Source organism: Biomphalaria glabrata, chromosome 8 (genome assembly GCF_947242115.1).
Source record: "Biomphalaria glabrata chromosome 8, xgBioGlab47.1, whole genome shotgun sequence".
NCBI lineage: Eukaryota > Metazoa > Mollusca > Gastropoda > Planorbidae > Biomphalaria > Biomphalaria glabrata.
This window is the reverse complement of record NC_074718.1, coordinates 31,325,604-31,613,961: the sequence shown is the minus strand read 5'-3', so window position 1 is coordinate 31,613,961 and position 288,358 is coordinate 31,325,604. Positions and strand designations below refer to the sequence as shown.

The following is a 288,358-nucleotide window of genomic DNA, read 5'->3' as shown; positions in this document are numbered from 1 at the left end:
GCAACATTTGAGTGAAGACAAAGATCTACAACTTCCGTTAATCCCTTTAGTTACCTCTCTTGCTTTTGGCGCATGTCTTGGAGGTAAAAAAAAATACATATATTTTTAAAAAGATTTATAATAAAGGTTGCATTCTAAATTGCATTGTTTTCAGAATAATTGAGATTTAACTTTCTAAATTACATCTTATCTTAAATTGACAATCACATTATATATTAAATGTTTTATTTGTGAAACACCAACCTCTTTCTAGGCAATGGTACCCTGATCGGTGCCTCGTGCAATGTCGTCTGCGCTGGAATTGCAGAACAACACGGCTACGGCTTTACTTTCTGGGAGTTTTTCAAGTAAGTTCATTGGCCAGTTTTCTTGGCGTCAACTAGTTTGCATTATGTTGTTATTTATTTTCAACCTGAAGACTAAAGAGAATCCAGATGTGTGGCTGAGACATGAACCGTTGGCTACCTAACAGGGAAAAGGGGGGGGGGGAACTCGAGTTGGACTCTCGATGTAAACCAGAAATTATTAATTAAGACTCCAGCTCAAAAGTTTTTGTTGATGGCCCTAAGGCAACACGGAAATCTTCTTACAGCCCTCCCCCAGTTGTTAAGGGTCGTTGACTACCAAACTGCTGGTAGACAACTATATCCGCTGTGGGGGTAATATATCTTCAAATAACTTGAATGACTTCCTTGTGAATAAAATGAAATATAACTTTTATTGTAATAGAAACAAAATCAAGTTGATATGAGAACAAAATCTAATGTACTAGACTTAAGTCATACTATTTGTGAACAAAATCTAATGTACTAGACTTAAGTCATACTATTTGTGAACAAAATCTAATGTACTAGACTTAAGTCATACTATTTGTGAACAAAATCTAATGTACTAGACTTCAGTCATACTATTTGTGAACAAAATCTAATGTACTAGACTTCAGTCATACTATTTGTGAACAAAATCTAATGTACTAGACTTAAGTCATACTATTTGTGAACAAAATCTAATGTACTAGACTTCAGTCATACTATTTGTGAACAAAATCTAATGTACTAGACTTCAGTTATACTATTTGTGAACAAAATCTGATGTACTAGACTTAAGTCATACTATTTGTGAACAAAATCTAATGTACTAGACTTCAGTCATACTATTTGTGAACAAAATCTAATGTACTAGACTTCAGTCATACTATTTGTGAACAAAATCTAATGTACTAGACTTCAGTTATACTATTTGTGAACAAAATCTGATGTACTAGACTTAAGTCATACTATTTGTGAACAAAATCTAATGTACTAGACTTCAGTCATACTATTTGTGAACAAAATCTAATGTACTAGACTTCAGTCATACTATTTGTGAACAAAATCTAATGTACTAGACTTAAGTCATACTATTTGTGAACAAAATCTAATGTACTAGACTTAAGTCATACTATTTGTGAACAAAATCTAACTCCCTACAATAACACAACCTTTCAATCTCACGTTCTGCAGTCGTCTCCCCTAACTAAAACCAATGGCGACATTGCCACCTATCTTGCATCATTCACAACCAATCGCTAACCTCTTCCCACCGTCACTATAGAAACACACACTCCATGACACCCCCTGAATAGCCTACTCAGTGTAGAAACAAGGCGACTGCTGAGTTTAACCCGGAAGTGCTCCCTTCACATTTTCTCGTTCACCACCCGACTTATAATTAAGTTTCACAATTATTTAGAATTTTAAGTTTAAAAAAAACTCAACAACATCTACACATACCATAGTGAATAACTTGCTGTTCTCATGGCTTCAAATTAAATCTACCGACTCAGTTTTTGTAGCCACTTGTGTTTGAACCTAAAATATTCATCCTTAGATCGATCAAAAGTATTTGTCCTGGTAACAGTTAGAAATAAGTTAGTTTCTCCAGATAAAAATTAGAAATTAGTTTAGTGGATTTAAGTGTGCTGACATTTCTTTGTTCTCATTACAGAATTGGTTTCCCCATGATGCTAGTGACCACACTAGCTGCCACCTGTTATATTTTATTGTGCCACAGTGTCATTCACTGGAACAACGTGTGACAGATGGCACTCAGTCCGTTCTGCAGATAGTATTGACTGTGATGACATGCATAGCAACCGTTGTGTTGTGGTTGTTTTTCTCAACACTTGAATCCAGGCTCCAGTTATGAAAACATTGTAGATTTCGTAGATACGAAATTAATAGTCCATTCATTCCAATGTCTCGATGTATAGACCAACTTATGTTTCAAGGGAACAGGACAAAGACTCTTGTATGGACCCAAGGAAAACAGGAATTACATTTTCCTTCTGTTATGCAAATGTATTTTTGAAAAAAAAAAACAAAAAACATGAACATGATATTCGTTCATTTCATACATTTCCATTTTTTGCCCAAATACTTTTTGCCGATACTTTAATGTAGATACGTGCTTAATTCAATGTATTTTGTAGGCTAAAAAGATGATATTAATTTAAAGCTCTCTCGCAATCTTTTGTGTTCATGTTTACATCGGTATCCACACTTTTGTAACTCACGTTTTTCATCAATGACTTGTTATAAAACTTTGTGAACATATTTATTCCTTGACTTTTTGGCATTAACGATTATTTCTGTACTCATAGTCACATTCTCCCATAGTCACATTCTCCCATAATCACATTCTCCCATAGTCACATTTTTCCCATAGTCACATTCTCCCATAATCACATTCTCCAATAGTCACATTCTCCCATAATCACATTCACTCGTATTTTTTTAAATATGTGTTGCTATTTTTTGTTTATTTTCAAAGTCACAATATTTGCTTAACAATTTCACTGAAGTTAACAAGAAATGCCTACATGACATAGGGTTTCATTTTATGTGCGGCGCTGCGTGCTATGTACTGGAGGCATCTAGAGAAAGTAACGATTATATGGCTAGAGCCCGTAACTCCATATCAACTCCATATCGCGGTTACCTCATAGCACAACGTGGCGACGAGCTATTGGTCTCCACTACCCACAGGTTGCGACGTAGCAGGTAAGAGGTGAGGCCTACTAGAACTAATGTTCTCGATTGATTGGTATCTGATTGTACTGTCTACACTCGGATGACCACAAAAAAACTGAGGCACTGTCTAAACCTACATTGATTTGTCTTTCTTTCAATTATTTCAGCAGTCAAACTATCTTACATGTCTCATTGAACCTTCACCTCCACAAAGTAAAATAAAAAAACACTTTCAACAATATCAAATGATTGACGAAACAATGAAATAAAAAATTGACACTGAATACTAATATTTGTATGGTTTTTGTCTTTTTTATATAAATTGCATTTTAGAGTAAATTTAACAATAATAAATTACACAAGGCTTTAAATAAATCTTTTTAAAATATTTTTTTAGACCATTCAGAAAGAGTTTTTCTAGTCTGTAAAAGCTTACCTACAAAGGTAACCCAAATGTCAAAATGAAATAGAGTCGTAAGATGATCAAAGTAGAGTCCCGCTGTACATGTATTGTAAATATTGCATCATTAAAGCTTTGCGAGCACATTAAGACAAAATAATTCATGCGTGTCCTGGCTATACATAAAGACACAATGTATTTGCGGGAGAGATTTCGTGAAAAGCAAACAAGACGTCCATCCCGTGTGCTGGAATTGATTTCATCCACAATTTCATTCAAAATGAATGACAGAAGAGTTACTTTTTTAAAAAAAGAACAGCGCGTATTTGAAAGACTTTTTATAAACTTCTACTACTTTTCTATACAGATGCAGAGATTATATATAGAGTTATTTCATTCAGTATAAAACGAAACTTCTCAGTAAAAATGTTTTAAAAATGATGGGGCCTTGCAAAATTTGTGTCATATTAAGATAGATAAATAAGATTCATTTTTCATCGGATTTATGACAAATAATGAAAGTTAAATGGTGTAGGTAGGCAGAATAGAGTACAGTCTCTCCACGCCTTTTTTCATGCCTGACTTGAGGTTCTGTTGGTCCAGAGATGTTCTCATGTGCAGGTCGTACTGGTGGTTCAGGTAGCCCGTGGTGTTCAGGTGCGTCACCAGCTTGCTGGGGCTCACGCCACGGACCATCTTCTCCATGTGCTGAAGGTGTAAAGCTTTCAAGATCTCGGCACTGGTGGTTGGCTCTTGGTGCGGTAGGGTTGCTCGCACAGCTGGTGGGATGTTAACAATATGTAGGTCAGAGTCATTAAACAAATATGAGGATTCTTATTATAAAGTAATCGAGGATTCTAGGAAGTAGCTCTTGCAGATATTACTTGAGAACGAGAGAAGAAGAATATACTCTAGAATTGATAAATAAAATTTACGGCTACGCTTGTATATAATCATTGTTTCAGTAGACTTACACATGGAAATTATATTGTATTAACAAGCATTACAGCTTCTGAAAACAGAAAGTAGGCCTACGTTTAAATATTTTTAAGTTACAAAATAGTTATGGGGAAGCAACAAGAACAAGTCAAGACAATGTGATACTTGGTATAGCTTTCATGAATAGAAGGGGTCAGTTAAGTCAAGACAAGGTGATACTAGGTATAGATTTCATGAATAGAAGGGGTCAGTTAAGTCAAGACAAGGTGATACTGGGATAGCTTTCATGAATAGAAGGCGTCAGTTAAGTCAAGATAAGGTGATACTTGGTATAGCTTTCCTGAATAGAAGGCGTCAGTTAAGTCAAGACAAGGTGATACTGGGTATAGCTTTACTGAATAGAAGTAGTCAGTTAAATGAAGACAAGGTGATACTGGGTATAGCTTTCCTGAATAGAAGGGGTCAGTTAAGTCAAGACAAGGTGATACTGGGTATAGCTTTCCTGAATAGAAGGGGTCAGTTAAATGAAGACAAGGTGATACTGGGTATAGCTTTCCTGAATAGAAGGCGTCAGTTAAGTCAAGACAAGGTGATACTTGGTATAGCTTTCCTGAATAGAAGGCGTCAGTTAAATGAAGACAAGATGATACTGGGTATAGCTTTCCTGAAAAGAAGGAGTCAGTTAAATGAAGACAAGATGATACTGGGTATAGCTTTCCTGATTAGAAGGCGTCAGTTAAATGAAGACAAGATGATACTGGGTATAGCTGTCCTGAATAGTAGGCGTCAGTTAAATGAAGACAAGATGATACTGGGTATAGCTTTCCTGATTAGAAGGCGTCAGTTAAATGAAGACAAGATGATACTGGGTATAGCTTTCCTGAATAGTAGGCGTCAGTTAAGGTAAGACAAAGTGATACTGGGTATAGCTGTCCTGAAAAGTAGGCGTCAGTTAAGTCAAGACAAGGTCATACTGGGCATAGCTGTCCTAAATAGAAGGCGTCAGTTAAGGTAAGACAAGGTGATACTGGCTATAGCTGTCCTGAAAAGAAGGCGTCAGTTAAGTCAAGTTGATACTGAGTATAGTTGAACTGAAAAAAAGGCGTCAGTTAAGTCAAGACAAGGTGATACTGGGTAAAGATGTGATGAAAAGAAGGCGTCAGTTATCACTAGATCAAGAAAACAAAAGATACCCCTATGAGGTGTCTTTAAAAAATGTGTGTTTCATCTGTTACTAGAGCTTCGAAGCTATTTGCTACCAACTGCTTTCCTCTGTCGTACTGACGCCTGGGTTGATCTTTATAGCACTTCCGGGCACCTTTTTTTTAAACTCACCAAAAAAAGATGCCGAACAATAAGTAGTGCTTCTATACTGAGACCCAAAAGAAAATCCCTTGCTGAAGACAAGAGCAGACGACGAAAATAGAATTTAAATTTACCCCACCCCCTTTCATCGTGGACAACGGGTTCGTTCCATTAGATGTGTGGTGTGTGGTTAAATATGCAGGTCGCATCTGGGTCTATCTTATCACATGAAATACTGCATTTATCAATAATCTTTAGTTTGGAAGACAAAACTTTGTATATGTTTTAATTAAAGTTAAGAAACCGCTTTCCCTCCCCCTTCAGCTTGCTGTTATAGTTCTCCTGAAAATATTAGGGGGGCTAGGTTAAATTAAAATAAAGCTTCAAGCACCCAACTTTCCATCAATCAGGCATCTAACTTTTCATCAATCAAACATCTAACTTTTCATCAATCAAACATCTAACTTTCTATCAATCAGGCATCTAACTTTTCATCAATCAAACATCTAACTTTTCATCAATCAAACATCTAACTTTCCATCAATCAGGCATCTAACTTTTCATCATTCAAACATCTAACTTTTCATCAATCAAACATCTAACTTTTCATCAATCAAACATCTAACTTTCCATCAATCAGGCATCTAACTTTTCATCAATCAAACATCTAACTTTTCATCAATCAAACATCTAACTTTTCATCAATCAAACATCTAACTTTCCATCAATCAGGCATCTAACTTTTCAGCAATCAAACATCTAACTTTTCATCAATCAGGCATCTAACTTTTCAACAATCAAACATTTAACTTTCCATCAATCAGGCATCTAACTTTTCATCAATCAAACATCTAACTTTCCATCAATCAGGCATCTAACTTTTCATCAATCAAACATCTAACTTTTCAGCAATCAAACATTTAACTTTCCATCAATCAGGCATCTAACTTTTCATCAATCAAACATCTAACTTTTCATCAATCAAACATCTAACTTTCCATCAATCAGGCATCTAACTTTTCATCAATCAAACATCTAGCTTTCCATCAATCAAACATCTAACTTTCCATCAATCAAACAACTAACTTTTCATCATTCAAACATCTAACTTTCCATCAATCAAACATCTAACTTTCCATCAATCAAACAACTAACTTTTCATCATTCAAACATCTAACTTTCCATCAATCAGGCAACCCCTTTTTTCTATTGATGATCGTCAGTTCCTTGAAAGGAGAAACAACATTGACTGTACCTTGGGGAATGCCGTCTTCCTCTTCATCCTCCTCCTCGTCGTACTGACATTCCCCCTTGGCAGACTCCAGGCCCTCCTTCCCAGTAAGTGTACTTTCAAAGCAAGTGTTCAAGGCTTCCAAGTCTTCAGGAAGGTCCAACTTGTAGCTGGGTAAGGACGACGCTTGTTCTAGATGCAAACAACGACAGCAATTTAAAAAATTCATATCTTATTGTATTTGCATTAAGTATCTGTTGGAATCTACGTGGGGACAAAGGCCTTCACATCACAATGAAGGTTTTCATTTAAAGTCTCGACCTCCCAACTCGCATTGGGGGATGGGAGCCGAATGAGGCTTTCGGCCCGTCAATTTCAGAAAAATAATGTGGCTGAGACAACATAATTTTTTTTCTTCGTTATTTGAGGTTTTAACATTTTGGAAATGGATCTTTTACTTTCCATAATATAGTCCTTTTGTTTTAACCACACAATTCCCTTATTAACCAAACCTTTTAGATTTGAAACAGGGGAGATTATCTTTCTCATCCCTATGGAGTTTTACTTTAATTTTTTTTTCTTTTTTTTTTGGTATTTTAATAAGAAAGTCTCTTATCATAAAACGGCAAATTTGAAGTTTCTAGATTTCTGCGAATCGAAAGAAAAATAGTATTTACTGAATCCAAGGACACGTTAGATAAACCCTAGCTGGCCTATTCAGACCTAGGCGAAGAAACGGCGCTGATAGCGAGTGGTTATTTGGTCGAAATTATGTACATGTTTTGCATGTCTATGTGTTCACATCGTGGGCAAACTCATAATACAAGGGTTTAAAAATATTAGACATTTCGGGCAATAACTCTCAGGCCTTATTTCTTTAGACACAAAGAGGTTATGGATATTTTTTAAAGTCCAAATAATATTTAAAAAAATATTTTAAAATATGTAGATCAGAACACCAGAAAAAAAAAAATTCGGAACATTAACATTGTTGACTTTTTCAAGACTTCACATCATCTATCTTAGGTCACTGATTTCTCAATGATTCGTAAAGCCGTTCCAATCTTTGATAAAAAACCACCCATGTTTTATTTTGCGTTCTTCGTTCTATTCCACTTACAAATGGACCATGTAAGATTGTTGGTAAGATGCAATTTCTAAGATTCGTCACCATGAAAAAGGCAATCACTCCACACTTGCAGGCTATGATCTTTGTTATTGTTTCAGGATCCAGAACTAGCTGAAACCATCCATGTTATTGGGCCAGAAAGATTTTCATCAATAGTCATTGTCCATAAAACTAACTCTACGCTTATTTTCTAGACCTAACGCCACATTTAAGATTTGTTTCTGAGGCTAAAAGTTTCTAGCGTTTATTTGCTAAACTTATGTGCTAGACTAATGTTCTAAAGTAATGTGCTAAACTCATGTGCTAAGTAAAACAATAAATAGTTAACTAAGTAACTTAGGTAAACTTTTCTTGCTTTTGAAACAAAAAGCGTTCAAATGACAAAAAGAGTTCTAGCTTAAGACATAGGTCAGTTCTACTGGAGTACTGATGTACTTACTTTGCAACGTTTTCCTCAACACAGTCATCACCTCGTTATGGAGCTCTCTGTAAGGATCTGGCTTTTTGTAGGGCAGCTCACACGGTTTGTCAGAAGTGGAACCTAAAGATTTTGGACAGATCTTACACACTACAGATAATAGGCGGAGGCGCGGGGGCTGGTCGATAAAGCGCTGGGCTTCCGAACCGGGGTCCCTGGTTCGAATACTGGTGAAGACTGGGATTTTTTAATTTAGGAAGTCCACCCAGCTCTAACGGGTTCCGGACATTAGTTGTGGAAAGTAAAGAAGGTTGGTCGTTGTGCTGGCTACACGCCACTCTTGTAAACCAATGGCCTCAGAAACGTATGACCTTTACATCTTCTGCCCTGTCTCAAAGGGGAACTTAATTATTTCTCTTACATATAATAGGCACAGACGACATGAACGCTCTAATGGCGGACACTATTGAAGCCCTTCGCTTCGTATTCTCATCCATGCCACAGACACATAAACAGACACATGCGCATGCGTACACACAAACAAGTAAAATACTTCTAAAATTCTTTTCGTAAAAAACAAAGCTTATCTAAAAGAAGAACTACCATATATCTCAATACAGGAAGAATAATCTACATTTTTCTATATAAAACAAAGTCAATTGATTATTTCTAATTGATAAACTAATTAGTTGATTTTATTTTATATTGATTCGTGTATTGTTATAGACTATGAATAATTATGAAAAATTTCAACTTGATCCGAGACTGGGAAGTGGGAGAAAACACTCGCACAATACATAATAAGGGCAATAGCCGTCATCAAAGACATGTGGCTGGGATGAGAGTCCTTACATACCCCGCGGTTATTGCGGCCTTCGACCGCTTCTAGCAAGCGGACCCAGGACAGGAGTCCGTGCTCTACCATCGTATTAATGGAACATTGTGCAACATTCAGACAGGCCTTGGGGTAAAGAGATTCCAATTCACGCCTGGCCTTTGGAGAAATACTTTCTAACAGTCAAATGAATAATGGAGCGCTGATTTCTAAGAACTTTTTCGAAAAGTACAAATGTGTCTCCGGTTCTAACAGAAAACGTTCTGAAATACATCTTTCCTTTTTCCATCTTTTTTTTTATGGAGATGGGGGGGGGGGTACTCAGAGTCACGAAAATTATTGAAGGGGTACGCATGTGTCATAAGTTTGAGAAACACTGCAGTAGATCTAAAATCTAGATATAGAAATATACTTCTAGATCTAGATATTTTATCTAATCTTTGCTTATATTTTTACATTTTTACGTAAATATAATTTCAATTACATCTAGATTCTAGAACTAGCTCTAGTACAGGTCTAAAATCTCTTTAAAGGTTATTAAGTTTGTTTTCAAGGTAAACGCCAAATGAGACTTTAAAATTCAATTACTTTAGATAATAACAAAGAATCATGGTTTGAATATTCATTGCCGATTGGCGGATCCGATGGGGGCTGCCTCTAAGTTTGTGTGATAACATAAACTTTCTGAGTAATCTTTTTTTTTTCTTTTTTTGGCATTTCTAATTTATATACTATGCATTATTATCTTATCTTATATAATACAGACGTTCATTCAAAAAAGAAAATGATTACGTCCTACGCTTCATGCATCTAGTCATGCATGTTAACCAATGACTTAAATTCAACCCATTCCATGCTCTAATAGCACTAGGGAAGAAGAAGCATTTGTACACATTTTTTCCTAGCATATAAGTATTTTCTGAGTATTTTATTAGATTTTTGTTTTTGTATTTGAAGATTATGGTTCAGTGTTTTATGTATAATAGCTACTTTACTTTTGAGTCTTCTTTCCTGAAGGCTTTCTAAGTTTAGTGATTTTACTAAAGGTGTTACTCTAGTCAAATGTGAATATTCGTTTATTATGAAATTATGTAGCCGTTTCACTTAGCGGTGCAAGGGCAAGTTTTGACTATTTAAAGGGGTCCCCGGGTAAAAAAAAAAAAGCTTGACAGACTGTGAGCTAAAGAGCAATAGGAACTTACCGTACGACAGATACGTAGAACTATGAGCTAAGGGGCTAAGATAAAACTGCTGCGCACACTTCGGAGGTCCCAGACTCTTACACCGGGGCTTCCTTCTAACCGCAGGAGACTCCCTGTCAGTGTCTGAGGACCGTCGCTTGCAGTGTAAGGTTTTCTTCAAAGGTTTATTGGTAATGTTGAGACTTCGGAAAGTCTGCGACAAACCAGGCTTGATGCCATCTTGCAAATCTAGGCATCCGTGTAGAGCTGCAGCCTTCTTTCGTTTTGAGGACATTAACTAATGATGGGATAGCTCGATAAGGGCACCAACACCCAAACATGTAGATCGAGGTTGTTTTCCCATTGATCTTGCCAAAATACTTTCAGTGATATGTCTTGTTTTTCATTTGTAATCTCATGTCAACAAAATATAGGATGTGACGCAATTTTACAAACTTGTCTATGAGAGTTGTGTTTCTTGTAGATTTTTATTAAAATATTATTTCGTTCATTGCATTTTTAGATTTTCTTTTTTGTTTCACATATTTTTAGTTATGGTGGGGAAAAAATAGCCCAAAGATTAATGAGGAATGCAGTATTTCCGGTGGATACGCAGCCCCAGTTGTGACCTATATGATTTGCCACATCCAGGGCAAGCATAACCATAGTCCGCCGGTGATCAATTAAGATTTTCTTTTCGCTAAGTCTGTCCTCGGCAGCAGGTTTTAGTTTATCCCGCGGTCTTAGTAAGTGACCTCCAGCTGTGTCGTTCTGAAGCCGCATGCACAAGAGCTGGTCTTTATAGCGTTTCCGTGGGGCACCTCTGTTACGTCGACCACCTTTACTCTCCCTCAAAAAGACTGCTTTTGGCCTACGTATATTGGAAATGCTGATAAGTTTTAAACATCAAAGAATCACATTTTCTAAACTTATCAGTTTTAAGCTAATTTCGATTTAGAGACCGTCTTTGATTTTTTTGGAGCCGCAGTGGCTGAGCATTAAAGCGCTTGGCATCCGAACCGGGGTCCAGGTTCAAATCCTGGTGAAGACTGGTATTTTTCATTTCGGAATAATTGGGCGCCTCTGAGTCCACCCAGCTCTAAATGGGTACCTGACATCAGTTGGGGAAAAGTAAAGGCGGTTGGTTGTTGTGCTGGCCACATGACACCCTCGTTAACCGTAGGCCACAGAAACAGATGACCTTTACATCATCTGCCCAATTGACCACAAGGTCTGAAAAGGGAACTTTACTTAATTTTAACAATTTGGTTTGTACTTTATGAAATGGAGAGAGTTATAAGTGATAAAAAAACAACATGTGGGCAACTAATTTGTGGTAATAATATAAATCAAAGTTGGTACGAAGTTCAACTGCTACCAAATAACAAGTGGTTGGTTATAAAGCAAAGTTGATACGAAATAAACCTCTTCCAATAAACTGGTGATAATAAAGCAAAGTTGATACGAAATAAACCTCTTCCAATAAACTGGTGATAATAAAGCAAAGTTGATACGAAATAAACCTCTTCCAAGAAACTAGTGATAATAAAGCAAAGTTGATACGAAATAAACCTCTTCCAACAAACTAGTGATAATAATGCAAAGTTGATACGAAATAAACTTCTTCCAATAAACTAGTGATAATAATGCAAAGTTGATACGAAATAAACCTCTTCCAATAAACTAGTGATAATAATGCAAAGTTGATACGAAATAAACCTCTTCCAATAAACTAGTGATAATAATGCAAAGTTGATACGAAATAAACCTCTTCCAATAAACTGGTGATAATAATGCAAAGTTGATACGAAATAAACCTCTTCCAATAAACTAGTGATAATAATGCAAAGTTGATACGAAATAAACCTCTTCCAATAAACTAGTGATAATAATGCAAAGTTGATACGAAATAAACCTCTTCCAATAAACTAGTGATAATAAAGCAAAGTTGATACGAAATAAACCTCTTCCAATAAACTAGTGATAATAAAGCAAAGTTGATACGAAATAAACCTCTTCCAATAAACTAGTGATAATAAAGCAAAGTTGATACGAAATAAACCTCTTCCAATAAACTAGTGATAATAAAGCAAAGTTGATACGAAATAAACCTCTTCCAATAAACTAGTGATAATAATGCAAAGTTGATACCAAGTAGATACGAAGATCAACTGCCACACTTAAGATGTCATCCAGAAATGAATCCTGTTCCAATGTGAAGGCAAAGAAAACTTTACTCTGAAAGGCAGAGTGTTGTCTAAGAATGCTCCTTAAAAAAGTTGCCATTTTAAGAGCATCCAGTGATAAATGTGCATTTCAGAATTATTGGCTAAGTGAATTGGTGAAATGAATGAAAGTTAAAATTATAGCTCTGTGGTTTTATTTAACTGGCAACGGTGATTATTGAATTCAATGTCCTTGACATTGTTTGTCATGAAAATCAATAATTTAGAATCTAAATCAATTAGAATGTTCTAAAAATATTTCGTTTAGTCGTCCCTTTCTATTTCTACGTTGATAGTGTTAATATGATCAAGAACAATCCCCAGCAATCTATTTTAAAAAAAAACACTATTCATATTTATTAACTATACTTGAAATTATTTTACCCTAATTTTTTACATTCTGTTAATTAGGAACGCTGCTCTACATGACAACCTGCATTGTTTAAATCATTCAGATAGAAAGATGCCTTTGTTGAGAACAACGACAAAGACTAGCAACAAAGTGGAGGGAAGGGGTTAAAGTTAAATGAAAGGGGAAGGACTGCTCTTCATTGTCAATTATATCCTCCAAAAGTCATAGATAAAGAAACATAACTCTTGTTATAGATAGATCTACACCTTATAGCGGCCCCCGTAAGGGGCTTTTCTGCTATAACTTGTGTGTAAAATGTCCGTCTGTCCGTCTGTCACACTCAGATCTCAAAAACTAGAAGAGAAATGAAAAATCATATTTCACCATGCTTTGTTTTTTTGTTTATGAAAAATTACTTGCAAAATGTATTTTAAAAACAAAACGGTGTGTTTAAAAAAATATTTAAAAAATAGCCATCTCAACTACACTATATCAGCCACAACGTATGGTGAAATAAGATTTTTCATTTCTGTTCTACTTTCTGAGATTCAGCAAAACAGACGGGCAGACGGACATTTTACACAAAACTAATAGCGGCTTTTTCTTATTACGGAGGGAAAAACTACGAGCAGACTACTGTTTTCAAAATTTAGCATGCGAAACCTCAATATAACAAATAATCTAATGAGCAGTCTATGCGTAATCTCTTTAGCATAAATAATAAAACCTATAGGCCTAATAGGGCATGTGTGGGGTACGTGTGTGTATGGGTGGGGCGGGGCTTGCGTCAATATGATATCATTCAGGGTTTAATAAACTACAACATATTTTATAATTAATTCAACCAGGCCGAGTCTTAAGCCCAGTGTGTCTCGCTTGGCTGGTCACGTGACGTAGCGCTCATGTTATTGAATTCATAAAGGTAATGTGTTGTTCACACTAGCCGTATCCACTTACGCACACACTCGCTCACCCACATCCTTATATATACACAGACTCACTCTCACGCTCAAAATATATTCAACTGAGTGTCGTCATTCAAGAAACATCTGTTGACAACCTTCTGTTGAGTCCGCGACATAGATATTTAGATCTGCGTGTCGGTCTGTCTGGTAAGTCTGCACTGGGACTAACAGACTGAAGTCAGCAATAAAATGAAGAAAGAACTATGGACAATAGGCAGGTAACGGTGATAGTAAATATATGATACTTTTTATACTTCTGAAATTCATTAGAATTTTTTGTTTGTTAATGCTAATATCATTTTTGAAAGTTTATTTCTGCTGGGTAAAAATATATAATTTGTTTTTGTTAGTTAAGATTAATAACATGTTTTGTAGATAACCTAAAGTCGATTTTAATGTAATTAAATGTGTTGGATTAGACAATATTTAGATGTCTACTGACGTCACAAAGGCAAAACATTTTATTAGAGTGTATGAATTTTTAAAATAAATTTGTTTAATAATAGTAATAATCGCCAAAATAATAGTAATAATAATAAAATAACAATAATAATAAAGGAGGAGTGCAGTATTTCCAGTGGCTACGAAGTCCTAGCTATGATCTACATATGTTGACAGATATATATATAGAGAGAGACAGACTCTTAAAACACTATGGAAGAAAACAAAATTAATTAAATTTGCCGATGTATGATTAGTTATTGTGTTCCAAGGGCTCTATAAATTGTTTACAATTTGGTAATAAGGCTAATAAAGCCTACATTAAGATGGTGCGCAAATGTTTAATTAGGTCTATTGATTCATTAAAACTTGTTCTTGTTTTAGTGTACTGCAGTAAGCCTAGTGACGTAAGCGGTGTCAAGTTTTTTTCCTTGAACGTCATGGAAAATAATAATTCAGAAAATATTCTACCCAAAATTAATTTTTCGATAATGAAACATTTTCAAAGCGACATAACGGTAGACCTCGAGTTTTCCCTTTGTGGCCAATGAGCTGAGAATGTTTTTCTCATTATATACCTTTACCTTGAAATATTGAAAAAAATCGTTAGAGCCGTTTTCGAAATACAATGTATTTATACTCACTTATGAGAATAGGATATTTGAATGTATATGAAAAGGTACATATAAAAAAATGCGTTGGTGGAATTTCTTTGTCAATTTCCCAACGAAAATAACAAATTGTAGTGCAGCCTATAGGCCTACGTCCCCAAAACAAAAATAATAAAAAAGACTCAATTAAATAATAAATCTATCAGATATTTAAAAGAAATTAAGTAAAATAAAAGTTAATTTTAAAATATAATTTAGGGTTTAAAAACATTGTCCCCCTTGTAAGTCGTCATCGAGTTAAAAAACTAAATATGTTCATTTTCCGTACGACTAAAAACATACAAATTATCGACCCCACTTCCGGTACATCTAAAAACTCCGAAGTTCTGGAGAATATATGAAAACTAAGTTTCCACAAAACAAAACATAATATGAATACATAAAGCCAAGGAGAAGGTTTTATTATCAACCAGCTGTTTCTGATAACTTTGTACTGACCGGGTTTGTACTGGCAGATAGTATTGATTACACTGGAGTGGAGAAGTGGGGCGCCAGTTGGGCGGCTTTAATGGGGCTTGAACACATGACGATGTGTTATAGAAGTTAACGCTATTCTTAAGTCTGTCTGTAGAGTGGACGAGTCACGGTATGATTATAGCATGAACGTGATTTACGATTCTAATTGACTGACTGTTAGGGATTTATTACAAGAATCAAGAAATAGATGGACGTGCATAAGACTAAAAATAAACAAAGTCTACTTGACATTGCAGACTTTACAGTGCACTGAGTGCAGTTCCCTGAATGCAGAATTTAAGTCATTGGTTAACATGCAAGACTAGATGCATGACGCGTAGGACGTAATCATCTTCTTTTTTGAAGTAACGTCTGTATTTTATAAGATAAGAAGATAAGATTGTTTTTATCTTTTTTAAAGTAAAGATTTTTTTTTAACAATGGCATTACGTGTGTTACATCCTGTCTGGTAATCTAGTCCAGGGCCGCCGGCCTTAGGCCTGGGCAAACTAGGAAACCGCCAAGGGCCTCCGATTACCTTAGGCAGGCCCTGTCTAGTCATCATGTTTCTTAATAGTCCTACTGATTGAGGCAAACAGTGTAGTGTTCGAATGCGCTTTTATAGTCATGGATGACCTCGATCATTGTAGAGGTATTGATATCCCCACAATTGTTTTTTGGCGTGGATGACCTATAGCTTGTTCAGCCTTGTTATTAGATTTTTTTTTCATTAGTAAAAAGTACCTCAGGATCTTGGACATTTAAGTGCCCAACTGGCACCATTTAGGAATCCCCTAAAAATTTGTCAAATACATATAAATGTCGCAATGTTGTTATAAAATTAATATGTCACAACAGGATAAATAAGAGTGATATTTTAAATGTTATACCAAAGTTAGTCTAACCCTCTAAATCACCCTGTTTTCCTATAATTAATCTAACTCTTTAAACTAAGGTTGATTCCAAAATGTTCTTGAAAACCAAGTTATTCCTCTATAAAACCAGGAAAACCAGTGACGTGGCAGAATTTAGGTCATTGGTTAATATGCATGACTAAATGGATGACGCGTAGGACATAATCATCTTCTTATTGAAGTAACGTCTGTATTATATAAGATCTTATCATCTTCTTTTTTGAAGTAACGTCTGTATTATATAAGATCTTATCATCTTTTTTTTAAATAACGTCTGTATTATATAAGATCTTATCATCTTCTTTTTTTTTTAAATTAACGTCTGTATTATTTAAGATCTTATCATCTTCTTTTTTGAAGTAACGTCTGTATTATATAAGATCTTACCATCTTCTTTTTTGAAGTAACGTCTGTATTGTATAAGATAAAAACGAAGCAAAGTAAAGCGTACACAAAACGAGCAATTACATTTTTAGACAGTCTTCAATTTAATTCAAACCTCATACTTTTAAAGTATTAAAACTAGACCCAGGTAGCCCTCAACACATGAACAACTCAGTCTAAAGTCTAGAGATTATTTCATGTCCAAAGAACTCTCGTGACAATAATTACATCTTGCTCTAACTCTCAAATGAGAGATATACTTTATTTTTTCAGATATTTTCAGCATCTATGACCAGCTCTCAATCTGGGTTGAGTTTAACTTCTAATACAACCTCAGAAGATGTGAAATGGGCAGGTATGGGCTAGGAAGTAAAACTTGGATATCAAGCTTATCTAACGTCAGTTGGATAGTATCAATTAACAAAAATATAGATCTAGATCTATTGTATGTTATGTCAAATATCCAGTTATTCATATTAAAAAACAAAATCTTCATTGTTGTTCGTGTATTCAACAGATCAGGAGACGAGTACAGATTTTATTGAAGCTTTGAAAGATTTAACCAAAGACTCTGAGTCAACATTTGAATTTGTGGTCGGCGCTAATGAAATTGTCTGTGGTACATGTAAGAAACGGAGTTTTTTTTAATGTTTTTGTTTTGTTTTCTTTTTTGTTTTCTCACAAACATAAAAAGACAGTAGTCTAGAGTCTAGACTGAATTTTGAAAAAGACGCTGCGCAAAAATGTTCCTGAATGTCTATTTATTATTGAACTCTTGAGTGAATACATGCGGGAATATCAGCTGACCAGATCGAGGTCTCCAGAACAAATTTAAGTTTTAAATTACTATATTTCGAAAAAATCATAACGGTTAAACCAGAGTTTTCCCTGTGTGGGCCAATTAAGTGTTGTTGTTTTTTTCCAAAAGTCATACATAAACTAGAACATTTCTGTGAAAATCGTTAAATAAAATAACAGTTATAAAGTACTATTTTATTTTTAAATTTTAGTCCAATTTATTAACAGAGTGTATATAAGATGAACCATTCTTTTGTTGACAGTGATAGTCAATGTGTTCCTGGCATGTCTCATGGTGTTTTGTGTTGTTGAGGCGGGGACAGGTGAGTCTCGCTGCTATTGACCTGTGCTTGTTTGTAGTCATCAAGTCGTGTTTTGGGAATTCGGTTCTTGTTTAGACTTTCTCCTGCAACTTTGCACGAATATTGTTTGGCCAATTTTTAATAATGTTGTAGATTTGTCCTAAATAAATGGGTACAAGGTATCAATCAACCAAGGTCACATACTCTGTTAAACCGTGACCTTCCTTTATAGTAGGCCTCGACACTGAACTGTGACGTTGCAAACTGTGGGCAGTGGAGACCAATAGCTCTGGTCTGTCACAGGTCTGTACGACGTGGCAACAAAGATAAAGATAGAATAACACTTCAGATACACCTTTAACAAAATCAACACACAACACTACCCATTCTTGGATCAGTTTTAAATTTTACACAATTATTTATAGTCCATGACAATTCATGAATCAATAAAAAAAGAAAAACAATTAGTGTTAAATAATTATTTGTTTTTTTATATGGAAAAAGGGAGTTAAACCTTGCTGTATTGAGATATATGACAGTGATTTCGAGGTTCTTCACATCAGATAAGCTTTAATTTTAAAAAGTAAATTTTTAAATATTTTTCTCTTATTTCTTTTTCTCTTTTTTTTATGTTACACTCAGCTTTCTAGATCAGTGTTTCCCACACTGTGTTCCGCGAGGCCTGAATAAGTGTTTAACGAAGTACTGGAATAATTAACTAGTAGACCTCCATGTGTACGAACCATTCCGGACAATAATCAAAGTGTTCCGCTAAGGAAAATTTTTGAGAAATACTGTTCTAGATTATTTGGAAAAGGGAAAGGGGGGGGGTAGTACTTGAGAGGCATCATCATATGATTGATTCTAGGCTCACGGGTATGTTACTACACGTCTGCTTTTGAGTCACTGATAACGTTTGTATGTCTCTACAGGTGTCAAATATTTATCAGAGTGCCCGGAGAATCCTAACATTCCAGTCTTCCTGTTTGTTGGCGGATGTTTTGGTACATTAAAGACCATCCACACCATGTACGGTAACTACAAGGTGAAGAAACACAATCAGAATAGCATGACATCACACAGGTAAACAGCCAGAAAAACATGACATCACACAGGTAAACAGCCAGAATAGCATGACATCACACAGGTAAACTGTCAGAATAGCATGCCATCACACAGGTAAACAGTCAGAATAGCATGACATCACACATGTAAACAGTCAGAATAGCATGCCATCACACAGGTAAACAGTCAGAATAGCATGACATCACACAGGAAAACAGTCAGAATAGCATGACATCACACAGGTAAACAGTAAGAATACCATGACATCACACAGGTAAACAGTCAGAATAGCATGACATCACACAGGAAAACAGTCAGAATAGCATGACGTCACACAGGTAAACAGTCAGAATAGCAGGACATCACACAGGTAAACAGTCAGAATAGCATGACATCACACAGGTAAACAGTCAGAATAGCATGACATAACACAGGTAAACAGTCAGAATAGCATGACATCACACAGGTAAACAGTCAGAATAGCATGACATCACACAGGAAAACAGTCAGAAAAGCATGACATCACAAAGGTAAGCAGTCAGAATAGCATGACATCACACAGGAAAACAGTCAGAATAGCATGCCATCACACAGGAAAACAGTCAGAATAGCCTCACATCACATAGGTAAACAGTCAGAATAGCATGCCATCACACAGGTAAACAGTCAGAATAGCATGACATCACACAGGAAAACAGTCAGAAAAGCATGACATCACAAAGGTAAGCAGTCAGAATAGCATGACATCACACAGGTAAACAGTCAGAATAGCATGACATCACACAGGAAAACAGTCAGAATAGCATGACGTCACACAGGTAAACAGTCAGAATAGCATGACATCACAAAGGTAAACAGTCAGAATAGCATGCCATCACACAGGAAAACAGTCAGAATAGCCTCACATCACATAGGTAAACAGTCAGAATAGCATGCCATCACACAGGTAAACAGTCAGAATAGCATGACATCACACAGGAAAACAGTCAGAATAGCATGACGTCACACAGGTAAACAGTCAGAATAGCATGACGTCACACAGGTAAACAGTCAGAATAGCATGCCATCACACAGGAAAACAGTCAGAATAGCCTCACATCACATAGGTAAACAGTCAGAATAGCATGCCATCACACAGGTAAACAGTCAGAATAGCATGACATCACACAGGAAAACAGTCAGAAAAGCATGACATCACACAGGTAAAAAGTCAGAATAGCATGACATCACACAGGTAAACAGTCAGAATAGCATGACATCACACAGGAAAACAGTCAGAATAGCATGACGTCACACAGGTAAACAGTCAGAATAGCATGACCTCACAGAGGTAAACAGCCAGAATAGCATGACATCACACAGGTAAACAGTGAGAATAGCTTGACATCACACAGGTGAACAGTCAGAATAGCATGACATCACACAGGTAAATAGTCAGAATAGCATGACATCACACAGGTAAACAGTCAGAATAGCATGCCATCACACAGGAAAACAGTCAGAATAGCATGACGTCACACAGGTAAACAGTCAGAATAGCATGACATCACAAAGGTAAACAGTCAGAATAGCATGCCATCACACAGGAAAACAGTCAGAATAGCCTCACATCACAAAGGTAAGCAGTCAGAATAGCATGACATCACAAAGGTAAACAGTCAGAATAGCATGCCATCACACAGGAAAACAGTCAGAATAGCCTCACATCACACAGGAAAACAGTCAGAATAGCCTCACATCACATAGGTAAACAGCGCCCTCTACACTTCCTCTGTTTTTGTTGCGTGAAGAGATTCTTCCCCTAGGAGCGAGGCTCCTGGACTAAAGCTTCGATGAGGTCTTAAAATTACATTCATGGTTTCAGTAAGTCCCTGGATCTAGCTTTCCGTGAAGAACAGATGACATTTGTCGAAGATGGTAGAACCACTGTCCACGGAATGACTTAAGCTTAAGGGGAGGTATCCCTAGAGAAAATCGAGTTTTAGGTCTAGGATATCGATTTTTAACTAATAACATAATTAAGTAGATCAATCATTTTCCATTACATTACAATCATTTTTATTGCTACTTGATAGATTGCTACACCTCCAACATCTGAACTGTAAAACTGATTTTGTGTTTTACTCAGGGTAATCATTTATTTACTATCCTTAAGTACACTTGATTTGTTGGGAACACGTCAATGCTGATATTGGTGATTATACCAACCATCCAAACCCCTCTCGTTAGGCACAAAATTTTACAAGGTGTTTCCCAAACGTTTCAATTAAAGGAACACTTCGCACATCACGAGTGTTTAGCGGAACACTTTGTTAATTTTTTTTAGAGAGATTGATTCACGTTGTGGCGTACTAGTTAATTATTCCAGTAGTTCGTGGAACACATATTCAGGCCTAGCGCAACACAAGGGTTCCGCGGAACAGTTTGGGAAACTTTGCTCTATGGATATTTAGATTTCAAATAAGATTACTGACGTTAAAATGCTTCGCTTAGTCTTATGTAAAACTAACATTGCATCACGAGTTTTTAATAGTATGTATATGTGTGTGTAGGTTTAAACTGATTTGCTCTTTCAGATCTGATGAGATCGTGGACATAACACTCAATGTCTTCCTACTTGTTTGGCAAGGTCTGGGCACCTACTGGACATTTTCTGTATGGTACCCACTCGGCGAGGAGCCTCTGGACGCTGACCCCAGGCAGTGGTGTAATCAAGAGCTTTACTTCTTCGCTGTTGTCCAGTGTGGTTTGGTCAGCATTCTCATCGTCATCCTGGTCCTGATGCATTGCGGCTTCGCTTTCTGTTTCAAATGCACGAACTGCTTCCGATGAGCTAGGAAGCGACACGAACTCTTCAACTGCGGAACACGCACACAACATATTGGTGTTTCTAAGGCAACGAAAGGAAGTGTAACATTGAAGGATTTAATCTTTCTTATTGCAATGATTTCATTATGGAGACTTAAAATTTGAACTTTGTAAATATTTTTTGTTCTGTTTTAATCTTATTATGTATAAATGGTGCTGGATGTACAGTAAATGTAGGCCTTTATTTTCTATAACATCTCTTGTCTTCGAAATATGTGGTGCAAAGAAAATGAAATATACATATAAATATATATGCTTCCATTTTGTTGTCTTAAAAAAAAAATCGTTCCCTTTCAGACCAAGCGATCTATAGGGCAGATGATGTAAAGGTGATCTGTTTCTGTGGTCCACGGTTAACTAGAGTGTCATTTGACCAGCAAAACGACCAACCGTCTTTACTTTCTCGAATTAATGTCAGAATTGCCAGGTACCCATTAGAGCTGGGTAGACTCAGAGGCGCCAAAGATCCCGACATTTAAAATCCCATTCTTCACCAGCTCTTTACCGCTCAGCCACCGCGCCTCCTGGTGTTCTTTATGAGTGTGAAAACAACGTTAAGTGATAGAATTGCATCTAAAATAAATTATACAGCTGCAAAAATCTGTTAAAAACGATGAGATATAGCCAATATTGTTTGAAAGCTTTATAAATCAATTAACCCTGTATCTAAAGCCTAGAAATGCGCATTGAAGAGAAAAAAATAACGTCTGGCTATCGCCATAGTCTCTCGAGGCAGAAGTAGAACTATTGAATGACTCTTTAATCGTAAATATGTCAAGTTCACAACAATAACAAATCGAACACACATGAAATGATTGTCAAAAAAACAACAACACGCCTCGTTTAAGTAATTAAATTACATTTACAATCATCTTTAGTTGTGTTGACACATGAACTCCTTCAACAATGTGAGCCATAGAAACCTAAGCCATAGAAACCTAAGCCATAGAAACCTGAGCCATAGAAACCTGAGCCATGGAAAACTGAGCCATAGAAACCTGAGCCATAGAAACCTGAACCTAAGCCATAGAAACCTGAGCCATAGAAACCTGAGCCATAGAAACCTGAGCCTGACACCTTCTGCCCTACGGAGATACAGCCTCGAAAAGGAACTTGACTTTGGACTTTCTTTGAGCCAGAAACAACATTTGCCCAAAGTTGATTTTAATTTGATGAATCATTCTTCTGGACCAAATATTTCTTGTAAATACTTTTTAATAGAGTTGCAAAAATGATCTCATAATTTGTACATGATTAATAGATTCTAATTAATTTCACAGTTGTAAACATTCTTGACCATTAAAAAAAATGATATATACAATCTTTAGAATAAAATTCATTTTATGCGATATGTGAGAAATAGATGAATATCATCTAGAAAACTCTGGAACGTCTGCAAGCTTCTGTCTCCAGGAGGCATATCTGGACAAAGTCACAGCTTTATAAGCTTCCCAGGTTTTCAATGTCTCTAGATTTCTTTGCAGAACCTTTTCACTTGGAAGCGGATTGATCTAAAAAAACAAAACAAATATACATATTTTGTAAAATCTCATTTTCAGGCTAAGTGGTTTGACTTTGTTGCACTAATTCAACCTGCCTGGTACTCATGAATACTAGTGCTTGCACTCCATCTAAATCCTCGATTTCAAAACAAGCATTATTTGTATATGATAACATTTTAAAAGTATTTAAATTAGGAGCCTTGAGGTTAAATTAATTAAATGTATTTTTGCTTATCAGTACGATTAAACATTCTTCACTTTAAGCAGGCTAAGTTTTCAAATAAAGAACATTGTGATAGATCTTGAGACAATTTTGTTTTCTTGTTCATTAAATATTCATTAAATATGTAAATAAATAACAAAAAGCACTATTAAGGTCAAGGACCTGACCTTCTTGCGCATGTCCTTCATGGTTTCTTCCGTTAGATTTTTCATGAAAAACTTTTTATTGATGAGCACCACTTCTGCGCCGTCTGAAACGAGGCTGAATGACGTGACCTTTCGTACACCAACCAACACCACCTGATCTAAGCCCTAGTGGAGCAGAAGTAAATAACTTTTGGAGATGAAATAGTTTAAGATTTTAGATCTAAGTGCTTAGGATAATAAGTATTAAAGTATCTATTCTCCTTTGATTTCCGAGAGCATGGAATGGGTTGCCTGAGGCTGAATGACGTGACCTTTCGTACACCAACCAACACCACCTGATCTAAGCCCTAGTGGAGCAGAAGTAAATAACTTTTGGAGATGAAATAGTTTAAGATTTTAGATCTAAGTGCTTAGGATAATAAGTATTAAAGTATCTATTCTCCTTTGATTTCCGAGAGCATGGAATGGGTTGCCTGAGTCAGACAGGAAAACCAATGAGTGAATGACTTGGCAGAATCTAATATGCATAATAAGATTGATCTAGGAATACGCGTAGGACGCAATCATCTTCTCTTTTTGAAGCAATGTCTGTATTTCATAAAATATTTCATCTTTGTTGACCTTTGATAGTAAATGTCAACGAAAATATGGAAATGGAATAGAATTGACAAGACGAATACTTCTAAGGTTGTTGAGTCCAAACTTGTCTAATACACACAGAAGGAGCTACTTAATAAACCTACTGTGCAGAGATGACAAGATAAAACATACAGAAGTCTTGTTACTGTTGTAGAGAGAGGACAGATGAATATAGACAAAATTCAAGGGACATAAATAACAATGACCAGTTTCACGAATGAAGATTTTTATTTTATTTTATCAGTTTCTCCTTCCAGCAAAATACTGACACCATAAATGTAACAGAACATTTTCAGATTTTCTTCCATTTTTTGTTCTTTTCTTTACAAACTGGTTGGATGTTTAATTTTAAGCAGTTTGTGTGGATGTAATGGTTTTTAATTCTGGTCAATTACACATAAAAACCCTAACCCTGATATTGAGTACCCTAGGTCAATAATAACACTTTACGGACAAGTTTATTTGGTACTGGATTTATCAAGGAGCAAAATCTATGTATAATTATATAATTCCATTCTTTAAATTATTCAGATATTAGAATTCATCTAAAAGTAATTAGAAGTTAGTAATCTGCTTTAAAAAATATTGACAATAATAGAAGTTAGTATATATATTATATACGTTAAAACAAAACAAAATTGGAAGAAAACTGTATTTTTCCGAGCATGTATCCAGAAAATTCTTAAATCCTCGTCCATTATTCAATTTTCTGTCTTCTCCGGAGCCAAGAGGACTATAAGTTCTAGATGTGAAAGTAGGTAAGGCTACGGTCTGAAAGTTGGCTCCGTGTCTCCAAATCTCTCTTCAGGATACTTTTAAGCATTTTATACAATGTTGGCCTAGACAACTAGAAGCTTATAAATGAAACCAACTACTAGATCTATCTAGGCTCCTTTCAACGAGTAGCTTATAAATGAAACCAACTACTAGATCTATCTAGGCTGCTTTCAACCAGAAGCTTATAAATGAAACCAACTACTAGATCTATCTAGGCTGCTTTCAACCAGAAGCTTATAAATGAAACCAACTACTAGATCTATCTAGGCTCCTTTCAACGAGAAGCTTATAAATGAAACCAACTACTAGATCTATCTAGGCTGCTTTCGACGAGAAGCTTATAAATGAAACCAACTACTAGATCTATCTAGGCTGCTTTCGACGAGAAGCTTATAAATGAAACCAACTACTAGATCTATCTAGGCTGCTTTCAACGAGAAGCTTATAAATGAAAACAACTACTAGATCTATCTAGGCTGCTTTCAACCAGAAGCTTATAAATGAAACCAACTACTAGATCAATCTAGGCTCTTTTCAACGAGAAGCTTATAAATGAAACCAACTACTAGATCTATCTAGGCTGCTTTCAACTAGAAGCTTATAAATGAAACCAACTACTAGATCTATCTAGGCTGCTTTCAACGAGAAGCTTATAAATGAAACCAACTACTGGATCTATCTAGGCTGCTTTCAACCAGAAGCTTATAAATGAAACCAACTACTAGATCTATCTAGGCTGCTTTGAGCTACACATGACTAACCAACCCTTGCTAGGGTTGGAGTGTGACGGTACGCAGGATTTCAACCCTAACCTCGTGTGTTGCTCTGTCGCTAGTTCAGAGACAAGTTACAACCAAGATAAAGGCGGAGGCCATCAATGTTGACGTTTTAAAATGCTGACTTACAAAAACATCTCCAGAATCCAATCGAGCTACTTCTATGAACACCTGGCGCGTGTTCGATGGTCCTTGGACTGATGACGTGACCAGCTGGGGCAGTGCTGGTGGCTGGAGCCCGTACGACTGCCTTTTGGGTTGAAACAATGAAGTCGTGGGAGGCAGCTGTAGAGTTTGCGTTGTTATCCGAGATGAGTTGTGCTCTGATGGCCTGTCGGCGTACGACTATTGGAAATAAGAAACATTGTATAAAATAATATCTTATCAACTTTGGTTTCTTTTTATATTGTTTTTGGGTATTCAACTAAATAGTGACTTTTAGTTGTAGTTGAGGCTATAATGGTTCATTATTAGTAAAAAAAAAAAAATTACAAAAAGTACCAAACTTATATTAGTGTGTATCAATTAGTTCGGATCAGTCATAAAAATAAAATTGTAATAGATCTAGAGTACTAGACTAATAACAACAAATCTATGCGATTAGAAATAATTATATTTATAATTGTTTTTGTTCATCGCAATTTCATGCTTTTAGCGTCCTCAATATGCTATGATCACATCCCTTGTCGGACCTGTTGGAAAGGGTGAGAAAAAACGGGGTATTTGGGTCATCGCTTTTGAAATGTATGTAAAAAAAGGAACGACATGAATTCGAACTTGTGGGCTAAAGCCTTCCCAAGCTTCTCAAGCCAACGCGGTAACCACTCTGCTAGTGAAGAGTTTATGAACATGGAAGATTGTATAGCTATCGATTGTTTCTATTTCATGTTTGTGTTCACTAAGACTCAAACTGCAGCATAATATAAGGGAACTAATTCAGCTTTTACCTTTACTTCAGTCAAGTACTATTTCTTTCCCCTTTTTAAGATACCAAACAAAGTAATTTATTACCAGTAGTTATTAACTAATTGAGTAAAAAAATGTATTGATTCTTGCGTTGTTAGTTAAAATAAATAATTGTGCTCAATTTCAGCTTGGTCCCTGCAGAAACTTTTGGCCAGACACAGACAGACACGCAGACAGACCGACAGAGTGATTTGATATAAGCTTTGTAAAAAAATATTCGCATAAATAAATCCAGGTCAAACCTTCACTTCCTGTAATGGCGGTACAGTGTGTTTCTGTACAAATATCTGTTCTATCTCAGCTTGATGGACACTTTGAGACCTAGAAACTGTCAGAATAAATAAAATCAAAGTCAAATGGAAATAAAAGTTACAGGTTAAATGGCTGCGGAATGTGAATTTTTTCATCAGAAAAAAAAATTCCTTTAAAAAAATTTGTAATAGATATTGACTAACAAAAATATATCTGTACGATTAGAAATATTTATCCCAATTTCATGCTTCTAGCGTTCTAATTACACTATGATCCTATCACTTGTCTGGACAATTTGGAAATGGGTGGGGTAGAAAGAACGGGGTATTTAGGTGATCAGTTTTAAATGTATTTATAAAAAAATTATTAATTAACTAATTCGATTTTTTAAATTTATTCTTGTGTTGTCATGTAAAAGAAATAATTGTGAAAATTTTCAGCTTGATCCGAGATTGGAATTGGGAGAAATAACGTGTATATTTTATTTCCCAGACAGACAGACAGGGTGATTTGATATGAGCTTTGTAAAGAAAAAATAAGCAAAGCGTTTCGCTAAATACTAAGAATGAGGCGAAGTGTTCCGTTAAGGAAAAGGTTTGGGAACCACCGGACTAAAAGTTAAATGTGAAAGAATCAAAATATTCACCACAAGCTTCCGATTTGTTGAGTAAATTCAAGGACTCAGTCACCAGATTAGGTCTTTGAACCAATCCTTGCCTCCTGGTTCGGTTGCTGACTACAATGGCGCTGTCGTCTGCTACAGCGTCGAACCTGTTACTGTTGTTCATTGTGTAGATGGTGGCGAAATTAGACATGGCCGGAGCTATACTAATACCTAGCGACCGAAAAAAAAAGACGCAGTTATATAGGGAGAGTTTTGGAGATTATCCTTAAACGAGCTGATACATTTTGTAATAGCATTCTCTTAAATGTATCATTCTAAATCAGAAATACGTCGAATTTTGTTACAAAAGGTCAGTAAACTCGATCTCGAAAGTGACAAGTCTATTTATAAATGTCCTGTGGTCTCTATACTGTAGATATTGAGAACCTTTCCCTCAAGCTATACTGACTTGGTAAGTGCGTGGATCTTTCGTTTAGGATGTCTGCCTTCTGCTGCTTGTTCAGAGGAGCGTCAGTGAGTGCTTTCAAAATTTTACAGGAGCCAGACACCAGTACAAATATCCAGTCACTCTTGGAACTGTCCTGGCATAAGACAACACCACGTCTGGGAGAGAGAAATGAGAAAAAAAAACTTTTTCAAAAGATTATCATATTTCGGGGATTTTTAAGTAAGGTATTCCAAATTGACTATTTTCTATCCAAATCTACCTCCCCCTTCCTTTTGTTTTTATTACAAAGCATTTATTAACTCACTTTATCAAAAAAGGGAAATAGCTTCTTCTATTGAAAGATATGCGATTTCTTTCCTTTATATATATGCCTTTTTTTTTTAAAGATTTTTAATATTATTCTTGTTTCATTTATTTTGCATCACAAAAAAAATTAATAAATGTATAATTTAATTTACATTTACTGTTAAAAAAAAACATAAGTTAGACTCAAGGCGCGATCAACTAGAATTTTTTTGTAAAGTTTAAATTGCGAATTATTCCTAATACGTTTTAAACAGGTAGATCTTTATGTTCTTCTTGAATGTAGTGAAGCATATGGTTTGTCTGAGATTCATAGGGAAAGGGTTCCAAACCTTTAGGTCCTGACCCGCAAACTGTAAGTTCCATTATTATAAAATGCGACACCAATGCGAGATCAAAGATCTATGCTTTTCGTATTTACAGAGTAACAGTACGAAAATTGCAATAAATTAACGACATACTTTTAAACCACATGTTACTTATAAAACTACTCAAATCTGATTAGTAAGCCCAACATATATCTATCAAAGTTTCTTAGATTCGATAATATCACTCAAATCAATATGAAGTCTCCACCATTTTTTTCCAACTTTCACTTTCTTTGTTTATCTCCCCTTCTCTTTACAAATTTTATTCTCCCCCCCCCCCTCCCTTTTGAACTATTTATATCATAACTTAATTATAACTTAACACTATCATGCTAGTGACTCGATCATAACTTCTGAACAGTAGACATTTAAGTTGCTACCCTATAAAAAAAAACAATATAAATAGTAACATATAAGTAAAATGTTTCACCTGACATAAGTGAAGGCACATAGTTTGGGGTTCTGGGCTGGCAATCTGTCCACGGGCCAACCTTGGAGCAACTCAACGGTCTTCAGAAAAGTAATGTGATCAGCCTCCTTGCCAGACACTCGTGCCATGAAGATGTCAATGAAATCCTGACGCTCAATCCAGATAAGTTCCACATCTTCCCTGCACGTGACTGTAGCAGACCTAAGAGACCTGTTCAGCAGAGCCAGCTCCTACAGGAAGATAGCATAGTCCACTTGCAAGTGCATTGAACAATGTTTGTTATTTCCTTTGTTTATTTTTCGTAGAAAATATTATTTTAAAAGATCAAGGAAAAAACATTCAAGGAAAGCAAAAAATACTTTAAAAAAAAAAAGCGTATACGAAGTGTAATTGTATCAATTAGTTTGGATCATCATGTAATTAAGATTGTAATAGATCTAGACCTTCAACAACAAACAATCAGACATTCCAAACATTCAAGATAAAAGATCTCTTTAGTATTCAAATTGTAGAAGCTTACAAAGTCGATTCGTAAAAAGAAAAGATGGCGCTGGACAGATTGAAAAATCTAGAGGACTCATCATCTGTCCCTTAATTTTAGTCATAATTGATAGTAACCAAAGTCCAAAGCCCTCCATTCTTTAATTTCAGCAGGTGTCCTTATCAAGAGATAGTCTAGTCCATTCTTTCACGTTGTTCAGCCAGCATTTCTTTGGACGACGCTCTCTTCGTGCTCCCTCCACTGTACATTGAAGTATGACTTTTGAAAGTGAGTCATGTCTTACAATAGGACCAAACCAGCAGCTCTGCTTTCGTCTCTTTATAGTATTGAGGAGTTCCATTAGACTAAATGTGTCAATAAGTTACTCACTCCAAAACTGTTTCCTTTTCCCAGCACATTGGTGGTGTGAACGTGATTAGCATAAAGGTCTAACTCAGTAACAACCGCTGAGGGAAGAAGAAATTAAACAAAAATCAAGGCATGCTGGAACATCTTTGCAGGCCATGTACTAAACTAAATCGGAAGCCTGTGTCCTATTAATGAATTATCGTGAAATAAAATTCTGCAATCATTTTAGATAATGAGTAGCGGAAAATTGGGCATTTGTCTTTCGTTTTAAACATATTTGATCATTATAAATAGTTGATTTTTTTAATGTAGTGCTTTGTATTTTTATGAATAGTTGTGTAGTTAGATTTATAAATAATGTTGCTTAAACACAATAGCTATGTATAGCTTCATTCTTGAAAGAGTTATAATAATACTTGCCACAGCCAGACAAGATGAAGTAGAAGTTCTCGGCCCTGTGACCTTGCCTAATTATAACTCTTCCCGCCTTAAATCTGTAAAACATGTTAACTAATAAGACGTTGTTAAATTAAACATTAATTGTGCATTTGACTTACATGAATTTTAGTAAAAAGTACACAAATCAAAACGAGATTAATTCCTTTTCTTATAGGCCTACTTTAGAAATAGATGTAGACATTGTTCTTCAGTGTGAACATATTGTCTTGACTCATTTTTAAAGACTATTTTGGTAGTTTATAATGTTAGATTATATATGTATATATATATATATATGTACCACACTCTACGGCACGGCAATTAAACGTAGTGCAAATTATTCATAACTATATATTGCCTACAATTGATGCCTTTCTTTGCATATTTCCATTTGTTATATAAACCATCAGGGTTGCCACACTTTGAATATTGGTCACTCAATAAATCAAACTAAATACAATCTCTCTCTCTCTCTCTCTCTCTCTCTCTCTCTCTCTTTCTCTCTGTATATATATACACACACAAGTACTTGCTAGCTAAGGGAGCCAAAAAACATATTCTTGTGTTTGTGTTTTTTTTAACAGTGTGTATTTTAAGGGAGGATAAAAATGTCTACATAGAGACCTTACAGTTTTTAGTCAACACACTAGCAGGACGTAACACAAGAAACACAAGGGGGAGGGGGAGGGTGAGAAGAAAATAATTGAAAAAACAAAGAGAGAGGTAGAAAGTCGCACCTCCCCCCTTCCGGCCCATTTACCCCCACACATAAAAAAATAATGTTTGTAGGTCTAACTGTTTGTATTGCTTGTGGTCCGATCATCATCTCAGTCCAATTACAGTCCCGCCGGATGTAGTCACTGAGATATTTTTAAACTCTAGTTTTACAATGTCAGTCCTTTGGGTTTGAATAATAAATTGCGTATCCAGTCCGACTGTCCGCAGCGTGCTGCTATGAGCCTCTCTAAGCTTCTGCTCAAGTAGACAATGAAGCCTTAAGGGCCCCTGTTCTATTTGGTCACATCAATTGTGTGCGGTGGCGTAGCTAGGGTGAGGGAGGAGGGAAATAATTTGAAAATCCCCCCCGGGTCCCACATTTGAAGGGGGCCCCAAATGAGTTTTTTAACATTCAAACTTAAATACTACACAAAATTGCAGGGGCCCCTAACGATGGAAAATTCCTAGCTACGCCCCTGATTGTGTGTGATGTGTTTGTGTGTGTGTGTGTAGCGATGTTGTTTGTGAAGACTCCACCGCATGTATTGTGTGGGACTACTGGTCATTGAAATTCTAGAAACAATTTTTAAAAATTGTTACTTGTCGTAGGTGCACACTTTGATCATAGATTCTTGAATTCTTATTGGAAACTCTGAGAATGAAGGCGCCACTTGCTTGAAACAGACTTTAACCATGTGCACATGAGCCTGTGTTCTTTGACCTGGAGGAAGTTGAAGAATAACTTTCACGTCGTCACTGACTGTAGTCTGAGGAGACAAGAATTTAGAATGTTTTATGAACAAATCAAATAGACACAATTTAAAGCATTCTGTTCAACTCTCACTCAGAACTAAAGATATTGAGAGGGCGTTTAAGATTGTTGCACTACATGTCAGAATATCAACACAAACAAAATAGTCAGATGCTTTTGTTTCTAAATGTGGCTTCGTGGATGATGACGCACTCGAGATACCGATATTCATCATGTATACAATAATACGGGGCGCGGTGCACGAGTGGTTAAGGCCTTCGCTTCCGAGCCTGGGGACCTGGGTTCGAATCTCTCTGAAGACTGGGGATTTGGAATTTCGGGATTTTCAAGGCTCCGTTGAGTCCACCCAACTAATTATTACCTGACATAAGTTGGGAAAGTAAAGGTGGTTGGTCGTTGTGCTGACCACACGACACCCTGTTCGTAAATCGTTGGATATAGAAAAAGATGACATTAACATCATCTGCCCTATAGATCGCAAGGTCTGAAATGGAACTTTATTGTATACAATAATACAATTAAAAAACAGTATTGAAATTTTCATTAAAAAAAAATCAAAAAAAATCATGAGTTCAGTGTAAATCTTTCTCTCTCTCTCTCTCTCTCCCTCACCTTCTCTCTTTATGTCAATAGAACCATCCTTACCTCTTTATTCGCTTTATACAAGAGGGGGTCAAAGGTCAAAGTGCCACTGTCATAATTAAGTCTCGAGATCCCGAGCACTTCATCATAGACCACAGTCCACGAGAGAAAATTGTGGCTGTCTTCTTCTGGCGTGTGTCTGAAACAGCCAATGGAACTATGTATTAAAATCAAAATCTGTAGAAAATAAAGATATCAAAATCTTGATCTATGTCCATTATATTTTTATAAACAATAATTATAAAAAGCAACCACAAACTTTCTAGTAATAAAAAAAAATATTTTAAAGTTTAGGTCTAGATGTAGATTTTTATGGACGAAATCGATCTTCTGTTTGCATACGATGCGTCACACAAACACTCAAATATTTTGTACTCTAATTTCTCTTCCCGCCCGAAAAAAAAAGTTTTAATAATTTTAATTAGTTCGTATTGCGAACTACCTGTTCGTGTTCGTGTGTTTATGCTTGGGACTGTCGTGTCGATGGACCCGGGTTCTAACCCTGCCCACCATCCTCCGACGTCCTGTGAAAGGTTTGGACTAGGATGAAATAATGTTCACTTTTGAAGGAACACAACGAAACCAGTAAAACATACAAACTATGAAAGGTCAGATTCTTACCTGAGACCATGATATTGACAAACTTACCCCCACCCTCCCCCCCCTCCCTAAATTATATGCCTTTTTTTTAGTTGGAGATACCAAAAATACAATAAACCATTTGTGTGAATCAGATACTGATTTTGTTTTCTGACAATATTAAAACACACTGACATATTACCATGTTAGCGACATAACCAAAATATAGCAAAGGCTTAAAACATTTACATCCATATATCTCAATACTATAAGAATTATTTCCAGTTTTTTGATATCAAACACAATCAATTAATTACCACTTTTTAATTAAATAACTGTTTAATTTTTTTTTATTGAGTCATGTTTTGTAAGGAACATTGAATAATTATGCAAAGGTTCAACTAGATCTAAGAATGGGAAGTGGTAGAAATAAGTTGTTCCGAATTCGTACCAGAGTGAATTGTTAGAAGCTTTGTACAAATAATCTCCCGACAGACGTTTCCAGATCTAACAGACAAAACTATTGTTCCGTTTCTAAAAAAGTCATTTGAACACAGACACACATATAAAACATAGATATGTATCAATTTGGATTACACATTAAAATTTGGCTAAAACATTTTCCACGACCCCCGGGCCAAGACAAAACGTCATGCTTTGCTCACACATATACGAGTAAACACATATACAAGTTAAATATAAAATTTAAAACAAACTATAATACTTATATGTAATTATTTTTGCATGACTTTTACGGGTCTGCAGTGGCGTAGCTAGGTTAAGGGAAAGTGGGGATCCAAATTTGAAAATACCCCAGGGCCTCCACTTGATAAAAGGAAGGTAAAAAAAAAAGCTTCTCGAGCCTCCATGCTCAAGCCTCTGAGCTATACAAGTACTTATAAATTTATTTAAAATAGAAGTTTTATTAATCTATTGTTACTTTAAAATTTTTAACGAACGACCAAATTATCTACATTATTATTGTCTCGGGCTCTCCCGTCGCCGATTTAGTACATTTGCTATATGAAACAAAATTAATTACAACTAAGTGATTAAATAATTAGTTAATTTTTTGATTGATTCTTATGGTCTCTTCCAAAAATCAATATTTCTGCCAAGTTTCAACTTGAACCGATAATGGGAAGGGGAGAAATCAATTGTACAAGATTTAGGCCATCTAGATCTTCAGTTTTGCGAAGCTAAGTACAGCACAGTTTCCAGTCCCAAATTCCAAATACGTAGATCAAAAAGAAGGCGCTTTAAATTCTCTGCAATCATTTCATTTACATTTCTGATTTTCTGGAAAATTATGAAACAATATTGCTGATGTCTCAACATCGATCTAATTGTTAAAAACAAGATTTTAGTCGAAATAAATTTTATGGGTAAATTATCAGATGCAATTTCACACACTTATTGTCACTTTGCTCAAATTATGTTTATTTAGCATATTTTTTTTTAGTGATCTTTACAAGTATTAGCATGAACGAGTTTGAAGATGATAATGATTAATCTATAAATATGTATTTTTCTGATCGGAAGGAAATTCAACCACAGTAAATGCCTGACCGATGTAATTCAAACATATTTGTCGTTTATTTTGGACGCCTCGGAATCCACCCAAGCTCTAATGGGTACCTGACATTAGTTGGGGAAAAATAAAGGCGGTTGGTCGTTGTGATGGCAACATGACACCCTTGTTAACCTTGGGCCACAGAAACAGATGACCTTTACATCATCTGCCCTATAGACCACAAGGTCTGAAAGGGGGAACTTGTTCGTTTGTTACTTGGAAATGAATAATGAAATGTGTTTCTCTAATATACAAAATCAACTCACGGTTTAAAACCTATTGCTCTCAGGAGTATGACTACCAGCCTTGCTGTGTGTTTGAATCTCCCTAGGCTAGACTGTGAAAGAAACAGAAGATAATTAGACATAGATGTAGATCTATGGTCTCTACCAGGACCGAATTTAAGGTAGGGCAGGTGAGACCAGAGCCCCTTGGCCTCCACAAGAACGAGGCCGCCACAAAGTGACAAAATATATAAATATATCCCAATTTCGACGGGTCAGAAACTTATACTCTTTTTTTAGCTTTTTGTTTAGCATTTTACAGCTAACACTTACAGTCTTAAGCAACACTGTCGTGATTCAGAAGTATCCGCTTGTAGCATGTTTGGCTTCACGACAGTGCGTCTACCAAGGGAATTATCCTCCACAAAATAAAAAATGTCCACTTTTAAAATCTAAAATATGCATATAAAATAGTTGTCCTTAAAAAGGAAAATGAGATTAAATTTACCAGAATTCTATATCTATTTTCTAGAAGTATTATTGTTCATAAGTGGATCTTCATTAATGATTTCGAGAAAGTGAAGAGGTCTTTACAAAAATCCTGCCCCGGGGCCTCCAAGTACTTAAATCAGGCCCTGGTCGCTACAGCTATCCTCTATGTGAGAAAGTGACTAACTTCTCATTGATGAAAGCGTTTTTACTTTTCGAAAGTAGATGTTATGTACCGGTACCCTTAAAAATTGAGGTATTTAAAAAGCATTGATATCTATTTCATATAGTCACCTAGATTCGAACATACGATGTTCTATTTCATTATTCTGGAATTTTTAACGAAGCATTACTAGGACAAGATCTTTAAGTCTTATCATCATGCAGTGGTTTTTAATGAGATAAATGTATTGATGTAAAACATAACTATTAATCAATCTGCTTCAAACATTAATATCCACAGATAGAACTGTATTTTTACCAGTAATTTTTTCACCCCCAAATGACAAAAAAAGGACCTTAAGGTCAAAAGCAATACACGCATTAAATATAGTTAATAATAATAATAATAATATATATAATATTTTTAATATTTATAATAATAATATATATAATATTTTTTCTAACCTGCTTCTCTTTTATAGATTCCAAGAAGTCATCAATGCCTCTCTGGAGCTCATCTCTGGTCATACTCCTTCGGAATACATCAGGCCTGGACATTGTCCTGCCACGAGCTAGCCTCCAATTGATCAGTCTCTCAGTTATGGCGTCACCGAAAAGAGGGTGCGAGTCTGACATAGAGTTGTTTAGCTTCAGACTAGAGTTCAGAGGAATGTGATTGGGTTTAGACGCGGACAGAGATGTTTCCAAGTCTCTGCTTAGGGTGGGCGCAAGCCTTGAAGTCTCGGCAGTGTGCACGTCAGATTTGGGATGAGGACGAATGAACTTCGATTCGATGTTCGGTAATTTTGTGAGAACTCGTTTCACATTTCTCTTCTCAAAGTCTTGAACAGTACTCTTTAATGTGTGATTCAGTTCTTGAGGGTCTTCCGGAATAGTCCGCTTGGGTTTACTGTTTCTTATCTCGGTCCAAGAGCTGCTTGACTTGATTCTCACCTTCGAGTCTGTGTTCAGGTAGAGAAGTTTTGTCTTGAACAGACGAGAGGAGGAAGGATCTTCGAAGTACACAATGTCTTCGTCAAATTCTGTCTTTTTAGATTTCATCTTTTTCCTTTTAGGTTTTACATTTTCAGGCTGATCTGTTCTTGATGTAGAGTCTTGAAGTACATTCGGGTCAGTAATAGTTGAAGCGCTTTGATTATCCGTCAAATGAGTTACCTCCTCTGTTTGTGTTCCTACGCTAACTTCACGTCTGGAAGACTTGGGGATTTTCTTCGAAATCCGGCGCCCTTTCTTCTTTGAATACTTCTGCTCGGCAGGGATGTCCAGCTCACTCACGTTCAGGTTAGGAAATGTCCAATCCCATGAGTCTGCAAGACTGTCCGAGTCTACATCCGGGGCGAGCGTACCATCACGGTAGTCGTAGTTGCTGGAGAAAGAGGAGCTCTGGGAAATATTTAAGTTTGTTTCTTTACTCCTGTCAGTCTGTGGATTTATTAGGTCTTCCTGGTTTGGGTTATCGTAGGTGACCACCAGGGTAAATGTATTGCTCGAGGTATGATTCTCTGCTGCTTTGAAGTCTCTCGGGATGCCATTTGGATCAGTATTTTCACTAACCATGTGTCCGACCTCATGGATTGCAAGTGAGGTTTTGTCGTTTTCACTTTTTACTTCATCAGTTTCCTGTATTACTTTGTCATGGAAATCATCAACATTGTCATCACTTTCACTGTGGTCTTCATCACTATCAGATTCTTCGTCATCGTCAGACGTCGTTGTTGTATCATCTATTTCTGTAATATCTGTGTCCTCTCTGTCATCACTTCTGTTGTCTAATTTCTCTACAGCCTCATTGTCTTTAGTCTCCATGTTTTCTAGTTCTATATTATCTGAGTTGTCTCTGTTGTCTAATTTCTCTACAGCCTCATTGTCTTTAGTCTCCAAGTTTTCTAGTTCTATATTATATGTGTCCTCTCTGTTGTTTAATTCCTGTACAGCCTCATTGTCTTTAGTCTCCAAGTTTTCTAGTTCTAAATTATCTGTGTCCTCTCTGTTGTTTAATTTCAGTACAGCCTCATTGTCTTTAGTCCCAGTGTCGTCGTGATCTCGTCTCTCTTTTCTTTCATTATATTTTATGTCTTCAGTCTTGGTTTTATTTTCACTGCAAGGTTCAAATTCTGCTCTTAACTTTTCTTTATTACATTCTTGATCTGTCTCACTGTAGATATTCATACTCTGGTTCTTCTTACACTTCTAGCCCCCAAAAAATCTTGTCATAGAGAGAGAGAAATTACTTTGAGACAATTTTCATCGTTGCTTGTTTAACATAACAGAGATGTTTGAAATTCTTTATTCTCAGTCTAAAATCAAAACAAAATGGTCAAGTTTATCAATGAGTATAAAAGAGTTCCGGAGATAACTGCTAATACATTTACACTTTAGCTTTCTAAAGCATGAAACAGCAGGAAGATCATGCAATAACTACAGATTTACCAATTCTGTAAAACCACATTGACAGTGACCAAATTAATGTGGCGAAAATAAGTGTACCAGCATAAGCCAAAAGGCAAATACCACAAATTTTAGGAAATCTAAGTGGATATGTGGAAATGGAAAGATGTGTTGAATCAGACCAAAGTGATACATGGGCTCCTGGGCCTCTGGTATGGAAGAATAGTAGGGCCTATAGCTTTATGTATTGTAATAAAGCGTTTTTTTTTTCCTTTTCTTTATTGTTTGTACCATGTCATATTAGCGTCTTTTTTTTTTCAGAACAAAATAATTTCTTTATTACTATTTTAATATTAATAAAAGTATGCTGTTCTTTTGAACTTTATAAATTACCAATTATATAACAGAAAAAAAATCATTTAAAAAACAAACTCAAAGAAAATGAATTGGTTTAAATACCTATATCTGGAAACTGTGGGTAAGGGGGATGGGCCAGTACAAGAAATGTGTGAGGAGAAAGAGAACGCTAAACTTAGTGGGCACGGTTAAGTTCCGTAGTATATAATCATAATAATAACTGTTTAACAACATTTATTTTTTTCTAAATAACATGAAAAAGTGTTCCTCTAGTTCTATAATAAATATGATTATAATAGAACTTACTTTTTAACCCGCACTAGCCATAAACATTTGGTTTAGAATTTCACTTGTAACAGTGTTAACTTTTGTTTCGTCTTGACATAAGTAGTGTCACTGTTTAAAAAAAAAGTGCAGGGTTTAGGTTAATCTAAAAGTAAACTATGAAATTCATAACTGTGTGTGTGTGTTTTGTGAGTGTGACAGGGAGATACTGTATATGTTGAGGGTGGGGGGGGGAGTAATGCGCCAAAGTGGGACAATGTCATTCCGAATCAATAGAAAGCAGTACTTTCATTGCAAATCTACGGATTAAGTGCTGCCGGCCAGCCTTAAGCCACTGTGCTCTATTCAAGTCCCTGGAACGTCAAGACACAAGATTCTATTCACGACACAGTTCTACGAGATACAGCAAGGGGAAGTGATACAAATCAAGGTAAACAACGTCATTGGGTCGAGCCATAAGTCAGATTTAATGGGGGGGGGGCGTCAGGGAATGGAATGGTGTGGACCTGAGGAGCGAAATACTTTAAAAAAAAAAAAGCGAGCAAATCAATACCACATAGGTAGTAGGTACACATGTATATTAGTGAATTCGCTTAATCTATTTAATTTAATTAGAACTAATAAAACATACATAAATTATGGATATTTTAAAATAATTAGGAAAAACAGCAAAAGCAGTGTCACTCTACCTAAAATCTTATCGTATCTTATAAATTGCAGACGATAGTTACGTCCTGCACGTATCCATGTGTCAATCTAACCTGGCATGTTAATTAGAGACCTAAACTCTTCTAAGTGGATTTGTTTTCCAGGTCGATTCTGGCAACAAGTTTCATGCACTATGGGAAAAGAAGCGCTTATAGGAATTAGTCCTAGCATATGGAACAGGAAATGTTTCTTTCATAAAGTTTGAGACATTAAATATATAGTGATTCAAAAAGCACATCTCCTAATTAAACTTAGCAATAACTTGTGTCTCTTATTGTACATGCTAAGATAAAACCTTCAAGAGCCAATACATGACAATCAATGTTGAACTATTCTAAAAACAAACAAACTATTGAATTAATTATAAGTAAATCTCTAACGAGGCAATAATATGCCTGGAGGTTGCAGGTCTATTTTATTTTCAAAGTTGATAGCTACTCACTTTGTCTGTCAGTCTGTCTGTCTGGATCAAGTTGAAATTTTGCACGGTTATTTCTAGTACCTGACAAAACAAGAATCTTTTTTTTTTAAATTACCAATTAGTTAATTAATTTTGCTAATAAAATAGTTTGTTTGATATCGAACAAGGTAAAGAAATTGTACTTGAGAAATGTGGTGGTATAGTTTGAATTAGACCCCTTTATATATTTGTAGAGATTTAGGTTGTCGCTTAAAAGTTTGAAACTAACAATAGATAGCTATGAAACCTTCTATTTTCATAAGCACTTCGCTGGTACGGTGGTTAGGGTATTGCCTAGAAAAGGCTAGAGCCCTCGCGTTTGAATACAAGTCATACAAAATGCTAAATACATTTAAAAAGTTTTCACGGTAACCTTCTCTCAGATACCTCTCTGCTTTCTCCTTTCCTCCCCCCACCCTTTTTCCCAAGTTTCCGAATGGTCCAGACAAGTGATAGGACCATAGTGCATTGAGAAAGCTAAAAGCTTAAAATTGCACTAAACAAAAAAAAATTAGTAAAGATAATTTCTAATCGCACTGATGTATTATTATAAGTCTAGATTCTAGATCTATTTACATGATTGATCCAACTAAGTAATACAAGTTAACTTGATAAAAGCTTTTAGGCGGTCACCATAAGGTAAGAAACCGCTATTAGGTTTGTGCAAAATGTCAGTCTGTCCGTCTGTCACACTCAGATCTCGAAAACTAGAAAAGAAATAAAAAAATATTATTTCACCATGTGATGCGGCTTGAAAAGTTTAGATTCAACGTCTACTTTTGGCTTTCTAAAAGTAAACCGTTTAGTTTATAAAATTAATTATGCAAGAAATTTTGTCATAAAAATACACCAATTCAAAAACAAAAACATAAATGTAAGGGAGGTAATGTTACAATATGTTAACAAAGAAAGTCATTTTTTTTTCTTTTATTTTTAGTTTCACTAAGTCGAATATATTTATAAAATGTACAAGAAATGTTCACAATAAATAGAATTATTAGTTAAAGGTGTGTTTTTTTTATGGCCAACTAGCTGTTAACATTAAATGAAAACATTTATTTTCGTTTATTAAGGCTAAGAATGCACTTTGTATGTAAATATCACGCACATTTTTTAAAATGGACTTTTTATGCAGCGCCTTTCGTGAGGTGGCGTAATAAGTAGTAGCTAAACACAATACTAATCAGTTTCCTCAAATTTTTTAAAATTAATCAGATTTTATTTATTTTTTGTTTAGCGCTTATTTTTGTCGGTCTGTCTGTCACGTTTAGATAACAAAAACAACAACTCTAAAAGCTATTGAAAATATGATTTAACATTTAATGTCCCTTTCGAAACATCTTAAAAGTTTTAAGTATATATAATATATTGTTCCGGATGTTTTGTGAAAAAAAAAAATCAATGCCAACCAATGTTTGTTTGCTCTTCTAACTTATATTTTATTTAATTTCCATGCTTAAACGTTGCAAAAACACATGATCAATAATATCTTGTTCCGGTTGTTTAATGTAAATAGCATATAAATGCTAAATGAAAATCTCTATATTTACTTTTTTTTCATTAACTATAAAGTTGTTCCAGATAAATTATGTCAAATGATTGTTTGAAATCGCATAATTGACTAATATTGAACTTATATTATTTGACAATACGTCACTATAGTTTATTTATCGATATCAAATTGTTCCGTATTTTCAACTTAAAACAAATTTATGTCAAATGACTTTATTTTTCAAAAATATCGACAATAGGTTGTTTAGAATTTTAAAATAAGAAAGTAATTTACTAGAAACAGATATTGAAAATCACTTTTTAGACTTATTTTACAGTTAATTTTCTTGCCGAAACAACAAAGGTTGTTTTATCGGTAAAGAATGTTCCAGATTTTGTTTTGAAAAAGACCTACATTGCTTTGATTTTCTAACAAATCGTCGCCAAAAACATATATATACATAGACCTACATAGGCTACATATTTAGTCTAACTAGCCGATTGTGACGTAGTGGATTTTTTTTCCTTTGACGTAATATGTAGTTAATTCTTTAAATGAAATGCTAAAATAACTCGGTGCACCAATGTCTATGAACCCTCGAGAGCCTGCTCGTATTGATAAAGACATTTTTAGTCTCACTAGGCAGTGTGACGTAGTGGATTTTATTCCTTTGACGTCATATGGAGTTCATTCTTTAAATGAAATGCTAAAAGAGCTCACTCGGTGCACCAATGTCTATGAACCCTCGACAACCTGCTCGTATTGATGACATTTTTTAGTCTAACTAGGCCATTGTGACGTAATGGATTTTTTCTTTGACGTCATAGTAATGTTTATTAAACCTCGTAATCTGACTAGTATTTAAAAAAGACATAATAGCTAGATTTAGATCTAATCTAATTTTTTTACACTAAAGCTAGATTTTTAAAACTAGATTTAGATTTATATTCTAATTAAAATCATTGTAGATTCTAGATCTAGAATTTCTAGGTCTAATTTAGAATGTTTGTTGTTTTACATGTTTCGGATGTTCCTTCAGAGTTGAAGATGTTTACTTCCTAGTCCAAACTTCCCGCAGGACGACGAGAGATGGGAGCGGGCAGGGTTTGAACCTGGGAGATTTTAATAAGGAAGTAAATTATCTCTAACTTTGAAGGAACATCCATTTTACAGACAAAAAACATTTTTTACAACGTCAAATGAATTTTTGAAACATTATTACTATTGACAATCAAAACAAAATCACGTCTTGAATATTCCTTGCGAATAGGCGGATCCGACAGGGATCCGACTCCGACGGGGGCCGCCTCTGAGTGTGTGACAACAAAAACTCTCTTTGTAATATTGTTTGTATATTTTTCTTGTTTATAGATTTTTTTCATAAACACGTTCAAATAGATAAAATAGACTGTAACGACTAAAATATAAGTAAGTAGTTTCATTATTATTTAGTTAGTTTTCCCTTTCCATTCAACAGAGTTTCGATTTCTGTTCGAGAAACTGATCAGAATTTCAACAGAATATAGACACACATAGAAACTATTTTTTGAGGCGTGTATGCTCTGTGTATGTCAAAGATCAACTGTTTTATTTTACAACGTAAGCAAATCGTTTTCCATATGTGACAATAAAATCGTGTAGGAGTTACACGAAAGCACTTATTGCTAGTCTTTTTGTGATCGTCTTTTTACATGTTCTCATAGGGGAAGACATTTGTGTATTCATGTGCTAGTTTGGCTGTCAAGTCACTTCAGCAAACGTTTTTCTTTTAATGCCTTAATTGGAATGCATAGGAATGTGAAGCTTGTATCTATACATTTATGAGAGTTTATTAAAAATAACTGTTTGCCAAATTACTCCGTAACGTGAGCAGGCTTTACGTTACTTAACAAGTAGTTTCATTTTAGACAAACTACACAAAACAATGTAGAGAATCTTACTAACTCTCATTGAAAGAATCGCAATGTTATGCTCTTGCTTCTTATCTGGAGCATAACAAATGTGGTGAACGCATGGGCGTAGCCAGGGGGAGTTTTGGGGGGTTCAAACGCTGCGGGGGGCGGAATTTAGTGACTGATTTTGTTTATTTTAGGTGAGATTTTAATACTAAACCATCACTTGCCCCAGCGCAGCCAAGAGGGTTTTGAGTTCTAAATGCGCTGCCTGGTGGTTTTGCAGTTAAATTCCCCTCTTCTATAAAACAAAATATAAAAAAAAATGCAAACCTAATGCAAATCATCCCCTAATTCCAAGAGCACCACTAAGGAAGATTTTGATTTAAAAAAACCCTACAAAATTTTACGATAAAACCCCCTCTTCAATATTAAGAAGCAAATGACACACTAAAATTCTATGAGTGTAGCCAAAGGGGTTTTGAGTTTAAACCCCTCCCAGTTGGGTTTGAAGCTAAAAAATACCTCTTTAATATAAATAAAGCAAATTAGACACTCAAAATGCTATAAGCGTGGCCAAAGGTGGTTTTGAGTTTAAACCCCCCTTCAGCTGGGTTTGAAGCAAAAAAATAACTCTTCAATATTGAAAAAAAAAGCAAATTACACACACTCAGAATTCTAGGAGTGTAGCCAAAGGGAGTTTTTAGTTTAACCTCCCTCCCCCCCCCTTTTCCAGTGGGGTTCGAAGCAAAAAAAAAAAAAAAACAACCTATTCAATATAAAAAAATAATTACACACTCTAAAATCTATGAGCGTAGCCTAAGGGGTTTTGAGTTTAAACCTCCCTTCAACGGTGTTTGACGCTAAAAAATACCTTGAACAGGTCCCAACTGATTTTGTGAGGTCACGAAATATATTCCTACTGCACTCATATTTAATCTTCGAAATCGAGGACATTGCTTAAAAAGAGATAATATGTTTTAATGAAACCTAGTTTGATACTAACGTAAATCAAATGAGTTTTTAAAAGGCAATATAGACCTAAATCTATATAGAGGCTTAGTCTATGTTCTTTCCGGGCGGCGAGATTGCAAGCTACGCCTCTGAATCGAGTTGATCAAATTTAATTCATCATTTATTAATGTTTGTTTGTAAAATGTTTCAGATCTTCCTTCATAGTTAAATTTACTTCCCGCAGGATGACGGGGGATGGCAGGAAGGCAAGGTATGAACTCCGGACCATCGAGAAGTCCGAACTACAGTCCAGCGCGAATACCGCACGACCGCAAGCAGCCACCCTATTATTATTAATTTCAATTACCGCACTAGCCTATACATTTTATTTTTAAAATGAAGCTCGCTTTCTCATTCAACATGATCGCAATATCTAAAGAGATCTAGAGCTAGATCTAAAAATTGATCCAGAGTCTGTAAATAGACTAAGTGGATTGTTTTTGTTTATTTATTGATTTTATTCTCTATCACTAAAAGGCAAACTGAAGTCATCAATGATCAAACCATCTTTAATGATGTAAGGTAATATGTTCTTCATTTCTTAGTAAAAAGGTGAATCCTTTTTCAAGCCAGTGACCTAAATTTGAAACCAATCATGTGACTATTAAAAACGAAAGTAAATAAATGATCTGTCTTGATCTAATCTTAGACGTCTCAGTATCTGTATTTTTTTTTTAAATGATTACTTGAATTGGGATGTTGATGTCAATGACGTTTGTTGGCACTTGCATAATCTAGAGTAGATATGGATCTATCTATCTATTAGACTCTATATTCTATTGAATTCTAGTATTCTATCTAGACACCAGCCAGTGACAGTGAGTTAAATTCTAGTCATTCTTCTAATTGTCCTTTGTCAAAGGCTTTGAGTCAATTCTAGATCTAGTGATCTAGTTCTAGAGCTAAGTAGATATAATATATTATAGTCTATAGACTTAGACTATTACTATATAGTATACCACTATACCCCTTACTAACTTAAACTTGGCTTAGTGACTTATTAGATTACTAGATAATAATTATAAATATGGCGGGCTTAGAGTTAGTAGTTACTAATTTAGATCTATATAAAATCTATATTTATTTAATTTATTATACATATAGATCTGGAAACTACATTTGAAGATATTTTGATATCTATCAGTATCATTCATAATTTATGATAATGATTTTATCATGTAGCCTAAAACAAAACCTAATAAAACACTCAGAAAAACACAAAGATAAAGACACATTCCTCGTTCCATATGCTAGGACAAATTTGTAGGCTATAAATAATACAGTAGTATACAAATCATCAATGCTCCTTCTTCGAGCCTAGTGCTATTAGAGCATGTAATGGGTTGCCTGAGCCAGCCAGGAAAACCAATGAGTTGGCTGAATTTGAGTCATTGATTTACATGCATGTCTATATATGGATGCATGACACATAGGACGAATCATATCTTCTTTTTTAAAGTAACGTCTGTATTTTTTAAGATAAGAAGATAAGATAATTTATAATACTATTATTATATGATGCAACATCATATTAACCTAGCTGGGTATTATCATATATATTAGATGAATTATATGATTATCATATCATCATCATATTTATAAATTAGACTGACAAGCAGATTTTTATAAATAAGATATAATAATAGGTCTACCCTCTAAGTTAAGATTTAGATCAATATAAATATAATTAGATCTATATGTAATATATAAATAGTTTAATCTAGATAGCTAGATCATTTCAGCAATACATATTTTTTTAAGCCTTTAAGTGCAATAATTTATGGCTTAAGTTTAACTTAGTCAAGAAATAATTGAGATCTATGTAACATATAGTGATATAATATATTATCTTGATCTAGAATTCTAGATCTAGAAGTACATGTAGACTAGATCTAAATTTAAGTTTATTTAGACTCAAGATGTTATAATTGTAAGATTTATGCTTGCCTTAAATTATAACTTATGAATGCTTAATTTCATAATCATATGACACAGCAGATCAGCTTATATATATGAATATGAATAATGAATATCAGGCCCAGCTCTGACCTACCTGGTCATACAGTAGATCTATGTGCTTTGGACTGTCGATTGGTCATCTCTATGGTCCCAGGTTCATACCATGTCTGCTGCTATCCCCCATCATACTACGGGAGGTTTGGACTACGAAGTAGATTATCTTTAACTCTGATTCTGAAGGAACATCCAAAACATGTAAACAAACAAATTTATGGTTTCATCTTATGTAGACAAAGTCATTGTCTACTGTGGGTCTAGTTAAGTTCTTTTTCTCTGTTGTCAGTACCTGTTTTCAGTGTTATCTTTTGGCTCTAAAATATGTCCATCAGGGTTTGTTCTCTAGCTGTACGACTTTTTTGGAAAATATTTGATACCAGGTGATCTCCTCTATACCAATCAGAGCAAGCTGACACCCAATCTTTTAAATAGTTTATGGGAAGCTACTTTAAACATGAGTGTAGCTAAGCAAGTCTCTGCATCTCCTGACATAAAATGAAAAAGTGCCAAAAAATGGTTCATTCACACAAACCATAAATTTGACTTAAGATCTTAATACTAGGTAAAAAAATATTTAGAAAGTATATTAGTGTTTCATTGAAAGATTCCTTCAATCTATTCTAGACATAAGATATTATTATACAGATACTTATGTTCTAATAAATTTGCTAGTGAAATGTATAGAGGCAATACTTAGCTGAAATAGCTGGGGCACCAAACCCATAGAACTACTAGAAGCATACAGATCTTGACAAAAATTTTTTTTATATCATTGTGTGTATTTTTTTACAATGCTCATCAACATAAACCTTTCCTGCTATTGTGAAGGTGTGACCTAGGTTGCCAGGACTTTTTTTTTTCAAGTGTCATGACAACAGGTTTAATAACAAGTAATACAAGTGAATGACTTAATTATTTTCTTTTTTGAAGGGATGTCTCGAATTTATAAGATAAGATACAGATGAAGTCTTCTGCTAAAATTTATCACTAATAACACACACTGCTACTCTAAACATAAACCTTTGGTCAATCAAAGTAATACAAGTGAATGACTTAATTATTTTCTTTTTTGAAGGGATGTCTGGAATTTAACAGATAAGATACAGATGAAGTCTTCAGCTAAAATTTATCCCTAATAACAGACACTGCTACTCTAAACATAAACCTTTGGTCAATCAAAGCACTATCATGTCGGTAAATAAAGTATTCTCTGAACTTTTCTATGTGGTGACATTCTTCCATTTGGCAACATTGGCTGGGGCCCAGAGGAAGCCTAACATAGTATTTGTAGTTGCTGATGACTATGGCTTCCATGACATAGGCTACCATGGATCAGAGATATTCACTCCACATTTAGACAAGCTAGCAGCTCAAGGAGTCAAATTAGAAAACTACTATGTCCAGCCTATTTGTTCCCCAACAAGAAGCCAATTATTGACTGGTCGCTATCAGGTAAAGTGTTTGAAATCATTTCCACTCTATTTCAACAACAATGAGAATTATTTAGATTTTTTTGTGTGTGTTTTATGGCATGAGGTAAGGCTGGATTGAAAGATGAAGCAATAGTTGTAGGAATAGCTTGTTATATTACTAAAGATTATATGAAATATAGAACTGAATCTATTTGAAAATAACTTCTGGCTAATTATTACCAAATGTGAAAAAAATAATATGATAAAATTATGGGACTACAATATTGTCACATTCAATGTACTCTTAATTTTCTTTTCTTCCTTTTCTAGCCAGCTTTTAGCTGCTGATGTATAAGCTCTTTTGCAGACTGTGCCAAAGAAAAAAAATGTGTGCTGTTCTCTCAGTTTTCAGCACTTCCATACAGGGTGTTGTTTTGTTCGGCTGTTGTGGTAGTAGGGTCTCCTAAGGTGGATTAGGAAGCTATATAGTGGGCACTACTCTTTTTAAAAAGCTGCTTTGTTCTGAATAGCAAAGATGACTAAGATTTGTGTAGTATTAAAATGAATACCACAAATTTGTGAAACAAAAAGTTACAAATACTGAGTGCACTTTTCAATTACTTTTTTTTTTGTAAAGCTATAACTCCTAATTTAGTTTTATTACTCTATAAGCTTTTTCAAATAATATGTGTCTTACTTTGTCTCTAAAAAAGATTCACACAGGTCTCCAACATAACATAATCTGGCCATCTCAGCCCTATGGCATGCCCCTTGAATTTCCAACTATAGCAAACTTTCTGAAAGAGAATGGCTACACAACTCATGCGGTTGGCAAATGGCACTTGGGACTGTACAAAAAGGAATACACACCATTGAATAGAGGATTTGATACTTTTTATGGTAAAAAAAATATTTCTTTAATACATTTAATAAAAAAATTAAAGAACTAAAGCCAAAATAAATCTTTAAAAAACAAAATAAGAAATAAGCCTTTGTATCATTTTAATAGTACTTTTAGATGATACTTGTAAATATTTTACATTTTTGAAATAATAATAAATACCAAGTTTACAATTATTTAAAATATGTATACATTTTTTGGGACACCCTGTACATTTACAACACTAACATTTATATTATTTTACAGTAATATTCTAGTAATGATAATAAACCATGCTGCTGAACCCTGTTACTTGTTATTTCCAGGTTACTGGGAAGGTGGTGAAGATTATTACACATATTATAATTGTGACACTTGGCACAACAAAAGTATTGATATTGAATCAGGCATCACTAAATCCTACTCAGAGAAGGACATTCAATCTCATCAAAACTCTGACAAGACTCAATGGTGTGGCTATGATCTCAGAGACATGGACAAGCCAGTCACTAATATGAATGGCTCATACTCTACCTATGTCTACACAAGCAAATCTATTGACATCATAAATAAAGCCAACCCAGAAAAGGTTAATATTTGAATTCATTCTCATCAGTTTGTTCTTTTTTTTTTCTGTTATTTTTAAGATCTTTTTTTCTGTTGTTGTTAAGATCTTTTTTTCTGTTGTTGTTAAGATCTTTTTTTCTGTTGTTGTTAAGATCTTTTTTTCTGTTGTTGTTTTTCCCTCACTTTTTGTTTTAACATTAGTTTATAATCTACCTCAGAATAAGTGTTTTTAAAGAAAATGTAGTTTTTTTTTCCAGCATTGACAAAAATTGGAAAAAAAAAATCTCTTGTTACCTTGCAGTACTAATTCTGTCAATAGTTGTATGAACATTAATAAACCCTGACCTTAAGTACTTCCTGTTTGAACAACTGCTTAGGAAGAGGTTTTAAAAATATTTTCATATAAATGTATTCTGTTAAATGTGGCATGTTATTGTTTACTTTGATAAGGAAAGTACTTTCCCAAACTGTAAATTTGTTCATTTCTTCTGTTCAAAAAAACATTTTAAAAAAAGTATTGAATACCTTTTGTCTATGAATATGTATTTATGTACAAATATTTATTTCAAACATATTATATTTTAATACTATAATATGGCTTTTTTTTTTCTTGTTCAATGGTTAAAGAAGAGTTGCAGTATTTTATATGGCTACACTGACAAAGCTAGAACCAACATATTTTTTAGATATATGTAGAACATGTGGAAATAACCCATTGTGTTTTTAGAAATCACAAAATCTAATGCTCTATTGATTTTTTTTTGTTTATTTAACTTAAGTCTAGTATGGCAAAGGCCAATGGAAAGGGTTACATGTTATTATGATGTTAGTATCAGCTGTCATGATTGGAAGACAATATGGATCTTAATTATATGAACTATTGTATTACATTGGACTCATTTTTTCTTAGATTAAATTGAAAAATAAAAAAAAATCAATGATTTTTTTTTTTCATTTTAACAGATCACTTTATATCTAAAATATCAATACTTCTTTTTATCTAGAACATCTGTTATGCTAAAGATCTGATTGCATTTTACATCTTTAATGACATAAATTAATATTAATAAATGGTTATGGAGCTATCTATCAATGAATTTCTTTTCTATTTTTTTTTAGCCATTTTTTCTCTATTTGGCTTACCAAGCAGTTCACTCACCAATGGAAGTTCCAGATATATACTTAGAGCCTTACAAACATATTCAAGACAAGAACAGAAGAATTTACGCAGGTATATTTGTTACAGATTAGACATAGTTTCTATATATTAAGAGGTAGTGGCATGGTTCATTGCTACCTAGCTAAAATATGGGATTCAATTTATGAAGATAGCTGCACATTTTTCCTAAAAATAAAAAAATTCCTGATTACATCCATCCCATAATAATAAGTAACATCTGTCAAAAAGATTAATCCCCTAGGTCATAAATACACATAAATAATTTAGTTACTGTATGACTAAGAAAGCTGAACAAAACTATTGTAGTATTGATTATTGGTCCTTAATAACATAACTTTGACCTATATTTCCTTCTAGTGTAGTAATTAATTATCTCCCAGTACTGGTACATATTTACTACATGAAGATACTAATAAACAAATGTTTGCATTATTTTATTTCTAGGCATGACCAGCTGTATGGATGAAGGTGTAGCCAATGTCACTAATGCTCTGAAGGCTAAAGGATTATGGGATAATACTATTTTTATTTTCACAACTGGCAAGGACATTTTTTTAGAACTAAACTTTGATACTGAAAACTTAATGCATTAAAGAATCAAATATAATTTTTTAGCGGCATGTAAATTTAACATCCAAAACTAAACATGCATTGCAGTCCCTTTGACTTATTTCTGTCTTCTTATAGAAATTCTCTGAATGTAAAGACTCAGAAAGAAACAAGTATAAGACTCTCTTTTTTTTTTCCATATGCAAGGAGTAACTCCTATAAAACTCTATTTAAGCATGAAATGAGTTACCAGAATTAATCCCCCCTTAAAAAACAACAACATAGACTTAGTATATTTTAATTATCTAATTAACATGAACAATTAACATGTGGCTATGTATTGGTCATAATTTTATTCTCCTTCTTTTTTTTTTTTAACAGATTATAAGATTAGCTGCAAGCAGCGATTAATAAATCAGTTAAAGTAGTAAATTTAATGTCCAATATTTGGTAGTAATTATTCAGGGTATTTATGAAATATGCAATTACAATAAGAAATAACTTTATAAGACTTCTACTCACTATAAATAATTTTTTTTATTGCTTCTGTTTGCTAAAAGTTCTTTAAATTTTTTTAAATTTTTTTTTGCATTGCTTTGTAAATAAAATTTTGCGATGGCAATATGTATGCAGACTTTCTCATTATTTAAAGTGATTGAAATTTTAGAAAAGGATTTTTTTTTTTAAATAACTTTTTAGGTTATGCTTATGGCATGCTCAGTGCTATGATCCAATCTCTTTTGGGGAACCAGTTGTGGGGAAGGATATCTGGGAGAAGTTTTCCATTCTGCCTAAAGGCAATCAGCTAACAAAACTTTGATTGAGTCTATAGTTGAACTTGATCCCCCTCTGAGAGATAACAGGCAGTTTTTGACACTCAACCACACATTTAATTTCAATATGAAGTAATAGTTTAAAGTTTTTTAAATGTACAGATAATGGAGGCGAGGTACTTGCTGGAGGCAATAACTGGCCATTGAGAGGATACAAACACACACTGTGGGAAGGAGGAGTCCGTGGCATTAGTTTTGTGACCAGCCCACTGATCCAACAGAAAGGTGTTATCAGTGAAGAGCTGATGCATGTCTCGGATTGGTTCCCTACCATTGCTGACATAATTGGAGTCCATATGAACAGCAGTCTGAAACTTGATGGCACAAATCAGTGGCCTATGATCAGGTAATGTTTAGCCTTCTTTTATTAAAACAGTATTAGAATGTGCATCTTCTTAGGAATATAAAGCATATCTGTGAGATATAGCACAAATAATCATTCTTATTTAACTAGAGTAACCTTTTTAGTGAAATCACTGAACTTAAAGACTGAAGACTGTAAAGTAACAGTAACACTAAGCCATAAGATACAGGTACAAAAACGTAGCTTAAAAAATACATATTTAATAAATAACTCATGCCTTCACACCTCTATCAAGTCTAGTTCTGTGATGTAAAAATGACAGTTTAGATTCATTGTCATGGTATTTTATTTTTCAGCGACTTTTGCCTTAATCAGAATTGCTAATATAAATATATCATAAAAGGAATACAATGTAACTTACTCTAAAGCCAGCAGGATGTGAGTATAGCATTGGTGCTTGAAGGGAACAGTCACAGTAGTATTCAAGTATTATAGTTCTGGGGTTTCCTTTGAAAAGGAGTTAACATAAATTTGTACCAAAGAAAACTATAAATATTTCATGACAATACAAAATAGAAAATTATATATAGATTGCAACAGATTTAAACTCTTTTTTTTAAATGGAAAATGAGTTCAGCAAGAAGTTAATTTTATAACTTCTTAATTGTTCTACGTCCACTGTTACTTCCTTAATCATTGCTTATAAAGCAGGAAGAAAGTAAGGAATGTTTAATATAGATAAATCCATTTTTTAAAGGGATAGAAATATGTATGTAGAATATATGTCAACAACTCTCTATGAAGCTTATATAAAGTATTTTCAAAGATATAAGCTTTAAGAAGCCAGTCAAACAAAATGTTTACTTATACATACAAAGGCTCATCCATGCCTACCTGAAGGGGGTTGGAGCTAGGACAAAGCAATCTTCATTTCTCATGGAATGTCCAAAACTTATTTTTAAAAAAAAATGTGATAATTGAAATATTGTTTTGTAGCAAAGGTGAGACAAGTAAAAGAAAAGAAATTCTTCATAACATTGATATACTGACACCTTTGAATGGAGACAGAATGTACAATGACACCTTTGATACAAGAATAAGGGCAGCCATACGAATGGGGAATTACAAGCTGATTACTGGTATGCCAGGTGAGAGTGTGATTTCTTTCAAAGTTGAGTTTCTTTCCTTAAGCTTGGACTTCTTTTCTCTATCAAGAGTTCATTTCATTTTTCAATACTGTGTTCTAATTGAGCAGTATTAAAACATTTTTATTTTTAGGTGATGGTAACTGGTATCCCCCACCACATGATTCCCACTTGAAGAACCATAAGTTCAACTCTACAGAAGCCAGTAACAAGAACATCTGGCTGTTCAATGTGAAAGTTGATCCATGTGAAGTGATTGACCTCTCAGGTGTTTTATTAGACCAGGTCAGGCTGATGCTGGACAGACTTCTGTATTACAATGCCACTGCAGTCTCACCTCTGTATCCAGAGTCAGACCCAAATTGTGATCCTACGCTACATGGGGGCTACTGGGGGCCTTGGCAATGAAATGTCATCAATGAAGAATGAGTTGAAATGTTGTTTATTAACATTCCAGATATAAGATGCTAATTTTATGTTAAATTAATTTTGCTTCTACTATTTCATAATGAAAGATTCTTGAAACAGAAATTTTGGAATATCTTTTTTGTCATCCAAGTTTTTCTAATTATACATTTGTTTTATATTGTTATTGTTTTTGGTAACCCCCTAGTTATTGTTCATCCTAGGAGTGACATAATGCTAAATGCAATTTTTCTCTTTCTGTGATTTCATAACATTAAAGAAATGGGAAACTATTTACAGTGTAATCTGCTTAATCGAAGTGATCTGAACAGGAGCCACCATAGTTCAATTAACTATATAAAAATAATATTCTACAAAACTACTTCACTTTGAGTCATCAAACATGAGCTTGGGGTAGATCCTTTTTATATATTTTACTTTTTTTTTTTTCCTGTATTTGTCTCAATAGCTTTCCAGGGCATTTTATTTTCAATGTAAATATATATGTATTTTTCCTTCAAAGACTTTGGTAGAAATTGATGATGCCATTCTATTAAGACAATAGTGATATAGCATGTGATTATTATTACAAACAGTACATATTGTCTAATCTGGGCATGGCTGTAAGAGGAAGGATGGGAGAGGGTTGGCCAGTCTTTTGTTTTGTTTCTGCTAGAAATAGAAAACAGCAGGTTAGAGGATAGGTGAACACCACAAACCTGTTAAGCTTGCATGCATGAGTGAAAAAGGCATCCAGCTCATAAAAAATATTTTCAGTTTGATTTGAAATTATCCAGGACCAACAAATAGATTTTTTCTCTAAGGACTAAGAATGAAATGAAACTTAACTTGGCTGATATTTCATTTATGCAAGTTCAAATTATCTGGATTCCACTGTATATATACATTATAAAATTAGAGTGTAGCAAATCACCTTCACCGGAAATGCTAAAGTATCAAATATTCTATTTCAGCAATGCTTAGCATTATTGCCTCAATCAGTATTTATACAATTATTGATAACATGTTCATTTTTTTTTTTAAATGTTGTCACACTGTGCCAATACACATAATTTGTACATAGACAAGAAGAATTTGTTTCTCATTCGTCTTCAATGTTATATTTGAATAAAGATTCTGCTCAAATAGCATGACTAAACTTGCATTCTTGTTTCATTTTATTTCATCCTTTAATACCTTGAACATATAGTTGTTTAGGGAAAATTAATAATAAAATATTTAATAAATATTTAAATGTGTAACTGGTATACAATCGCCAATAATAATAATAAAATAAATAGAAAAAAATGTAGTAGTTTCTGATAGGACCTCTGCTATTAATTTTAAATGTAACACATTAATCTATGTATTTTGTAGCAGTTATTAAAAAACAAAAACATCATTTGCATCTCTCTGAAAGAAAACATTTTATTTCCGTATCTGACATTAATTACCATTCTTTTTGTATGAAATGAACAAATAGAAATTCTGTGATTCTCGGAATGTGGTCTAAATGATACAGATTTTAAAATGAATTTTACTGCTTGTATATAAACCAATGATACATTCTCCCATGATAAAGCTAAAACACAAATGAAGATTCTATTTTGTAAGGGCTAACTAAACACAGATGACTTTATTTGTACCATAGAAAGAACACTCTGGATTGCCCATATGCATTTCCACATATTGAAAAACCCTATACCCCTTAGGTAAGATGAATTTATGGCTGGGATTAAAGTATAGTTCCTCCCCTCCTGATATATTCATACACTTCTTTGTATGGTGTACATTGAGACAATAATGTTTACAACACACATAAATAGTAGCAATTATTTTTAAAAAGAAAAAAAAATTAATTTGTTATTGGAATATTAATTCAACAAAAAAAAAAAAAAAAACAATAAAGAAACTAGTTTTGTGCTTGAAATAAAAATCCAATTAAATGCAATGGTTTTATAGGTTCATAAAGTAAAGTCATCGTGTTCTTTCCAAAAGCTAAAAAATTAAAACAAGAAATATTTTATTGAACAGACTACTTAAAATAATGCCCCTTAAAAAAAAATAAAAAAAAAAAAAAGTATCGTCATTTAACAAAATTGAGACACAATTGTTTTCTAAACAACATAATGCTAATGAAATATTCCATTGGCAATTCTGGAATAATGCTCAGTCAACACAACAACTATGAATTTTTTTTTTCTGTTTTTAAATAGGAGCTTCTCTTGGTTCAATGAGAATCTCATTAATAGAGACTTGCTTTGGCTGTGACACAGCATAGACTATAGCTCGGGCGACATCACTAGGCTCTAAAATCTGAACTTTAGAACTGCCATCATACAAAGCTCTGGCCTGAAATACAACAATATTTGTTTCATTTGAGCTAATACTTTTTAATTGAAATTAATATAGTCTGTTGACTAATCGCTTATTAAAAGCTGAAATCAGTCAGAATGGAATTATTATACCTATCCACAGTAGACCAGCTATATCACAAACAATTATAACAATGTGACAACATTAAATGTAAGTTGTAGACAAAAAAAATAATTTATTTCTTAACTAAAGGGAAACTTCAATAGTTTTTCAAATTTGAGTTATTGACATATTTAAATTCTGTGTAAAAGTTGTAATTATAAACATTTTGTATTTAAATGTTTAGAAACATTTATATTTAATAAAATAGACAGTAATCTCTTGACATCTAAATGAAAATGGGGTTCTATGAGATTTAGCTTTAGGTTAGGCATATGTCACTTCCCTCAACAATACTGAAAATGAATCTAGATCTAACCAATCATATTGCTTCATTCTTACAGTGCGTGTCTGTTAGGCTTAGTGATAGCCTGGTCCATAGCTATGATAGTCACTAGTACAGTTATATAAATCTAATAGCATTAGGATAACCTACTCGAGAAAAGTAACATTTTCATCAACACCTCTCCCTGTCTCATAAAGTAAATGGATCGCATCTCTGACTGATTCTAACAAACTGGTCAGTGTAAGGCTAGCCCAGAAAATCAAGCCATAGTATCTGTATTGTGATGAGTTGTCAGGCAAGAAAATACACACTGACATGGTTAGTCAAGCATGTAGATCTACTCTTAAAACATATTTTTTTCTTTGCTTACAAGATATAGATCTAACTGCATTTTACGAGATTGTAAACTTCACTGTATGGTTTACGTTATAAAGTATGTCGATAAATTCAATTAATAACTTAGTGTGACATCACATAGTAACCTGGTGAAAATCTGACATCAGAAAAACATAAATTAAAGTTATTGAAAATAAAATAAAAAGAATAATATATTCATTATCTGTAAATTCAAAACACATACTATATCAAAAAATGTCAAAACCATCATTGTTTCCCTTTAAAAGAAATAAATAAAATTCTGAAAGATGACAGCAAATGTTAGTCTATATTTTATATATTGAATTTTTTTAAAGCTAGTAACATTTGCATTTTATAGCACATGAAATTCAGAGCAGAAGCTGCACTCTGAAGAAGCCCTTTTTGCAGTACATTTTTTTTAAAAACTTAGTTCTTATAATGTCTGAATTTCATATATCACATTAATGTTTATTACTTAAGATTTTTATTTATAAGTTTGCAGTCTTCTGTCTGCCCCTGGATCTGCCTTTTCAGTTAAATTGTTCAATTGAAATTTTTTTACTCTTTTCAAGGTTGTTATAAGGTCTTTTCAAGTTTTACCCTTTACAATGATATATAAGATAAAACTGTAAAACTTGAATATACCTCAGTGTCTGTAGCTGTAGCAGCTAAAGTTGTTCTAACATCTCCAGGCTGTATACATGTGACCTTGATTCCACTTGGAGCTACTTCATGTCTCAGTGCTTGAGACAGACCTTCCACATAGAACTTTGTACCTGAATACACAGCTAGACCAGGGAAGCCCTACAGCAATGGGAAATATTTCATAATTAGCACTTTAGCTAAGCAGAAAATACAGAATATTGTATGATGGAACTGTACAGCCATTCACCAACCTTTCTTCCTGCATCAGAAGACAAGTTCACAATATGACCTTTTCCTCTTTTAATCATGCCATCAAGAACTGCTCCTATACCATTTGTAACACCCTAGGTGAAATTGATATGAAGATAGTATAACATTGTTTTTAAAAATTGTTCTCCTTAGACACATTATACACAGTCAATGATTTTCAGAAAAAAAAAAAAAGATAAATATGAATTCTGGTAGCACTGTTTGTTTCTGAGACTATTTTGGCAGAAAAGTTTAGGAAGATGAAAAGATACAAAGGAAATGGTTACCTTACAGTTAACATCAATTTGCCTCTCCCACTCATCTTCATGAAGGTTTTTCATCAATGTGTAGTACATGACTCCAGCATTGTTGATCAGAATGTCTACTGGTCCTAGGATAGACTCAGTTTGTTTCACAAGATCTTTCATCTAAAAAAAAAAGGAAATGTTACATCATAATAAACTTTGATAACTACCAAGCCAACTTTTTAAAAAATCAGGTTTCAAATAAAATAAGACTTGTAAAACTCAAAATACCATAATGCTTAGGCTTAGATTTGATAAGTAAGCACATCATAACAAAAGACTATTAAATAAGGAACACAATGCTAAGAGCTATAAACCCTTTAAAAAAAACAAAAAACTAAAAGCAAGTAAAGACAAGGTTCTATGTTACCTGAGTCCTATCAGTGACATCTGTTTTAACAGCAATAGCTTCTCCACCTTCATCTTTGATGGCTTTCACAATATCCAACAGAATCTGTTCTGACCTGGCAGCTAATGCCACCTTAGCACCTGCAGCAGCTAAGGCCAAAGCTGTAGCTTTACCTATTCCACTTGAGGCTCCAGTTACAATAGCCACCTGGCCAGCCAAAGGACTAGTCACTGATCCAAACAGGCAATAAGTTTACCATTTAATCAATCAGCAAATGTATTGCTACCTTACTATTTAGTTGACTACAATGAAGGATTTAAATGATTCTAGAGCTAAGAAGTACAAAGTAAAATGTAGGAGAAAATTTACAAGGTTACAAAGACAGTTTGTGTGGAAACAAAAACTCAAAAGCAGCCCCAGATGTGGTCCACCCAGGCAGGAAAAAAGGCAGGTTTCAATATTTTCAGAAAGAATATCATAATGAAATTCTATCAAAAGCAAAAGAATGGAGAAATAAGGCTGACAGATTCTGTGTGGTGCCCCAAAGGTCCAGCAGACCAAGGGATAGGTGAAAGTGAATGTGAAGTTAGATGTGAACCTGGCCTAACTGATGTCTTATAATGATTAACTGATCTAATTGTTTTGTAAAGGGTCAGTCTCTTATTCAATGCCTCTGACATACATGCACCCTCTGCAGTTCATATATGGAAAACTACTAATTAATTGTTGTTTGAAATTATGTCCAACCTATTTGCATAGTAATTAGATGTTTTCTCATTAAAAAAAATTAACATTTTTTTTTGTGAGTAAATGTAGTATTTAGTATGACAGAATTGACATAACTTAGCAATAAAATTGTAAAAAAAAATATTTTTGACCAAAACTCTAAAACCATTTGCATAAATGTGATACAAAAATTGTAAATAGTCATCTGCCTTACTAAAAAGCCTCCAGTGTTTGTTACTATTAAAAGTGAATAGTTGTAATAAGGGTGTATTTTTATGAAAAAAAAGCTTGCATAATTGATTTAAAACATTAAATTTTTCGCTTTCAGAAAAGAAAAAAGTAGCCACTGCATCAGAACTTTAAATGATCTAAAATATAATGGTGTCCGATTTTCATTTTCTCTTCTGGTTTCTGAGATCTAAACAGGACGGACAGACAGGCCACATAAAACGAATAGCGTCTTTTCCCCTTTCGAGGGCCGCTAATAATATTCTTAAGTTGTTTTTTAACTATAGGTAGCTGATGTAGAAAAAAGTGACATGAAGATTATAAAAGAAGTTGCTTCAAAAGACAACTCAGCATGGTGTAAAATTGAATAGAGCAACTAAGAAATGTTTCATACAAGATGAGAAATATAAATTACAATGAATAAATGTAGATTCATTTTCTAACTATACAGTGGGGTTTTTTTCAACTTATGTAAGCAGAAAAAGTTTAACTAAAAATCTTAAAGTTAAAGTAACATCTATTAATATTGAACATAAATCTTTAAAAGGATTGAACTTATTAAGTGCTTACAACTTAAATTTTTCTTTTGTCCAATTAAATTTCTTGCAGTCAGTTGCTTAAAGTAAGTGTTCAACAGCTTAACATCAGTGTAGGGATACAACAGGCCAATCTCACTGAGAACTTTTTGTAAAGTTGCGTTGTTGAAAGTACTCAGACTGGGCAGGAAGCTGGCATCACTAGAAATAGGATATAATTCATTATTCATAATCTTTTATGCTGTTCCAGTTCTATAAATAGATAAAATAAGTAGGTCCAGCTTAAAGTGTTACAAAACAGAAACCAAGTTATCAATACCTAATATAGGATTCTAATACTGGTGTCATGGCTTCAATACTTGGTGTACTGGACCCATTGCTTGATAATTCTTCAATGACCCTATTAATGAAGTACATAAATATATCAAAAGTTTCATGCCAATAATTCATAATGCCTGGATTTTCTAATTTAAAGCACTTTTTATAAATGCAATTAACCTTCTGTTTTTAAAAAGTGTTTTAAATATATATAAATATATATAAATATTGTGAATGAATGGTTGGAGTCAATGATTTTTATTTAGCTTGAAATAAGTTGCATTCAATAGCAAAGATAACCAACAAATGAGCATTTCCTATTGTCAGGGAGAGGTATGGCGAGAATGAATGTTAGTTTGATATGATTGTTATATCCCCTTGTTATGAATGCGAAGTGTTGCACGTGTTGTGAACTGAGTGATTAAGTCTATGTTGAATGTGCGAGAGAATGTGTTAGTCAGTAAGGTCTTGCTCCCGGTCCAGGAAGGTTGGACATTTACTTCCTGGACTGGTATTTATGCATTTATATATTTATAAGTTGATGATGGACTGGTGTTTTGTATATTTCATAACAGTGATATAATTGTGTGCTTTATTAAGTATTAAAGTATTATCGATATTCGTGAATATAAGGAGTTAGAGTTGATGTATATTAAGTGTTCGTATTTGAGTTAAGCAAGTATTGAATTATAATTGAGTAACCAAGAAAGTATCAAGCAAGTATTATTTAGTATTCAAGAAACCCCTAGAGAGCCAAGTTAAGAAACAACAAGAAAAGAGACAAGCAGAGCATAGCAGCAGTATATATATATAATCGAACTCTGACACCTATCTCTAACTCAGGATTCCATGGATTAGTGTCAGACTTGTTAATTATTTATGTACAGCACATCTTTCATTATTTAAAATTCTCAGTGACCTTTGTCCAATCTCTTTTGTGTACACAAGTAGGAGGAGGGGGTATTTGGGAGTAGGTTTATCTGCTGCTTTAAGGTATTTAACAAACACAAGTCAGGATTAGAACTTGAGACGCCTCGATGACAGCCAAGTAGCTCAGCCACAACTTCTGTTAATGCAAAAATGAAACCTAAAGTCAATCTGTAATAGAAGGAAAGAAAGCCAAATTTCCAGCCCTTACTGTTTTATGGATTGCAGACTATCACAATATATAAATCTTCCTTCATTGTTTATTTAACATCAGGTTCCATATAGGCTGAGCTTATTCATAAATATACATACAAAAAAACAAACCAGACCAATATTTCAGATTGTTATTTTAGATGAGTAGATGGCTACTTTTCAATATGACTTGTACACTAAATTGAAATTATACCCAAGTACACAAGTATACAGCATTCACTACCAAAGTACTAAAATCTATTGAATTGTCTCTTCTTTCTTTGCTTATTTACCTGGTTTTCCATTCATCAAAGTCAACAAGTTGTAGTGGATAGCCATGACTATTCATCCACTGAAACACTTGTCTGAAATTAAAAACAAAATCACTAAGGCATAAGAGAATGTATGGTTAGGAGAGACATTTTAACATTTCTTAAATATTACTGCAACAAATAAACACTATTTAGATATTTATACATTAATTATTTTAAATAAATTATTATTTTACGTGGGGGAAAAATGTGTCAAAATTTTGTACAATAACAAACAAACAAATATTTCTAAAAAAATAATAAAATAAAATAATAAAATAAGTTACTTGGATTTCATGGGTTTGTCATTGACCAAATGTAAAGTTTTCCCTAAAGCACAATCTGGGTTCTGGGTCAACTTGACTATGACAGTGGCTACAAAGTCTACAGGAGTCATCTCCATATTCCAATCTAAGTTTGGAGCCATGCCAGTTCTGGCACAGGCTTGAAGTATCAGCAGAGTAAAGTCATGGGGATTCCAATAAGCTTTCTTTGAGTCACCAGACAGGTTGCCTGAAATAATAATATCATATTTTTTAAAAAAGCAGTTTTATGTAAATATTTCAGACCACTACTGAAACTTATGTCAGTCATTTGAATACGATAATTAGCTCAGACACTTGGAACATGTCATTAATAACCATGGTGGAGCAAACCACAAACAGGATTTCATAGCACTCCTAAAAATTAAAAGTCACCTCCAATTCTCATACAATTTGTTGAGATTTCCCTCAAGTTTATCCAGGATCCTCACATTTCCAGCCGGTCAGTTTTTTCTTTCTTTCTCAATTTCATTTAATTTTCCTCATCAATACTTGAAGTATCACACTGTATCACAATGGCGTGATTGGCTGACTGCCATTAGTTCAGCTTTTCATTTAAGCATTAGAAAATATTTTAGCTCTTACCTGGCCTATAGATAGTGACAGGAAGACCACGGTCCCTAGCATGACAGACCAATTGCTCAGCAACCCATTTGGATTGCGAGTAGCCATCTGTAAGTTTATCAGCAAACTTGGTCACATCAGCATCCTCTCTACATTTTGTCGTGCCATGAGGGAAAACTCCATTGGTGCTGTAGACAAAAGAGAAAATAATTACAAGAAATGTAAAAAAAAAAGATATTAAATGAATAGTTTTTTTTTAAATAAACATAATTAAATAAAAATTTAAAGTAAGTAAACATTATTAATAATTTGGATTACAAAAACAATCATTAATGAACATGAATTGATATTGTTCCCTTTGCTACAGGTGTAATAAAACACTTTATGAAAAACTATTAAAATAGAAATTTAAAATAAACAAATATAAAACTTACACAAAGAAAAAATGCAAATACAAAGTTATCATAAAAATGTATATAAATATATATTTATATATATCTACAGTTAATGCTGATTAGTTCAATAAAGGTTTGTCAAGGAAGGTGTAAATTAGAATGTTAAAAGTGAAAAAAAAGCTATATGGTTGATTAGATTTTGACAGATCACTAAAGTTATAACTAAATTTAAAATACTTTTCTCAGAAAAACATGTAAAATAGTTTTAGTTTTCCTTTGTATTAAAAAAAATTCTAAGTGTAAGAAAAATGTTAAGTTTGCAGACAAATTTTGTAAAAAAAAAGAATGCAAGTTCTGTGTAATATTTTTTTAAATATGATAATGAAATATTTTTTAAAAATTCAGTTCACATTTAGAAAGGAATATAATAAATATATATGACTTAAAATGTTCTTCATTTTAGTATAATTTAAATATGAAATTCAACATGCTTAATTAGGCCTTAAAAGTATATAATAAAAAAAATTACATTCTATGCAGGTTTACAGGTTGTAAGATCTTGTTTAATGACAGAATAGAAAATGAACACAATGAAAATATAAAAGGGAAACTTTGAGTAATTTAAAAAATATACCTGTGCAAAAGATGTTTCAATCCTTTACAAACAAAAGAATAATATAATTTAGTTTTCCTGTTGTTTTAAATGGATTAAAACAATTATTTTAAAATCGCCTTTAGAACACTATTTAGTGATGGATTCGATTAACATTGTTGCTAAGGAGATGATGCTAGAAAATTTGAAAAGATACCATCATTATACCATTGTATGATCTGCAACAGTAATATCAACCTGATAATTCATTTTTGTCTTTATAAAGAATCAACCTGTATTTCTATGTCTACATTTAATGGCATAGTCACAACAAAAAAGTATAGCTATTTTTACATTCAAAATGTATAAAGATTTATCATATTAAAATGAAAATACTGGAATATAGAACATGATCATAAAATGCACTGAAATACTGTCACTTTAATTTTTTTCAAAAACAATATTGCATTTAGTGATCAAAACATACCATTCTTCAATAAAGAGAGACAGTCAATGAGATGACCATGTAAGTAGAATGAATATTTATTCATAATCATTCACAAAACATTTGTACACAGCACTTCCTCAGTCAACTAGAAATTTCAATAAAGTTCATAAACAAAACAAATTCCAAGCCATAGTTTTGGAATACACTTATTCCAGTGATGCAAACAATCATTAGAGAATTTTTGTCTCGAATATTCTGCCGAGTAGTTAACATAATGAATGAAAGAAGTTTACTTTCATAAGATGAAAACAAAAAAAAGAACACAGCAAGTAACACGTGTTTGTTCTGATGCTTTGCCAATGGCTTTTATCTTGCCTATTATGAAAAGAAGCAGTGAACTAGTGTATCCTTTGCAATTTGTACATACTTGGCTCTTTGAGAAACAGCCATCTTCAATGATGTAACAGCATAACATATACAAATCAATGATTGTTCTTTCTTACAATTATATAAAAGAATAAAAAAAAATAGACCTAACAAGACATTAGCAGTTTCTTTCAACAGAATATAATTTTTAAATTAATACCTATATTTCAGAATTAACTGCAACATTTATTGGCAATTATGCAAAGTAAGGATTGAAAAATTTTAGAATTTTTAAACATTTTTGTAAAAATCATTAGCCTTTAAAAATATATATGTAAACATATTTTGAAATATCAGTGCATATAACAATTAATTTTGAGCAGTAAAACAAAATTTTAATTATAAAAATAAGTATAAAAATTTATTTAACAATTTTAATTTTTAAAATATTAAACTTTTAGTTTTATAGGTATTAGTTATAATATCAAAAGGTTAATTCAATTCCAACCTTATATAGTGTAAAGCTTTTACTTTTCCTGTTGATGCAAATTGTATTATATTGGCAGTTCCCATTACATTAGGGCCATGCAATGCCTGAGGGGGATAAATTTAAAAGAAAAATATGTTTATATTTATATAATTGGAAAACATGTAATATTCAGAAATGAACATATAAACAAATCTTTAACACTAAAAAAACACAAATATGAACTAAAAAGAAAGTTATCTATTAGCTTCAAAAGATAAGAAAAAAATACATGTTCTTGTTTATATATCTATTAGCTATAACATCTAAAGAACACAGCATTTCATTAATTAGCTCTGAGATAAAGATGTATCTTTACAACTTACACTGTAAGGATAAGCCAAGTTAACTGATGCAGCAGAGTGGATAACAAAATCAATATCTGTGCAGAGATAAGTGTAGTCTTCTTCACTCAGACCAAGTCGCAACAAAGAAACATTGCCTGTAAGTAGAACACTTGTGCTGAATTTATGTCAAAATCTTTATCTGAGGGTTCCTGCACTGAATCTTGTAAAAAAAAACTTTACAGTTGCAAATAAAATCTTTAACAGTTGCACAGTAGTTTAAATGAAATGTATGATCACCTTTGCTACTTAACTGATATAAATGTATTATCTTATAAAGGAAATAAATTGGAAAGGCTGCATTTATCACATAGAAAGAATGTATCTATATAAATGTCACATTCAAATTTGTATATCATGACTAGGCATCTTAGACTGTAAGATTGAAATCAGAAAGGCAGCTCCCGAATAGGTTTTAAAGTTTCAAAGACATAATAAAATTAATTATGTCAATCTTTTGAAAAAGGCAGTCTAAATTATTCATTTATTGGATCCTCCATTTCTATACATGACTTACTAAGATCAATGCCATACAGAGGAACAAAGACTTTGACTAGAGAAACAAAGATTTGTCCAAAGCTGTGACCATCATGTCATGTTTCTATGTGGTGGTAGCATCCAGGATTACTCCATGCACTGACAGAACTAAAGATCAACTTTTTCTCAAAAGCTAGTAAAAAATACATCAAATGTGCAGTGGTTTATTTTTATTTTCTATTTAGGGCCACAAAATTTATTTCGCCTAGGGCCTCCAATTATCCTGTCAGTGCTATGACATAATGTCAAGAGACTGGATGAAAAGAGGTCTCAAATAAAAAAAAAAAGAACAACTAAATCTTGAAACATTTCATAGCCAAAGCACTAGTTTAAGTAGGCTGTACCTTTCAGAGGTGTTGCTCTTTGCATAAAGGCTTCTTCTAGTAAAGCCTGCTCCTCAGTTTCAGTAGTCTTGTCAGTTGCTAGTATTCCATAGCTTCTTAGTGTAGTTATAATTCTGTCAATGGCAGATCTCTGTGGTAGTTCTCTAACCAGACAATAGACTACTAACTGTAAAGCATTCAATGTAAACAAGTTATTAGTAGCTCGATGGTAATGAGAAGACTTATAGAAAATTACTTTATGTTTGAATGCTTTAATCCAATATATCTTACTAATAAAAGTTTCACATTAACAAGTTTAGGAAATAGACCTCAGCAGTGATGGGAATGAGAAAGTAAACTAACTATATTAGTTTTAAAAATGTTTATATGTTTATAATACATATATTTATTTTCTTACTTATTTGTCAAGAAAGGATAACAAATTTGAATTGATTTTTAAGGAAAAACATATTACTTTTGTATGTAATAGAAGTTCCTTTAGTATAAAGGCTCCTAAAAATCCAGTAGCTCCAGTCAGTAAAACACGACCTCTGTGGAAATGGTGGCCATGTTGAAATGTGCGCCAGAATGCACGCAGCTGCATGTCAAGGCTTAAAAAAAAATGAAAGCATTGAATTTATACAATTGATTATAAATTTATGAACACAAAAATGATCAATTATGCTGTTAAACTTATTTAATATTTGTACAACTTTTTTAAAGAAATTAATCTGCTTCATGAATAAAAGATGACCACCTGATTCAGTGATCACTTTCACATCTAAACACCCATAATTATTTTTCTATAGGTGTCAGGCACCCAAAAGAAGTGATTAAACTTGGGAATAGTCTAAATCCAGAAAAAGGTCTCCAAACTTGTTCAGTAGTAGTTACAGTTGAATAAGAAGTGTACCTCTCATTTACATCTCAACATTAAAAGAAATGTCTTATATAGTAATAAAGATTGATAATTAGAAAATGCATTAGTTTTGTAACATACTTGCTGACACCTTGATCATGTCTAGTCACTTCTGCATGAAGGTCTATCTTTGGTTCAGTTGCCTCACCATTAACATTGGAGATGGCTTCCGATCCATTGTTATTAGCCAGGCGAGCATCAATGAGCTTAGCTAGGCTGGAAATAGTTGGGTAGAGAAATAAATCTTTCACAGCAAGAGTGACTTGGAACTTTTTCCTAGCTCTCTGTAGAAGTTCTGTGGCCATAAGAGAGTGTCTGCCATAAAGATAAAAAGAAAATTATTCATTAACTATGAAACCTTTCTGTCCATACAATTATGTGAATCACACAATAACTAATCGTTCATTTAAATCAGCAGCTAGGAAAGTGAATAATGACTGCAGTTTTATGTACTAAACATGTGAGTCACATATGTAGATAGTCTAAATACATGATGATAACTAAGAAAAAAATGTATAAAAAAAAAGAAATTTATAGAGTGTGTAGAAAAAACAACAACATTTTTTTTGTTCTCAAAATGTGAAATTTCAAAGCAACTATAACTTTTTTGCTTTATTTTTATTATTGTTTATTTGAAATCCTTGATGAAAATGTATGGTCCAAAGATGTTTGCTCACCCGCCCAGGTCAAAGAAACTTTCCTGAATGTCAACCTCTTTCAGCTGCAGAACTTCTATCCAGATTTCAGCTAGAGCCACCTCTGTCACTGTGGATGGTCTTCCCTCAGCACCAACACCTTCTAACTGTTGGCATTTAAAATCAGGCAAAGCCGACTTGTCAAGTTTACCAGTGGCAGCAACTACTGGAATACTGAAATAGAAACATTTTAGAGTTTAAGATTATCCCATATGCAAGGGTATATGCCTTTCTTCTGTATTCCTTTTTTTTTATTTTGACTATTAGCACATGACATTTTATTAGCCATGTATTCAATTTTATAAGATGAAAATTTTCTTTATAAACCATTTTTGTCTTATTGCATGTTATACTTTAAAATTTCTTTGCAAATTAATTGGAGAATTCAAGCCATGAATATAAAGACGAATGATTAATTCAAAAATGTCAATAGTAGACAATGCATTCTTTTTCAAATGCCCTGATAGTGCATATGCTGGTTTTCTTAAATGTATTTCTAAAAATGATATTTACTCATTAGTTCTAAAATTTTAAATTGCTCTTCTTTCTCATTTTCAGAACATTCTAAAAAAAAACTGTAGGTAACTTTTTGTAAATATTAAAATAGCTATAAAAATTAGTTAACAATGGAAAGTTTGTGCTAGGATGTAATTATCTTCAAATCTGAATGAACATCCGAAACATGGAAAACAGACCAACAAAAATGTGATTAATATTATTATACATCACTTCAGTTGCAATAACATACAATATAAATTTGCAAGGAAAAGAAAAACAATAAGAACAACAAAGAAATTAAATGAAAAATGAAATAACATGAGCCTTACCTTTGAAGAAACAAAAAATAGGAAGGAATCATGTAAAAGGGCAAACGTTTTTTTAACTCAGCACGGACTTCTTTTTTGGTAGTTTCCCTTTCACTGACAATGTATGCCACCAAAAATTTATCATCTCCTTCATCACCTTTCACTAGGACAACACAAGCTTTGACCATGGGTAGTGAGAGGAGGCAAGATTCTACAGCCTAAAAAAGACAATTTACGATCAATGAAAAATTATGAAAATTATATATATATATATATAATTTTAAAAATAAATACAGTCAAATCCTACAAATGTTATTTCAAAGTCTCAGATCATATTTTGAACCCTCAATATCAATTAGTCATTTATCAGTCGGCAAATAAAAAGTCCATGACCCTGCCACCCGGGTCTATTGGTCTAAAACCCAAAAAATTTCTTTACATTATATATATATATATATTGTAGTGAGAGCTGGTCAACATATATGTATTGAAAGCTCGGACATGTCACCCCCATGCCAGGATTGAAGAATTCCTAAAGACATCCTGAGCATTAAAAATAAAAATAAACTTTATAGAATCCTAAATGCTGCTGGTAAAATCATTGGCAAAAAACAAACCCCATTTGGGAAGTTGTTTGAGACAAACATGTATAAAAAAGCTAACAAGATCCTCGAAATAAAGATTCACCCTTTGTGTCAGGAAGTTGTGATTTTACCATCACAAAAGACATACAAGACACCGATGGCAAAGACTAACAGACACAAACACTCTTTTGTCCCCCTGGTAATCAAATCATTAAATAAGAACAATCTGATATAAACTTTGTCACATGTAAATTATGAGTGCGTCTGGTGTGAATGAACACTTTGGTTTCTTATAGTTATAATGTTTTTTGTTTGGTGTAATGCACAAATTGTAAGACAAATTTCCATATGGACAATAAAGATTATTATTATTACTATTATTATTATGCTGAACTTGCAGAGGGAGTCAGACCCAATGGTTTCCCAAGAAAGACCTATAGAGATGTCCACAAGCGAGACATGAGAACCATAGACATCAATGAAAGAAAGTAAAGCTCCCCTTTCAGACCTAGCGATGATGTTGAGGTCATCTGTTTCTTTAACAAATGGTTAACAAGCAGGGTGTCATGTGGCCAGCACAACAACCATCTTTACTTTCTCCAACCAAATTCAGGTACTCATTAGAGCTGGGTGGACTCAGGGGTGCCCTTAAAAATCCTGAAATTCACCTAGATTTAAACCCAACCCCCCTTCTCCCATACTTTAAATAGCAGAGTCTATTTTTGTGCATACGTTTAGTGAGTTTTTATCTCAGACACTCTAAGAAATAGAGAATTAAGGGCAGGGAACTCAGGGTTCAAAGGGTTGAATCCTGCCTGAGCTTTATTGTAACTACATGAACTTGTTTTACATATGATAAAATTGAGCATCAGAAATATAAAATAAACTGCTACCTATGTAACTATTATTATGTTTACAATAGTTGCTTTTTTCACCACATTTAGCAAGCCTTCTGAAATGTTGGTTTGTAAATACCTGTACTTCAATAGAATAACCTCTGATCTTGACCATAGAGTCAACTCGCCCACATATTTCTAAGTTACCACCAGATAACATATAGCCCCAATCTCCTGTTCTGTACATTCGTCTGAATTAAAAAAATATTGGTATGCATTATTCATTTTATTTATGTTGTTTTTAGCATCATTTTAAGGTAGCATGAAAATAAATTTTGAAAGATCACTTTTTTTTTTTTTTTCAATTTCAAACACTGCTCTAAAATAACTATCATTCTCACTTTTGCTGGCCATCAACATCCATATAAACAAATCTTTGTTTCTGTACTTCTGGCCTGTTTAGATAGCCTCTTGCCAATGTTGGTCCACTAACATAAATCTGGAATAATTAATTAAAGAAATCATTTATCTTTCACTATGTTGAATTTGGATAGTTAGTATTTTATACAAATTTTATTTATGTTTATTATAATAAAATTTATCATTTATAATAAAAATATTTAAAAGCATTTAATTATAATATACTTTCAATAGTCAATAACTGTAAACTGGTTTGTTGTAAAAATGGAACAAATTTAAATTAGCTAAGTCTATAACAATAAGCCAATTCATATCAAAGTCAAACAGTGGATTTGTTAAAGCAGTTTTAAAATTAACAAACACAATAATGTCAGAAGTCAATTTTTCTAGAACAAACTATCAATGCAAACATACAATGACTAGCTAGTTACTACCATCAAATTTAATCCAAAATGTGTCTCTCACAGATATGGAGAGGGTAGGAGAGAACAAAGACTGGTAGGGAGCAAACAGATATAGAGAAGACTTTGGCCAAGGGAACATTTTTTTTCAAATACTTTTGTTAAAAACAGAACCTGTAATGACATTCAAATTCATCACAATACATTGAAATTAAAACATCAGGAATTTTTAACAAATGTAGTCTAGTTAACTACATTTGTTGTTTTATTTAACCTACTTATTTCCTGTTTATGTAAATTTACAGACATTCCTTCAAAAAGGAAGACTATTACATTATGTTAGATAGTTTGATGCAATCAATATGTAAAGTGCCCACCCCTGATTTTAATATTTAAAAAAAATAAAATAAAAAAGATTCAGGAACAGTGTCATAATTTGTATTATCAAAAATATATCCAAACAAAAAAGATTTTGTTTGAATAGAATACCTCTCCAGACATGCCCACTGGCTGAACTTTGTTGTCTTGATTGAGGATAATGATCTCAACACCTTCCATAATGTGTCCAACAGGACAAAACTTTCTGGCCAATAATGACTCCTATTAAAGACAGTTTATATACAATTATACAATTTTATAGAAATTGTATTTAATATATTTTTTCTCAAAAAAAAAACTCATTGGTAAAATGTTCAGAAAAATTCAGAACCAAAGAAATTAATTGCTTAAGCATTAATTAAAATGGGGACAAAAAATCTTGTACTATTAGAGATTCAGATGAAAACTTTGAAAAACAGGGAGGAGCTAAATTTTGTTTTTTGTTCACTAATAAACATTTGACTTTTGTTAAAAACAGAACCAGTAATGACATTCAAATTTATCACAATACATTGAAATTAAAACATCAGGAATTTTTAATAACTGCAGTCTAGTTAACTATATTTGTAATAATTCTATTCTTTTATTTTTGCTTTGTTTTTTTAGTAAATGTAATAACATTTTAAATATACATTTTGATATTTACAATAAATAAAATGGTTAGGCCAAAAATCTGTACTTGTACTATATTTCAAAACAGCCAATGACCTTAAAATTCCTGTAATACTGACTCAAGTCCTCACACGCTACATCATGACATTCTGATATACTGTATAAGTTGATAAATCTGACCCAAGGCATGTGTGTCATACACCGATCTAACAATGATGTGGTTACTACCTCTCCACAAAACCAAACCTGGCTGAAAAGTGTAATTAAAAATTATTTCACAGAAATACAGTTATGTTAAAAAGGAATAAAAGTAATTAGCTAAACCATCTCATAATAGGCTGATTGGAGGTAAACAATAACATCTATCTGAAGGCATATACTGATAGAATTACTTAACTGACTAATATGGTTAGTTTAAAAAATGCATACACAAGTTATTTTATTCCATGTTGTAGTAGAGTATAGAATATGTGAAGGAATGCAAATGATGCATACTAGTCTCAAAATTTCAATTACTTATAGACTGTAGACTGGTCAAAATGGTTAAGCATAAATATGAAAAACATTTTTTTAAAATACAACTTTAAATAGATTGACATTTGTAGACTTGTATTCAAGGTAATAAATGACATATAAAAAAAACCTTTACCGAACAGTTTTAAAGCTTTCCTTCAATGTTTCAGGTGGAATAGTATTGACAACTGTCTCTAGAAGACTAGGTGTAAAAAGCATTCTTGTAATTTTGTTCTGGGCTAAAAAGTCACAAAGCAAGGGCGGGTCATACACAACACTGTTACTCATGATGTACATGGGAACTCCTTTCATGAGGGGACGCAGCATCTCCCAAACAAAGAAAATATTGCAGGCCTCCCTCTCCTGGTTGTCCTGGTAAGGGAAGTGTGTATGCCGATGGTGGTATGAGTATACAGCACCACGTTGTGGGCATGTGATGCCTAGATTAAATTGATTTGGACAAAAAATATAATTAATCTCTTGTCATGTAGTCAAAAATACAAATATCAATAAATGAGAAATATTGCTCTAGCTTGTGCAGACCCATCCTAAAGTGTGACTTGAAATAGAGAGAACAAAAAGTGTTATTCCTCTAGGTTTAAATATACATACCCCTGAGAGAGGATGTTTAGGCGTACTGAGTGGGTATAGTTGTGTTATGGAAATGGTTTGGAGGCATTCATACTGGATACAATTTAGCTTTGATGCAATGAACCTTAATTATCTTAAATATTTACATACATATATGTGACCTTAAGTGAGCATTGCTTCATTAGGGCTTGTTTATAAATTAATAAAGATAATGGGAATACTCTAAATGAGAAAAAATTTATCTCAAGAAATATGATCAACACAAACAGTCATTAATTTCTGCAATGTGTTATGTTCCTATAAATGTATAATTCATTCAATTAATTGTGGGGTATTCAGTTCAATACTAACATCATAAGAAAAAATCTCATTGCCAAGTAGGATCTGTACCCAACAGAGACTTTGGAATGAAAACCAAACCCTTATCCACACACTACCAGTAAGTATAATTTTATTCCAGTTTGACCGGTAAACTTGTTTAATGCACTGGATGTAAACAATTTTATATATACCTTTAAATATAGTATAAGTGAACTTTTAAAAAAAAAATGTTTTTTTTTACCTTTTGGTTTTCCTGTAGTACCCGATGAGTAGACTACATAAGCCAGACTATCTAAATCAGTAAGAGGGTCTTGGAGTGTGGCATTATTCTTCTGATTCTCCTCACTGAACCTGGTTTGCCAACCCTCATCTAGTACCAGAACTTGCTTAGCTAAAAGAAACATTTTTTTACATATAAGATTACATATTTATCAAAGAGGAAAGCTTAAATTGTAAACTTAAAAGCATAAATGCTTAATAATGGTATATTACACAAATTTCATGGACTAGTCAAACAACACAATGCTGTAATTCATTATCAATCACTAAGAATGTATGTAGTGTTTTTTGGCTCTTTATAACAGTGTAATTAATCTACTCAAAATGCAAAGAAAGAAAAGCATCCATGAAAGAGTATACTTTGAAAACAAATTGAAAGATAGAGACTAGTTATCCAAAAGATTCAAGCTTTCATTTTTTGAACAAATTAAATGCTCCTCATTTATTGAAAATATGAAAAACATGCATATATGTAACACTGCCGGACCAAGTAAAACACTAAATTCACTAAATTTTTCACTAAATCTTTGTTTATTTGAGTCCTCATTTATTGATGGTAAATTTTGTTCAGAGGTTGATTATGATCTCTTATAAGATGAAAGAGATGTATGATTGATAATACCATTGAGGGGCCCAGGCTTTAAAAACCATTTGTACAGCTGGAATTTTTATTCAAGATTTCACTGTATTTGAATGAAGAGTTAAATATTGCATAGGTCATTAAGTAATTACCTCTGTAAACAATATTGTTGTCAATTGCTTGCCAGACCATAAACTCTTAAGAAAGTAAGTTTAGCTAGATTTTTATTTCTAGGTTTGCTAATTATTTACAATTATTAATATGTGTCAGAATTTTTTACATTTTATTTTAAAGTGTCTTTGAAAGTAAATAGTTATAATATTTACCAGGATAAGTATCAAGTCTAGGAGCAAGATCGGGACTTGCTAAAACAATTATAGGCTGGGCATCTTGAAGGACAGACTCTAGCATAGGAGTGGGATAAGATGTGTCCAAAGGTAGATAGCCAGCTCCTAAAAAGAAAATAATATACTCAATTAATGTTTGATAAAAAATGCATTTTACAGAAAGTGCAATACATGGCCTATGTTATAAAAATTTTGAATACTTAAACCCTCTAGCAAGCACAAGCTGTATATTAAAACAAAAAAAAGTAATCTATATTTATAATTAAAGATGTTAACAAAATATCACACGAGGACTGGGCAACTGACCTGCTTTCAGAATAGCGATGTAGGTTGCAACAAAGTTGATGGTTTTTTCCAGGTAAATTCCAACTGAGGTTTCTGCTTTGACTCCATGACTCTGCAGTATAATAGCCAATGTGTCTGTCCACGAGTTCAAATCAGCAAACGTAACACTTTGATTTTCTAGAAAATTTAAGCAGCAAATGAAAAGCAAATGCCATGGGAGAGAAGGGGGGAGAAGATTAAAACATTCTGCAATTTAGGTTGGAGGAAAAGCATGTAGATTCTAACTATAAATATAATAATATAAAACAAATATAGATGTTCTTTTCAAAATTATGTCTGTGTCAGGTAAAGACAATCAATTGATGATTTCTAAATTTTAGTTTCTGTCAATCTGACATAGCCAGAGAAAGCAAATGCAGGTATTCTATGTACTGGCCATATAAGACACATTAATAAAAACTTATTATGAATAAAATGTTAGAGAGCTCTAATATAATGTATTTATTGAAACTGAATATGTCGTTTCTGCATGAAGATTATTTCACCCTAAAACCCTAACCTTTACTCTGGTATAGCTAAAGGGATAAATGTATTTGAAGTGTAGCCTCAGACAAGTCTAAGCCCCATGGGCATGGATGTGTACCAAACACCAAACCAGTTCAAAGGGAAGAAACTAATTTTACATAGGTCTATCTAGATCTATATATATCTATAATTTAAAATTATATCAGCCTTTAATTCATAAATGATATAATGACCAAAAAGATCATACCATCAGGACTAACAACAGCAATGGCATCAGGTGTTAATTTTGCTTGCTTTACAAACTGTTCATGAAGTAGACCAACAGATTCATATTCCATTATAAAGCTGCTTTGTTGTTGTTTTTTTTTATTGTTTTTTACTGTCCTTAGCTGATCTATATAGATCTCTATAGAATCTAGCTCCTTGTTAATCTGCTTCAAAACTAGACTCTAGATGATAGATCTACTTCAAGTATTAAGTTTGCCTTAAGTGCTCTTCTTAGTCTTGAAGCAAAATGTAGACTCTAGGACACTCTCAACACTGGTAATGGAAAGGAAGCAATATTTTAAATTAGAGATTATTTTAGAATCTAGATTTATAAAACTAGATTCTATAGAATTAAAGTGTCTAGACTCTAAATCGTCCATCTAAATTAGATTCCAGACTTACAAAGTTTTTCTATTGGAAGGAGGATCGACAACTGTATCAAAAATAAAATTATTTCAAACATTTTCATTGTCACAGTATAAATATTTTTAACAGTTTAAATTAATGTAAATTAATGCATAACACAGCATTAAATCATTTCGGAATCATATATATTATATTTCTGTGGTGACGTCCTGACATAATTAAAATGCTATTTCGTTTATAATAATTCAATAAAGTTCTATAAGCCCATTTAACAGTAATGTCATTTTGATTTGCAAACATCCAAACTTTGTCGACAAGGATACCCAGTTCTTTGTATTTTAAGAACGAGTTTCTCTTTTATAAACTTTTGAAATGTATAGCAAAAAGTCGCTTTGAAAAATATTAGCCGTGTCTGCATAGAGGGTGCTCCATGTTTTCTAGTATGGTGGTCAGGATTTCAACATTTCGTAAAAAATGAGTCACCAAATGTCAACAGAACTCACTGTGTGGTTCATCGACGAATGTAAGTAATGAAAACACTTCCACAAAAATTACAAGAAGCAATGTAAAACATCACTGCAATGATCTAATGCAACATGCTCTGATTTGCCTGAAAAAAAAAATCAGATCCTTCCAAATGAAACTTCAGATTGGCAAACAAGTTTACATGTTGCCAATCTTACCTGCTCAGCTCTATGAGGAAAATGACATTGAACCTGAGAAATTAAAATTTCCAGGTGCAAATCTATCTGACCTCAGGTTTGCACATGCCAGAAGTCCATTCAAAGTCAAAATTGAAGATGTTACATAGACTAATGATTTCTTTTCAATATCAGTTAAACAAATCTGGATCAAGTGTTTGCAGTCTAAGTTGTGCCATTTCTTCCATTTTCAATAGTATTTTTTTTGTGAAACATGAGTTTTCCAGCCTATTAGTTATCAGGTCTAAATACAGCAAGGAGACTTTATGCGGTACATGACATGGGTTATCATCCTGCGAAGACTGTCCCAAGAATTCCTGGTCTGGTGAAACAGAAACAAGACAGTCCCAACACTATTGTAACAATGTATTCTACTACTGCTCCTCCATGCTTTTCAAATGGTCACATAAATATGAATATAGTAAATACTAAATAGAAAAGTAAATAAATGCTAGTCAAAGATAAAATTTCATTCATTTGTATTTCAATAATCTGGAGAAATGTATATATATTACAAGAATACAATTAAATATTGTTTCGTGATTAAACATTATAAAGCCTTGGCAAAATCTGAGTTTATTGATGCCAAAATATATGGAGACTGTTTAAAATAAATTTTGGTGTTTGAAATCAAATTAAGTGTGACAAAATTTGTTTGAATTAAATGAAAACACATGGCCCTTTGACCTTAAGTATAATAACAAATATAGGTTAGGGGTAAAAATATAAGTAGTCGTCCTTATTCTTCTTAAACTAAAGAAGAATTTGATACTTCATTTTATTTTCTACATCAAACCATTATCAAATAATGCGCTGTCGTCAAAGTCAAACTTTGAATTTTTGGCCTATAGGTCTTTGAATAGCATAGTCTATATATTATATATAAACTACTCTAGAATCTAGTCTAGATAGATCTCTAGACTCTAGATAGAACTCTTAAAATAATTATAATATAAAATCCATCTAGAATCTAGATAATTAATACTAGTACTCAACTAGATTAGTAGATATATTATATACTTTGGCCTAGAATTAGAACTAGAAGTAGAATGCCCTCTAGAGATCATAGATTGACATAGATCTAGATATTATCTATACTGACTATACTGAGTATATAACTAAACATATATTTTAATATATATTTTAATATATATTATTATTACTATGACTATGGCGAATTCGTATTAATATATACTCAGTCAGTCTCAGTATAGACTATAATTATAAAATAGTTTTTTAGATAGATCTAAATATTCTAAAGACTCTATCTTAGTAGACCTATCTATAGTATTCTATAGATATAGATCTAGTTCCCTACTATTATAATGATAATAATAATATAGAATATAGGGCTAGCGGCTAGGGCTAGATCAATAATATTATAGATCTCTTGAAAATCTGATTAATCTCTTCATCTATTTGATCTATGTCAGTATGATGAGTATCATATATAGTAGTTTATTTATTTCGGACATTACATGAATTCGGACATTCCCTGTTTTTTTGTGGTCATTAAATAATTATTTTAATATTTATTATAAAACTAGCGCGCTGTATAATGTGCTTGTCCATTTTCCAATGACTCTGACACAATTTCCTTCCATTTAGCTGTCTTTTTATGTAAGAAAAACGAATTTCAAATTTGTTAGTCAGGTTGTTGTTTTTTCCTATGTTACCCGGATGACTTTACCTCTTCCTAGAGTTAAGACTATATTTTTTGATTGGCTAAGTCTATACTAATGAGCCCGGCAATATTTATTCTGTTTTTGGAGCTAATTTATTTGATTCATAAGCCAAGTTTTCTAATTCTATACACAAAAAAAAATTAAAACGGTGTCCGAATAAAATTACGATTTTCTTACCAAAATTTATTTCGGACAGCCAGTTTTGGACATCAATAAAAATGATCTTATATTATATTTGTTCGTTTGTTGTTATTTTTTTTAATAGAGAATAAATGGGCAAATGTTTGGAGTGAGCTTGGTACATTGAATTAAGTTAAATGCTTAGATCTAGACCTACTAGATAGATCTAGATCTATATAGAGAGAATATAGAGGATTCAGTTAGGCAAGAATGGCTATCGTAACCTGTAGGGGCCTACTATACTACAAAAGATCATCTGTATTAGAAATTTATTAAATTAATAAACAAAAAAAAAAACACAAACATTCAACACACATCTAATCATGCAAACCCCAAACATTCAACACACATAAAATAAACAAACATAAAATAAGTCTAAAAGTCGGTGCAGAAATCACTATTCCAGTGACCTAATTTTGGTAGAATAAGTGTGTTCATATTTTTATTTTTTGTGTTATTTATGCATAGTTTGAAAACATCATAATGATTTCATGTGAGGGGCTATGCCTGGGGATCTTAAAATTTAGTTAATGTTAATATAGAATTAAAATCTGAGTTTATTGATGCCTAAATATAGAGACTGTCCGAAATAAATTATGGTGTCCAGAATCAAATAATGTGGGTCAAATGTGTCCGAATTAAATGAAACCACAAGGCCTCTTTGACCTTAAATATAATAACAAATATAGGTTTGGGGAACAAATATAAGTAGTCATCCTTATTCTCCTTTAACTAAAGAAGATTTTGATACTTCATTTTCTTTTCTATGTCAAACCATTGTAAAATAATGCGCTGTCAAAGTCAAACTTTCAAATTTGGGCCTATACCTATAGGTGTCCGAATAGCATAAACTACTCTATATATGTCTAGATCTACTAAAATCTACTTACAATCTAGATCTAGAATCTAGTAGATTATATAGGCTATAATATATAGAATCTAGATCTAGATTATTCTAGATCTACATTATCTACTCTAGATCTAAGATTAGTCTAGAATAGTCTAGATACCTCACTGCCTTACTGATTCTGCTTCTGACCACTTACGTTAATTAAGACCAGTTAAGTTAAGCTTACCAATTAATAATTATTCATTTATTGTATAAAATAGATCTAGATCTAGATCTAGTAAAATAGTTTAGATTGACTAGTGACACTTGTCTCTAGTCTCTAGACTAGATCTAGAAGGTCTAGACCTCTAGATCTATATGAGTTAATGTTTTGCTTGTGGGCTAAACGTTGCTGTCCCCAATAATCACCTGATTTTAGAATTCGTATTTTTAGTTTAACATGGTTTAACTGTCGAGGCCGCGACCAGCAGACGACAAAGAGGAGACGTTACGTTTACATGGAAAAGAGAGGCGAGTGGTGAATCAAATAACACACGAGTTTGCCAGAGGCGCGCGTGAGCTCTGTCGAAAACCATGCACATGGTCTCATTTGAAAGTGATTCATGGATTCCTCTAGATTCTATATCTAGATAGATCTAGACTATCTAAAAGAGTCTATTAATATATATATACGCCTATAAAATATGAGATAGATCTAGATCTAGACCTAATCTAGACCTATAGGCCTATACTTAGAATGTTGTTTTAACGAGTTCTTGTTTTACTTGATTTGCTGTATGAATCTAGATATATATTAGAATCTTTTTATCTATTCTAAATCTGTCACTTTGCCGCATGTTTATCTTTTATGTGATCATTGTGATGGAAGTTATTGCTTTATGTCAGATTTTTCATTAGGCCTATAGACCTCTACATTCCCATTGTAGGCTTTCACTGTTATTGATAGACTAATCTCATAATTAAGTATAATCTAGAATCTAGCCTTAGTCTACCGGACCTGTGTGATGAGCACTTTGCTATACGGAAGTGAAACATGGTCAACCTACTCTTGGCAGGAAAAAAAGCGGAATGTCTTCCACCTCCAATGCCTACGGCGGATCTTTAAAATAAGGTGGCAAGATAAAATAACCAACGAGGAAGTGCTACGAGGAGTAGGGTGCCAGGACGTCCACTCTGTTATCAGCAGCAGACGCCTTCCCTGGCTTGGCCACGTTCATAGAATTCCAGTAGGTCGACTTCCACAAGACATTCTGTATGGCGATCTAATAGAAGGCAGGAGAGCCGCTGGTCGCCCACTTTTACGGTATACGGATGTATGCAAACGCAACATGAAGCTCTTCAGAATCGACACTAGCAGGGAAAAAGTAGCACTGGATAGATCTACATGGAGAGAGAGAGAGCGCGCGTAAAGTAAGGGTCTCTGATTGCAGTTGCCATACACAACAGAAGCAGAAAGAAGGGAGAAAATACAACGACGCCTTGTGATTACATATGCCCAACCTGCGACCGCAGCTGTGTATCAAGGATTGGCCTCTTTAGTCACACAAGAAGTTGCAAAGGGAAAAGGTCCTCTCTCGAGACGTAAAATGCCATAGAATAATCTAGATCTAGTAGAATGACAAATTAGGCTATAACATATCTATTTTGATAGACATACATATAGCAGACTATTATATATTTTCAAAAAATTTAGACCTTTATTATATAGCCTGTAGATCTATTGGCTCTATATTATAACTCTAGATCTATATTCTAATATGTTCAAATATTCCAACTGCTTAAATCATACCTGAATGGTTCCATGATATTAAGAGAATTTTGTTTTTTGAAGCCTTAGTGGAAGTTGACTGGAAAATATTGTCAAAATTTCAATTTTACTCGCATTTGAAGAAATCAACACTAATCTATTTTTCAATATGCTCGTGGAAACGTCCACCCTGGGTGGCGGAAAGGCTAAGAACGAGAGCAAACAGGGCCTCCAGTGGGATAGCACACTAGCCGTCCGCATCCATTGCACCGTTCCACTGCGGGGTCTATACGGGCGGTGTTCCCCCCCCACACACACACACGGAACGCTAAAGGAATATGAAGTGTCCCCTTCGTGGACTCAGCCTCCGGCTTCGCATGGGATTGGGAACTCATTGCATTGGCACAAGGCACCTTGACCCATGATCAAACGGTTGTGATTAAATGATCATCTAGTTGTTGGGGGCCTTCAGACAGAAGGGTCAGTGAGGGCCAATCTTTCATCGAGGCCACGGGATAAAATCCTTTCTCGGGTCAGAGATTCGTAAAAGGGATTCGTTTTATCTCGAACCTTTTAGACATCTCAACGAGGCCCAAAAGAAAAGTCCTTATTGAAGACATGCGCAGAAGACGTAAAGACAAGCTAAATAGATCCCCGGCTTTTTATCTGTATCAGTTGAGGAAAAATATGTCGGTCTCAAATGAGTATGCGTAATCATGTGAAACACTGCACACATCCTAAATCTTCGGAACCGAAGACATTACAATCATTAAGTAATTATACATATATCTATTTCCCTGTTGTTGTTGTTTTTTTTTCGTGTGTTACTTCAGTAGGGTGTCAAGATAGACCAAGTATTTTGTTGTCCTACTTTCAGACAAATAGCTTGCACTACGACTATAGCGACTTTAATGAGACGAAAAGTCTTTGTTGCCGTAATGAAGGTAATTATAACCTGTCATCTAAACCATTCATTATCCTCATGGGCTCTGTCAACTGTAGCTTACTTAAAGAATGACCTTCACAAATACTGTTTCCCACGCACTGGCCTAAATTTACACATCAGATCTGCAAAGCTTTGTTTTCAGTGGTCCTCAAATAGTTTCAAACAGTAAAGTTTTTTTTTAATTTATTATTATTCTTATCGGTATAATTTTAATAATCAGGGCATGACAGTTCCATAAAGAATCGACTGTTGAAAATATGAGAGTGTCTCGGAGAAGATTATATAGAGCAGTGTTTCCTGAACTTTTTACCTTTACGGAACACTTCGCAAATTCTTATTTTTTCAGAGAGATTAATTCGCGTGGTGGCCTACTAGTTAATTGTTCAGTAGTTCGTGGAACACCCATTCAGGCATCGAGGAACACTAGTGTTCCGCAGAACACGGTTTGGGAAACACTTATTGCAAAAGTTATTCATGCATGCTGAATTTGATACATTTCGGAGGACTGCAGATAATTAGAAAAAAATATATGCATAATGTGCCTTGTTGATGTCTAAGGGCTGAGCCGAAGGCTCTTCGAGCCCTAAGTTTGAAAAAAAAAACTGGTTTATTTATATGTGAATATAATATGAATACTTAAAAATAAAACTGATATTTAAAAAAAAAAAGGTACGTCAAGAACATTTTTTCTTGATCGGCTTCCAATTATTTGTTTTACTGAAAAAAAAAAAAGAAAGAAAGAGACTTACACTACGTGCAGTTGTAGCTCTATATGTGGTAATATCAGAGGACTATGTCCACAGTCGTGTAGCACAATACGCAACGCAATACAACTTTCTTTTTTTTTTAAACACCGTACGATACCTACATTCAATTTGAAACACCAGTGTTTCCCAAACTGTTTCTCCTTGACGCTAGTAGGCCGTGATTTAAATGCACACAATAGACTAAAAATTGATTTTATTAGCTCATCTTGGCAACGGAACAAAATCCCTTAACAATAACATCACAACGAACTTTGAACTGATCGAGTATATATCGAAATTGAACAAAAGCATTGTCGTAGTTTCGTGCTAAACATCGATATTAAAAGTGTAAAAAAAAAAAGGACAGTAAACTGATGGCATTTCTCCCCACTTGTAATAGTTTGATCTGTTCTAAGTACAGTCTTCAGCATGCCATGTAATGTACTTGTCGAGCATTATTTACAAACATGTTTAAAAATTATTATTTTTTACCATCCCTCCCATTAGCTTTTAAACTCTTCATGGGTTGTGGATGGACGCTGGACTAGTATTTAGAGATATTTCTATTTCCATACGCTAGAACAAGTGCTCCTTCTTCCCTAGTGCCATTAGAGAATAGAATGGGTTGCCTGAAGCAGCCAGGAAAACCAACGACTTAGCAGAGTTTTAAGTCATTGATTAACATGCATAACTAGATTGACACATGAAATTCGTAAGGACGTAATTATCTTTTTTTTTTGAATTAATGTCTGTAATATATAAGAAAAGAAAAGGGCTCTAACTTCTAATAATTTTCCTATAAAGTTTCTAAGAGTTTTTTGGCGAAAAATTGCTACCTAATTTGCCAAACAATGAAAACTCTGGTTTGACCGTTTTATTTTTTTAAAATGTAACACCATCTTAACATTAAATTTGTATTCAATAAGGATAAGGAGGAATGGATTAAAAGAAAAAAAAAACTTTTTATGTTACTTGTTTAGATAATATATTTATCAAGATTAGTTTTAAAATTTAAAAATACACAGAATAAGTTCTGCATTGGCTAATCCAATGTGTATTTTATATTAAGAAAAAGTTGCGAACAGTTCTTTGGTTTGAGCAAAAATTCGAATACACTTTGAAACGAAACACGTTGATTAGAAAGGAAACGACATGCATATTTTCAAAGAGACAAGAAGAATCACTAAAAAAAAAAAGTTCACACTGACAATGATTACAATGGTTGATACTGACAACGAAAGGCAATCTTATCGTCTGAGTGGTCACATTGCATTTTATGGATATTTCCATACTTTTGAAAAAATATTTATTAAGCCATGTGCCAAAGCCATGGTGTCACGAGTTCTTAACTTAACTAGATGTAGGTATACAGTTATCAAATAATACTCTGTCACTACGCATTAAAGATCTTTTTCCCAGTGTGGAGAACGAATGAATTCATCGTCTTAAACTTTGCACTGTGTATGCATTACAAATGGAGGATCTACAGTTGTCGCAGGATTAGCTGTATTTTTTGGGATTAAAAAGTTACACATACGATAAAATATTTAAAAAGACTTGCTCAGCACATACTAGTTCCCCTTTCTGAACTTGCGATCTTGAGGGCAGATGATGTCAAGGTTATCAAGGTTATCTGTTTTTTGTTGTTTTCTTTTTTTTTTTGGCGCACGGTTGACGAGGATGTCATGTTGCCAGCACAACGACGATGCGCCTTTACTTTTCCCAAACTATGTCAGGTACCCATTAGAGCTGCGTGGACTCAGTGGCACCCAAAGACCCCGAAATTAAAAATACCAGTCTTTACCAGGATTAGAATCCAGGGAACACGGTTCAGAAGCCAAGCGCTTTACCACTCTCCCACCGCGTCTCCTCATCATACAGGCCTACTAACGGAGAAGAAATGTTCAACTGAATCAAGATTATATTACCAGATACGTGGAAGAAATGCGAGATGCTTCCCGAGCAATGGTAGTAAGGATGAATTAAGGGTGTTGTATCACGAAGCCCTATTTAGAAAGTAGCTACTATAGCCATCAGAAGTCATATTATTTTTGTGCATAGTCAAGTACCGTGATAAAATCATTTCACTATAGCCATCAGAAGTCATATTATTTTTGTGCATAGTCAAGTACCGTGATAAAATCATTTCCACAAAGTAAAAAAAAATTAAGAACTAAGCCACAAAGCTGACAACTAGATCTATGTTAAATCAAAATGATTTTATGGGGATAAAAATTGTGTGTAATGAAATGGACAGTGATTACATGCCCATTTTATTACACACGGAAATCAGATGACTTTCCAGTGGAAAAGCTTTATCAAGCGTAACACAAATGTAAGTCTTTTATTACTTTTCTGTACGGCTCAAAATAATTGTGGATAACATTTTGTTTTGACAAATCCTCATAGTAGATAAAACTTCCATATCTAGCAATTACTTAATTGAATTTAAATTATCATTAAAAGGAATACTAGAGAAAAAATTAAACCTTATGAAAAAAAAATTGGATTACATCAGTTGACTGAGTCTTTTGAATGGATTACATTTTAAACATTATTAATACATTTCCAATAAATGTTTATGAAACTTATATTTATTGAAACCAACTCTATTTTGCAATATATCCTCCATGATTCATGGGCTAGGAATCCGTTTTCCACTAAACCGGTACAGTTGAGTGCAAGTCAATGGGAAAATCTGATTGATTTAATCCGAAGCACAAAGATATAATCTCTAACATTACATGATTTTTTGCCCAGTTTGACTGAAGAGCTCCATAATGTTTCCAAACCAGCTATTGTTATTTTAGTTCTTATTCCTACAACCTATTTGTGTAAAGCAGGTTTCTCTTATTACGTTGCAACAACGTCAAAGTATAGAAACAGACTTGACCACACGTCAGATATAATAATTCAGCTTACCAATATCGTACCTTATATGAGGATATAATTTTTATAAGTACTTGAATAGCTGAGTGGAAAACACGCCGGCCTTCCATCGTGGTGGCTCGAGTTCGAATTCAGACTTTAACAACTTAAAAAAAAATTGCTTTAGAAAAGGCTGCACGGACACCTTCTTCCACCCCCACCCCCCTCACCTGGTCCAGTACAGTGATTGGTCCGTGAACTACAGCGCGGTCTCTCTTCTATCTTTGCCAGGATTAGAGTAGCCAACAAAAGAGACAAGGTAAAATCCATGCAATTAAACAGATATATTTACTTACAATTAAAATAAACTATATGTATGATATAGTCGATTTCAACCTATTCTACCGGCGTTAACCTTTTTACCCCCTTCGCTGTCAACATCGTTTTACGTAAAGAAAAAAAAAAGTGTAGACATATAGCGAGGATTGGACTTTACAGCCATCTTCGAGTCCATAGGAAATGAGAAATGTGCTCATCTTCGATCACGAAGGAGGAGCTATACTTTTTTTTCAAATGTCATTGAATGCTGTTAAAAAAAAAACGATATTTGATCATCTTATCTTTTGAGGCTGAAGTAAATAAGGACATTATCTTAACAACAATTTTAGACGTCGAATGTAATCTCTAGGTGGGAAACAAACTTTCACCTTTGAACTGACACATTTTTTTAAGGTATAAAAATATTATAGACCAAAGAATGGGCTTATCTTTGACCTGATTTTAAAATGCACGTGGTCAATGTATCACGTAACTTATTTTTGACATACATGGTAGGCCTACAAGTTGTTAAGAATTAATACAGAAACTGCACGATTGTATAAAATGAATGGATTTCAAAAAGGCTATCTAATTTATAATCGTATTCATTATGTCTGGTGACTATTGTGTTTTGTTAGAGAGGGCTTTATGCTTTTGAGAACTATCTTTGGTCTGGGTTTTTTAATATTTTGTGCACTTTTTTTGAAATTAGCAAAGAAAATGAAAAAAAAAATTACTTACGCTTCTTTAAGTCTCTGTGTACATTCCTGAGTTTTAGATATAAAGTGAGGCGAAGTTATTGTTTTTCTCTTTTTAACTTTTAAATTGGTCACTTAAGATAAAAATGTCATAGAAACGTCAAAACCGCTGGCACACTCAATGTTTTTTTCACTGAACGTCAGGCGTCTATTTAAATGCCTCGCGCCTCGCTTTCCACAGTCGCGCTGACCTTACACGATCCCTGTTTCCTGTACTTAATTTAGACGTTATCTCGTTGGTTGGTTTGAGAATAGAGTTTTTGGTTTGAATGAAAGTTGAATTCAAATAAGGATATGAAAAAAAATGTAATGCGTTAAATTGTTTTAATAAATACTAATGAAACAGTTCGATCCATTTTACTAAACATAAATAATTCTATACTGCTTATTGCAAACAAGACACATTACGTATTCCGTATGCTTGGACACATTCGTACACCTACTCCTTCTTCTCTAGCGTCATTAGAGCATGGAATGGAATGGGTTGCCTGAATGGGTAGACTTTAAGTCTCTAATTAACATTCACGACAAGATTAATTCATGGATACGCGTAGAGCGTAATTTCGAGCTTATGTATAACATCTATATATCGCCACATCTGGTTTTGCAGCTGACATTACCTAGCTTTGAAATAAGATAACCCCGCTGGAATCAGACTAACATTTAAGATTATCATCTATATCTATCTATTATCTAATATAATTAGTGTCTAAAACCAAGTAAAGAAAAAGTATAGTTCCCCTTTCTATAAATCAATAAAAGTTTAGTTCAAGATAAATGCCTTCTGTGAATAAGTAAACTTTCTAGAAAACTAGACTAAACTAGAAAGTAAATTAAAAAGCGTCACACAATCTAGCGTTGGTTCAAAGTTGTTTCCCTTGTCTTAACTAAATCCGTAATAAACTACACGAAAATAAAGTAGTTCATTAAATTGTTCATATCGGCAGAGCAGTGGCAGCACTGGATTTCACTCTCTGAACCTTTGAGTGGGATAACTGTTTAACCAGCTAATTTTCGATGCCTTTTTTTTTTTTTCAAGTAAACTTATCAATGAAGACTAAAATATGAGACAACTGATCGAGTGGGTTTAATTTGTAGGTAACAATAAGTCACACGATTTGAAATAGTTTATTTCTGCATCATAAGCCTAAAGACTTCTATATTCACAGAACGAGGTTGTTAATAATGAAACAATTCCAGGCCACAAAAGTATTTATATATCTACGACTTAACCTTTGATTACAGAATCACTTGGTCTAAATGATCAACCAAAGCCTTGCTTGTTTTCAGATTAAGGTAGAAAATGACATAACATTCCAGTCAACAAAATTATAGATATGTCTATAAACATGGAATACTGTTTATGAAAGCCTACATAATAAGTTCGAAAGCTTTTTGAAATAAAAATGTTTATCTTATTAAAGAAAACAACATTAATCTATATTTAGCTCAAGCTGTTACTTTCCTTTTATCTGTTTGTTTCTCAAAGTTGTCAACTCTTAGCGAACAGAAGGCGAAACCTTCAGTGAGTTTTTAAATATTAAAATCATCCATCACATTGGAGATGGATTTATTGTCATAACAACATAGACTATAGATAATTTATCTCTCAAATAAAATATAACAACCTCGGACAAAAAAAAAGTTCAACTACCTTATAGACATGTAGGTTTTCCAAATGTCAGGCTACAAGTGATATAGAAAAAAATCAGGAAGATGAGGAAACATGCTATTTTTGTATAAGCTAGTATTTGGAAAGAGGATAGGCTACCATCATACATGGTTAGAGGTAGATAAATGTCATATGTTTGTTACATAGGGCCTAAGCTTATGCACATATTATTCTTTCAAAAAGTCATTTAGGGTCAGTCAGTGTGATATACAGCCAACTATTTCCAGTCAGAGAGATTGTGTAAAGTGTGTTAAACAATGTCTCTGTTCGATTTGAATAAAGTTTTTATACATGAATGCCCACAATGTTGTTTATTGTTGAAGGAGAGAGAGATTACATTTAGGCCTAGAACTTTATACCAAAAATGTAATTTCAAAATGATATTAATTAAAAAAAAAAGAAATAGATTTGTATTACAATCAATTTATAGATAAAAGTTCCCCAAAAATCTTTCCTTACGACCTTAACAGACATGGCCTGCTTGACATCATAATTTGATAAATTGAAACCTAAGTTTGGGATGCTGAGACTGATATGTTATGAACGTACAGAAGTCACTCCATCGTGACACTTCTCTAATTGATTGACAGTGCTGTAGTTCACAGAGGTTGACGTTTTGTCGCCTTGTAGCCCCAAAATATTATGTTGTTGTTTTTTTTAAATTTCCTCCTTATTTAATGTATTACGGGCATCTATTGATAACTGAAATACACTCATTCCTGTTATATTGAGGCAATTATTGTACATTTTGCCTTTAAAGTGCATCTTATCATTTTCAATTGATGTTCAAACTGACTCGTATGAAGTATGCTGTACAGGGATGTAATCACTACATTAGCCCTGACTTATACAATACGCAAAGTCATGGGTTTCGTGTGCAATACCCGCACCCCTTTCTACTTCAGGAAGTTACCTTTTTTTGACTTCTTTTTTTTTTAATGAAAATTCTACAAATATATATATATATAATCAGTTAATATTTTTTTTAACGATGTGAGAACCTTAGCTATAAAAATTCACATATGTCTACAGGAAAATTTATAACTTGTCCATTCAATAGTCTAAAACGTAGAACTCTAGTTCTAATTTGTTTTTAAAGTATGTCCGAAAATAAATCAGATATTTGCTTTAATAAATGTAAAAATATACAAACAGTTGCTAATGAAAAATAATTCAAATCTTTGCAAAAATGGGAAAATCTTTTGGCAAGCCTACAAAGATTTCAGAAAGTTCTACAAATACTAATCGTCTCCAAAAAATAGTTGATATAGGTAGGCCTAATTATAATTTATTATATTTTTATTGTTCATTTGATTATTACATTTTTAAGCAAGCACCTTTTTCTTTTTGTTTTAAGGTCTTGTTCTTAAAAACTATCTTTTTATTAATGTGTTTTCAATCAACAAAGACACAATTTTCATACGATAATTTAAAAAAAATTAATTGATTTTAATTAGGAGAGGATGTGAAAAGTGATATCGGCAGTAAACGAAGCAGCAATGCTGAACTTTTCCTGCAAGACATCACCAAGAAGAAACAACTTTTATCTTTAGTGGACAGTTTCGAATCGATTGATCTCCACGCAAGGAATGTAAGAAATTTGTTGTTAATGTAAATCTAGCCAAACTGTTTAATTATTCAAGAAATAATTCCATTCCCCATTCCTTTGAGTATAACTTTTGAAAACATCTTTCGCAAACAAAGCAAAAACTAACAACAACTTGATTTTGATAAAAAGATTTATACAGCTTTCTATTTCAACGTAGAAACAAGTAGAGACACAAATAAAATAGCAAGATATTGAACGATATTAAACATTTAATACTTGTATACACTTCAAGCTAATATTTACGCCATACAACAAACACACCTGGTTATGTCTCTCATCGCCGACTTCAACAGACTTTCAAAAGCCATTTACCCCCTTTATTTGCATCAACCTTAATTTACTTATGGTTGCCTCAGAATTTATCAGCCAATACAAACACGCACACATAAAATTAACACCCTTACAAATGGTTTAATAGTTCCCGAGATCACTCTTTTCGTCTTGATCCTCGTCTTGTTGATACTATTTATAACGAATAATTCATTCAAATATTCAAATGAACATACAGACAGACTTTCTAATTTCTAAGTAGTGATGTTTATCAACAAAGTGCGGTCGGTACAACTGCACGGGTCAATATATTTCAGGTCATTGAAATCATTCAGCAGATACAACCAAAATACATGTTAAGGAGGTTTTTCCGTAAAAAAGAAAGTTATTTTGGCATATGTGAGATTTACATTTCAGCCGCAAACCTATAATTATGTTTTAAATCAGAAAAATATCTGGACTAGATTTTCTTGTATTTTAACTTTAGTTTCTTGCCGCTGAGGACTATTAGAACATTGGGTTAGGGTACACTCGTAGAAATAAACACATAAATACACTAAAACAAATAAGAAATCACTCAACAAACTCATTGTCAAACTGCAGCTAACAGGTTCAGGATCAAAATTCAAGGTTAGCCTTAAAATAATTTTTTTTTCGTCATGGACTATTAGTGAACGTTAATAGTAATGTGCCACATCTAATGAACAATCTGTAATAGAGACATACTAAGTTAATATACACATTTTGTTTTACATGGGATTCGGGAGGTTGAGTGCAGAGCTAAACAAGCCTTATGTCAAAATGTCATCTGTTTCCAAAGGTTAATTAGAAGATCACGTCGCCAGTCCGACCACATTTACTACATACCCTGGCGTAGAAATAGGAGCTGCAGCGTGATAGAAGACCCAATAACGTAATAGAAATAAGCATAAATGATCAAAAACTGAACTCCATTTGTCTACAGTAAATAAGCTTACGACATTTTAACCTCTTTGAAATAAACCAAAACTCGCTTCCGGACCAGACAAACACAAAAGAAGGTTAAGATTTGTTGTCAAAGTGTCTGATTTGACAGGCTCCTCCAGAGGTGACCACAAACATTGACAACTTACTCACGTATCTCATGCCAACGTGCAATACAAGTTTAAACACAGTGCGGACTGTCTACATTTGGGTGCTGTCACATATCGGGTAAGTCACATTTAGGCTCTGTGACATTTTTTGTCTCGTGAGATGTTCTTTTCCCTTTGCAACTTATTGTGTCACTTAAGAGGCCGATCCTTGATAACACAGCTGCTGTCACAGGTCGGACATCTGTAATCACCAGGCGCCGTTGTATTTTGACCCTTATTTCTACTACTGTTGTGTATGGCATCTGCAATCTGGGACCCTTCCTTAATGCTCGCTGTCGATGTAGACACCTTTATTAAATCACATATAAGGTTAGAACGCCTAAAGCCACTTATGTGAGGGCATATTTGTTTATTCTCTGTTTTTCATTAGGCAAGATTAGCCCTGGTTGACTAACTTTTATTTACAATGTTGAAGATTGTTTTCTTACAATTTATCTCCCCATTCCTTATTCCCGAGGAGTAAAAAATTGGCTTTGAAACACAAGAGAAAGGAATTTTTGCCTTCGTCACTGAAGCCATAGGTTAGGGTTAACTCGTATTTCTCTGCCCCAAAATTGTTTTAACAATGATTGTAATATAAAACAAAATCGCTCTTAATGGATATGTGCACACTTAGAGGCTGGGAACATTTGAGACAGTTGCTCTCACTTTATTTTTATTTTCAATAAAAGTAGCTGTTTTTTTTCTAAATATTAAAAAAACAAACAAACACACGTAACTCACATATACGCTATATATACGCGCATTAAATTTCAATTCGACAATGGCTTTCAAGTTTTGAAAACTTTACTTCAGAAAGAAAGATTATTAGGCTACGTCTTAGCATTACAGCAGGGGGTGCCTGTGGGTAGGATTCGAACCCAGCATCATCAAGACAGTTCCGAAGAAAAAGCGCACGACCAAACAGTGACCTCTGAAAGTCTTCCTCTTCTTCTTCTTCGTTCTCATTGTTATGTTGGCGTGTTCAGATGAGTAGACCAATACATGAGATGAACTGCGCAGTGGTTTCCAAATCAGGGAGCTCTCCATATAGTTTCCTTTCTATTGGGGTGATTTGGGGGCCAATGTCTTATACGGGCCTCTTGGTATAGAGAGCAGTTTTGGAGGACGTGGTCTGCATTCTCTGGTGATACTCCACATGGGCAGATTTCACTGGTTCCAATTTTGAGCTTCCGGTACATGTGTTGTCGCATTCTGTTGTGTCCGGTCCTGAGTCGAAAGATTAGACGTTGGTCTTGTCGGGATAGCTTATAGTAAGCGTCATCTTTCTTGTGATTTGGATGAGAGCTCGTCCATTTCTCATTTATTTTATTTACGATTAATTTCTTCAATTCTTTTGGATAGAGTGCAGAGTTTATTAGTGTGTTAGTTCTCCCACTCTTGGCGAGTGTGTCAGCCTTCTCATTTCCTTCTAGTTCTATATGAGCTGGTATCCATTGAATTACAGTTTTTTTGCTGTTGTTGTTGAGCTTTGTAAGTGCTGTTCTAAGATTTTTAATATATGAGGAATCAGAGTTTTGCAGGCTTTGGAGGGTTGTTTTTGCATCGGTTATAAAGACAATCTGACTGTGTGCCTCTGGCAGTGAATCAGAAGAAGATCAAATGATAGGAGATTTCATTCTCGGTCTTTGACACTCCCTTGTCTCTTGAAGCACACATTATAATTTATTCTTCTTTAAATTAAAAAAAAAAAGATGGATTATGAACATTTGGCACTTGAATATTTGACATAAAAAAAAACAAGTTATTTATGGGTTTCATAAAATAACCTTTCGCAGACCCCTAAAATGTAGTCTACTTAGAAACGTCAGCGAGGTAAATACGTAAGTAAGAAATACATTATAGACAATTTCTGTAGAAATGCTGTTCTTTTTCTTTCACGTATAGCTGTAAAATTTCTCCTGACACTACAGTTGAAGTCTCTAAATTCTCCCTGCTGGAAGTATTAAGTCAAAGGCAAGGCTCAGCGCTGGAGATCAACATTCTCTTTCATTACATGTGTCAGTAAGTAATACTAAGTATACACAAGAAAAAACGTTTTACAGGACTGCTATTGCTAATTCTAATTCAAAACTGGTAAATTATTTGAAAGAAGATAAAAATACAACAATCTATGGAATTATAAAACAGATAGATCTAGTGCTAAGTGAAGTTATCTCCAACAAGCAAAAGGAGGCAAGCTTCCATAGGCTTAGAGTTCACAGAGTCTTAGACTCCATTCTTAAGACAATTACAACGCATCACAAGGTACACAAGCTTTAATGAATGAAAATCCCTATTGATTTCGGATGTTTTGTTTCTTTATCACTGATGAACAGCTATGAAAACTTGGACGAAACCATGTTAAAACTTTCGGTAAACCAAGACTTAATTGAAGGGAAAAGATTAGATCTAACTTAGAAATGAACTATTTAAAAAAAAAAAGATTTCACAAATGATCCACACATTTCAAAATGCTTTTTTCACTTACTTTCTATTTTGATCTATTGGAGATTTTCCTTCATGGAAGAAACCTTTTTGGTGTATCAGGTGTACAAAATATAGGAAGTGTTGATAAGCTAAGTGTTTTGTTCTAAGTTACATAGAAGTGGGTGTTTACTTGTTAACACTGCAGAATCAAATGTGTAAGCTCTTCTATGTGTAACTTTCAATTTAGTTGGCAATTTTGACGTTCAATTTATCGTCATTGACATTGCTTTGTGTATCGTGAAAATCTCCATTAAGTTTCAAAGACACATTTCTTTCTTCGAGTTATAGTTGACAGGTTTATTAAATAGTCTTCTTTTCAAAATGTTTTCGGGTTGTGGATATATATATATATAATACATGTTTCTTATGTATTTATATCTATATATCTTTGATACATTTTTTAAATTATTATAAATGATTTGTAAAATACGTAAAGGAATAATCTTCAAATATTAGTAATAATTTTATAAGAGATATGAAAATAGTTAAATAAGAAACTATACCAACGCGCTACACTTGGATATACTCCTATCTACAGGCTGTTAAGTGTACCTTGTGTTCTTATACATGGCATTATCAAGTCACAAAACGACGATGTCCACAGTTTTAAAGACAACCCTCCATCATCGAATCATGTCTGGAGTATAGTGTTAGTCCAGGTAGGCTACCAGTCTACTGCTCACTTTGTGGTTAACTTAGGACAGATTTATTAAAGTGAATTCAGCATAATTGGCAATTAGTCCCGGAAGATTTGTTATTTCTTAAAATTCCTCTATTCAGCTGCAAATTCATCATTGGGTCAAACAGAAACAAAAATTCTGGACACGGTTTTTGGAAAACGGCTCTAACGATTCTCATAGAAATTTGGCAGTTGGTGCATATCTTTGGGAGAATAATTGCTAGATAGCCCTAATTGCCCACACTGGGAAAAGTCTAGTTTGACCGTGATAATGTTTCGAAACATTAAAATTAAATTAGGTTTAGACAAGCTTTGCCTCGAACATACATACGCCAGCGGGTATCCCCGCATGTAGGCCCTATTCATTAAAAAGTTTAATACATTAAAGAGTTTAATAAATTAAAGAGTTTAATAAATTAAAGAGTTTAATAAATTAAAGAGTTTAATCAATAACTAGACGTTCAGGAACATTTTGCGCACCCGACTTCAAAGTTTGGATCTCTAGATCTAACATTAGAATATTATAAAATCTGAAGTGATTTTTTAATTTCACTTACCCAGAATTTTTTTTTCGAGAGGAGGGGATATTGCGGATGGGTAAAAATATTCTATTTTTCTGACAATACCTCCATTCAATTGAGAACTTCATGGTGGAACCTGAGTGGGTGGAGCTTGGAGATGTATCTCAAAAACGGCTCTAACGATTTTCTAGAAATTTTATCTTATCTTATATAATACAGACGTTACTTCAAAAAAGAAGATGATTACGTCCTACGCGTCATGCATTTAGTCATGCATATTAACCAATGACTTAAATTCTGCCAAGTCACTGGTTTTCCTGGCTAGCTCAGGCAACCCATTCCATGCTCTAATAGCACTAGGGAAGAAGGAGTATTTGTACAAATTTGTCCTAGCATATGGGACGAGGAATGTGCCTTTATCTTTGTGTCTTTCAGAGTATTTTATTAAATTTTGTTTTTGTATTTGAAGATTATGGTTCAGTGTTTTATGTATGATTGCTACTTTACTTTTGAGCCTTCTGTCCTGAAGGCTTTCTAAATTTAGTGATTTTACTAAAGGTGTTACTCTAGTCAAATGTGAATATTCGTTTGTTATGAATCTCACTGCTCTATTTTGTGTCTGTTCCAGTTTCTTAATGTTTTCTTGAGTTGAGGGGTCCCAAACGGAGGATGCATATTCTATTATTGGCCTAACCAAGGTTAAGTAACATTTTAGTTTTATGTTCTTATTTGATTTATAGAAATTTCTTTTAATAAATCCTAATGCTTTGTTTGATTTTTTTGTAGTTTCATCAATATGTGGATTCCATGATAGTTTTTCATTTATTATAACACCTAGGTATTTTGCGTTTTTAGTCTGTGATACTGGTTTGCCATGAATAAGATAAGTGGAATTAATTTGTTTTAGTTTTTTTGTTACTCTTAACAACTGACATTTTTCTGGGTGGAAAGACATGCTCCAATTTGATTCCCATTTCTGTAATTCATCTAATTCTCTTTGTAAAATATCTGTGTCTTGTGTTGTTTTTATTGTTCTATATATTATGCAATCGTCTGCAAATAATCTGACTTTTGTTCCTGAACTAATGCAATTTGGTAAATCATTTATGTAAATTAAAAATAGTAGTGGACCCAAGACTGTACCTTGAGGTACACCTGAGTTTACTGTTATCGGTGTTGATTTAGAGCCATTTATTATTACAGTTTGTTCTCTCCCTATCAGAAAGTCTTTAATCCACTGATGCAGTGGACCATTAATGCCGAAATATTTTAATTTTTTAAGCAAACTATGGTGGTGAACTTTGTCAAAAGCCTTAGAAAAATCTAGTAAGATAGCATCTATTTGTTCACTATTATCTAAACCTTTTGAGAAATCATCAATTAGTCCAATTAGTTGTGTTTCACATGATCTATATTTCCTAAAGCCATGTTGGTATGGTGTGAGGACATTATGTTTGTCTAAGTGGTTTATGATGTTGCTACATATTATGTGTTCTAGGATTTTACATGTGATGCTGGTAAGTGATACTGGTCTGTAGTTCCCTGGGTCAGATTTTTCTCCTTTTTTAAATAGGGGGGTGACATTAGCTTCTTTCCAGTCCTTTGGTACTCTGCCCTGGTTAAGTGAAGCCTGAAAGAGTATTTTGAACACTGGGGCTAGCTCATTACTTAGTTCTTTGAGTAATCTAGCTGGAATACCATCAGGTCCAGAAGCTTTATTTGGTTTGGTGTTGGCTAATAGTTTTTGAATTCCATTTTCTTGTACTACTATATCTTCTATGTTGTCTACTTGGTTCAAATTCAGTAATATGTCTTTGTCTCCTGGGGCTGAGAATGCTGATGCAAAGTATTTGTTTAGAATGTTTGCTTTAGTTTCATTATCATTATGTATTATGTTATGTTCATCTTTTAATGGCGCTACGCCTGTTGTTTCCATTTTCTTAGACTTAATGTATGACCATAGGTTTTTGTTGTTATCTTTAGATATTACATTGTTTATGTATTCACTCTGCAGCTGTCTGCTTACTTTTTGGGTTAAGTGTTTAATTTTTATATACTTTTTGTAAACTCTTTCTGCATTAGTTTCTTTAAATTTTCTATAGAGGTTTTCCTTCTGTTTACAAAGCTTCTTTAGTCTATTATTAAACCAGCATTTATTTATTTTGTTTGATGTGTATTTAGTTGGTATATGATTTTCTATTATGCTTTTAAGATGGTTTTTAATGAAATTCCAGAGGTCATCGACTGCTTGGTTTAACAGTTGATGTAGGCCTATATCGCTGAGAAGAGAATTACTAGCCTGTTGGCCACATACGAAAACTCTAGTTTGACCGTTATAATTTTTCAAAGTAAAATAAAATAAATTTGGCTAAAAACTAAATCTAGGTCTAGATCTAATATCGGTTTTGAAAGGACTATCGCGTTCTTGAAAAGACTATAGCGTTCGGGCATCTCCGAATGTAAGGCATTATTGATCCAAAAGTGTAAAACACATTTTACGCATCGCCTTCTAAGTCTAGGTCTAAAGGGTTATTATTGGACTATTATAAAATGTAGTCGATCTAAACATTCGTTTAATCAGGATTCTCTCTCTCTGGGGAAAGGGGGTGGGGCGGTTTTAAAATATTTCATTGTTTTTTAATCTAGCATTCATTGGTTATTACAAGAAAAACAATGGCTCTGTAAGTTGTATAAAAGATGTATTGTCTTTTTAAACAAATATTTATTTTTTTTTGTTCAAAATCTTTAATTCAGAAGTTGAGTAAACTAAATGCACTTACGAAAAAAGTCGTGAGGTTCTTAAAGGAGGAATAGTCTTTTTTTTTTGTTTCTTGTTTTATGGTCAAGTCGCACGTTAAAAAATACTACGAAGAAAGGTGCACCTAAGGGTCATCTGTTTGGTCAGCAATGAATATTTCAATAGTTTCAACACGAATACAAAATAGAAAATATATGGGTGGACATAGAACTATAGAGGTGCAGATCTTAGAGAGAAAGTGTAGATGGATTGGTCATACTATTAGAAAAGATACCAACAGCAGAGCTAGAATGAAACCCTCATGGCTCAAGATACCAACAGCAGAGCCAGAAAGGCCTTAGAATGAAACCCTCATGGCTCAAGATACCAACAGCAGAGCTAGAAAGGCCTTAGAATGAAACCCTCATGGCAGATACCAACAGCAGAGCCAGAAAGGCCTTAGAATGAAACCCTCATGGCTAAAGATACCAACAGCAGAGCTAGAAAGGCCTTAGAATGAAACCCTCATGGCTCAAGATACCAACAGCAGAGCTAGAAAGGCCTTAGAATGAAACCCTCATGGCTCAAGATACCAACAGCAGAGCTAGAAAGGCCTTAGAATGAAACCCTCATGGCTCAAGATACCAACAGCAGAGCTAGAAAGGCCTTAGAATGAAACCCTCATGGCTCAAGATACCAACAGCAGAGCTAGAAAGGCCTTAGAATGAAACCCTCATGGCTCAAGATACCAACAGCAGAGCTAGAAAGGCCTTAGAATGAAACCCTCATGGCTCAAGATACCAACAGCAGAGCTAGAAAGGCCTTAGAATGAAACCCTCATGGCTCAAGATACCAACAGCAGAGCTAGAAAGGCCTTAGAATGAAACCCTCATGGCTCAAGATGTGGAGGAAGACCAAAAAGAACGTGGCGGCGCAGTGTACCACATGAAGCCGAGAGGACAGGAAAGAGCTGGGAAGCCATTAAAAAACTGTGGAGAGTGGCGTGTTCTTACTGGGGCCCTTATGTTCCACGAGGAACACAAAGGAAAGATGATGAACACGAATCCCCAAAAAGCTATGACGTACAAACTATCAGCAGCCACCCAATCCTAGCTGCAACAAAGTAGGAGACGATGGTATTGCTGACGGAGATGTAGTGGTTGACCGTCTGACCATGTAGTTATTAGTATTGCATTGTTCATACATGTACACACATGACTGATCTAACGGGTGTGATGGAATGACCATCTAACAGGGGTTTTCAACCTATGGGTCGCGACCCCCTTGGGGGTCGATTGACGATTTGCCAGGAGTCGCCTAAGACCATCAAAAATATGGATTGTTATTGTCTATTCTTCTATTGCTGTATGTGTGTGCTTGTGAGGTGGGGTCGCGGCAGAGTGGGAGATTGTAAAAAGGGGTCGCCGTGCTTAAAAGGTTGAGAACCGCTGATCTAACTGATGGTTAACGTACGGACAAAGCAGTTGGGGATCGCCCTTTGGAAGAAGTCTTTCCATTTTGGTTAATTGTCTCTTAGGCTTGCGGCCTCGAATGCTGGAAACACTAGGTAATAAATACAAGTATTTTGTATTACGTGTTGTTGTGTTGTACACTTTTAGTGTATTAAAGTGTGTTGATGTGTTCTAGAGTATCCATGTATTAAAGTGTGTTGATGTGTTCTAGAGTATCCATGTATTAACGTGTGTTGATGTGTTCTAGAGTATCCATGTATTAACGTGTGTTGATGTGTTCTAGAGTATCCATGTATTAACGTGTGTTGATGTGTTCTAGAGTATCCATGTATTAACGTGTGTTGATGTGTTCTAGAGTATCCATGTATTAACGTGTGTTGATGTGTTCTAGAGTATCCATGTATTAACGTGTGTTGATGTGTTCTAGAGTATCCATGTATTAACGTGTGTTGATGTGTTCTAGAGTATCCATGTATTAACGTGTGTTGATGTGTTCTAGAGTATCCATGTATTAACGTGTGTTGATGTGTTCTAGAGTATCCATGTATTAACGTGTGTTGATGTGTTCTAGAGTATCCATGTATTAACGTGTGTTGATGTGTTCTAGAGTATCGATGTATTAAAGTGTGTTGATGTGTTCTGGAGTATCCATGTATTAACGTGTGTTTTGTTTCGTTGTTTGATGTTCTAGACCTTATTTCAGAAATGATTATTATCGAAACATCCCGTAGGACGGCAGAGAATGGCAGCGGGCAGGGTTCGAACCTAACAAACTAATTGTGTCTCCACACACACAAGATCCAAGATCAGTGAAAGGCTTATTTCATAGAAAATGTTCGTATTTCTTCATATCTACTAGCTATATAAAAACATCTGCTATAGTCTATTCGATGTTATTCGGACCAACTGGACCTGATCGTTGTTCGGACCAACTTGACCTGATCGTTGTTCGGACCAACTGGACCTGATCGTTGTTTCTTTCCTTGCATTTTTTTTATACGTTTAAAAAATGTTTCACAGAATGAGTGGCGATTTGTTGACTGTGCAAGCGGTGGCGGTAATATGGACGCAGAGTGTCAAGAGGAAGACCATTCCCTTGAGATGTACTTTCTGACTGACCCTGATGTGTTTATCCTCACACACTTCCCGCTCTGTATGTCCAATCAGAAGCTACACCACACAGCGACAGAACGCTTTGCTTGCCAGAGGTCATTGTCTCTTCAGGTATGACCTTCAAAAGAATACCTTGAATTTTTTTCTACAAAGAATTAACTTTTTAATTAGCTATTTTCTATTGTATTAGCTCATCTGTAGGCATCGTATCTATATTATATATCTTTATTTCCTCTTCAGGGCCGTATTTAGACTTTAGAAGGCCCTTACAAAGTAAAGTTTCCCCTTTTCAGATCTTTCGATCTATGGGACAGATGATGTTAAGGTCATCCGTTTCTATGGCCAACGGATAACGAGCAGGGTATCATGTGGCCATCACAACGGCCAACCGTCTTTACGTTCCTAAACTAAAGCCAGGTACCCATTACAGTTGGGTGGACTCAGGGGCACCCTAAAAATCCCGAAATTCAAAATCCCAGTCGTCACCGAGATTCGAACCCCAGGACCCCAGGTTCGGAAGCTAAGCGCATTCAACCACCGCGCCCTCGGTACCATTGGTATTCTCGAATTCGAGAAGGTTAGTCACCACCCGCACCACTGATAACGGTATAAGCTAAATTAGAATTATTGCGCTGCCCACATGACAATCTTTAATCGTTGGCCAAAGAAACTTTCTAGCAACATAGCTTTAAAACAACAACAAAAAGAGAGTTTGATATCAAACATTGTATTTATGTATTGAATACAAATTAATGTGACTTAAAAATTAACTTATATTATCGACAGGTTCAAGAAACTCTTCAAATGTTGGAGATGCCGATTTCATTTTCTGATTTCTGCAAAGCTGCCATTCCCACGACGTTTGCTCTGAACAACAGTGTGGAGCTCATATCACATTCCAGTTATCACGTGACTGTCAAAATGGGAGACACTTTCGAGTTCACGGCGCCCCACTTTGTCAACATGGCTGCAGTTCTGTCAGATGTTCCGTCCGGAAATGTCCTGAAGAACAGCATCCTGGCTACCAGATCAGGACATTTCGGATATCGCATTTTCGTTAAACCCAGACACATTGGAAAATACTGCCTCAAAATTTACGGGGCCAAGAAGTGCGGTGATTTCAGAAGTGTGATGACTTATCGTCTTCATGCAGAACAAGTAGATAATGAATTCGTGGCAATGCCGGAACTATTTGGTGTTTGGGGCGCGAGCTTAAACGCGTTGCAGTATGGTTTTACCAAAGCGATATTTCGATTTGATATTCTGACTTGTAGGAGTGGTGAGATATATATAAAGCTGCCAACGACGGGCTTCGTTCAGACCAAAAGTATATTGATGTTTGGGAGTGAGGATAACATTACGGAAAGAGCTCCTCAGAGTAATCAGTCAACATTGAATCAGTACACAGAAGGAGTGGTGCATATCATGGCCAAGCTGCGTCAGAGAGGTTTCTACAGATTGAGTCTGCAGGCGCAAAAGCAGGAGAGTGACGGGTGCGAAAATTCGGCTTTCAGTACTGTTACGGAGTTATTCATCCACTCCCTGAAGCCGTCTCTCGGCCAGGCTATTTACCCCAGGAGCTACCCCGTCGCGCAGAGTTACCAGACCTTGCTGCTGGAGCCACTGACGGGAGAGCTGGAGATCAATAAGACAACTATGTTCAGGGTCAGGTCAATGCTGCTGACCAAAGCAAAGGTGGAAGGAGAGGTGATGGTCAAGACGAGTGGCGAAAATTGTCATGAGGGGGACACTTGGAGTCTCGAGTACACGCCGAAACGCGTGGGAGTGCCAGTGTATATATACGGAACAGTTGGTCTGGACGCCTCCATGCACGCCTTGTATAAGTTTAGTGTGGTCATAGATGTAGATATGACCAGCACATATATGTAAAGAAATTTCAATCTATTCTATACTGTGCGAACATATTTTAAAGGGAAGTAATAAAGACAATAAAAAAAAAAAACTTTTTAAAGACTTATTCCCCTTGTATTTTGAATAACAATATTAATCTTTCTCTCTCTCTCTCTCTCTCTCTCTCTCTCTCTCTCTCAATAGTTGATATGGTAATAAGCTGGGGCAACCACTTGGACATTTATTTAAAAAAAATAATCTTAGTGTTGCTTTTGACGAATGAACCAATATATTTGATATTGTCATCAAAAGGACGCTTCCTTTAGGTGTCGCCAGCATTACGACCATCTGCAGAAACATGATGGTCAGTGCAACAAGATGATGAAAGTTTGGATGCACAGCACGAGCGCCGCGAGCGAGCTACTCTGCCTCATCTTGGCGCTCGTGTGGAAACGACCATTGGAGGAAGTGGTTAGGCTAAATGGGTAGCAACACAAAACTCCCGTGGGGGTGTCCACGGGTAGGCGAGAGTCAACCCATTGCACGGAGCGAATTTGAAAGAGAGCCCTTACGAATCTGTCGATAATCAATGCGCCGTTCCTCCAGGGACCGTTACATAAATGGCGAGTCCCCCACGGTTAGCTTGGTATAACAAAGGAAAATGGTGGAGGCTCCCGGTGTTCTCGGCCTTCGGCTATGTCTAGCCCATGCGTCTGAGGTGCCAAAGGCATCGGAAATAGCAATGTTTTACATAGGCATTGACTCGGGTCTCTCCCAGACAGAACGGTGGTTCAGACAGGTTTTTTTTTTTTTTACTGTTCGACACTCAAGCAGGTTTTGTTTTTCAAACTTAGAGCTCTAAGAGCCTTCAGCTCAGCTCTTGGACAATCAAAACGTAATGCACAGGGGCGTGCATTTTTTTTTCAAGGATGTATTTAAAATATTCATTACATATTTATGTTTAGGATGTTACTTTCGAATTACAGATTACTACGTATTAGCCCCATCTACCGAGGTGGGGGGTGGCAGCGGGCGGGTTTCGAACACGGGACCATTGAGACGGTTCATTGAATATATCATGCGCCCAGGCGAAATTTTTTAATTGACTTGTATCGACAGTGGCGTTTCAAGATCTAAATATGTTGTGGGCGAGTTTAATTTCGCAAGGACCTCTTTTGAAACAAACAGATGTATATTTTAAATGATAAACACTTACAACTGTCATGTTTTATTTATGAAAATGGCATTAAGAGAAACTAACTAAAAAAGAATTAAAGAAACATCTAGCCTTACTGAACTCCAGCATAAGAGTATCGTAATTTAGCTTACAAGCTGCTTCAATAGATAAAACTGCACAATCTGATAGTGTTCATGAATCACAGTACAAGTAGGCGCTGTTTCATAAGTACTAAATAAAATTGTAGTTTTAATTTTGAAAAGCTTCTCTTCGCGGATCTGTACTTACAGGTATTGTTAACAAAACTAGAACGATAATATAGACTCTAAATATTTGGGTTAGGGCAATTTTGTTTTAGCATGCTGAAAGTAACGAAGGTGCCTTCCATAACACTTTAGTGACCAGCTTAGATGCCATCATGCTTTAACGAGACAGTTGGAGATTTCTTATCAATTCACGTCGCCCTATTGAATAGCGAAAGTGCCCATTTTGATCTTCCGAAAGCATATAACACATACACGTTTTGAACCAGATACTGAAGTCCTTCGAAGAGCGGGCCTGAGAAGCATCCATACAATCCTGATGCAGTCCCAGCTGCGATGAACAGGATGCATCTGCAGAATGGAAGACCGCTGCATCGCTAAACGTCTCCTGTATGGCCAGTTAAGGGAAGGAAAGCGCTTTAGGAACACCCTCAATGCTTCTCTGAAAGCGTTTAGCATAAAACCAGTAACCTGGGAGACAGAAGCACATGACAGAGCATCATGGCGTCGGACTGTGAAACTGGCGCACAAATTGAGGAGGACATGAGAACAGCTCCAGTTGGAATAACCTGCCCAGTGTGCAGTCAAACATTCCGGGCTCACATAGGTCTCACCAGCCACATGAGGAGGCATAAAACCCCAGTGCAAAGCCCTTAGACCCCCTGGATGACAAAAGTGGTCATCATCGACCCACGATGCAATTTAAATAATTAAAGTTATTTGTCCTTAGAAAATCAACAAAAAACTGTATTTCTTATGGAAATGGGATAAAGTTGAATTCAATTCTAATAGTTTTATTAAGAAAATATGGTATTAGAGTAGAAGGAGTACTTGTACTAATTTATCCTAGCTATGGAATAAGAAATGTGCCTCTATCTTTAAATCTTTATGATTATTTTATTAGGTTTTGTTTTTTTATTTGCAAGTTATGGTTTAGTGTTTTATGTATTATAGCTACTTTACTTTTTATTCTTCTGTCCTGAAGTCTAAGATTAGTGATTTTACTAAAGGTGTTACTCTAATCAGATTGAAATATTCGTGTGTTATTAATCTCACTGCTCTATTTTCTATTTGTACTAGTTGCTTTATATTTTCAACTCGAGGGATCTCAAACAGATGATGCATATTTTAATATTGGCCTAACTAAGGTTCATTTAATTTTTAAAAGTTACTTTTAATGAACCCTAAAGTTTTGTTTGATTTTTTAAATAATTTAATCACTACGATAGCTTTTAATTTATTAATACACCTAGATATTTTCAATTTTTTTTCCCGTGTAACTGGTTTATCATGAATAAAATAAATGATGAGGTACAGCATTCAAAGATTTATTTCTAGGATTTCTTACTGAGTGTTCAAGATATCTGCATACTTTGTTCAACGAATATACATTTAAATAAACTGCAAATCATTAGTTACTATGGTGCCAAGGCCGACCTTAGATAAATGGAGGGCCTAGGCAAAGGGAATTTGGTGGACCCAAATAAAATAGAAAAAATTTAAAAAAACATACAGCAAAACCAACAATAACTTTGAGGGAACGTTACGCTATTTCTTCTCTAAAAAAAGAGAAGAAAAAAAGAGAACAAAAATACAACACAGGTCTGTGCGAGGCCCCCCCCCCCCCACCAATCAGAGACCCTATGCGTCTGCCTAGTTTTTTATGCCTAAGGCCGGCCCTGATGCTGCCTTCATTATAACTGGAAAGTACAAAGGCATTCTGGCATTACTTCAATCAAAGCAGTTGCTAGCTCTGCATTAGGACTTAAAAGTATAGACCTTGGTCTCTTTCTATCCCCACGGATCTTCCTATCGTACGGCCACCACCTACACGTCACCTGACTCAGCGCAGTTTGCACATTCATTCCAATACGACAAATACGTCCTCTTCATTCCTCCTCCCCTTGTAATTGTTTCCTCCCTCTGTTTCTCCTTCTCTCTCTCTCTCTCGGGTCCTTTTAAAACGTTCCAAATGCTGTTTCTACGCTTGTCAAGTCGCCTAGGAAAGGGAAGGGTTTCTTTTTTTTTTTTTTTTTTTAAAACCCAGATCTCGTTTTTTTCCCCATTGGCTCTACCTCTCTCTCACCACGCAGTAAAAAAAAAATGAGGCTTGGTCATGTGACTTGTATTGTGATGTACACGAGAGAAGGTGCAGCGCGGGTTATTGTAAACATACAAATTGTCTCCCGTTGAAATTCTGTATTTTTTATTTAAAGTACTGTTTTTATTGATATAATGAATACTTTGGATATTTATAGGATGTGCAAAGTGTTGTGTATTAATAGTAGTGACTGTGAAGTGTGTTATCAACAATAAATCAAACAGGTGTGTTGTAGTATCTGTTCCTCATTCTTTCGTGAATTTTATTTAGTAATGTTAAACTGAAATTAGATCTAATTCCCTTTGCGTATCAGAAACGAAAGTAGGGCCCGTTTCCTTTAGATACGTTTTAAAAATTTTATTCATGTATTTTATATATATTTTTTTAGATCTTTAGGTACAATTATCATGTATTACAATGTTAATAATTAAATTAAACGTCATTTGCTAATGATTTCATAAATAGTATATCTAGTTTCTCAACATAGCAATATATATTGATAGCTTCAGCCAGGCGTAAAGTTGTGGGGTCAGCGAAGTCTCACACGAGAGAAATAGTGGAGAACCTGATGTTATTATCATCGCCTGACTGAATCCGCGACTCGCGTGGAAGTGTTCGCGACCCACTGAAAAGTAAAAGGTCCACTGACCAACTAGCCTACTAGATTTAGGCCTATATTTTTAGTCAACAGGTCAAAGCTTTTTTCTTTAAGTCAAGTAAACAGTAGGCCAGTCGACCGTTAGAGTTTGACTAGGGGCGAACGTAATGAGTATATAGATAGGGTTGTAATTGGATAGAGATCTATCGCAGTATAATCCCAAGATCAGGCGTTTCTAAATTGATCTTCTAGTTCAAGTCTCGCATGGACGCAGGAAATAGAGCGAAACACAGTTCTATCAGTGTAGGCTAAAGGTGCTATTTCTTTGACCACTGGATATACTTTCTGAAGATGGCTGAAGATGACCAGGAAACCGATTACGTTATTAAATTACGCGAAGAGGAAGAAATGGAGTTTTATATGGACTTGGCTATCCACGAGACAGAAAGGTGGATTCAGGTAAGTGATCAGTTTTGACTCGATTGTCCTTGTCCTTGGTCTAGTCCTACTGACCAGTTAGCGTGCTTGGAATGAATAGGCAAATGTGCTGTGTTGTGTGTCGACAAAATTAACCTAATCATTGTAATTGGATTCATGTGGTATTACAGTCTCTATAGGTAGTGCTATTTTGTACATAGCCAGTCTTTCTGTTTAAAGTTGTTTATTAGTTAATGTGTTGTTGTTTATTTAATTGAATGTGTCAAGTGAATACAAAGTAACGAAGTTAAAATTATTATTGCTTACAGTTGTCCTTACTAGAGATATTATATTTACTTTTGACTTAGAGGCCTTCAGAAGCTCTATTTACAATTGTATGCCCATGCTATAGCAGTTACATGTCTTTCGAGATAACAGTTTGAGTATAAGTGTCAGCTAGGCCTATTTAATGTAGATCTGTTGCAGTTTTGCAACTTTTTCAATCCGTTCAATAGGTCTAAACATCAAGGTAACATTGTAGAATGTTATTCTTTGGTTAGACTAAAAATGATTAAAATGTCCCTTGTTTCATTTCGATATATTTATTATTTCTACTTTGTTTTATTTATTATTGGTTTATTTATGTCCCTTTCTCACGGTGATGTTCTTATAGTTGGAAATATACCTCAGATTACTTCCCTCAGTACAATTAGTACAATTTTCCCTATTAAAGCTTTGAACTGGTTGCCTGAATCAGCCTGGAAAAACCAATCACTTAGTAACGTTTAAGTCTTTAATTAACATTCACGACTGGATTAACACATAAACGCAAATATCTTCTCTTTTGATTTTTTATTAGAAACTCCAATGCTGAAAACAGTAGGCCTAAGTCTTTCACGGGAAGGGGAGGGAATAGATTTAAAAATAATGCGCTCATGAATTCAGTAATGTGTTCAGGTCCAATCATCAATTCAAGAATTCAATAAAAATATCGTAGCGTTGACTAAGTCCTACATTTACTTTCCAAGTAAACGCATTTATATTCGATTACTCTTCAGTTTCATTCAACAAAGCTTTGATCAACTCATCACCCCCTTTTTTTTGTCTGGTAAACATTTGTGTACATGTTATCTCTTCCATACCCTTTCTCGGATGAAGTTGAAACCTTACACAATTGTTTATTGTACCTAACAAAACACGGGCCTATAGAATAAAACAAAAACAATTAGTCAATAAATTATTGGTAATGAATTATTTTCTATGATTTTGAAAAAGGGAAAAACATCAACATTACTGAGAGATATAGTTGTAAATTTGGAGTTCTTATCTTAATTTATTTTTGTTTAGCATTTTAAAAATTATATTTTTGATGTTTAGTTACCAATGTCTTGTTCAGTTGTCGAATAATTGTTTAATTATTTATTCTACCGACTGTTGGGCTATCCGATACAAAAGGAAGCCAACACAGTCAGCAGACGTCTCATTAAGTAACCTTCATTACCTTACTTCCTGCTATTACGTCTCCGTGGACTGTGTGCAGGTAGATCGCTGTTCGTTACTATCATAGTTCAAAGGTCATCCAAGGGCTGGCCGAACAGTGGTCCAGAAGTTGTATCTGTCAATGTGGCAGTGATCAGCTCGACTTCAATTGTCCACTTCCAAGACACTACTTCAATTGATGATTGAAAGTCAAGAAATACCCTTACTAATAAAATAATGAAAGGTCTTTCTAAACTTGCCAAATAAGGACAATTCATTCAATTAATGTAATATTTTAGTGTTTCCAAAAATGTGTTCCACGAGGCCTAAATAGGTGTTCAGCGAGGTCTAAATAGGTGTTCAGTGAGGCCTAAATAGGTGTTCAGCGAGGTCTAAATAGATGTTCCACGAGGCCTAAATAGGTGTTCCACGAGGTCTAAATAGGTGTTCAGTGAGGCCTAAATAGGTGTTCCACGAGGTCTAAATAGATGTTCCACGAGGCCTAAATAGGTGTTCCACGAGGTCTAAATAGGTGTTCAGCGAGGTCTAAATAGGTGTTCAGCGAGGTCTAAATAGGTGTTCAGCGAGGTCTAAATAGATGTTCCACGAGGCCTAAATAGGTGTTCCACGAGGCCTAAATAGGTGTTCAGCGAGGTCTAAATAGGTGTTCAGCGAGGTCTAAATAGATGTTCAGCGAGGTCTAAATAGGTGTTCAGCGAGGTCTAAATAGGTGTTCAGCGAGGCCTAAATAGGTGTTCAGTGAGGCCTAAATAGGTGTTCAGCGAGGTCTAAATAGGTGTTCAGCGAGGTCTAAATAGATGTTCCACGAGGCCTAAATAGGTGTTCCACGAGGCCTAAATAGGTGTTCAGCGAGGTCTAAATAGGTGTTCAGCGAGGTCTAAATAGGTGTTCAGCGAGGCCTAAATAGATGTTCAGCGAGGCCTAAATAGGTGTTCAGCGAGGTCTAAATAGGTGTTCAGCGAGGTCTAAATAGGTGTTCAGCGAGGTCTAAATAGGTGTTCAGCGAGGTCTAAATAGGTGTTCAGCGAGGTCTAAATAGATGTTCAGCGAGGTCTAAATAGGTGTTCAGCGAGGCCTAAATAGGTGTTCAGTGAGGCCTAAATAGGTGTTCAGCGAGGTCTAAATAGGTGTTCAGCGAGGTCTAAATAGATGTTCCACGAGGCCTAAATAGGTGTTCCACGAGGCCTAAATAGGTGTTCAGCGAGGTCTAAATAGGTGTTCAGCGAGGTCTAAATAGGTGTTCCACGAGGCCTAAATAGATGTTCAGCGAGGTCTAAATAGATGTTCCACGAGGCCTAAATAGATGTTCCACGAGGCCTAAATAGGTGTTCAGCGAGGTCTAAATAGATGTTCCACGAGGCCTAAATAGATGTTCAGCGAGGCCTAAATAGGTGTTCCACGAGGCCTAAATAGGTGTTCAGCGAGGTCTAAATAGGTGTTCAGCGAGGCCTAAATAGGTGTTCCTCGAGGCCTAAATAGATGTTCAGCGAGGCCTAAATAGGTGTTCAGTGAGGTCTAAATAGGTGTTCAGCGAGGTCTAAATAGGTGTTCAGCGAGGCCTAAATAGGTGTTCAGCGAGGTCTAAATAGATGTTCCACGAGGCCTATATAGGTTTTCAGTGAGGCCTAAATAGATGTTCCACGAGGCTTTAATAGGTGTTCAGTGAGGCCTAAATAGTTGTTCAGTGAGGCCTAAATAGATGTTCCACGAGGCCTAAATAGGTGTTCAGTGAGGCCTAAATAGGTGTTCAGTGAGGCCTAAATAGGTGTTCAGTGAGACCTAAATAGGTGTTCGATGAGGCCTAAATAGGTGTTCCACGAGGCCTAAATAGGTGTTCAGTGAGGCCTAAATAGGTGTTCAGTGAGGCCTAAATAGATGTTCCACGAGGCCTAAATAGGTGTTCAGTGAGGCCTAAATAGGTGTTCAGTGAGGCCTAAATAGATGTTCCACGAGGCCTAAATAGGTGTTCCGCGAGGCCTAAATAGGTGTTCAGCGTGACCTAAATAGGTGTTCCAAGAGGCCTAAATAGGTGTTCCACGAGGTCTAAATAGGTGTTCCACGAGGCCTAAATAGATGTTCCACGAGGTCTAAATAGGTGTTCCACGAGGTCTAAATAGGTGTTCCGGGAGGCCTAAATAGATGTTCCACGAGGCCTAAATAGGTGTTCCACGAGGCCTAAATAGATGTTCAGCGAGGTCTAAATAGGTGTTTCACGAGGTCTAAATAGGTGTTCCACGAGGTCTAAATAGGTGTTCCACGAGGCCTAAATAGATGTTCCACGAGGCCTAAATAGATGTTCCACGAGGCCTAAATAGGTGTTTCACGAGGCCTAAATAGATGTTTCACGAGGTCTAAATAGGTGTTTCACGAGGCCTAAATAGATGTTCCACGAGGCCTAAATAGATGTTCCACGAGGTCTAAATAGGTGTTTCACGAGGCCTAAATAGATGTTCCACGAGGTCTAAGTAGGTGTTTCAAGAGGCCTAAATAGATGTTCCACGAGGTCTAAATAGGAGTTTCACGAGGCCTAAATAGATGTTCCACGAGGTCTAAATAGGTGTTTCACGAGGCATAAATAGATTTTCCACGAGGTCTAAATAGGTGTTCCACGAGACCTAAATAGGTGTTTCACGAGGTCTAAATAGGTTTTCCACGAGGTCTAAATAGGTGTTCCACGAGGTCTAAATAGGTGTTCCACGAGGTCTAAATAGGTGTTCCACGAGGCCTAAATAGATGTTCCACGAGGCCTAAATAGGTGTTTCACGAGGTCTAAATAGGTGTTTCACGAGGTCTAAATAGGTGTTCAGCGAGGTCTAAATAGGTGGTCCACGAGGCCTAAATAGGTGTTCCACGAGGCCTAAATAGGTGTTTCACGAGGTCTAAATAGGTTTTCCACGAGGCCTAAATAGGTTTTCCACGAGGCCTAAATAGGTGTTCCACGAGGCCTAAATAGGTGTTCCACGAGGCCTAAATAGGTGTTCCACGAGGCCTAAATAGGTGTATCACGAGGTCTAAATAGGTGTTCCACGAGGTCTAAATAGGTGTTTCACGAGGCCTAAATAGATGTTCCACGAGGCCTAAATAGGTGTTCCATGAGGTCTAAATAGATGTTCCACGAGGCCTAAATAGATGTTCCACGAAGCCTAAATAGATGTTCCACGAGGCCTAAATAGGGCTTTCACGAGGTCTAAATAGGTGTTCCACGAGGCCTAAATAGATGTTCAGCGAGGCCTAAATAGGTGTTCAGTGAGGTCTAAATAGGTGTTCAGCGAGGTCTAAATAGATGTTCCACGAGGTCTAAATAGGTGTTCAGTGAGGCCTAAATAGGTGTTCTACGAGGCCTAAATAGATGTTCAGCGAGGCCTAAATAGGTGTTCCACGAGGCCTAAATAGGTGTTCCACGAGGCCTAAATAGGTGTTCCACGAGGTCTAAATAGATGTTCCACGAGGCCTAAATAGATGTTCCACGAAGCCTAAATAGATGTTCCACGAGGCCTAAATAGGGCTTTCACGAGGTCTAAATAGGTGTTCCACGAGGCCTAAATAGATGTTCCACGAGGCCTAAATAGGTGTTCAGCGAGGTCTAAATAGATGTTCCACGAGGTCTAAATAGGTGTTCAGTGAGGCCTAAATAGATGTTCCACGAGGCCTAAATAGGTGTTCTACGAGGCCTAAATAGATGTTCAGCGAGGCCTAAATAGGTGTTCCACGAGGCCTAAATAGGTGTTCAGCGAGGTCTAAATAGGTGTTCCACGAGGTCTAAATAGATGTTCCATGAGGTCTAAATAGGTGTTCCACGAGACCTAAATAAGTGTTCCACGAACTACTGGAATAATTAACTAGTAGGCCACCAAGTGAATTAATCTCTCTAGAAGTGCTCCGTCAAATACTCAGAAGGTGCGAAGTTTTCAGTTAATAAAAAAAGTTTGAGAACCTCTGTTTTAGACAATAGTTTACATAGGCTTTTTATCCCATATATTTAGTGGAAGTCTATTGAATGGACGCTCGTGGGTTTTGAAAGAGTATATTATTATTAGAAAAGATACTCTTGTAAAGTGGAGAGTCAATCGATTTTCATTTTTTTTCGCGCTTGAATTATTATTTTTTAAACAATTCACCTTTATGCTTCTTTAACATTCTTTTATAGGACACCCGTTATTAGAAACTATAATATCAAGTCTTAACATTTTTTCATTGCGAATTCAATTGTACTGAAATTATACGTTTTTGTTTTAGGATATTTCTCTCTCTCTCTCTCTTTCTCTCTCTCTCTCGCTAGTCTAATAGAAATATTTGGACACAGTGTTAAGTGTTCTGTTGTGTATTCCTCAGACACCAACTAAATTGTTTCCTGTCGCCTTGCTGTGGCTGTCGCTGGAAACATCTTCACATGCAACGTCCGTATTGTTCCATATCTTGTCAATAGTGCTCTGTTTTTTTTTTATTAACTCACAAACAGCGCCCTTGTTGGATATATATATCAAACAAACTCTAGTATTTCCGCTCTACGTTTGAAGACCAAAGTAGCATGAAGGCCAAGTGCTAATTTATTTTGTCACTTCGTTTTAGACCGTAGAACTCTATTGTACAGAGTGCCGCAAAGATCTAATCAAAGTCTATGGCTATTTACTTCTTTCTTCCACATTTAATGTATGCACAGTATGCACTAAAGAGAATAAAAAGAAAATACGTTTGCGGAGCTATAGGTGATGTAGACTTCAAATAACTAGTTTTAATTAAAATGTCAGACATGTAGTAGTTCCCCCTTTCAGACCTTGCGATCTATAGGCCAGATGATTTAAAGGTCATCTGTTTCTGTGGCCCACGGTTAACAAAGTAGTCATGTGGCCAGCACAACGACCAAACGCCTTTATCTTGCCCCAGAGGCACCCTATAGATCTCGAAATTAAAAATCGCAGCCTTCACTAGGATTCGAACCCGATACCCCCGCTATAAGCTAGTGATGCTCACCCTACGGCCCGCTAACCGATCCCGTACTATCCGGCCTCTAGAAACTGCTGCCCACTAAGCACAATGAAGCCGTAGTTCCACTAGACTCAACTTTCTGAGGTGTTAGGGCCTGTGACACGTAAGTGGGACATTTATACAGTCCCTAGGCCAAGAAATGTTGGTCACTGATGAGTTGGATTGATCAGCTGTCTAATATGCTGTCGAAGCTCATTATTGGTCAACTTGTCTGACACATTGACGTTAATAACAGTCTGTTGACAGCCATGTGGACAGTTGATCAGGTGTTCATTAGACGTATACATTTCCACTCATGTACAGTGTTTGCTGACATTATCTTGTTCAAACTACTACTGTTATGATTTTAGCATAGAAATGCATTTTTTAATTTTGTTCATTTTATAATTAAGTACTTAGACCTTACGTTAAAATCCCCCATAATACCTTTAGGCGAGTCAAGCTACTACCTACTTAATGACTTGGTTAACTTAGCTTTAAGTCCAGTGAGTGGAGGCAAATCAGGGGGTGGGCGGGACGGGACATACCAGGCTGGTGAATTGAGTCCACTTTTATCTATCCATTTAAATATCAACATTGGATCTCCTCACGCTCTTCTCACACACTCTCTCTCTCTCTTCTCTCTCTCTCTTCTCTCTCTATCTCTTCTCTCGCATTTTCTATCATTTTTCTCCCTTCCTTACGCCATCGGGCAACGAAAGATCCCTGATAAATGTATTTAAAGTTGAACAATCATGGACTTGTTACATTAATATAATCTTATCATTGGATGCGTTGCTGTGTATGTTCTCCCGCGTTCTTGCGTTCATGTGACCGACTCCTCCGCTCAATCCGGATAGATGTTTATCTAACCTTTAGACCAGTGTGCCTATGTATATCTACTCATCTGTGACAAGATGCTCTAACTTACTCTAACCCGGTTAGTTGTGTGCACATACAACAGAGGTGACAGCCAGAGACGAACCCTAGAGTAACAAGTCTACTTGTACACATTCCTTGCTAAACTAAGTTGATTGTGGTGTAGGCCATCGAGGGAAGAGGGTTTCTACAGATGAGTTTCTCTTGTAGACACTGAAATCACATTGTTTTATTGTACGGGTTTCGGGTGCTCCTTCAGAATTGAAGATGATCACATCCTAGCCCAAACCCCACAGCAGGACGGTGGAAGAAAACGTCGGGCAGGGTTCGAACCCGAAACCATTGAGACAGTCAAGAGCGCATACCACACGACCATGCAGATGTCCAAGGTTAAAATGGGGATGGAAGTATTAATATGGGTTTCAACTAGATGTACGTATTCTGCATTTGCCCCATCATGTAAAAAAAAATCTTCGCCTCTGCTTAGAGTTTCATCTATGTCAAATAGCGCGTGTTATTTAGAGCGTAGTATCTTAGAGGCTCTCAAGAAAAGCTCCCAGACACGCTTCAGTTACCACAGATAACATTCAGTGACGTCGATGTCGTAACTAGATACTATCTAGGAGTATTACTTAATACAACAGTACCCCCCTCCTACACAGTGCCCCACCCCCTCCCTCTCAACCCATTCATCACTCTCTGTGGACTGACAACAGCCAGTCTCATAATAATAGTTCGCGTTCTTCTCACTGCTGTATATCTAGATCCAGTAGAGGAGCCGTGGAGTGACATATACCGTACGTATCTTTGAATGTCAACCAAAGGATCAAAGGAATGTGCCGTCAGTGTTACGTAACGGATATGAAATTTCATGAGCTAGTCATTAGATTGTGTCGACAGGAAACGGAACTGAATGAGATTGTCCCTTCTTTCGAAATAGATTTACATCCAACAGAGAACTCGTTTTCATAGCTTCTGTTTTCTAGTTTCCTCGGCCATTCCAATTGTTGGGTTGACGATCCCGCCCGCCCCCCGTCACACGCATAAGTCACGTGATTCTATGGTACAGGCCGACTTTACATGACTAACTCATGACTGGGTCTGGCTTCACCCATAAAGGGGACATTTATATTTCAGAAATAGGAAATTTTATACAAAATATGCACATCAAATATAAGAAATTATGTTGAATCAAATTATAGTTTACAATGAAGCCTCGATGCTTTGAATTAAGTCAGGCACTGAAATGGGACCACCTAGATATATTGCTAGGGAAAATATATTTTTGAAAAGTATATTTATGTCTAAATACTACTTCCTAAACTATAAAACCATTATATTTTTTTCTAAGTAAGTATAATAGTAAAGAATATTTTTAAAAATCTTTTACTTATTTAATTAAATTGAAGTTCCTATAAATGAGCCTAACAATAAGTTATTTTCCAGTGTTGCGTTGTTTATCTAATTGGCTATACCAACTTTGTTTCAGTTGATACTAAAACTAATAGCTTGGGGTACTAACCAATGCTCAATCTTAGAACCTCTGACCTTCTTAGTTCTTACCCACGTTTTGGTCATTGTTATTTAGCACAATGGAATTGAAACGTCTTTTAGAATTAGACTTCATGTCACTGATCTCGTGTAACAGTAGCCTCGTCATAAACCACGGCACGGCCTCGGGTATTCAGTTTCCATTCCTCCATTTTTTATTTCGCGTGGTTAGTCTTGCACATTTTAAGATTCTTTCATAAGGCCTTGGGTTACAGCTGCAAGGTAGACATCATTGACTGTCTTCATCTTCAAAGTATGTTTTTATAGTCAATGATGATTTTGTAAGTGACAGTTAAAGCCGTTGAATCAGTTCAATGGAAAGGTAACCGATATCCTGTTTTGTATTGCGGAGTAGGAGACGATGACAAAATGTTTATAATTACCACGACACCGATTGAAAAAGTACACGTAAAAAAAAAAATCCAGTTATAGCTTATAGCTTATCACTTTTCGGAATGATATTATGCAAATTCACATAACCATTTCGAGAAACAAAAAAATCGATAATTTATAGGACGCTTTAAAATAATACTATCCACTACAGTGTGATCCTCCAATAATTTTGGACTAATATCTCTTCAAACCAATTCTTTGTCTGCAGGAACCATTCTTAGATTTAGGCTTCAGCTACTCTAGTTGAATCTAAGTGCAATGTAGTTCATTCTTGTGAAGACTGGAATTTTAAACTAATGGATCTTTAGGGCTTTCGTGCCTCCCCCCCCCCTTTTTTGTTTTTCCAATTATAACGGGGAAACAAAGACGGTTGGTCAATGTGCTGACCAAACGATACTTTCGTTAACCGTCGATCATAGAAATACATGGGCTGTAAATAAGATAAACAATAATGGGTCTAGGTGAAATGGTCACATACAATGAAACGAAACGATAGGCGAGAGTTATTCTAGCTGTCAGTATTTTAATTTTAGTGAATAGAAAACCCCTCCTGTGTATTTTAAAACACTTTTTTTTTTACTATTCTTTATCTGGGAGTATTCGTTTGATGATGTATTAGCGTGTTCTGTGTATGTGTATTAGCGTGTAGTGTGTATGTGCCTGTGTGTGTTTGAGAACAGGTCTTTACAATCTCGTCAAATTCCTTTGCTATCACAAGTAAGTTATCTAGATCTATATGTTCACATGCTGATCGCATTGTTTAGATATGAACTATATACTTTGACTGTGTAAGCTATCCTACGCCAGTGATATGCCCATCTATTACGCCTGTATCCCTAATCTAACACAGAAGCCTAACAGTGCGAGACATTGTAAACATATTTTTCTTCCACTTTAAGACACAGGACATGCATGGGCACGTGACTTCTTGTTCTAAACACAAACTTCATATTTAATTACACATGTTGACCAATAGTACAGCTCATTGACATCCTTAATGCTGCATAATTAATCAAGAGGTACGAACACTATACTAACCCTCTTCAATGCTTTACAGTGTATATTGTATGGTCAATGGAACTAGCTCCAGCTGGAATAACCTGCCCAGTGTGCAGCCGAAAATTCCGGACTCACATAGGTCTCACCAGCTACACGAGGAGGCACTAAACCCCAGTGCAAAACCCTAAGCCCCCCTGGATGACAAAAGTGGTCATCATCGAACACACACACATATATATATATATATATATATATGTATATTTATACTATATGCAGACAGTGGCGTAATGAGGGAAGCTTGTGGGGCAGCCGCCCATAACGCTGTAGCCAGAGCCGGACTTGGATAATTGGAGGCCCTAAGCGAAGTGAATTTGGTGGCCCCAAATGAAATTAAAAAAAAAAGAAAAAAATAAAGAAACATATTCAAGAAGAAAAAGAACGAATGGACACATATATAAATGTATAAGAAAATGACTATTTTGTGAAGTTTTTCTTATTTCTGTAACAAATGACAGGATTTAAATATTGTAATTTAAAAAGGATTTTCCAATGCAAATACACAGACACTAGAGACTCGATCTCAACTGAACATCACTCCCTCCCCTTCAATAAGTAAACAAATAATACGATTGAACGAGACATTGACCGGTCAAGACGGAAGAATGATTTCAAAAGCTAGCCGTTGACTAAGACGATGGTGAAAGGACTGCTGCGTTAGAGAATTTCGGAGGATACGGACAGTCCATGGCGATGTTTGGCGAAACACTAAGGTCTAATGTACAAGTAGTTTGGCACGGAATCAATACTGCAATAACAACAAAGAGGGGTACGGTTTGTATGAATGAAAAGTGGATATAATGTATCAAACGACGATGTATTTGTTGGTGTTGAAAGTATTATTATATATTTTGTCCAGTGTAAGAGGAATTTTTCTTTTTCAGTTCAATATTGACGTCTCGTCTCGTCCGTTTAACCAATAAGATATGTTCACACACACGACTTAAAGAACTATAAATAGCTCGCTTATTGGTGTATCCGGTGTACAAAGTAAAGGAAGTGTTGAATTTTTTGTTTTTTTGTTTAATGAAATATGAAGAAATGTTTGCACCTCTTAGCGCTGGAGATTACAACTTTCTAAGAGCTTCCGTTTGAACACAAAAATAATTTCGATAAGAAGGAAGCATTAGACTTTCACTCTCTTACTTACAATTTTAATTTGAAAACAAAAGGCAACTTACTCGCGGGAATCAAAGAGATTTGTTACGTGGATCAGCTGCCACGCATTGAGATTGTGTTACCACTTTAGCTCAATTCTTTGATCTATTTAGTTGGCAACAGTCAAGTTTTAATTTAGTGTCCTTGGCATTGTTTAGTTTGTGATGCAAATTTGCAATAAAAGAAAGCGTCGAAATAGAGAGTATGCACGTACATTCAAGGATGAATTGGACCGCTCTTCAGGTCTCTAACAAGGGCCAATTTTGTTTGTAAAGAAAACTGTAAAGTTCAAATTTTTTGTTTATCACGCAATGACTTGGTCCTTAAGGTTTCCACACGGACCCACTACTATATTGTTTCAACCCTGTGTTCACGTTTGCTTACATCCTTAGATACCAGCTGCAAAACTGTCACCGTGCGATTTATGCAAGGTATGCATGACTTATTCGATGACTAATTCAAGTTGAAAGTTGTTCTAGAAATAAAAGAGTTATTGACGTCATCAAATGCAGAGTATGTTTTTATTGTCACTAAAGCCAGAGATGCAGAGGAACGTAACTCCAAATTCTTAAAGTAATTAAAAGTGTTAAAATAAGACTAAATGGCAGTTTTGAAATGAAACATATAAGTGAGTCATCATAGGTTAAGTTCAAGTTAAAGCTGAATAAATCGATTTAAGGATTTCTTTTTTTTTCAGCAGAATGCCTAAATAAGTTAAAATGAAAACAGTTTTATAACAAAGATGATCACTGTTCCCGCCTGACTAAGTAGGCACGAATAGAGATATATAATAATGATAATACAGAAAAGGTTCTATTAATTTTATAGGTTATGGCTGAAAACTATAAAAACTTTAACTTTTATACTGCTCATAACTGCAGTATAACAGCTCATTCAAAACTGTTCTCCACATTCTTTCCTTGATAAAATCTTCTATAATGTACAGTCTCTCTCTCTCTCTCTCTCTCTCTCTCTCTCTCTCTCTCTCTCTCTCTCTCTATGTATATATAACTTCACTATGGGGGAAGCATTATAGTTTCACTCGATGACTTAAAACTTGTTTGTAAAACAAATTGACAACTAACTAGCGGGAATAAAGGAGATTTGCTAAGAAGATCAACTGCAGTGCATTGAAATTTGAAATAGTGTTAAAACTTTAGTTCATTTCTTTGTTATTTAGTTTGCATCATTAGAGTTAGTTCCTTGACATTGACAATATTGAATTGAATTGCTTGAATAAGAGATTTTTGTGTTATTGGGTAATCCTTAATTCCTTTAGCAATCATCCAAGATAAAAGGAGGCAGAAGCTGGATTTTGTTATAGCACCAGAAATTAATGTTATACATATCCCTACACATATATGGGCATGATCCCAGCCCTCGTCGTAGCGTCATTAGAGAAAACTAGCTGGGCCAATTGGGAAAATAAATGGACTATCCGTGTTGTGTTCTACGGAACCCAGTTCATAGCACTTGGCGGGGATAAATTAAAACATCCGCGATTACTTCCGACTATACCGTTGTTTAAAGAAGTTGTTTGCCAATGATGGACAATCCAACCGTAGAGGTGGTACTTACTAGGGTAAAGAGATCCAAGTCCTCGTGAAGAAAACATTTTAGGATATTTAAATTACCCTATACTTTAACTCTTTCTCTCCTAATTGACGATACCATCGTTGATTTAACCTCATTAAATTAATGTTTGATTTTATAAACTTTACTTTGTGTTATATAAACAGAGCATGCTTTCCTATTGAACTCTAGACCAAATAAAACACTCTCTGATAATACACGAACAAGTTATTGAAGCTTAATTAAAACATGGTAGTGATAGACTAATAAGCAAAATGAATCATTCCGTCGGAACGTGTAATTAAAACATGGTAGTGATAGACTAATAAGCAAAATGAATCATTCCGTCGGAACGTGTAATTAAAACATGGTAGTGATAGACTAATAAGCTAAATGAATCATTCCGTCGGAACGTGTAATTAAAACATGGTAGTGATAGACTAATAAGCTAAATGAATCATTCCGTCAGAACGTGTAATTAAAACATGTTAGTGATGTACTAATAAGCAAAATGAATCATTCCGTCGGAACATGTAATTAAAACATAGTAGTGATGTACTAATAAGCAAAATGAATCATTCCGTCGGAACGTGTAGAATAATTATGGAGAGAAACGTCCCTCAGTTAAGTTTTTGTTTTGCGTGTGCAGCAGAGGCGTAGTGAGGGGAGGGGGAAAGGAGGCACGATGCCCCCAACGTGATGTCCATGGAAAATTGGGGGGGGGGGGAGGGCGCCAATAATGTACCTTGCCCCTGGCTCATGTTTTGTTCACTAAGCCCATGGTGTGCCACCTCTTTGATGTCTATACTTCCCTATTGTTCAATCTGTTGTATAAAACTAATCCAATAAAAAAAACACCTATTTATACAAAAGAGAACAAACTAGTATCTCGTATAAACACACGCACACATTTAAAATATGTGCATAATAGTAAGGTACACTGTACGAGTTGTACACAGTGCACAAACACACACACAGAAACATGTCACACTAGTTAGTTAGTTAACACAATCAATCTGGTGTGTGTGTGTGTATGTTGGGGGGGGGGATATCACAAGAAAACACAACACACACACACGCACGTGTTTGATAACCGCCATGAGGGAGGGGGTCATGAACCTCCGGGAATAAAAAAAAAATTCTCGCTATTGAAAGGTCAAATTTGATAGTTGCTGAAGAAGAGACAGGCCTGAGAGAGAGAGAGAGAGAGAGATGGGGGGGGGGGGGGTAGAGGGGGTGAATCTCTTTTGATACCCTGACCTCCTAGCAGTATTTTCAATCTGTTTGTTGGTTGTATGGTTGACTGTGCTCTCCTCATACCGAAGTGTATTTATTTCATGTCTACTGAATCCCTGGAGTATAATACTTCTTTAGGTGGCTCTTCACCGCTCTCCAGTCAAAATTCAAATTTGTTTATGCTGTGAATCAAATACAATGACTCAAATAACTCAGAATGTGTGTGTATATTCAAGCTATGCCTGTTTTTTTTTTTTTTTTTGGTTCTGCACTCCTAAAGCAATTGTTTCAGTACAAGATGTAGGTGTTTCGGTGTTGTGTTCTGTTGGCCATGTGGCCCCTGTTGTTACAGTACACCTTATCTATCGTACAGGTACCAATGGGGTCAAGAAACATCTGGTCCTCTCGTTGGTCTTTCCTTGTTTGTCTTTGGTGGCAGTAAGTAAGAGGCTAGACCCACTGTGTTGTCTTTAATAAGTCTGTTCTTTCGAGAGGAAAGGGCTAGAGATGCATAGGAAGAATGAGGGAGAGAAAGTATGTAAAATAGAAAAAGGGAGAGAGAGAAAGAAAAAGAAGAGAAAGTGATAAATATAGAGAAAGAAGGAAAGAAAGTGAGAAATATAGAGAAAGAAGGAGAGAGTTGGGTGTTAGAAGAGAAAGAGAGTTTAACAAAGAAAGATGAAAAGTTAAAGAAAGTGTATGTGTGTGTGTGTTTGAGAGAGAGAGAGAGATAGAGAGAGAGAGGAGAGAGTAAAAGAATAGAAACAAAATTCCGTGGACTTTTTTTTTTACAAACTTCACAAAGTTCTTTGTCCATAAGCTTAGACTACAAAGTTTTAGGTTTATAACTTTATAACCTTAGACTACTAAGTTCTATGTCTATAAGCTTAGACTAGAAAGTTCTATATTCATAAGCTTAGACTACAAAGTTCTATGTCTAAAGCTTAGACTACAAAGTTCTATGTCTATAAGCTTAGACTACAAAGTTCTATGTCTATAAGCTTAGATTACAAAGTTCTATGTCTATAACATTATAACCTTAGACTACTAAGTTCTATGTCTATAAGCTTAGACTACAAAGGTATATGTCTATAACCTTAGACTACAAAGTTCTATGTCTATAAGCTTAGACTACAAAGTTCTATGTCTATAAGCTTAGACTACAAAGTTCTATGTTTATAAGCTTATACTACAAAGTTCTATGTTTATAAGCTTAGACTACAAAGTTCTATGTCTATAAGCTAATAAGCTTAGACTACAAAGTTCTATGTCCATGTGCTATTCTGTGTATCAACTTTTGAAGAAAATGTTGGTCACATCAAAAAGATAAAAAAGAATGCGTCAGACAATAAAAGACATTCGCAAATAATGTTTCCAGGCTCTTGTCTGGAACCTAAATTCTTTCAATGACACAATCCAGATGTCTCTCATATACCTAGTTGAATCAAGAGCGTGGGGCAGGCTGGAACACACACTTACAATTCTTGTGATGTTTCAGGAGTCTGGATAAAATCTGGAAAAATATATTTGAATCCCAACGAGGTATGAAAAAAACCCACCTCTCATGTCCACTTGAATATAAAAAAAACTAAATAAAAAAAATTGTTTAAAAACAAAGCGTATACAAAGGAAAGATACGTACAATTAATGCCGTAGATCTCAATGCTGCAAGATTTTCTCACCTTTTGTATATAAATCACAATTATGAATTACCATTAATTAATTAATTAACTGGTTATGTTTTAATTTATTGTCGTCGACAATAAATGATCGTGTAAAGTTTCAACTTGATCCGAGACTGGAAAGGTGGAGAACTAACGATTAAAAGAATCCAGACAGACAGACAGACAAACAGAGTGAGTTAATATAAGCTTTGGAAAAGAAAAAACCTTTGAAGGCCCACCAGTTTAACCATGAGTTTCAATCGATTTACTTGGTTTGTCTTAAAGTTTCTCTTTCTTACGGAAACAAGTTCTCCATGTACACGTAGGCTACATAACAAGCAGAAAATCATTTCTCTCAAACCTTCTCCTAGGGGGAAAAAGGTGTCAGGGAGTGATGGAAGTTTGGAACTGAACCTTGAACCCTTGCGGTCTGCTTCTTGTACCATCGTGCTAAGATTAGCATCACGTTGTACAACCCCAAGCAATGTGACTGCGATGTTTGCGGTACAGCAGACGTCTTGGGTGTAGGTGATACCCTGCGTGGCGCGTGTTTTATCTTCAGATCTGTGATGAGTACTTGGGCTTACTTCTGAGCGCTCATTTGTTTACAGCGACTGCAACTTTAGTCACCCTCGTCTCACGCTATTTCACCACACCCTATGTAAATTCTTCATGGATAGGTTCTCTTCTCCCCCCCCCTCTCTTGTTTCCTTATTTAGGGTCTCATTAAGTCATCTTCAAAGTCAACTATTGATTCACTTCCCCCTTTTCCTTCTTGAAATTGTAACCTCAAAATTTCCTAACTCACCGATGAATAAAGGGACACAAACAGACATCTACTGACACTATATTTAGACAACGTGGTCAAGCTTTTATCAATTTATTCTGTCCTGTCTCTCTGGTAAAAAGTTTGTACACGTTATTTCTCCGACTTCCAAAGTCCGGTCAAGCTGAAATTGTACACAATTATTTCTTGTACATGATATCACAAGAATCAATAAAAAAAATAATATAGACTATTCTGGACAATTATGAATCGAAAGTATGTTGATGCTCTATATTTTAATTTAAAAATTAAATACTCAAAATTGGAACCAGTGAAATTTGCCCATGTGGAGTATCACCAGAGAACTGCTCTTTTTACCAAGAGGCCCGTATAAGACACTGGCCCCAAAACACCCCAATAGAAAGAGAACTATATGGAGAACTCCCTGATTTGGAAACCACTACGCAGTTCATCTCATGTATTGGTCTAGTCATCTGAACACTCCAACATAACAATGAGAACGAAGAAGATGAAGAAGAAATATGCAGAAGAAAGGGTTCCGTCCCAACCTCTTGCGGCCCATTGGAAATGTGCTGTCAATTTGACATTTTTCTGAGGTCAACAGTTGTTGGGTGACCATGTGACCAACTCAACTAAAACACTGGTAGCCTACTTTCAGCTTTCATATTTAAACATATTCACCTTGGTTGGACAAAGGAACAACCTAAAAATCCAGAATGAAATATTAGAGCCGCAATTGGCATACTTGGCTTCGGTTTGACAATCCATTGCTTAAGCAACCCGTCACCGTGACCGTTTTCACTTAAATGCTCTCTTTTTCCTCCGCCGCCGTATATTGCTATTGGCATCAGTGCAGCACAAACTGGTCGAAAAGACTTGAAAATGTACATAAAGAGAGCACAGATTCTATTTCATTTTTAGAGAATTTTGAAAATCATTAAAAACAAAACAGCAAGTTCCACCACTCGGATGTGATGGATGACTCAACTTGTCTAATGATACCGTCCAGCTCTGTTTATTCCCTGGCCGAGACATCTGACAGAATATCACAACATACAACTTACGTGTTTAATAAACACAAGTGAGGGCGTACACGCGAGAACAGACGTGAAATCCCTTGCAGTCTCCTGGTGTGAAAATCTTTTTGTTATTTGGCACATCGTCACTCTTCTATGTCAGGTCCATTCTGTCCTCCCAAGTAGATTCACACATACACTCGGAAACTTATAAAAGATCTTTATAAAAAAAGTTTACTATATCAATATAAATCTGTGTAGAACTTAGACCTACCTGTAAACGGTGAGTTTCATAGTTCGACCTCGATGTGAATTAAAACTACCACATAGAAGAACCTCCATTTCGTTTCAGCCTCTCCCACATTTGTTATCTAGTAAAGCGGTGGCTTGCAACAATCACGAAAGTTCATTGCGTCTTATAAGAGCCTACAAGGGCCATAGAAAGACAGTCGTTTCTTTGAAATAGGTGTACAAGCATTGAGTTTTAACTATTGCTTGTAAGTAGTCGTTAGTGAATTGGGTGTAAAGAAACTATGACCTGCATTTGTGTAGGGTGTTACATTCACTTGACTATCTTTTTGTAAATGTACGGATATCTACAGGATGACCCGATTTTTTTCCCCTCTCGAGGGCTGGGAGGACCATCAAATTCTTGAACCTAGCCCCATGGATACATCGCTACGCAACTGAAGCATAGAAAGGGTCAGTTCGATTTGGATTTCAACCTGCAGGTGACGTCAACAGCTAGGGACTCAACCCCCTCATACTTCTCGAATGCAGGGGCGGACTGGCTATATGGGCATTCGGGCAAATGCCCGATCGGCCGGTACCCAAATGGGCCGATAAGGGCCACAGAAAGGACCGCATGGATGTCATTATGACACGCTATTAAATTGTTAAAGGTTTTATAATATTCTCGTGTTTAAAGAAATTCGTCACAGACTCTGCGATGCAAGACTAATTTGATGTTTAACACATTCTCCGAAACAATGTAGCAGCCTACATCCGTAGACAGTGCTGCTAGTAGGCTTCAACCTTTTAGGACCTACACACTTAGCGATTAAAAAACAACATAAGGACTATATTTATTATAAAGATATAGCGCATGCGTACGATTATCGATACATTATCAAATCTAACGTGATGCTTTTAAGGACAGATAGACCTAGAACTGGATGCAGGGGCATAGCTAGGAATTTCCCATCGTTTGGGGCCCGGGGGGGGGGGGCTTGACCTCTTAGGGGGCCACCAATTTGGGGGCCCCCTTCAAATGGGGGCCTAAGGGGATTTTCAAATTCTCCCCCTCCTCCCCCCACCCCAGCTACGCCACTGACGGGATGCTCATCAAATGATATACAATGTCTGGGCCGGATTGTATAGAAATTGCTGAGCCGATTTCGACATCCAGTTGCCCCTGCTCGAATGTAATTGACTAGGTCATCTCATTATGGTCACAGTTCACTGACTCTCGGGGGAATCTGATTGGGTAATTAAGTAATGAGAAGTCTCGACCTGGACTAATCGCCTCGTTATGTAATGCACTATGCACATACATACACCAGCGTAAATCAACCAAACAGTTGACTTCATCGCATAGTATTGTACTTCGACACGTAATCTTTGAAGTCGTTGTCTGTCTTTTATTGACCCTGTGTCTCGGTCAACATAGACTACGTCTGTGAATGCCTGTCCCAGTCTCCTTATCTTCACCCTCCTGTCCCAGTCTCCTTATCTTCACCCCCCCCCCCCCCCCCAGAGCTTTAGCCTTAGCACAATAAGGTGTTGAAAACATAGGGTATTACAGTCACATAGAATCTGGGTTTTTTATTCTTTATGTTTAATCCATCAATTAATCAATCAATCTATCTATCCATCTTTCTGTCTATCTATCTGTCCTTGTCAATCAATCAATCAATCAACCAATCTCTATCTATCTATCTATCTATCTATCTATCTATCTATCTATCTATCTATCTATCTATCTATCTATCTATCTATCTATCTATCTATCTATCTGTCTATCTATCTGTCCTTGTCAATCAATCAATCAACCAATCTCTATCTATCTATCTATCTATCTATCTATCTATCTATCTATCTATCTATCTATCTATCTATCTATCTATCCATCCATCCATCCATCCATCCATCCACTCACCCACCCACCCACCCATCCATCCATCCATCCATCCATCCATCTATCTATCTATCTATCTATCTATCTATCTATCTATCTATCTATCTATCTATCTATCTATCTATCTATCTATCTGGATTCCTTTTCTCTCTAACAGCTCATGGAAACAGAGCTCATATAAAGACTATATTACGAACTACTCGGGATTTTTTAAACCGTGTATTATATAAGATACAACGTCCACCCTGCCATCTGTTTGACTTATTACTAAACCAATTAGTCAATGTCTTGCCTCTTTACTTTTTCCAATTCCTTCTATTAAGTAAAACAAAAAGTAATAGTCAAAAAGAAAGGGAATCAATTAATTACTTTTCGTTCTCCTATCGAGTTGAAATTTCACACTTGTACTAGTGCTACGTGACAACACATTTGATGACAACATTCTGAAAGATCACTTCATTAAGTGATTAATTAGTTTTAAATATTCAGGAGAACTAACAATTATATAGTTGTTTTTTTTTTTGTTCTTTTCAATTACTCAGTGTTTCTCAAACTTTTTCCTTATCGGAACAAATCGCACATTCTGAGTATTTAGCGAAACACTTTGCTTCTTTTTGTTTAGAGAGGATAATTAACATGGTGGCCTAAATAATTATTCCAGTAGTTCGTGGGACACCTATTCAGGCGGAATAAGTTTGTGAATCACAGCCTTTACTGATAATCTCTAATATCCATTTAGCATCTGGTCGCCACCATGTAATGGTGATATTACCTTCGTGTTGATATTCCAGAGCGCATAACCCATGACAAGACAGTTATACTATATTCTTCTGTTGTTGTTTTTTTTTCGGAATCAGGAATTAGTATATCAAAGTATTATGTTATGATGTTGTCGAATCGTGAAATAAATAAATTAAATATATTAAAATAAAATAAGTTTATACTAATGTGTGAACAGATGATTAAATTTATGGGCGTTAAGACCTATTATATAGTGGTGGAACTGAAGGCCCCACACAGCTGATATACTTCTATTGTTGTTGTTTTGTTGTTGTGTGTGCGTGTGCTTGTATTCTTTATTGTAATTATACAAGTGGTGTGAGTGTGTGTAGTAGTATTGTACACAGACAAAGGAAAATATTAGCTTTGTTTTTTTTTAAAGTATTTTTGTTATTTTTCTTGTTATTTATTATGCAAATAAAATGTATTCAATGGAAATATTATTATAGCGAACGAGTTATTGTCTTCAATAGACAAGCAAAGCTCTCAGTAAACAACAAAAACATGTGATAGAGACCTGACACAATCCCAGCTATCTCTAAATCCCTAAGTAATCTTCTATCTATATATTTATAAATTCTCTTCATGGCTCAACCATATCTGACACCACGATAAAGTCTTGGAAAGATAACTCTTTTATTTATACAAGTCGGACTAGAGTTACCCCACGTAACTTTCGCGGCGACAGAGAGCACGGCTCAAAAAAAAAAGATGAGGGGGGGGGGGGAGAACAAGTAATTTTTCTCTTTATACATTCTATATATTTGACTGCATTTATGTGTGTATTTTTTACACACGTCAATATCTGGTGTCATTGAAATAGTTGAATGTTTTTCTGTAGCTTTGCTTTGATTTTGCCCCTTCGTATTGCCCTTCGTTTCCTAACCATGGCCACCGCTTCAAATATATTTCGTAGAGTCAAAGGTCTTTCAATGTAGTCGAAATTCCTGCATCAGGTAACTGTTTATTTCTATCAGTCGCATATTTCTGGGAAAATGTCGTCGACGAAACTGTTGCTCTCGAACTTCGCAAGATGGCTGTAAGCTTTGTTTGCGAACGTAGGGATAACTATGGCGACGCCCTGTCCGTTGTTCTTACTCACAGTCATACAGTCTGCACGACAATACGCTGCCTACATGAATACTTCCGGCGTTTATGGTGGCGAGGCTGAAATTGTGGCGATGTCTCAAATACTTCCCGCTACTATCACTATTCACTTCCGAGAACGTCCGCATGACCCTCTTCGAGTTTACAATCCGAGTAAACGTCTCTCCATATCCCTGCTATTTAGCGGTTGCATTCACCACAACTTACTGAAGTGTAAAACTATCGCAGCTGCTACCTCACAAACTGTCCTTATTCCCCCGGATATCCCTGACTCCATCAGATTTAAATTTGCCTTTTACCTTTACGCGCAGACGATTCTTGCCATGACAATTAATAAAACACAAGGACAGAGTTCCTTCTTTTCATTCACTCACAGTCTTTTGCCCAAACCCACCCCATTTGGACAACTGTGTCTTTCAGGAAGTGTTCACCCGTCACTTAATATCGGCGTATGCTACGCTGTGGGTCGACTTGTCAAATTTAAAATGTACACGGCTACTGCCAAGCTAGATCTATGTCTCAAAGCAGACGTTGCTTTGAATTACTTATAGGTTTACAGTTTAACAATTTCAGAGAGAGCGAAGTTTTGTGTGACAGGTCCGGCAAACTAGGCAGCCATCTGGGACCTCCGATTTTATTTAGATACAAAAAATCACGAAACGTGGATCCAATCTGAAACATTGCAGAACTGTATGAGCTATTGCTCTATTTTTACTAGCCTAGCTGTAAGTCTCTACTCAAACATTGCAGAACTGTATGAGCTATTGCTCTATTTTTACTCGCCTAGCTGTAAGTCTCTACTCAAACATTGCAGAACTGTATGAGCTATTGCTCTATTTTTACTAGCCTAGCTGTAAGTCTCTACTCAAACATTGCAGAACTGTATGAGCTATTGCTCTATTTTTACTCGCCTAGCTGTAAGTCTCTACTCAAACATTGCAGAACTGTATGAGCTATTGCTCTATTTTTACTCGCCTAGCTGTAAGTCTCTACTCAAACATTGCAGAACTGTATGAGCTATTGCTCTATTTTTACTCGCCTAGCTGTAAGTCTCTACTCAAACATTGCAGAACTGTATGAGCTATTGCTCTATTTTTACTCGCCTAGCTGTAAGTCTCTACTCAAACATTGCAGAACTGTATGAGCTATTGCTCTATTTTTACTCGCCTAGCTGTAAGTCTCTACTCAAACATTGCAGAACTGTATGAGCTATTGCTCTATTTTTACTCGCCTAGCTGTAAGTCTCTACTCAAACATTGCAGAACTGTATGAGCTATTGCTCTATTTTTACTAGCCTAGCTGTAAGTCTCTACTCAAACATTGCAGAACTGTATGAGCTATTGCTCTATTTTTACTAGCCTAGCTGTAAGTCTCTACTCAAACATTGCAGAACTGTATGAGCTATTGCTCTATTTTTACTAGCCTAGCTGTAAGTCTCTACTCAAACATTGCAGAACTGTATGAGCTATTGCTCTATTTTTACTAGCCTAGCTGTAAGTCTCTACTCAAACATTGCAGAACTGTATGAGCTATTGCTCTATTTTTACTAGCCTAGCTGTAAGTCTCTACTCAAACATTGCAGAACTGTATGAGCTATTGCTCTATTTTTACTAGCCTAGCTGTAAGTCTCTACTCAAACATTGCAGAACTGTATGAGCTATTGCTCTATTTTTACTAGCCTAGCTGTAAGTCTCTACTCAAACATTGCAGAACTGTATGAGCTATTGCTCTATTTTTACTAGCCTAGCTGTAAGTCTCTACTCAAACATTGCAGAACTGTATGAGCTATTGCTCTATTTTTACTAGCCTAGCTGTAAGTCTCTACTGTGATTCAAGGTTTATTTACGAATTTTTAGATCTACTTGTTAGATTATTTTAGTTGACTATTGTTTCTTCTTTGTAATAAAATGTCGAAACGTTATTTCTATTCGGGTGATCATGAATTGTGGAATTAATGGTATCGTGCTATTGGAGTTATATGAATTTAACTTATTTGTTGGTTTAGATATAAATACAGGAAGGGTTTGAATTCATTGCATATTTTTCGGTCTTACTACTCACTTTGCCTGGGGCCTCCTATTACCTATGGCCGGTCTGTGTGTGAGTTTTCATGTGTATGTGTGATACGTGTAAGGAGTGAGTGCGTCTTTACTGAGAATCTGGTGATTGCATTATACAGATAAATTATTCCGTAATTTGCGGTCAGACGTAAATCCGACATTTCATAAAATGCTGAATCTATAAAAGTAAAATGTCTAAAATGTAGTTACCCCTCCCTTTCCCCAGCCCCAATCAAGTAGTTTATTATGTATGGGAAACGGAAAATGTACACTAGATGAATGTGGACTGGTTTTTGTGGTTTGTGTGGTTAAAAACCCAGATGTAGGGTTAGGGTGAAGTTTGTGAAGTCAGAGACGTTACACATGTTATATCAGTGTCCGAACTAATAGAGCTGGCTCAATGTTGGACTAAGGTACTGGCATGTGTTCTATAGACTGGACTCCACCTTGACTTTTCTTTGCTCAAATAGAACTAGCATTTTTTTTTTTTGGGTCTGTTCGATGTGGTGAGAACATAAAAAGAGAATGGTCGGGCCCGTGGTGTGAGGGGTCAAATCTGAATTGCAAGTGGACAAGGGAGTGCATGCAGAGAGTGAGAGTGAATGAGAGAGCGTGGGAGGAGGATCTCAGGTGAGTGAAAGAGTGTGCAAAATAGTGAAAGAAGAAATGAAGGAGGTAGAAAACTGACAGCGGGAAGAACTGTGTGTGGAGAGAACTTCACCCCCCCCCTCCGCCCCCCCCCCCTCACCTTACAACAATCACACCAGATTTCTTTAATAAACGAAAAGGAAATCTAGTCCTGCTCAGTGGATGCGATGTACAAATATGGCGAGCAAACAGTCCGCAGGCGCCCGTGAACAGACAAGACGCTGTCCCTGACGTGAAAACGAGAGGGTAAAGGGGGGGGGGTCGCCCCAACTTGCTCAACAATTCGTGCATATTATTAAAAACAAAAGAGGAGACAACTAGCCATTTAAATAACATTTTGACCTTTTCTTTCTTTCGTTTTTTTTGTTTTTATTTTATTTTGGAAAAAAAAATTGTGTCAGTACACAACGGACAATTTTACCATTTCTAGAGCAGTGATTCACAGATAGATGGGTTATGACCCTTTAAAGAATAATTCATTCTATGAAGGGAAACAACTGATGTAATAGTAACCAAGTAGTTACTGGATAGTTATTTTTAGAGCAAATACTTCTTGTTGGAATGCAGATTTCAATTTAAACTCTATTTGCTCACTAATTAATAAAAGGATATTTAAATTAAAATAAAAAGGGTCTGGACACACAATATGCGTTTATGACAAAAAGTTCTTCTTTCAGACCTTGCAATCTTTTGGGCAGATGATGTCAATGTCATCTGTATCCTCTGTCAACGGTCAATCAGAATGTCATGTGGCTAGCACAAAGACCAACCGCCTTTACCTTTCCTCGGTGTATCTCAAATACTCATTAGAGTGGGGTGGAGTCGGCGGCGAAGCTCAAAATCCTAGTCTTCACTGAGATTCGAACCCGAAACCTCGGTTCGGATAGCAACCCCTTTATACTTCCGGGCGGATGATATGTGTTTAGAGTTTGAATCAGTGGTGTCCAAACTACGGCCCGCGGGACATATACGGGCCATAACGCGGTGCCATCTCAAAACAATTTTCTAAGCCTTCTAGACTCAGGTTTGTCAGAAAATTCTATTAGCCTTCTAGGCTCAGGTCTGTCAGAAAATTCTCTAAGCCTTTTAGGCTCATGTTTGTCAGAAAATTCTCTAAGCCTTGTGGGCTCAGGTTTGTCAGAAAATTCTCTAAGCCTTGTGGGCTCAGGTCTGTCAGAAAATTCTCTAAGCCTTGTAGGCTCAGGTTTGTCAGAAAATTCTCTAAGCCTTGTGGGCTCAGGTTTGTCAGAAAATTCTCTAAGCCTTGTGGGCTCAGGTTTGTCAGAAAATTCTCTAAGCCTTGTAGGCTCAGGTCTGTCAGAAAATTCTCTAAGCCTTGTGGGCTCAGGTCTGTCAGAAAATTCTCTAAACCTTGTGGGCTCAGGTCTGTCAGAAAATTCTCTAAGCCTTGTAGGCTCATGTCTGTCAGAAAATTCTCTAAGCCTTGTAGGCTCAGGTCTGTCAGAAAATTCTCTAAGCCTTGTGGGCTCAGGTCTGTCAGAAAATTCTCTAAGCCTTCTAGGCTCAGGTCTGTCAGAAAATTCTCTAAGCCTTCTAGGCTCAGGTTTGTCAGAAAATTCTATAAGCCTTCTAGGCTCAGGTCTGTCAGAAAATTGTAAAGCCCTCTTCAGTTTGCGATCCACTGGTATCATTAAAACGCCAAAATGTGGACTTTTATTTATTTTTTACATTGAAAAACAGTCAAAAGACGAGAAGAACAATTTTCTCCCCACCCCACTTTTAACTAAAGATGTCGCGTTAAGTTGTAGCTTACGATTTGATGTTCATTGTGAGGTCGGATGGACGAGGTTCTAAAAAATATTTTCCATGTATATCATGCAGGTACAGGTACATGCGACAGCACTTTTGCATTCACCCTTATGTAGCAAAAAGAAATTGAGCATATTTATTGGCCAATATTTAACAATACTGTACACGACGGATATTTGTTTTACTATTTACAATAAAAAAAATGGTTACCAGCATTACATAATTAGTTTAAGACACTTTCACTAACCACCAAACTGTTGATGTTGCTCGAATGTTATTTGTTATCACAACAGTACCACAAGATGCTTAAAAATACATCTTGTAGAAATAAAATCTATAACTGCTTAATCTTGATTTAACTGCTAACAAAAGAATGTGACTTTCAGGGCTAGGGTTAACATACAGTTGCCAGATATATCATTACAATTATTTGACACTACACATCGACAATGTTTGCATGGCTTGATAATTAATGGTTTATCTTTTTGGTTTTATCTTATCTAGGATTTTAGAAGGAAGCTTTTTGTTTATATGTGATTTAAACCAGGATATTGATAATAATTTGGATACAAATTTATTTAGTCTTTCTTCATGAAGATCAAAACAAGAATAGATTGATGTCATACCATATGTGTCACATGTATAGTTTCTTTTTAATATGACGCACACTTTAAAAAAATGGGATGGCATAGTATGAAAATAAACGAGACAAAACAATGGCAGACAAAAAGAAAACAGACGTTTGTCTACTTTCAATATATATCTATATTTCACCTGCACTGTAGTTACGTTGTGTTGTAAGACTCGCGCTGTCTCGGAGTGACCATCCACTCTCAGCACTCTTGACCAGCCTCACATCAACGCAAACATTTGACTCTAGCTTTTAATCTGGGATTCAGCTGACCACTGGAGGCATGTCTACGTGCTGTGAGACCAAGAGATGGACAATGTTGAACCAGGGCATGAAATAGTTGTCCCAGGAGATTAGCGGACTTAGCGATGTCGCCCTGTGAGGAAGAACAGTGAAATGTGGGAAGTGCAAAAGGCACAGGTTGGTGAGTTCACATGCAAAATGACTGCGTCTGAAACTATGCAAATATTTGTTAGCTGTTTTTTTTTTTAAATGTCTTTCAAAAGATAGCATCTCATTCATTCGCAATGATAATTGTGTACAAATAAGAAAAACGTACATACATAGCATGCATTATCCATACTTGAATATCGGGGTATTTACGCGCCCCTGAGTCCACCCAACTCTAACACCCGTCTATAGTTGGGGAAGGTAAAGGCGGTTGGTCGTTGTGCTGGCCACATGATACCCTGCTCGTTAAACGTCGGCCAATGAAACAGATGACCTTAACATCATCTGCCATATAGACCACAAGGTCTGAAAGGGAACTTTACTTTATACCAGCTTTGGGATATTTCTGTCTGGCATTTATGAAGTTTAAGACCTTCCTTCTGGTAAAAGTACCAGGAAAAAAAAAGAGGTAGACAGAGAAAGCGATGGGAAGATAACATAAAAGAATAGCCGGGTCTTTCATTTAAAGAGCTTCTAGTCAAGGCAAAAGACAGATAGGAACCGAGAATGAAGGTCAACATATCTAGAGTGGTGCCCCAACGGTCCAACAAAATAAGGGATAGATCTGAATGTGAAGGAGATGATTGTACCGGAGAGATAGCATGGAGATGTCTCAAGAAACGGTAAAGCATGTAACTGAGTGACCAGGCAGTCCCCTCGTATTGAACAGTGGGGATCCTTTGTTCTGCGAAAGAGAAGTAGTTACGTAGTAGTTATCATCAGATTAGTCTCTCGATGCACCGGCTTCAGCTTCAGTAGGTGGCTGAATGAAACATTTACTTACAGATGAACAAAGTGACAAGAAATTGAAAGACGCAAATGTAAAAACAAACAAAACGGAAAACGAAAAACAACATAGATCTTTCTTACTCCTGGCAATAAAAAAAACAGTTACCTGTGATATTTTTAGAGTATGTCATTCAAAGAAGAATATTAAACTGTTCTATCTTAACAATAAGTGGCACCAATGTTTATGCTGTCAAAAGAGATAACAAAGATTGTTGTTATAACGCATTCTCAGTTATCATTTATCTCGGCTGTTTGGGAAAACGCCGGACACAAAAATAGTTTCAAGCCTTGTTTGTAGAGTATTGTGAGGAACGCAATGAATCCACTGTACAGAATTATTCAGTAAAAGGAGACTTTGTGTACAAGAGATGTCTAAATAAGATTTGTCAGTTTCTGGCAATCTGTAACACCATAGAATGACATTTATTAAAAGACCAAGACAGCTTCTATGTTGAGACAATAGCTATAGGGTTAGAGTTATTTTTGGATCTGTGAGCTCATGCTACCAAATAAACAGGACAAAATATACGTCTGTTTTTCTGCATTATTCACGGTTCTCGTGTCATACTGTTTCTGGCTTGTTGTCCAGCCGGTCATTACTTGATCTAAAAAATATAAAAGATACTTAAAAAAAACAAACAAAGATAAGATAATTTTTATTGACCCAATCAAATGGAAATTCAATTTGACTACAATTGATAACCTCAGCGTAACTACTGTAACAGTAACAATATTGATGCTAATACGAACAACATTCACACACGAAAAACATATACACACTTAAAACCAGCGCTTTATAAATAGACTTCAATGTACTTCTCGATGACGACAGACACTCTGACGGAAAGTGGAATGAAGGAGTTTTAAAATCTTACTGTTTTAGTCCTAATGGAAAGGAGACGACCACTTCGTTCAAATCTTATGTAACAGTGGTTTAATGGGTGCAGGTTACTTTAAGAATAGTGAGTGTTTTGGAAAGGCATCTTTCATAAAAATCTCTTCAAGAGATGGTAGCTGTGTTCGAGTGATATACGATGCTTTTTTAATTAGTTTCTTTAGTCTAAGTCTTTGAGCCAGTGAAGTATTACCATACCAGCAGGTGATGGCAAAGTTAATTAGACTGCTGATGGTTGCTGTGAAGGAAAATCACTCTTCAGTCGCTGCATATCTTAATTTTGCAAGTTCAATCTCCCATTAGCTTAGTAACTTTTCTTATAAAACGAATTTAAAACATTACAACTAAGTGATCAATTATTTGATAACTTTTTAATTAATTGATTCATGCGTTGTCATCGACAATGAATAACTTTGCACAAATTCAACTTGTTCTGAGAATTGGAAGTGGGATTAAAAAAAATTTAAAAGATTTCACCCAGACAGACAGACGGAGTGAGCTAAGATACGAATTGAAATTAAAATAACAAAAAAAACAGGTTTATATTTTTTGTGAAACAGCATTGTAATTGTAGTGCATTTAATTGAGTGCGAGTTGAAGTTTAAATGTAACAGATGAAAACAAAAATGTACCCGCTTATGGTAACATCTGTATCTAATCAATACATGCACTGCTCTAGGACAGGGGTCGGCAACCTTTTGAGTCGGAAGAGCCAAAAATTACAATTTACTAAATTTCAAAGTTTTTAAAGAGCCGCAAAGTTTTTTCTTCTCAACTATAAATAGTTCTCACCAATGATTTTTTAAAATATATAACTAATGTTTTTCACAACAAATTATATAATACATACATTATTAGATTATTATTTTATTATTTTTTATTTCGGTAACAACTAAAGAAGTTCAACGTTTATTTACAGCATTAACTTGTACTTCAATTAAGCAAACAAATTCAATGGGGGCATTAGCTTTGCATGGTTATAGAATTTTGGATACATTTGGCTCATACGGTAACTTTTTTTTGTTGTTGTTTTTTTATGTTTCAAACACGACTCTACATGCTCAATTGTTAGTTGGCTTCTTACATTACTTTTAATTATATTCATACAAGAGAACGCTTGCTCGCACGAATAAGTCGATCGATATATAGTCAGCACTCCAAATGCTAACTTCTTCAACTCATTGTAGCAATCTTGAAGATTATTCCATGCGCTTAATCAACTGCGGCATTCCTTAAAGTTGTCCACTATTGTTGCGTTACATATATACATTTCTGGATCTCCAACTGTTGAGATGGTGTACTAGGAATGCTAGAATAGTTTTGTTGGTTTCGAATAGCTCAAATCTGTCAAGAATTTCTTCTTTTTTTATAACTGTGCTGAAGTAATTCGTGTCAAAAGTTGTACTGATTTTATCGCGATACTGCTTTAGACATTCAAAATGAAGTAATTGACCGCTTTGAAAATGTTATGCAAAAAGAATAAATTTGTCTTCAAAACACATAGGATGAGTTTTCCTTTCATTGCAGTTTTAGATTCAGCTCATTTCATTTCTCTGTTATATCGATCATAAAGTAACATTTTTGCAACTATTTGTCGTTCTCTAATTCGGTGTGATAAATGCCTTTTTCATTTAGAAATGTATTTATTTCGTTCAAGCACAAAACAAAACGTTTCAAGACCTTACCTTTGGAAAGTCATAGCTTTTTATTGGGAAGAGTCTCCGTTTCGTTCAAGTGGTAGAGTGCTTTTGACAAGATGCTGTTAACAATCTTGATTACCAAATTCATGACCTCATCTAATTAGGTTAGAATCGTTTTGGGCACAAAGCATTTCTTGGTGCATTATTCAGTGAAACGTAAGAATTTCTTGGTTTATTTTGCTCCCACAAATTGTTGTTGCTCTTTTATTTTTTCCTGTCATATTCTGTAAGTTGATATTTAAATGATTTTATTTAAATCAATCGTATTGTCTTCAAGGTATTTTTGCATCTTCCATTCTAGTTTGTCACGAAAGCTGTAGCAATCCTAGAAGTTTCTTTTAGACCTTGGGAAGACATATACCTGACAAAATGGGCAACTTTGTGCCTTGTCAATACTAATCTATAGCAAGTGATGAGGCAGAAAAAAAGTTGAATATCTTCCACCTGCAAATATGTTACATTTGAAGACATTTTAGCTATACTGTCTTATACTGTTTCAGCGGATAATGGCAAATCTTTGATTTTTTTTTCAATATTTCTGGTTTGTTTATTGAAATCATGAAGCAGTTCTTCATGAAGAAAGCAGTTTTTGACATACTCATCATCGTAAAATGGTTTTCCTTTTTGTGCGATTTCTAGTGGTGCTTCAAAGCTTGTCAGAATAGCATTACTTGTAGATTGCTTCTAACTTTGAGAAGATAATTCGCTTCTAACTCATTTACAAACAACAACAAACTACATGGTACTACAACAACAAACTACATGGTACTACAACAACAAACTATACGCCACAGTCAAAGCACGCGGTTAAGATGCCAATTTTTCTTGAGTCAAAGCGAATTAAAACCTTCATAGAAACATCCGACGACGGCGTCATACGAGAGCTTCCGACGGACAGACAACAGTGACGACGTGTGTAACGGGGAAGGGGTGTGGTGAAAAGCGAGTACAAGTGACGAGAGATAGAATCGGTGCCTAATCTTCGTTACAAGATTCAGAACTATTTTAAAAAATGTTTCGATACAATAAATACTATTTGCGTATGGAACTAAAGAGCCGCAGCTTCACATCCAAAGAGCCGCATGTGGCTCGCGAGCCGCAGGTTGCCGACCCCGGCTCTAGGAAATAACTATGTACAACAATCAAGCTTAGAAAGCTGACAGAACTGGATGGGTGAAAACTAGTGTGTAATTTTTTTTTTAAAATAGTCTCATGCTTGACGCGACAAGATCTAGATGTACATGAAATGGAGGTGTTTTGGTTGATATTTATATATAGTTCCTCCATCGTGGTTCGATGATGACCACATTTGTCATCCAGGGGGTTGAGGGCCTTGCTCATGCTTGACCCAAACTGATCTAGATGTACATAAAATTGAGATGTTTTGGTTCATATTAATAGATCACAAACAGATACACAATTTTTGAGCGTTTCTTAGTGTCATCCCTTCTCAAGTGGAACTGAAATACATGTGACATCATTTTATTTGAGTTCTTCGTTCTTGTATCCTCCATTCAACTCAGTGGTTCTCAGATATTTTCCATGCATTCTGAGTCTCAGAAATTCCTTCTCCCTGCGCCTACTGCTCACTATTTCTCCCAGTGCCATTATAACAAGTTTCCTGAATCCGCCAGGGCAAGCAATATTTTAGTAAAGTTAGTTTCTAACAAGAAAAGTTAAAAAAAAATATTTAAAAAAGCTTATCTAAGGAGAAAAACTCCACATTTACAACCACATATTTCAATAATGTAGAAGTTATTTCACTATTTTTATATCAAACAAAATAGTTATTTTCCAATAATTAATTGAATATTTTTTTTTTATTGATACAGGTTTTGTTTGGTACAATAAATAATTATTTAAAGTTTCAGCTAGATCCGAAAATGGGATTTGGAAGAAATAACGTGTACAAGTATTTCAGGAGACGAAACTCCAAATATTTTAAACGTATCTCTGATTATTGACGATTTAATTTCCCCAGCAAAATAAATGCTTACCAGTTATTAATTGACTAATTTTTTAAAATTTCCCCTATGAATGATTGCTCAAAGTTTCAACCTGATCTGAGAATGGGTGTGGGAGAAGTAACGTGTTTATACTTTTTACTAGACATACATACAGACATAAAGCCAGACATAGCGAGTTAGTATAAGCTTTGTAATTAACATATAGAAAACAATGTACAACTTGCTTAATGTGTGTTCAATAAACTCGATTCTGACAAGTTGTGCTTAATAAGGTTGGTTTTGGTCGAAATCTGTTTATCTCTATCAATCGATAGGTCAGTACATGATGACCAGTGATCAGGCTAAACAATACCAGCTTTAGGCCACACAAACCCAGAGACTAAGGTACACAAGAAACGCCTCTCATTTCTTACTTGATGAATGACCCTAAACTCTGACCACGCCAATCATTATCTATCAACCTGGCAGACAGGACTACTGATTGTCAACATTGCGGTAGACATTCCTGTACAGTTTCAGCGTTTCTCAAACTTTATTCTCCTCTCGTGCCCTCATATTATATTAGTGAGATTTTCATACTTAGCGGAAATACTATAAATGGCAAGCTTTTTGGTGTAGGGTTTGAATCAAAGAAAGAGATTAGTTATTCTTGTTTTTAAAATGTATCATTTGATCATGTGTACTTATAAGCACTACAAAACCAAATTTACTAAGCTCTTCGGTGGAGTTCAATTTATAATCCTTGATATTGCTTTGTCTGTCGTGAAAATTTATAATTCAGTTTAAATGTCCGGCCTTGCTTCTTTTTTCAATTATTCCGTCATTTTCCCGCCAGTGTACACAACGACAGCTAGCAATAATATTTTCCCGCCAGTGTACACAACGAATTCTAGCAATAAAATTTTCCCGCCAGTGTACACAACGACAGCTAGCAATAATATTTTCCCGCCAGTGTACACAACGACAGCTAGCAATAATATTTTCCCGCCAGTGTACACAACGAATTCTAGCAATAACATTTTCCCACCAGTGTACACAACGACAGCTAGCAATAACATTTTCCCGCCAGTGTACACAACGACAGCTAGCAATAACATTTTCCCGCCAGTGTACACAACGACAGCTAGCAATAACATTTTCCCGCCAGTGTACACAACGACAGCTAGCAATAACATTTTCCCGCCAGTGTACACAACGACAGCTAGCAATAACATTTTCCCGCCAGTGTACACAACGACAGCTAGCAATAACATTAGTCAAAGCACTGCCACTATACCAAATACCTTCTATAATTAGAACGACTAAAACGATGTGTTTAGACTCCTTGTAAGAATTGGTTGAATGCAACAAAGCAACAACAGTGACAATGAGTGGCACACACGCGTACAAATACTTCATAGACGCACACTTGCTCGTACGAATACTTTCCTTCCCCCCCCCCATCCCTATTTCTACCTCTCCTTATCTCTGCTTATTTCTCTCTTTCTGTCTCTCGGCCTCTTCTTCTCTATTTCTCTCTTTCTCTCTCGCTGTCTCTTTTTTCAAGTTACACCTGTATGTCTATTCACTAAGTAGTTAAAGACCAAAATAGTCAAGGTATATCTAGGGATCAATTAACGCCTTCTTTTGCCTATTCTCCAAGCTCATTAGAGCAAGACAGTCATTGAAGCAAAACATATTCGCGACACTAGAAGCACTTCGTGTTAGAGACATTCCTTGAAATGTATATTTCTTTTATGTACCTTATATCGACATGCGTTTATTAATATCTATCTATCTATCTATCTATCTATCTATCTATCTATCTATCTATCTATCTATCTATCTATCTATCTATCTATCTATCTACCTATCTATCTATCTATCTATCTATCTATCTATCTATCTATCTATATATATATATATATATATATATATATATATATATGTATATATATATTTGAGTCAATGTTGTTCGAATTATTCATCCATATTGTTTTTGTAAAGTAGTTACGCAGATGTTGTCAATTATAGTCAAACTGAATTTCCATTTGATTGGATCAATAAAATCATCTTATCTTATCTAATATTTAGACGTATATTTATATATATATATATATATATATTTATATGTATATTTATATATATATATATTTATATATTTATATTTATATATATATACATATATTTATATATATATATATATTTATATATATATATATATGTTTTTATATATATATATATATATATATATATATATATATATATATATATATATATATATATATATATATATATATATATATATATATATATATATATATATATATATATATATATTGTCCAAGAATACTTACCTCTTGTGCATCACAAATTTTGTTTTAACAAGCTATTATATGCATGTGTTCTGAAAACTAAAAATTGGGACCAGCAAAATCTGCCCTTGTGGAGTGTCACTAGCTAGAGAATGCTGACCATGTCCTACAAAACTACATTTTTTTTCAAATGGCCTGCACAAGACACTGGCCCCCAATACTCCCCTATAGAAAGTAAACTAGATGGACAGCTGCCTGACTTGTAAACCACCGCTCATCTTGTTTATTTGGTTAGTCGTCTGAACGGTCCAGAATATTGAAAACGAGGAAGAAGAAGAAGAAATCGCTATAAAATCTTGAAGTTATATTTTAAAAAATCTTTTTGACAGAACGTCTTTAACTTATAAGATAATTATATCTTTTAAGATAAGCCACTTTGAAACCTAATAATTCAAGCAGAACATCAATTTGTGCTTTTTTTTTAAAAATATTATTTTACCGGCCATTGATCTCCTAGAAATATTTATACTTAATTTTATTAGAACTTTATCTCCTTTACTTTACACCAAACACTCTTCTTTTATAATTCCAATCCGTTTCACTTTGAATACATTTTTTCCCCTTTCACATTATTGTCATTGAATTTGGATTTTCAATACCGCCTGCCATTAGTCAACTTTCATTGGCTCATGAAGACTTGATTTCAAATTTTAGCGGGAAGAAATATTATTTGAGGAGGAGGCCATACCAATCATTAACGTAAAAGGGGCATTAGCAAACTAAGAGGATTTCTAATTCTTCATCCTCTACCGCCTTCTCCTCCAAATTTGCAACAAAATACTAAACAGTCGTCTCTTTTCCAATTAGATTTACGTGTCGAGTCTTTTAATTTTATAATTCCGTTATGCTGTAATGCTTTTAACTGGGCCAGTCATATGTAATTGTAGGCTCTAGGAAAAGTGAATTGGGTGGCCCCAAACAATGCCTTTAACAAGGTCGGTCGTATGTAATTGTAGGCGCTAGGCGAAGTGAATTAGTTGGCCCCAAATAAAATAGAAAAACAAAAGACTAAGACCGAAAAAATACGCATTGAATTAAAATCCTTTCTGTATCTATATTTAAATCAAACAATAAGTTAAATTCATCCATTTCCGTAGCTTCAAGCGTTCCGTAAGCTTCTTAAACATATTCGTACACTTGTCGTAAACCGATTGAAGAGCGATTCAACGAAGAGCAGCATGCAGACGATTCCAAGCCTGGAAATACTTTTGTAAGGCTTTTGAATCACAAATTTCGATAAAAAAAAATACTTTAATGGTGTGTACTACTTGCGTGAGTGTAAAACAAGAGCAGCCATGCAATAAACCAGTGATGCCCAAAATACGGCCCGCGGGCCAGATCCGCGACGTGGTTCCATCCGGCCCGCCGAAATGTTGGCACGAAGAGTAGACACCCTCCCCAAAATGGCCCGCATGTCGAATTAGGTTGGGCATCACTGCAATAAACGAATGCTGACATTTGATAAAAATCTTAAATGAAATTTGAAAGTCTAACAATTGCTATTTCCATTCATTAGTTGGGTCTGCTCGTTTGCACATCTCCAAATAAGGTCAATGTCTAAAAATAGAACCTGTCAAGACTGATCTAGTTAATTCTGGTTCACATTGCTGCCAACTTAACAATTTCCTCTTTCCGTCTTCTTGACAAAAGGAGCAGACGTTCAACACTGACGTTACGTAACATACACTCGTTGTCAGCGGCGTTGACGGATTCACACAGGAATGTGGGTAAAGGAAACGATAAATATAAAGTGAATTTAAAGCTGAATGGTAAAAAAAAATAAAAAATAAAACTAAGATTAAAAAGTGGAGGTTTAACACCTCCCCCTCCACATGTTAATGAACATCAATCAAGAAACACATTTCTTAGTAGGCACATTTCTTAGTTCATGTTAAGACTATTTCGTACTTAGTGCTCTATCCCTTAGTGTTACTAGAGCATTGAGCAGGTTGCGTAAATCAGCCAGTAAAACCAATTAACATTATTAACACATAGATACGAGTTGGACGTAATTATCTTCTTTTATGTAGGGACGTCTGTAATTTATAAGATAAGACTATATCCTGAGCTCTGTTACAACTAACCCTAATAGTTTCTGCATCATGACACAGAGGTCAAGGGGTTAAAGAACAAAGAGTTCACGACTAAATGCTTCGATTGTTTAACGTAAGTTGACACTTTACACACACATTTATTTAAAGAAAATAATATTCTCTTAGACGTGAACTTCTAATCAAGTTAATTGCCATCCCTGATAACTGAACGATCAATGATATTGTTTGTAACTTAGCCAAATAACCTCAACAAAAGGATTACAAAATGGAACGTTTAATCAACAATTAGAAACTAGATCTAGAGCCACACTAATCACATCTCAGGCGTCCTTGTTTCCCAATCTCTCCTCTGTTTTCTTCATCGTGTCCTATGGTGCACAACATCGCGCCAAATGACAATGCGCAGTCCTAACAATATGTTTGTGTAGGTACCAGTACTCTGTATTATTTACAAAGCTTATTTCAACTCACTCTTTCTGTCCGCCTGTATGTCTCTCACTTCCTATTTTGGTATCAAGTTGAAACTTTAAACAATTACTCATTGTTTGCAACAAAACATGAATCATTTAAAAAATAAGGCTACTAATTAATTAAATAGTGGTAATCAATTAATTTTATTTGATGTCGAAAAGGGTAATACATCTTACGGTATGTGGATATATGGCTGTAAATATGAAGTTCTTCTCCTTAGATAAGCTTTTTTAAAAGTATAACAATGAGATGCCCCTGTACCTTAGAGAACTGATTACTCCATATGTCCCCCAGAGAGCCCTGCGCTCAATGGACTCAACGCTATTTAGTGGTGCCACGTTTCTCCCTCAAAAGCTACGGTCTGCGTGCTTTTTCAGTTCACGTACCAAAGGTTTGGAACTCACTCCCCATTGATCTCAGACAGACAACACGCTATACCACTTTTAAGAAGAACATTAAGACCTACTTGTTTAAAACTTTTTTAGATTAGTTTTTGAATTCTGTTGTCGTGTTTGTGTTTGTAATGTTATGACAGCGCCTTGAGCCTACATTTTGTTTGTTAACAGCGCTTTATAAATAAAATTATTATTATTATTATTATTAAATTTGTTTGTTTTTAACTAAATTGAACTAATAACTAAAGAAGAACGACTTAAGAGGAATCTAAACATTTTAAATATGACATATTTAGCTAAAAATTCAACCTAACAACCAGAAGGATATTTTAAAAAATAATTTCAAGCACCGTGTGTTAATTTGAGGATTGAGCTCCTTGCTAGTAGTAGATCTACATTAAAATTGTACAGGTCGATGAGTAGTGGAGGGCCATCTAAGTTTGGAAAAGTCCTTTACCGGACTGCAGTGGAATCATCGTTTGACCTGCATATAGACATTTACGATTGTCGTATTCAAAAAGTCTGATAAAAAATATATGCATCAGCACACACGCAGTTTCTCAATATATATATTATTTAAACAAAAGCAAGTTAATATGCTACCGAACACGTAATTAAAAATTTAAAAAATTATATCCATAAATAAAACAATAAAAACATAAAAAATACTTTAAAAAAAACAAAACAAAGCTTATACTAAGCGTAATTGTATCAATCAGTTTGGATCAGTCTTGTAATTGTATAGATATGTGACATAGACATAATAAATCTGTCCGATTAGAAACATTTTTAGCAATTGTTTTTGTTAAAACTTTTAGCTTTCTCAATTCGCTATGATCCTATCACTTGTCTGGACCAGTTGTGGAATGGCCCAAAGGGGAGGAATGAAGGGGGTATCTTGTGAATGTTTACATGATCGTTTTTTAAATGCATACAAAATATTTATTCAAGGGGACTTATTCAACTCATACACCATATCTGTCAAGTAAGATTTTTCGCTTGTTCAAGATACCAATCAAAACAATTAATTACCAATAGCTAATTGGTTAATTTTCCTATTCTTATGCTGTCAGGTAAAAGAAATAATTGTGCAAAATTTTAGCTTAATCCGAGATTAGGTGGGGGGGGGGGGAAGAGCGTGTACAAACTTTTTACCAGACAGACAGACGGGCAGAGTGATTTGAATTATGCTTTGTAAAAATAAACACAACCACACGGATTGCTCGATTTTATGATAAGTATATTTCCCACTTCCCAATCCCTAAGACTACACTGGGTTTGTGTTCATCCGAGACAAATCGTTATAGAAGTCCTGAACACTAACATGCAACGTCACAACCTGTGGGCAGTTTAGACCAATAGCTTGTTGCCACGTCACAGGTCTGTACGGCGTCGTTGTTCCGAAGATCGTTGCTTGCTAGATGTTGTTTATGTTTCAATAGATGGTCTGCTGCGCTCATGCATACCATCCAGTCCAGACACGTGACTTACGACAACGTGGCTGTCATTGGGACAAAATATAATTATTTAGAGTCTCTTTATACTTTGAACATTTACCTACAATGTGCACATCACGCTACCCACCCCCGCATCTAGTGTTTCTCTATTCAGTTGACGAAATCATTCATCAATATGACAATGAGACAAAACCACTTTGGTATCTTGTAGAACAAGACTTAATCTAACCAGTTCTTTATGTATATATTTATTAGTGTGTGCAAAAAAGTCCTATTGTAATACCTTGTACTGAAATAGGGTAAATTGAAGGATAAATCTTCTTCAGTATCAAAGACATTACCATTATATATATATATATATATATATATATATATTTAGTGCCGGTCCTACTAATTGCTGGCCCCCATGCGAAATGGTTTGCGCGGGCCCAGTCAGGGTAACGATAATAAGAGAAACTTAAGATTTTGTATTAGAAAATAAATTCTTTACATCACATTTTATTAAATGAAACTGACAATGCATTTTTTTAAATTGCTCGTAGTATGGCTTTTAACATATTGAATAACATCCCCCCCAAAAAATGTCTATTTTTAAAGAAATTTTTTATGAGTTTTCAGGAGATTTGAATAATTTTAGGAGATTTCCAGGACTTGTTCGTATATTTTTTAATTTCGGAGATTTCGAAGATCTGGAAAATCATGAGGCCGCGGGAACCCTGGATAAGTTATAATGATTTAATGTAATCATTTAGACCTAGAATTAGCACGGGGCCCATAAAAGTATGGGGCTCACTGCATAGGTCGCAGTGTCCTAAGGACGGCCCAGTTTATATATATGCTGTTTTCCTTAATCTAATCAGATTATAGCTAGTAGTTGTTTTTTTTTGCCAACATTTATTTTTCTGCTGCTCTTATTTCTTGTAGACGTTAATTCCAAGTTATATTTTTCCTTTGACTTTTATATAGATGTTGTCTTCTCTCCGCCGTATCATAACGTTAGGAAACTGTAACTCCATCCGCTCTTAGTAAGAAACACTAACTCCATGTTCGACATGAACTTCTTTGATATTTTTTTTCTGAAGATATTCAATAATCGTATCCATCTCATTTTCAAAAGTAAAAGCTATGACTGTTGAATGATTGCTTAAGAATTACTTAATGGATTATTTATTGATTCGGCTAGAAGATGCTAAATCCCACGCCACATAGAAGTCTTAAGTTCTTCAAAGCAAAAACTATTTATATATATATCTTTTGTATTGTGTACTTGTAGTTTCTATAAATTGAACTTTCTCTTGTGTTTACATTCTGTCTCCATTTGTGTTTTGTTTATTGTGAAGTATTTTACTCTTCCTGTTATGATAAATGGTAGATCTAGATAATATATAATATTAGAACCAATTAGTTCATTTTAAAGTGTTTACTCTGTGTTGAAAACTATTTCAAACTGTTCTCAAGCAGTGACACATGCATTCCTAAAGTTTATTTCCTGTACAATTACAGGCTGTCACCAAGAAAAGTGTACAGTACCCGGATGACACCAGAAAATCTTTAGAAAATGGCGTCCTTCTGTGCGAGTAAGTTTTGCTTTGGTTTTCATTTCATTTGACTCAGTGGAGCACTTGATTGACACGAATCAAATAAAATATTTTATTTTTGTTTTAACATGTTTCAATGTTAAATCTTTTAAATTACAAAATCTACTAAACAAAGGAAAATGATTAATTAGTAAATTTATTCAAAGTTGTACTTCTATTATAGTATGTAGTTTGTGTTATCTTAGAATGTCGCTATTATGACTAATTAGAACAATCGCACAATTATATCATGTTTCATGTGCTACATTGGAACTATTGAAGGAGGTATTTATAAATAGCAGGAATCCTAAAACAAACCTAATCATAAAACATTAAGTATGTGTTGGGTATTTCCGAAAAAACAAAATGGCCACACAAGAAAAAAAACGTATCTAAGACCGTTATACTTTCAACTTTTTTGTTTCTAAATAAAAAAACGTATTTACAGAGACACTGCATAAGTCTAAAAATAATAATTGTCAATAACATGGTATTTCTTCATAAAGAATATTTTATTTATTTTCACCACTAAACCTGGGTGTTGTGAAGTTGTTTCAACCGTGCGCGCAGTGTACTTTGTAATTTAGTTTCTGATCTTTCAAGACTTCACAACATCGGCCGACAAAGTTTTTTTTTGTTTTTTTGTTTTTGTAAAGATTTCAAAGAATAACATAGTATTTCTTCATATAGAATATTTTATTTATTTTCATCACTAAACCTGGGACTTATGAAGTTGTTTCAACCTTGCGCGCAGTGTACTTTGTAAGTTAGTTTCTGATCTTTCAAGACTTCACAACATCGGCCGACATTTATTTTTTTTTTTTGTTAAGATTTCAAAGAATTGTTAAAACCAACATATTACTAGGGTTTTGAATTACTTCTAACTTCTACACCAACTTAGAAAATATTTCTTTACATCGAAACTTTTTTCTTTCTTTGGTGCAGATGTTTTCTGTGGCCCACGGTTAACGAGGGTGCGGCCAGCACAACGACCAACCGCCTTTACTTTTCCTCAACTAATGTCAAGTACCCATTAAGGCTGGCGCATACAGATCCCGAAATTAAAAAATCCCAGTCTTCAGCAGGATTTCAACCTTGGACTCCCATGTTTGGTATCCAATCGCTTTACCACTCAGCCACCGCGGCCTCCTAAACGTTCTTGTAAGACTTAGAAATCTTTGCGAACTTCTAAACTATTCTAAACGTTTTTCTAAGGCTTACAAACACGTAGTATATTTCTTTACACTTTCAATTGTAACCTGAACTAACATTTGACTAAGTCTAGTCCAGCTTCTGACAATGCTTCAGACTAACCTCTAGATAACTAGAGACTACGTTTACTATCAACCCTTCTGTTCATATTTCAATTTCAGTTTACTCAATTGCTTACAGCCTGGAGTCATCAAGAGGATTAACAAATTACCTACGCCCATTGCAGGCCTGGTAAGTCACGTGCAGTTTTGTTGACTAGAAATGGCGGTTCGGAAATTTCTTTTGAATGATATTCACTTTTAAAACTAACAACAACCTACATTTATTGTTGATTAAAAATATTTAATTTTGAATTTCTGTCTTTTATTATTTGAACTCCATAAAGGAATATACGAAGGGAAGCTATTGACAGAAATATGTTAAAAAACAAATTTCTTGTTATTTCCCCTTATTGTGCTATCTCTATAGTCGATAGTATAGTATGATATTAGTATCCACTTATTTTACTAGATCTAAATGTAACTGTGTAGCCTTACAGTAACATAGATGCGCAAATGAATTATTTTTATTCCAGGACTGTTATCAAACTTACTGTAGATGGTACAAAATCTCCATGATATGTTCTGTATGACCAAACAGGGAATAGGGAGGGGGGAGGGGGGTTGAGGAAGCTCTATTTTTAGCCTCCGTCCTGTCCATGTAAGCATCCAGTCCATGTGAACCTTTTTGTTTTTCAAATGTCTGACCTCACCAAAGTTTAGTGGTACACTATAGGAAAATGGAGACTCTTTGAAGATATGATGGACCTTGACCTCAGACTCTTTTCTTTGCTGTCTTTACCACAACCGTTGTACCCGAGGACATACAGACTCGATTGATCTGCGAGTTGTTTTCAGTATCGCCTAGGCATTGCCATATTTAGACTTGAAAATGCCCAAAACTATTTAAAATATGGAGTCAATTCCGAGGTTCCTTTTATAAGTCTAGTTATATGTCAGCGCTAATTCTTTCTTGGGGGACCCTAAAGCTTGTGTTTCCTAGAAGTAAATATGCACCTGATAGTGTGGACGGTGCAGTACGTCAGACTTGGCTTGGGATAAGGGGATTAATAACAAGAAAAAGGTTTGTATTGGGTGTACAGATTTTTGAATAAATATGTTTATTAGATGAAAATTGATGAATCAAAGTATCCTCTAATCCCTATCCATATCCTTTAACTCAATTCGTATACCTACTCATGAAATAAAGCTCTATCTTTTATCCAGCGGTCTCATTTAAAACTAGATCAATCATTCAAGAAAAGGAAAAAAAAAATACTGCAGTAATTGAATGATTGTGAGACACTAAAAGTAAAAGACAATTTATTACATGATCATCAGTCTCTGTGACTGTTTCCTTCTCTTTCAATCTGAACAGGACAGTATTTTCAAATACATCTAATATATGAATGTCTAGCCTGTAGGCTCCTAGTTAAAGGCTGCCTATGTTAAATGTTTAGAACTCTATATGAAATCTCTGTAGGAACTCAATGATCTTCCTCTTTCCTCCAGGATAACATCAACGTATTTTTGAAGACATGTAAAAGTAACTTTGGTTTGACAGACGCCCAGTTGTTTAACCCGTCTGACCTTGAGGACCTATCCCAGAGAGCCATAGCCGAGTAAGTAGCAGCAGATATTTGATAGTGGTAGGCCCCAGTGGGAGCCAGTGTAGTTTGAGCAGTGGGCTTCTGGGCATACTTTTCTACTCTTAGGTCTTCCCCTTCTCTCCCTGTCTTTGTCTTGAGATCTTACTCAAAGTGATGTTTATTCTTTTAGTTTTTACCGTGTATGAGGTGTGACTGTAGAGGTCTGTTACGGTCGTAGCGCAGCATGGTGCGAATGGAAAAAAAGGTGCGAATTTGGGTATTTAATGGAAGGGATGTTATAAACATGAAGCCGGAAGGAGATGGACAGGATGAGAGATGAAATGTTGATGTTTACGTAACTTGTTATAATATTATAGTATTTCTAGAGTAAAACCTGAAAGTGTCTTATTATTTTGAAGAGTCTTGTGTCGTAACAAGGTCACCTCTGTCAAGTCACAATCATCATAAGAGACTATGTGACTTTTTCTTAAAACTGGTTCTCTTGTATTATTATTATTTGAATGGAATGAGATGGTTAGGGTTAAAATTATAAATTGATTATAATACAGAACTCTGAATGTTGCAAATTTCTTCATCTACCAATATGCAAAGCTTTAACAAAATGCTGATTATTTATCGTCTAAAAGAAAAAAAATCTATTAACAAGTCTTAGTAAATGTTTTCAGTAAGGGAAGTAAGGACGAAATAAATATTTTTAAAATTCTTGTTTGTATAATCTAGTTGCTCCCCTTGAATTTAGTGAATTGAATATTTCAAAGTGTTGACTTCAGAATGTAGAAGTTGTGTTTGTTTTTCATATACTAATTTTAGAATTATTATTTCCGTTATATATGCACCAGTCAAGTAACTAACAGATGTTGAATTTTCACCAGTTTAATTTCATTATTGACTTACCGCCTTCCCCATACCTACGTATTTACCCATCACATTGTAGCAGTCCTAGTACTATACCATACCATATACTGGACAAACTGCTATTAACTAGATAGAAAACAGGTCAGAAGTTGTTGAACGGCAAATAGTACTGAAATAGAAAACAGGTAAAACAATGTACCTTGTATTCAGAAAGCGAAAGAAGAGATTAGGAGAAATGTTCAATAAAAGTCATACGAGAAGTCATTGTAGCGTCTTTTGTAGGGCGTGGGCGTGTGTGTGTGTGTTGGCATTGGGGGGGGGGGGCGATTTTTTGTTTCCTTTTTAATGACTTTTATTAATGACACTATATAGTAATATTCTTTTATGGGACATTTTAATAACATTTATTAATGACACATTTTAATGTCATGATTTAATGACATTTGAATAACACAATTGAATGAGATGATTCAATGACATGTTAATGACATTCTGTAATAAAACATTTCATGTGTAAATTATTTAAAATATTTAATCTGCTCTTGGTTATGTAACTGCCATTGGGAATCTCATGTATGGCTAAGTGATAGAGACATTGGCTATTACTCAGAATTTAATGTGTTCAAATCTTCCTGATGACAAAATTACGACTCGGAATTTAACTACCTTTATTAGTGTCTGGCCCCTACCGGGCCTTGTGTTAGTCCGATAGGTGGGTTTAACTTAGCGAAACAGTAGTAAATTAGTAAATTGCCTGACTAACTTGTTTGATATGTCATATGACCAGTGAATTAGTTGACTTGTTTGATGTCATATGACCAGTGAATTAGTTGACTAATTTGATTTGTCATATGACCAGTCAGTTTACAGGCTCTTTACTTTAGGACATTGCTTTGATTGGTATTTTCTTCCCAAATCGGAAAACATTCTTTAAAAAAATTATTAGTTTGGGTTATCTTGACATTTTGGTGCTCTCTTGGCTCCCAGGTAGTCAGACTTGAAGAGCGCTGGATTGAGACTGTACATTTACTTTTACTGTTTGGAATTTTCTAATGAAAGCACTGCACTATTGATTTTTGTACCCAGACATAGTTAATGGAGCATTGATTGAGTAGACAAAAAAAAGTCTTTGTTCTGCTGCCAATAGCCTGTGTATTTAGTCACAATGGACAGGGGACTTCCCTGGAATTTTTTATAAAAAAAAAACAAAAAAAAAAAAACAGGCCAAAGTATTTTCTTCCTATTTTTCTATGTTGGTGAGAAAAGTCATGTCTCTATGTTGCCCAAAATGAGAAAACTTCGATCTGACAATGATCTGTCATAGATAATCAACTTCAGAGAATTTCTTTTATGCTTTTTATTTTGGCTTCAGGCAATGACACCTTGCCCACATTGAGCATTCTGTACCACGCTGATGCAATATTAAGCAGAGTTGTCGCGATCAGGGCCGGATTTCCAAAAGTGGAGGCCCTAGAAGGCGTTTTGTAGAGGCCCCTCCCTTCATTCGAAGACTGCGGTCTAAGCACACAAGTTTATAAACATTTGACTTTATTTTAAAAGTAGAACGAGACAAAAATGTAATTTGAAATGTTAAGGTTAAGGTTAAGGAGTTCACTAAGAGTTAATAACACTGCAGGATACTTACACATTTAATCTCATTTTTTTTGTTCGTGGACCTTCCCCCCCTCCCCCCCGCCCCATTTTTTTCTCTCCTTTATTTGCACTCTATGTCGTCTCATTACAATATAGTGAAGTGAATTGTGAAGTAAATTGTGGAAATAAATTGTGTATAAGAGTGGACTACTTTGAAATTGTTATGAAGTTGTTCCGTTAGGGAGTATTTGCGTCATAGTTGATAGGGGCAATTGAGTTGTATTGTTAGTTTATTTAATGTAACATAAAATAAAGCAAAAAATACATACTCCCTATTCCTTGATATACTCTCCATTCCCTGATAAACTTTCTATTGCCTTATATACTCTCTATACCTTGATATACTGTCTATGCCCTGATATACTCTCTATTCCCTGATATACTCTCTATTCCCTGAAATTCTATTCCCTGATATACTCTCTATTCCCTGATATACTCTCTATTCCCTGATTTACTCTCTATTCTCTGATTTACTCTCTATTCTCTGAAATACTCTCTATTCCCTGAAATACTCTCTATTCCCTGAAATACTCTCTATTCCCTGATATACTCTCTATCTCCTGATAGACTTTGTTCTGTTTAACACTTTCCGATGACGTAACAGAATGTAAGTAATTGGTCTCTGGCTAACTTGCATTTTTATTGCTAGACAAGATATACAACAATTCAAATTTAGGAATAAAAAGTTTTGCTTCTCCCAGAAAAGTCTTATCTGTACTACACTAGGACTAATGTTATTAGAGCATGTAATGGGTTGCCTGAGTCAGCCAGAAAAACCAATGACATGACAGAGTATAAGTCATTGATTAACATGCATGGCTAAATTAACCTAGTAGGAACACGCGTAGGACGTAATCATCTTTTTTTTTAAGTAACCTCTGTATTGTATACGATGAGATACGCAGCTACATCTCTCTCTCTCTCTCTGTCTCTCTCTCTCTCTAATTACTGTGGTTCGGCCAAAATCGCCTACTAGCATCTGAGAATTTAGATTTTCCCACAACACCTCTAGATGTCATGTTCGTTGGTGAAACTTTGCAGCGCGCTGCTTTCGGGCACGTTATGTGGTAAACAATGGAAAGACGTCAGAAGGAGAGAGAGGGAGACAGAGAGAGGGAGAGAAAAAAAAAGAGGATGAGAGAAAGAGAAACAGGGAGAGAAAAAGACATGAAGGGAAGTAGGGAGCGTAGAGAGAAAGTGGGAGAGATGAAGAGAAATTGGGAGGAAGAAATTGAGGGACAAAGAAGGAGGAGTGGTCACCAACATTATGTATTACAATTACTCTTACATATTCTACGGCGTACCTCGTGGAGTGGCACAATGTGTAGTATTTACTAAATAAAACAATATGATCCATTCCTTCCGATTCTCTCCCCTCTCTCAATTCATTCTTTCAAACTGTTACAACTGCTATAAATGACAAATGGTAAATTTAGCTGCGAAAATCTAATTGTATATCCACCACCGCCCCGAGATTCCAAGCCAGGAAATGGGGTGTAAAAGTGGGGCCAGTCGGGGCAATACATAGCACACCTTTCCACTAACGTCAAGCAAACACCGTGCTTTCAAGTACTGCCAAGTCCTGATGCACGACGAGAAGGAATTATTTCTGGTGCACTGCAAAGATTTATATAGCACTTAACGAATAGCTGTAAAAGTTTGACCCTTTATTACAGTCTGCTGGAAGATAACTATGTATTGCGTATACGCTTTATGTACATATAGAATATAGGGCCTTGGTTCAGTCAAGAAGTTGATCAACATCATAAAGATTGAGAGTTTTATCGGAGATTTTTTTAAACATGGCGAACAAAACTATAAATAGCTAGCTTTCTGGTGTAGCCTATGTACAAAATATTAAACTGTTGATAGCTATTTTGTATGCAAATGAAAGTATATATGCTATATTTAGCATTGCGGAATCAAATTTTCAAAGGGGCTTTCGTTCGTAACTCGCAATAATTTCAATGGGATGGAAGCATAAGACTTTCACTAAAGACTTGCAATTTATTTGAAAACAACTGGTCCAGATTAGTGATAGGATCATTGCGTAGTGAGAATGTGTACTGCATGAAATTACTCTAAACAAAAACAGTTGGTAAAAAAAAATATTTGTGATCGCACAGATCTATTGATCTTTTGCATAATTACTTACTTGACTGATCCAAACATATGGCTACACTAGTTACACTTAAGTTGTCAATTGTAGTCAAACTGAATTTCCATTTGATTGGATCAATAAAAATTATCTTATCTTATCTTAATATAAGCTTTTTTTTTTTTTGCTTGTTTATTTATTTAGTTGGCAGCTGTGAAATATTATCGCCCTTGGCATTATTAAGTTTCTCATGAAAATCTCCACTATAGCCTTCTACATGTCTTGTTGAGGAACCTAAGACTGAAAATTGTAGATACAGTTTGCTCTCACTTCTAGAGTCCTGTTTGAATCTGGCCAAACTCCATTCCAAAATGGCTTGACTTTTCTTTCACTTAGTTTGAATAATTTTCTTAAAAAGTAATATGCCCTAAAGAGTTAATACCTTATGATGTTAAATTTGACAAAATTCACATCATTCTCTTTCAATTATGTTGATATTGAAGCATAACATAATCGCCTGAGGATCTAAGTAAGTAAGAATAGCAGATTAGGCTTTGAACTAAAACTTTTTAATATCAGGATAATGCACTGTAGATACCTTAGAATTTATATTTTGTTGGCTTTCAATACCAAAAATAGTGCCTGGCGCCCCGAACCCTGCAAGGGGACCTCACAGCTTCACGCTTTTTTAAACTAATTCATCTTTTGTTTGTTCAATAATCACTCCACTCTCTGGAGGTGTCTTTCAACTGCGTTAAACTTTAGGTAAATTCAATAAGATCTAGATGTAGACTCCTATATCCAAAAAAAATAAAAATAAAAATGGGACGAATATAATGTTGAATACCGATTCATTTAGAGAATCAGGCCATATAGAAAAAAAACTAAGATAATATCAATTAATTATATGTGGGATACACATGGTGCAACATGGTATACATTAGACAGAAAAAGTGACTGTGTTATATAGTCTATATTTGAGTTCTGTTACTTGCAATAAAACTTTAAATTAATGTCAATCTAAAGACTTTGTTTTCTTAAATTGGATACAAACACGTTGCTATTTGACAGATATTCTGTTGTTTTCATATTTTAATCACACAGTCCTGTGAACTTAAAAAGAAATATTCGCTGACTCGCAGCTGCTCTACAAAAAGATTGAATAACGCTACAAAGAGGCTACGATATCTATTTACCATTCTCTCCCTTTAAATTTAGTTATCATTGATAAACATTTTTGGGCGGCCAAAGGGAGAGGTAGGAAGGGGGATGAGGAGGAGGATTCTCCTTAATGAGGTAAATGAGCTAGATATGTGTTTTGATGACTAAATGTACATGTAATGACCCAGCTACAGTTGGTAATGTTTCTATTTCAAATAAAACACATCCTAATGTAGGGGAAACTTTTTCTGCTTGCTGACTGAAGAATCTCATTTCTCAGCTCTCCCGTTGACGTTATGTTCTCTATTTTAAAACTTCTCACTGTCTTCCTAAGCTCCTCTTGTCATGTTTGAATTCCTCACCATGCCCAATATTTCTGATACAGTTAGAGTAACTTTTATGTTCCGATCACTGTCATTTTGTGAGCCCCCCCCCCCACACACACACTGACACACTGACACTGTCATCTTGAGAATCCCCCCCCACTATTGCACTGTCATGTTAACACTTCCCCCCCCCTCCAACACACTATTGCACTGTCAAGATACTTTAATCTCAATATTTTCTACAGAACCATGGTGTAACTGCATTTTTTTTATACTTTTGAATGCATCGTGGCCACTATGTTTTCTTGTTTTCTTGTGTGAGACAAACGTCAATGTGACTCTACCCGTTTTTCTGAAGTCAGAACTAGAGAAATAGTATCCAGAAATATGTTTACCCAGCGATTGACCATTGTTCTGCTGACATCTAGCTACAATGTATATATATATATATATGGCTCCTTTTGTCTCGAAAGGCAATGGATGCGCCCAAGTGAGTCACTGGTTTTGGCTTAATCTTGAGACGGGGCAGAATCTGGTGTGGCTAATCAAGCCAATTCTAGAACGGCAGACTTTGCCACAATTCGTACATTTGTATGCCTCTGATTTAGGGCTAGCAGACAGGGCAGCTTTCTTTTTTTCCCTCTTGATTAAAGCCGCTTCAATTCTTTTATTCTCAGCAAAGGTTGTCCCAGCACGCACAGTCTGTCTCCATGCACTCCGGTCTTTGGCTATGTTTTCCCACATACTTTCACTGATGCCTGAGGCTCTCATGTCTCGCTTGCAGACATCTCTATATGTTAGTCTTGGGCGGCCCTTGGGTCTGACTCCTTCCACAAGCTCAGCATATAAGATATCTTTCGGGATTCTACCATCTGGCATGCGGGTGACATGTCCGAGCCAGCGTAATCTCCTTTGTGTCAGGAGAGCATACATGCTGTATATATATATGGTATTCATAATGAATAAGAGATAATCATCGCTTATCATTTATATTATTTTTTCTTATTATATAGAGGAGATCTTTTCTTCTGCTATAGATACCATCTTGTTTTTATGATGATATAGAGATGATCTTTTCTTATGATAGAGATTTGTTTTGGTACAGATTATCTTTTCTGATGATAATGATGTTTTCTTATTCTTATGATATAGAGATGGTCTTTTCTTACGACTTAAGATATCTTTTCTTATGATTCAGAGATAATCTTTTCTTACAATGTGGTGAGGATCTTTTCTTATGATATAAAAATAACCTTTTCTTATGATGTAATGATCTTTTCTTATAGAGATGATCTTTTCTTATGATATAGAGATGATCTTTTCTTATGATATAGAGATGATCTGTTTAAATGATATAGAGATGATCTTTTCTTATGATATAGAGAGGATCTTTTCTTATCATATAGAGATGATCTGCTCTTATGATATAGAGATGATCTGCTCTTATGATATAGAGATGATCTTTTCTTATGATATAGAGATGATCTGCTCTTATGATATAGAGATGATCTTTTCTTATGATATAGAGATGATCTGCTCTTATGATATAGAGATGATCTTTTCTTATGATATAGAGATGATCTGCTCTTATGATATAGAAATGATCTGTTCTCGTGATATACCGGTAGTGGTGATCTTTTCTTTGGAAACACATTCTATTAGTTGCACTGGCGGATCCAGGGGGGGGGGGGGCGGTAGGGGCGATCGCCCCCCCCACTCGGCCGACCCCCCGGGGAGGGGGGCGGACGAACTTTAGTATAGGATTCACACAATTTCTATACGAATTTATTACTTATGTTAAAAATATATACTAATTATCTATATTTCAACCTATTTTTAGATTATTTCGCCCCCCCCTCTAGTATGTTGGCCGATTTGTTGGGGTCGGGAGGTGGCGATGGTATCAATCCCGCCCCCCCCCTTAACTTTCGAGTGGGGGGGGGCGGTCCAATTTATTGGTAGAAATCACAGCCTGCTATCAAAATCAATTAAATATCTATATCCTTGTAACTTGTTATTGATATTTTAACCGATCTTTATATTATGTCGTTCCCTGTTTGCCGATTGGTGGGGGGAGGGGACGAATACCTCTTCTGCCCTTCCCACCTAAACCCTTTGAGTGGGGGGGGGGGCGCGGTCCGTTTTTATTGAGAAATCATAGTTTGTGAACAAAATTAGTTGAATTAATATATAAATTTTATATTATGTCGCTCCCTTTCTGGTATTTTGGCCGATTCGGTGGTGTGAGGGGGGTGGCGATTGCATGTACTGCCCTCCCCACTCTAGCCCTCTGAGTGCTGGGGGGGGGGGGCGGTCCTATTTTCGTGGAGAATCATAGTTTGTGAATAAAATTAGTTGAATATCTATATAATATAAACTATATGTGACCCATTGTAAATATGTCGTACCACACTCTAATCTCAAATTGTATCATTAGAAAATTTAAATGAAAAAGGGTTGTACCAGGTGGGAGGGGCGATACATGCAATCGCATTTCCCCCATCGGACAAATCAATACTTTTTCTTTTTGTATTATAGTTAAGAAATTACAAAATTAAAAAAATCTGTCACTAATATAATTAATATATATTATAAATTAAATTCTTATATCAAGTCGCCCCATACCTATTCTTTAATGCCAAATGCAATCTTTAGCAGAAATTAGTAAAGGAGCGAGGATTAATCGTTTTCACTCTACCGCCATTCCCATTTCCAGACAGAGTTTTTGTAATTTCACATGAAGTTATCATAAGTATTTTAAGAAAGACTTTGCATTGGAAAAGTTAGAATTCAAACAAAATTTTTCAGTATAAGAGTCATGATTGAGATGAGTTCTAAACTCAAATAACATTTTCAAAGTCGCCTTTTCCCAACCTTTACTCAATCTGATATTTTTCTAGCTAAATAAATTTGGGAGTATAACTCACAATTTATGCTAGAGGTTTCTTGAATACTATTTATCGAATAAGTTTTTTTTCGGCGGCGATCCTCAAAGCAAAAATCTAAATATGTGGGGTATCCTATCTTTTCAAGGAACAAATCGGTTTTATTTGCAATGTATTATGGGTCTATAAATTCAAATTAGAATATTTTTCAAGTGCGACATTATTCGAAAGGTCGTTTTTTAATAGTATGAATTATGAGCTTCAGGTCAGGAGAATGCGTTTCTGCAGTGAAGAAAACGCTTTTGGCGTCGGGGCTTCGCCCCGAACTCCATTGATGAATAATGAGCTGTACTTGTCAGGAGAATGCGTTTCTGCAGTGAAAAAAGCAAGAAAACGCTTTTGGCGTCGCCGCCCCGAACTACATTGTGAAGAATGAGCTGTACTTGTCAGGAGAATGCGTATCTGCAGTCAAAAAAGCAAGAAAACGCTTATGGCGTCGGGGCTTCGCCCCGAACTCCATTGATGAATAATGAGCTGTACTTGTCAGGAGTATGCGTATCTGCAGTCAAAAAAGCAAGAAAACGCTTATGGCGTCGGGGCTTCGCCCCGAACTCCATTGATGAATAATGAGCTGTACTTGTCAGGAGAATGCGTTTCTGCAGTGAAAAAAGCAAGAAAACGCTTATGGCGTCGGGGCTTCGCCCCGAACTTCACCAGGGAAACTTATAGCGCTGCCCCAGTTGTTTTGTTTTTCGCCGAAGGTTGAGAAATGCTGCTTTTTTTATTCTCATCTATATTATAAAGTAGAATGTGAGGGGTATGTATGTATGTATGTATGTTACTTATAGACATCAAAACCGCTTGACCAATCTTGATAAAACTAGGCAGGAATGTTCCTTGGGTACCAACTTAGACCTTAGTGAATGTATTGTAGCCCTAAAACAAATGTAAGACCCTCAAAAAAAATAAAGTTGTCCGACTCTATTACAGCTATAGTATTTTATGGATCTAGGCCATGTCTACAATGTTGACATGAGAAAAGATAGAAAGGATTTAGACCTAGATCTAATTTTAAGAAATACACTTTGCGCAGATAGTTTTTTACTTTGACACATGAAAATACAAAAGAAGATCCATTGATTTCATTATATAATAAAATTAACCTTCAATTTTGTGTTTCAAAAGCATTTTTTACATTAATTAGTTCCTTATATCTGTGATTACAGATTTCCTGACGAACATTCTTTCATTAGACAATTCCGTAATGAATCGCGTACTAAATATTAATTCGTTTAATTGTTTACTTTATAATCCCATCCCTAGATCTAAAACTCTAATTCAACTCTAAGATGATAAAACTTCTCTTCGCACAGATAGTTTTATACTTTAACACATAAACATATTAATTAAAGTCCATTCATTTCATATTTTGATCAAATAAACATTCAAATTTCGTTTACGAAAGCTGCGAAGCCGAGTTGAGATAGGCCTAGATCTATATTCATTCATGAATCGCGTACTAAACATTATTTCGTTTAATTGTTCACTTTATAATCCCATTCATTTAACAAAGCTATCGCTCTTTTCGTTTTTAATAGATAAGAATGTATCGACTTCCTTCGGGTAAACCCATTTTCTCAAAACTAATTTTATTTTCGTAGCGAAACAGAAATAACGTGAAAGGATCATTAGCTACGTTTAACATACATCTAAATCCAATCCACTAGATTATCCAAAAGCATTTTTTACATAAATTAGTTCCTGATATCTACAGATTTCCTGGCGAACATTCTTTCATTAGACATTACCAAATGGTTACACATTAACACATCTCTCTTCTGAGGTCTGAGTCTATTCCTAGGCCTAGGTCTAAAACTCTTACTGAACTCTAAGATGATAAAACTTCTTTTCGCAAAGATAGTTTTATGCTTTAACACATAAACATACTAATTATTGTCCATTCATTTCATATTTTAATCAAATTAACATTCAAATTTGTTTTTCTAAAGCATTTTTAATACATTCGTTCACTGTTCGCTAAAGCTGCGTAGCCGTGTTGAGATAGGCCTATATAAATTCATTCATGAAAAAAGGTCACGCATGCGCAGCACAGAACTCTAGATTAGTGTAGATTTAGATCTACGTCTACCTCAAGATCTACTTTATACTTTATACACATGAACATACAAAATTTAGTCTATTCATCTCAAATTTTAATCAAATATATGTAGGACTACAAGCAAATGTTTTAATTTGAAAAAAAAAATGGATTTAATTAAGCCTATTAGCTATTTTGATTTGATAGCTTCATTCACACTATTTTTACATTGACACATTCGCTTTACTTATTACAGTATTATTTCGTTTAATTGTTTACAAAACACTCTCAGTGACTACATCGACAGTAATGCGCAAATAAAGACCCGCGGGTCGCGGGTAACATATGTCTAGTATTTATATATATATATATATATATATATATATATATATATATATATATATATATATATATATATATATATATATATATATATATATATATATATATATATATATATATACACATATATATGTGTGTGTGTGTGTGCGCACGCGCGCGCTGTATGCACGTTTATGCGTAGGGTTAGGGTTTACTGGGCGTTAGGGTTAGGGTTTGAAAAAAAATCGCCCCCCCCCACTCCAAAGTTTTGGATCCGCTAGTGATTAGTTGACACCATCAGCCTGTTTGGTCCACTTTTCCCTATCAGAGCTGCAGTTGAGCAGATCTTCAACCACTTCCTTCTCCTCTCCTCTTATAATAAGACTCAAACTCGAAATAAAGCTCGAATTCAGTGTTTCCCAAACCGTGTTTCGCGGAACACCAGAGGCCTGAATAGATTTTCCACAAGCTACTGGAATAATGAAATTGCTGTCCCATCACGTAAGTTAAACAAGCCAAATAGACAAAATCCTTTAAAAACAACAAAGCTTATCTAAAGGGGAAGAACTCAGCCAATTAAAACTACATCTATCAATAATGTACAAGCTATTTCTCTTATTCGATATCAAACAAAATAATTAATTACCAATAATTAATTAACTATTTTTTTTTATTTATGTTTTGTTAGGTACAATAAATAATTACTTAAAGTATCAACTTAATCGGCGAATGCGTGATGGAGAAATACCGTTAACAATTATTTCAGGGAACTAAACCCAACAAATTTAGCCATATAAGTGAATACTGAAGGAATAGTTTCCCTTTTTGGTATCAAACAAAATAAAGGATTACCAGTAGTATAATTGACTATTTTGTTACTTTTTTTTATATGCCTTGTCTATGTCAATAAATAATTGTGTAAAGTTTCAACTTTATCTGAGAAAGGTTGTGGGAGAAATAACGTGTTCAAACTTTTTACCAGGCGGACAAACAGTATGAGTTGAAATAAGCTTTGTAAAAAAAATGCAAAGTGTTCCGCTAAATGCTTAGAATGAGCGAAGTGTTCCGTTAAAGAAAAGTTTGAGAAACACTGCTCTAATAAGTTTATGGCTTCCTGGAAGTCATACCAATATTCCGCCACTGACTTTGTTCCGGATCCACCTATAGAGTCTGTAATTATCTTTACGTGGTATGTTGCGTTAGGATAGTTTTATTTGACCAATTCAGTTAATTAGTCAATCAGTTATACGTATCACTGGTACATCGCGCGCGCGTTGGGTGTGCACGTGCGTGTGTGTATGTGTCAAGGCATTGCAAGCACCAGACGTAAACATTTCAAACTTTGGGTTGATTTCGATCAGACTTTGGGACAGCATAGAAATAGACGTTTTTTTTTTAAAAAAAGAGTCCACCATTTGCTGAAGATACATCTGTGTTTGACAACCTTCCTCAAGCGTTTTAATAATGACCTACAAGAGCTTGTTTCCTCATACCTTTGAGCCAGTAGCGAAACAAAAGTTTATAATTTCCAGTGCAAAGCAAACGGATGACCTTGCATTACCTATAATTCTACTCCAGACTTGAACAGGAAGACTATTTGAAATGCGAGCTTAGCGATTTATTACATACAATGATGAATGCACTTGACATGTAACATATCATAGAAGCACTTGGGTACTCTAGTGATTGGAGGGGAGAAAGAAGATAACCCCCGACGAGGACTCGAACTACGCACCTCCAAACCGGCCACATCGCCTAGCAGCGAACTAATTCCCAGGCTTATTTCTGACTTTGTCATTCAGGTATTCTCTTACCTTTTTGTTTCAGGACTAAAGCTTTAAACTGGATTAATACTTAAAGACGTTATAAGTACATCAATCTGTTTATTTTCATTTTCTTCCTACCACCGTGTTTGATGCAAATTACGCTGAGCGTTTCTATTTCAAATAAATCATCATTTCAAGAGTGAAACTATTTAAACAGAAATGCTAAAGCCGGGAAGAAAACCTTTCTTCTCTAAATGTCATCGTCATCCTTGTAAGGGTTCAGCACTTCCTAACTTTATCATGGCCCCATTTTTAAACTATGTCCTTTTGTGCATTAACAACAGAGGGGCCCCTTCGAAGCATATATTCACGTAATTTGAGAGCCACTGCAGCGAATATAATTAAACTAAAAGGGCCCCTACCCTATTGTGTAGGGGCCACCCGCCGCTGCCCAAATTAACTAACACCTGTTCATTATATCAAGTGTAATAAATCGATAACGTCCAAATTGAAAAAAAAATATTCTTGTATTGTGTATCCCCTACACGACCAGGTGTATCTTTGCGTGTCAGTGTATTGATTCTCGAGGCCGTGAAGTAGTAACAAATGGCTATGTGAGGGGGAGGGAAGTGAGCGCCGGGGAGTCAAAGATCATAAACCTTTGTGTTAAGATATAGTATGCTGAACGTAGAATGTAAGGGGACATTCCGAACATAACTTGGAAAACTTGTTTGGCTTAAGTCCTGTCTTCAGATGGGCCCATCAAGAGCTTGACCAAACATGAACTGTATCGCTGGGGAAAAGCCGGTGTAAAAAAAAGTAGATCTAAAAAAATATTTGTGTTGGTTAAATTGGTGTCACTGTCAAAAATCTTAAGTTCGAGTCTTTTAGTTATTTATATTCCAAGAAATCCCCCATATTTTCCGTCGTAGTCATTCTGTTGTCTTAAAGACTTTTAAATCGAAACATATTTCGACATGTGGCTTACAATAATCTCCAGACTTAGATGCTAACAAATATTTCAAAAGTAATCTGAGGATGATCGTAGTGAATGTGATTATAGAGGATGGTAGTAATGATGAAGAGGATGGTAGTAATGATGAAAAGGATGGTAGTAATGATGAATAGGATGGTAGTAATGATGAATAGGATGGTAGTAATGATAAAGAGGATGGTAGTAATGATGAATAGGATGGTAGTAATGATGAATAGGATGGTAGTAATGATGAATAGGATGGTAGTAATGATAAAGAGGATGGTAGTAATGATGAAGAGGATGGTAGTAATGATGAATAGGATGGTAGTAATGATGAATAGGATGGTAGTAATGATGAAGAGGATGGTAGTAATGATGAAGAGGATGGTAGTAATGATGAAGAGGATGGTAGTAATGATGAAGAGGATGGTAGTAATGATGAAGAGGATGGTAGTAATGATGAATAGGATGGTAGTAATGATGAAGAGGATGGTAGTAATGATGAATAGGATGGTAGTAATGATGAATAGGATGGTAGTAATGATGAATAGGATGGTAGTAATGATGAAGAGGATGGTAGTAATGATGAAGAAGATGGTAGTAATGATGAAGAAGATGGTAGTAATGATGAAGAGGATGGTAGTAATGATGAAGAGGATGGTAGTAATGATGAAGAGGATGGTAGTAATGATGAAGAGGATGGTAGTAATGATGAAGAGGATGGTAGTAATGATGAAGAGGATGGTAGTAATGATGAAGAGGATGGTAGTAATGATGAAGAGGATGGTAGTAATGATGAAGAGGATGGTAGTAATGATGAAGAGGATGGTAGTAATGATGAAGAGGATGGTAGTAATGATGACGAGGATGGTAGTAATGATGAAGAGGATGGTAGTAATGATGAAGAGGATGGTAGTAATGATGAAGAGGATGGTAGTAATGATGAAGAGGATGGTAGTAATGATGAAGAGGATGGTAGTAATGATGAAGAGGATGGTAGTAATGATGAAGAGGATGGTAGTAATGATGAAGAGGATGGTAGTAATGATGAAGAGGATCGTAGTAATGTTTCCTCTTTGTAAAACATTTCTTTTACTTATTTTTGTTTAACCGTGTGTGTGTCTGACAACAGTTCTGCTATGGCCTCATCTCAAAATACATACCACAGATCATATAGTCTACACATAATCTACAGTTCTGCTATGGCCTCATCTCAAAATACATACCACAGATCATATAGTCTACATAATCTACAGTTCTGCTATGGCCTGATCTCAAAATACATACCACAGAGGATCGTACCACCTTCTGTTATTCCTTAGTCTGACAAACCGTTGGGGCACCACATGATATCTCGACCGTCTTTCTCCATTCATCTGTCTTTTGCCTTGGCTAGAATCTCTTTCAATGGCAGGCCCTTCCATTCTTTTATGTTGTCTTCCCATCGCGTTTTCTGTCTGCCTCTTCTTCTTTTTCCTGGTACTGTTCTCTGAAGGAAGGTATTTGCAAGTCTGCATAATCTACGTTTGTTCTCTGCCCTCATCTCGTATATCACAGATCATACAGTCTATATACTCTTTCTACTCTGCCATAGCCTCAAGATTCATGACATGTCCTCCGTAGTTTGCTATTATGTCGACCTGGGCCCTGACGTTTTTGTTACCCTTCTGTAAGCCCACTTTTGTGTTCGTTGCTGACATAATTACTTGGGTCACGCTCTTCAAGTGCACGAAACGACGAGGCCACGCCCCTGCTTGTCATTTCGCCCCCATTTCGCACCAAGTGGCGGACTCGATTGCCCCCGACAAACTAGTCTTTCAAAAAAAAAAAAAAGTGTACCCGCATTCCAGAAGGCGAGGAATGCACGTTCGTAACATCCAATAAGTCATACGTACATTGTAGTCCAGTGTTTTCTGGACGCTTTCTGTGTCGTCATCAATAGTACTCTTGCCCTCCTGGACACCTGTGTGCACTTGATAACCTCAGGCCACGACGTCATAAGACCCGTTTAGATCTAGACTAGAATTCGTATGACTGACTTTACACGTTTAATCTTAAAATTTCTAGACCAATATGATCAGGATTACTAGATCTAACCAAACGTAGTGCCACGGGTAGCAGTGTACAGTATGCAGTTCGCGTCCGATCCGCTTCTTAATGTGATACTACCGTTGACTTAATAAATAAATCTCCACCCATGCACTGCCAGAAGATAAGCTATTGCCTTAAAAATTCTTAGATGCATATTTTGTTCAAATTATTAATACATTTATATCTAGATCTAGATCTGGCCTCTATACTCTATTTCGTTTCATTTAGAGTGTTGTCAAGTGTTCAATGAGGATATGTCAAAAATGCGCGTTATAAAAGTAGTGTTATTTTTACTTACAACTAAAGCGAAATTCGTATCAAAATTATTTTTTTAAACAACATTTAAATCAGTATTCCATTCCATGAGTTAGTTCAGTGTTTCTCAAACTTTTTTGTCTGGCGGCACAGTAAAAAAACTACAAAAATTTCGCGGCACACCACGAAGAGCAACAGTTGTTTTATAATAAAAAGAAAAAAAGATTTTTGCCTGTATTTAAGTATTACATATAATGTGAAGGGTGTGCATGTTTTTGAGAGCAAATGCGATCTAATCAAGGCTTCAGAGTCGACAAACAACTCGCATTTCATCGTCTATTGTAAGAAGTCTCTCTCTTTTCTTAGACTTGATTTCAGTCAGTGCTGAAAATCCAAACTCACAAAACATGAAGATGCAAATGGAAGAATGCTCTTAAACTGATTGCAGGATATAACTTGTTGATTGAAATCGAAAACACATACAGGCTTTTCTCGGCAAAACTTGACTTAAGAACTGCATCGTTTTTTAAATCAATGAGGTGCTCTGCTTCTTCAGCTGTCAGATTTGTAGCTTCATTGTTTCCAAATGGATAGCTGACCCATCCATACTCTTGACTGTTGGAAAGTAATGCTGCAATGCTGACTGCAAGTGTGTCAAAGTGCCAAGAATTTCGGAGGTGATTTCTTTATTTGAAGCAAATTCATTGTAAGTAGGAAAGCAGTCGAAGACTCCTTTCGAGATCTTATTCTGCCACACAGACAATTTTTCACCAAATGACTTCAGTTTTTAGGATACAGTGATGATGGTTTCCGATAGTCCTTGAAGACTTAAATTCAATGAATTTAATTTGTCAAATAAATCAGAGAGAAATGTCACCGTAACCCACCAGATCTCGTCATGAATAGAAAATCCAAAGTCTTTTTTTTTTCAGCCTCCAAGAATGAAATCAGCTCAGCCTTGAGCTGGACGACACGCTTTAACATTTTTCCCCTGGAGAGCCAACGAACGTTGGTGTGATACAGGAGACATTTGTAGTCTGAATCCATTGCTTCACAAAGCTCTGAGAAAAGTCGGGATGCCAGCGGTCGAGATTTGATGAAGTTTACAACTTCAATCACTTGATCCAGAGCAGACATCAAATCTTTCGGTAAAAACTTGAAGGCAAGAGCTTCTCTGTGTATCATGCAGTGAACAACTAATACATTTTGATTTTCTTGACCCACAAGAGTGACGAATCCCTTTCTATTTCCCTGCATGGAAGGACAGCCATCGTTGCAAATGCTGACACAGTTTTTCCACTGTAGTTTGAATAGCAAAATGTTTTCGTTCACCACTTTGAAAATATCTTCGCCTTTGGTCGTAGTTGGTAAGTCTTTGCAAAATAAGAATTCGTTGACACATTTTTCCTTTATGAACCGAATAAAAGCTAGCAGCTGGACTTTGCCGCTAACGTCAGTGGATTCATCAACTTGAAGAGACCACAGTAGAGACACTTCATCGTCAGTCACGTCGAAGTGTTCGCAGACTTGATCTTGTAAATCTGACGAGACAGTTTCTTTTGACAAAGGAACTTTTTTTTAACTTTTTCGGCGGCATCGGGTCCAAGGATAGTTTCAACAACTATTGCTAAAGCTGGTGCACGACTGATTGTGTGTGTGTGTGCTTTCTTGCGTTTTGTTAATAACCGAGCAACCTTATAACTTGCAATCAATCCCTTTTCTGGCAGCTTTAGGTAGTTCGTAAGTTTCTTAGCTTGTTTATTGTGTTAAGCCCTGATGTTTTCTAAGTATTCCCTCGGTTGCGCTTTTACAGCTGGATGTTTTGTTTCCAAGTGTCTCTTCAATTTGCTTGGAGCAAGCCCCTAAGAGTTGCATTGCAGATCAAACAGAAAGGCAATGGAACATCTTCAGGTCCCGAAGATATGAAACCATACCCGATGTAATCTTCTTTGTACCTTCGTTTGGTTCCTTGCTTTTCATTGAACACTTTCGCAGTTTCATTCTTGCTAGCGTAGTTCTCCGTGGATAATAAATAACGCTTATTGATAATTTGTTACTATTAGCATACACCTAAAAACTTTACATGAAACTAATCGCTTATTATTATCGTTACCAATTCAAGAACTGCTGTGCGTCAGCTAAGGCGGCCTACATTTCAGTCATTATAATAATATATGTATAGTGGACAATTCCATAACTTAAAGAGCTAACAACCCTTTCCGTCACTATGGAGCGATCCACTACTATTACTGATCGTTACAAGTGGGGATGTCATCGCAACGAAAAATAAAAATTTAATAGTAGACAGACCTGTGTAACGCTGCAAGTGTGGCGGTCTGAAAACTTCCGCGGCACACCTGCAAATCTTCGGCGGCACGCTAGTGTGCCGCGGCACACAGTTTGAGAAACACTGAGTTAGTTAATAAATTGAAAAGATATTTTTAAATGAGCCATTGATATATTTTCCATTGTAACTGAAGTTGCATTTTTTTTCTGCACCAATGTGCGAATTTATAAATGAAGTTTGAGTTATTAATGAAGAAGCCTCCCCTGTATTTAAAAAAAATCTGCTTGCATAGTTGATTTTAAAAATTAAATGGTTCACGTTTAGGAAATAAAAAGTAACAGTTGCATCAGAACTTTGAAAGGATGTAAAATATCATGATGTCCGATTTTCATTTTCTGTTCTAGTTTATAAGATCTAAACAGGACGGACGGACGTTACTAGCGGATCCAGAACTTTTGAGTGGGGAAGGGGGGGCATTGTTTTTTCCAAACCTCTAACCCTCCTCATCCCTCTCCCCCCTTTGGCCGCCTAAAACTGTTTATCAATGATAGCTAAATTGAAAGGGAGAGAATGGTAAATAGATATGATTGCCTCTTTGTAGCGTCATGCAATCTATTTGTATCTGCGTGTCAACGAATAATTAACAAAAGTTCACAGGACTGTGTCATTAAAATATGAAAACAACAGAATATCTGTCAAATAGCAACATCTTTGTATCCATTTTAAGAGAGCAACGTCTTTAGATTGACATTAATATGATCTTATGACGCAAGTAACAGAACCGCTAAAAATGTGTGAAATAAATCAATTGTTATGCATGTGTGAAAAAAGTAATAGGTCGTTCTGAATGAAGAAATTTTGTGTTTTTTTTTAGCGGCCTCCGAAAGGGGAAAAGACGCTATTAGTTTTGTGTGGCCTGTCTATCCGTCCGTTCTGTTTAGATCTCAGAAACTAGAAGAGAAAATGAAAATAGGACACCATGATATTTTAGATTATTCAAAGTTTTGATGCAACGGCTACTTTTTTCTTTTCCGAAAGAGACCCATCTAATTTTTAAAATTATATATGCAAGCAGATTTTTCAAAAAATTACACCACTTTTCAATGAAAAACTTCAGGGGAGGTAAGTTTCTTTTAAAAGGTCATGGACTTCTTCATTAATAACTCAAGCTTCATTCATAGATTCGCGCATTGGCGGCATTGGTACACACAATTTGCATCTAAGGTCACAATGGAAAAAGTGTCGATGGATCATTATAAAATATATTTTCCATTTATTAACTAACTCATTGAATAGAATACTGATTCAAAAACTTCGTTTTAGTTATAAGTTTAAAAAATAACGAACTACTTTTATAGCGCGCAGTTTTGACATATCCTCGTTATAGGGGCCTACATTAAACTGTCTAAATAAGACTAAATAGAGCCCAGATCTAGATATATTTATAATTTGAACAAAATTTTAATTATTAAGGCAATAACTATCACCGGACAGCTTAGGGGTGCAGATTTATTTATTATGTAAACAATAGTATTACATTAAGAAGTGAATCGGATACGAACAGCATATAGTTCTCCATTACCCGGTATCCAAATGCCTACTACCTAGGTCTAGTAATTTGAAGATTAAACGTGTAAATTCATAGAGTTCTAATCTAGATATAGTAGATTCTATATCTTATCTTATTTTATATAATACAGACGTTACTTAAAAAAAAAGATCTAAACTTGGATCTAGATCTATACTTAGATCTAATTCTAGACTAGACTTAGATCTAGTTCTAGACCTAGACTTAGATCTTGAATATAGATTTAGATCTAAAACTAGGTCTAGATCTAACTAGATCTATGTCTAGTTTGTATGACAAATGACAATGGAGATATTAATTTTTGTTTGCGATGGGAAAGTCTTCTTGTTAAGTCATATGTACACTACTGTAGCTAGCTCATTAGTCTAGCTGAAGGTCAGGAATTATTTTTTTCGTGTTGCCAATTTATCTAATTTTGTAAGAAGAATAAATCTTTTTTAGTTTTTCTTTATTACATGTAACATGTTATTAATTTTAAATGTATGGATAAGGTTAATAATTATTATTTTAAAAATATAAGTGTACGCTAAATGAATATATGGAGATGCTGTGGCTGAGGGGTAAAGTACTTGGAACCGGAAGTTCCGTGTTCAAATCCTGGTGAAGACTCTAAGTGGGCCACTTCGGGGGCCGATTTCGAGCTTGTGTTTCCACACAAACTGTGTTTGTAACCTTGTTTAACTTGATTTCAACTTCACATTGTGATAGGAAAGTATTGTAGGTTTTCACAATGTCAAGGACGCTAAATTGCACATCAATGTTGCCAACTAAATTAATGCTGCAGAGGACGAACCTATTATTCTGCAGTGCTAGGAGGGGCATGCAAATGATCATTTGACATTTAAAATGCATATCTATCAGCACTTCTTTCATTCTGTACACCGTATACATCTAAAAGGTTTCCTATTTATGAATTTGCTTCCATGTGTGACACTTCTATATCTGATTAGGCTATTGCACCAATCTTCTAGCTTCATTTTATTTAATCAATATATATTCCAATAAGTTCAAATCAAAAATATGTTTCAGTTCTTCTATATATGTATAGAAAATAAATGAACTTGGAAAAACTTTATAGAGCTGAAATAAAGACAACCCTAAGTCCTAATCTGTTTCTCACAGTGTCGGTAATGCTGTTGAATCTATGTCTTAGCCTCATTACGTTAGTTGATACTGCATATAAATTTGTGGTAATCATTTCTTTAATGCCCGATTGCCTTGAACTATTAAAGGTGCACAGTGCACCTCCATTGATCTGAAGAGTTCTTTCCCTTTGTTTTTTCAGCCAACATGCAAGAAATACATAAACTGTGTACGTTAAACCCTTTGCTAAATTGAGCTCCGACTTGTATCTCTGTGTGTCTTCGTGTATGTGTGTCTTCGTGTGTGTGTCCTGACACCACTATGCACGCAAAAGAGGTGTTGGTTTTCGCGTGTCTCTACATTATGTACTTAAGAACCCCTGAATTACAAGAACACGCTGGCCTATAATATTAATGTTGCCAATTCATCTACAAGTTGGGCAGAATGTTGTGTTACAGAGTTGTTTGATAGGAGAAATGAAACATAAATAGAGGGAAAACAACTTTGGATATAGATCTTGGGACAATATATGAGCGAAGTAGGTCCCGCTTGAACATGAGAAGGGGGGCGGTAATCAAGACCTAATTTCTTTTTCACCTGTCTGCTTTATGAAGGTCATTATTCTCATCAGGTATTTCTTTCTTCAGATTTCTGAATATTTTCATACGTAAATAGAGAGCAGTGTTGCCCAACTTACAACCCGCGGGCCATATTTCCAGCCCTTATAGCTGCGCTTTTTCTACCCCTCGAAACTTTTTTTGCCCACAGAATGAGGATCATTTCCATTGAAGTTAACGAATTGTGTATCTTTTTGTTTACAGTCATGCGGCCCGTTTTATATTTATGGGTTAATTAAAATGGCTACCAAGTCGTACAAAGTTGAGAACCACTGGTAATGAGTATTTTGTTTAGCGGGATTGTCGTCTCTGTTCTGAGCTTGTACTGTGTTTCAAACATGAATACTTGAAGAATGAAGTCACCGGAGTGGCTGCCGAGTCCAGGGCCTGGGTCCTTGTTGTCCAACAAAATAGTGTGGTAAACATTTCTAATTTCTTTTTACTTATGGAAGAATAAACCAAAGTGAAAGTGTAGCTATTCTGAAGTCTTCTGTAGCTTACCACTGTGAAGGTTCGTCCATGGGCGTATTTAAATAATCTGTTTTATAAGGTTGAACTGAATAGACTTTTATCTTAACCCTTTTTCATTTATCCAATCTTATAATCAATGTGAAAAATAAATCATATTTTCATGAGCTGGTATGAGGCAGTGATGAGTGCATGCTTAATGAGTTATAAACTGAGCACTATCTCACGTTTAATGGAACACAGTCCCGGGCACGCTGCCCTGCCTCATCGTGGCGCCCGGGTGGAGGGTTAGGGTTAGGGTTAGTCGTGAGAGAGGACGACAAGGCCAAAGGGTAGCACAACAAGGCTCCCGCGGGAGTGCCTACGAGGGTGCGAGAGCATTGCACTGTGCGGGGATGTAAAAGAGCTCCCGCAGCGATTAGTCAACGTCCAGCCGCCGTCCCACAAGGGGCTGTTACATAATTGACGTGCCCACTGTAAGTGAACGCAAAATCAAACTCCAAGTTTAACCCCGAGTCTCACCCCCCCCCCCCCCACCTTTTCGGACAGGGTGGCGCTAAGGAGGAACGCGCCGCCCACTTCAGGCCGGTGGAACGGAGCTCTTGTTCGCTTTTGCTGGCCTTAGAGTTCCAAGCGCGATGCACATCTCTAGTAGACAATTTCCAATGGAACACAGGAATCGTCTTCTCTTTTCTTTCTGTAGCACACGCTGTGACAGCCCTTAACTGGGACGATGGTTTTGATTTTAAAAACAAATAGAACGAATTTTATTGCTGCATGATGGTTAAGTCCATTGGATGGTGGCCGAGTGGTAAAGCGCTTGGCTTCCAAACCGGATGGTCCCGGGTTTGAATCCTGGTGAAGACTGGTATTTTAATTTTCTGGATCTTTATGAAGTCTCTGAGTCCACCCAGCTTTCATGGGTACCTGACATTAGTTGGGAAAAAGTAAGGGCGGTTGGTCGTTGTGCTGACTACTTGATACCCTCGTTAACTTTGAGCTAAGACTTTTACATCATCTACATAGTGGAAGTTTACTTATTTACTTTTTTTTTTCGTTCTATCTTGTTATCTTGTATTCGTAATATAACAATAAGTTACCAGTACACAACCAATACTGATATATATTATTAGTTGTTCATGTTATTTTCATTCACATTTCAGAACCGATACCTTCAGAATTTAATTTTGAAAATATTTTTTAGATCATTGAACGATTATAGATAATGCGGTAGTAGATCCTTTTTTTACTTTACCTTGACCTATCCCTTAGTCTGTTGGACCGTTGGTGCACCATGCAAGATTTGTCGACCATCTTTCTCCATTCCTCTCTGTCTTTTGTCTTAGAGCCTCTTTTAATGGCAGGTCCGTCCATTCTTTCTCTGTCTATCTCTTCTTCTTTTTCCTGGTACTGTTCTCTGTAGGAAGGTCTTTGGAAGCCAGGACTCTCCCAAAGACAGACCATATAGCCTGCATAATCTACGTTTGTACTCTGACATAGCCTTAAGATTCATGACTATCAGGAGAATACTCCGAAGCGCGTACCACATAGTCCAGGCAGCCCCTTTTGTTACCAAAAGAGAGATATTTCTGGCAATCTGCCACATCATTAGGGAAACCGCAATGAATATTGTTGCCTTTTGATAAAACTAAATCTGGTAGTGCTAAAGAATTTCTATTAGTTACAAATAATAATACTAATACGATTACATACAATTTAATGTGTGCACCGTAGTCCACAAAGATAGAAGATGAAGGCGGTTTACAAATCAATAAAAATAAAATAACGGCCAACATTAGGTGACAACCGGGCTTATAATAGAAACCTTCGCTCTATTAAAACATGATAGGATAATAAATGCACGTTTTGAATAATATGCAACAAAATATGTGTGAAAATCTCTAATGACTATTTAATCCTATGATTTGGGACTGGCGTCTAGCAGCCATCTCGATTAGCTGTGACTGACAGTGATAAATGGCCTTTTTTTTTGAAGCCATGACATTCAGATTTACGTAATGAATTAAAAAAAAAAGAATCAGGCAAAAAATAAAGTTAAAATATACATTGCCCAATATCACCAGTTTACAACTAGGTGTCAAACGACAATGGTCAGCATATATTTGTATAATCAGTCATCAGTTTATCTAGTTATATCCAAAAGTCACTTTTGTTTTTACAAAGCTTATATCGACTCACTGTCTGTCTGACTGTCTGTCTGTCTGTACTGGTACAAATTTTGAACACCCTATTTCTTCCACACACATTCTCGGATCAAGTGGAAACGTTACACAATTATTCATTGGCGTAGACAAAACATGAATAAAAAACAACAAACAAACAAACAAACCATAAGTCAATTAATTACTGGTTATTAAATATTTTGTTTATTACCAACAAAGGAAATTAATCTTTCAGTATTCACATATTTGGCTAAATATGTTGTTTTTCCCCCCATTAAATAACTGTACACACTATTTCTCCCACTCTCATTCTCAAATGAATTTGAAACATGAAACAATTCTTATTGTACCTAACAAAACATCAGTCAATAAAAAAAATGACCTATTAGTCAATTCTTTATTGGTATTTTTTTAATATCGAAAAAGGGAAATAAATTCTACATTCTTGAGTGATATATATTTTTTTTACTTTGAAAAATTATAACGACCAAACTTGAGTTTTCCCAGCCAACGAGCTAGTCATTCTTTTCTCAGCGATATACATCAACTGTTACATTTCTAGGAAAATCGTTGAAGTCGTTTTGGATACGACTTAAATAGAGTTATTGTTAAATAAAGCAAAAACATTTTAAGCATGCTATACATTCACTATAGAGGTATATCTCACGGTATGCAACGCTCTAGTACAGGGGCTCTCAACCTGTGGATCGCGACTTCCTTGGGGGTCGATTGACAATTTGTCAGGGGTCGCTTATGTCCATCGAAAATGATTTTTTTTCCCATTCTAACACATATTAAGTTTTTTTCCCCATTGAAATTTACTAAATATATTGTTTTCGAGGATAGATGTTGCAGACAACTGAATCAGAATTGCAGCAGATATATTTGTATACGTTTAAATTAATACAGATTAATGACTAAGGTTTGTTAAGTAAAAGGTCAGTGTTGCTATTTAGATTTGATATGGTAAATAAGCATTATTTCAATTATTTACATTTACCGTCTATGCGGCTGCTACTCACAAAACTTTGATTGATCCGTACTATATGAACTAATTAATGTACATTTTGAAAAAGGTTGAATAAGGCATCCATAAATTTGATAATACGTAAACTTTGTTTAGAAATCCATAACACATTAGACAACATGAACATAGAATGAACTCCAAATGGTAGCAGGGGAGGAAAGCATTGGCTTCTCGAAGTGCTCTGCTAAAAACTCTGTTGTTAAAGGTAGTTCCTTATATTGCTCCCTTATTCAGTTCATGTGACCCTTCAGTTGTCTCCCCGCAGCTCTTGGACACTCTTGTAAGACATGCACTACTGTTTCCTCTACCTGCCCCATTAGTTTAAGCAGGAAAAAAAAAAGTATGTCAGTTCTAACGAAAATATTATTTGCACTCTTACAACCTTATCTGCTCTCTATGATGGAAATGACTTCGAATCTGGCAAACAGATAAAATGATCATTGCTGTGAAAGTACATTTGGCATGTATGTGGACGACATTTCCCTCTACTTTTCAAATCTACTCAACAACCCATTTGCACTTGCCAGAAATCCAATGAAAGTCAAAGTTAAAGAATTTTAAAAGACAGAAAATAGTTGAATAGTGAAACATTTCTTTTAAACTAGGCCTACACAAATCTGGCTCAAGCGTTTGCAGCCATGTTCTGGTTTCATCAGTGTTGCACCTTCTTCTTCCAAATGCAAAAATATATTTTTATTTCTGGAAACAGCCTGTTAGTTATCAAGTTTAAATACAGAAAATTGTCACGTGTGTGGAATGTGAACAGGAAATACTGCATTATCTAAATGCACGTTATAAAGAAAATACAATAAATTAGAAATGGGCGAGCTCTCATCCAAATCACAAGAAAGATGACGCTTACTATAAGCTATCCCGACAAGACCAACGTCTAATCTTTCAACTCAGGACCGGACACAACAGAATGCGACAACACATGTACCGGAAGCTCAAAATTGGAACCAGTGAAATCTGCCCATGTGGAGTGTCACCAGAGAATGCCGACCACGTCTTCCAAAACTGCTCTCTTTACTAAGAGGCCCGTATAAGACATTGGCCCCAATAGAAAGAAAACTATATGGAGAGCTCAATGATTTGGAAACCACTTCGCAGTTCATCTCATATATTGGTCTAGTCATGTGAACGCTCCAAAATAACAATGAGAACAAAGAAGAAGTTTTAAAGAAATGAGTTCATTTATTTGTAATTGGATATTAAGGAGAAATATCTAGGTCAAGAATATAATGACATACTGTGCCGTGATTAAACATTAAGCTTAGGCAATGCAAATCAGATCTTTACATTAGGCCTCCAATTATAATTTTGTAACATCATACTTGTAAACGAAAACTAAATTAATGTTGGGGGTCGCCAATAAGTGAGGAATTGTAAAAAGGGGTCGCTGCGCTAAAAAGGTTGAGAACCGCTGCTCTAGAATATCTTTGACACTGTTTAAACATTAACCTTTAAAATGTAAACTTAAAAACAAACAAGATCAACCCATATTAGCAGGTCTATGGAATGCTTTAAGATTAACAAACAATATCGCGTGCCTACAAACAGTGGCATTTCTGAGTTTAAAACAATGATCTATTTATCAATTTCAGGAGGCGGTGACTGGAAATTAATCTAGCGTAGCTGATAAGTATTAGTCATATATCCGTCCGGTGGCTAGATCTACTGTTTTCTTCCAAGCGTCATACTTAACAGTTACTGACTACAATTGTCACAGTCTGATATTTCAAGCAGCCTCAGGTTTCGGAATGAATAGGAACAAGCTCAAAAGAAAGGAGCACGGGATGGGGGTAGGGAGGCGTATGGTTTAAGAATTTCATTGCAAAGTAAATGTAAACAGATATCTCACAAGTATTCTCTGCTCCTCCCGCGCCCCTGCTCCCTGTCTCCGAGGCGTGTTGTGTCACTATATAAATACAAGTTCTACTTAATATTCAGCTTCTGTGCAGCGACCCTTCCCCACGCTCTCGTGTTCCCTGAGGACAGTGGTTCCCAACCTGTTTCGTGGTTCCCAACCTGTTTCGTGGTTCCCAACCTGTTTCGTGGTTCAGCATGGGTGGGGGGACATATTATTTCAAGGTTCTCGTCACGCATGCCCGCAAGCAAACGTAGGATCCAACGAAGTCATTGTGCACTGCGGGCAGAAGTTAAGAGGGCTCGGATATGGCCCGCTGGCCGTAGGTTTGGAATCGCTGCCTGGGAACAATTCCTCTGTAGCTCCAGCGGGCAGAAGGCGCATAAAATTAGACAATGACTTTAAATGCTACAGGCTGTAGGTTTTACTCGTCTATACTTTATAGAACTGAAGTATATTTTTATTACACATTATTATAACATCCTCTACTTCTCCCAGTGCTCTTTTAATCCAAGAAGTTTATAGTTACACATCTTAGCAATTTTTTGGGTTGAATGTGGTAGGAATACTTTGGCGAAGATTATCTTTAGGGTTATTACAGTAAACTGTTCAACAGGAAAGGTCGCCATAAAGAGGCCCATCTCTTGGTAAAGATGTTTTTACTCTTGTGTCACGTGAACTGCTAATATGTCCGAGCGACGCCGTTCTTTTTTAGAAGGCCTCAGCACTGACATGGGACGTCGCAGCCTGTGACGTGGCAACGAGCTATTGGTCTCCATTGCCCACATGTTGCAACATTGCAGGTCAGTGTTCAGGTCTCGTTAACAATTGGTCTCGGGCTGAGTGGACATAATGAAACCCGACTGCTCGCGTCGTAACAATACCAAACATATTCTAGTCCTGGTTCAGGCTCTTATATTGATGAATGATGATGACGACTTTATTATGCCAGCCTTTTTGTCTAAATATTCAAAGACTTAGCCAACTTTTCACTACTCTCGATAATAAAAATTCTATCACAAATAGATATCAGAAGCCATAAACCTTCTTTTATATCCATTAAAAACATACATTAATGCGTCCTCTACTATCATCAGATAGAACAAACCTAACATACTCAGTAATCTCGTCATCTCATCAGACAGTAGATCTTTCCTTTTATTGTAGCCTCTTTGAATATCCTTATTCCATTAATAGAAAGTCCATGACCAAATCTTTGATTGAAAAAAAAAAAAAGCTTTTAAGATTCTGTTTTGTTTCGACAAAGACTGCATATAATCATAATGGCTACGTCCCCTAACCAAATTTATTTGTTTGTAATGAAGATACAGAAACTACAGTACAAACAAAAAAAGGTAAAAAGTAGATCTCAATTTGTTTGTTTGTTTACTTTTAACTTATATTTATTTTTTTCCGGGCACGGCGGCTGAGGGATTAAGCGCTTGGCTCCCAAATCTGGGGTCCTGGGTTCGAATCTTGGTCTTTAATTTCGGAATTTTCAGGGTTCCCCTGAGTCCACCCAGCTCTATTGGATACCTGACTTAACTTGGCGAACTTAAAGGCGGTTGGTCGTTGCGCTGGCCACATGACACTCTGCTCGTTAACCGTTGGCCAAATAAACAAATGAGCTTAACATCGTCTGCTCTCTGGATCAGAAGGTCTGAAAGGGGAACTTTACTTTTTTTTTCTATATTTATTTTTAGAATCACATAGTGATATGTAGATTGGACATACCATTTCAGAAGTTACATCTGATGACCCAAGGCATGCCGTGTATCCTTTAAAAGGGGAATACACAGTGGAATTCCTTTTTAAGAATTTAAATAATTCAATCCTCAAATTAAAAATAAAAAACTTAGAACACACGCAGGACTTATATAAAAAATATAATTAATTTCAACAGCAATTTTGTACAAATAAATTTAACATGAAGCTTATGAACTGAACAAACTGTTGTTGTTTTTTTTACCTTGAAACAAGCTGGTATCCTCTATATTAAGGTTTTTAAAACCGAAATATAAGCATGCACTCTTATCAGCATCGGATTATTTTCCTTTCATTAATTTACTCTTCTTTGTAGAAACTCGATGCTTCGATAAACCGATTTCTCTTGGGACCCTGATACGAACACCACGTGATACATACTTTATCATTAAGTAGAAATTCAGAATAGTTTCTTAAATTCGACTTACCCTTTGGCGAATCTAAACAAATTTGTCAAACTTTTGATTTTCGCAGGGTGGAGCTCAATTACAAACCTAATTTGAGCTGGTGTTTCTTCGTCAAAAATAACTTTTGTATTTCTACATAATTTATTTAATTAGTGCATTCAAAGTCACTTTCGAGAGTGAAGAATACAAAAGATGTTGTGTTGTGATTTCCAACTGCGTAGAAACATACGCCAGATCTAGAGACATAATTGGTTTTTTTTTTATTTTACTAGTGAAACACGGATCTATAATTTTGTTCAATTCATAAGTAGTCTAAGTAATTGAAAACATTTTAAAGAAACTTCTCTTTTGAAAATTGAAAAGTATTTGAGATGTTAGAGAAGAATTTTTCCCCCTTTCAAATTGGATCTAAAGTTTGCTCAAAAATGATAAACAGTGTGGATTCTTTGGTTGCCAGGTAGTCAGAGCAGTCAGTTTAGATTGTGTAACATTAAATAGTCAGGACTGAATGAAGGAACTGTTTTTTTTTCTTTTGTATGAGAACAACCTTCTAGTAACGAAAATATTGATTGGTGTCTTATTGATTTATAATTTAGGAATTCATTTTAGAAATCAAGAAAATCAAAAACAAATAAAACATCTTATCGTATCTTATCTTATAATACAGACGTTACTTCAAAAAGATGAATACGTCCTACGCATCATGCATTTAGTCATACATATTGTTACGAATCTCACTATCCGGCTTCTCTGCAAACTGCACCTTACACCACCAACAGAAAGAACTTGACAACTGAGGGCTCCAAATAACGTAATAGTTTAATGTCAATAAAATAACAGCCAATACTGTACAATTGGCAGCACGTAACACAAGACTGTACAAATATCTCTCCTGTTAATAGCCGTGCCATCGTATCAACTCTTGCACTGGTCTCTCTGTTTCGTCTTGGACTTGTACTGAGCCGTAGTAACGAACTGTAGATCGAGAAGTTGTGTCTGACTCGTCTCTGATACCTTCTCTCTTTATATAGGGCCCCTGCTGGCCTTCTAGAACCGGACAGAACGTCGCTCGACCATTCTGGGTGTCAGATGACTACAACCCTCGTGACGCTCCTGAGCTCTGTTCACGACGTCGATCCTTCCCGAACCATCATGTTGATACTCGTCTCGGACGATCGTCGTAACTCGTCAGGGTTGACCGCTCGTCTAGCGCTGGCCTGGGGCGATTTGCGTCGGCTGACTACACACACACCACTACCCCCATCTGTGCCACCACCAGGTTTATAACAATATTAACCAAATTACCTAAATTCTGCTAAGCCACTTGTTTTCCTGGCTAGCTCAGGCAACCCATTCCATGCTCTAATAGCACTAGAGAAGAAGCAGCATTTGTAAAAATTTGTCTTAGTATATGGAAAGAGGAATGCGCCTTCATCTTTGTGTCTTTCTGAGACTCTGAGTATTTTATTAGGTTTTGTTTTTGTATCTGAATATTATGGTTCAGTGTTTTATGTATAATTGCTACTTTACCTCTTTACCAAGAGGCCCGCATAAGACACTGGCTCCAAAACACCCCAATATGGAGAGCTCCCTGATTTGGAAACCACTGCGCAGTTCATCTCATGTGTTGGTCTAGTCATTTGAACGCTCCAACATAGCAATGAGAACTAAGAAGAAGAAGAAGAAGCTACTTTACTTTTGAGTCTTCTATCCTGAAGGCTTTCTAAATTTAGTGATTTTACTAAAGGTGTTACTCTAGTCCAATGTGAATATTCGTTTGTTATGAATCTCACTGCTCTATTTTGTGTCTGGATTGTTGTGAGCATAGAAATGTAGAAATGTCGAAGATTTTCTGCTTATTGTTGACTACTTCATCTATTTCTATCTAGCATGCTTCCTTATGTATTTCTGCCTAATGTATTTCTGCCTATTGTATTTCTGCCTAATGTATTTCTGCCTAATGTATTTCTGCCTAATGTATTTCTGCCTAATGTATTTTCAGAACTGGCCAACTCAAAGAAGAGTATGATAAGCGACTTATTAATGTGAGTATTTTTTTTGTTCTTTATTTAAACGCTGTATCCTTTATAATGTGATTGTTTGTTTCACGTACTTTTTGTCAAATGTGAAGTTAAATAGAACTTTTGAAAACATCCTTTTATGTTCAACGAGGTTTGAACTGACACGGAAGCCTGGACAATGGACAGTATCTCAGAACCTTGTCGCCATCACATGTGTTTACCCCCTCTCCACACAGCTGCTGGGTCCAATGGAACTTTAAATAGCCGACACAGTTTGGGATCAGTAGCGTCGCGGGGTCTGCCAGAGTGAAGCACTATGTGCTACAAGCTACCTAATGGGATCCAGCTAATGATGATTTTTTTCTCATGATCGAATGAAATTTTAGATAATAGCCCGCGACATCTTTTACAGATTTTTTTTTTATCTTAACAGGTTTTCCAACTGCTATCTCTCTCTCTCTCTCGCTCTTCTTTGTCTGTAGATAGATAGATAGACAGACAGACAGACAGACAGATAGATAGACAGGCAGACAGACAGACAGATAGATAGATAGACAGATAGATAGACAGATAGAGAGACAGACAGACAGACAGACAGACAGATAGATAGATAGATAGATAGATAGATAGACAGACAGACAGACAGACAGACAGACAGACAGACAGACAGACAGACAGACAGACAGACAGACAGACAGACAGATAGATAGATAGATAGATAGATAGATAGATAGATAGATAGATAGATAGACAGACAGACAGACAGACAGACAGATAGATAGATAGACAGATAGACAGATAGATAGACAAACAGACAGGCAGACAGATAGATAGACAGATAGACAGACAGATAGATAGATAGATACTATTTAAAAATAAAACAGTTCCTTGTTGTTTTGTTCCGTAACAATCAAATGTGCACCTTGCGTACGCGTACTTGTTAAATGCTATTGGACGTATTGATCACGTGATAAAAAGTCCAATTCTGTCTGACTTTGGATTCAACTTTCTAAATATACAGACACGTGAACGAGTTCGACTTGTGTTATTAAAGTTTCTACCACAGCTCTCTTTGAAACTTGGTGGTTTTTATGTTTCGACTAGTTTTGGGGATCTATTTGCAATCTTTTGTTTGAAACACACATTCTATGCGATCAAGACTTCAGGTTTACTCTAAATGCCAGCCTTGTGTAGTTATTGTGGTATAACCTGTGCTGTGTATTTTTTTTATATATTTTTCTAATATATTGCCTGAATATATTTCCTTTCACTGCAAATCCTACTCAAATATTCTTTCATAATTAACTACTCACGCTGCAAGTGCAGCTGCAAGTGCGGGACAACGTCATTGATCGTGTATTATAACCTTTATAATAAACACTATTGTTATACATACATAATATAAACATTATATAAACATATGTAAGCTTTCTGCTAGCATAATGTAAGCATACTGTAAGCATAAAACCTAGTTTGATCAAAGTGGGTTCACGGATACATATCAGTGGTATGCAAATGTACTCTTACCATAATAAAAATCATTAATTTACCCATTAAAAACATTATAAGTCGCATATTATTTAGTAGGGTTGAGTTTTTATATAAAACATTAAAAAAAAAGCCCACAAAAGAGGCAAAGAAAAGAGGCTTAAGGCCCAAGTATTCCTATGATGAAGAAGCTAAAACTGAATAACGCAAATTCTGAGGTTTCCTTTAAAAAAAAATATGTGTATGTGTACCAGAACTGTTGGACTTTACTAGTAAATAAAGACATTGACCTACAAAACTTCGGAGATCAGGCATTTCGTGTGAGATGTAAGCCCATGTGGGTTGTATGCTGACTTCCATGCGTCTAGGGCAGGAAAAAGGACAAGCAAATGAAAGCAAGAACAATTGCCGAAGAAAGTTTTTATATTTGTTGTGATACTATAAATTTTTTTTGCAATGGATCTTTTGGAAAATAAAGTGGAAGTTGCATTAAATAATTTTGTGGATAGATGCCTGTCCTGAACACGCATCGCTATTTATCAATCCTGGGATTGACTTCAACTATGATTGTATTTAGTATTAATTATTTTGGAAAGTACTCACTGTTCCTTGTTAATTGTAATGTCAATATTTTTGCAATTACATTACCTTTTATTTAAAAAAAAAAAAAAAAAAAAAAAAAACAAACAAACATCTTCTTTGAATGTTTATTTGAAATATAAAAATCGAATTTCTTTAGATGAATGTACATTTAACTGTGTTGAAGAATGGTTCTCGTGCTTTGCTCTTTTGGTCATGTCTGATAAACGTGCTATAACCACCGAGGATATCACAAAGTCTTCTGAAATGTGTAAAATAGTAGCTTACTGAACAGCTCCCTAGTTGATGGTCATGTTTGCACTGGGGAATTCCAGAATGGTACAGAACACAACCCCAGCCTACAGCTGAATGGTGACTTGAGTGACAGGGACATTGTTTGCTTTGATTACTTCAGTTTCAAATGTACACTATTGGACATAAAAACATGTATAATACTTGAGATTCACGCCGATGTGTCAGCTATCAAGCACCCCCGCCCCTCTTTCACCAAAACAGAAAACGTATCGGAAAAACAAAATCCGTTTTCTTCAATAACCTGCAAATCATCCACTGCAAAGGCCGAAAAGTCTCCATAGATGTCCAAACCTCATCACTGGACAAACCCCAAAATGTTTCAGATTACAAGCCTCGCCCACCAAAGTGGGTCGATAAATGGATGACGCTCGGGAGCATTGACTCCTCCTTGGACTAGTCCAAGGTTTTTAGAAATTCGTCTTTGGAAAATTGAATTCGAGATCCCAGCTGACTTTGTATTGTAAGTGATAAACAACGAACTGTCTCAAATTCGGATTCAAAAACATATGTATCTGGTGAAGTAGATCTTGTCAAACATTCTTTCAGGAACTCTTCATCCTTGTGTTCTGTTGTCTTCTGTGTTGTGTATACAAACTTAACGTATTCAATATTACAGAATTAGAAAATACATATATTGTGTATAATAAGCAAACTTTCACAACAATCTTGATTCAAATACCTTGGTAGCCAGTGTACTAGATATTTTAATACATCGAACCAGCACGACTGCACCCTTGGAACTATTTTTCACATTATTTATGTACCCTGTATTGTGTATAAAATCTTAATATAATCAATATTACCGAATAAAAAAAATCTAAATGATCATGAACAATCTACAATTTTTCGATAATTTTGATCGCTTCACTTTACTGTTTCGAGGATCTCTTAACTTGTTTGTCTTATGTGCTATTTAAATTGAATTTTGGAAGAAACAATCTTCACTAGATTTGCTCTTTACTCCTGGATGCTTTTCCCAAGAGCCCCGCATATTCTAGGTTACAGAAATTCATTTATAGATTCATTGGTGATTGTAGTGGCATTTTGTTAGCGCTTGAGCTTGTCTCGTGTGGAAACCAAAGATCGTATCTCGTGATTACACTGGTTTCCTCTGAATCGATATGTAATTGCATATTTGTACGTAGACGGCATCTTAGGCTCTATGTTGAACTGATGAACAATACAGAGAATTGAAAGTTGTTCTAGACTGCTATCAAAAGTGGTTAATCACTGCACAGATAAAAGACTTATATAAATTTGATTTTATATGTGAATAAAAGTGATCTACCTGCCGTTACATGTGATAGAACATTGTGCTATTTAAAGGGATATAATCCCTGTACCATCAATATTGAACGATCTGTAGTTTCTTCTATTTGATTGAACTTTGTACTATTAAAGTTAACTTATCCACACTTGTAATAGTAACCGATAACCATACTATTGAAAGAGATTGATCTCTGTAACGATAAAATCCATTATGTACTGTATCAGTAAAAGCTCTTTAGCCATTCTAGGTACACAATTTTACTCACTGACTATGGAAAATGACCTGCTCAACTATGTACATTATCAGCAATACATAGATATTAAATTATTAAATCAAACTGAGAACCTGTTACAAAAGTGTCACACCTGATCGCTTACATCGCTGCTAAGTGAATGTGACCTGACCTTAAAGAAACCTTTCATTAATAATTTTGTTATCTATAAATATTTTTCTTTAGTCACACTCCAATCCTATTTGTAATTTAAATTTTAAAATATTAACCTCCATCAAAATGTTATTTTTTCCCCCTGTAATACCGCAATAAAAACCTTGAAGTCGCTAAGCTGACTGCAGTCCTCGGTATAGCAAGGTGTACAGGAGACATGTTACAAAACATCTTGCTTCCTTCCTTGTCTTCATTATATAGAAGACTGACACTGCCGAGTTATCGCTTTCATTGTCAGTTATTTCCCTTGCCTTTTATATATTTACGTTGTAACCATGGACTTATACTAAATTCCATGCTGTAATTCAGCTTTGCGCGAGAAAGTATTTTACATAATCAAAATATGTTGTTGGAATTCCCAGCGGGTTTCATTGGGTAAGTAATAGCCTGCCTGTGCATAATTCCAATTCTTCGAGTGGGGCAAAGAATTTGGTATAAGTGTTAAATAAACATGACATGCACAAGAAGCAGTCCTTAAATTGACCCTCGTCTGCGTAGGTATAATCCAGCAGGTTGAGAAACACGATCTGGTCACGTGAGGCTGATCAGCCCAGACTGTACTAATAAAGTCAACAGTTGATATTGTCATCATGCAGACGTCATGAGTATCAACGTGTTGACTTTAAGGGAAGAGAAAGTCAACTTGACTTTTTTTTTTTTTTTGCTAGTAAGGGTAGTAAAGCCTAGCGACGATTAAACGAAATTTTGTATTTGCTCAGGTTTTTCTTTCACACTAGATCAAGTTTTCTTGCTTGTGGGGCTTAAATACTCTCTCTCTCTATATATATATATAGAGAGAGAGAGACAGACAGACAGATAGACAGATAGATAGATAGATAGATAGATAGATAGATAGATAGATAGATAGATAGATAGATAGATAGATAGATAGACAGATATGCATTTTGAATCTTTACAGACCAGTATTTTAAAAGCCTAAAAATCTAAAATAAAACTTATGAAAAGAAACGAATCAATTTCCCCAATAAAACTAAACGGTGTACCAAGCCAACACTATAATGGCAGACGTCCATTAAATGTCACCGTGTCATGACAAAAAATATCAAATGTGCACCGCAGTTTGAGAGTTGATAGAACTCTCTGCATCATGCACGATAGGACAGGTAGACTATCGCTTTTCGCATCTATCGTTCCCCCCTTTTCTCTCTCTCTCTCTCTCTCTCTACGAGGCTGGCTATAAACTTGTTCTTATACTTGAGTGCAGTCATTCGTGTTCTATGTTCTGTAATAGGTTTGTGACAATACCGTTTGTAGCGAGATTTCGTTTCCCCCGACCATAATATCCAAGTCCACGCTTGTGTTCGCTGTCTCCAAGATTTAAGAGCCACTTGCTCTGTGTATGAGGTCTGTGTTCACTTCCAGTGGAGTGTTTTCTATAGAAGTTTTGGATGCTTTTGAAAAGAATTTGAAAACATTATAGCAGATTAGGACATTAAAATAGCTGTGTACAAACATACATCTAGAATTCAGTGTTTACTTGTTACACTTTGTGGTGTCCCGTCTATGTGAGTATTTCAATGATTTTTTTTTTTGTATTAGTTAAAGTAAAACTTTTTTTTCCCGTTATAATTTAATTGTCATCAACCATAGCACCAAAACATTATTTAATAGCTGGCAATACTAAAGTGGGTTTGACACTTATTGCCATTTCGTCAACAATGGTCTTCTTACTGAATGCAAAGAGTTGAGGTTATTTTGTAACTATTTTTAACGTGACAAAAAAACAAGCAACAAAACGCTAGATAGTATTTAGACAATTTTTCCATTTGGGAGGTCGCGAAATCTGTGAATTAAACTATTATCACTTTATACGATGCTGTGTCCGAAATCATACAATTATTGACGTTAGACAGTTTTGTGGACCTGGTAGATCTACTTGTTTCAATGTGGATTTTACGGTTAACGAGGGTGTTATGTAGCCAGTACAACGACCAACCGCCTTTACTTTTCCCCAACTAATGTCAGGTACACATAAGAGCTGGGTGAACTAAGAGGCGCCCGAAGATCCCGACATTAAATATCCAAGTCGTCACCAGGTTTTTTTGGGGAGTGTTGAACTTCAAGCAAATGCCCAAAATGAAGTAATTATCTACTTATCCTTGTATCTAGAGTTGAGTCACTCGGAAAGCCGTTATCATTGTCAGATAAGGACCAGGCACTAACATGGTTTTGTTTGTTTCTGTTACACTTTTATCCCAAAACTAAGGCTTGTCTTTTTTTTATTCATTAAAGTAAAAGTTATTTATAATTTAATGTCATTGGTATTTGTTTCATTTTGTGGTCAGAGGTGTGAAATTACACCGCCAAATTATTTCCGTTTCCTTCCCCCATTTTTTTTTATTTTCTTTATTTGACTTTGACTTCTACAAGAAAGATTTCTTCTTTGTCTTTGTTTCCGTCATCTTATATGTGTTTAATTTGCATGGTGTTTAGGTGAATGGGGGATGTTTAAACACAAGTATGTGATTCCTTAAAGAATACTGCAACACATCATCGCTTAATGCCTGTCTACACATCCTTACAAAGCACCTAAGTTATCACACCAAAAACATTTCATTGTATTCAAGAAACCGTCGTCTGTTCTGCATTGACTCCCCGCCCCCACCACCACATTTTTTTTCTTCTTAGTCTTTCTCATTAAGAAACACATTCCGTTGCAATGGGCCCTATGTTCCGAATGTTGGATGACACTGTCACAGAATGTACTTCAGGAGATGAACACATCCAAATTAACTGGCACGCGTGCCTGGAATCCAATGACCTATCTCTTTGTTACTGTCGTCTGCTGGAAAGAAACAAAGGGCGTTGCGCACTACGGTAAACACGGCCTATAATTGCAGACGTTATTGTGATATCGGGCTATTCTGATGAGATAATAACAGAGTAGCATCGAGGGGAAGGGGAGGGGGAGATTGAAGAACAAAATTGCAGTGATTTTCTAAAGTAAAAAAAAAAAAAGAGATCTTTTCAAATCACTCTATGGCTAAGGCGCTTAATCTCTTGAAGAGCCCCTGCATTTTGACATTCAACTTCATGACATGAGATAATGGTGTAATTTAATATTTAGTTTTAAAAATTCACTCATTTTGGGGCCCCCTTAAGAGGGGGCCAGGGGGGAATTTTCCAGTTCTCTTCCGACCATAGATACGCCACTGCTTCTATTAAGTGAACTATAAACAACCTTTGGTAAACTGTAAGGAATAATAAAAATAAATGTTTTTATTACACACGGCTGACAGCACTTGAGAAGGAAAAAAAAAAGGCATAATTGTCTTAAAAAATGTGAAGTGTTGAGTACATTTGTAATATCATCTTATCTAATCTTGGTAACCTAGCGTCACGTAATTATTATCTTCAAGCTGAAGGTCAAGATTGTTTTACTTGTCTAAACAATAAATAGCATATTCGAGAAACAACAGTTACTTTCCAATAGTACTAAAAATAGCCAATAGAGTTAAAAATACATTAGTTCTTTCTTGTATTATGGAGAAGCTAATTTCAGAGAGGATATAAATACAACAGAAGTTAATAAGTTTCAAGGTTCATGTTAAATACTTTTGTGAAATAATTATTGGAATTAGTTTATATTATGTGTGTGTGTGTGTGTTTTTTAGTGTGTGTTCCATCTAGTCATGATTTCTGCTTGAGAAATTCTGATGTTGCTTCCCCTTAACAAATGTCTGGGCTATTCAGTGGAATTGGACTTTAGAACTTTTGTCACAAAATTCCAAGACTGTTTAAACCCACCCAATGCCACACAGTCACACAATTCCAAGACTGTTTAAACCCACCCAATGCCACACAGTCACAAAGCGTACAATTCAGTGTCTCGTCCTTTCTTTGACTCTCTGTATCTAACTAAAAGACGTTGGTAAATACGAGCTAGTGTATCTCGGCTGGAAGTACAAACGACATTTCAAGGTAGGCAAAGTGATTCGTGTTAGCAAACAACTGAGACAGCATCTTGATTAATGTCCGATCGCTGAGATATCGTTCAATCCAATCAATCGATCACTGAAATCCATCAATCATGTCTATACCTGAGATACCAAGGAAATGATCCTCATAAAGAGACTGTAAACTGTTCCCAGCTCAGAAACAATTAATGACATATTTCTTTCTAATGATACTTACATCGATACTTCCCCATTGTTTTGTTGAATTTATGAACTAAAAATAACTTTTTTTTTCTACTAATGCATTGGAATGCAGTTTAAAAAAAGGAAGGATTAGGGGTTCATGAGAATTTTGGAGCACTTTGTATGTTTGATGCACTGTGTTTGGGGGCACTGTGTTTGTGCGTTTGATGCACTGTGCTTTGGGCACTGTGTTTGTGTTTCGTGCACTGTGTTTAGAGGCGCTGTGTTTGTATGTTTCATGTACTGTGTTTGGGGGCACTGTGATTATGTATTGGATGCACTGTGTTTGGGGGCCTGTGTGTGTGTATTTGATGCACTGTGTTTTGGGGGACTGTGTTTGTGTATTTGGTGCACTGTGTTTGGGTGTTTGGTGCACTGTGTTTGGGGACACTGTGTTTGTGTGCTTGGGGACACTGTATTTGTGTATTTGGTGCACTGTGTTTGGGGGCACTGTGTTTGTGTGTTTGGGGACACTGTGTTTGTGTGCGTGGGGACACTGTGTTTGTGTATTTGGTGCACTGTGTTTGGGCGCACTGTGTTTGTGTGTTTGGGGACACTGTGTTTGTGTGCTTGGGGGCACTGTTTATGTTGAACTATGTTTGTGTGTTTAGTGGCGAAACTAGAAAAAATAGGAAAGATTGACAACAACTTAAAGGTAGTGTTGCATACTCCTCGGTTCCTTTACTCTCTTCTACTATGTCCTCGACTACAAAGTGTTCAGTACAACAGCCTCAATGGCTATATGTGGCAAGGAGGAGGTTCTACAGCCAGTTTCAAATCCTCAAAGCCGTTCATAAACTAGTTTGTGTTTTCTCATTGCGATCTCTTCACAGAATCAGCAGTACAGTCCAGGAATAGGAGGCGTTACAATTTTCAGGGGCGCTTAGCACAATACTTGCAGATGTTATCTGCATCTCAATTTTTTATCCTCTTCCTTTGGCCGGATGTCTGGGAACCCTACTCTAGGAATTAAGGACTTAATGATGGACAACTGAGAAATTTTGATATTTATTCATAATGATCAATAATATCCTTTGATCTGTTCATTTCTCCATGTGAGACGTTTTCAGTTTAATCGTCACATTAAAACAAACGTATCTAGGAAAAAAACTTTTCTTAATATGGTGTATTGCATTAGCTTTCATTGTCCAAGATGTTAGCTTTAATGAGATGTACAATGAAACCTACATATCTCCTGAAATATATAGACAAATATTGTCATTTTGGGGTGTCATTCAATATGGCAAACGCCAATCCTACGCGCGAGAAAAGAAAAAACGGCATTATGCAATACCCGTATATGTGTAATCTAGTGAAAGAAGCTTCTCGCGCCGCAAACTAATGAAGAATTACTTGAGGTCAACAATTCTCTTAGACAGATTGAAACATTTGATAATTCTTGCTATTCAGCGTGATCTATGTAGGGAATAAAATTTTTATGACTTCGCTACACGCAAGGCTCGTAAAGTAGTTCTGTTTCTGTGGCATTTTACGTCTCGAGAGACGATCTTTTCCCTTTGCAACTTCTTGTGTGACTAAAGAGGCCAATCCTTGATACACATCTGCGATCGCAGGTTGGGCATATATAATCACCAGGCGCCGTTGCATTTTCACCTTTCTTTCTGCTTCTGCTGCGTATGACATCTGCGATCCGTGACGTAGTAAAGAATGAATAAAATGCAAAGACGAATTTATTTTCTAATACAAACTCTTAAATTTCACTTATTATCCGTATCCCTACCCAAACTTGGCCCCGCGAAATCCGTTTCGCATAGGGCCCCACAACGGCTGAGTCCGGCCCTGCTATTTAGTGACGGGTGAATACAGAGTAGATTACTTATTCTCCTTCCTCCCCCCTTCCTTTTTTTTGCCGCTAAAACTACGTAGGGTGGATCTTTCCATGACTTCTTGGTCACAACGGTAATAGGTAATAATAATAGATAACAATAACAATAAGGTAAAAAGTACGTAATGATAAGATAATCATAGGAATAAAATTTTTCGCCCTGGGGACTAATATATTTCCGTGGTGCGTATCACTGGTCGCACCCACACAAAGTATGGCCTACACAACCAATCGTCTACCACTTCATTATGCACTTTGAGCAGACGTTTCAAGGGGCTGACCACCGCTGAGAAAATGTAATAGAAAGAAAGAAAAAAATGCAGCACAGGAAAAAGAATTATCTTATCTTATAAATTACAGACGTTTCTACTTAACAGAAGACAATTACGTCCTACGCCTATGTATCAGGGTCGTCTTCCATGTTAATAGTAAATCTAATTAAAAAAAAAAAGATATACCAATTTGCACGAGCTTTACTGCATAAACTTTTCAGGGACTTCCCTAAAAAGACAGGGTTGGGGGGGGGGCGTGTTTTTTAAAATGGGTTGGTCTTGTTAAGTCTGTATTTATAACGTTTTGCTAGCGGCTGACATAATGTCAGGGGAGCACATATCTCTGTGTCACCGTCATGACGGCACACACCAGATAAATGTTTCACACAATCGAATAAATTACAGATAGACAAACAAAGCCGTCGACTGATCTGGACCTAAATAATGCGTTCGAGGCGGTGTCTTCAAGTTGAGAGATCGTTGGGTTGGGTTTACGTTTTCCTAAAGCGTTACGTGTGTCTGTTGTGTGTATGTGTGTGTGTTGTGTGTATGTGTGTGTATGTTGTGTGTCTGTGTGTGTGTATGTTGTGTGCCTGTGTGTCTGTTGTGTGTATGTGTGTATGTTGTGTGTCTGTGTGTGTATGTTGTGTGTCTGTGTGTCTGTTGTGTGTATGTGTGTGTGTGTATGTCTGTTGTGTGTATGTGTGTGTCTGTTGTGTGTCTGTCTGTTGTGTGTCTGTGTGTGTATGTGTGTGTGTGTCTATTGTGTGTCTGTGTGTGTATGTGTGTGTATATGTTGTGTGTGAATGAAGTATGCAAATATAATCGTGACAAACTAAGCGGGCATGTGAGAATCTCATTGCAGTTTTATGGATTTAATTACGTTACATGGAATCGTTTTTTTTGTTAACACTTGTAAAAATGGACAAAGAAATTGCTTTCACCAAAGTATCGTCTGTACCTTCTCTTCTTGCCTCCCTCTCTACCTTCTCTTTATCCATCCCACTCTACCTTCTCTTCTTGCCTCCCTCTCTACCTTCTCTTTATCCTTCCCACTCTACCTTCTCTTCTTGCCTCCCTCTCTACCTTCTCTTTATCCTTCCCACTTTACCTTCTCTTCTTGCCTCCCACTCTACCTTCTCTTCTTGCTTCCAACTCTACCTTCTCTTCTTCCTTTCCAGTCTATCTTCTCTTCTTGCCTCCCACTTTACCTTCTCTTCTTCCTTTCCAGTCTACCTTTTCTTCTTGCCTCCCACTCTACCTTCTCTTCTTCCTTTCCAGTCTACCTTCTCTTCTTGCCTCCCACTCTACCTTCTCTTCTTGCCTCACACTCTACCTTCTCTTCTTCCTTCCCACTCTACCTTCTCTTATTGCCTAACACTCTACCTTCTCCTCTTCCTTCCCACTCTACCTTCTCCTCTTCCTTCCCACTCTACCTTCTCTTCTTCCTTCCCACTCTACCTTCTCTTCTTCCTTCCCACTCTACCTTCTCTTCTTCCTTCCCACTCTACCTTCTCTTCTTCCTTCCCACTCTACCTTCTCTTCTTCCTTCCCACTCTACCTTCTCTTCTTCCTTCCCACTCTACCTTCTCTTCTTCCTTCCCACTCTACCTTCTCTTCTTCCTTTCCACTCTACCTTCTCTTCTTCCTTCCCACTCTACCTTCTCTTCTTCCTTTCCACTCTACCTTCTCTTCTTCCTTCCCACTCTACCTTCTCTTCTTCCTTTCCACTCTACCTTCTCTTCTTGCCTTTCACTCTCTACCTTCTCTCCTCTTTTCTTGCGCCCCACTCTAACTTTTCTTGGTTTCCCTCTTTGGTCCTTCCTTCTGCCCCCCCCCTCACAATTTTTTTTCTTTATTTTATCTTCTCCTATCCTCCCCATTTCCCCCGCCTCTTCTATATTGTCTCTGCTACCCCCTCTTTACCTCCCAATGTCTAAACTAAATATAAATTCAACTTAAATTCAAATTGCTAAAAATGTTTATTTTTTACTGTGATTAAAGTGTTGAGGGAGCGAAATAGGGTCTATCAGCCCCAAGCCGTATTGCCTACGGCGCTCAGGAGGGTGTATCAGCCCCAAGCCCTGTTGCCTATGGCGCCCAGGAGGGTCTATCAGCCCCAAGCCCTGTTGCCTACGGCGCTCAGGAGGGTCTATCAGCCCCAAGCCGTGTTGCCTACTTCGCCCAGGAGATGCTTCTTGGAACCACTAAACAATTTATCCAAGAAACTTGCCTGTATGCTTGATTTCTTATGGTTAGGGTCGTTATTATTTTGTGTGTGTAAATATTAAAGTGTATTAGGTTTGTTAATTTTAGAATCATTGAGACAGAGAGTGTCACTTCCTGTTGACAGACTTCATTCTAAAAATAGTTTCAATTGTGTGGGTGGTTGCCAATATTTCGTTTTGAAAGAGCTAGCCTAGTATAAATATTTGACACAGGGACATTATTTATAAAAGTTGGCAACACCTCAAAAGCTGCTCCCCCCCTCCCCTAGCTCTAAAAGTGTAAATACTCTAATAGATCTCTAACATGAGTTGGGGAAAGTAAGGACGGTTGATCGTTGTGTTGGCCACACGACAACCTCGTTACTCATGGGCCATCAAAACAGTTGTATGTTTTTTCTTCAGTGTATGTCTTCTAATGTCACGTCGTGGTCACTATGTACTCAGACCTTGAATTGTATGGAACTCGTCTAAATGTATTACACTGTTCAGCCAACTCAAAGAGGGGAAGGGACATATATACTGGTCTGGAATAAAGTCTGAAGAATACTAGCCAAATACTAAAGAAGACAATGTTAAGAAATCAGTAAACACGTAACTTTTTTTTTTTAATTTTCTATTTTTATATTTGACTAAGCCTTACATTACAGAGATTGTTTATGCATATCTTTTGTCTTTTTTTAAACTTGTCAGGTTTTTTTTTGTTCTTGTTTGGGAGGGTCAGGGCTATATGAGGCTATTTCCCTCCCACTTGCGCTCTTCGCGCAGGCGCACAGGACTCTTTGTCCGACAATTTCTTTGTAAGATCTCGCCATGTATCAGCAATCGTACATAAACACTGACAAATTTCTGAATCCAAAATTTCATGTGCTTATTTATGATTATTTTATCTTACTTTTTTAAAATATAGATGTTACTTCAAAAAAAAAATCTAGTCATTAATAAATGACAAACTTTGCCAAATCGTTGGTTTTCCTGGCTGATTCAGGCAACCCATTCTATGCTCTAATAGCACTAGTTTTGTTTATTTTTCACTCTTATTTCTGTAAACAATAGATCTATTTCATTTAGAGCAAGAACACCAATATAACTTGTCCATAGTGTACAAACGCATCTAGACAAAGATTTAATGCTCGTATTAATATAATCTCATTCTTAATACACCTTAATTTGATTGGATGTGCATGTTCATCTTATAGTTATTTAGTTTGGCTAGCTAGAGAGTATGAAAGACTATTTTCCAGAAGTTTATCAGTTTTGTGACAGATTATTTTAAGTTTATTAAAGGCGGCGTAAACTTTTGAGGTACCGTGTAGTTTATTTTTTCCCATGTAGTTAACTTACCCCATGGAGTGTATTTGCCACACAGAATGTAGTTGCCCAAAGGAGTGTAGCTTCACATATGAGTGTAGTTACCCCATGGAGTGTAGTTGCCCCATGGAGTGCTGTTGCACCATGGAGTGTACTTGCCCTATGGAGTACAGTTGCACCATGGAGTGTACTTGCCCCATGGAGTGCAGTTGTACTCTTCAAGTGTACTTGTCCCATGGAGCAGATTTGCCTCATAGAATGTAGTTGCCCAATGGAATGTAACGGCACCAAACAGTGCATTTGCCACACCAAACTGTTGCCGCCTCATGATTGCGCTTGCTCCCCTCGAGTGTGTATGCTCTAACACTTGTCTTTTCTTTCTCTTGTTCTTTGCGATGCCCTGTCAATATATACAAGTGCCAATACATAAAAGTGCCTAGTTCAGATTATCTACTGAAGAACGCAGTTGAATTAATGTTATGAATCGAACGATTCACTCGTTTTCCGATTCAGGTTAAAAAAAGGAAAGTAATAGCCAAAGGCAATCATGCAAGAGTCACGATTATCATTCGTATGAATCTTTTTTTTTTTTTAATTCCACACAATCCGATCAAATTGGGATAGAAATTCCGAGGTAATATTCTTGTTTTTTGTTTTTAATTAAATAAATAATTAGGAAGTTATTTTGGTTTCGTTTAATTTTGTTTATTATAAAATCCATAGCCCAGTTTTTTTGTGTGTACAGTGTCATCATGCCCCGATATAAACACTGCATTGCTTTCCCTCCCCACCCCCTCCAATACATACCTGTAGAGTGACATGTTAAAACCAGTAGGACGACAACAAACCTAGACGTAGACCGCCCCCCTCCAGCCACCACCTCCCCCCCACTTCACATACCAACTTCTGCATGACTTACCACCTTTAATGTATACACAACATGCTTGCCTTAATTTTGTGTGTGTGTGTGTGTGTGGTTGTCTTTGCTGGTACACATACTAAATAGCGGTCTTTAAGATTCCAATGTAAAGCCGGGTCACATCACTAGTATTTGATAAAGGAAAGATAATCATAAAGTGTGAGAAGTTTTGTTTTATATAAATATCTATAGATAATTACATCTTTCTTATTTTTCAAAATTTGTTTCTGGTGTTAAGGTTATTGCACTTAGTATAGACACAAACTTTACAATGTTGATTGTATTAATTTGTAGGAAGTCTATACCTTCTATATACTTATTCATCTGCTTCCACGATGCAACATGGCACACTAGTAATAACGTCGTGGGTACCGAGTCACATAGTTGTGACTGTCAACACCCCTGAAGACTTTGGGCCTACCAGGAGGATTAACACCGCCTACCGAGCAGGCTGTGAGTTTCCATCATGCTCTGCTAACATTCCAAATGATAGAAATGAAAAATAGTTTCATTGGTTGGAAAAGTCCCGAAAAGCCCACGGTGTCTAGAGGCACATGAGGCGCCCTGACCAGGCAACCCCGTGGTGGACGAACTGTGTAATTTAAATACATTAGGTCAACTAGAAGCATGGGCGTAGCCAGGGGGGGTTCTTGGGGTTCAATTAGTGACTAATTTTTTGTTTTGATTTTGTTTATTTTAGGTGAGATTTTAATACTAAACCATCCCTTGCCCCAGCACAACCAAAGGGGTTTTGAGTTTAAAACCCCCTACCAGGGGGGTTCGAGTTTAAAAACCCCTACCAGGGGGGTTCGAGTTTAAAACCCCTACCAGAGCGGTTCGAGTTTAAAAACCCCTACTAGGGGTTTTGAGTTTTAAACCCCCTACCTGGGTTTTTTGCAGCTAACTCCCCCTCTTCTATAAAACAAAACAAAAAAAAATGCAAACGAAAATCCCCTAATTCCAAGAGCACAGTTAAGGAAGATTTTGATTTTAAAACCCCGTCTAAAATTTACGATAAACCCCCTCTTTAATATAAAAAAAAAAGCTAATTACGCACTCAAAATGTTATGAGCGTAGCTAATGGGTTTTGACTCAGTTTTGAGATTAAACTCCACTTCAGCGGGGTTTGAAGGTAAAAAATACCTCTTTAATAATAAAAAAAAGCAAATTATACACTAAAAATGTTATGAGTGTAGTCTATGGGGTTTTGAGTTTAAACTCCCCTCCAGTGGAGTTTAAAGCTAAAAAGTACCTCTTCAATATAAATAAAAGAAAATTACTCACTCTAAAATCTATGAGCGTAGTCAAAAGGGTTTTGAGTTTAAACCCCCATTCAGAGGGGTTTGGTGCTAAAAATATATCTTCAATATAAAAAAAAGCAAATTACACACTAAAATTATTTGAGCGTACAGATGGCTTTTTTTTTAAAGTTTAAAACCCCTCCAGATGGTTTTGAGTCTAAGATCCCCCTACAGAGCATTTTGAGGTGGAAAACCCCCAACAGAAGATTTTAACGATAAAACTTCTCTTTTCGATATAAAATCTAAAGCAAACTACAGTCACTTAATTCCAAGAGCGTATTCAAGAGAGGTTACACATTTTTACCAGTGGCAGGGCTCCATTAATAAACTGCAGTGAATAGTCATCTACCGAAATCGAAAAACACTAAATGTAGCTCAACAAAGATGGCTAAGACAGATTTTAGGAGTCAGTTATAGAGATCGGGTCTAAATCAAGGAAATCCTATGCCGAACTGGGAGTCGACCCTTTAGTAAGATTGTGAGAGAACGACGCATGAGGTTTGCAGGACATGTTCTCCGACAAAATGAATTACCCATAAGAAGAGTTGCAATGATATCCTAGTACAACTTGGCGCTACTCATTCATTGAGGTCCTCATGGCAGGTGAGAAGAGGTTTCAGAGATTACCAGTGATAGATTTTTATGGAAACTGCTTGACGTCAAATGCTCCGAACGGCGTGGGAGGGTCTAAGTCAGTACGAATAGCAAATTAGGTTTTTGAAATAAACCTTTTTAATAGCAGGAAAATGGACTGTAGATATGCATTTTGTTGGCTTTCAATACCAGAAATAGTGCTTGGCGGCGGGGCTTCGCCCCGCGCTGGGGAGCTCCTGGCGCTCCCCCAGACCCCCTTGCTAGTAATGGCGGGGAGTCCACAATTTTATGGAAACAGCTTGATGGCAAATGCGCCGAACGACGAGGGAGGGTCTAAGTCAGTAAGAATAGCACATTAGGTTTTTGAAAAAGAACTTTTTTAATAGCAGGAAAATGCACTGTAGATACATCAGAATATGCATTTTGAGAAAAAAATTCACCCCCCCCAACCCCCCCCCCCCGAAAAAAAATCCTGGCTACGCCCATGACTAGAAGTATTTAATATATATGTAGGCTATGTGTGTGTGCGCGCGGAAAAATTTTTTTACACCCATCCCCCCCCCCCCCCCCCCCAAAAAAAAAATAATAATTTCTGCCTACGCCAATGAGTTTCTTACATTTTCCAAAACATTTTAAATTGGAAGTAAAATCATAATTGGTACTCAGCAACACAATAACATATTTAAACATAGAGACTTCTGGATTTGAACACAGACACCTACATTTAAACACACAGACATCAAGATTTAAACACACATACATTTAGAGTTAAACACACAGACGTCTAGATTTAAAGACACAGAAATCTAGATTTAAATACACAACATCTAGATTTAAAAACAGACATTTGCATTTAAACACAGACATCTAGATTTAAACACACAGACACCTAGATTTTAACACACAGACATTTAGATTTAAACACCATAAATTTAAACACACAGACATTTAAATACACAGACATCTTCATCTCTTCACAAGCAGAGTGATAGAGTGAACAGCAAATGAGATCTTAGAGAGCATCTGTTATGGTACACATGATAGCGCATTTGGAAAATTAAAAAAAAACAAATCTTTTGTTTCGTAATCTTAATTAACTGCTGAGATACAGTGACAAGTTGTTGTTAAGAGACTTTTCATACTGCCAGTCTATATCTAGAGCGTTGCTGAAATGACTAATGTCCAGGAGGATTACCTCTCCAGATTAGACACTTAACACGGACGTGGGTATGATTACACAACCTGACCGAACAGTAACTTGAGGGGTTGCAAACAAAAAATGAAAGTAATTTTAAGTTGAATTCTGAGCTCAGATACTCCGGTCTGCATATATTATGTTAATGAATGTTGTTCAGAGTTAAATTTGATGTATTATACTGAGGTCGTGTAATCCTAAAGAACTCAATGATCTCGGACTGAAATTATACGCGCCTACTTGTAGTCTTAGAACAGAAGCGGCTGTTGTTCACGTGATACTGTCTTAATTCAGGGTGTCCGCGGCCTCCTGAAATTCAAGGATGTCCTTGAATCTCCTTGAATTTCAGAAAAAATTAAAAAGTCCTGGAAATCTCCTGGAATTTTAAAATATCTCCTTGAATGTCCTGGAATTTCGCCGATCGAAAAAAAAAAAGGTATAAAAAAATTCGGCACCGTTGCTGCGGATGGGCCGTCGCGGCGGAAATAGATGCGAAATGTGCATTTCTGAGTTTGCGCAGAATGTGTATACTGCTCCTTGACATTAGATAGATCTATATATAGATTAGTAGTATCATCGGATCGCTTTTTGACTGAGCACGTTGATTTACGGGCTTGCTGTGTCAATAAGCTGACCAGTGACGCGTCTACACCGCCTTTCACCCACTTGTGAAGCGTGTTCTCGTGATTGAAGATGGCCTTGGCTAAAAGCAAGGGGAATTTCACCTGGCATTAAAATAATGATTATTTTTCTGAAGGGCCCTCCCTCACCTAAAATCTTGTTGTAACAGAGTGTTTTTGAGTAAATCATCTAGACTCTAGCTAGAAATAGTATTTAGATTTAGATCTAGTGAAGATAATTAATGCATCTAACTTGAAAACTTCGTGAATTTTAGTCAATTTAATGATCTCGATACATCTAATGTCTAGATTATTCTAGAAATACGCTAGATTCTAGATTTACGCTAAATCACTAGCTCTAGAATGTAGTGAAGCCTAGAAAAACTCGCAAATTTTAGTGACTTAAATTAGATCTAGAATCTGGATTTACAGTAGATTCGGTGAAGATAATTCTCACATAGCTGTGAAAAGTCCGCGAATATTAGATCTAGATCTAGAGTCTAGATTTACGGTAGATTAAGGGAAGATAATTGTCACACATCCGTGAAAAGTCCGCGAAATTTTGTGACTTAGATCTAAAGTCTTGATTTACGGTAGTTTCAGGAAAGACAATTGTCACACAGCCGCGAAAAATTCGCGGTAGATTCGGTGAAGATAATTCTCACACAGCATGAAAAGTCACGAATTTTAGTGTCTTAAATTTAATCTAGACTCTAAATTTTACACTGAATCATTAGAATCTAGTGAAGATAATTCACTCACAGCCGTGAAAAGTCCACGAATTTTGTGACTTAGATCTAGAATCTAGATCTACTGTAGATTTAAGGAAAATATTTCGCACACAGCTGTGAAAGTCCATAAAAGTTATTTCGGTCGTAAAAAACAGGGAAACTACATAGTTGAAAAAGAAATTGTGCTTGGAAAAAAATCGCTAATACTATCCCCCCCCCCCCCCCCCAAAAAAAAAAAAAAAAAAAAAAAATCCAAAAGCCATTATTTAGTAAGCAAATGCCAACTAAACACACCAATAGGCCTGTATGTTACAGGCTCTGTTTATGAGGAGGATTTAAGCACAGTTAATAAAACATTAGGCCTACATACCCATAGGAACTAAAAATGTGGCCTACATTTCCACCACAGAGAAGGCAACTCTAAGAATGTTTCTTATTTTTTAAAAAATGGAATAGCAAACATTTGTAATGTTCTTTAATAAATCTTTGAAAAGAAAAATGTTTGAGGTTTTGGGATGACAGTCAAGTTGTTACTAGATTAAAAGATAACTTACATATACATATATATATATATATATAATATATATATATATATATATACACACATAATAAGGCTTGTCTAGAGTCCGAATATTAATGAGAAATAATAATAATCAACTTTGACAATTGTTATGTAACATTTTTGCTCGAATTTTTTTAAAATTTCTCCTGGAAAAGTCCTGGAAAACTCCTTGAATTTCATATTGACTTTGGTGCAGAAACCCTGTAAAAATAATTGTAACTAACTCATTGGCTATACTCAGTGGCTACACTCAGTGGCTACACTCAGTGGCTATCTCCTTTCTACGCCTCTATTAATGTGACGGTAACACACATACATTTTTATATTGATGTACACCCTCCCTCGCCCCGTCCCTATGTATACATTCCAAATATTTCATTGATACTATCAATTGATCTATTTATAGCTAAAAGTGCAACTCCATGTTTTCATTAGCTTTTAAATTAGCTTTTCTATGAAACAAAATCTTTGTCTAATGGAAGAGGAACATGTCACCCCCCCCCCCACCTTTTATTTCACAATTCAACCCCTCCGCCTCACTCATGCGACTATTTTGTTTGTCCTATCTGTTCTAGTGGCCATTAGTTTCTAACAGTAGCTCTTCATCACTTTGTTTTCCTTTTACTAACGGGATCTTATAAAGTACAGACGTCCCTTTAATAGAGAAGATAATTACGTTGTACGCGTATTCCTGTGTCAGTCTAGCCTTGCTGGTTAATCAGTTACTTAACCAGACGTAACACAGTAAAATTTGTCCTTGTATATACTACAGGAGACGCAGTAGCTGAGCAGTAAAGCGACTAGCTTCCTAACTGAGGGTCCTGGGTTCGAACACTGGGATTTTTAATTACGGGATCTTTCGGTGCCTCTGAGTCCACCCAGCTCGTTAACCGTGGGCCACAAAAACAGATGACATCATCTGCTGTATAGATCGCAAGTTCGGAACTTTACTTGTACCAATACTTGAATGGGGAACTGATCTATTGCTACTTCATCATGTACGGCCTGAATAGCTCCGTGTCACAGTTCGGATATGGGCCGCTGGCCATAGTTTAGGCAGCACTGCCTTTAGGATGTAGTCTTCAACCAACAACAAGCGACAACATAATATTTGTATATTTGTTCATAGTTAGAGTTAAAAAACTTAAAACTCATACATGTTCTAACTTTTTTTTTCTTCAAAACTTTGACCTCAGGATTGATTTGAGAATAAGAGACTTATGTGGCCGTAAGGTTAATGTGCTTAAAAAAAGAGTGTGGGTTTTAAAACTTAATCCTGTGTTTGTCATTAAAGGATATATAAAAAAAAAAAAGATCTAGAGAAGATTTCTCCATGGTATTAAGATTGTGTCTACCTGCCGGTGTCATGGTATGTGTGTTTGTCTATCACCAACAGATGAAGGCTCGTTTAAAGCCATTGGTCTTTTGAACTCTGGGACGCTTGCTGTCAATCTACGACATGAGAAGGCTCCAGCAGCCGTGACTAATAGAAATGAATGTACGCCTGGCGAGGCAGCCGCTGCTGTACATGTTATGTCTCTGTACGTGTCATGTCAGTTGTATCCCCCCCCCCTTTCCACCTCCCATTGTTTTTTTTCTTTTACCACCACCACACTCCCCTTCCCGCTTTTTGTTTATAAAACACGTCGTTCAGGGGTCTTTGGGTGGTCACTCAGGATGGTCCGGAATGGAGTTTATTTTCATATAAAAAAAAAAAAAAATCGAGTTATATATATTTTTTTTTACATTACCAGCGGTGGCTGAGTGGTAGAGCGCTTGGCTTCCGAACCGTAGTGGTGCCGTGTTTGAATCTCAGTGGAGACTGGGATTTTGAACTACGTTATTTTTAGGACGCCCCTCAATGTGTACCTGACATTAGTTGGCGAAAGTAAAAGTCATTTGTCGTTGTGGTGGCCTCATGATAGCCTTGTTAACCGTTGGTCACAGAGACAGAGGATCTATAGATCCCAAGGTCTGAAAGGGGTACTTACATTTTTTTTCACACTATATTATATATATTTCATCAGGCTGTTTTTGGCCTAGAAATCTCTCTGTCTGTTATGGTTGCGTTTCCCAACATGTCGTATCGGCATTTTGGTGAACATTGACGAACAAACTTTCCAATAATGCATGGTAGCACAAGAGATTTTCGTTATATATATATATATCACAAGATCTTTGTATTATGTAATGAACAGTAAGCACTTGTTTCTTATATGACTGCACTGTGATGTTCACTGCAGCAAGTAGTGATAGATGTCAAAAGGTGAATCTCAAGTTCAACCCATGATTCCTTTGTTATTTCCTCTTATCTTTAACGCAATTAAAATAGTTTCTTCTCCATTTGAGATTTTCGTTAATGACAGTAAAACAACAACAACAACAAACAAACTATTTAAGGCTACCTTAGTTTGGTGTGTGCAGTGTACAGACGAAAGGAAGGGCTGATAAGATGTGTTTTTATAAAAAAGGTTTATGAGGAATATTTAAAAAAAAAAATTATCAGCACTGCAGAAAGAAGTTTGTGGGACAAAAAAATATTACAGAAAAAAGTAATAGACTTTCATTCAATGAATTCAAGCTGATTAAAAACAACAACAACAATAACACAATTCAACGATAATAAAGGAGATTTGAGACGACGATCAACTGCTAAGCATTAAGACATTGTTAACATAATAGCTTATTCCTTTTTTAGTTGGCAATAATGAAATTCAAATGGGCGTCCTTGACATTGTTTAGTTTTTTCGTGAAAATCTCCAACAGTGTTGAACATTTTCATTTTCATAACTTTAAACAGCCGAATGAAAATGAATTCGAAAGAGAAACTAGTGAACAGTTTCTAAATGTTTCTTGCTACGTGAAGTAAATCTTTGGCCCTCCATTCCTTAAAGTTTAGTATTGTAAGTAAATATCTATATTTTAATATCAAAGACTTCGCGGCCAATGAAATGTCTGTGCCAGGTAGTATTTGACATGGGCCTACACTTACATCAGGTGATCTCAATTAGTGTGAATGACACCCACTCGTCTTCCCACCTTGTTTGCATAGTACGTGGCACACTTGAGTGTTACTGACATTTTAGTGTGTGTGTGCGTGTGTGGGGATGACTGGGTGTCAGAAACTGCGACATAGTTTGCTTGTGAAATGTCGGGGCTGCAGAGTCGACATCAACATTTACCGCCCCTGACTTTCATATCCTACAGCCAACTCTTTTAAGATATATATATATATGTTGGTGTAGAATTATAGATGGTTTCTCTGACTAGATAGAACGGTGGCGCCAAACCTATGACCCGCGGGCCATATCCTGACCGTGCTTTCCGGCCGATCGAAATTTCAGCCCACTGTGCTTAATGAAGTCACAGAGGCTTCCATTGTATCTACGATATTTTTCTTCTTGAGGAACTGCGATTTGAAAACGCGCATCTCGTAAATCGATGTCCATAAGGCTGACACATTTTAGACGAGGACCAAAATCTGATATTAGTCTGAAATTTGGGGAGTGAACTGTTTTAGATTTCTAGTAATTAATTTATGTATCAAAACTAATACAATAGAAAAAAAATGTCCCAGCCTACCCATAAAAGCAAGGCCTTGCGATCTATAGGGCAGATGATGTAAAGGTCATCTGTTTCTATGGTCTAATGTTAACGATGGTGTCCTGAGGCGAGCACAATGACCAACCGCCTTTACATGTCCCTACGAATATCAGGTACTCATTAGAGTTGGCGGTTGGGTGAACTCAGGGGAGACCTAAAAATCCAGAAATCCAAAATCTTAGTCGTCACAGAGATTCGAACCGGAGACGCCTTGATTAGGAAGCCAAGCGCTTTACCACACAGCCACCACGCCCCCAAGCCTACCCACGCTCCAAGCCTAACCATGCCCCAAGCCTACACACGCTCCCAAGCCTACCCATGCCCCCAAACCCACCCATGCCCCCAAGCCGACCCATGCCCCCAAGCCTACTTATGCCCCCAAGCCTACACATGCCCTTGCCGAGGTTGAAATTTGAGTGGATACTAAAGAGCTTAGGAATGAAATAAAGAACTCGATCACTCTAGTAACGAACATTTTCAAACGCTTTAATAAAACAACAACAAAACAAAACAAGAATCACTTTTTGGCCCAAGTGTATCAATGCTGTGTATCAATGCTGTGTATCAATGCTGTGTATCAATGCTGTCTTTCCTAATGTTTCCTGATCATTTTCTGAAAGCCTGAGTGCATTTAACAGATCTTGGAATGCTACTTAGGTCTATATTTTAAAACTATGCTTTCAATGGGCTGGCTAAAGTGTATCAATACTGTGCACTCTGATGTCGTCTAGCTATTTGTAGTATGTGTATTTAAAAGATCCTGGAATGCAACAAGAAACTTGACACTATTTTCAATCTCCCGCTGTTTAAATCAAGTTACATTTTGTTGCCAATAAATGTCTTACAGTCATGAGAAGACACACCTCTTTTTGTACACATTTTTGAACTTTTTGATTCGCCTGTGTGAAGATTTTTTATTTTTTTTAATGTATAAGCGTGTGTATGTAAATGATTGTCCTTGTATTTGTGTAATAAGGCGAAAGCTTCACTTCGAGAGGGATAGATTTCTATAGAAACTAGGTTAACATTAACAGCGCTGAGGAAACTGGCTTTTTTTCCCACTGTATCTGAATTTTTCCTTTTTATATCCTTTCCTCATTATTTTTTACAATACCTCTATCCAGGTCATAACTTCATGAAACAACCTAGGTGGGTGGAACCTTGACACGGATATTTTCCTAGAAATTTAACAGTTGATGTATATTGCTGAGAAAAGAATTACTAGCTCGTTGGTAACACTGGGGAAACCCTAGTTTGATCGTTATAATTATTTAAAGTAAAAAAAAAATATTTTTTTTTACTATGTCTAGATCTAGATCCAGCTTCGGTTTTCAAAGGTCTATCGGGTTCTTGAAAGGACTATAGCGTTCGGGAATTTCCGAATGTAAGACTTTATTGATTGAAGAGTTCAAAAACATAAAGACTAATTTTACGCACGTCTGCCAATGAACAAAACGTTTTGATGACGCAATAAACATCTTTGTCAATGTATTCTATGCAAAATAATCGCTCTGTAAGAAACAAAAAATATTTATTCAATTTGGACGTTTTGCTCTGTAGGTTACACTTATCATTAATCTTCAGACTCGAAGACAAGCTTTTTTATAAATTGTATGAAGGAGGTTTTCTTTTCAAAAGTATTTTGTATGCTTTTCTTGCTATTTTTTTCCAAATTATTTAATGCACAAATATTGTGCTGAGTTTTTGACGTTGCCACAATGGTTTTACTAGAGTGAAAATAACGCTTTAAAAAAACGAGGCATTTGATTTATTTTTTGTTAGTAAATCTAGAAGAAGATTTGGTGTCATAAAGTTTATACTCATACGCCATTAAAACTGTACAATATCAAACATTATTACCCAACTATTTAGGCCTATAACGATGGACACAAAACAATGAGAGCACTTAACACCTAGAATCTGGGTTTTTCTTTGATTAAAGAAAAAACAAAACTTAGTGGCACTGCTGCACGCTACATACAAAGAAAATCTACCTAATGGCTGGGAAGATTTTCTTTTTTACTGGAAAGAAAGAAGTGGGGGAGTTAGAGAAAAAAAAAAGTAAAGCGTTTGTTTGTTTTGACCCGAGAAACAAAATCAAATAAAAGAATTTTTTTTTTCTTTGTGATCACTCAAGTGTGAATCCTGCCAACACTTCTTCTTTCCCCTGACCTGTATATTAAGCAATAGGTGTTTTTTTTTTTTTGCATTGGTTCGTGGCGCCGGCACCCTAGTATTATATCATGTTTGCTACAAATTACTAGAACACTGTAAGTCTCTCTTAAGATAGTAAGATCTAGATCAACTTTTAAACTACAGTTGTTTTCTGTGTGTCGTTGAGTGATTATGACTTAAGTCACTTTTGTTGACTTATGTTAGTAAATTTCAAAGAATTCAAAAGCTGACATAGAATGACACAGCTGCAGTGGCTGTTCATTGTGTGTGTCTTTAAAATACGCGACATTCCTTAAAAAAACTAGGCACTGAACAAACGGCATTCATTCATATTGACTTTCTATACAAATTTCTAGACTTTGAATTTGGCCTTGCAAGAAGAAAAAAAAAACGTCTTTGTGACGATCTGAAAAGAAATTCCTCTGAAAAAGTTTGATCTGAAAAGTTTTGCATTAATGAAACTGTTAGCCTACGATCATACATCTTGTAGAGATAAGTCTTCTCTGATAAGTATTAATAGACAATAGACAAGGTATTAATTGGACAATTGACAAGGATTTATCATAGATCATAGTGTATATGTTACGTTATTTCATAGTGAAACTAGTCTAGTTTCTTCAGATCTTTCACTCGTATTTCTTTGTTAATTTTTACAAAGCTTTTAGCAACTCGCTCTGTCTGTCTGGCCAAAAGTTTGTTCACGTTATTTCTCCCATACCTAATCTCGGTTCAAGCTGAAATTGTGCACAATTATTTCTTTTGCCTGACAACACAAGAATCAATAAATATTAATCGATTAGTAAATAAACTATTGGTAATAAATTACGTTGTTTGGTATCTCAAACAAGGGAAAGAAATAGTACTGAAGTTGTGGTATAATCTGAATTAGTTCCCTACAAATTTAAGTACATGACTGATCCAAACTAATTACTCTTTAAAAAGTTTGCTTTTTTATTTTGCTGTTTATTTCTCTTACGATCCCATCAGTTCTCTGAAGTCTCTTTACTCAGTTTATCAATTTCTTTCTTCCACCCCCCCCCTTCTATCGTTCGTTCTCTTTCTTTCATAGTTTTCCTTGACAACGAAAAGTGCTATACAAAATATCATGTTAGTTTCCTCTTTAGCGTTCTCGAAATGTAATGGCATCATTTGGTCTTCTAGAATCTTGGCTGGTGGCTGTGTGGTAGAGCGCTTTGTTTCCGAATACAGGAGTCTCGGGTTCGAATCTCGATGAAGACTGGGATTTTGAGTTCCGGGATTTTTTTTTGGACTCTCCTGAGTCCACCCTATTCTAATGGGTACCTGAAAATATTTGGGGAAAGTAGAGGCGGTTGGTCGTTATGCTTGCCACTTGACACCCTCGTTAACCATCGGCCATAGAAATAGTTTACCTTTACATCATCTGCCCTTTAGATTGTTAAGTCTGAAAGTGGTACTTTTTAGGTATAATTATGCATACATTGTTTTGAATTATAGCAATAAATAGACCTAAATAGGAGGATAATTAGACCAGCTCACATCCCAATTACAAGAAAAAGGACACCTATTATCTCGACATGACCAACTCATAATTTTTCGACTCAGAACCGGACACAACAGAATGAGACAACATATGTTCCGGAAGCTAAAAGTCGGGACTAGCGAAACCTGTCCTTGTGCAGCATCAGCAGAGAATGCTGACTAAGTCCTTCAAAGCTGCATACCATATTAAGAGGCCCGAACAAGACTCTGGCCCCAAAACCCTCCTATAGAAGAAAAAATATTCTTGAGAACTGCCTGATCTGGAAGCCCCTGCGCGGTTCGTCTCAGATAAAAGGATTTGAACCCTCCGACATGTCAAATGAGAACAGCGAAGAACAAAGAAAGGAGGAAAATCATAGCATTCATAATGTTTGTCTTGTGTAGCATTCATAATGTTTGTCTTGTGTAGCATTCATAATGTTTGTCTTGTGTAGCATTCATAATGTTTGTCTTGTGTAGCATTCATAATGTTTGTCTTGTGTAGCATTCATAATGTTTGTCTTGTGTAGCATTCATAATGTTTGTCTTGTGTAGCATTCATAATGTTTGTCTTATGTAGCATTCATAATGTTTGTCTAATGTAGCATTCATAATGTTTGTCTTATGTAGCATTCTTCTTGAATTGTCGGGTCTACCTTCGTAGAGGTAGACTGTTTTTTTTTGGTCACTCAGTAAACTTTGAAACGTACCAAGCTTCAAAAGTCTGTCACAATTAAAACAGTTTTCATTCTTTGATGTAATAGTCACAATGATGACATATTTCAGTGATAATACTGGCTTCATTTTTTTAACACTAGCTTCATTGCACATCCTGGCTCAATAATAACAATGATGGCATGTCCATTTATAAAAATGTGTAACAACGGAGTGAAATGCGTCTGTACATGAAACATGACATAGGGCCTGCGTCACATGACTTTGTTATGTTTTTTGTATGTGTTTTTTTTTTTTACACTGACATATGGCACGATACATGACAGGACAGCTCTGTCATGACGTGGCATCGCCGACGTTATTAGGTTGGCTTGCAGAATACATTCGATAGGGTATTTATAAGAAGGGAGGCGAATCTTACCACTCTTAATTTCCTTTGGCAATATGTGTATCCTAATCAACCAACATTGTTAACATGCATGACCCTTAACATTTGGGGTCATTGACATTAATGTGTTTAAATTTGTGAGTGTATAATTTTATACTAATAAGTACGATTACAGTAGAAATTTGGCATTTTTAAGAGCTAATGAACTGTGAATTAAAAAATGCTTTAAGACGCTGCGGTAGAAGGAGAATAAGGAGTTACCCAATTCAGACCCAGTTTGGTGTATTTGGGTAGATGTAAAGCTCATCTTTTTTTTGTGGCCTACGGTTAACGAGGGTATCATGTGGCCATCTTAAAGACCAACTGCCCTTTCTTATCACGACTAATGTCAGGTACCCATTAGAGCTGTGTGGACTCAGAGATGTTCTAAGGATTTTGAGAGTAAGAGCTCCAGTCTTCGAGCCCGGGACTCTCCAGTTCCGAAGCCAAGCACCTTACCACTTCGCCACCGCGCCTCCATATTTAGAGTTACACTGCAGCGGCATCTGCATATGTTTTGCTTAATCAAATTAACATTGTCAGAAATTAACATGTCTGAGATTAGGTATAGGTAGTCATGCATACATTCTGACCTTTAACCTGCCGTTCAAAACTTGTTGAATATTTTTCAGACTAAAAGCAAAGCGAGGTGAGAATGATATCCAGCAATGCAAATGACTATTCTCTAGATCTGAGATCTGTTTCTAATTGGATGTCTTCAGTGACACCTAAAAGTCATGTTGCGTCACCGTTACAGCAATGATAATAATTTCACTGTTTTAGATGTGTTTCACTGTCAGACCACTGACAGATGTGTTTCGCTGTCGGACCACTGACAGATGTGTTTCACTGTCAGACCACTGACAGATGTGTTTCACTGTCAGACCACTGACAGATGTGTTTCACTGTCGGACCACTGACAGATGTGTTTCACTGTCGGACCACTGACAGATGTGTTTCACTGACAGATGTGTTTCACTGTCAGACCACTGACAGATGTGTTTCACTGTCGGACCACTGACAGATGTGTTTCACTGTCGGACCACTGACAGATGTGTTTCACTGTCAGACCACTGACAGATGTGTTTCACTGTCGGACCATTGACAGATGTGTTTCACTGTCGGACCACTGACAGATGTGTTTCACTCTCAGACCACTGACAGATGTGTTTCACTGTCGGACCATTGACAGATGTGTTTCACTGTCGGACCATTGACAGATGTGTTTCACTCTCAGACCACTGACAGATGTGTTTCACTCTCAGACCACTGACAGATGTGTTTCACTCTCAGACCACTGACAGATGTGTTTCACTGTCGGACCACTGACAGATGTGTTTCACTCTCAGACCACTGACAGATGTGTTTCACTGTCAGACCACTGACAGATGTGTTTCACTGTCAGACCACTGACAGATGTGTTTCACTGTCAGACCACTGACAGATGTGTTTCACTGTCGAACCACTGACAGATGTGTTTCATTGTCAGACCACTGACAGATGTGTTTCACTGTCAGACCACTGACAGATGTGTTTCATTGTCAGACCACTGACAGTTGTGTTTCACTGTCGGACCACTGACAGATGTTTTTCACTGTCGCATTACTTACTGTACAGTCGAGTATCACTGTCAGACAACTGACATAATCTCTCAATGTCAGACCACTGACAGATATTTCACTGACAGATGTTTCACTGACAGATGTTTCACTGACAGATGTGTTTCACTTTCAAACCACTTTCATATGCGCCTCACTGTTAAACCAATGACGGATATGCCTCAATGTCAGTCCACTGGCAACTGTGTCTCACTTTCAAATCACTGTCAAACCAGGGACCTATATGCTTCACGATTCACAACAAAACAGTCGTGAAAAATTGCGTCTCTCAGAAGCGACATTTGCACTGTAGTCTTAGTGCTTTGTCCCAAGACTTCAGACTGAATAGAGTTACGTGCCTTCACAACTTTGTCGCTGGGTGGCGCGACGTAGCTTCGAGTGTTACAGTACAATCTGCATATTTTAAAGACGGTGTATTCAGTTCCACAATATTAAAAAGCGATTTATTGCCGGAAACAGGTTCCGTTATATATTTGTTATGCGTATTTTAAATCGGGTATTAAATTCTGCTTTTGCGTAAATACGCACATTATATTAGTACTTTAAAATGACCATACTATTTCTAAACATTTCTATCATGTTCTTTCACCTATTCTTAGTCTGTTGGACATTTAGGGCACCACACACGATCTGTTGACCGTCATTTCCCATTTATCTCAGTCTTATCCCATCCATTCTTTTATGTTCTCTTCCCATCGCTTTCTCTGTCTGCCTCTTCTTCTTTTTCCTGGTTCTTTAACTATTTATATACTTTGACTTTTTTCTATACTTAGATTTTTTTCTTTACTTTGACTTTTTCTTTACTTTGACTTTTTCTTTACTTTGACTTTTCTTTACTTTGACTTTTTCTTTACTTTGACTTTTTCTTTACTTTGACTTTTTCTTTACTTTGACTTTTTCTTTACTTTGACTTTTTCTTTACTTTGACTTGCTCTATTTTTCGACTAGTTCTATTCACTGACTAGTTCTATACTTGTTCCATTCCTACTATTTGAGAAGAAATATACAACTGTTTGTTAACATGCAGTTAGTTTTCAATAGAACTATTTACCAAGATCTCAGAAATGTGAGTTCACTTCGACCCAATGGCTTACCCAGTGCAAATAGAAAAACAAAATGTGACAGGGTACTGTATTATATAAAAAAAAATGCAATGCAGAACTGATCGTACTGTAGTCCATTAAAGCCTAATGGAAATGAAAGACCCCCGCTCCCCTATCTTTCCTCCACTCACACACACTCTTATGCCTTTCTCTGCTGCATTGTTCATTCTTTTAATGGCCACATTCAAGGGGGCCCAACGTTCACTGGATGATATGTACTCCGTTACCTCCATGTTCTGGCCGTGTCACTTGGTGTAAATGATTTTGTCACAGGGTCCCCGCTCGAGAAGAAATTTGCCCCGATCTAGAAGACATTTGCCCCGGTTAAAGGCAATAAAAGTTGTGTTCGCACTTTATTTGAGGTAACCTCATTTTATGCCCGACGTTTGTTCTCTTTTCAACTCGACACCGTCATTCTTTTCTTCTCACATTTTTTCTAATTCTCTCCCCTTTACACATTTATAGCTTCCCCTGCCTTTTTCAAATTTATTTTGTTTCGCATCGTTCTAGAATTGCCTAAGAAATGATTATATTTAGTATATATCACTTCGTCACATTGGTGACAAAACGTCACACGCGTAATTTAACAATCTAACCTGGTGCGTTGTATCTAGTAGGCTATCTGCCCAATACTATATACTATTTACCAATAGGTCCCGCCTCATGCGATATATTTTATTTACTACAAAGAAGTGTGCGATGATGCCTGTTGAATACATTTCTGCAGCACTGAATGCAGGAAATCGCCTCGAAAGGGCTGAGTTCCAGGCCACTCTGAGAGAGAATACAACGTCCAAACCCTTCTGGGAGAGAATACAACTTGCAGAACCCTCTGAGAGAATACAAGGTCCATACACCTCTTGGAGAGAATACAACGTCTAGACCACTCTTGAAGAGAATACAACGTCTAGACCACTCTTGGGGAGAATACAACGTCTAGACCACTCTTGGAGAGAATACAACGTCTAGACCACTCTTGGAGAGAATACAACGTCTAGACCACTCTTGAAGAGAATACAACGTCTAGACCACTCTTGAAGAGAATACAACGTCCAGACCCCTCTTGGAGAGAATACAACGTCTAGACCACTCTTGAAGAGAATACAACGTCTAGACCACTCTTGGAGAGAATACAACGTCTAGACCACTCTTGGAGAGAATACAACGTCTAGACCACTCTTGGAGAGAATACAATGTCCAGACCCCTCTTGGAGACAATACAACGTCCAGACCCCTCTTGGAGAGAATACAACGTCTAGACCACTCTTGAAGAGAATACAACGTCCTGACACCCCCCCCCCCCCATTGGCTAAAAGAAATGAACCGATACATGCCAGTTGTGTCTGGGGACGAAACCTCAAAGGTTGAGAAACACAATAGTGAGGAATGGGATAGAAAAAGTGGGGGGAGGGGACTAAATTAGTCATCAACCAATTACAAACAGCTGAATACATTGCAATCCCTAATATGTAAGAAACGATTAGAGGCTCTAAAACTCAAGTATTGTGCTTCTAACAGCTTCTGTGATGTGGTGAGGATATGGAAGCGTTCCACTTGGCCGGCTGATCAAAGATAATTAACCTTAAACTCCTTCCTTTAACCCTAACCATAACCCTATCCTTTTGTCCTATTGTTGATTTGTTTCACATGGCTGTCTCGCGGATATCGTTTGTTTGATTTATTGGTTTTAAATCTACATTCTTTTCGATTGAAACGCCAAATATTGAGCGTAATGAGAGCGTCAAAATAAAAAATAAAAAAGTATATCGATTGATCACCACAGCGACACGGCGATTTCTCTTTGTTGTGTGTGTGCGTACGTGCGTGCCAATAAAATAGTTCGAATTCTTTCGGCTTAGTGTTATTGCTCTGGCTTCAACATTTTTAATTCCCATTATCTTGTGATAGCTTTAGCCTTGATCTGTTTCTCTTTATAGTAGGATAGCACATGGACGTTTTTTTTTGTTTTCTCCATTTTTTTTTTCTTCTTTGCTTGCTTTGTGTTTTGGGGTGTCTTCATAGACGGCTCTCGATTCGCAGTTTTAGGCTTAAGATTTATTTCGATTTAAAAGCATACATATAAGCACTTTACCTACAACAGGCTATAACTATGGCATATCTCTTAGAATTAGACGAGCGCCTGTGAATTATCTAAGGTATGCATATCTAGGTATACAGACGAAGTTAATTATCAGTTGTTATTACTTTTGTTGTTATTGACTGCCGTTTTGAAAATTGTTTTATTATGATGCAATAAATATTTAGACTCGAGTACTTTTGACTGAAGATCTTCATACATGGAGGCAAATATATAACTAGCAATCGTTTTGGTGGATCCGGTGTACGGAAATAATGAACTATTGAGAAGCTTTTTGTTTTTATAAAGTTGAGTGATAATTTGTGTGCCTTTTTTTTTTTATAGCCTGCACCGCATTATTATTATTATGGGAAAACGTTGTTTGATAAGTAGAACACTTGGCTTTAAATTGAACGTTCCTGGCTTCAATCCTTCATTATTTTGTTTTCTTGAAAGTGGAAGGTGGCTATTGGATTGATGATGTGATAAGTGATTTAAATCTGGTAAGGAAAGTTTGGGCGGTTGGTCGTTGTGCTTCACACCTGATCTCCAAGTATGCCCTGTTTATCATTTGACTTTATAATCTAAATATATGATCTGACTTAGGCAGTGTAACTTATAGACCTTAAGCCTTAAGGTAGTTTAACTTATAGACCTTAAGCCTTAAGGTAGTTTAACTTATGGGGAGGTATCCCTGAAAATCTTATTTTTGTTATTTCTAAAGCTAGGCCTTTGAAATTTGTTATGGTAACATATAATGATATTCTAAAATAAATAATGCTAAAAAAGAAAGTTTTTGAATGATGGTTGCCATGGTAATGGCGGACATATTGTTTTTTTGTATACAAATTAAAACTCTGAATTTTGTAAAAACTATTGATCAGAAATACATGAAATTGAATTAAAAGATAAGGAAAAAGGATCCTCTAAATTGGTACAACGTCAGAATTGAAGATTTAAGTATGTTAAATTTTTTACAAATTTTTGAATTTTTAGTATTTTTTTAGACCTAAAAAACAGGATAAATATTAATTAAAAATATTTAAAAAAAAAAGTAAATAAAATATTGAAATATTTACCAGTAAAGTAAATGATGTCCTTAAGAAGTGTTTCAAATTTCATCAAAATCTATCAAGTAGTTTAGGAGAAATTCCTAGTAAGGCATAATGACAAGTGCAAAAACTAACATTTTGAGAAAAATGAGTTTAAAGTATAACTTTTATTAAGATTTTGTTTTATAACTCTTACAAAAACATTAAAAAAACATGTTTTAGACACAGATTTAAGCAATAAAAATGATTGTAATGTAATGAAAAATGATTGATCTACTTAATTATGTTATTAGTTAAAAATCGATATCCTAGACCTAAAACTCGATTTTCTCTAGGGATACCTCCCCTTATTGACCTTAAGCCTAAAAGTAGTTTAACTTGTAAAATGTTTTACATGTTTCGGATGTTCCTTCTGGGTTGAAGATAGTTTACTTCCTAGTCCAAACCTCCCGCAGGACGACGGGGGATGGGAGCGGGCAGGGTTTGAACCCTCGACCGTCGATAAATCCGAACGACAGTCCAGCGTGCAAACCGCACGACCAGGCAGCCATCCAACTTATAGACCTTAAGCTTTAAGGTAGTTTAACTTATAGACCTTAAGCTTTAAGGTAGTTTAACTTATAGACCTTAAGCTTTAAGGTAGTTTAACTTATAGAACTTAAACTTTAAGGTAGTTTAACTTATAGACCTTAAGCTTTAAGGTAGTTTAAATTATAGACCTTAAGCTTTAAAGTAGTTTAACTTATAGACCGTATCGTAAGCCCTAAGGTAGTTCAATTTATAGACCTTAAGGTAGTTTAGCTAATAGACCTTAAGCTTTAAGGTTGTTTGGTGGCCAGTCTGGTAACGTAGTGTGTAAGTGTAGACTGCTGCTTTATCTTCATTTATTAAGTCAACATAGCCACATTGACACCTTTTTTTGGGGGGCAACATGCTGATGTAGTACCAGGTCCTTGGTGCCCTGGGCTGTTACCTATGCCTGATTCGTCTGTCTCCCCTCCCCCTCCCTCGAGCTCTGCTTGTCAACTAGGAAGAGTCTGGAAGATGTAGATGATGATTAACTTTTGGTTCTCCCTCTGTGAAACAAAGAGAGCGGGAAAATTCTAGGGTTATCGGAGATGGATACATTTATTAGAAATCACGAAGCGTGCATTCTAGTGCGGGGTGTAATTCTACCCGATCATGAATAACTTATGCTATTTCGAACGTAGCAGAAGTTCACCTTGACACTATGTGCATTAGTATGTAAGTGTGTGACGTGACAAGTATCAAACACGTTCTCGTACAAACACGTATAGACACACACACACAAACACACTCTTATACAAACTGCATACCTCGAAACGCAGTCATGTAAGCCACACCAGTTTTATACCCATACACATTACACAGACTTATGTATTACACATACCCAACACAAACACACACAGGCATTGTACCCCATCTATTAGACAGGAAACTATAACTTACAGCATATCGCCCGTGACTCATGTCGTCATAGCTTGACACCCGGCTGTAAAATGGCATAGCCAGAGGGTGGTCGCCAGGGGCGGTCCGCCCCGGTAACTACGGCCTGATAGAAAAGAGTGCCGATTTAGTTTCTAGCACAAAAGATCCATAAATACTGCATAAATACTGCATAAATACTGCATAAATACTGCATAAATACTGCACTCTTTTATACGAAAGTAAATGGATGAACCAGTAATAATAGACCTATAGTCTATAGAATTTTAACTGGAAGAATGAATTTAACAATAATTTCTTTATCAAAAATATTTATATACCTTAGCCTTCAAACTTTAAAAAAAATTGCGTTCTTAAAAGTATAGAAATATAGTTTCATAATTGTCTGTTGTTTTCTAGTTAGCAGCACCATTACACCTGTAATACTTGGAGCCTGTCATAATTCACATGTTCCAGATACCACTAAATATGTTAATAGTCTCTCTATTTGTTTTGTTATTTTAATAGCGTCCAAACTTTGTTGATCCCTACTCATTTACCAAATGTTATTTCCTCAGTACATCTGTAGCACAACGGTTCTTTTAATGTCGTTTTGAAACTTACAAATTCATCGTCTAGAATCCAGGCTTCCCAGGACGTTAAAGTTGGTTCTTAAGTAGGGCATCTCGTTGGCAGCTTCTGTCGGAGTAACAAAAGAATTCTAAAATCCGTACTAAAATCTTTAGGCATTTAAACCTTTCAGTATTTAAATCTTTCTGTATTGATATCGCTAAAAAAAAAATGTGTCTTTTAATAGGCTTGTGCCATGCGTTATGTTTACCATTGGCCAATGATACTTTGTCGATGCAAGGTAAAATGAGACTCTGTTGTGTAGGTTATAAAGGACTTAAAAAAAAAACAGCAACAACAGCTTTGTAACAATACCAGCTAAAAATTGAAATGAAGCCTTGTAAATGAGTGTTCATGAAACCATCCTACAGATTTCGAGCCTGGATATAAACTCGTTCTGAACCCGAAATAAATGTGTTCTGAACCCGTTGGGATTCGTAAAAAGTCTCTGCATTGAGTCATTCATGTATGTGGGCTTGGGAAGGGCATGTGGTTATAAATGTTAGGAAAGTTTTTGTGTGTGTGTGTGGGGGGATGCAAAGTTAAGGTGTCAACTAATCTTACTATTTCTTCACTAAGTGACATTAAAGCAACCACTTTGTTGCGCTGACTCTAAAGAGAAAAGAAACATTACGATGTTTAGTGTCATTGTAACTTCATTAGATGAATTCAACTTAGACAGCGGAAAGGTTTTACGAGTTACCTATAGTAGAGAAAACAAATATGTTTTAGACTCGCTTTGTAACGTAAGTCTTTGAAGTAAGATTGGTTTCAATGATTTTCAGAGGTCTGAATACATCGTGTTAATTATGCTATGGGAGGCTTGCAAATGTGATACGATTTCTCTGACAGAATTTAAAGTCCTTTCTTAGCTCTTCATTGGCGCAATCTGCTGATATATTGGTACTATGATTGCAAATTTAATTTTTACTCTTTTTGCAAAACAAACATAATATTTTTTTATATAAAAAAAACATATAAATATATATATATATAGATATAAATCTCTGCAGCCAAAGATCAGCTGACCTACGCTACATTCTGACACACACAATAACACTCGCTAAAGTCTCTCTCACGTTTTCTCTGTCACTCTCACACACACCTATGATTCTGTCTGACAGTAGACCTGAAACATTCCCTTGACATTGCCGCCTTCTCGTTCAGCTCAATCTTGTGTTTCTCCATGCACTACCAACCTGTCAAACTTTGTCAAAGGACGGTCTAGATAAGCGGACAGACTTTCTTTGAAATCTAGTTTTATTCTTTCTACCTTTTAATGTGTTCAACTCCTTTTTACGTCAGTATTTCATGATACAGAACAGACAAATGTGTATAGTAAAGTATATCTTGCGATCTATGGGTCAGAAGATGTTTCTTAAGTTTCTTTATCCAACGTTTAACGAGCAGGGTTCCTTGTGGCCAGCACAGCGACCAACCGCCTTTACTTTCTCCAACTTAAGTCCGGTAACCATTACAGCTGGGTGGACTCAGGGGCGCCCTAGAAATCGCGAAATTCAAAATCCCAATCCTTCAGTTTGTTCTTACGATATTATAATTGTCTAGGCCGCCTAACACATAAGGTTCAGTTATTCCATATTAAGAACATATTGCTATACGTGTTGTGTGCATGTGCGTGTCTGTGTTCAATGTGCGTGTGCCAGAAAAAAAAAAACACGGTATAAAGTAATTATAACTATAATTGCCCAAAGCAGATTTTGTATCCAAAGTGGGCGTGACTGCAAGCACAGCAGCTCCTCGCTTTATCTGTCACCGTGTATGTGTTTATTCGGTGGCTATGTAGTGGAAGGTTGAGCGGGGGGAATAAAATCAATGTTTCGTGGAGAAAAAAAAAAGGGGGGGTAAGCCAGGTATGAAGCTAAAAAGGTGAGGGGACCAATCATTGATTCAAATCTGACTGTGAGTAACGTCACAGCACTGACGCTGTCCTCTACCTGTACTGCTGTCGAGCGTGCCTGTATCTGCGCGCACGAGTTGTCCCATCCGTCTTTGCCCCCCCCCCCAAGCGAACACATTCCAGTGGCATATTGTTTCTTTTTTTTTTTCTTTCTTCTAATACACCTCCGTCTCTTACGCGTTATGTACAGTAAACCAGTCCCCAAGTACTAGACTATTACAAGTATGACAAGTCAGAGCGCGGTGACACTAGTTGGATTATCCTAAGCTTATTTCACACTGGGATGGTCTCATACCTACCGCTTTCAAGTCTACTGGAAGTCTGTTTCATGTAAAGGTAAATGTATCTTTTAACTTCATGGTTTGCTATTTTAATGTATCGTCTTCTCACGAATCACTGTTAATCTCGATACAATAGGTAATAACCACGACTATTGAATCTACATCGCTTGAACTCGTTCCAGCTAGTATTCAGATTGTTTGGCGTGAAATCCCAGAAAGCAGCAAGCATAAACTTTGTTTATGTAGTGGATAATGTATTCGTCTTTTAGTTTTCCCACATTGCAATGTGTTTTGGTTTAACCTTTATAAGCCGTTTTACGAGAATTATATACGATAGTGAATCTCGTACATCTTGACTTCATGTTGTTGACTGAAGCGAAGGCTAGGAAATATATAATGACAGATAAGATAATAAAGATATAAAAGAACCACAATCAATATGCTTGAATAGATTACTCACGCATTGCTACGTATTTAACTGACAAATATGTAGAGCGAATTGATTTCATTTCTTTATTGGTTGACGCTGATACCGAATTTAAATTGATTAACAAAAGAATAAGACTGATATATTTTTCGTAAAAAATCGTTGTTGCTTCTGTAATATAATCACATAACACACATTGAAAATGACGTCTCCATCCCCACTTCTCTCTATTACTAAAAAAAAGAATAAATGACATTTAATGTTTTATTATCGATTGCATGAGTCAGAGTACAGGCTATGTAAGTGGTGTTTTTCCCCAGAACTAAAATGTTCGCAAGTTTTGTTTCGAGGCTTTATTGATTTTTTTAAATTTTATACTTTATGAAAAATTTACCTAATAAAGACAATGAGTTTGTCTACGTTGAATGTAGCAAAATATGTAGATTACAGTTAGGTCTGCGTAGCCTTGTGAAATACTGCATACTTCCTTATATTTTTAGCTCGAAGACACGCCTTCATTTAACTCAACGTTGTTATTGTATCTATTACAATTACTGTGAGTTTAGTTCACAATCAAGCAACATCGATTCCAAATATAAAAAGAATTGAATAAATGCAAAGGGTTGCATCGAAGAACTCAGATTTACTCGAACAGCTTTCATACTAATAGATGACCGTCTCACATGGTCCTCAGGGCTTGAAAAGAACTGACTGTAACTTGGCAAGAACTTACTGTAACTTGGGAAGAGCTTACTGTAACTTGGGAAGAACTTACTGTAACTTGGCAAGAACTTACTGTAACTTGGGAAGAACTTACTGTAACTTGGGAAGAACTTACTGTAACTTGGGAAGAGCTTACTGTAACTTGGGAAGAACTTACTGTAACTTGGCAAGAACTTACTGTAACTTGGGAAGAGCTTACTGTAACTTGGGAAGAACTTACTGTAACTTGGGAAGAACTTACTGTAACTTGGGAAGAACTTACTGTAACTTGGCAAGAACTTACTGTAACTTGGGAAGAACTTACTGTAACTTGGGAAGAGCTTTCTGTAATACAAGGGAAAAGGAAGTCAAAAACTAGATCGAGTGAAATCGGTGAAATAATGTACGGGTAACATAGTCTGTAAAGAACAGAGGCGAATGAGAAAAATTGAACTTAATTCTGTACAGCACGTATTCCCCGCTCTGCTACAATATGGCGAGTACCTAATGGTCCAATCTTTTTTGTTGAAATGTTCAGGAGTGGGTGCCATTGATGTGCTTAGCACAACTCAGCTCCAATTAAATTTGAAGCTAAAAGATGTGTAGTATACGTCGGATTTCAAACTCATGTCCCCTCAATAAGGTAGCCTCTGGGGGGGGGGGGTGTTGTTGATTTTGTTCATAAAAAGCCTGTCACACATTGCCCAAATGATCTTGTAATTCTGTCTCGTAATCCTACTTCTTCCAGATTTGGCCTTTGTTGGTGATGCTTATCAGATTCTTTTTTCCGAAGCCATTCCTTCATCCGTACATATTTTAAGACTATAGATCTCATAGACTTGTCTTTTCCTTCCGAATGAAAGGTTTCTTTCACATCTGCACATAACATAATCTGCAAACTGTCATGTTGAAAGGTTTTAGATTCTGTTGAGTACTTTATCATTAGAAGTTCGACCGCTGTTTGTGATACCTATTAGATTTCTCTTCATCCCGTCTTTAGATTTCAATGCCAGTCTCTTACGATCTCTTTGTCTTGTCTTTAGTAGATTTTTTCTCCTGCCCAACGAAAGGTTTCTGTCACACCTGCCCATATCTAGTCTCTACGATCTGCCGTGCTGGGTCACTAATCATCAGCCCTCCACTTGTCCTATCCGGCTCCTAGAAACTATTCAAATAAGGTCTACCTATTTATCTCTTTTTGAAAACACGACGGAGGGAGGACACTTCTCACAGACGACAGCTCCACCTGTCATTAGAGATGATATCTCTCGGTTTACACCTTCGATAATTTCTCCTGATATTTCCTATCTTCAGCTTTATAGTTTGGCCCGAGGCGAGGGTCCAAACCGGACAAGACGAAAGACAGGCTGAAAATTTTCAAGTGTATGGATCTAATAAGTGGTTCCCAAACTTTTTTTTGTCTTGTAGACCCCTTGCCATGTTTTTTGGTTTTTGGTAGACCCCCTGCTTAACTTATACCGGTACTCCATTTTCGCAAATTGACCAACTCCATTTTTTAAAAGTAATTTTTAACTGTAGAGAGTCGAGTATAAGTAATTTAAAGCTACTTAGTAAGTTTAGAGAGATCTATCTTTTTATTAATAAAATTCTAATTTATACCAATTAAAATAACACAATTAATATGTATTACTGGAACCATCAAATACACTGGAAATATGTGAGGTTATTGTTTTTTTTTACAGATTCATCATCCGTTGCTGTGTATAATATGCTTCATATAGGAATTTGTTGTTCTATGAAGTAGTTCTTCAAACAATAAATATCCATTAATTAATTAATTGGCCTTAAGTATCACTGTAAAAGTTTGCGTAAAGAGCATTTTCTTGTGTATTTCTTCATCTTTCACGTCTGGACCAAATTTTGGGTCCGCCGAACTGTTTTCTCAAACAGGAGAAGGGGCGAAGTAACTGGCGTCTAAACCAGTAAGCTTTGGGCAGGGGGGACTCATAAGCCTAGGCTTGTAACCCACCAAGCAGGGGGGAAAACTGAATTCAAACCTCTACTGCCTTGCAGAGTAACATACCCTAAACATGGGAACTGTTTCGTGGCTCAACCCCGAGAAAAATAAGGAGCCGAGGACCCCTAGGCAGTATGCAGCACACAGCGGCTACACCCTGTCAGAGCATGGGAGGCTGCTTATCCCAAACTGCATATATGTCGTTTGCAAAGAATTACATAAGAAGCTTTTGTTATAACTCATACCACCGATGTGCATACTGTTTTGTTGTTTAGAGAATTTTTTAAAATAATATCAGATATACGTTTGTGTAAAACAGTTTTTAAAACTACTTTAACAGCTGGTAAAATCAATGTTTTATCTTTAATGGTTTCCGTATTTGGCTATAAGTAAAGAGATCTTTTAAGACGCTCACAAACTATCATCTTCTCTATATGATGTGGGAAAGAGATTTTGTGCGTCTATTCTGAATTTATTCTTTGAGAGTTTGAAAGTTTTTTAAACCTTTATCTTTTTATCATGGTGGGCATTGGTGGCATTGTCTGAAATGATCCCCCGGCGTAATTAGTTTCATATCGTCATAAAAAGGCAGACAACCGCTTGTTTGACAAGGAAGACATGAATCCCAATTTTAAATAACAAATGCTGTATAATCCACATTTCTTTTTGTATAAAAAATAAAGCAATATAAATAAATATTGAAATTAAATATAACAATTTTTCATTTGAATAGCAGGATACATATTGAAAGGATTATCTAAGGTACAAATCATATATTAGTGTAGGAAATAATTACATTGATGAGATGTGAAAATTAAAGTCACGAGCTGCTTTAATAAAATTCATTTCCGTAGACCCCCATGGACTTCTCATTGACCTCAATTTATTTTTTCACTTTCGTAGACCTCAATTTATTTTATCACTTTCGTAGACCCCTGGGGGTCTATATAGACCACTTTGGGAATCATTGATCTAAGTGTAGACACTTATGTCGTCTGTAGCTTTTACTCTTTTCCAACTCTTGGTACACAAAGAATTAAGTTTAAAGATTGGACACAATTAGTCGTGTGAAAGACAGAAACTAGGTTGTCGTGACGTCTTATCTTGACCTCGTGTTAGAGTTCCTATGCCAGCACACTAGCACACCTGACGTGTTGTTCTTATTGATCTTCTAGTTCGACCCCTCGTGAGTAGGCCCTCCTCTACATCGCTATCAAATGTGTCTTTACATACATGTCGTTATATAGATCTGTGTGTAGTGTGGACAAAGTGTGTGTGTGTGTGTGTGTGAACATCAGTATGAGCACAAGATGAGGATTGCTTAGGTTTGTTAGATTGACCTGGAATTGAAGTTGTCTATGATTGTCATGTTTCAAACATTCAGAATACAAATGTATGTTTCTCTATCTATCTGTCTGTCTGCCTTCCTGCTTGTCTGTCTATGTCTAAAGGTACAAATTATTATAATTCTTTAATGTATATATTAAATACTTTCTTCTTATAAGCTAACATTGCTATTAGTAGTCATACTGATGTTTGGACTATATTTGGATGTACAGAACAGGTGCTAGGAATGTGCAGGATCTCTAGCGACTTAATGCCCAGGCATTAATCTTATTTCTTAGAGATGATCCATAGTCGCTTCGCGACTGATGTTGGCCATACATAGAGATAGCGACCAATATTTCCTTATACCTTATAGGCCTACTTTAACTATTCAAATATATCCCAAAGGCCTAGATTTCACGTTTGAAATGGCGCGTTTTTCCCCCTTTTTCGTTTTATACCAAGTCCAGGTTGGTTTTAAAATTTCAAACCAAAGATAAGACAAATAAAAATGTCTATGATTTCAGTGGAATGTACACAATGCAGAGTCAATGTGCAAAGCAAACAAACAAAAAATTGCGGCAGTTATATTTTTTTTCTCTTGGTTATAAAACTGTTATCTCGAAAAGAAAAAGAAAAAGTTACTGCTTTCACTAGTTATTCAACTTCGTTATCAGCTGTTGTAAATACTGAAACTTTGTTTTTTGTTACAGCTTTGGTCTAGATTTATTTCTTTGGCACATAGTTTTACAGCTTTCATCTATATAGATCTATATCTTTAGCAGTCTTTTGTTAAATTTTGGTATAGAGTCTAGATCTATACTTTTTTTTTATAGCTTAGATAAAGATCTATATCTTTAGCGGACTATTCTACCAAGAGTAACATAAACTTTATGTTTCTTTAACGCTAATCATGTAATGGCTATTTTTTCTGTACATTGGCTCATATTTGGCTAACTTTTCTGTAGATTGACTCATATTTGGCTAACTTTTGCTAAGTCTTTGAATGGTAGACACTACTTCAATGCTGTCAGGTTTTGAGAAAGAAGAGAAAACATCTCTTTATAAAAAGTAATTGTGTAATTTACAGACAGCGGATATATCCGTTTTACTGTCAAAAGAGTTAAGCCGAAGCCTCTTCGAACAAAACGCTCTGTCTGGGAGAGGCCCAAGCTAATGTCCATGTTTAACATAATTATTTCCAATGGGTCGGACACTCCGGGTGCACGGACTAGAATACGTGACCGAAGGCCGAGCACACCGGGAAGTCCCGCCATTTTCCTATTGTTTACCAAGCTAACCGTGCAGGACTCGCCATTTATGCATTTAGTCATGCATATTAACCAATGACCTAAATCCTGCTAAGCCACTGGTTTTCCTGATTAGCTCAGGCAACCCATTCCATTTAGTAGGGAAGCATATTCCTATCTAAGTGTTCACAGGAATCATGCTATCCATTTTGTTGCTTATTTTTCTTCTCAGGTTGCTATTACCATCTTCTGGCTTGGAAAATATGCTTCTAAAAACTATCACGGGCCACAGCTGGACCTGAGTGCATTTGCTGCTTTTGTCCATCTAAGGCAGAACACAGATACGGTTGAGCGGGAATATCAGGCCCCAGTGCTGTCCTCCTCTCACTGGGATTGGTCCCATGGGAGTCAAGGCCGACCTGCCGCCAACTCCAGCAGTGTAGACTTGTCCTTCCATCACACTCGAGATAGTTCTTATGACTCATTTGAAAAAGGTAGGTGCCCCAATACAGCTCTGACCCATATTTGATTCCTCCTGTTTAGGGTTATTTGACCTAGATCTATTATGCTTAAAATATTATAAGAAATCTGAAAATCAATTTTACAACTTCTTACAGTAAACACTGTATTGGGAGCTCTATGTTGCAATTAGATTTAGACTTCTTGTTAGTTAACTCATGGGTTATAAATAGAGGTCTTTAGCTTTCCTGTAAAAACTTTAAAATTTATCTAATTAACAACAAGAAAACTTTTTATATAATCAGTGATGTAGCTATAGGGCTCTGGGGGCTGGGGTGGAGGGCTTTACCCCTGCATTTTGACAATCGACATACTGACATATAAGGCGACATACTGACATATAAGGCGTCTAAAACATCATTCAGATCAATGCTGTCTAGTATTTTTTGACTCTGTGTAAATAGCAAGATAACATGGCAGTGGCGTAATATTTAATGCAAAGAAAAATAAAGACATTCATTTGGGCCCCCTCCTTCAATTGAGGGCCCAAGGGGACTTTTGAATTTGGACGCCCTCCCAGCTATGGCACTATAAATGACTAGAAATTGTTGTTTACATAAAAAAGACTTGCAAATTTAAATCTATTAATAATTATACACGTGCATATACATGTTAAAATTCATTAGAACAAATCAGAAATGAAAAAAAAAAACAACTTTTCTTGTGAAATTAAAAGTCTTTTGTGTCCTTTACACTTGCAAGCAGTATTTTCTTACCTTATTTAAAATTGTTTTATTTTTAAGTCTAATAATGAATACCATTCACAATTCACATTCAAAATTTTACTAAAAAATTTTCAGAGTCTTTTGAAAGTTTGGATGAGCCTGACAGCAAGATGCCTATGACCAGATACAGCAGTGCATCTGCACTGAACAAAACTAGAGACAGTCTCAACTTTCATACATTTGATTCAAGCTACAGCAATGACCGCAACAGTTCTCTTTACCGCAGCAGTCCAGATCTGGCAAACAGCTCCTACCATAGGAGGTACTCCTCCACTGACAGCATGGATGGATCTCATAACTCTGGTCACTCCAGGCAAGGATCAGATGCTCTTGAGAGCAACTATGCCACAAGAAGGTAACACAGCCCCATTGAATGGTTTCCTCAATTTTAATTTGATGCACTGGTTCTAGGAGAGCTTTAAAGTGTTAGGAAATAGTATCGAAAGTAAAATTAGAATTGTTTTTATTACAAAACCTTCTTATCTCCCCCACTTCATCCATGAGGGGATACCTGACTATGGAGTATTTGCTTTGTATTGTGTTATATTATATATATATATATATATATATATATATGGAGCAGAGGGGGTGCGGGCTATGCACATAGTAATTACATCTAATATATTGAAGCTAGCTAGGAACAATTACACTTTACAATTAACAATAGTCCCAATTTAGAGCCTAGCCCCCTGACATCCCCCTGTCATCCCCCTATAATCTTGCAGAAGTTTTGGGCTGGGCTCTAATAATCATCATTTCTGAAGCCTCATCTAAATCTTACAGGTCAACATGATGTTAAAACATCAAACTATGACATGACATAAGAAATGTTTGGTCTTTTGACCTATATTCAATAATGATTTTCATTGCTTTGTTTGCAGTTTGTGTCCGCCACCTTACTGTCTCGATTACATGATAATTAAGCTATTCTCTAAATGAGTGAAGTGCAAAATCTATTATGTTTATTGCATCTTAGTTTTATGCTTGCAGCAGAACACTTATTGTATCTTATTAATAATAGACATTCCTTCATAGAATATAATCCTGTCCTACATTCCTTCAAAAAAGAATATAATCATGTTCTATGTATATCTGTGTGACAATCTATTCATGCTTGTTAATTAGATTTTAACTCTATTATGTCATGGGTTTTCCATTATCGAGTCAACTCCTCACCATGTAAATTAGACATGTAAATTAGACAATATTTTACTTGTGAAGCTTTTATTTTATTATTTTATATTTGTGATATTTAAAAATTAGCTGAAGTCCAATAAAAACTTTGTTGTTGATAATTGTTTGCTCCAGAATGGTAGAGATTTGGTCACTAGGATATGACATTTATTTTTTTTAGTTTAGAGAAACAAAATGGTAGAAGCCTTATTGGTCATAATTTTTTTTTTATCATAGAGGGTCTGAGTTGTTTACCAAATATCTTGATCAATAAGTTTTGTCCATTAAATGTTTCCTCTTGGAATGCTTTTGTTGCTTTCGTTGCAGTTGGTTAACTTTATTTCACAGGCTGAGCTCACAGTCCAACAGAAAGTCTTCATCTAGCGCAGACCCTCTTCAGTTCGTTAAACTGAAGGGTGCCAATGATTTGGCCTACACTGCTGAAGTGCAGATGCGAGTTGCAGCTGAAAGTAAACTTGGTGCCTCAATATCACGAGCCAAAGATGATGATGCAGATTGGCAATCTGTAATTATTATTCTTTCTTTACATTTATAATCATAAAGCTTTTAAAAAAATTTTTTAGTCCTCTTTTTTTATTGGCGCAAACAAGATTTTAGAGTTTTACTTTTTCATGATAATTATATTTAATATATATATAGATGTCCTTTAGAAATGTACCAGTAAAGCTATAAACAAATCAATGTAAAAAAATAGATATCAATTTTTAGTTTTTAATTTCATTTTTTCAATGATTTTGGGTGGTTAATACATCTTGGTAATTTCAATATCCAATTGCATGCTGGGGATTCTTGTATTAGTGAAAAAACAATTTAATATAATTATTTTTTTAAAGAATACTTGAAAATGTATTTGCATACCAAAGTCAAATAAAGAATAAGATCAGTAACTAAAAACATTTTCTCATTTTTTCACAGAAATGGCTACTACAACCTAGCTTCAGAAATTGAATTTTTTTTTGGTCACTAAATTTAATATTTAGGCTCATTAAAGGTGTAATAATCCAACTATATGATTCTATTTCTAAAACCTTTACTCATGGGATTGCACTTCAACTATAAATTTAAATATTTTCTCCTTATATAGTTAAAAGACTAACCTAGTAATAAAAAAATTACACTCCCCCTTAATGATTAATTTCCAGTTTATCTAGCAGTTCAACATTAGATTAGGCTTAACTGTTTAACTGTTATTAGGAAGTAATGGGACCAGTTCTACTAGCCTTAACCTTCTTTTGACATTTGTGTCTGCTTATTTCTTCATGCCTTATATGCCATATAAAAAAAATTCACATCTCTTTTAATATTTTACAGGATTTGAGCTCATGGAAAAACCGCAGGAAAAGCCAGTCTGAGCGTACATATCATTTACAGCAAGAGCTTGAACAAAAGGAAGAAATCAATCCAACCTCGGCACCTAAAACATACTCTCAAATGCAGGAGGACAGGTAGGGAGCCCTCCCTCCTTCCATTAGTATTTTCAGTTCTCTGTTGTGACAACTCAGACTACTACTAAAAAAAAAAATAGTACCACTCTAGTGTGTGGGCTTATCAACACTTAACATTCCAAGGGACACAACTAGCCACTTTGTATTGATTTAATTCTCTCCCATTTGAGCCGACTCATGAACAAACAGATTGAAAACACCATGGGTGATCCTAATTAAGGAGAACAGTTAGTATACAGTTTGACAGAGCATAAAAAATTAAGCTAGCATTTGTAGGGCTTGCTTCAACATACTCCCTTTTGGTTTAGTAATCCAAACATAAAGTCACACAAAATCTTACATAACACATCTTTAAAGAATCACACAAAATATCCTTTTAAAACTAAAGTCCCTGATTGTAACAAGTAATAGGCACAAAAATGTTTTTGTTCCCTTGGCAATCAAATTATTAAATAAAAGCAAAATGTTTTTGTATTTGGAAATGATTGACTGATTCTTGGAGGAAAGTATATTATAATTAATGGAAATAATATATTTAAAAGTTTTTTTTTTTTTATTATTATTGAGACATTGTTCTATAAATTGCACAATCATTAAACAATTTTTATTAGAGTTACTCAATCCTAAAATAATTACCATTTACTATTGTTACATAATGCATATGATTTTCATTTTCACATTTAGTAGAGTAAGATTAATATGAAGAACTTGATTTTCTTTCTTTGCAAATAGAGAAAGAAGAAGGAGTTCTGGACGCTCATTTTATCCCATAGAAGATGAAAATGATGATGATGATGCCTTCACACCTGAAACAAAACTAGTTAGCAGCTCATCATCCAGCTTTACTCAGGTGTGTATTTAGGAGGTTGGATTGTAAAAGTTGCAGCTGATTTTGCCTTTTTTTCATCTTTGTATTAGTCTCTTTTTACTATTTTAAATGGTGCAATGAAATATAATAAAAATATGTTTGGAAGTGTTTAATTTTAAATCTTATTTATTGATTAATTTTTGGAATTTCACAATTACTCCCTAATTTATCATTACAACCTATGCATATGAGACCCAGTCACAAAAAGCTGTTTCCATTTCTGTTTTTTTATAATGCTAAGACTTTAAATGAGATCAATTATTAAAACTCATTATGCATTAACTCTCTCATCATTCTGAGTAAAAAAAAACAACAACAAGCATCATTCTAAATTTAAACCATGAGTAAACATAACCCGTAATAATAGAATAGCTTATTTATAATTTGTTTTAGCACTAAAACTTTGAATGTCATTTATGTTAAGTTTTAAACCAATTTGTATAAAAATGTGATGTAAATTTAAAAGAACAAAAAAAGCATCAGAACCTAATCACATTCAAGGTAATTACTCAAAAAAAAAAATGGAATCACTTTCAATTTTAACTTTGTTTTTCAGGCAATACCCAAAGATGGAGTTGCAGCATGGGCCAAAGACTCCGATGATGAAAACCAAAATGTTAAACATAATATCACAAAAACTAATGGAGTTAATTCTGATGATCAAAATGACAAAAATAACAATTTCAGTGACTCAATTAAAGCCGAGGAAAATTCAAACGTATCTTCTAAATCATCAAGGTCAAGACTGACAGACAAACTTCGAGCTTTTGATGAGGATGATAATGACACCTTTTATACTAAAATAAGTGATCAGGATCACCGCGTTCCAAAGTTCAAAGGTGACTCGGATAATAAAATTGTGGGAAAAAATTCTATCAATTTAACGCAAAGTAAAGCTGAAGACAAAGGATTCAGTAGTGAAATTAGTTCTAAGTGGACTAAGGATACCAATGGTGATGTTACCACCAAGAAAGATAATGATGCTAGCAATAAAAAAAGTGAATCCTATGGCAAGGCCAAGGAGATGTTTTCAAGAAGTGATTCTGTTTCTGACAGGGATAATAACTCTTATCAGAAAATCACAACTGTTCATAATGTAGGCTCAAGAACACAAAATAAAATTGGGAGTATCATGAAAAATTTCACTGATTCAGAAAACAAGGTTTTGGAGCCTAAACAAGGATACAATGAGAAAATAGATCTAAGTGCAAGGAAGAGTGCATTTCAGAAGGATACTTCAGAGTATAAACCTACGCCTGCTCCTGTTCCTGCTCGTCGCAACTTTGGATCATTTCCTTCCAAAGAGGAAAGTGATGGCAGCAGCTATGAAAGTGAAGGGGATGAGGATGAAGAAGATGGACGAAGGCATGAAGATTCCTTGGATAGCAACAAAGAACCTTCTCCGTCTTCATACCCACCTATTCCTACATCAAACCCACCCTCGGTCCCACAAAAGCCTGTAGCTGCTGTAGCTCCTGCAATTGTCTCTGCGCCTCCAGTGAAGGCGGATTATAACAGTAAGAAGGTGAGAGACATTCTTTGCTAATTTCCTAAAGAAAATAGTTTGTTTCAAACACAACATTATGTCAAATAGTTTTGCTATCTTTGCAATCTTTGTTCAATTTGATTACAAAAAATAGAGACCTCACAGTATAATATTGGGAATATTATAATTAAAAAAAACTCTATTTTCGTACAACTAATTAGTTTCTTTTTAAATGTTAGTGATAACAAATAAAATCAAGTAGTTGTTTGAAAAGTAGTTGTTTGGTCTTGCAGGTATTTTGTGAGAAAAATTGGACTAAAAATGTATCCAAGTATATTTTTTTAAACATCTTCATTACAAGATTTTATTTTAATGTTTTACAAATATTGAATTTTGAGAATTTTTTTGTTAACGATTATTCAGTATTGCAGATGTTAATATTATTCTCTGTTATTAATATCATCCCAAATACTCAATATAGATAATGATCATTTCATTTCGCGTAGGACGTAATCATCTTCTTTTTTGAAGTAACGTCTGTATTATATAAGAAGATTCCACACAAAGATATATTTGTCACTTAATTATAAGCTATACTCATAATATTTTTTTTTTTAAAAAAAGATTACTATCTTCTTACATATCCTTTTGTAAATCTAGTAAGTTTGACAAAACTCTTCACCTTCTATGTCATTGTTTTCTTGGTTGATGCAAGCAACCTTCTTCTATGACCTATTGACGCTAGGAAATAAAGAGCATTTATGTAAATTAGTCCTAGAGAAAAGAATAAGAAATGTACTTTTATGTCTTGCTGAGTATATTATAAGGTTTTGTGTTTTGCATTTCTAAGTTAATGGTTCAGTGTATTTTTGCTTAGTTTTTAGTCTTCTGTTCTTAAGCGTCCCTAAGTTTAGTGATTTTACTATTGGTGCTCCTTTAGTCAAATGTCAGTATTCATTTTATATAAACTAATTTAATCTAAAGTGTATAAACAACTAAAGAAATCTGTTTTATGCATGCATATATAAAATATATCAAAAGTTGGTATGGACCACTTATCGTTCTAATGTTGAAATTGTTTGACAAATATCCTGTATTTATTTCTAAACCATTTTAATGTTTAAAATAAATAATATATATAATTATCATGTTTTCCCAAATTGCCTTGTTCCTTTGTTAGGCAGGTTGGCCTACATATAGTTAAAAAAAAATAGTTAGAAAGAAGTAAAGCTAAAAAAAAAATATTCAATATTTAAAGACTGTTGAAGTTCTTTGGGAAACAAATTTTACAATTACATTATATTTCAGCCATTCACCTTCAGCTTCACCTTCCCTTAGTTTTATGAACCATTGGGGCACCACACACAACCATCTTTCTCCATTCCCATCTGTCTTTTGCCTTAAATAGAATCTCTATTGCTGAAACAAATGTGATACATACATATATTAGACATAAATTAATAGCAGCACCAGGGACAAAGTTTTTAAGAGAGAAGGTAGTGAAACTACAACACCTAGCTTCAACTCTATGTTTACGCTCACAGCTTAATTGCTCATACCCACTGAAGCTTCTATATGTTATGTGTTTATGTTGTCCACTTGTCATTATGAGAGATATACAATTAGATAGAGCCATCGTTTGTCTAATACATGCCTAACAGCTGTCTGTGTCGGCTTCTATTGAAGTTGTTAGTGAATGGATGCTGCGAGGTGGGGGAGGGGCTAGCTGTGGCTTGTGACCTTTGACCACTGGGGTGGTAATTTGCATAAGGCGAAATGACTCTGGACCAGAAGAATGTTTTTTGGACATTCCGATGGTCTAGAGGTTAAGTTTGCTTAGTGCGTTATTGCTAGGCGGTGGTGTTGAATCCAGAGTCACAGGTTCGAGCCTCAGTTGGCGCATTCCCTTGTTTTCATAGCATTTTAATTCACTACCTTCTCTCTTAAAAACTTTGTCCCTGGTGATGCTATTAATTTATGTCTAATATATGTATGTATCACATTTGTTTCAGCACCTAGCTTCAACTCTATGTTTATAGTCTGTAGGCAGCTTGTCTTTGGAAATAGTTTACTAGTTTGAAATAACTTTTTACTTTTTGAAATGAATTTATTTTGATTTCCCCCTCCCATGTGTCATGGGATCTTCAGGGTGCCTCTGAAAACACCCAGCTCGAATGGGTACCTGACATTAGTAAGGGAAAAGTAAAGGTGGTTGATCATTGTGCTGGCCACATGACATCCTTGTTAACCTTGGGCCACAGAAACAAAATTCTTTACTTCATCTGCCCTATAGATCAGAAGGTCTGAAAGGGAAACTATATAGCTCTGTAGTAATGGGCAGGATATGGCCACAGTCGAGAGTTTGGACATCACTATTGTGATAGAATCAGAATTTTTACATCTTAAATACATTCTATAATAGCAATACATTTAGTGCTATAATAGTGTTTAAGGGGTTAATTGTAAAATTTCTGCTGAATAATCTTTCAACAATGAGGTTTAAAATTATTCAATAACATAGGCCTATATATACAGTTTTAATTAATTAGAATTAGTTTTCATACATCCTTATTTGTGATTAGTACTAAGATTTATAATTGCTTTGATAAATTAATATGGCTAAAGTTTTTTTGGTGTTGATCATGCTTAAAAAAAGGAAATATTTAAAATTTTATTTCAGAATCTTCTTGAAAAGACAATAATTATAAGCCAGAAAGCTAACAATGACAAAGGATTTGGCTTTTTCTTGACTGGTGGGATTGACAATGATGCCCCCATCACAGTCAGCAAAGTTACTTTAGGTAAAACTTTTTAGTAGAATATTTTTTTTATGTGACTGTCATGACTTACTTGACTTGAAGTCATATACTCATTTCTACATTTAGATTTAGCTTTACATAAATTAAATTTATAAAGAAAATGAAGATTATGATTGCATGTTTTTTATTGTTAGGAAGCAGTGCAGATCTTTGTGAACTAAAGGTCAAGGACACTATTCTCAGCATCAACCACATGGATGTTTCAGAGAAGTCAACTTCTGAAGTTGGGGACATTGTAGGCCGAGCTGTCAGTGCAGGCTACATTGAGCTGAGAATTTCTAGAGAAACTAATGAAGGTATGATAACAAATAAAAAGTAATGTCTGTAATTGGTAAGATAAGAGGGGTATGTTCTTAATAGCTTTGATTTTGTTAATGTATTAACAACTGAAAGATTTAAAGTAAACTCATGCCGTTAGATGAGTTTTATAACAAATAGTTTTATTTTATAATTAGTCTAGCAGTTAATTAGGAAACAATAGTCTATGAATTAGTATGAAAGTAAGTAAAAAAAATAGAATTAAAAATATGGGATTGTACTAACTATCTCTAACATTTATATGTAATAGATAGTCCCATAATCTAAAAGAAGAATGTTTAAAAATATGATGATTAGCATAAAATTTTATATAACATATAAACAGCTTTCTGTAATAGAACAGAAACTTCCAAATGTAAAATTATAGCATTTAATCTGTCTATTTACTAATTTAGATATTTTAGTATATTTGGATGTATACTTTCTTTGTAGTATTGTAAGATTAACTTTTTTTACAAGCTCATTGATGGTACTTTTGTTTCTCTCTCTCTCTCTCTATATATATATATATATATACATATCTCACAGATGACTTTGATGATGAGGAAGACTTCTCTTCAAGTGAGGATGAAGGTCAATCTAATTCTAATCGCCAATCAGCTGGGGAAATCTACATGAACATAGATATGAATGTAATGCCTTTTTTTTTTTTTGCACTATAGTCCTTGTGGTAAAAATATAGCCATATATTTGACTTTAGAAGATAATATTGACATAAGACTCAAAAGATTTAAGGTTTATGCTTAATTGTTTAGTAGTTTTTAAAAGATATTTTTATAGAAATACTGTTACAAAAATAGATATTATCAGTTAGACATGTACTATTAACTCATATCAAGCCTCAAATGGAATTTGCACTCAACATAAATGACACGGTGGCAGCCTTGCTGATTTTTTTGTATTAAATGAAATGATAGGGCAACACAGTTTGATTCATAGCCCTTAATAATAACAATAAGCTAATTTTTTTGTTTAAAGTTGTGCTTAGTCCAAAATATTTTTGACTGTTAACAGAGCAATACTTCTGTAATGCATCAGCTGGCTGCTGAGAAAGCCTGGCTTGAACAACAAATAGAAGATACAGAGAGACGAGAAGCTGAGAATAGAAAACCGCAGAAGGTAATAGAATATTTCATCAATAAAGATTATTTAATTTTTATATTTACATTTTTATCTTAGAAGATTGTATTGTTCATTATTGTTATTAATGTTCCTATTGTTGTTTTAGTTTTCTTATGAGCCAGTCCATACTGACCAGTCTAATAAGGTTGAAGTTGAAACTCGGTTAACCCTTTCACTGGACAGATCCCAAGACTCTTTAGGTTAGTAGAGCTTTAGCAGCATGATGAGCATAAGACTTCATCACTTTGTTCCAATAAACATTAAATGATTTTTATTTTATGATTAGATAGTTTCTTCTTTCTTAGGAGACAATATACAATCTATAAGATTCATGTTCCCCCTTCACTGTGCATTACATTTAAGAATCATTAACTGCTTTTGCTAGTAACATTGAAAGGAAAGCTAATACATTTAGTTTCCAGTTGCTAACTCTGCTGGAAAGAAAAAAAATGAATTACCTTATTATGCTAATGAAGCTGAAGCTCCTGTTTTAAGAGGCTTCATGTATTTTCCTGAATTGAATGATTAACTAATTTCTTTACCTTTTTAAAGTCATAGCAAGAATCTAAAATCTCTCAATGCTCTTTCATAGTACGAACACCATTTTTTTGTAAGCTTCTACTGAAGTCTAGAGGTGGCATGATGACTGAGTAATAAAATGCTTGGCTGCTGAACCTAGGGGTCTCTGGTTCAAATCTCAGTGAATGCTTGGATTTTTAATTTCAGGTTTTTTAGAATGCCCAAGAGTCCCCCCAACTTTAATGGGTATCTGGTATTAGTTGATGAAAGTAAAGACGGTTGATCGTTGACACCCTTCTTAACCATCAACTATAGAATAGATTTTAAGGTCTGAAAGGGGTACTTTTTTTTTACTCAAGTCTAGACCAACCTCACTTTTGTTATTGACTCATAAAGCTTCACCTATTTGCATGTAAAATATGTAGTCATTTTTTACACTAATTTCTAATACACAAGATCATTTCCTTTTGCTACCTCAGATGACTTGTCACCATCTTCATTCAATACACGTCCATCGCCAAGCTCATCTCAGATCCTAGAAGATGACAGTGATGGGTCTGGACCTCCAGCAATTTTGCGCAAATGGCAGCGCCAGCGCCACAAGGAAGAATACACATTTGACCCAGTTAGTGATGCAAGTGAGACGTTTAAGAGAATCAGCCTGAATGCATCACTTCCTCGACGAAACTCCAATGAGGACAAGAAAGACTTTGGTAATCTTTGCATGTATTCTTAACATTTTTCTTACTCTAATGATATTTCTTTGAAACATCATTAGCTCCAATTGCCCAAATCTTCTTCAGTATTACTTCTCTGACAGTGATATTTCTGTGACAGTGATAGTTCAAAACTATGGAGCCAACTTTTGCTTTTGTCTTTTGAATTTCCACCAGAAATTTATTTTTTCAGCGATGCTAAAATCATTCTCATAAAATTTAAGTGTCATTGTTTTATTGAAAACAACTCTGTTTCTCAATCTTATTTTCTTATGGCACAGAAATGTTAAAATTTGCTTTGCACTTTCTTTTGAAAGTAATTTTAATTTAGAATAGAAATTTTCTAACTAAAATGTTAGACTCATTTCTTTGTCTTCCTCTTATGTGCCTACCAAATCCTTGGAATAATTAAGCACTTATGGCTCTTAGTAATGATTGCAACTACCCACAGTTGTCAATTCCAACTTTAAGATTTGTATATTATGTCACTTCAAAAGGTCTTTGCCCATTTTTAACTTGTATATTTTTAAAACTGGTTTGTGATTGTGTTTCTTTCATGAGCACAATTATATAAAAAAAAGTATAAGTATGATAAATGCAAATAGATATTGTATTTGTTTTTATTTAATACATGAAGGTGCACTTTAATGGTGTGAATATGTTTGCATGTATGGGAGGAAGGGGAATATGTTTTAAGGAATGTTTTTTCCATTTGTGGTTGCAAGATTTTATTTAGACATTAGACAAGAACTGAGGATCCAAAGATCGAAAGAGACTTATGTAGGAAGCAAATGAAGGCCTTTTATCTTTATGTGACTGAAAGACCAAAGAATTTAGTATACAAGTGGTGGCTATTGAGGAGGTGAAGTTAAAGTATTTTTTTTTAAGAGCCACAATTGATAGCTATAGTAGAGTATGTGTTAGACAGGTTTTAATTGTGGAAGAATTAGGGTCAATTAGACTGTGCCAGGGATGTACCAAAATAAAGGTATATTACTTTTAAGGGCTTTTAGACTTTGCGGCCCAAATGGGGTGGAGGTATTATAATAATAAAGCCCATCCTTCTGGAATTATATATCTATCTATATCTCTCTCTCTATATATATATATGTAAAGTTCCACTTTCAGACCTTGTGATCTCTAGGGCAGATGATGTAAAATGTCATCTGTTTCTGTGGCCCATGGTTAACAAGGGTGTGATGTGGTCAGCACAACAACCAACTGCCTTTACCTTGCCCTAACTAATGTCAGGTACCCATTAGAGCTGGGTGGACTCAGAGGCAGCTTGAAGATCATGAAATTAAAACTCCCAGTCTTCATGAGGATTCGGAAGTCAAACGCTTTACCATTCAGCCACTGTGTCTATATATACATATATATGAAAATAAATTATCTGTTGTGTACAATTTTATTCATTACCAGACCGCTATCGACTCCCAGAGACTAATGGAACATCATCTGAGAGCTGGGAGAAACGGATTGAAGATTGGACCCAGCAACAAGACAAAAAGAGACAGGTAAATGACCAATTAAGTAATCCTTTTAGTAGGTAGCCATTGCTGCAATGCTTGTTTTAAATATCAATTCATAGTAATAGTTTTGATGCCCCATTTACACTGCATCAATAAACATGCAGTTGAAAAGGCATAATAAATCCTTCCTGCTTAACTACATTAGCTGTTGTTTGATTGGATGTAACTATTATAAATAGTTGGAATTTCTCATAAAATTCTAGTTAGGTGGAGCATCAATATGGGCAAGCAATGCCATTACCAATTCCATTTCCTTGCGTTTATAAGATAAAACTCAAACAATCATTTAGATTAGATTTATTTTAAATTATTTCATCTTCTTTTTTTAGTTTCTTTTGTGCAAAAACCCTTTATAGTGCATGTAGAGACTAGACTTTACTCCCAGTGCTAAATATTCAGATGGAATCAAAGACCTCTTTTATTATTAATAAAAATCACTTTAAGCTAATACTTTTAGAATAATTATTGCATGACCATTTTTATATCAAACTTCTGAAGTTTTGGTGTGATCAGAGGTTGATAAAAACAATGCTTCTGAAAGCTAACTAATGAAATAGCATAGTAGTCTGTTTCACATTTAGTTGTGATCCTCCGATTGTGTGTTGACCCTAGTAGTTAGACTAATTTACGCATGTTTTTTGTTTCCTCTTCAGTATGTTAACAGTTTTGATGTGACTGATCAGGTAAAAATATTAATAGTTTCAGTTTTACTCATTTAGCTGAAAAGAAGGATATTGTTTTAATTTATTTGTTCTTTTTTTTTTTTAAATTAATCTTTTTTATTATAAAAAAAAATATTTTCTTGATAGGACCTATACTACACTATCTTTTAAGAAAATTATTCCATTTGTGTAGTGTTCAAATAATTGTAAGCTGCATAGATAAGGTTAATTATCATTATATTCATTTCAAATTTGATAAATTAGCTTGAGATTAATTTTCATCACATCACCTATGCCTGTTGAGAGTATCCCCCCCCCCCAATTTTGAGTTAAAATAGCATTTATTAGTTGAAAAAAATCCTTTATATTTTGAGACATTAAAAATTTTCTTGTTAATTTTAAAGGCCAAAATAAATGAAGAAAATAAAAAATTGCAAGAAAAATATGAAGAAGATTTGAGAAAAGTTGAAGAAAGAAAGGTAGAGAAAAGAAAAGAAGTAAGTTCAATTATATTTACTATTATTACCTATTACGAAAAAATGTGTGTGTGTGTAAATTTACGTTATATTATACTCTATACATATTTATTATTTAATATTTTATTTGTTGTAAAACATTTATATATAATTGCAGGATCATTTTTAAATTTTGTATTTGTAGTAGTTATTCTGTAATAAATTTCCTTTACATTAATTTATCATTTGCAGGAAGATGAGGCATTCATATCTCGCGCAGAAACTGCTAAAATGCTAGAGGAGAGGAGAGCAGAAAGACGAGCCAGGATACAGCAGACAGCAGCTGAGGCAGCAGGGACATCTGTTCAGAGAGAACAGCCAGAATCCCACACAACCTCTGTAACCCTCAGCATTAACAAACAGCAACAGCCAGAGTATGAAAACATGTCATTTTCACATCCTAAACCTTTTGTTCCGTACTCACCCCCCTCCTCCACACTTATCATTGATCCAAGAAATCAGCAGAGGCAGAGTGAAAACTCCATTCAGTTCCAAATGAAAATTGGATCTCAGCCATCTGCTGGTAAGAATAAATCAATTTTTATTGTAACAGTCTAATTTGGTCTGCTAGATTTTTAAATATTTTTTTTTATGGGGATTTTTACTTTGAAATCACTTAAGATTTATGCACCTTAGCCATTCTTCAATTAAGTCATTGTTTCCCAAACTGTGTTCCACGAGGCCTGAATAGGTCTTCTATAAACTACTAGAATAATAAACTAGTAGGCCACCAAGTGGTGGCTTAATGGTAAAGTGCTTGGCTTCCGAACCGGGGTGCCGGGATCGAATCCTGGTGAAGACTGGGATTTTTTATTTTGGGATCTTTGGGCGCCTCTGTCCAACTCTAATGGGCATCTGACATTAGTTTGCAAAAGTAAAGGTGGTTTGTCATTGTGCTGGCCTCATGACACCCTTGTTAACCATGGACCACAGAAACAGATGATCTTTACATCATCTGCCCTATGGATTGCACGGTCTGAAAGGGGAGCTTTACTTTACTTTAGACCACCAAATAAATTAATCTCTCAAAAAAAAAGCTAAGTGTTCTGCTAAATACTCAGAATGTGTGAAGTGTTCCCTTAAGGGAAATGTTTGGGAAACTCTGAATTAAACATTGGAAATTAGGTGGGGAAACACTGAATTAAGCAATAGAAAGTAATTGACAAAGTTGTAATAACAGAAATATTTAAATATATAAATGTTAATTAAATTTATCACAAAAATAGCCCAAATTATTGTTTAGGTTTGTTTCATTATCTTGAAACCGCATTGCATGCTAATTTTATTTTCATGTTAAAATTTTTATTTTTACTTTAATATACAGATCTATATACTAGGCCTATCTATATATATATTTTACTTTGATAGACAAAGAAACAGCTCAACTGTTGGAGGCAGAGAGGGAGCGTATTCGCATTGAGGAAATGAAGAAAATAGAAGAAGAGAGAAGGAGACTAGAAGAAGAGCAAAAAGCTAAAGAAAGAGAAAAATTGCAGGCAATAAGAGAAAAAGAGGAAGAAGTCAGGAGAGAAAAGGTAAAAAAAAAAATTTAAGCTAGCAGGATTTAATTTTTGTTAAAGTGGAAAAAATATTTTGTCTCCCTTTATACTTGAAAATCTAGGCTAATAGTTTTGGGATATTTTATAGTTGATTCTATTTTGATTTTATGGCACATGAACACAATTTAGGCCATGTCGTGCCCTGATATATGTTGAGACTAGGCCTAAAAAATACCTTGTACTTCCTGACATATTATGATAATGTTAGTTTGATCCCAGTTACTTTTTTTTAGATTATATTGCAATCTGTTCAAACTTGTAATGATCAGTTTCATGATTGTTGTTTTTTTGTTACAATCTAAGTTTAAGAAAACAACATTTCATTCATTCTTATGTCAGTTGCTTTCAATAGCTTTAAAAAAATATAAATAAAAACTATTTTTTTTTCATTCTCCAGGAAAAATTAGAACTGGAAAGACAAAAGTTTTTGAAGGAGCAAGAAGAGTTTAAAAAATTAAAAGAGCAGCAGGAACAGTTCCTTCAAAAACAGCAACAAGAACAGCTTCTTTTGAAGCAGCAGCAAGAACAGCTTTTTCTAAAGCAACAGCAAGAACAACTTCTTTTAAAACAACAGCAAGAACAGCTTCAAAATCAACAAGAACAGCTTTATTCAAATCGGCAAGAAGAACCGCGTTTGAGAAAGCAGCAACAAGATAGCTACAACTCAGCACCAAAACTTCAACCAGTAGCTGCAAAACGCCAAAGTGCTTCACCCAGTCTTAGAGATAAGAGTTCCTCTTCTTACAACACTAGTTTCACAAGCAGCTCACCACCGAAATTCACTAACTCCAGTCAACCAACTGTTTCAAGAAACAGTTATACACTCAACACAGTCAATGCTAATCATCATCCTCCTCCAAAGCAGAATGCCATCCCCACCTCCAGGTTGTCCCGAAATCTTGAGGGCAGCAGTGGAGATGAGAGTGACCCTTCTCAGGCTGGCCACAGGTTTTCCAGGGAGCAGATGCTTGCAATGAATAGGAGAGCAAAACCAATGCAGGCTCTGCCTTCAGAATCCAATTCACAGGAAGCCACACCTAAAGAAGAAGAGGTTTCTAGCGTCACACCAATTACAAGAGAAGCTCCTTCTAGAGTGGAGCTCCATTCCTTGAACTCTGTGCCTAAAGCCAAGTTCCGTGACCCTAGTGAAATTTATGTTAATGTGGGCACTACAAACCCAGCTCTTTCACCCAGGCATACAGAACCAAATAAAAGGTTCACTGCTCCATGGATGGACAATAGCGATGACAAAAAGAGGCACACTTTTTCTGCTTTTGGGGAACATTGGCTAATAGAGGAAGCTGAACGTAGACGGCTGGCTGAATCAAGTAGTAAACTACCCACCACCAAGACTTCAGTGCACTCTTCAAATTTCTCAGGACCCATCAAACCTGCGAATGATAACCGTTGGCGAGGAGATACCTCCATGCCTCAGGCCATTCGACAAACTCTTCTGCAGAAAACCTCTGGGCTAAGAGGCAGCACTCCTGACTTGGCCTTTTCCTCCAACACCTCTTACTCTTCATCACGTTCATCCTCCCTCCCTCCTAATGAGAGCATGACATCACAGCACAATCTATCCAGCTCCCCCAAGGAGTACCAGCAGAACTACGCTTCACAATACAATCAGCAGCAACCTAAGTCGAGATACTCCCAGCCTGACCAAGGCAGGGCTCCAGTTAATGGCAAACAGCCCTGTTCTCACTGTAATGAAGAAATAGGTGAGTTTTATCCCTGTGTTTGTTTTCCCTATTATTGTACACAATTTTTCTCTAGAACTAACTCTGTTTACAAATTTGGAACTTAAATTTCTGTACGTTGTTTTTGATACATGGTGATGCTAAATTTTGATAGTTATCTAATCTTATAGATTACAGACATAAGTTCAAAAAAGAAGATAATTATGTCCTACACTTTTCATATGTCAATGTAGTCATGCATGTTGATCAATTTCATAAACTTTTGCTAAGTTGTTGGTTTTCCTGGTTGATTCAGGCAACCCATTCTATTCTCTAATGGCACTAGGGAAGAAGGAGCACTTGTACAATTTGTTCTAGAATAGTTTTACTGTTTCTCCATTGCTCTATATGTTACAGAAGTAACTCTTGCTACATTAAGTATGTATACTCTTGCTCAACTTACAGGTTTTGGAACTGCTATGGTCATTGAAGCCTTAGGGCTGTTTTATCATGTCCAGTGTTTTAGATGCTGTGTGTGCCACACCTCTTTAGGGTCAGGGCAGCATGGAGCAGATGTCAGAGTTCGAGGTTCAAAGTTGCATTGTCCCAACTGTTACAGCAATGATGAAGGTAAGACAACTGTTTTTTTATTTTTAGAATTGTTTTCTTTTTGTGGTAATAGGTTTTTATTTCAGTGATTTCATTAATGTATAATCACTATTTTTAAGCATGATAACTTGCATAAAAAATTAGATGCTTCATTATTTAATGTCTAAAATTAAGTTTTATATTACTACACAAAAAAATTTAAAGTTTTTCTTTTTTTATTGTGATTACCAACAAAATTTCATCTGTGTAAATTTTCACTCTTTTTTTTGAAATTCTAATTTTATAATAAGTATTTATTTCTACTTTATATTTCTACATGATTATGTTCAAACTATTTAGATTATGTTCAAACTATTTAGATTATAATCAAACTATTTAGATTATGTTCAAACTATTTAGATTATGTTCAAACTATTTAGATCAAACTATAACAGTTTGTAGTAATAATAAAACAAATTGAACTTTACTTTTGAGGATAAATCTAATTTCGGGGGGCTTTATTTTTGTATCATAGCATCCATTTTTACTACAGGTGTCAGAAAAAGTTCCCAAGCATACCATGGCCGTTTAATGCAAGTACCGCTGTAGCCACTCATTATTGCTTGTAATTGTTGCTGCCATTTGCATCATGATTTATTTAATGATTTATTATTCCAGTCACAGACACATCAATAATTAGTTATAACTATCTATCAAACCAACAGTAACTTGTTAAAAAATTGTTGAAAATTAATTAACTATATACAGTTATTTTTGAGTCTTAAAAAAAATCATATTAAGTTTTCACGAAAAAAAAAAATTTAACATACAAATTTATGAGAATGTAAATTGAAAAAAAAATAGTGTTTTAATTTTTATTTTTGTTTTAGTTAAAAAGTGAATGTCTGCACCTATGACACTTGCATACTAATGTGATGCATGGCAAGCATGCTAAGGCAATTTAATCAGTTCATTATATTTTACAGAAGACTAAAATTGTTGACTTCTTAAGTTTGCGATTGAAATCAGTAGATAATCTCTATTTAGCTTAGTAATTGCTCATAATATGATCCTAGTATCATGGTTTATTACATTTCAATTCTTTTTCTTTTCTTTCTTTTTTTTTTCATCGTTGTTGATTTTTTTTGGTTTTGATTGTTTTCGTTACTTTTTTTTTTAAAGTGATCTGATTTCTATAAACAACAAAACTGTTAACTCTTTGAGCCTTAGTATTAAAAAACAAAATATAGTTTGAATAGGCCTAAAGTGAACTGAACATTGTTTCTTAAAGTTTTCCCAGGCAAAATTTAAAGATATATTTTCAAGATTTTTAGTTATCTGAATATGCGATGATCTACCAAAATAAAATGTATGGTTACCCGTTTTAAAAGTATTTAATAGGGCTATGCATTTAATATTTTAATAAAACTTTTCACAGTTTTGGGGAAATTTGTAGCTGACATTGAATAGTAAATGAAAATTGACAATTCTTTGTGACATTGGACTTACTTGTTGCTCAAAGGGTTGATAAGAGATTGACTTGTAGATTTACTATTTTTTTACATTGTTTTTTTTTTTTTTTGTCATTATTATTTTTTTATTATAATTGTTTTATTTTTGTTTAATGTGGATTATACATGTCAGTTTAAACATAAATGTTAAATCAAATCATTTGTTTGTCTGGGAGTTTTCTTCTTTTGTCTTCTCAGTTTTGTTTTTTTTTATTTTTAACTTTCTGTTTTCTTTTTTTTTTAAATTCAATGTCTCCCTTTTCAAAATAGAATAATTTTAGTTTGGTCTTATTTTTTTTTCTTTAGTCTGCATTTTGACTCCTTAGACTAGTGGTGTACTATTGGCTCTCTGATGTCTGTAAATTTTAAAAGTTGTTGGCTATGTTTACTTTTGATTATTATCTTTATATCAACTTTCAATGTATCTTCTGTACTTCTATGTTGGTTATTATTGAATGGAATAAAAATAAGCAAAAAGTTTTTTTTTTCACTTAATTAAATATATTCTATTATGACATGTATGCAGCAAATATATCACATATGTAGACAAGGCACTAGGGCAAGGCACTAAATTAATATCTTGCACTCTCTCCAACTACTACTTAATGTATGAAATATATACATATATCTATTTGAACTTGAATAATAAATATGGACACTGACTTTTGTAATATCATGAATCAATTTTTAATTTACAAATTATTGAAATTATATACCAATTTAAGCGATTTTTAAAGTTGTTGTTTTTTTCTACCAAAATCAGTCTTATAATAAGATTTAATTCAAAATAATTTATGTTTTACTATTATATAAACAATTTTTTTTCAATATATTTCATATAAATGTTTGTTTCTTTCTGCAGCTGGATTAAAGTTCAGTAAAGTCTAAAGATCTTATAGATGGATTAAAGTTCAGTAAAGTCTAGAGTTCTTAGAGATGGATTAAAGCTCAGTAAAGTCTAGAGTTCTTAGAGATGGAAGTCAAGATATACAGAAATTTTGTGTTTCAGCTTTAAAACATTTTTTTGCTGTTTATCCCAGCAAATGGAATGTGAACATTTAAACCATACAGTTAAACTTTGAAAAAATCAAACCTAGTAGTTGTATTATCAGTCATCTGTAACACTTGTATTGCATTTATTGACCATACAAGTAAAAACCAAATTATACACATTTTATTTTGGCTACTTTCTGATTGTTAAAGTATATTTATAAATATGTTATTTCTTTTGTTTTTTTTAAATTTCTATTTATAATATAAAAAACAATAAATTTAATAAACTATTAAACATAAGTTGGTATAAATCTATGCTTGGATAAGTTTTAAAAATATTTCTGGATACCCTGGTACATTCTTAAGAACAGATTCTGGAGATTGAATAATTAAGATAAGGATCAACATATTTAAATGCTTGCAACACAGTTATAAGGCATATCTAGAAGTCTGAAGATTAAGAATGAGTGCAGTATTTCATATGGCAAAGTAGAACTAGCTGTAATCTATATACTTTGTCAAATCCAACACAGATAGTAACTGATTTAAGTTCTCTTTTCACTGCGTTCACTTGCTATCACCAGTATTTCTTCTTTTAGGTCTCAGATACCCCACAGCCTTTACAAGAGACTATCAGCTGTCTATTTTAGATGCCTTTTACTGCCAGCTGTTATACTCTATTCCAGTTAGGGCAAGATGGTGCCTCAGCTTCTCTTCCCAATGTTTCCTGAACGAACTTCTCTTACCTGTCTCCATAGAAGCTTTGCTCTTATAATCTTGATATTAGGCTGTTATTGACCAGAAATTTAGAACTTCCATTTTCTTTAAAGAACGCTGTAGATGTAAAGAATAGATGCATACATGGCTATATGAGTGCTGAGATCCATCTTTTTTCAGGCTTTTGTTGTTGTAAAAGTATTGAGACATTAACCTTAATGTTAGATGACTTTAACCCTCAAATTACATTTGAATTTGAAAACAATACATTATACATGTACTGTTTAATTATGTGTTTGAGAAATATTTATATGTTTATCTGTTCATAACTGCATTTTTTCCTATTCATTTTTAAGGAATATTATGTTGTTTTGAAGATTTTTCTATTTTAAAGTGTTAAATAAAATTAAAATTTTACAATTGCTTTTATTGTGACTTTAAAAAATAAGGATATAAATTATCAATGACATAAGGTCCACAAACTAAAATAATGTGTTTCCATTTGAAAAAACATGTTGACAAATAACATCAGAAACAACAGAATGAAGTACTGAATATTTTGTAATGGACTAAAGAGTTAATCTGTATTTGTTTTTTACAAGGTTGGGCTTAACTTCTGAGCAATGAGTGGTAAATCTAGAAAAACTACACTTTTTGTAACATTCTTTAAAAAATAGAACAATATTTAAAAAAATAGAACAATATTTCTAATTTAAAATTTTCAAATAATTTTTGAACAAAAAAAGCTTTAACAATACTCAGTTCCTTGTAAAGGCCATATGCACTGTATTAAATGCACTTTCGTTTCAGAAAATAAAAACAGTTAAAAAGAGCTGTACACTTTTTTAGTTTTCCTAACAAATGAGAGACAATGAACCCTTCTAAAAGGAAAGTCTAACAAATTGCTGATAAATTTCTATCCCAACTTACCCCAATCGTAGGCTATCATAAACAATGCATTCTATCCCAATATTAGTGAATGGGTTAGGATAATTTACTCATTTTCTCACACTGAACAATATTTTTTTTTACAATGTAATCTACAGATAAATAAGCCCATTAGCCACTTCTATAATATTTTGGTACAAGTTTTAATAATTTATACAATATTTTAAGAAGCACATATAAATTATTAATTGTGTTCAAATCCTGTGATGCATTTTGAAAAAAAAAATGTTCTCATTTTTTTTTTAAAATTATAATCTGTTCTATCTTTGACATCATGTAAACTATTAAATTATTTGATAAAGTTAGGTAAAGAATGACACATTTGTTCTAGTTTCATTTTCAATTTTAGATAAGTTTTCAAACAATGTTTTTTTACCCTTACAAGCTTCTAGTTTTCCTGTCCATTTGTTGTAGCCATATTTTTATACTTAAAGAATGTATTGTCTTGAGAATGTCCTTAAAAAATGTCTTTCAATTCAAATCATTTCATTTACTTTTGTCAGTCAGATGTTAAATTTGTCAGTGAGATGTCAACTTTTGCAGTCCAAAATAAAAATATAGTTACATCTTTTTGTTTTGTCTGTTGCATTACTTATTATATATTTCGATTATTATTGAAGCTTTATATTTAATTGTATAGAAAAATAAATAATTTTTCTAGAATAATTGTATGGTTTTTTAATATCTAGAATTGAAAATGCAATCAAAGTGTAAAGTTTATTATGATATGTTTTGTATAAATTTGTAAATAGTGGATGGTCTGTTTTTGTAACTGACATTAATTGCAGGATTGTTATAGTAGTTTAGTTTCAGATTTCAAAAGGATCCTTGTTGTAGTGTTAAGTTCAACGAATGAAAGACTAGATTTGACTTATAATGCTCGGAGCAGCCCTACAGGAACAATTATATAGTAACTATACAACCAAATCATTGGCTGCCACAGCATGAGTGAGAAGATAAATATTGTCATTTGTAAATTTTTGATGACCCCAAGAATTTATTTTTGAAAAGCCATTTTATTAAAAACGCTGGCTTGTTTATAACATTTATATAGTTACCATCATATGTGTTGATTAATAAATTATCAACCATTATACATTTATGCATATAAACTTGCCCCTCTAGCTTTATGATAAACCAGATGAACATATGCAAGTAATATTTTCAGTTAGATACTCTCTATATGTTACCTATATTCTTTTAATAATCCTTACTGGTACTACAATACTTATATTGGGGTAAACTCTAGTTTGTTTTACTTTCATTATCACTGATCAAAGTCTCATTCCTTTGTGCTCACTGAGTCATTAATACTTGAAAAATTAATTTCATATATAATATAAAATTTGTATTTTGAACCTTTCATTACACATTTGTTAACGTGTATGGTATATCTAAATGTAAAATATTACATTTCTATTTTTCTTCTTTTGTTTACATTCGACTAACAAACAAAAAAATTATTTAAATTCTTTGTTAGCATATTTTCTGTATAAAAGTTAAATAAATATTAAGTTATAATTTGGAGAAAATGGTTAAACCAAGCTTGTTCAATGAGTGATTGGAACTTTCCCTGTGTTTTTTTCCTAACTTAATTCTAGCCAATTTTTATTATCATGAAATCATTTAGGAGATTGAAATACTTTGTGTTCATTTTATTATTTTTTCTTACCTGTTCTCACATATTTTGTTTTGTGCAAAAAAGAGACAGTGTGATAGTAGGTAGGTGTGAGTAATGCTTAGATTCACTCAAGTTCTGGAAAACATATAAATGGAAGAGTGTTGCTCTTTCTAGTAAAGTCAATACACATGAACTGGTAGTCTACTATTTAGGATTTTGTACTCACTCTTGTTCCATTTACTTTTGACTGAAAAATCCAATTTTGTGTTTCTTTGTTAGAGTTTTTGAGAGCCGTTAGCATCTATGCATGTGTAAACTAGATCTATGAGTGTGGAACTGAGTAGACTAAAGCTATATATATTTGAGTGTATAAGCATCTCATGATTTGTTCATTAATAATGTTTTGATTATATTTCAAGTATAAACTGTACAGACCTGACCTTATGGTTGCTAGTGTAAGGACATGTTTAGCTAGCTACTTGAGAGACTAATTCTGTCTGTTTCTGAATAAGACAAAAATTCTTGGAATAACAGGTTCAATGAATGTACATTTGTTCCTTTTAAATGCTGAGTTCTCTATTCTTTCATAGCCTCCCTTATGTTTAATACATTTCAAAGTAGAAAAGTTCTTACAATAAACCTAGATTTCAATCAATTAAAAACAATCTTATTTAAGGATGAGCCAACAATATTTGATTTAACTATCAGCACACAGGCAATTTAAACATTTGATATATATTTTTAAATTATTGTTTTGCCTTTCACTAACACAATAATTTTTAAAAAATGTATAAATAAGTACAAGAGCACACAAGAACTAGGACTTATAGTGATATAAAAACAACACTACGTTTTAACTGCGCTGTACATTATTACTTCCGGAAAATAGACCTTACTCTTAAGTTATGAAGTAGTCAAGTCTTTCTTTCTTCTTGATTGACTCACTTGGAGTGCACTGATGATTGGTTTAATTATTCAAAGTTACTTTCCCAGAATTGGGTCAATATCTACACACACAAAACGTCAGGCACTATTCATACAAAGCATCTCCATAATGCTAACAGTCGATGCCAACATAACATGCCAGTTATAGCCAGTTCGAACACAGACATACATATACAGCTAATAAGATTTTGCATGTGTTGTGCCATTGATGAGAAGGCCGATATCTTAATTATTTAATACATGTCTGGTTCTTTCAAAATCAATAAGCTTTCAGTCGTCTGTTCTTTCCAAGATGACAATGCCCCTATTATCTCCCCTCTAGTGTAATGCACTTTATATGTGTTGCTTGTATTTTCTAACATAACTTTATTTTTGTACTGTTTAAACTGTATACACTACATTGTTTATTATGTACATTGACATAACAAAAAAAAATACAAATAAATTATATCTATATATTTATTAATATGCAGAGTTTGTTTTATTTAACTCAGTAACATGCCTACATTGTTAACTAACAATAGAGTTGAACATTCACTAGACCTATGCATTAAAGAATAAATGTAGATGAACATACATCCTTTTCAATTTGGTGGCTAAATGGTAAGGCGCATGACATCCGAACCAAGGGATCTCGAGTTTGTACCCGCTGTGAATGTTTGTTTTAGGACTGCCCAACTTCCTTTGTGGAAGCAAGGCGGTTGGTCATTGTGCTAGCCACAAGCCACCCTCGTGAGTTATCGGCCAAAGAAACAGTCGAACTTTACAGCACCTGTCCCTTCTCTTAAAACTGAATGCGATTTAATATGAAATAACTCATCCATTAGTCTCAAGATGAAAAAAAAACAACTCTTTATTTAATTATAGATTTAGTGGTATCGTACCTCTCACAGATGTTCTTACGAGGACATAAAAGTTGATGGACTTAGATCAAGAAGTTTAAAAAAAAACCTATAAAAACAAAAACGAAAGCTCAATTCAAGGACCAAAATGGAGGCCTAAAGGCATGTGTTTTGTGCACGCTGCTATCTTGGACTATCTACACCAAGCACGAGAGAAACGTAGCCTACATTCATTTCACTTGCGCTGCCTCCGAAGGATCCTGAAAATCACAAGGCAAGAAAGAGTGTGTAACCGAGACCATTCGTAATAGTCAAAATAATCTGCGACGTCACAACCTGTGGGCAGTAGACACCAATAGCTCGTTGCCACGTCGTACAGACCTGTGAGGTGGCAACGAGCTATTGGTTTCTACTGCCCACAGGTCGCGTAACACTGAGATACTCGCTCGATCGGGCCTTCCCCTCTTCTTCAAAAATCTCAAAGTTGCCTTACAGGCTTGGTAATGTCCGCTGAATGGAGGTCGAACGTATCCCGAAAGTTATACTAGTCAACTCGCGACGGGCCTAAAAAACTACCTCCGATACGAGGAGGGAATCAAACGGGTCCTCAAAGAGCTGGACATCGATGCTGACTACTGGGAAGACATAGCCTTAGACAGCAGTATGTGGAGAGAGAATTGAAACATGAAGATACACCTGCAAGAACTATAAGAACATTGATTTTCTTAGGGAACTATCACGGAAGTTGATGGAAATAGATGAAAATGAAGAGAGACTTCTGTGGTGGTTCTTGTATGTCTGCGACGGCAGTGAACTGCTTAACATTTTTTTTGTGTGTGTGAAATATTAGAAAAAAAAATTGCTGTCAAAATTAGTTTTGGGGAGAAATGTGTGGAAACATAAAATTCTTTTTTTTTAACAGCAAAATGAAAAATTGTAATGTAAACATTTAACCATTTCACACTCAGACCCCTGTGACTTATAGTCCTATAATACCGATAACAACTCTGACAATTGTGAACGTTTGAGACTGCGATGTTTACAGGATGTCAAGATACTGAGACATGCTGCTTCATTGCGAGACTATGTGAAACTTAAACTTTTCAATTTTGTCTCTGTATTTACAACGTCATGACGGGCGTATATCTAGAGTCATATATTGTGATGAATTTCTGTTGATGTAACATTGTTCTTACAACAAACCAGTTTTAAAAAAGTTACAGACACATGAGACAATAGAATTGAATAAGAGCAATTATTTGTTTAAAAACCTAGTTTGACACATTATTTTCCACATTATCTATAATAAACAAAGATGTAGTTCAGATTAACGGCTATATCATACATGTGCGTAGTCGGGGGGGGGGGGGGTCTTGGGGTTCAAACTGTAGCACCAGACAGCTAATCCTACTTCGACTTGTCGTAGGGCTGTAGCACCAGAAAGCTATTCATACTTCGACTTGTAGGCGAAATTTAAAATAAAGCTCGAAAATTTCTTTTTAAACAAAATAAACGTGACTTAGTCACTTAGATGAAGAAACACAAGTGAAATAACAAGATGTCGGATGAAACAATATAGGTCCTATATGTTACCTGCAAATTGCGACATACTGCATTCTATAGAATGCCTAGGTATGTTAAAGAATGCTTGAAGATTTCAGGCAAAGTAGGAAATAATTTCTTCATTTTCTACTATGTCAAGGTATTCTATAGAATTTATAGTTTTTGGTAAAGTGTAAAATGTTGATTTAAAGTATTTTAGTATTAATATAAGTTTCTCGGAATAATGTTTCCATTCGCCAGTAATCTAACTTACTTAGTCGTCCTCTTTCAAGTGTGGAGTTAAAACTGTAGACAAATTTATTGTGTTAGGTACATTGTGGATACAAAAGATGTTTCATATTGTGTTCTATGGTATGTGAAAAAAAAAAGGGATATGTGGATACAGATAGAAGCGACTACCAAGAAGGCATTCTTCATAATACATTGCGCACTTTGTATCAAATTATATATTTTTTTTACCTCCTCTTCCTCCGTACAACCTCTTGTATCTCCTCATCTGCAACACTCTTACTCAAAAATGATATCAAGATATTCTACACACCTACACACTTCACCAACCAAACACCTTCTCGTGCTCCATTCAAATTTGTATATTTCTTTGAACTGAACACCAATCCAATACTTGACATTCCAGAAAGTTCTCTTAAGATCCTCTTAACGTAAGCCTAAGCAGAACAAGAGAGGCTCTAATTACGTCGGACTAGGCTGACGTCAGGGCCTTGTGTCGAAGAGAGTTTCTTTGTTGTTTTGTGCGGAGAAACACAACATGTGCGCTTCGGCAGACACTTTCTGATAAATTCTTGCTCATGTTGGAATATTTTATCATCCTGCCCACAGGTATGTGCTTTAGTTTCTGGTTTAATATTTACGATTGCATTACACAGATGGATGTCTGGCATGCACGCTGGACTGACGTCTCGATGGTCCCGGGTTTGAACCCTCTTCCAGCGGGAGGTTTGGGCTAGAATGTCAACGTTTTCAAATCTGAAGAAACGGTAGTCGGCATTGTGTCAGCCTCTACATCAGAAGGTCAGTAGTTCAAATCTATAACTGCACGATATTTTTAGCGGCCCCCGAAAGGGAAAAAGACGCTATTAGTTTTGTGTGGTCTGTATGTCCGTCCGTCTGACACTTTTAGAGATAAGAAACTAGAAGAGAAAATGAAAAATCTTATTTTTAAAATCAGTTATGCAAGAACTTTTTTCATAAAAATACACCACTTTTACAATTTTCACTATTAATAGTAGGCCTAACAAACACGGGCGGCTCTATACTAGATGGTAACTAGATATACCATATTTGTAACACATTTATGCAAACCGTTTTACAGTGTTTGTAAAAAAAATAATTTTTTAATTTACATTTGTTTTGTTAAGCTTTGTAAGTTCTTTCATATTAACTATTACGTTTACACAAAATAAAAATTACTATTTTTTTAAAGAGAAAAAATCTATTTAGTATGCATATTAGTTGGACAGAATTTAAAACAACAATTAATAAGTAGTTTTTCATGTTATCGCGTGAACTGCAGCACGGTACCATGAACAGAAGACACCCAACCAAAGGAAAAAAAATATTTTTTTTACGGAAATGTTTTTTTTCTTGAGGATTTGAATAAGAGATTGACCCTTTACAAAACAATAAGATATTCATTTTAAGACATCAGTTAGGCCAGGTTCACATCTAACTCCCCATTTACCTTCACCTATTCTTTGGTCTGCTGGACCGCTGGGGCACCACACAAAATCTGTCAACCTTTTTTTTCTCCATTTTTCTCTGTCATTTGTCTTTAATAGAATTTCATTCTGATGTTCTTTCTGAAAATATTGAAACCTGCATTTTTACCTGCATTTTTAACTGTCTTTGTAACCTTGTTTTATTTTTATTATTCAGAAGGCAACATTAAAGTTCAATTAAGCGTCCTTAACATTGTTCAGTTTGTCGTGAAAATCTCAGGTTAGATCTTCGTTAACAGCTGCTTAAGTGTATCAACGGCTACTTTTTTCTTTTCCGAAAGTGAACCATATAATTTTTATATAAAATTATATATGCAAGCAGATTTAAAAAAACAAAAAAAAACAAAACAAAAAAAAAACACTTTTCAGTGAAAAACATCAGGGAAGGTAGGTTATTTAAAATAAAAACGTCACAGATTTCTTCATTAATAAATCAAGCTTCATTCATAGATTCGCGCATTGGTACAAAAAATTTGCATCTAAGGTCACACTGGAAAAAGTATCAATGGTTCATTTTAAAATATATTTTCCATTTATTAACTTACTCATGGCATAGAATACTGATTCAAATGTTGTTTTTTTTTTTTTTTAATTTAATACGAACTTCATCTTAGTTGAAAGTTGAAAAAACAAAACAAAAAAAGAACTACTTTTATAGCGCGCAGTTTTGACATATCCTTATGCACTTGACAACAATCTAAATTAGACTCAATAGAGGCAGATGTAGGCCTAGATCTAGATTTATATTTAAATGTAGGCCTGTTAAACAATTTGAAATTTATATCTATAAATTATTAAGGAAACAGTTTATCTTCTTACAGCTTAGTGGTGCAAATTTATTTATTATGTAAACATTAAGAAGTGAATGTGATGCGAACACCATAGTCATAGTGCATTATGCATTATTACCCAGTAGTAAGCCTACTAATCCTGATCATAATATGGGCTTAACTCTAAGACTAAGACTGCTTTATTGATCCTTACGGAAATTTGTTGTGATTACAAGGACTCTTTTCTCATATAAGACAACATAACAAAAAAATACACATAAATACAACAGACACAACATAAAGAGTTCATTCAGCGACTACACACAGCATAGGCGTAGCCAGGATTTTTTTTCGGGGAGGGTTTTGGGGGGGATCCCCCCCCCCCGCGGAAAAAAATTATATATATATATATATATATATGTGTGTGTGTGTGTGTACATAATTAATCTTTATTACATTCTGACCCTTTCGGAAGACGTTTATTGTTTATTGTAGACTCCCCGCCCTTGCTATCAAGGGGGTCTGGGGGAGTTCGCAGCGCTCCCCCAGCGCGGGGCGAAACCCCGCGCCGAGCACTATTTCTGGTATTGAAAGCCAACAAAATGCATATTCTGAGGTATCTACAGTGCATTATCTTGCTATTAAAAAGTTTTATTTCAAAAACCTAATGTGCTATTCTTACTGACTTAGACCCTCTCGCGCCATTCAGCGCATTTTCCGGCAAGCTGTTTCCGCAACTCTTATTTTGCGTAATTCCTTTTGTGTGAGAACATGTCCCGCAAAACCTCATGCGACGCTCTGTCACAACCTTACTAAGGATTCGACTCCCAGTTCGGCATATGATTTCTTTGATTTAGACCCGATCTCTATGACTGACTCCTAAAATCTGTCTTAGCCATCTTTGTTGAGACATTTAATGATTTTCAATTTCGGCAGAAGACTATTCACACTTTATTAATGGAGCCCAAGCCACTGGTAGAAATTTGTAACCTTTCTTGACTACGCTCTTGGAATTACATGCCTCACTCATGCCTGTATTTCGCTTTAGATTTTATATCGAAAAGGAAAGTTTTTTCGTCAAATCATCTGTTGAGGGGTTTTAAACTAAGAAATCTCTGGAGTTTTTTTGTTTTGTTTTTAATTCAAAACCCCATTTAGGTACGATCTTAGAATTTGGTGACTGTAGTTTGCTTTAAAATAATATAGAGAGAGATTTTCAACTCTAAACGCTCTGTATGGGAATTTTAAACTCAAAACCATCTGGAGGGGTTTTAAACTTTAAAGAAAAAGCCATCTGGAGGAGGGGGATTCAAACTCAAAACCCCTTTGGCTCATAGATTTTATAGTGTGTAATTTGCTTTTTTTTTTATATTGAAGAGGTACTTTTTAGCTTCAAACCCCAACTGGAGGGGGGGGGGGTTAAACTCAAAACCCCTTTTGCTACGCTCATAGAATTTTGAGTGTGTAATTTGCTTTTTTTTATATTAAAGATGGGGTTTAGCGTAAATTTTGGAAAGGGGGGGGGGGGGGTTAAAATCAAAATCTTCCTCAACTGTGCTGTTGGAATTTGGGGATTGTTGTTTGCATTTTTTTTTTGTTTTGTTTTATAAAAGAGGGGGATTTAACTGCAAAAACCTCTGGTAGGGGGTTTAAAATTCAAAACCCTATGTAGGGGGGTTTTAAACTCAAAGCCCCCTACAGAGGGTTTTGTATCTCAAAACCCCCTGATAGGGTTTTTTAAAATCTCAAAACCCCCTGGTAGGGGGATTTAAACTCAAAACACCCTGGTAGAGGGTTTTTAGCTCAAAACTGCCTCGGCTGTGCTGTGGTAAGTGATGATTTAGTATTAAAATCTCACCTAAAATAAACAAAATGAAAGCAAAAATCAGTCACTTAATTCCATTCCCCCCTCCCCAGGGGGGGGATTTCATTTCGGGGGGGGGGGGGGGGGTTTGAACCCCAAGAACCCCCCCCCCCCCGGCTACGCCCATGACACACAGGCATCTTGGTGCGTTTCGTGATCTAGTAATTTTACGATTAAACGTGTTAAGTCATAGTTTATATTCTAGATATAGATTATATATCTAGATTCTATATCTAGTCTAGATTCTAGTTTAGATTCTAGATCTAGTCTGGATTCTAGATTTAGTTCTAGATTTTGATCTAGAGTCTAGATCTAGACCTATCACAAGTTATACCATTTCTGTCTTAAAGTAGGCTATAACCAAGGAAACCTGTTCAGGTGATGTTAAGTCTGTTTCTAATGTTAATTAAATATCATTGTAAAATTAGCAATAACATTCGAATAAATGTCATAAACAGTGGGATTTTATAATAGAATTGACACTCATTTTACATTTGAGTAAAAATCAATAAAAGTAGGTAATCAGCTTCCTGTATTTGTTCAACAAAAAGAACTAAATAGCAATAGTGTTTATTGGAACATATCTAAAGAAAGTTGATGGGAAGGGGTGACACCCTGAGCTACTGCACCAGGTACTACCGACACTATGTGGGAGGTTTCCATGCTGTTTTTAGGTAATCAGTTAACGCTACTCTACTTATTCCAGAAGAGTTAGAAGCGTCTTATCGAAGACGACGTATTGTCCTGTTAGCTTTTATGTGAAAAATAAAGCCAAATGATTTTTTATAATTGTATTACTTTAAACGATCAAAACAAGACTATGGCTTAAATATTCCTGGTACATTGGCGACTTTCATTGGAGCCACCTCTGTAATCTTGTTTTTAATTTTTATGTTCTTTTTTAGATACAGTTTTTGCACAATTTAAATTGAGTATTTGGATCTACATAAAAGTTGAAACAGAATTTATAACCTCGATCCAAAGATACGTTTTAACTCTTGCTTAAACATAACATATCTAGAATACATTGGCCAAAGTGAAATGCGGACAGTTTTTATTGACAGTGAAAGCATTTGCAGGATGTACTAAGAAAATAATCAGCCTTGGAACAAATCAACGGGTGAAGCCGATGGGTAATGCTAGTGCATTATAGACCACAATGTAATTATTTCAATCTATTGGCGTAATAGCTTTGATAAAATACATTTTCATTTTTTTAATTGATCTTACAATTATATTTGAGCTATCTAGTATCATCTGAAACAAAAACCTCTTAGTTAATAGTTTAGATTTCGTAAAGGAGCTACGTGGCAAACAGAATGAGCAGAAAAATGCCCAAATGAGAGCTTGTATTTACCAAGAGACTGCCCAGAAGACAACGGAGATGTGATAAGGGTCATTGTTAAGACAAAAGACTCTTCTAGTAATAAGTAAACACTGCGAGATTGTCTTTTATAAGCACTTTATTCTTGTTCTAGAGAAAATACTACTCTTTGCTCATGTCCATACGTTGCCGACATTATCTCCCCTTACGCCACTTCCATTCAATACACACACTCGCACCACTTTTCATTCCCACCATGCTGCGCTCTGACCTTATCAGTCAACTTGTAGGATGTTTGAAAAGGTTTTGGTATTCCTAATAATACTGCCATAACTTTATGGAAACGCGCCTGGTTTCTGCTCGGCAAATCGCTTGGCTTACCAACCGAGTAGTTTTGAATATGAATCCCGTCGAAGACTGGGAGTATGGATTTTTAGTAAGCCCTGAATATCACCCAGCTACATTTGTGGAAATTAAAGGAAAGGTCAGACCTTGTGATGGTCACATGACACCTTCGTTAACCGTCAGACATATTATTATATTTGTGTAAAAGGATTTTAAAATTTTGCTAGAGTTTCGTGGCATGTGATAAAAAAACTCAGACACCTTTCATTTTGAAAATCCATTTCTCATTTTTAATTGCCAATAACCTCACTCTCCAATCAAGAACGTGACATCAAACGGCTCGTGCATTGTATTGATAAGCTCATTCGGTTATCGATCTGCTAACTTGATACAATGACCGCTTAGTAAATTTAAATGAACAGAGTCAGAAACAAAAAGTGCAGAGACTTTTTTTTTTAGAGCAGTGGAATGAAAGCATGGACTCGTGTCTGGCTGTCTGATAGGATGCAGTGCGCGCTGAATTATTCTTAATGATTATTTTATGAGTCGTCTGCTTGCGAGGACTTTTCCGGAAGTAAACAACTAAAAATTAATTGTTGATTTTGAAACTAGGAAAATTTCGCGAAGTAATCAGGTAGGAACAACACTCTTTGAAATTACGTAAAGTTTGACTCTTTTTTTTTTAATATATAGTTTTATCAGATATTTTTTGTTTTGTTTTTTTACTGACTATGACTAGAATAGAAATTACAACATTAAAATGTAATTTAACAAAAAAATAATGGCTGCCTGATTGTGTAGTACACAGTTCACACTGTTATTCCGAGTTTGATAGTTATGGCCATGTCGTGCCCCTGAGTTTGAACCCACACCGCTGCCATCTCCCATCTAGATCGTAATACTCTTCATTCCTGTAGGAGGGACGCCCGAACTTTTTAAAATGATATCCAATCAAGAACTATGCAATGTAGAAAGACAGTTCAAATGACAGAAACTAAAATGCTACGTGAGTTTACAGACAGGCCGTCATAAGTGTCAGGGTACTGCACTTCAAGTAAAAACTGTGTTTCGTTCACCTTTACCCTAACCAGTATTGTTGCAAGTTCACAGAAACATTTGACAAAGAGAGAACTAATCTTTTAATAAAGGACAAGCTCATAAATACTTGTATAAGTGAAGACTGAAGTTTACATTTGTGATTTTTAAAAGGAGTCTTCTAAAAGTCTATCCAGCTTTGATATGCAGCTTACATTTGTCATTAGTTTGGGTCAGTTGTTGTGTTGGCTACATGATACTCTCCTTGGTAACATGAAAAAAAAAACTGCTCACCATCTTAGATAACCTAGTCGCCTAGTAGATCTTTTGACAATTTACATGCAGAGCCCGTGTTTAACTAGGGGTGTACAGGTAGACTTGATCAAGTAGGTCTTTACAATGTACACTCAGAGGCTGATTGAAACTAATTATAAGATTTAGACTGAGATAAATCTATGCCTCGACCTTTTAGTCTGTATCTCCATGGAGACAGTATCTTAGTGTGGTTTGTGTGGGCCCAAGTTCAAGAATAGAATTAAGCCCCCCCCCTCCTGTTAATTGATTGTGGCAGAAACCAAATCGAGCCATATTCTTGTTGCATGTATCTCTATATTGACAAATAGACATTCCAATGCAAGGGCTAACTTTTTCAACTAATAGCTCGAGTGTCATTACACTCAACTGAATTACGACTTTTTACTAAATATTACAATTCAGTTTCGTGTACTTTTTGTCAAGCAATACAATCATTGCACTGAATGCTAAGGCCTGTACAACTTTTAAAGAGCGATTAAAGATGGCCGAGTGTTTCATATAAATAAACACGAGCTTTAATGTCCATTTTCGTATTACTCCAACTTATATTTTGAAACAAGCGAAATTTAAAAAATCCTTAAAAAACCAAAACAAAACTTATCTAAAGGGGTAGAACTTAAAACTATATCTACCAATAATGTACAAGCTATTTCCCTTATTTTATATCAAACAAAATAATTAATTACCAATAATTAATTGACTGATTGAGTATTTTTGTTTATTGATTCATGTTTTGTTAGGTACAATAAATAATTGTTTAAATTTAAATTTTTTAAAGTATCAACTTGATCGGAGAATGCGTGATAGAGAAATAGCGTTAGCAATTATTTAAGGGGACTAAACCCAACACATTTAGCCATATTTGTGAATACTGAAGGTTTACTTTCCCTTGTTGCTATTTAAAAAAATGAATTACCAGTAATTAATTGTCTAATTAGATATTTTTTTATTGATTCATTTTTCGTCTATGTTAATGAATAATTGTGCGAAGTTTCAGCTTGACCCGAGAATGGATGTGAGAGCAATAATGTTTACTCACGTTTTACCTGACATACACACAGACAGAGTGAGTTATTATAAGCTTTGTAAAAATATAGCTTGGCCTATATAGATTAATGCAGTGAACAGCAAGTGATTGTTAATCTACTTGTATCACAAATAGTATGTTACTTTTATGAACTACAACTTTGAAACTGACCGCTCTGCTAAACAAAATGTCCACTACAAGGTTCATGCAGACAAAATGTTTAGAAAACTTGATGATAAGACTTGGTTGTCTATGATTAACAGAAAAACAAATTGATATAGAACACTCAGTCATATCTATGTAGGATGGAGATGAAAGTTTGCTTTTAAATATTACTTTTCTGAGATATAGTCCAGAGTAAGGTCATCATGAGGGGGTGTAAATCTAGTGGCTATTTAGATTTTTTTTAAAAATTCAGTTTCTATTTCAATTACAACACCACCGAGTGGTCAACATTTACGAGAAAACTGTTCATGATCATTTACATTGTTAATGATTCTTCGTTTCAACTATAGGAGCATTTGTAAGTTGACAGCGCATTCTGGATGCATGGTGTCTACCACAAGGACCTCAGATTTCTGACCACATGTCAAATTCGAAATTTTTCCCGGCTCATGATCACTTGGATGTCTGTTGTTATTTGATTTTGTTTTTTTTTTTTTGTATTTTTTTTTTGAGTAATTTTTTACAAATAAATAAAGAAAATAAAGTAAAAGCTCAATAGAGACCAATAGCTCAAAAACAGATAGAGCCACAAAAAAAAAAAAAAAAGAAGCAAAGAAAAGAGGCAAAAGCCCAAGGATTCCTAGGATGTAAACAACTCGATAACTGACGTCAAAAGCTAAAAAGCTGAGATATCTTAAAAATAAAAAAAGGATGTCTGTTTTCTTTTGGACAGGGCCGGCCCTACAGATTGCGGGGCACTATGCGAAACGGATTGTGCGGGGCCCAGTCTGGGTAGAGATAAGGATAATGTGTGAAAATTAAGATTTTGTAGCAGAAAATAAATTCGTCTTTACAAAGTAAAAAAAATCAGGGTCAAATTAACTTTACGAGCCATCTACAATAGATAGTAGTTTTCCAACAAAAAGCCGATAAACATTCAGATCTGCTTTTTAGATTTACTATGGACTAGCAAAATTATCGCATTTGATTTTTTTTTCAAGTGATCGAGATAGATTTAGAACTATATTTGTATGCCAGTGACTATTAAAGTAAATTAAGTAACTTCCTATTTCGGTTAAAATTCGCCTTAGTGTTTCATTTGTATTCGATGAGAGGTGAGAAAACCAGTTTTGTTTTTATCGCTAGTAGGATTGGCGTTTTCCATATTAAATGACTCCCCGAAATGACAATTTTGTTTATTTTTCAGAAGAATTTTATGAATTAATTAAGTCTTACATATTTCCGGAGGCGCGGTGGCTGAGTGGTAAAGCACTTGGCTTTCGAACCGGAAGGTTCCGGGATGTATAGGGCTCCCCTAAGTCCACCCAGCTCTAAAGGGCACCTAACATTTCTTGTCGTTTGTCGTTGTGTTGGCCACATAACACCCGCGTTAACCATGGGCCACATAAACAGATGACCTTTGCATCATCTGCCCTATAGCATGGTCTGAGTAAAGAGCTATATATTTACACTTGCAGAAATATGCCCTATTATTTCAACATTTAGTTTACATTTACTGACGATTGGGAAATGTGGTTTCCAAGAGAGATAACCCATAGTGGTCAAAAGTGAAATTGTTAAACAGCAAATTTTGAGCTTCCGAATATTCTTTCTTTGACCTAGATTATTAAGATACTGTGAATTCTGAAACAATTGTAAATAAAAATAATAATTTAAAAAAACTAAAATGGGAAAAACAGAGAAAATATGGGAAACTGAGCTCGGAGAGTAAGCATTATGGAAGTTATCTAAAATAACAATATTCCCGATTGTTATACCAACCGAGGGGATGATGACAACTGATTATAGAGGTATCATGAAGACCCTTAATATTCCTATTCAATTCTCATTGCCTGTCTGATGGCGGTACTGCTGCGGGTGATTAAATCCATATATATATGTCCACATTTCTCATTATGACCTATGAGCTCTATTTATTTGGAATCAAACAAAATAATTAAACACCAATAATTAATTAATTGTTTAACTTTTTGGAATTACAGAAATACAGAGTTGATAATTAATTAACTAATTGTTATTTTTTTATATTAACAAACAGACAATGAGTGGATGGATATAACCTTTGTAAATATCACGGAAACAAAAAAAAAAAAAAAACAACAACAAAAAACGCTAGAATCTCTCAGTGAAATCGGAGATCATAACATAAGGAACATACATATTATCTCCCTTGATTGGGCTATAAATGCCTACTGTACAATGTCTGTTTTATGTAAAACGTTTATCTAACATAAAAATGATCTGATCTAGAATGTTGCACTTCAAATATATAAATAAAAGTTGAATAATTGTTTTTCAGTTACTTTTCTAGGAAACTCATAAAGTGCAAGGCTGCTCCCGGTACTTAAAAGCTGACAACATGTCGGTACGTATGATCAACATCAGTCTCTGGACAATGTTGTGTCTCACGTACTCCGTAACACTGGCAGAAGTCTTCTCGTCTGTCAGCAAAATCAAACAATTAATAGAACAAGAACGACAACTTATAAACCACCTTGAATTGGTACTAAATATATCTCAAGCAAAAGGCGACAGTGACCAAGAGAAGATAGAAAGACTGAAAAAGTAAGCATATTCAGACACCATTGAAATGTAGTTTATTTTCTTTACTGATTATTGACAAGCATATTTGTAAACACATGTACAAATTCCAATCAATTTATTGGGGTAACTTTCACCCTTTTAAATACAATTAATTTTAAAAACATAAATATATTTTTCCACAAATTGTTGAAGTGGTGAACATGATCTAAGGTGATTCATAATAGCCCTTTCGTCAAATATAAGACTAGTATAAATCTCTGCAGTTAAAAGATCTCTGGACTTACATTAAATTATCTGTTATTTTTTTTTAAATGTGTGAGGATCCTGAAGACAAAATTTTACTAAAAAATTAATAGTAATTATGTTTTCTTTGAATCCATAAAACAATATAACTATTTAAATTCAACACTTTTTTTATTTGCTATAACAATTAAGCAAGGGTTTGTTTGACTAATCAATGCTGTGGATATCAAACTCAAAAGAAAACAAAATTGATGCCCGGAACCCCAAATTCCCACGACCAGAGTTTCCTCATGAAAGTAAACAGAGCATGAAGAAAAGTGACCAAACATGATATCCCCCTCCCCACACCCCACCAGCCTTTGTGCTGAATATCTCGAACTGAATAACAATCCCAACATTGGCTATTACCTGGCTCAATGAAGTCGATAAAATCGATAAAACAAACTTTGCCTCCAAGGTAAACTACTGAGAACTACTGTTCCACCATTTTCCTCGATGATTGCCCTGGACAAAAGGCCCATTGATTGACAGTTGTCCTAATGCCATTTTTTTTTGTTCTGTACACCAGTGCTTCTCAAATTAAACAATTAGAAGTTTAAAACCACAACAACACATTATAAATGTATAAGAGAAAAACACAATCTAACAACAATAATTGTTCTGTTAGGCGAACCAAATTTCCTTCATAACTTATGAAAATAAAATAATGAAATTTGAAGGAAGGTGTCCTACGTCTGCACTACTCTGTACATAGGACTGACGACCTTATCAAACATCTTGAGACCACTTTTGTACACAAGTTGCTACACAGAGTGCCCCGGTGATAATGAATAATTGAACCGCTCGCACTGACTCCCACCCCTCTTCCCCCCGCGCGCGGTTAATTTCAAGATAACTCTATTGGAATAGTGGTGACAAAATTGATATTTTGTGAGTGTTAGGGACCAAATCGAATAACTCTTGTGTTCTATGTTAGAACAATAGGTCCGGCACGTCTAATGGCTAGCAGATGAATAATGGAAAGTCTCATGTTATAATAATAGTCACTTAAAACCATTTTTACTTAGAACACACGAAAGAAGACTGATTGATTTTTTAAAATTGTTTTTGAAGATCGTCTGATTGGAAGATCTCTAGCGACATATAAAGACATTTTGTCACGTTTTCTCACAGGAGCGTACTCCGCTAGGAACCGAGAGCACTTCGATCCCAGATGTCGACACTGCTACGTAGAAAACGAAACAGTAGAATACATTCTCAACGATTGCAGGAGAATCAGACTCGATTGCAGGAGAATCAGACTCGATTGCAGGAGAATCAGACTCGATTGCAGGAGAATCAGACTCGATTGCAGGAGAATCAGACTCGATTGCAGGAGAATCAGACTCGATTGCAGGAGAATCAGACTCGATTGCAGGAGAATCAGACTCGATTGCAGGAGAATCAGACTCGATTGCAGGAGAATCAGACTCCATTGCAGGAGAATCAGACTCGATTGCAGGAGAATCAGACTCGATTGCAGGAGAATCAGACTCGATTGCAGGAGAATCAGACTCGATTGCAGGAGAATCAGACTCGATTGCAGGAGAATCAGACTCGATTGCAAAGGGAACAACTGGATCTAGTCTTGAGAATGATATAACTGATGAATGCAGGAGTCTGGCTCTGGCTCTGTACGGAGACCAGAAAACCCTAAAGAACACTGACAGGTACCTGGACCGTGCTACAAGAGAGGGATCTCAGAACGAGCCCTAGTGCATGGAATTTTACAAATGGTGACACTCCACAAATGAAAATTCTAAATTTTTACCTCCCTTTACATGTGTCATCTCATTGATTTGAATTACAATGAGCTAATTTTTTTTAAAATTCATACATTAATATGAACACTTTGGCAATTAAGGGACTAATGCTGTTAAATAAAATAACACCGACCTTAATTTTAAAATCAGCTGAGATGGGGGCGTTCAATATACTTCTCATGATCTTGTACAGATTTATATACCAAAGAAGAGTTGTATAAAGTCCTTGGCAATACTGCTGTGAACCTGCCCCATCTTAAGATAACTACACTGGTTTGCGGGGGTGGTGGGGAGTAGGTGGTGATTGTAAAGTGAAATACTATGAATTTTTGTTTCAATCGAATATCGATCCTGACAATTTCCAGAGAATGATAATAAGTTCATTAAAAATAGTTTGGCACGTAATGGCAGGATGTCTAAAAGTTTGTCGGAATCTGCCTCACTTGGTCGCCGAAGATCCATTAGCTACGTTTGGTAAGCCCTTCATCGGTATGTCGTCTGGAGTTGACTGGACGTGAGGAAACCGCTGAACTCGTTGTTGTCTCAAGGAAAGCACGAGGTCGTCTTGTGTCATCCTATGGAGGGATCAAATCCTTCCGCACGTACCAATGAGTGCAAAGGTCATTTTGAGGATCTTGGGTGTTTGTTTTTTTCTGACGAAAGAGTATCTGTGTCTTTTAGTGTGTGTTGTGTTGTGTTCAAGTGTGTGTTTACGTGTGTGCTTAAGTGTGTGCTTAAGTGTGTGTTTATTTGTGTGTTTAAGTGTGTGTTTAAGTGTGTGTTTAAGTGTGTGTTTAAGTGTGTGTTTAAGTGTGTGTTTACGTGTGTGTTTAAGTGTGTGTTGAAGTGTGTGTTTAAGTGTGTGTTTAAGTGTGTGTTTAAGTGTGAACTCCAGTGTGTTTTGTGTGTGATACTTTAATGTCATTTAAAACTTTATAATTTGAATTGTTATTTATATTTACATTTTACTTTAAGAAAACTTCAAAATTTGGATGCAGCAAACACATTGTTTCAAGAAGAATGGAATTATCTGGAAAGCCCAATAGCAGGTTTTAAACATTTGAAACGAATTTACGAAGACTGGCAAGACGTAACAGAATCAGAAAATAAGTCTGAGAACAAAAAGAGAAATTTTCTTTATGGTATGAACAATATTCCTAACTTCTGCAACAACAATTACAATTTTCAGTGTAGGTTACCTCCCGTAGGTCGTCTGCTGCCACTTAATGTCGTCCAATTTTTTTATGTTTTTTTTATTATGTAATACTTTGTAAATTAATTAATGCATGTGTAGTGTTGGGTGAAGCAAAGGTCAGCATAATTATGATAATTAGAGACATTTCTGTCAATGTCTAGTTTGTATATTTTCAGAAGCATTTCACACATTCTTCTTAGGACGTGACGTTAGGTGTAATGTTTTCAAAGTTGTGGATTCCTTTCCGCATCCATATCAGTTCTCTTTTTTTTTTTCTGACTTTTTATTGCCCATGAGTGCAGGGCCGGCCCTAACAGTTGCGTCGCCCTATGCGAAACGGATTGCGCGGGGCCCAGTCTGGGTAGGAATAAGGATAAGTGAAAATTAAGATTTTGTCTTTACATTTTATTCATTCTTTACTAAGTACAAAATTAAATCTAATTTACTTTATAAGCCTTGCGTGTAGCGAAGTCATACTGTATTTTATACAGTTTCCTACCTAGATAACGCTCAATTGCAAGGATTGTCAAGTAGTTCAATCTATCTTCGTGAATTGTTGACCTCAAGTAATTCTTGATTATTTTGAGACGCGAGAAGATTCTTTCACCAGATTTCACTGTTACGATTATTGTTAAAATTTTTCTGAGTGCAACAAAGCAGTTTGGGAAAACACTAAATCTTTCATTAGTGGACAGATAAGCTAAAATATCTCTCGGGGTTTGGGCGGTATTTTTAGAACATGCCTTAAAGATGATAATTCTGTCTAGTTTACAGTAGAATTTTTAGTTTTCAGTAGATTTTAATAAATGCAGGAGCTCCTGGAAAATCAGGAGGCCGCTGGAAACATGTTATAAAGTTATACTGGTTTAATTTAATACATAGAATAAGCGCGGGGCCCACTGCTGCCGCATAGGTTGCAGTGGCCTAATACCGTCTCTGCTTGAATGCCAAGCTGTTATTTCTATCGACAACTCCACGTCAAAAAAGGTGAAATGTATAAATATAAAAAAGGGGATGGGCGAGATCATAAACGTCAAAAATAAATTTTGTTCTTATTTTAAGGACACTTATTCAATAACGTGGGGCCTCCTGGCTTTGACCAAACATTCAATCACTTATTCAATAACGTGGGGCCTCCTGGCTTTGACCAAACATTCAATCACTTGTTCAACGTAAAAAAAAAATATCTAGCTTTATAATTACGTAACCCGACCATCGATATAATTGATTGATTAATTACATCTGATTGCTTAAAGGCTCGTGTGTAATCGATTTATGCCAGATAAATATTGCTGTACAGGCTTCTATAGCTGTTATCACATTGCAATAATATTATTATTTATTTTTTGTTGAAATAGATAGCTACAATTATAAAGCTCTTATCACCAGTAAAATAAGAGAGTAACTTGTTTCACTTGAAGTATTTATCAGATGTTTATTATGATAGAAAGGATAACAAAAGTATTTCTGTCTAGAATCGTTTTTTTTTATTTTCATTGGCATCGTGTCTCGATTTTTTTTCCGCAGATAATTTACAAAGCATGTATGACGTCACGTCAAAATGGAGGCTTTGGCCATCTGAAAAAGACGTTGAAGGAGCCGCTCTAGGATTGGTCAGATTAAGTCAGGTGTACAACGTTTTTCCGGTTCCAGTATGGCTTAGCGACAGTGCATTTTGCATTTCAAATTGTTCCCGCCATATCGGTGTCCAGTCTAACCACGTCATTGTCCCATTACCCGTCTTGGGAAGCAGCGGCTGCCATCAGATGAACTCTAAAGAAAAATCGAATGTTCTCCAAACCATCTATATGTTCAAGACATGTAGATCAAAGAACCCCCATGTTCGTTGGAAAGAGTATGAACTCTTCTCCGCCCATGATCTTATGTTCGTTGCGCGAACTGCGTTGGGTAATCAGCAGAAGTACGAGGCTCGCCGCTGGATGCAGCTAGTGAAAACTTTCAAGTGCAGGAGTGACACAGTGTCCAGGTCCCTCGTTGCAGATGATACTACTCTCGTCGACCTGGGGGAATTGGAAAAGAAAACGTTAAATCATGGTCAGTATGACAATTTAGTTCTAAATTAGGGTGGCTGAGCGGTAAAGCGCTTGGATTCCGAACCGAGGTCTAATGTGTACCAGAAAAAGTTAATGCGGTTCGTCGTTGTGCTGGCCACATGACACCCTTGTTAACCGTCGGCTACAGAAATAGATGACCTTTACATCGTCTGTCCTATAGACCACAAGGTCAGAAAGGGAAAATTTACTATAAATTAGGGTAAGCAGTGTAACTTAGGTCAGTTGAAATAATGGTGGGATGACAATAACGGACTATCTAATTAAATACGGCATGCCATTTATTTATTTATGAGCATAAAAGAGGAAGTGTTAAGGTTAGAACTAATTTAGATAGGTGCACATCGGAAGCGCTATAAAGATCAACTCAGCAGACATTTCGCCAACACTGGCATTAAGGATCAGGAGACCCAAAGCTTGACGAAGACAGGCGTAGAAGACGAAACAAAAGATAGAGAATAAACCTTCATAAACCCCCAGGACAACGGGTTTGTCTGCATCAGATGTGATAAAATATGTAGGTCACAACTGGGTTTGCGTAGTCGTGTGAAGCACTGCACTCATCTTTAATCCTCGGAATCTAAGACATTTTCAATTGAATCATTAGCTAAATGCGTGTATTGCTAAACATGACAATTTAGATCAATCTTTTGTGTTTGCTGTTGTCAAGATCTTAGTGTCTTTTATCTGGCCCTCACGAGGAAAAGCTATCATTTTTTTTTTTTTTTTAGATGTAACGAAATTTAACGTAGTGAAGTCTTAGAACTGAACCGTCTGGGCCGTACTAGAAACACAAACCTGCTTTAGTATCTTTTTTTTTTCATGCTCTGGATGAATATTACAATAACTTTCGATTATTGCTACATGCATACTTTATCCACATATATATGTACATGCACATTTTACTTTGTGGTATACCAAGACTTCAGCAGCACTATTGGTAAGGGAGATTGAGAGAAACTCATTCTTCTGACACCAACTCTGCGAAGTCGTAATTGATTTTGCGACTGTTTAACTTGCTTCATACGTAACACACATATAGAAACTTTTTGTTCTCAGAAGCTAAAACACTTGTGACATCTTGTCTTTCATATTCCAGCCGATCCAGTTCTGGACAGCGTACAGACTGGTTTCCTTAGTTTATGTCAAAGGTCAATAATCCAGGTACGCATTTTACAAGTTTACACATCTAGAAAGCAGCTATCAAAGACAAATATCATTTGTGTGAGTGTGTGCTTAACATTATTCACTATGTTGTGTAAAGAAACTATTAATTCTTATTTAGACATAAGCTTCTCGTTGACTGGCTCTTTCTTTATTTGTTTCTGAAGTTCCAGGAGAGAAAGGAGATTCCAGCCACTAGCTGTCTCTGTTTCTGGACGTACTGCTGGCCCTATGTGAGATACGCCACTGAGACAGTCCACCAGTCACCTGAAATCAACGTCTATCACAATGTTCTATCAAACTCTGAGATACAAGATCTGATTGACATGGCGCTTGAGAGGGTAACTAATAGAATCCACTTCTGACTTTTCCTGATTATAAAATGTGTGTATGCATTTGTTTTTACAAAACTTCTATCAACTCACTCTGTTTCTCTGGTAAAAAGTTTGTACATGTTAGTTCTCCAACACCCAAGCTTGCATTAAGTTGACATTTTTAGCATCTAACAAAACAAGAATCTTTTTTAAAAAAAAAAGCCAATTTGTTAATTGACTAGAAAAAAAAGCCTCCGCAAGCCAAAATACTAATACTGCTAGGGAAATACTTATGAAAATAGTAGGTTTTATAGTTGTTTATTGTTAGTTAGTCTCAAACTTTTAAAGAAGACCCATTTCTGTCTACAAATTATAAAGTGGACTAAATCATCTTATACCGCCACATCAGTCAGGTACAATTTCTTTACCTTGTTCGATACCTAACAAAATAATTAATTACCAATTGTTAAATAACTAATTGGTTTGATTCTTGTGTTGTCAGGTAAAAGGTAAAAGAAATATTTGTGCAAAATTTCGCTTGATCCGAGATTGGGTGTGTCAAAAGTCTATTAAAAAAAGACATTATTAGACATTATGGTAGCTAAGGTGTCGCAGCCAAGGGGAACTTTAAAATTCTACTAGAATGTTTGTCAGGAAATAAATAAGAAATGATTTATCAATATTGTAAACTTCAAATACTGACATTACTGATATATTCACGTGAACAGATGGAACCTTCACTTTTACCTGTCAACAGTAAAACAGAAAATAGAACAAATTTACTTCGTGTGAGTCAGACGTAAGTGGCCTCTTTCTAGAAGAGATTACCCTAGATAGATAGATTAGATTACCCTAGATAGATAGAATAGATTACCCTAGATAGATAGAATAGATTACCCAGGAAAGATAGAATAGATTACCCTAGATAGATAGAATAGATTACCCTAGATAGATAGAATAGATTACCCTAGATAGATAGAATAGATTACCCTAGATAGATAGAATAGATTACCCTAGATAGATAGAATAGATTACCCTAGATAGATAGATAGAATAGATTACCCTAGATAGATAGAAAAGATTACCCTAGATAGATAGAATAGATTACCCTAGATAGATAGAAAAGATTACCCTAGATAGATAGAATAGATTACCCTAGATAGATAGAAAAGATTACCCTAGATAGATAGAATACATTACCCTAGATAGATAGAATAGATTACCCTAGATAGATAGAATAGATTACCCTAGATAGATAGAAAAGATTACCCTAGATAGATAGAATAGATTACCCTAGATAGATAGAATAGATTACCTCAGATAGATAGAATAGATTACCCTAGATAGATAGAATAGATTACCTCAGATAGATAGAACAGATTACCCTAGATAGATAGAATAGATTACCTCAGATAGATAGAACAGATTACCCTAGTTGGAAGAGGTGATTTTTAGCACGTAAAACTATAGCTTGCAAAAATAATGTTTACCTACTTACCTATGTACTGGTATGATTTTTGCATTTACTCTCTCAACCAGAGCGTGGCTGTATGATACCACTGAATTCCTCAAAAGGTTATCCCGTCGTGTGGGAGACATCACTAAACTGAATTCAGGTCAAAGTGACGTGGACACTCCGTCAGAGCCCTTCCAGGTGGTGAACTATGGCCTGGGAGGTATGTACGCCCCACACCAGGACTCTGTGGTGAGTACCCGTTTAAATGTACTGGCCTTACCTAAGAAAACAATAGGTCATTTAAAGCAAGGCTATTTCAATGATATCAAACTATTATGTATACTAGACGGTAACTTGGAAATAGAAAATAGAGTTCATAGTTCACTTGATCCGTGAACTCATTGACATTTGTTTTGTCCCTAAATATATATATGTTTTGAAAACGGAAATACAAATAAATCAAACGAAAGGACTAATTAATGTAGAATAATAAAGGGGGAGAACTCCACACTTACCAACTATCTCTCAATAATGTAGAAGCTATTTCCCTTAGTTGATATCAATCACAGTAATTAATTACAAATAATTTATTGACTAATTGATTATTTTTTAAATTAATTAAAATCACTGGATTATTTACATTAAAGTTTAATGTCCATTGTGTTTGCCACACAATACCATTTACATTTTTGACCGTAGAAACAAGTATAACATCTTTAGATCATTTGCATAATTAACGGTACATCGTGATTGCTCTTGTAGATCGGTGGAGCTAGAGTAAGTTTAAGTCAATTTTAAGATGATTTACATTCGCTGTGTTCACATCATCACAGAAAGTTTCCCGAGCCCGTGGTAAGGAAAATGTTCCTTGGTTACAGCATGCTGGTGACAGACTAGCCACCTGGATGTTCTATGTAAGTATATGCTTTAGTTGGTTAACAATGGTAAGGCTGTATTAGGAGCGGGCGATGTAGGTCAAGGTGTGTTCCGTTTTTTTATACACTCCCCCCATTCCACCAAGAGGAGTTAATAAATCTTTTTTTCAAAGCGATTGTAATCTGAACATTTTTAAATATGGCTATTAGCGTGTTAGGGTTAGGGTTAGGGTTTAATTGTAAATTCTTTCATTATTTCAGAAAAACAATTTTTTTTTTAAATTTGTTGTACGTTTAGGTCTAGTATGCATGCTAAGAATTCAGTGGCGTAGCAAGGGTGGGGGGGGGGAGGAGGGGGGAATTTGAATATCCCCCTGGCACCCAAATGAGTGTTTTTTACATTAAAAATTAAATATTACGCTAAATGCAGGGGCCCCCAAAGAGATCTAGCCTCTGGGCCCCCAAACGATGGAAAATTCCTAGCTACGCCCCTGTAAGAATTTCTTCTCTCATTCATGACAGTTCATTAAAGTGCTAGTCATTTTGGGATCTGATTAATGAAGAGAAGATTTACTTTCGGAGACAATAATCAAAGAAGTAAAGAGGAAAGGTCATGACAGAGTTCAACTTTGTCAGATAATAATAAAATGTTATTTATAAAACTATTACTATCTATTGTGCTGAGAACTGGAAACAAAAATTCTCAGAAAATTCATTTTCTTAACCTTTTTTTTTTGTTTGAAAGAGTAGCCTAGAATTTTAAAAGAACAACAATATAATGAATGTTAAAAAATGAAATGCTAAAATAGAAACAGTTCCAATATTGCAGATAACAAACTATTGATCAGTCTTTCTTGTATTTTCAACAGCTTAGTGACGTCACGTCCGGTGGTGCAACAGTTTTTCCGGCTCTGAATCTATCAGTAACACCGATTAAGGTTAGAGGACTATTAAAATCAATGCCTGTTTGTTTAAAATATCAATAGCATCAAACTGAACCTTCCGTTTCATGGCGATTAGACCTTCTTTGGGAATTACATTACTTTAGACAAAGCAAAGAGAGAGAGAGAGAGAGAGAAAGAGGGAGAAAGAGAGGGGGAAGGGAGGGAGAGAGAGGGGGAGGGAGAGAGAGAGAGAGAGAGAATGAATAATAAGACCTGGAAAGAGACATAAAGGCAGATAAGACGAATAAAAAATAGAACATTATAGCTAGTAGATTTTTAGTTCACAATTTATTCCTTTAATTCTCCCAAGCTTTATTAATAAACAAATCTCTTTTCTTTCTATGTGTATATATAGAGAGCACATGAGATGCCGAGTATTGTTTTAAATCTTTATAAGACTCCTAGAACACTTTGTAAAATCCACACTACACCAGCATCACAAAAAAAACAAATACAAAAAAAAACCCAGACTATTGTTTATCATCATCCTCATCTATTCCTTGACTTTCTGTGACAGTTCGGAGTAACCAAATCCCATCACTTCTCTTGGTCAGCAGTAGGATATAAGGAGAGAGAGAGAGAGCTGGTCCATTCTTTTACGTTGTCCAGCCAGTTTTTCTTTGGACGACCCTTTCTTCAATACACTGTTCATTGAAAGATGACTTTAGACTGTAGGTCATGTTTTACAATGTGACCAAACCATCTCAGCTTTCCTCTCTTCTAAATATTGAGGAGTTCCTCGTTTTAGACAGTCAAACTCATTGTTTAAAACAATTCTTATAATCCTACACTATTCTTTTATAAGAATTCACATGACTCTAGAATCTTGTCATAGGGATCTTGTATTATAAACATTTATATAACTCCAGATTCTTTTTTTAAAATAATTCACAAAACTCTATAATTTATTTATTTATAAAAATGTATACAACTCTAGACTCTTGATGCAATAAGAATTATTACGACTTGCAATCGTTATTTTAGCAATGTTTGTATTTACGCTAAACATTACATAAGGTCAAGTTTTCAACTTTTTTTGACATTACATTGAGTCCATCTTGACCACAGGGCAGTGCCGTGTTCTGGTACAACCTTCAACAAGACGGGAGTACGGACAGCAGGCTGATACACGGAGCGTGTCCAGTTCTGTTGGGGAACAAGTGGGGTAGGTTCCATCAACCGTTTCATTGGAATTGTTCAATACTTCTTGGACACTCTGAATGTTTTGAATGATTCTTTTATTTTGTTTCTCTACAGTGGCTAACAAGTGGATAAGAGAAACAGCACAAACTTTCCATAACCCATGCCATGAACTTCGCTTATAAGAGAAACAGAGAGAGAGGGGGGGGGGAGTGAAAGGTCGTTGAATGAAGCATAATGTTGATCAAAGTTGTTTTTATTGAAATGTGAAAACATAACTGCTGTATTATAATTCTATGTGTGATTTTACAATCACAGACACAAAAACTCTTTTGGTCTCCTGGTAATCAAATCATTAAATAGAAACAATATGACTATAAGCTTTTCACATGTAAATTATGAGTGAGTTTGGTGTGCAGGGCCGGTCCTACAGATTGCGGGGCCCTATGCGAAACGGATTACGCGGGGCCCATTCTGGTTTGTGATAAGGATAATAAGTGAAAATTAAAATTTTGTATTAGAAAATAAATTCGTCTTTTCATTTTATTCATTCTTTACTAAGTACAAAATTGCTGTCAAATTAATCTTGCGTGCCTTCTACAGTAGATTCAACAGAAAGCCGATAAGCATTCAGATCTGCCTTTCAGATTTACTATCGAATAGCAGAATATCGCTTCTTGTTTTTAAGAGGTCGAGATAGATTTAGCTCTATATTTCTATGCCAGTGACTATTCAAGTAAATTAAGAATGTGAACTACTTGTTTTATTTAAAATTCAACTTATTAGCTGACAAGGCCGTTTTTTTTTTTCAAATCGTGAATAGGATTGGCGTTTTAAATATTGAATGACACCCCGAAATGATAATTTTGTCTGTTTTTACGGAGATTTGCATCAGTTTTCAGATTTTAATAATTTCATGAGATTTTCATGACTTTTTCGAATATTTTACAATTTCAGGTGAATTGCAGAACCCTTTAATAATAAGTTAAGAAAACGGTTTAACTTAATAATTACACCTAGAATTCACGCGGGGCCTATGAAAGTGCGGGGCCCACTGCGGCCGCATAGGTTGCAGTGACCTAAGACCAGCCCTACGGGTGTGAATGTAAATTTTGTTGTTTTTTTTAGTTATAAAAACCTCTAATGTTTTGTTTGGTGTAATGCACAAATTGTAAGACAAATTTCCTTATGGAAAATAAAGATTATTATTATTATTATTATTATTATCATTATTATTATATTTATAAAACATCAACTTTTGAAATGAAGAAGATAATTCATTTGCCAACTTTGAACTTTTGGTAACTATTTATTATGTGGTCATTATGTAATGACAAAGTGGTAAACTCGAATATATAACTTTGTTTTTTCTTTCTTTTGAAATACATTTTTCCATTTTAAGATTTAGAAATATTTATGTTGTAGTCATGTTGAGATATAATCTTCCTAATTGACCTAGCGTTACGGAGTGATATTGAGTGTGTGTCTTTCGATAGTAACGACTAGGGAGAGCAGTTTGTTTTTAGTTGACAAGTTACTGATGAAACCACAACATGGTCTGTCGTAATAGATGTGACTAGAAGTCACGTGGTTTATAGTTGAGAGAACAAGTTTTTCAAGAGACGTGAGTCAGAAGGACGTCTTGTTGTGGTGAGTTCAATCCTGTTGTAATTTGTAAGAAGCGTGGTCGAGAGGCTAAGTACGCTTGAACTTGGTTTGGCTTGGCTATCTATGGAGGGGGCTCGAGGCTTGACACCCGACTCCCAGATACCCCTTCCTCCCCCCACTGGTCTACAAATAAGATTGGGACATAGCGCTCTTAGCATGCTATAATTATGAAGGCAGCGCTATATATAGATAGGCTATATATTATTAATTATCATTTCAATTGTTTCCCCATTCATTTACTGTGAAGTGAAATCTGTGAATATTGTGGATAAAAATGTATTAAGTTTTGTTTATTCAAAGAGGTTAGAGGCAAGTTTGTTTAACAAAAAATGTCTACAAGTTACCTAATAGTAACAGAAATGTGTACTATACAGTAGCTAGTAACATCAATGAACCAGTGCACTACTATGTCAACTACATAACAACTTTATCGTTATAATAGATTTTACATTCTGAACTTATCTTCTTCTATGAAGGGATATGTGTTACTAATAAGGTAAAAAAAGATATTTAACTAGAATATTGCCTTGCTCTGTAGTAATTTGTAATTCGTCAGGTTTTTTGAAGATTGAATCTCCGCCCCGTCTAGATCAATTTAAGAGAGGAATTGATACAATGAAAATTATGTTTTTGAGTGTTCATTACAATTTTCTTCAATCTAGACCTATCTTTTTAATTCATTGTAATTAGTTTGGTAAAAAAAAAAAAAAAACTGAAAAAGAAAAAAAAATTACTTTAACAACAGATAATATTAATACTAATGAAATATTCAAACTGTAAGCCTTGCCATCTTTAGTAAGTTAGCTATAAACATGTGCAAGGGAGGTAATCAGGAAAATATCTATTTTCACATATTAGTTTGAATTGTCTCGCTTTCATCGACTCACTGAAACATTTCGAAAATTTAAAGATGAATCTAATGTGAAAAGTATTCATTTAGGACTTTAGTTCTATGTTATAGGTATTTTCTCAACAAATCTGATCTGTGCCTTGACTTTCGTCGCAGGGGCGCTGTGATAGCGCGCGCAACAAGCTCACGTCATTTTCCCCCATCAGCAACTGTCAAGAGAGACGCTTGCCATTCTTTGACATCGTCCAGTGCCAGCTTCTCCACTTTCTTTGTGCTCCATCCACTTTGTCTTGACTTTGTGTACTAGATAATGTCTTACAGTATGACCAAGCCAGCTCAACTTTCGTCTCTTTACATTGTTGATGAGTTCCTTTTTTTTTCTTTCCAGCCAAAGTGTTGCATTGCAAAAGAGATTTTTTAGTGACCTAATAAATAGACTAGATCTAGATGTTATAACAAAAATACCAAATGTTTGTTTTTTCTAACGATGCTACTGATACCAATCCCCTATATGACAGACGTTACTTCAGAGAAGAAGATATTCAGGAAACTGTGAAAGTAACCCTGAATGTGGTTTGCACGTGTACTACGCCTGTTGATTCGTTACCATGCTAGGAACCGCCATGTTTTTGTATCACGTCCAATAAAACGTCCCGCTTAACGTTCCCCAATGTTATCACGTCTTATTTCTGTTCACATTGGAACGTCCTAACCTCTCTCTCTCTCTCTCTCCTCTCTTTTGGGACTACCCCCTCCCCCCTTCTGTTTTGCGCCCTGCCACATCGTAATGCACATAGAACTTTGACTGGAATCCGAATGGCGCCCGCTTTAGAACGCGCCCTTTAAACACATAGACACACACACGCACACAATTTTGTCCGTGAATTCTAGTCTCCTTCCTTCTCTCTCTCTCTCTCTCTATCTATCTCTCTCTCTCTCTCTCTCTCTCTTTGTATGTTCTCGAGAAATGAAAACAAAAATGAAACTATCAATGTGCCCCCTGAGCAGCGTATCTCTCTCTCACACATACTTTTGACCAATGAATTTTTATTTCAGCTTCTTTCCTCTGTCCACTCTTTACATGTGGCTTCCTTTTTATTGCCCTCTATGTCATTGTTTTCAGTTTTCTGTTTAGCTGCACTCAATATCGTGCTTCTGCTGTCTGTACGTTCCTCTGACCGTCAGTTATGTGCAGATATTTAAAAGCGATAATAACATTCCGATCTCAGCCTTATCGTCTTGCTCGATGAAAGAATCAAACTTGGAATCAGTTCAAAGGGCAACACCAACTTCCGTTCTTGATTGTGCTGATGCCGAAAAATAGGAATAAAAAAAACAAGAATTTATTGTCTTTTCCAAAGTCATTAATTTTACATCATCTTTATCTAACCCTAACCTTAATTTCTCTTAATGCTTCAATAATGCAGGAGTGTACCCTAGTGAGCTTACAAAAGTTCTTCAGATACGGTCCAGCTCATTTCTATATATGGTAGTACACACAATGTCCATATACGTCTATTTATGTATCAAACTTTTTACTGAGTACAATGAAACATTTGAGGTGAGTGCGGGAATACCCGGTGAAGCTGTTTCAAAATAAAAAGAGGCAAGCCAAATTTAATTTTAAGATAATTAGATGTTGAAAAATTATAACGGTCAAACCATAGCTTTCAATGTGTGTTCAATAAGGTAGGTTTTTTTTTTTCAAAAGGATATACCAAAAAAACCCCACAAAAACTGTTAAATTTTTAAAACTTAAAAATTGTTTGACCCTTTTCCACCCAGTTACCATCCATGAAAAGATGGCAAGTGTAATTACTCTAAAAATAGAGAAATGCTCAGAATATTATCGTAGATGTCTAAATTTGGGTGACGCCAACTTTTCTTTAATATTTCCTCTGGCCATAATGATTTAATGGAGGCAAACAGACACACCAAGCCATCTACTGTCCGTGATTCGTTTTTGACCACCACTATTGCGCTGAAACATCCTTGACATCAGATATTATCGACGTGTTACACCGTTTCATTTGTGCCAGCATCTGTTAGTACATAATTATTGATCACTTGCACAATTTTAACCGGTGTAGTATTTAGAAAGTGCACCATTATAGATTTCTTGTAAACAAGTGGACATAAAATCTATGTAGACGTTTAGATTGGACGCACACATTTTAGTATATAAGTAAAGTTCCCCTTTCAGACCTTGTAGTCCATAGGGCAGATGGTGTAAAGGTCAATCTGTATCTGTGGACTACGATTAACGATGGTGTCATGTGTCCAGCACAAATGACCAACATCTTTTACTATATTCAACTGTCTGATACCCATTAGTGATGAGTGGACTACGAAAAATCCCAAAATTGAAAATTCCAGAGTTGCGAACCCGAAGCTCCTTGCTTTGGAAGCCAAGTGCTTGACCACTGAGCCACCAAGCCACTTTAAAAGCAAGAAAGAAATACAGTCCGATACAATAGAGGTCAGGTGGCTGTACAGAGGTCAGGTGGCTGTACAGAGGTCAGGTGGCTGTACAGAGGTCAGGTGGCTGTACAGGGGTCAGGTGGCTGTACAGAGGTCAGGTGGCTGTACAGAGGTCAGGTGGCTGTACAGAGGTCAGGTGGCTGTACAGGGGTCAGGTGGCTGTACAGAGGTCAGGTGGCTGTACAGAGGTCAGGTGGCTGTACAGGGGTCAGGTGGCTGTACAGAGGTCAGGTGGCTGTACAGAGGTCAGGTGGCTGTACAACTTAACTAGACAAAGTCCCTGTAAGTGCATCATTTCATCCTTCCATTCAGTGCGTGTAAAGCTGTAACTTCATCATTTGAACCAAAAAACAATTCTTCCAAATTAAAACAAAGACTCATGAAAATAAGATTGAATTATCAATTCTCTTTATTACTGAAACAGAATGAACGAAGTGATAAACAAATGGACGAGGTAATCAACCAATAAACAAAGAATTAAAACATACACATGGTATATACATACAGTTGCATTGTAAAACATTTTACACGCATCATAAAAATAATTCAAATATATATATATACATGAAGAGGTTTATGTTCATAATACTTTGAATGCTTATAACAACGTGTGGTCAATTTATATAGATACAAACAAAAGACCACATAAATACTTGTATTCAATGTTACTATTTAAACAAAAATATGAAACAAAATGGAAACGAGTCAAATCTTAAGTGTCTTTTTAAAGCTCTTTCATGGATGGACGACGTTTGAGAAAAGTTTTGGTTTGTGAGAAATAGTTGAGGAGTTAACGCTTCACTCTTTGGTTCAACCACTAGCCCAATGCAAAGTCCACTCAATGAGAAGTAGGTATATATCTAGCCACTCAGCTAGCACTTTGAAAACTAGCCCTGACCTTCTTTTGTATTTCTTGATTGTTAGGGCTTTGGATAAACGAGATGAAAGTCCTCCCCCCCCCCAACTCTCCACACAGCTGATGTATCCAAAGGCACGGCTAATCTCTGTTCTATTACAAACAAAATGAACAGTATAGGACGTCGCTCAGACGGCCATCGAGTCAGTTGTTGTCTAGAATTTTATTCCTTAACTGTTTTGTCAATCAGGTATTGCTAATGAATCCAGAAACGAATAATCTGAATAAAGAAATATATTCTCTGGTAATAATTTTACACCCCCCCCCCTTTCCCCTTTTTTTTCAATAAAAATAAAGTGTATAGTTTCATAACAATTGTACAATGTATGCATAATAATAACTAGCACATAGTTTCTAGCCACACAGTGGTTCTTTTTACACACACATATATATATATACATTAAACTGTTCGTTTCATTTCGAGGGAAAAGTACAAATCTTCCAAACATTGCAACTTGCAGACTATTAGGCTTTTGTTAAATTTTACTCTGTAATAATTACTAATCAAGGGTCTACTTAAAGTCATGTGACGTGTGATCAATATAGAGATTGTGTTATAGATTAGAAGCAATTCATTATCAGTAACATTGGTAGGGTAAAAGAATAAACTCCTAGATAAGCAGTAAAATTGGCAGAATCAAATAACTAATTCTAGACCTATGATAAATATTTGCCAGATGTCATAACTATTCCTAAATCTAAATGAACTGCAATAGACGACAATCCAGATCTAACTAAATAGTCTGGACCAAAAAAGTAGTCCTAGATCCAATATGGATTTTAAAAGGGTCAAATATCTAGTTCTAAGGTGTCAGATAAACTGCAGCATTGGCTGGAGCAAATAACTTCCACACAACAAATAACAAAAATGTTAACGTTCAATTCAGACATGTTTACATATATATGATGGGTTCAACACTCTATGCGCCCACAGTACGTCACAATGTAAAATGCATGGAATTCCTTAAAACACTATATTATTATGCTATCATCCAGTAATTCAGGAGAACTGGGCATGTCTCAGGGTCTACAACACTTTCTCTACACATCAAAATAACGAAAGTTAAATTGAATACTATAAATACAACCAAAACTCTTTGATTAGGTCCATGTCCAGTAAATTCACTTCTTGAGATAAAACACCACAATGTCGGATAGAAGGGACTTTTACAACAGCAGATAGATACTAGATCTACTATTCGAAAACTTTACAAATCATCAAATTCGGATAAAAAAATATGTGTATAGAATAAAGTAATGAAACAAATGTCCAGGTTTCGTCTTTGTTGTGTCTCTCTACTAGGTCCTACAAATCAAATAGTCATTCATAACGATTGATGACAAATTGTTAAGTCGCTCTAATTTCAATGGGGAACAACGTGTGTAATGCAAGGGAGATAAAATATCGTTTTCCTCGATTTAAATCTTGCTACCAATTCTTGTGTGTATATGTGTGTGTGTGTGTGTGTGTGTGTGTCATGGGGAACGATTCGATTACTTTCAAATAAGTGTAACCTCCCCCCCCCCTCTGCTTTGAATGATTTTCTAAGGAAAGACATTTTTTTTAGTTCATAAATGAGACAAAAGAGATACAATTCATCTTAAACCAGAAGCGTAGCTATGCTGGGGAGAGAGAGGGGGAGAATTCGGAAATCCCCCCGCCCCCCCCCCCCCCAACTTGTGAGTGGCTTCCAAATGAGTGTTTTTTTTCCATTAAATATTACGCAAAATGCAGGCCCCCCTCCCCTTGAGGTAAAGCCCCACCCCATGCCTCCAAAAGATTGCGAATTCCTAGCTACGCCACTGTCTTAAACCACGAAGTACTTGGGAGGGATCTTGTACACTGAGAAAACAGGGGGAAACAGAAACACTCCAAGCTAGAGATGGGAAATTGGTTAAAATATTGTAACAAAAAAGGAGAAGCTCTATGAGTGTAACATCCTAAAGATGAGATTACCTGACAATTAGGTCTTAAGAAATGGATGTGCTTATTGATGGAGAACATAAGTAGGTCACAAGATAGTATTGTGTATATATAACTTCGTGATATATATATATATATATACAATCTAGTTTATAATATATATATATAGCTTTACCCATAAAAGATTTAGGTTCAAGCTTAGCATTATGACCTTAATTTATAGTTTATAAATGACACCACAGACTCAGGGTAAATACGGCTATATGAATGTAGTTTCTTCTTTAGGGCTGACAGTTTGTTTTTCTTCAATAAAATGCATTTTAAACACATACTAAATTGTGTACATTTAAAATAGATCAAATATAAATATAGACAAGTCAATAGTCTACAAGAAAAAAAAAACATTCAATATACATGCCATCAACATACATATTGTATGAATTAAATAAAAGGTATTGGTCACACTAACACGAACCAGCAATAATGACATTACTATACATGCAAGAATGGTTTAGATAAGAATTAAAGGCATGGTAATACAAACAACTTAATAATTATTCTCTTTCAAAACACTATTTACACATCACCCACTCTTTGTTGAAGAACGAACGTGTTGACCAAGCGATGAGGACCCAGTACTACATAAGAAAGTACCAACTTGACTTTTAAAGAAAGGCAGAATGAGGCAAAACAATTCCAGCCATCCTGTACGTATTTACATCAAGACACTTCAATGTATCTACCACATTTAGGACATCATCGTGTCTATACACTTAATAAAGTTGCATACTTCTGACAAGTACTACTATTATGACACCTAATATTTGTAAGTCTCTTCTTAAAAGTAATAATCAACTATCTCTCAGTGGCCCATATGGGTCCTTATTAGTCAGGCTGCCTTGCTACTGCTGCTTAAGTCTGAACCTACTCTGAACCTACTCTATCTTATTTCATCTTATAAATTACAGACGTTCCTTCAAAACAAAAGATAATTACGTCCTATGCGAACCTCATGTGTTCATCTTGTCGTGCATGTTAATTAGAAACTTTCACTGAGCTAAATGTTCCTGGCTGATTCAGGCTTTGCATGCATTAATTGCAAAGAAGAAACACTTGTAAGAATATGTCCTAGCCTATGGAAAAACGATGTGTCATTACCATCTAAAAGTAATTGGTTATAGACAATGTAGGACTGTAGGATATATTTTGAAAACTGAAGGACACTCCGGCTAGATTTAAAATGCTATAAATAAAACGTGTACTCATCAAGTAGAACTATTCATTTTTCCAAAGTCGTAAAGATGGTTAATTAAAACTTTTTTTTTGGGGTTGGATTGCTAATTATTTATAAAAATCTTGGTCACATCGGAGTGTCATACTTTATCATTGATTCACCCAGACTCTCTCTGACTCAGACGAAATGAATGCCACACTCAATCATAACTATAAATTTGGCATGATCTCATGGTATACAAGTGCTAGCAAGCGCCAGTAACAGTCGAAACAGAATGAGGTAAGAAGGAAAATACAAACTGGACCGACAGTAGAGCGAGGACCAAGAAATCAGAGGCTATTTACGGGAGATAATTAATGAAGGTCATCCATCTGGGTTGTCGTTCTTTGTCCTTCGCCAAGACGACGGCGAGTAAACTAAAAGTTGGTCGAAAGCTATCTTCTAGAGTAGAAATCTAGATCTACATAAATTAGCCTTAGACAAATCTTGAAACGAATGATTAATGACCGCGTGCGCGCATTGAGTGTATGTAAGTCATGACTAATGCTTTGGACCTTTCCAATGAAAAGTAATAAGAGCTTATTCATGATTGTTATTATAATATATCTTGGATTCGGTGGACGACGTTGGATACAGTGCACTGACACATTAATGAAGGTTCATTATGTTTCCAGTGGCGTAGCTAGGATGGGGGAAGAGTCCTAAAATTTATTCCCCCCCCCCCGAGCCACCACTTGAGGGGAGCCCAAAATGAGTGTCCGAAATTTTGTTTTAACATTGAATATTGAGCCATTATCTCATGTCATGATGTCAAAATGCCAAAATGCAGAGACCCCAAAATAGGTCAAGCCTCTCAGCCCCCCCCCTCCAAACCCCTAGCTACGCCACTGTATGTCTCTATAAAAAAGGACATATTCTGCTGAGACGATTTTATTTAAGAATTTTGTTCAATGAAATGTAATGCGGCTCTCGGTTATTGTCAGTTCCGAATCATTTTAACTTTAATTACCTTGTGCGTCTGCCTGGCGTGTTGTTGGCTCTACATTGTTTATGGCGATGGACATTAATACGAAGCTAATCTACAAACTGCCCAACTCTAAATGACGTAGAGATAATGTTTTATTACAGAAAGCACTTATTTCAAATTAGCCGCTATGTCATGCATCTTTTATTCTATAGCGAGCCCAGTGCGTTGTAGCACAAGTAAAGAGGTTTCCGTGCTTTCTTTAGGGCTCAGCGAACATAGCTCTGCCTTTAGGGCTCAGCGAACATAGCTCTGCCTTTAGGGCTCAGCGAACATAGCTCTGCCTTTAGGGCTCAGCGAACATAGCTCTGCCTTTAAGGCTCAGCGAACATAGCTCTGCCTTTAGGGCTCAGCATACATAGCTCATCTTTAGCAGGATTTGAACTTAGCCCCTCTTGATAGGTTTATAAACCGCTAATGTCACTGAGCCTCAGATCCAAAGCTTTGAAACAGCGAACTTTGTCAATGGTCAATAAATGCAAGTGGATAACTTTTTTTTGTTTAAACCAGCGTTAAAACGTTAAAAGACGTCATGTACAGAGTCAATCAGCCTGAAGGAACTCATGAACTCATTCATTTACCACAACTTTTCAAGCTGCATCACATAGTAAAAAAATATTTTTATTTCTCTTCTAGTTTTCGAGATCTGAGTGTGACAGACTGACAGACAGACATTTTGCACAAACCTAATAGCGGCTTTTCCCCTTACGGGGGCCGCTAAAAAAGGAAAAAAAAAATTGAGAGAAAATTACATCTACATAATTATTGCCGTGCTAATTTTCCCCACCTTATTAGTCATACATAACAAATGTATTCTAAAGAAAAGTAAAACCTGTAAACTCTAGGCCCACTATTATAAAAGAGCTGTAAATGACAGAAATGGTAAAAAATCAGAGCTGCATAATGAACAAGTTCAATCTACTGACACTTGCAGAAACTTGTGGCAGATTTTTTTTCTTCTAATCTTCCTTTAGATTGTACAAAGAAATTCTAAACAACTTCAAAAGAGAGCAAATGACGTAATGACAATTAGAACTGACATTAGTACCAGAAGATGTCCGCACTTTCAAATATCACAGTCAACTCCAGCACACACACACACACACACAAATGAGTCTTTTAATAGGAACCTGCCATTTCAAGATAAAATCAAAGAAAATTCCAATGACACCTCAGAAATGATTAACAAACATGCGCCGGCCCTAAAGTAAAGTTTAATTACTTTTTCGAAACGAATCATTCCTTAAATTAAAGAGTCACTGGTGATGCTAGACTGGGTGATCCTTCTTAAACACATTTGTGAGTTTGTCTTTTCATGTGTAACTTACAAAACAAATATTTCTTTTGGTTTGTTTACTCCTTAAAAGTTTTTACTAAGAACATTTATACATGTGTGTGGTCCATGTTATGATTGTATTTCTTTTAGTATTGCTAATTGTTAGTTAGTAGAATCTTGGTTGTAAGTTAGGACGAATTCTATGTTTATTTGTTTTGATTTTATTGATCATTTAGTTTGAGGGGAGTTACAGCCCTTGAGAGGTTGTTTTTAATGTGAGAGATCTGAGTTTGGAGACTAACCGTAGAAGTTTTCCTAGTTTGTTGTATAGTCAATATTTCAGGGCATCGTTTACAGTCTCAGGTTATTCTGATTGCTATTATTAAAATTATATTTCTGTTCTTAATTAATCCCTGGCGTTTCTTTGAATTGTTGAAAGACGTTTATGTGTCCATGTCACAGCCACGCTAGGAGTTCTCAACAGTCCAGTTATAAAATATGTGGTCTATTATTCGTACCCAAAAGTAGTCCATTCATAAATGAGTTTGATTCATTCATAAAAAAAAGGTTTTCAATTCCTAAAATATTTGATTCATTCCTACTCAATGTGTGTTCCACTATGTTTTCTACGGTCACAGTTGTTCTCTACCATTTCACGCTACCATCGATTCATACGAACTCGCAGCTTAATTAAATACCAACTAATTATACTTCTCATAAAAATAGTACTATAAATTTAAACATAAAATTGTCAAGAAAAAATTAAATGAAAACATTCAACAAAACGTATTTTTACTAAAGCACTAATTGCAGCTATGTGATTGTATTAGCAAGCGTTGGGTCGGTGTCAACTTTCTGTAATGAGTATTGGATCGAGTTTATGCCAAACTAGGAGAAACATGA

The 288,358-nt window shown here is 35.5% G+C and overlaps 9 protein-coding genes across 21 annotated transcripts in view; 6 read left to right on the top strand and 3 right to left on the bottom strand.

The window, feature by feature from the left end:
* Positions 1-3,303, top strand: part of LOC106067336 (P protein-like) — a 33,320-nt gene extending 30,017 nt beyond the window's left edge. For all 6 annotated transcript variants that reach the window (XM_056038244.1, XM_056038242.1, XM_056038246.1 and 3 more), the window contains exons 19-21: positions 1-83; positions 254-347; positions 1,987-3,303. The exon at positions 1-83 is cut by the window's left edge and continues 11 nt beyond it. In XM_056038244.1, coding sequence (XP_055894219.1) covers positions 1-83; positions 254-347; positions 1,987-2,077 — 268 coding nt within the window. In that variant the 3' untranslated portion in view covers positions 2,078-3,303. The remainder of the gene's footprint in view (positions 84-253; positions 348-1,986) is intronic.
* LOC106067314 (uncharacterized) lies at positions 3,299-10,907 on the bottom strand. Its single transcript, XM_013226484.2, has 4 exons — positions 10,471-10,907; positions 8,455-8,556; positions 6,911-7,078; positions 3,299-4,190 (listed from the first exon to the last, which is right to left on the bottom strand). Exons 1-4 carry the CDS (start codon positions 10,742-10,744, stop codon positions 3,934-3,936), a joined length of 801 nt encoding a protein of 266 aa, XP_013081938.1. The 5' UTR covers positions 10,745-10,907; the 3' UTR covers positions 3,299-3,933.
* Positions 10,908-14,023: 3,116 nt separating this feature from the next.
* On the top strand, positions 14,024-23,926 carry LOC106067313 (transmembrane protein 272-like). Its single transcript, XM_013226483.2, has 6 exons — positions 14,024-14,209; positions 17,131-17,212; positions 17,375-17,482; positions 17,919-17,978; positions 18,890-19,040; positions 21,599-23,926. The coding sequence occupies exons 1-6, from the start codon at positions 14,195-14,197 to the stop codon at positions 21,852-21,854; spliced, it is 672 nt and encodes a 223-aa protein (XP_013081937.1). The 5' UTR covers positions 14,024-14,194; the 3' UTR covers positions 21,855-23,926.
* LOC106067312 (uncharacterized) lies at positions 23,214-39,018 on the bottom strand. Its single transcript, XM_013226482.2, has 14 exons — positions 38,864-39,018; positions 36,257-38,109; positions 35,183-35,253; positions 32,768-32,903; positions 31,951-32,117; positions 30,616-30,689; positions 30,217-30,293; positions 29,346-29,575; positions 28,245-28,399; positions 27,818-28,006; positions 27,162-27,247; positions 26,083-26,298; positions 23,783-23,926; positions 23,214-23,401 (listed from the first exon to the last, which is right to left on the bottom strand). The coding sequence occupies exons 2-14, from the start codon at positions 37,979-37,981 to the stop codon at positions 23,261-23,263; spliced, it is 3,411 nt and encodes a 1,136-aa protein (XP_013081936.2). The 5' UTR covers positions 37,982-38,109; positions 38,864-39,018; the 3' UTR covers positions 23,214-23,260.
* Positions 39,019-45,009: 5,991 nt separating this feature from the next.
* Positions 45,010-54,862, top strand: LOC106067311 (arylsulfatase B-like). 2 transcript variants are annotated; one of them, XM_056037869.1, is made up of 9 exons: positions 45,010-45,226; positions 47,500-47,876; positions 48,550-48,736; positions 49,043-49,305; positions 50,403-50,514; positions 50,908-51,003; positions 51,948-52,191; positions 53,146-53,297; positions 53,428-54,862. In XM_056037869.1, the coding sequence occupies exons 2-9, from the start codon at positions 47,613-47,615 to the stop codon at positions 53,700-53,702; spliced, it is 1,593 nt and encodes a 530-aa protein (XP_055893844.1). In that variant the 5' UTR covers positions 45,010-45,226; positions 47,500-47,612; the 3' UTR covers positions 53,703-54,862. The 2 variants fall into 2 exon arrangements, with proteins under 2 accessions (XP_055893844.1, XP_013081935.2); XM_013226481.2 differs by having other exon boundaries at positions 45,015-45,147.
* A 245-nt stretch (positions 54,863-55,107) lies between these two features.
* Positions 55,108-86,688, bottom strand: LOC106067310 (uncharacterized). 4 transcript variants are annotated; one of them, XM_056037865.1, is made up of 27 exons: positions 86,529-86,688; positions 75,361-75,653; positions 74,610-74,765; positions 74,283-74,408; positions 73,339-73,488; positions 72,322-72,625; positions 71,769-71,922; positions 71,172-71,282; positions 70,263-70,360; positions 70,001-70,112; positions 68,463-68,659; positions 67,618-67,809; positions 67,022-67,255; positions 66,497-66,632; positions 66,043-66,208; positions 65,144-65,259; positions 64,800-64,885; positions 62,512-62,678; positions 61,891-62,116; positions 61,586-61,657; positions 60,175-60,255; positions 59,890-60,056; positions 58,387-58,595; positions 57,999-58,139; positions 57,714-57,806; positions 57,463-57,621; positions 55,108-56,051 (listed from the first exon to the last, which is right to left on the bottom strand). In XM_056037865.1, exons 2-27 carry the CDS (start codon positions 75,449-75,451, stop codon positions 55,908-55,910), a joined length of 3,888 nt encoding a protein of 1,295 aa, XP_055893840.1. In that variant the 5' UTR covers positions 75,452-75,653; positions 86,529-86,688; the 3' UTR covers positions 55,108-55,907. The 4 variants fall into 4 exon arrangements, with proteins under 4 accessions (XP_055893840.1, XP_055893842.1, XP_055893841.1 ...); XM_056037867.1 differs by lacking the exon at positions 86,529-86,688 and adding an exon at positions 79,571-79,671; XM_056037866.1 differs by lacking the exon at positions 86,529-86,688 and adding an exon at positions 79,389-79,555.
* LOC106074686 (kyphoscoliosis peptidase-like) lies at positions 85,743-102,159 on the top strand. Of its 2 annotated transcripts, XM_056037868.1 has the most exons (7): positions 85,743-85,788; positions 89,675-89,808; positions 91,172-91,287; positions 93,117-93,233; positions 94,237-94,357; positions 100,128-100,331; positions 101,007-102,159. In XM_056037868.1, the coding sequence occupies exons 3-7, from the start codon at positions 91,220-91,222 to the stop codon at positions 102,108-102,110; spliced, it is 1,614 nt and encodes a 537-aa protein (XP_055893843.1). In that variant the 5' UTR covers positions 85,743-85,788; positions 89,675-89,808; positions 91,172-91,219; the 3' UTR covers positions 102,111-102,159. The 2 variants fall into 2 exon arrangements, with proteins under 2 accessions (XP_055893843.1, XP_013090962.2); XM_013235508.2 differs by lacking the exons at positions 85,743-85,788; positions 89,675-89,808 and having other exon boundaries at positions 90,859-91,287.
* A 3,492-nt stretch (positions 102,160-105,651) lies between these two features.
* Positions 105,652-251,792, top strand: LOC106067309 (LIM and calponin homology domains-containing protein 1-like). 2 transcript variants are annotated; one of them, XM_056038939.1, is made up of 27 exons: positions 105,652-105,836; positions 106,463-106,669; positions 147,573-147,646; positions 149,020-149,089; positions 150,409-150,518; positions 182,285-182,327; positions 226,558-226,819; positions 227,645-227,924; positions 229,091-229,268; positions 230,075-230,208; positions 230,941-231,058; positions 231,633-232,601; positions 235,243-235,363; positions 235,516-235,677; positions 236,228-236,331; positions 236,714-236,818; positions 236,928-237,021; positions 237,820-238,053; positions 239,479-239,573; positions 240,242-240,271; positions 240,655-240,747; positions 240,958-241,288; positions 242,134-242,300; positions 242,722-244,045; positions 244,469-244,633; positions 245,145-245,184; positions 246,965-251,792. In XM_056038939.1, the coding sequence occupies exons 2-27, from the start codon at positions 106,562-106,564 to the stop codon at positions 246,981-246,983; spliced, it is 5,430 nt and encodes a 1,809-aa protein (XP_055894914.1). In that variant the 5' UTR covers positions 105,652-105,836; positions 106,463-106,561; the 3' UTR covers positions 246,984-251,792. The 2 variants fall into 2 exon arrangements, with proteins under 2 accessions (XP_055894914.1, XP_055894915.1); XM_056038940.1 differs by lacking the exon at positions 245,145-245,184.
* Positions 251,793-254,487: 2,695 nt separating this feature from the next.
* On the top strand, positions 254,488-277,299 carry LOC106057750 (prolyl 4-hydroxylase subunit alpha-3-like). Of its 2 annotated transcripts, none has more exons than XM_056037200.1 (12): positions 254,488-254,568; positions 264,633-264,898; positions 267,898-268,064; positions 269,645-270,172; positions 271,289-271,353; positions 271,521-271,694; positions 272,396-272,466; positions 273,207-273,372; positions 273,957-274,037; positions 274,868-274,936; positions 276,011-276,107; positions 276,200-277,299. In XM_056037200.1, exons 2-12 carry the CDS (start codon positions 264,693-264,695, stop codon positions 276,265-276,267), a joined length of 1,692 nt encoding a protein of 563 aa, XP_055893175.1. In that variant the 5' UTR covers positions 254,488-254,568; positions 264,633-264,692; the 3' UTR covers positions 276,268-277,299. The 2 variants fall into 2 exon arrangements, with proteins under 2 accessions (XP_055893175.1, XP_055893174.1); XM_056037199.1 differs by lacking the exon at positions 254,488-254,568 and adding an exon at positions 259,681-260,404.
* Positions 277,300-288,358: the final 11,059 nt, after the last annotated feature.

Coding starts and splice junctions, on each gene's coding strand:
- LOC106074686 (XM_056037868.1), top strand. CDS start 91,220: ATGCCAACGTGCAATACAAGTTTAAACACAGTGCGGACTGTCTACATT. Junction 91,288..93,116: donor TGGGTGCTGTCACATATCGG/GTAAGTCACATT, acceptor TTTCACGTATAG/CTGTAAAATTTCTCCTGACA. Junction 100,332..101,006: donor AGAGGTCATTGTCTCTTCAG/GTATGACCTTCA, acceptor TATTATCGACAG/GTTCAAGAAACTCTTCAAAT.
- LOC106067313 (XM_013226483.2), top strand. Junction 17,483..17,918: donor TGAAATTGTCTGTGGTACAT/GTAAGAAACGGA, acceptor TTTTGTTGACAG/TGATAGTCAATGTGTTCCTG. Junction 19,041..21,598: donor AATAGCATGACATCACACAG/GTAAACAGCCAG, acceptor TTGCTCTTTCAG/ATCTGATGAGATCGTGGACA.
- LOC106067314 (XM_013226484.2), bottom strand. CDS start 10,744: ATGTCCTCAAAACGAAAGAAGGCTGCAGCTCTACACGGATGCCTAGAT. Junction 8,557..10,470: donor TTCTACGTATCTGTCGTACG/GTAAGTTCCTAT, acceptor CAAAATCTTTAG/GTTCCACTTCTGACAAACCG. Junction 7,079..8,454: donor GTTGAGGAAAACGTTGCAAA/GTAAGTACATCA, acceptor GTTTGCATCTAG/AACAAGCGTCGTCCTTACCC.
- LOC106057750 (XM_056037200.1), top strand. CDS start 264,693: ATGTCGGTACGTATGATCAACATCAGTCTCTGGACAATGTTGTGTCTC. Junction 273,373..273,956: donor CCCCACACCAGGACTCTGTG/GTGAGTACCCGT, acceptor ACATCATCACAG/AAAGTTTCCCGAGCCCGTGG. Junction 274,937..276,010: donor TATCAGTAACACCGATTAAG/GTTAGAGGACTA, acceptor TCTTGACCACAG/GGCAGTGCCGTGTTCTGGTA.
- LOC106067310 (XM_056037865.1), bottom strand. CDS start 75,451: ATGGAATATGAATCTGTTGGTCTACTTCATGAACAGTTTGTAAAGCAA. Junction 70,113..70,262: donor GATGTTGATGGCCAGCAAAA/GTGAGAATGATA, acceptor TTTTTAATTCAG/ACGAATGTACAGAACAGGAG. Junction 62,117..62,511: donor TGTCACTATCTATAGGCCAG/GTAAGAGCTAAA, acceptor TTATTATTTCAG/GCAACCTGTCTGGTGACTCA.
- LOC106067311 (XM_056037869.1), top strand. CDS start 47,613: ATGTCGGTAAATAAAGTATTCTCTGAACTTTTCTATGTGGTGACATTC. Junction 49,306..50,402: donor ATAAAGCCAACCCAGAAAAG/GTTAATATTTGA, acceptor ATTTTTTTTTAG/CCATTTTTTCTCTATTTGGC. Junction 52,192..53,145: donor AATCAGTGGCCTATGATCAG/GTAATGTTTAGC, acceptor ATTGTTTTGTAG/CAAAGGTGAGACAAGTAAAA.
- LOC106067312 (XM_013226482.2), bottom strand. CDS start 37,981: ATGAATATCTACAGTGAGACAGATCAAGAATGTAATAAAGAAAAGTTA. Junction 32,904..35,182: donor AGAGCAATAGGTTTTAAACC/GTGAGTTGATTT, acceptor TGGCTGTTTCAG/ACACACGCCAGAAGAAGACA. Junction 26,299..27,161: donor CGCCATTACAGGAAGTGAAG/GTTTGACCTGGA, acceptor TATTTCCAATAG/TCGTACGCCGACAGGCCATC.
- LOC106067309 (XM_056038939.1), top strand. CDS start 106,562: ATGGCTGAAGATGACCAGGAAACCGATTACGTTATTAAATTACGCGAA. Junction 182,328..226,557: donor ATGATAAGCGACTTATTAAT/GTGAGTATTTTT, acceptor TTTTCTTCTCAG/GTTGCTATTACCATCTTCTG. Junction 235,364..235,515: donor AGTCAGCAAAGTTACTTTAG/GTAAAACTTTTT, acceptor TTTTATTGTTAG/GAAGCAGTGCAGATCTTTGT.